General features: G+C 41.6%; 1 protein-coding gene across 1 annotated transcript in view; it reads left to right on the top strand.

Moving 5' to 3' along the window:
- The first annotated feature begins 282640 nt into the window (after positions 1 to 282640).
- Positions 282641 to 288358, top strand: part of CHEK2 (checkpoint kinase 2) — a 1207489-nt gene continuing 1201771 nt past the window's right edge. The window contains exon 1 of the mRNA XM_044068390.1: positions 282641 to 282929. The gene's annotated coding sequence lies outside the window, so the exon portion shown is untranslated. The remainder of the gene's footprint in view (positions 282930 to 288358) is intronic.

Here is a 288358-nt window from a genome sequence, read left to right as displayed (position 1 = left end):
TACCGAGTCGCGCTCACACATTACCCTTGTCGGTCTTTCCGCTTTCGGCAAATTACCCTTTCGTAAACTTACCTGTCGGTCGTTTGGTCTTCGACTTCGGTCGGGAATCGTCGGTTCGGTCAAATAAAGGGGACCCATATATATATATATATATATATTTATATTTTTTTTTGAGGGAGGGAACAGAGCAGAATTAAGAGGCTACTAGGGTTGTCCTTCCCAAATGCTCTCTTTGTACACAGTAGCAGTGCCTGAAATCAGAATATGATCTCACTGCACTTAGCTGAGTGAGGAAAATGAGATGGGCCCAGAAGGAGTATCCAAATACAAATCTACAAGAGGGGCAGGCAATTTCAAAGCCACCAACATTAACACCAAAACAAGAACAGGGAGGGTGAGTGGGGAACTAACTGTAGAGAGACAGCCACAACTTCAGTTGAGTTAATATTCAGTGAAAAACACAAATAAATAAATTAAATACAGTACTATATGCAAAAGAGCAGATAAAAGTGTACCTAAATTCACTTATACGTCCAGCTGATTTCAAGTAGATGTTAGCCAGACAAAGCTCTGATATTAAGCAGAGATAACTTGAAATGTACCACTTATATAAGGCAAGACAGAATGTCAGGGATGAGCTGAAACTACCCCCCACTGCTATCAATGGCTACACAGAAATTCTACAAAGTACTCTGTAGAGAGACAGCCACAACTTCAGTTAAGTTAATATTCAGTGAAAAACACAAATAAATAAATTAAATACAGTACTATATGCAAAAGAGCAGATAAAAGTGTACTTAAATTCACTTATACGTCCAGCTGATGTCAGGTAGATGTTTGCCGGCCAAAGCTCTTTCTGCTTTTGTACACTGTACTGTTGGCTCTAGTGCTGTGTATTGCCTTGTCTCTTAAATAATTTAATTAGGACAGACTTTAATTGCAACTCCGCATTCCCCCAAGTTGCTTTCCATGTCTACCCTAGCCCTGCCTTTCTGTTCAACTTCATTCTCCATTATAGTACCTACATGACAAGTTTTCTTTCATTGCATATCACCAATTCCATTTTTTTATGTCACTATTCCATGTTTTTTGTCATCTCTCTTTGGCTGTCAGAGCTGCACACTACACTTCAGCCATGGCTTTACCAGTTCGGTGTGCAAATGAAAATTAATTTCATGCTCTCTAGAATCTGTTATCTTTCCCATGTACCCCATCATTGTTTTGATATTCACCTGCAGTGAACATTGTGGCACCTCACTTCAGTGTTTGACATTTTTTCACGACAGTATATCCAGTTGTCACCCTTCCTTCCCATCATTTAATCGGCTTCAGGTCCACCACACCATTTAAGATCTGAAACACATCATCTAATTTCTTCTTTAAATTTCTCTGAGGTCAAGCTTTCTGAAATGCATTGTTTACAGCAACCACAGATTGTCCATATCTGCCTTATTGACAGCCCACATGTTGAACTAGACTGTGTTGATTGGCAAGATCTCTGCTCTGTGAAGCCATACTGTGTCTATCATGTGCATAACAGCCTCCAGAATTTCCACCAATAGTGCACAAAAAAAATTATTTTCATAATTTTTTCCTTTAATAGAAGTCGGTATAGTAAGCCTCTAAAATTCCTTTTTTCTTTACTCATACCCGTATGCAGATGAGTAATTTTTGCAGTCTTCCAGTACTTTTTATACCATTGTGTGGTCATCTGGAGGAAGAGAACCATTAGTTAAGTAGGTATCTCTCTCCTCTCTTAAGTACTCTGAGAGGCAGCTTGATCTTTTTTGGCTTCTTGTCTCCCTGTAGTTTCTAAAGTTTTAATTCTGTAGGCAGCAATTAAACAAGAGTTGCACAGATTTTTATTCTGCTGATCCCGTGAGTTTGCAAATATAGCTGTTTACTGAACAAGTGTTTCTGTAATGAAGACATATGAGGGAAATGTAAACATGACTCTGAATGTTGGGACTGTAAAGCAGGAGGGGCAGGTCTGGAATTTAAAAACTATCCCAAATTTGTTTAATTTATATTTTTTTAGATTATACCAGTTTGCCTAATTTGAGCAGCCTTAGATTCTAAGAGTGGCAAGGTGCTTTTTATACCATGCTGATGGTCTTTATGTCAGCATACTGTACCTAGCACTGCAACCAGTTTCTACCTCTGTGTTAAGAGAAAGCACACTGCAGTCATTATGTGCATAGGCTTGTGTTTTGTATTTGACTTTGAAGAGCTAGAGGTAATTTCATCTTGAGTGTAGGGGTGATAAAACCTGTAATTCAGTTTACAGCATAGTTGGGTTACATGTAATTTTATTCCTTAATCTGTTAGTTTTGTTTAGTTAATGATGTATCACTTCTGTTTTTGTTCTTCTATGTACTGACACATATTAGGTCATCTCTTACTTTCTGCCTTATTTCAGTAGTCACTCCACTTAAGCCTTTCTGATGATCTCAGACATAACCTTTTTACTGGGTTCCTGTAGTCTTTTGGAGGCATAACTGTTTACCTACCCTTCAATAAAGATGGAATTGTGAAGCTGCAGCAAACAGGTCAGGAGGAGGCTACGGTCATCTGTTCTGTAACCAGTGAGATTCTGGTCCCATTTTAGCCCCAGCAAAACCATGAACAAATGTAATACTTTATAAATTTCAAAAATAAGATATACATTAAGCCTATAAAAAGGAAAGTATATTTAAATCTGTTGTGGAAGCATTAAGCATTATAAATTAGTTGTAAGTTATACAAGAAAATGCATATAGAAGAATAAAGGAATAGTATTAAAACAGCATGGCATGTGAAACTAAATGAAAAACTTGCAATATATTTGTTTTAGATGACTGTAAATACTATGAATTGTAAATGAACTGGAAATAAAAATATTAAAATTATGTATGACTGTTGGACAAAGTCCTTTTTAACAAGAGCTGCCGGCCTGCGTTTTCACATCAAAAACTCCATATTAAGCAAATGTGCAGTGACGTTTGGGCATCAGCTGCTCTCCAGAAAGTTTCAAAAAACAGATGAAGAAAACTATGAACAGGAACTCTATAATATTCATGGCTGTGAATCGGGGCAGAGGACAGAATGTTTGTTTAATTCTTTACCTTTCTGGCCATCAGCAGATTTTGAAATTCAGAACTAAAAATAGATTTGCTGTGAGATGTTGATATAATGCTTTGAAGCTCAGTTGTGATCTGAATCAGAAGGGTGAGCTAGAATGACAGAAGTAACTGAAGTTATGTTACCACGGTCCAACATGTGCAGGAAGGCACCCATATTAGAAAAAGGGTAAGAATGTTAGATAAGCAAGAGGTGCTGGCAAATCTTAGCACTGACATTTGACTATTGAAAAATTGCGAGAGACTAACTGTGCTGAGGGCTTGATTTTTGGAGGAGGAGAAGATTGTTCATTGTATGAAGTGTATTAGAAACTTTGCTAACAGGAAATGAAAAAAAAAATTCACACTTACGTATATTCTAGTGGAAGAGAGAGTAAAATAAGAAACATGACCTCAGCAGAGGGTATGATAAGAAACTTGACCTCAAGGGAATCTTCACACAACCAAGTGAAAAAGGAAGAAACAGAGATGCATAATCAAGAGAAAGCTATTTAAAACAAGGGGGTTATGGCTTGATATAAAGAAGCATTTTGTGGGATATTAAGGAAGGCTAATGGAATGTACTGTAATCATCACCAATTGAAATCAAAATTTGCATCCTTTCATCTGTGTAGTAGAAAGTGTAAAATAAAATCCAACTAGTTTATTTTTACAATAAATCTTTGGTTTTATTATTTTACTCGGTTCATTGGCTATTGTACCAGAGGAAATTTTAATTGAATTTTGGCAGCAGCTCACTACAGTGCAAGAGTTTGGTGTTTGAAGACACTGATGAAAAGGCGTTCTACATTTCTTTTACACTTTCAGTTGTTCAGCTTGAACGCTTTTGCTGTTTTTTGTTCATCTGTGTAGTTAAATGAGAAGATTTACCTTTTGGACATGAAGTATGTGTACATGCAGGTAAAGACGAAGGCTGCTTAGTTTTCCAAATACAGTCAATAATCCACGAATAACCAATATCCACACTACGATAATAATCCAAGTTCAAGACCAGTTCAGTGTAAAGTTAAAACTTTTATTCGATGCTAGCACAGTAAGCGCTTTCACCTTCACGGCTTTATCAAACTACAAAGTGCATAGTCATAGGGGATATAGACACATTCTTATTAGAATGTGAACTTAAGTGGATCATCAGGCTTAGAGCTGATAAATTCCCTGGGATTAATGATAAAGTACTGGTGAAACCCATTCTGAAGAAAAAAAGAATTTATAGACCATGAATTATATGGTATTAAATATATTAAATATATTTAATTGTTTTAGGTGCATTTTTTAATGATGTTTTATATGAATGTTATATTCTATATGTATTAATAAATTTTAATTAATAATTTTAAAATAATTTTTTATGTTTAATGACTAGGAATGATGTCATGTGTAGGAACCTATGGGATTCAATTTAACTATATTTAAATGGACCTAATTGACTATGCACTTTGTAGTTTGATAAAGCCGTGAAGGTGAAAGCGCTTACTGTGCTAGCATCGAATAAAAGTTTTAACTTTACACTGAACTGGTCTTGAACTTGGATTATTATCATAGTGTGGATATTGGTTATTCGTGGATTATTGACTGTATTTGGAAAACTAAGCAGCCTTCGTCTTTACCTGCATGTGGATATTCTTTGTTTTATTTTTAGCTTTGGCAGTTGCAGGAAAGTTAATCCCTACAGTGGTTTACCTGAGTTGTTTTATTTATGAAGTATGTGTAGTTTGAAAGGAGGATGACAAAGAGGCTCTTGGTTTGGTATCATGCATAGTCTTGAACATGAAAAAAAGTAATGACAGAAATGTTTAGGTTTCATTACTTGAATATCTAAAGCCCCAGTGGGTGTCATACTTGGACAAGAAAAAGAAACCAAGTCTGAAATTACAAGTTAGATATTTCTGGGAGATGTAAGGAGTGTGTTTCGCAGAACAGATAATATAGCAATAACCCACGCCTGGGTGTGGGTAATGCTGGATTTACCCATGGTTGGTGTGGTTTGGTCACGAGGGCGAAGCCCGAGTGGCCAAACAAAGGCAACTGTGGGCAAATCCAGCATTACCGACACCCAGGCGTGGGTTATTGCTATTATACAATGACATTATTTAAGAAAAAAATACTTACTTTTCTTAAATAATGGCATTGTATAATGCCTCCTTGCTGTCCTTCTGCAGCTGTCTGGTATTCTGCAGCAGTTCTGATGTACTGTGCATGTGTATGCTTACGCAGTACATCAGAGCTGTGGGTGGAAGCAATGGAGAAAGCAAGATCTCCGTTGCTTTTTACAAAGTGTCTCGCTATGTTAAAGGATTTTAACATAGCAAGACAGCTGTAAAAAAAGCAACAGAGAATCTCTGTTGCTTTTTTTAAAGCTGTCTTGCTATGTTAAACCCATTTAACATAGCGAGACAGCTTTAAAAAAAGCAACGGAGAAAGGAAGATCTCCGTTACTTTTTTTAAAGCTGTCTCGCTATGTTAAACTCCTTTAACATAGAGAGACAGTGTCTAAAAAGCAAGAGATCTTGCGTTCTCCATTGCTGTAAAAAAAGACTTATATTAATGGAAAAAGTCAAGGCGACCAGATCTTTTTCCATTAGTATAAGTCTGATTTACAACGTGCACGCTGACCAAGCAGCATGCATGTTTTGGAATATTAACTGGGGGTCATTGTATAATGGATAATTTTTAACAGCTTTCCTAAAATGGTAGTAGGGTCAAAGAGTAACTGAATTAAAACAATGCATGAAATGGACATAACCTGGCTATTTTAGAATTTTAGCAAATGAGCTATTAAAGGGGATCTCTGCTTCTTCAGTCGGTATGGAAATGGGCAGCTGGGTAAGTTTTGCACTATTACTTCTGTGATAACTTGAATGTACCTAGAGGTGTGCCATCATTTGTAGTGTGACAGATTGGGTGGTAACTGCTGAGGCCATTAGTGAAGGACTGATGTAGTAGTTAGGTATGAGAGGTTCAAAAATCCAAGTATAGGAATATAACATGAATTTCATATTAAAGAACTATGGAAAATGCTATCCTCATCTGAAAGTGATGTTACTTATGCCAGATGTAACATAGGAGAGATGCCTGTTGTAATAATGAGGACTGCAATTATCAAAGATGGGTTTCAGATTTGGTGGTTCTTTCATGTGCAGAGACATTGGGGATAGTTTATGTAAAAATGGTGGTGGTAAAGCTTCTACAGGGATTGCAAGAAGCACAGTTCACTGTGAAACATAACTATTTCCCTTTTTCAAAATCTCATGACTTAAAAAAAATGTTTGGGTGTTAACAGTGTCAATAGAGATCCCTAATGGCAATGAGGAGTGTTTCTGTGAAATAAAACGGAAATCAAAGGCGGTGTGGTTTAAAGTAGTATACTTTTGCACAGTGGGGGTCTCTATCACAGTGCAAATGTCATGGATTGCTGTTCTGCTGGTGTATGTTCTCTCCCACCATACTTCTGTTGCATTACTATAACTGTCTGGGAGTGCTGACTTTAAACAAGGTAATTTATCTCTGCTGCAGATGATCATAGCTTTAAAGGGAATGGGGAAACTGATCACACCCGCAAGTTGCCATTAGAACTTGAAGGACCAAAGGTAAAGTTTGTGGTGAGAGGCTGTAACATTGTGTCAGACTTTGTGATGCAGACATAAGATATAGCACACAATATTCTGGTAGGACTATTAAGTGAGTAAATGCTTATTGCTTAATTTTTTTTTTTTTTTGCATTTAGTCTGTGTAGTATGTTCTTTTTTCATACTAAAGAAAGGAACATGTGGTAAAAAAAAAGAAATGGGGATTGCAGAAGAGTGTTTGTGATTTATGAGAGCAAGCTTGATAAAACCCAGGGTGCAGAGCAGTAGCAGTAAAATGTGAGGGTCAAAGACATGTAGCGGTTTTTGGTCAGGGAAAATGAAATGGAGACCATTAGGGAATACTTGGTTAGGATGAAGATTACATGATGTATATAGAGGTGGGTTAGAATGTGTTGAGGGAAAGAGGAGGGTGTTTGCAGGTATTCCTGACTGAGAATGAGAGCACAGCACACTGATAAAAACTGACATACCGTAGCAGCAAGGTAATCAAGCAGCTGACCAGCTCTGCGCTTTCATGTAAACATTGTGGTAGCATCTTTTGTGTACGAGTTCAGCACATGAGTTGGTAACTTCACACTGCCTTCTTAAAATGCTGTGATGACAGTGGGCTCAGCCGTGTTAATTAGTATAGTTAAAGCAGGCAATGTGAAGTCCTCAACATAACAGAACTGGGAGGCTACATCTGTGCATAGCTGCAGTATTTCAGTATGTTAATGATCTTGATGGAGCCTTTATCAGTAATTAGAATGTCCCCTTCCCATGTGATAACTGTGCTATACCACCATGCACCAAAACACATTTGCTGTCCACTGTGTTTGCAGTACAAATGTTATTGTAAATCTACTCCTGATTTTTTGTTTTTTTAATCTGCAGGACCTCCACTTTTTTTATAACTACAGGAAAATCTGAACCTTCTACTTTCTCTTGATAAGGGGACTATTACCATCCAAGCCTCTCTGAAAGCAGAAGAGAAAATTTCATAGCTGTTGCTGAAAGTAATGCATGATGGAATATCTTGTAATGTGTAGTGCAGATCAGTTACATTTCAAATGCATATCGAAGTAATTTGTGTTAACATTTGTGCTGTAATTAATCTATACCCTGCAGCACTAATTAATGAACTTCATGCTGCAGTCTATGGAATGTAATTTTGCAGAGCAGAAATGGATATTGCACACAATTGCAGACAAAATCCAGTTTAGCTGCATACCTCTCAACTGTCCAGATTTTTGCTTCATATTTTTGATCTGCTCCTCATAGAATTTGTGGATTTCTGGAAAATCACTGAGGATTGACATCACTAAATAATGACAACCATTTGAGTTTCAGACTTTTCACCCTTCAGAAAATGTATGTTAACGCAAATGTTGTTCTAGCAACTTTCTAAGTTTATAAGAGCAATATTTAAAATCTTTCCTTATGTTTGGGCCTTGCCCCCCCCCCACATTATTTTAAGCTTTGCCACAGTGTGAAAATTAGAGAAGTTACGCACAGTTGTGCAAGGATAACTAGTGCTCTTTTCACTTTCTTTCTTGCCCCCCCCCCACATTATTTTAAGCTTTGCCACAGTGTGAAAATTAGAGAAGTCATGCACAGTTGTGCAAGGATAACTAGTGCTCTTTTCACTTTCTCCCCCCCCCACATTATTTTAAGCTTTGCCACAGTGTGAAAATTAGAGAAGTCATGCACAGTTGTGCAAGGATAACTAGTGCTCTTTTCACTTACTTTCTTGCCCCCCCCCACATTATTTTAAGCTTTGCCACAGTGTAAAAATTAGAGAAGTCATGCACAGTTGTGCAAGGATAACTAGTGCTCTTTTCACTTTCTTTCCTCTTTGCTTTCTTCTACAGTAGCCATACATGAACAAGTTCTGATCAGCATTGGGTATGGGACTGTCCTTTAAGTCCTTCCTAGGAGAAAGCAAATAGTTACACACACACACACACACACACACACACACACACAATTATGCTCTTCACCATCCTCAGCAGTACGCAACAGAGATGCAGGATTTAGAACAGGACAGTGGATCAGAGAAGTAGATAGATCAGAAAGAAGTGTAAGTTCATATCTAGGTAACCCGGTCACCAACACAATAAACAACCTTGAAATTAGACAGTATGATGACCCAGAAGGTAAAACAATAAAGCATAGAACTGAAGCTGCAACAGGAAACAGAAGTTTAATCCACAAGCCACAAACAGTTCACATAAATGCCTCCAAATACACAGTATGTTTTCGTTTCTCCTACTTCATCAGATGTGGGCTGCTTCCAAAGCTAACATCTTTTATAGAGCACATTATTTCAATTAACAAATCACTTTTGCTAAGCAATCAACTTGTAATTGAGAAAAAGTGAAAAAAGGTGCTTTTGTGCTTTTAACCTGATGTTAACATTTTATGTTTTACATGATAAAAATTTAAAGATGTGTGCCAATACATTACTAAATCACATAATCTTATTATAAATAACCATTCACTTTTAAAACTGTGTTCAATTTTGGTAAAATGCATGAATGAATTAAAAAATACTAAATAAGTAAAAAATGAAATGAAACTTTCCTTTGATAAAAGAAATACTTCTGCAAAAACTAATCCATTTAGAACCATCTAGTGGCCATACAAATATTTTGCAAGGAACAACAAAATAACAAACCATGAAAACCATGGAACAACAGGAAAAGTAGGCAATGCTGCATTATTTACAGCCCTTATGTCTTCCTGGCCTTTTAACTGGAAAAAAAATAGTAGTATCATAAGGGCTTTTAGCAGATATCATTATTATTGACTTACAGTTTGATTCCCTGCAGTGCTTTCAGCTTTAGTGATTAATGTGGCACTCTAGGGAGATGTTTTTATGGGTTTAATTTTATTTTTACTGGTTTTGATGATTTCAGTATACCTAGTTCATTTGTATGCTTAGCCCACAAGTTGGCAGGCAGATGCTGTAGTAACTCTCCATCTGTGTGTATGGTTCCAACAGGCTGTTCCTCAGCTTCTGCTAAATCTGTCAATACTTCCCCCTCTGATTCTGTCAGAACATTTAGATACACCCGTTCTGGGGTACAGTAAATAGTGCAACCCAGCTTGAATAACCAATCTCTTTCTAGCAGATTTACTGGTACAGTTGTACTCCAAGGAAAATAATGCTTTTCTTCATTCGGACCTAAAGAAATGGGGATAGGTTCTGAAACAGGATACGTAACCGTAGTATTTGTCACTCCGACTGCCTTTACTTCATGCCGTAATACTGGTAGTTGACTATCTGAAGTAATTTTTAACACTGACTAGTGGCTCCACTGTCCACCAGAAACGGGGTTTTCTTTGAATCTATTTTCATCTTAACGTAAGGTCTGTTTTGATTGACTGGCAGTAGAGGGTTAAGATTTGCTTCTGTGTTATATTCTTGACCTAGTCAGTATGGAGCTTCCTGAATCCTTTGAATCTGAGGCGGTGGTGCTGGAAAAATGCATTATTATAATTTGGTTGCCATTCAGTCTAAGTATCTTGGACTGTTTGCATTTGCCTGTGTGGGCATTTCCCTCTCCAATGTGCTGCTTCTCCACAATTGGAGCAAGATGCGTTAGATGAAGCCGGAGGGGCACTGCCAGCTCATTGCTGCCAACCAAGCTGCACCTTGTTCCAGCACTGCAATCGGGATGATGGGGCAGATAGGTACTGTGTCCAGAACTGACCACTCTTTCGGACTCTCTGAGGGTACTTCCACACAGTCCCACTTAAGTCCCAGCATGCTATGGGCTCATTAATTTATTTTAACCATGCATACTTTAACTTCCCATAATGCTGTAGGCTCGTGAATTTGTTTTAACAGTTTATAGTCTACGTCCCAGACATGCTGTGGGCTCATGAACTTGTGTAGTCTATGCCCCAATCAGACTGTGGGCTCTTGAATTTGTTTTAACAGTTTACAGTCTATGTGCCAATCATGCGGTGGGCTCATGAACTTGTTAACTTTTTTTTCTCTTTTTCTTTCTCTCATACATTGATACATTAACAGAATAAAACATCTCTCATACCTCTTACCTTTCAATCCTGAAGGTACCGCCCTTGACACAAGGCACCTCCTTGTGTTAATTTGTCCTTTACTGTATGTGCACATACATGTACTATTCTCATTTGCTGTGGGGTCCTCTCACTATTACTTTGGCTGAGTTGTTTGTAAGGTATGCAAACAGAAACAGTCATTCACTTATTTTACATTTTGCTAAAATTGTGTAAAAGAGAAACAAGCCAACCCCTTTTTACTTTACAAAACATTTTCCCTACCAAAGCTAGTATGTTTGCACACCCTGAATAGCTGCACATCTGAGACTGAGTATTCCATACAAAGCAGTGTGGAATTCACAGAAAATCTGTGATGGGCCCTAATCCAGAACTGCCTTGCACCAATACAATAGTTCAGATCCAGAGCCCTTCACCAAAATGTTAAAGTCATAAATAAATAACATAAAGAATTTACCTTGTATGCCTTCAGTCTGGAGCAACACTCCAAGATGTGCAAACAGAAATTTCTATTTTGCAGCACTGGGAGACGGTCTTCATAGCAGTTGGTTAATCAGTCTCTCTGAAGAGAGAAAAAATACATCTTTTATACACTTTTCTTATCAAACCATTCATGCAAACCTTTATGTTTACAATAACTGTACCAATCAAAGACTTTGCAAATGTTGTCATCCCTTGTGATTTTCACCTCAGACTTCACGCAAACACAGTCCTATACATGACCCACCTGCTTTCAAGGGGTATTGTTTTCTGACCTTGGATGTTTGAAATCTTCCCTAGCAACAATGCACTCCAAGCATGGAGGATTCAGGCTAATAAATTCCTTTTACAATAATTAACAGGCCTCTACTCCTATAACACTTACTTTTTCCTTGTTACATAATAAAAAAATGCAGTTCAGACACAGCAGTAACTCCAGCTTATGAAGCTGTATTTTTCCACAGCCCTGCATACAATTATATTTGATTTTTAACAATCAGATTATGGCATCATCAATAAAACTGAAATTAATATACATGTTAGATAGCTGATCTTATTTCATATCATAACTGAGAATATGAAGAAAGATAGGGGTGGTTCAAAGAAAAGTTACTGATGCAGGGCAGGGTAAGGACTAGCGAATTGCTTAATAGTTTGCTGTTGAATTTGAAAATATCACAGTAAGTTCAAGAAATGCATTACTTATATGCGTAATGCAAGTCATACTTTATTTCCTAAAATATTCAGTAAGCAACCCCCCCCCCAAAAAAAAAAATGTTTCACTGCATGAACTGTAGGATACAGTGAGATTTCAGTACATTCTTTTACTGTGCCAGTATCATGGAGTCAGGTTTGCAAATTAACGTTTTGCTCTAATTTAAAAATTGTGGAGATGAGTAGAATGGTCAGAAATTACCAAAACAACATGTCACAAGAAAGCTGTTAATCAGAAAGTAATGGGCACACAAAAATAAGTTAACATAAAAATGGCCTGTATACATAAACAGGGTTAAATCAAAAGTGACTAGTAATAAAAAACACACTGAAATAATCAAGAATTTTTGGAAAATTACTTGCAAAAATTAAATTGAAAGTGTTTATATAAATAAATATTTCTACTCTGAGCATCCAAGTGCTCCGGATTGTGCGGAACGGTCCTCATTTAAGACGAGTGAAGCGACCGTTCCGCTGTTCCACATTGAACAGCTGTGGCTCCACTACAAGGATTTTGATTGGTTTGTGTACCACAATTACTGCCAATCGGCATTGCGGTATACAAACCAATGCAAACCTCTGCTGCCCTTCTGCATTATACAGCGTTGGCTGTGCACTGCAGTTTTTGATTGGCTCGTAGACTTCATTTACAGCCAATCGTGAATGCATTCTACGAGCCAATCAAGTAAAAAATCTCAGGAGGACAGGAGCCTATGAGAGCTCCCCAGTACTAGCCAATCACATTCTAGGAAGCCTTTTTTGCACCAAAATAATGGCTTGCAAAAGGCTTCCCGGAATCAGGGATTTTACTTTTTAGGTTTAATCTCCAGGAAAGAAGACCAGGAAGGAGTGGAATATGGGTTAAAAACATCGGGAGAAGGAAGGTGCATGTTGTGGACATCGGAAGAAGGAAGGTGCAGATTGAAGACATCGGGACTCAGAAGCGGCCAGAACAGAAGGGCTGAGGTTTTATTTTGCTGCTGCTTGCTGCTGGACTACCAGGATCATCATAGTTTGTGCCGTGATCATTGTGGTGAACATTTGTGCTGCTAGAGACTTTGACTAACTGCATATTGAGCGGTTGCTGTGTACCTAGGCAAAGGTAAGTGTTTTAGCTGCAATGGCAAGTGTTTTCTTTGAGAACTGGTATGCTAGCATAGATCTTGTTATTCTAACAACTTTCCAAGTTTATAAGCTAGATAGTTTCAAAGTTTATAAGAGCAATGTTTAGTGTCTGTAAGTTTGTGCTGCTTGTTTCTAGTATGTCTCTGAAGTTTGCCAGAAACAGAGCTAAATGTATGTCAACACAGATGCTGTTATAAACTTAACAAGTTGCTAGAATAACAGGAATATTTAAAGTTTGTTTTTGTACTGCTTGTCCCCCTAGGATTTTGAAGTCTGAAAGTAATTGAGCAATTGTGTGCCAACACAGATCCTGTTATTCTAGCAATATTTGTAAGTTTATAAGAGCAATGTTTAAAGTGTCTCTATGTTGGTGTTGGTGTTGCTTGTCCCCCTAATATATCTCAGAGTAATTGCCATTTATTCTAGCAATATTTCTAAGTTTATGAGCAATATTTAAAGTGTCTCTGTTGTTCTGCATGCTCCCCTAGTATGTCTTTTTTCCCAGAAACTGTATGCCAAGCCAGGACCTGTTATTCTAGCAACTTTCTAAATTTATAAGAGCAATATTTAAAGTGTCTGTGCTGCTTGTCCCCCTAGTACATCTCGGAGAGTAATTGCCATATTTTTTTAGAGAAACTGAATGCCAAGACAGATCCTGTTATTCTAGCAATATTTCTATGGTTATAAGAGCAATATTTAAAGTGCCTGTTTGTGCTGCTTGTCCCCCTACTACGTCTCGGAGAGTAATTGCCATTTTTTAGAAAAACTGAATGCCAAGACAGATCCTGTTCTAGCAATATTTCTAAGGTTATAGGAGCAATATTTAAAGTGTCCCTCTAATATGTATGTTTAGAAAATGTAGTAAATCTGATTTTTATTTTTGTAAAGTGCTGTTTCATTTACTTATGGTGTGGTTATGGTATTTGCAGATTATCAAATAAAGATTTTGGATCTGGGAAGTGTGTTTTATTGAATTTTACAGATGTTCTACCATGATCCATGGCAATGGCACATTTCACGCAGTGCGGAAATAGGGTGTTCCACATTTTGACCATTTGTCACACATTGTTAGGGTCTGTGTTCCACATTGGCCTCTTAGCAGTTTGAGACCTATGTTTCTACTGCTGGCAAACTAATTAAATACATAATTCTTACTGCAGGCAGACGGGAAGACATTTAGATTGGATGTCCCTTCCTTTCAGTTCTGAGCTGACAATTGCAGTGACAGTTTTAACACCTCTGCAGTAGTGTTTGTGTGCGTGTGTGGGGGGGGTCTATCAATTCATAGTGGACTACAAAATAACACCTAGAACCAGGGTTGCCACCTTTTAACAAGGGCAAAGTGGGACATGGGGGGTGTGGCCAACATGACACTGGCCACACCCCCACCACGACATCACCAGAGTTGTTAAAGGAGATGCAGTATTAGTTATGGATGCAACATTGTGACATTACAGCATACTGAAAACTCAAACCATTTAAATGAAGTGAACTATTACTGCACACACACTAATCGGTTGTAACAATAAACTTTAAAGGAACTAAAAACACACTACTCATTAAACAGACACTTGTTTATTTAAAAAGTAAAATTCATAAACCATCCATTGCTATTCAGAAAGAAAACTTAAAAAATCTACATACCACATACAAGCCAAGTATAAAATTAAGACTGTCAATTAAAGCTAAAGCAAAGAACACAACTACATACCCTAGTACAAATTAATGCTAAACAAAGAAAAACACAAAATTACATAAATCACTTTTTTAAAAGTGTATTTTGAATTTGATTTTATGGCTTGAAGAAGGGCCCGATTTGAAATAATATTCGAGTAAAAGTCACAACATTTCATCCGTAATTTACACTCATCATGAGTTCAGCTTTTAACAAGTCCACACTACATCGGTTTCACACATCTGTCCATTTACCTTTCACCAGTGAAAAACTCTTTCTGCAAATGCGTTTGAGGGTGGTATAGATAAAACCCTAGCAATTACCGGATAGAGTGTAGTCAGTTCAGGCCCTTCTTTGAAAAGCTTCAGCCACTTCTCTCCTGGGGTCAAGCTTGTGTTACATAACTGTTCGAGAGGGCCTAATTGCCAAGTAGTCCCTAAAGATAATCTTCATCTACATCCTGCAGACTCAGGGCAGTGGTCACATTCAGCAAATCACTGAAGGCAAAGGGCTCATTTAAAGATAATTTAGATAGTGTAAACAAGTAGTTGCTTTCAGTATAATCAAACCACTGCTCCAGGTATTTCACTGCTGTCTCCAAGAAAACAATAAAGTCTCTTTTCAGTTTGTTAGCAGAAGTGCTGTCTAATGTGCTCATAAGTGCCCTAAGTTTCCTCCAAAGAAAGCACCTTCAGCTCTTGCCTGCAGTTTTGCTTGAGAGAGACCATTACACAATAAGTTTCCATGGCAGTAAGTGCTGATTTTTCTAATGTACTTATGTGTTCATTAAAATCGACAAGAACAGCACAGAGAAAGTGCAGATAGTACTGGGGCAGTGTAGGCAATTCATTCTCACCATGCTCAAGTACCTGAAAAGTACGACCATATCTGCCGGGGGTCTCCTCTCTCCCTGAGAGAGGAAATAGGACTGGAGCACTGGGAGATTTTTCACTACTCTTTCAATGGCTGGGAGTAGTGACAGCCACCTTGTTGGCACATGTCTTAACAGACTCTCAAATTCCATGCCACAAAACTCAAAGAAGTCTTTCAAGTCTCTGGTCCTTGTGGCAGAACCAGAAAAGTGGCTGAAAAGTCTCATTACAAATGCTTCCACATCGTATGGTAGTTTTGCTGCAGCTTTTGGCTGCATTGTGAATAATATGGGCAAGACAGTTAGCTTTCTGGAGTGATGGGCACTTTTCTTTTAATCTGGTATACACACCAGATTTCTTCCCATAGTTCACACTGGCATTATCAGCCCCATAAGCTGAAATATGGTTCCAGGGCAAGGAATGCCTTTCCATAATGTTGGAAATTTGCTGTGAAATAGCCTGTGCAGATTCGTCAGGGTCTTCATAGAAGTCCAAAAGGCCATTCACCACCCTTCTTCTTTAGCACAACAAGAAATAATTTTATGTCCACCTTGTTGGAAGCATCTGATGAAATTGCAAATGAAGTACCTGGTCTTTGAAGGTCATGCAGGAGGCATTCCAATGAGTGTGGCCCCAAAACATTTTCAACTATGGCTTCAGCCTTGGTTCTGCCACAAGATAGTTTCTTTGCAGTGTCTGAGTCACTGTACAACTGGCTGGCCAACTTTACTGCACAGTCCAAGCTGTTATATGAAATATTGTGCTTAACAGCATGGAAAACCTCAGAGGCTTCTGCTGCAATGATTCTAAGTTCTGGTCCCTCAAGGTTTGCATTCCTTGCCCACTTTGTCATCAGGTGAGTGGATTTAGCTTGAAGAATGGCAGTCTTATGTTGTTCAGTTGCCTCATTTCTTCCACCGTGGGTCACTAGAAATTCTCTCTTGCAGTACCTGCAGAATGCTTTGACATCAGTGCATCTCTCGATCCAGTCAAATTCTGTTTTCCAAACGTCCTGCCACTTGCACATTCTCTTTCTGCTGGTTGACTGTGATGAAGCTGCTGCTCTCTTCATGCTTGAATCTGTACTTACCTGATATGCAACATATTGACCAACACTGTTAGTAGGGTTCAGTAACATATTGCTGCACAGCACAAATGAACTGGCTTAATTGGCACAAAAAACTGGCTCGAAAAACATTGGCATGCGAAAGAACTGGCTCGAAAAACATTGGCATGTGAAACTGGCTCGAAAAACATTGGCATGCGAAAGAACTGGCTCGAAAAACATTGGCACACGAACTGTCTTGAAAAACATTGGCACATGAAAGAGCTGGCTTGAAAAACATTGGCATGTGAAAGAACTGGCTCGAAAAACATTGGCATGCGAAAGAACTGGCTCGAAAAACATTGGCACACGAACTGTCTTGAAAAACATTGGCACATGAGAGCTGGCTTGAAAAACATTGGCATGTGAAAGAGCTGGCTCGAAAAACATTGGCATGCGAAAGAACTGGCTCAAAAAACATTGGCATGCGAAAGAACTGGCTCGAAAAACATTGGCATGCGAAAGAACTGGCTCGAAAAACATTGGCACACGAACTGTCTTGAAAAACATTGGCACAAGAAAGAGCTGGCTTGAAAAACATTGGCATGTGAAAGAACTGGCTCGAAAAACATTGGCATGTGAAAGAACTGGCTCAAAAAACATTGGCATGTGAAAGAACTGGCTCAAAAACATTGGCATGTGAAAGAACTGGCTCGAAAAACATTGGCATGCGAAAGAACTGGCTCGAAAAACCTTGGCACGAACTGTCTTGAAAAACATTGGCACATGAAAGAGCTGGCTTGAAAACATTGGCATGTGAAAGAGCTGGCTCGAAAAACATTGGCATGTGAAAGAACTGGCTCAAAAAACATTGGCATGTGAAAGAACTGGCTCGAAAAACATTGGCATGCAAAAGAACTGGCTCGAAAACATTAACTGTCTTGAAAAACATTGGCACATGAAAGAGCTGGCTTGAAAAACATTGGCATGTGAAAGAACTGGCTCGAAAAACATTGGCAACTGGCTCAAAACATTGGCAACTGTCTTGAAAAACATTGGCACATGAAAGAGCTGGCTTGAAAAACATTAGCATGCGAAAGAACTGGCTCGAAAAACATTGGCATGTGAAAGAACTGGCTCAAAAAACATTGGCATGCGAAATAGAGGAATGGAGCAAAAAGAGTTTACAAACAGTTTAAGGTCAAATAGTAAATGAGGTAATGTAGGGGCATTTTGGCCATTGAAGACTAACATTAACACAGCTTGTAGAAAATGAAATGCATTATTTTTACCACTGAACATGCCCACCACACCCCACAAGACAAAAAGTTAACCATATTCACTGAACCAAAAACAGTAAAATGAATCACAATGCACAGTGGATACCATAGACCTAATTTAGCTTTGGACCACAGCAGTTAAGAAAGGTATGGCACTAATTTACACAGCAATGATCTATTAATAAACATGCCCAACAGCAGCACTGGTCATAATCTGATTATAATGAAAACAGTAAATAAGTATGTTGAAGACATCACTAAAACACAAAATAAAAACTTTGCTACTTAGACGAAACTACCCTGTAACATGGTTTAGCACAATCTGAAATACATTGCATTAACTTCAGAGCATCCATCCACAAAAAATAAAAATAAATGGGAAAAAGTCCAAACATTTTAACTTTTAAAAATACTTCTTGCAAGAGAAGTAACAAACTACAATGTACAGCAGACTCCATGGGCTCCTTTTACCTCAAAACATAGCAATTAATCCAGCACAGCAATGCAATAAACAGGCCCAAGTAAAAGTAACACACCCATATTCACATTACAAGCAAAACAGTACATTTTAACCTTATTAAAAATGCATAATAAATTAAATGCACACATTTACAAGTATAAATGAAAACAATCTTGAAACAGCTTTGGCAAATTGGCAACGTGTACCTACTAGAATAATAAATGAATTACATTAACTGTTAACATTCCCCCTCAAAAGGTAGACTTGTACCACAGACATGGACTTGCAGGAACAGGAACAGTTACCTAAACAGTATATCGTAACTTCCTGAAAACAGCATTATAGTGCATATTTCCATACAAAAATACAAACTATGCTCAAACAATTCCTATATGCATACAGACAATACCCAGAAAAAGCTACGACAATAGAAATGCATCACACTAAGTTTATATTTCACTGTCCCCCAACAGAAACAAACAACTTCTATACACAGTTCAGCCTTTTAAAAGTAATGCTTCCAAATCATACCCCCAAGCATAATAACAATTACATATACCTTCAGGTTTTATCTCTTTAAACACTACTACACAAAAATATTAAACTAACTACTACAGATTTAAATATTGCGTACTGCACCCACCATCTGCCTTTAAACATTAAAAAAATTAAACCACAATATATTCCCATTTTAAACTAGTACAAAAGTCTCAAAATAACCACTGCACAGATTTAAATACTACATACTACATCCCCATCTACCTCTAAACATTAAAAACTTAAATAAAGCACACTATTCCCATTTTAAATAATTAAAGCCACAAAATGCAATTATCTACTTACCACTCAGTTATTGCTGGGCTGGCTGGCTCCCTTGCTGGCTGGGCTGGCTGGCTGGGCTGGCTGGCTCCCTTGCTGGCTGGCTGGGCTGGCTCCCTTGCTGGCTGGCTGGGCTGGCTCCCTTGCTGGCTGGGTGGGCTGGCTCCCTTGCTGGCTGGCTGGCTGGGCTGACTCCCTTGCTGGCTGGCTGGCTGGGCTGACTCCCTTGCTGGCTGGCTGGCTGGGCTGACTCCCTTGCTGGCTGGCTGGCTGGGCTGGCTCCCTTGCTGGCTGGCTGGGCTGGCTCCCTTGCTGGCTGGCTGGGCTGGCTCCCTTGCTGGCTTGGCTTCAATGCTGGCTTCAATGCTGGCTTCAAGTTCAATGCTGGCGAAAAATTCAGATCTTTTGTCCGGGCTGCTATAGAGCTTAGTGCTCTACAGCTGCGACCTTTATGGGGCTCTTCACAAGAAGTTCCCGCCCCCTACAAATAGCTGCAGCCAATTACTGTGCCCGGACCTAGCAGAGAATCCCTCTAACTGCAGGTCCGGTGGTGACGTGATTGCCGAAAAACCGAAGTAAAAACAGGACTTTTAAAGTCCCACGCGAAGCGGGATGAGAGCACTCAAACCGTGAGTGTCCCGCTGACAACGGGACGGGTGGCAACCGTACCTAGAACAAAAGCCTCTAATTTAGCTACTTCTCTGACTGCAGCTAGATAACTTCAAAGTATGGTGTAAAAAAAGCGCTGAGCAAAACATAAATTAGGGTGATTAGCAACAGAAAAGAAACAGCCCTTTTACAGAAGGAAATACAAAATGACAGTGAGTGACACATTTTCCATTATATGTCAATGGCATGAGAATTCACAGTAACTTCCTCATGTCTGGCATGAGTCATAGAAAGAAGACTTGAAATGCTTTATGGGAAAGAGAAACAGTTGAAGCAGAAGAAGATCACGTTGATAGATCAAGCCCCTTTAGTAGCCAGGTTGTGGTAAACAGGCTAAAATTACAAATAAAGCACTTAGAGTGATTCTGAGGTGGTAAAATAGGTCTGGAAACAAAGACTGAAAAATACATATTTTTAGTTGCAGGGTGGAGTTTTCCTTTAAGGCAATTACCTGTTATACTTACCATAGCAAACCACTTGCAGGCAGGGGAAAAACTTACTGGGCTAGGGGTTAGGCTTCAGTTGTGTGATTTTGGAAAGGGTTGGATTGAAGAAGTATTCTCTAAGCAGCAACACAGTCCTCTGTACATGCTCTTGGGAATCACTTTAAACTTCATTTCTTCAGCTCAGTATAGATAAGACCTTTGTAGTAGCATTCTGTGTGGTGCTTCGGGACTCTGCTCCTTACATGATGCTAATGTATTATGCTTGGATAGTTGATCCATATAGCTAAGGGTCATGCAGTACTCATCACTGTAATGAACATACTACAGTGGCATAAGCAAACTTCCCAAAAGAGTACGTCTGAGTTATGAATGCTGCAGTAGCAGTCAGCTACCCTCTATGCCCCTTGTTTTTAGTGGCATCAGTTATGCCAGTGTGTATACATTTATGTGTTGTTGTTCTGGCCATTGTCCATTCTCAGCCTGAATTTTTCTCTATCCCTGTCTGTCTGCTGGGAGTAAAGATGAGAACGTCTTCACTTCCAAATGTGTATTTGGCTCATCTCAGCTGATATTGGCTGACATTTTGAGCAAGTGAAGGGTGCCCAGAAGCAGTGTAAGATGGCCTGGTATGATTCCCTGGGCAGGATATAACCCATATCTCTAAGGCCACAGCAGTAGCGATCATTCCAACATGTAAAGTTATGTTAAATTTAACTTACCCAGCTGTACTTAACTGTTGTGGTGCTATTTGGACATAGATGAGGAAAGGTGCTTGTATATGAATGCGTTTGTATTGATGACCATTATACCACTCAAAGTCTTAGGAGAATAATTCAGGGCAAGCTAAGCTAATGTATTGTGATGTCCCATAAGTAAGTAGAATCTGTAAGCATTAATCTACTTTGCGTAAAAAACACATCAAACAGCACTGTTTTATCAACCATCTGTTGTCTCAGGATTATCATGTATGAAAAGTCTGTTAAGTGTATAACATAAAGCTAATGGATGGCAACATGATTTACTCAGCAATGCACTCACTTATACCTTTGTTAAAAAAACAAAACAAAAAAAAAACATAAATTGTAACAGCATTTCCAAATAAGATATCAAAGGGATAGAATGAAAGGGTACACTACCCTCTGTACTGTATGTTGATGGCTGTGTAATAGCTAACATACCTTTTTGGAGAGATCAGATGTAGAAAGATCAAAGCAAAGTGGGTGAGAAATGGGGAAAAGTATGCAGCCAGATCAAACTTATGGTTACTTGTTTTGTCAGTGAAATTTGTTTGCAAGGGTAGTCATTCTCATGTTGCATGATACAGGACTAATCAAAAATGTATTTTGTTAGAATGAAAGATGAACACAGAAGCTAGGGAGGACAGGGTAATGAAGACAGAATACAGTCAGCTTCACAGGTAGCCAGCTTCAAAGTGATTTTTTATGGAAATTTCTGTTTGTGAGCGAAAAAAACCCTCCCCAGCTTTGTGATGCAGGACTGCATTCTGCTCCAGACAGTGTATTGGACAATGTATATTACACTAGTATGAGTCATACCCTGTGTATAAACTAGCTTTTCCTTCCATCTCTCATTACCATAAATTCAATAGCTGCTATTATTCTAACGTACGTAAGTAGTTTAAACAGGGGAATCAAAAAGACAGACATATGATCAATGCTAAGCATACCACTATGGTGCCGGTACACTGCAGATAGTTCTCCTATTCATGGGGAAATCATCTCCCCTTTTTATCACTATACATAGGATTTACTTTCTGTTAGATTGCATTCAGTAATCACCACAGTGTAGTAGACATAGTTTTGGTATCAGGATATACCTGGCGACAGCTCAACTGCATGGTCAGTTCCTACTGCTTTCAGTAGTACAGTTAATGTCTTGTGTGTGTTTGGCCATATTGGTGAAGGTCCTTCGCATCTGAAGGACAATGTAACTGATTGCAAGTTCAGAGGCATGTGCAAACTTACTTGGCCATACATCTGCCAACATGGGCAAGACATAAAGCAAGTAACTGCAGATAAAATTAAGTCCTTGCACTAAGCCGTGTGGAATATAACTGGATGCTATGACACTCTGTGGTAATGCTGAAAGTTCTCGCAATGAGTGGTTTCTGTTTTTCAGCTATTTTGCTGTCTGTTTCACTACAGAGGCATTCAGTATTATTTCCTAAAGCTTACTAAGGATGAGTGCATGGTGGTTGGTGTCAAATGCTTTCCTTCGGTCATGCAGCTAGCCCTGTGTGGACAACATGAACCCTGTCAATAGCCTGTTTTACCTTTTCAATGAATATGATAAGTCTGACTGATAATTTTATTTTATTTATTTCCTTTGACTTGGCTTAAGGTTTGAACTGGTACCTGAATAGCCTATCGATATGATCCTGGTACAGGAAACATTACGATGGACTCAAGTGCAATGATTGCTAGTGCCTTTATTACACATTGCCACACCCTGGTGTAGGCAGCTGCAAGTAGCTGATTTGTAGTAGAGATTGAATTCACACTTCTACTTGTGGAAAACTTTCTAATACGTACTTACATTACTAATGTCTTCTCTAGTTTTTTACAATGACTACAGATATTTTCTTGTTTATTCTGATGTTTCCACATGGATTTCGAATGGAAATCAATATGTAAACAAAAAAATAAAGAAATAGCTAACTAATGAGAGTAAATTAAATTATTTCATACAGTGATTAAGTTTAATTCATAGTACCTTGGATAGCAAAGTATTAATGTAGCTGTTATACATTTTTGTTGAAGTACACAAGTAATGGTTTGTTAAGAAGTACCATGTTATCTGTGTACATTTTTGGTACTGTTACAGGACATAGAACAGAGTAAGCAGGAATTCAGAAAGAAAACAAACAAACTCTCTGTAAGGCTAAACTTTGCAGTATGCATTTTCATGCAAGACATATGAAAATCAGAGTGTTTTGTTGCACAGTCATGGTAGTATAAAAATCGGTGTGTTCTCGATTATATTCTTTGTTACTTCAAATTATCGATGTGCCACATTATCGAATCTGAGTTCATCTGCACCACTTTTTTGAATCTTCAGTTCATCGAACATACAGAACAACAGCAATTCACCCAGGGTAAACAATTACTCGGCCACCATGGTGAACTTTACCCTTTCCCCACTGTAGTGTGATCTTGGAGTTTGTTATATTTATTTAGGGGGGTTGGGGGATGCAGCCCCTATATATATATATATATATATATATATATATATATATACACACACACACACACATTTATACATATATATATATATATATATATATATATATATATATATATATATATATATATGCATAGATGTGTGTGTGTGTGTGTCTGATATATATATATATATATATATATATATATATATATACATACATACACACACACATGCACACCTATATAGATATAGGTGTATATATGTGTGTGCATATCTGTGTGTGTGTGTGGATGTGGGTGAGGGTGTATATGTGTTTACATACATATCTGTTCCTAACTCTGGCAGTTAACTTTATAAATGATATCAGTGTACCGTGGAAAAGTTCTATATTTGCTGCATGTGCACAGACAGTTGAGATTTTACCTCCATAGAAGGAAAAGCTTAGGTAATCAGAGCAGTTGTGTATTTACTTTTTCAAAGTGAATTGGGGCCAACATGTGTCAATGGATACATGAGCATGATGGCTCATTGATTGTGTTTCTTAGGTTATTAAACCACAGGGTTTGTATGTACCCAGAACTACTTTGACTAATGTCCATACTTTTCTAATGCATTACAAACTTGAAAACCTGAGCAGGAAAAGGCGAGCCTTTGGTTCTGTGGTACTGCAAGAATATTTTACATGAGACCACCGTTAAATTATGCTAGATGGGAACTCTGTCTCAAAGGATTTAGAATGTATGAAAGTTACAACAAAAGATACACAAGTTATGTACTTATCATAACAATGCATCTTTGTTGTCTGGTTTTACCCGTGGTCAACCTACACTGCCTGCTTTACCCCTGGTCTGTGGTAGAAGGTAATACCTAGTTTTTCCTGGTATGACATGGAGGTGGAGACACCTTGTCTTATTTCTTTCTCAGAGCTTCAGCTTTCTTATCAACTGACTACATTTTTTTCCTGATTGTTTTCACTGGTGCTTTTTATTTGAGAATATTGGGGTTACGGGAAAACTCAATCAGAGGTAGATAGGTCTTGTGAGAAGAATATAGGTTAGGGGAGGTGCATGAGCTACATACCCAAAAACTCAGTGGGCAAAGTCAGATACAACATTAGATCCAAAAAACACTGTTTGAGGATAGCTGAAAACAGGCACCACAGATGCCTTTTGATTTTATGTCCATAATTTTAGTTTCTCCAATGGTTTTTCTATTTGTCATAGGTCATTCACCACAGGCTTCATCCACAGTATGGAAGTAGTCACACAAGACTGGGTGAGTAAAATCCAAAATATAAATTCTTGTAGTGCCTGGATGATAGTTTATTTTCTTGTCGGTGGACATGCAACAGGTACCTAAGTAAGCAATAAAAGATTGTAGTACAGAATTATATTTGTGTATGTGAAATTACTTTGCAATTTTAGATAAGTCAAAGAACCAAGGTACTATTGGAGCCTGCCTGTCTCTGTTTCTTGATCATTTATTTATGTTACTGACCAATGTCCTGTCACATTATTCTTTGAAGCTATTTTTATCAGCTGTTTGTGATTGTCTACCTTTATGTTTTCCCCCTTTCTAATAATGGCAACATTTAACAAGTTACAATAAGGGTTTTACATACATACTTACAGTGCCATCAAGAAAACCAGTGGCATCTCCTTGACATATAAATTATTTTTTGTTTTAAAACTGTACTATGTCTATACGAACCAGCTCATCAGACTGATTTGAGGGTCCTATCATGGGATGCCATTCTGGTATTGTTCAGGCATCTGCTAAGAGGATATCTTTGTTAAAAGGTGTTATGGTGCGTGTTATGGTAAATGTATAAATACATCATGTTTAACAAGGACAATCTTTCATGGAGAATAATGAGAATCAACTTGGTTGCCCATGACCTGTTCAAGTATTTATAGGCAGTACAAGACTCATCATGAAGATCTACACTCAAGGGATAACCACATTGGAGTTTCTCACAGGCTAGCCATATTACCTCGGGATGTAGCCTGACAGCACTATATCACTCTACAGGCATCCTAAATTTGAGCTGGTGCAAAACTGTGTGTCAGACAAAAATGAGCTTCAGCAAAGGAGACAGAGATGAATGCAAACTAGAGATTAGGGGTCTTGCAAGACATGATCCATCTTTGTGAGTTCCACAATTAGGCCGATTTGCCTCCTCTCTGAACAATCAGTTAGCACAATTCTGTTCCTGGATCCCTTGCTAAAGGCCTGGAAGACGGATGCCTTTTCTTCACCCTAGACAGGAGTGTTGCAGCATAGTATTTCACATTGTATAATTATATCAAGGGTACTTCTGAAAATTTCAAGACAATCCCCATGATCATTGAAGTGACTCCCCTCTTGCCTATGCAATCAGGGATCTCTCTTGTTTTATAAAGGTTTATGGGAACTTACAAGCTTTCATGCAGATGGGATTTTCTCAACTATGAACTAGGGTGTTGGGTAGACCGCAATATCAAGTGTGAGTAGACTTAGCAGGAGCAGCAGCAGAACCAAACAGGTTCTTATTGTCAAAAAGAGCATCCTACAATTTAGCCTTAATATCATCAGGAAGAGGCTAGAGATGAAGCCAAGAGTAACGTCTCAAAACACAACCAAAAGTAGTAGCCCTAAACAAAGTCTAGAAGATTTAGGATCTTTGCCTGGAAGTGTTTACATAGGTATTTTTATACCCCGATTCCAAAGAATTTTTCCTCAGGTGGACAGCAAATGTTGGAGGTGTGATGGGTAAGAAAGAGGTAGCTGGGAACATATGTTTTGGAAGTGTGATGAGCTGGCAGACTTTTGGGATTCCCTGCAGACCACTCTGTCAGAGATGCTGAGTGAGCAGATTGGACTGACTGGAGAGATGATTTTTTTGAGTTATGCTACGGAATCAGAATTGCCTAGACATAGTAAAGCCTTGCTGAGTCTAACTATGATGGCTGCCAAAAAAGCAATTACTAGAACATGGAAATCAAAGTCTAGACCAGCTTTACTAGAAGTAGTGAATATAGTAACATAGATAAAACAACTGGAACTGGGATCTTTAGAAAAGGGAAGGTGCAAACTACATAGGAAAAAAATGGGAAGTGTGGGAACAATTTATGCAGAGCAGGAATGAGGTTTAAGAGGCAGGATTTGAATGAGCTATATAATGCTTAACTGACAATGACTGGATGGTTTATAAGCGATGTATAATGTCTACAACTACAGTTGTTTCAATGGTGTCTGTGATTTATACTGCAACTAAAGTGATACCATTTTGTATGTATTTCATTTATATAAATATAAGATTGCTTTTGTCATATGTGTAAATTTAATAAAGAAGTTCGGAAAAAAAAAGTAGTAGCCCTAGAGGAGGCAACAACTACAACATAACTACATTTAATAGAGTGGTGAGCAACCTTAGAAGTTGAGCTCAGTAAAGAGAGGGCCAAGGCCTTCCTTTCAGAATAAGGGAGGTCTGAGATAGCCTGGGAGGCCTGAGAAAGGAAGGCTAGAACATACCTAGTCATATGGGTCTGGTAATTAACAGCCTGAAGTGGCAGCAGCATGCACCTTTTTGCCTAACTGTTCCATAGCTCTACTGTCCTTGTCTGAAAAAAATAGTTTAAGGCAAAAGTTTATAGAGGGTCTCTCAGAAGAGACAGCCACTACAGAAGGATCAGCAGTAGGACATTTGTAAATTAACAGGATCAGCTTTCTTTGGAGATGGAAGTTGAGAATCCAGGGCCACAAAGGCTGCTGAAAAAGTATTTAGAAGGCAGCCAAGACTGGAGGTAGAGCAGAAGACTTAGGGGACTCCATCTGGAGGAGCTCATAATACCTCTTTTGAATGTCAGAATCCTGAGAACAGTCCCATTTAAAATATTCCATCATATGAAAAATAGTATCCCCAAAGAAAAGTTCTTTCAAGAAAGAATCCAGACTAATGGAATCCTCCTCCTCAGAGCCATAATCCAAGGGAGAAGGGATCTGAAAGGAATATTCCAAAAACTCTTCCCCAGAATCCAAATCCTCTTCAGAGGAGTTCTGCTTAATTGGGGCAAATGACCAAGGGGGAGCAGGCACAGAAATCTATTGGGGAGGCTTTAAGACTATCAATGCATTAAATAACCCCTGGGTAAAATCCTGCCATTCAAGCTGAGGATCTTTAGCAGCAGGAGAAACATGCCTGTTTTTTTTTTACTTTTGAGGGACATCTGCGCTAAACACCGTAGGAAGTTCAGACCCTTGTCTACACTTAACCAAGGTAGTAGGAATCTCTTCCCAAACAAGTGCCTATGGTATCCCCTCAATCTCTCTGAAATAACCAGCCAAGGTTCCCCCTCAACGTCTGGAGCAGATGTTTGCAGAGCCCCTGAGAACAAGGATGAAGTCAGATCAATGCCGGCCTCTGATAAGGTTTTAGCCGAGGAATCTGACACAACAACTAGGAGTTCCTTTGGGCTTTTATCAGCCTTAAGAAAGATATCTGGGGAGGTGGGACAGCAGCTGAATTAGATCTGAGTTTCTTGGCATTTTCTTGGCAGGCAGCTGACCTTCAGGACAGGAAGATTCTGCCAGAGCACCCAGTGCCAACAACTTAAAACGTTTGCTCTCTGGGTAAATGGACAAGGAGGAGAAATGACTACTTAGGGTCTTAGGGACACACACTTGGCAGATAGAACATTGTGAATTATCATGAGGAGCACCCAAACAGAACAGACACTGCTCTTGATGATCCTTATGGGGAATCTGCCTCCCACACTGACATTTTCCCTTTCTGGATGACATGTAAACTCACAAAATGAAAAAGGAGAAAAAGATAAGAAGAAACCCCAACAGGGCACTTCTCTGAAACACAGCTTGGTAACCAGCACAGAAGGAAGAGCATTCAGGCTGATGATCAATGATTATGTTCAGACTGGCAGCAAAGAAGTTCTAAGATTGTACGCCTGTACGTCACCTTGCCCTATGCCTTGGACGGAGAGCATACATGTGATGTACAATGTCTATAAAATCATTAGGCTTTGGTATACTGGCCAGACAGGCTACCCTTGGCAGGGATTCCCTTTGGTAAAGAATACAGCAAGAATGATATGGAAGGACATCCACAATGCTGATAGCCATGAAATGTTATGTAAAATTAGAAAATTATCACAGATGAACAATATGAACTTTCTTTTTTTACTAGTTTAAAGTACTTGATAGTTCTTCTTGATGCATTCTGTGCAAATTAACCTCTTTTTGGTTTTCTCATACCTGTCATCCTTTTTAATGCCAGCACATGTGAAATGTAGCCATGTTATACAGTCATAGCATTCAGTCATACTATCTTCTGGTTTATATGTGTTGCAAAAGCAATATAGTGTCAACTGAACTTTCTTGGACTTTTTTTTTCAGTATAGTATGAGGTAACATCTTCATCTCTTCCTCATCAATGCGTGTAATTAGATGCTATCTCATTTTCTTTTGAATGAAGTGTATTTTTGACAACTTAATCTACTTGCAAGGGTGACAGCATTGGCTACAGCAAAAACACCAAAGTGATTTGGTCCTATCTTTTTCTGAAAACAAATAAAATGAATGTCAAGCACTAGATCTGTGCCAACAAATAATGAGAGACAAAGACTGTAGCACATGCTCCACATCAGTTTGACAAAACCCAGTGTGCTCCAACAATATGAATTTGTATAACCTTTTCACAGACAATTCTATTAACGGACTTATGAGCAAGAATAACAGTGTCTACCAAATCACCATAATATGGATATATTTTTTAAATTAAATACAGACATACATAATAATAATAATAATATCATTCAGCCATTCACAATTGCATATGTCAGTTTCTAACTCTGTATTTCAGTCTGATACCATGAATTACTGACCATGTATCTGCATCATCTTTCTCTCTATTTTACTGTTCTTCTGGAGCTGTCAGTCTGATACCATTAATTACTGACCATGTATCTACATAATCTGTGATCATGTTTAATTGTTCTTCTGGAGCTGTCAGTCTGATACCAAGACTTACTGAACATGTATTGGCATCACCTCTGTGTTTAAGTGTTCTTCTGGTGCTGTCACTTTGACACTATAAATTACTGACCATGTATCAGCATAATCTCTGACTGTGTTTAACTGTCCTGATGGTACTGTGATACTTTGCCACATATCAAGCTTCTGCACGTCTGCTTTTATTTCAACTCTCTGTGCTCCCACACTTTCACTTTCCAAATTTTCGCTGCAGAAGGGGTTATATTTCAGTATGTGCTTGCTTTTTACCAGGCATCTCAGTGGTAACCCATGATCAACTGCCATTTCCTCTAATCTTCTATTTGTCTGAGCTTATCAGAAAAGTATTTTAGACAACTTTCACTTCTCACTAAATAAACAGAATTGGTTATTCTCTTCAAGTACTGTGTGCATTGTCTGACTAACATGGTTCTCTTGCTTCTTCATGGTAGCAGGACAAGTCCTGATTGATCTTTTTTCAGTACACCCATATGTTCTTGTTGTACAGTTGTGTCTTCAGATGTCTCCCACTGATCACTGCATGAGAAAAATAGTTTGTTTAAGATAAACACTGGGTTTTAGGAATATGGTACATGAAGGCTATTCCAACCCCATCCATAAATGCAACACATATGCTTAGACAGCAATAGAAATGCTTTCCAGTCTGCACAAGTGCAGGCTGACAATTTACTGCCTAAAGCCACTTTAAATGTTTTACTAGTCTTAAACTCACTTTGCACTTCGAACATTCCACTTTGATCATTTACAGATGTTATATGCGTACTGCCAAGTGTACTGAACTACTTCTACATTACATTCATCACAAAGTCCTGGGGGTGATTTCTCAGAAATGCAGGTATGTCTTCCTCACATTTATGATATTTCTCATTGCCTTGGGCATTTAACTGCACATATCTAAACACAATATAGAAAATACAATTAAAACCATGAAATATGTTAAACTCCAAAGTCAATATGCTTGGCAGCAGTTGGAGTTTTAATCTTCATTATAAATCATTTACCAACCTTTCCTGTATTCTCATACCATTACAATACACCTTCAAGATGTCACTGTTAGTGTGTTATTTTGTTGCAACTTCCATGCTATATCACACTCTCCCATATCCCCATATGTTACATTTAAACTACTGAACTTGAACAACTGCTGTGTACTATTCATGATTTGCCACAGATATTCAAGTTATCAACTGTTCACACTCATGCATAACTTACCAATTCCATTTCTCAAAACAGGAAAGGAAAAAAGTGCATGCAATAACAGGACATCATACCATTTCAGTCCATTCACCACAAACCACACAAAATGATTTGCAATGCTGGCAAAGTTAAGACAGCAACAAAACCTTTGCTGTAATGTCCTGTCACACACACTTCAATGTCATTATTGTTCATAGGTTCATATGTGTTTATTAGGCTAGTAACCACAAGGGACTTTTTCAGCCTAGCCATGCATCCTAAATCTCTGACAAGTTCTTGTACCCTTGATAAGTGTAAGCAGGGGCTTTGGGGTGAACCATTTGCAAGCAGGGGCCTGGGTGATGCACCATTTACAATTAAAGATATAGGTGCCAAACCAGGGATGAATTTCCTGTTCCCCATCCAATTGTCTAAGTTACATTTGAATTGCATAAGGAAGCAAGTCTGCTTCACACGGTTGGGAAGCCTATTCCAATGAAGGGGTAGTCTTTCGTATACATACCTGTCTCTTCAGCAGGTCCTATTTATATCACAGGCAAGGTTTACGTCTTTAGAATGGGTAATTATGGTGCTGCTTGTTTTACGGATATGCAGGAGGTCTATCAGAGTGGGGTCTGACAATGCTTTCTATGCTGGGCATAGATCTCCCCTCAACAGCCTGTAGGAGACAGAATGCAGGGATAGGGCCTTGAGGCAGTCCCGATAAGATATGTTACTCACACCCCATATTCTGTTAGTAAAAAAAACTCTGTGGACATTCCAACTGTTGGAAAAGCCTGGTTAGGTACATACCAAATCTGGCATTGTACTCAATGATAGCTCTGATGAATGATGAATACAGTGGAACAATGACTTCCCCTGGACCTAGATGCTATACCTTTGTTTACAAGTTGCACAACATAGAATGATTTTCTCACTATTGTAGACGTATGATGGCCAAAGACTAGATTACTGTTTATATGTGGCCCCAAGTCTCTGACTATTGTATTCCATTATTTATTTATTTTGACTGGGTTAGTCATGCCAGGTCAGTGTGAAAATTTGGACTGTGCACCAGGGAACTTCCCCTACTATGGTCATGCATAACTTCACTTTTGCTGCTAGGGATGATGGAAGGACAATGACAGCTAAGAATGATAGCATGGAAAGCACTGATGGCAATAGTTGCTCTGCTTCTACTGTGGAAGTAAATGCTCTGTTAGCTGCAGTGTAAGATATTGCTAAAGTTCCAGACCCATACTTCTGGAAATCACAAGAGAACTGCCTAATGAGCTCATTTTCAATTGTCAGAAGAAAAAGAATCTCAAGGTGGTTATAGCTTTCTCAGAGGAAATGATGGTTTGTTGTTATCTTGACATAAGTATGGCTTCATCTGTAAAAAGGGATTATCTATCAATGAAAAAGATATGGGTGACTTATAGCGTACAAAGAGGGAGACATTTTCCAGTATGCATATGCAAGAATAGGTTGCAGTGTCCCCGGTATGAACTTATGCTGTAGTGGGAGGGCAGCAGCACTAGCAGTTTAGTGTACCGTGTCAGGAGGTCATACAGGTTCTGTAAACCTGTGGTGAGAATGACCTAAAAAAGGAACTTGTCAACAGATTAGACATTTTGGATAGGGATGTTTTGTTCTTATGGTTTACTGCTCAAAATGTAAGGGCAGTTTACACAGACAGTGATATTTGAAACATTTGACCCTTTAGAAAGTTATGTAGTATTCTGTAAAATAAAAATAATTTTTCATGTAACAGTTACTCTGTGCTTGCCAAAAAGTTTTGAACAGAACACTGAATATTCAGTTTTGCTCTGCTGACTTAAGTGCCGATGACATTACTGCTATTGTACTGGAAATTGTAATGCTGTTGATGTCCACCTGTTCTATGACGACAAAAATTTATAGAGTAGGGTATTGGAGATTAGTACTTCTTTTGAAGTTCTGAATGGTGTTACCCATTTAGGTACTGGGGTTACTCTTTAGCACAATATTGGGGATAAACTACATCCAGCTATAATTGTGGATCTTTCACGCATTTCCAAACAATGCCACTTGAGCATAATTTAAAGCAATGCGAGATGATCTCTCCCAAATGTAATACTGACAGCATTTTTGATTAGATTGTGAAACATCACTCTTTCATACTACCAGCTCAGACAAAGTTGCTGTAGATGACACTGCTTTACAAACATGGATACAGGATAACTGTACAGAAGGATGTAGCAGTAATCCTTGAAGAACAACTATGATTTACACACTGATGGCAAAGGATAGCTAGATGAAGGGCATAGAGATTACTGTGTGTGATACTGACTGTTGACAGTGTAACTGTGTAGAATGATGTATAAAAGAAGACAGTTATGTAATGAAATATATTATTTTACATTTTTTGAAGATACGGAAGGCGTTAAGGAAAGTGAAAAATGTTGTCTTTTCTGATCACGTCAAGTTTTCCTTCATTTTGGGAGGAGGAACACAAAAATGTGAAATGTATAATAAATTTGTAGATATTACATTGATATTGTTGATTTAAAGACACTGAGGGATTGTGGCAAGGCCATGACAGTTTATCACTTTTTGTAAATACATGGGAATAGTAATGCATTGTTTTTAAAACAGAACATGAACAAAACTATTGGGTATACAAAATGTTTTATAATCAAATATTACAGTGTGTAAGTTATTGGAGAAGGGAAATGAAACCTTACTGGATCATATTAAATAAAACAGAGGAGGAAACTGATATATAAAGAAAACAATTTAAGAAGGGAGACAGTATTATGAAGCCAATGTCTTACTCGAAAGGGCATAAAAGAAACTTCACTATTTTTGAGAAAAAAATGTTAATATTTTGAAGGTTCTAGGAAAAGGATTTTGAAAAGTAAAGAGTGTAGTGTGTGTCAAAACAAGAATTGAAAACAGCAAGGGTTTGTTGTCTACCACAGAAGACTCTATTACGGCAAACGTTCATTAAATTTTTGGAAACAATGTATCACAGTACTAACAATTTCTTTCTAAAAGAATGGCATGTAAAGAAATGTATCCAGAAGCAAAAGGCAAACCAATAAGCAGACAGGAAAAATATGCAGTTACAGGCAAAATTAAATGCAACACTGCTCTGGGACTGAATGGGATAAGGAATCAATCTTACAGAAAAATGACTGACAAAGAGGTGTTCTTCTGAAATATGACATGGCACTGTAATAGTATTTTCAAAATAATTCACTTGACAAGGCATTCTGAAATGTATATGGAAAAGATATGACAATCAACCTAAAAAGGAGGCCTATTAGCTTTTATAACTACTGCTGTAGGATATTATGGAAAATATCTGTAATATCCTGCAGCAGGATATTATGGAAAATATTGTAATTGAGAGTAGGAAAACATAACTACTGCATATAATGGAAGATTTGGTACTGAAAAGTGACAAGTGCAAGAAGCATTGACTTCAGTAAAAGAAATGTTGGTTGTTGTAGAGATAGGGAAGAAGGTAAAAATGTAACATGTCATTTTTGAGAAACCAGATGATAATGTGTATCATGCATAGACATGGAAAATTATAGAGGCTTATAACACTGGAAACAGGTGACTGCAATTACTAACAATGGTATATGAGAAAAATAGATTCCAGTGACTGCAATTACTAAAAATGGTATACGAGAAAAAGAGAAATAAAGTATTACTTAATGCTTAGAAAGTTCAGAGTATTGTGTTTACTGAAGTATTAATCATGGATAACCCATTAATTATATTATTTTTGTGTTACTAAACACAGTTCAGCAGGAGAAGCAGTCACAAGATGACATACAAGAGTGACCAACATGCAACTCAGGTAGACTTCCTCCAATTAAGGAAAGGCCACTAGGATAGAATCAATGACTGTGAAATAATTCCGAGTGAAACAGATGGCCCACAGCATAAACCACTGGTTACCACAATCAGCTGTAAGCAGTGGTTAGAGAAGGTTCTAAGGTCAACAGAGACTTGGCTGAAGACCTAGATGTTGGCTGGAGAGAAAGTGCAACAATTCAAGGAATTACTCAGTGTTCTAGCACTCCAAAATGAGGAGGAAATAGGTGGAGTTGAAGAATGGCAGCACCTCAAAACAGCATGTGTGAGGACCAAAGAACAAATAAGTGGTCGAGCCAAGTATGGAAATAAGGTACAAAAGGAAAGATGGTGGTGGAATGCAGATGTCCAGGAAGTCACTGTGACAATGTGAAGTATTACCAGCTATGCCAGAAGTAGGGCACTGGATGTGTAACATATGCCAGCATAGCTAGCTGGAGTTTTGTAAAGAATTATATGTCATTTGTATATCAAACTGATTTGTACAGGGGCTTATGTTGAAAATGTATTTGTAAAGTTGCTTGTATTAAAAATGTCCCAACAGTAGGTCCTACTGGACAGAAAAAGAAGTATACTATATGTCAGACTGTTTGGTAACTATTGAAATGAATACATTGTAACAGAGAATACTGGAGGAGAAGAGGTTAATCTCCATCCAACTAACTTTGAAAAATAGTTTGAAATTAAATTACTTAATTTAGGCCATAAAGATTGTATCTTACAGTTCTGATTGCAGCCACAGACAAAACGTCTGGAAGACAAGAACTAGGAATTCTGCTGTACTGCCCTTAACCTTGACATAATTGCTACCCTGGAAGGGTAGAAGTGTTGAAATAGTTTTATGGCTTCCAGATACTACAACACGTCTTACAAAAGCTCTATTTGTGTGTATGGCAACACGTATGTGTGAGATTCTGGTTCAGTTTCCAGTAAAGGAGAGTAGTAGACCAGATATGTGTGATGTCATTCTGTAATCCAGGACTAAAATGATGTCTTAATACCAGATGAGACTGAAGTGTCAGAGCAGTGTGCTTTTGTAACCTGACATAGAAGGATCACTTGCCTACTTCATCTTGCCTTGCTTTAGTAAGTAACCAGCTAATAGTAATTCTTTAAATCAGTCAGGAAAATATAGTGAGATTAGTTAAGTACTATTTTTATGTATCTATATGAATCTATTAATCTGTGTTATTTTAATATTTCCTGTGTCTGAAACTCTTGTGTTTATTGTAAATAGATATTTAGTATCTTCATGTTTTTTTATTATTTTATTATTAAATATATTTAAACTTTTCATTGTAGCTGCTCTTTTAGAGAATGCTTTAACCTTTAAGAGTATTTATATTTATTTGGTGACACTGCGGCCACTCCTGAAAGCATTGCTGTTTGGTCAACATTACCATTTGTATTAATATTAATTTCAATCAGTATAATTGGGTACCCTTGTAACAGCCTTAGAGTAGCTGGCTTTGAAGTGTCTGGTGGCAGTAACTACCTTATAGTCTGGGTAGAGGGGCATAGCTAGTAAATCTGTGCCTGCCTTTCCCAGAGGTGTGTGTGTGTGTGTGTGTGTGTGTGTGTGTGTGTGTCAGCTACTTGGAGTAGGGACACAGCAGTGGGTTTGCAGAGAGAGTGATGGAGGACTTTGTTTGGACACTGTACTGAGGACTCAACTCTACAGCTGTGCTAATGGGGAGTCTTATTGAGGGCCTAGGGAGAGGGTAGGGAGGGAAACTCAGCCCCCAGAATGAGTGTGTTCCCTGTGTTCTCTTAAGAGAAATTGTACTTGATGCAGACAGCTGCATCTGGAAATACTGCGTATCTATTTTGTTCCAAGTGGACGTCTCTCACCAGTGTCAGTGGTGAAGATTCAGGCTCCTTGATTACTGGCCCAGAGGAGGAGATGTCACATATTGGTGAGCAATGGTGTGGATATTAGTTGAACTTTTGTAGCGTGTAGGCAGTTGTCACTGAAGATGTGTGTACTCACAGCAGCCACAAGGTAAACATACAGAGTTACATTTTCACAACAGTTTTATTTTTCGTTAGTTTAGTCAGTGAAAGCAGGCAAAGATGTCAGAACAGAGGGTTATGACAAGCTGACAAAGGCCCAGTTGGCCAAGGTCTGCAAAACCAAAGGACTGGTGCATGCCAACCTGACTAAAGAGGAAATGATTTCAGCCTTAATTGTAGCTGCAGCATAAACCAGTTTGATGATGCGAATTTGCAGCCCACAGAAACAGGACAGTTCACCTTTTCCTCAGAGGACGTAAACCCCCATCTGGAGTTAAAGAGACTTAAAATGGAGGCCAAACATTTGGAACTAGAATCAGCACAGAGACTGTAGCATTTGGAGGCTGAAGAAAATGAGAGACTGTTGCAGTCAAAATATATAGAGTTAGAATCAGCAGGGAGACTGCAGTGTTTGGAGGCTGAAGAAAATGAGAAACAGTGCCAACATGACAGTGAGATGCTCACTGTTCATGGAGGTAATGGGGAAGGGAATAACCAAACCCCAGAAGCAATAAAGATCAGTAAATTTCTTCCACAGCTTACAGAGGATAATAATTTTGATAGTTTTATTCATATATTTGAAAAAGTATGTAAACAGTATAATGTTGCCCGAGGGCTCTGGGTACGGTTCCTGACCCCCTTACTTATTGGTAAAGGTGCAACTGCTGTTTTTAAAATGTCTGACACTGATTGTTTAAATTATGATAAAGTGAAACAATGCTTACTAGAATGTTGTAAGTTAACACTTGAAGCTTACAGAAAAAAAGTTTTGTGAGCACATATGCAAGGCAGATGAAAGTGTATGTGATTATATTGCTGAGTTAAGCAATTATTTTCACAGGTGGGTGGGTGTCAGGTCATCACTTCTGAAGGGCTGAGAGACCTTTTGGTGGTGGAACAAGCCCTTATCACTGTGCTCGAGGACATGAGAATTTGGTTAGCAGGACCAGATGAAATGGGGAAAAAAGAAGTTATGTCTTACCATAACGTTCCATCTGTGTTGTTCATCTTCTTTCATTCATCACTGATGGGTTTGGTTCCAAGCCCTCGGAACAGAGTCGGCCTATTATCAAGCTCATGCCAGCCAAAAACTCTCGAGCTAAGCTTCTACCCACAATGCACTCCTCCCTGTTACCTCAGATTGAATTTGTCCATGATAGAACAAGAAAGCAGAGGCCCCTTCTACGCAAATTCCCCAAGACACTACTTGGACCTCAAGTATCCCCCAGGAGCCTTTGGAGGGGGAAGGAGGGTGGGAAGTGATGAATGAAAGATGATGAACAACACAGATGGAATGTTATGGTAAGACATAACTTCTTTATCTGATGTTGTTAATCTTCTTTCCATTCATCACTGATGGGACAGAATTCCAAGCTACCTTGAGACACATAGGCGGCCCTTATGGAAGAACGTTGCTGAGTGCCATTGAGCTGAGGGCAGCTCTCCCTTTGGAGACCACATCCAATTTGTAATCATTGATGAAAGTGTGGGGTTTAGCCCAAGTGGCTGCTGCGCAAATATCATCCATAGAAGCCCTGGAGTGGAAAACTACAGATGTTGCCATAGATCTAGTGGAATGGGCTTTAACCAGTGGCATAAATTCTTTTGTGGAAGAGTAAGAGAAGTACATACAGTCCCTTAGCCATTTTGATAAAGTAACCTTGGATACAGAATTTCCCATTCGAGGTTCAGAAAAGGAAATGAAAAGCTGGTCAGACTTATGCATAATTTTGGTTCTGTCTAAATAAAATCTCAGTTGTCTGTGCAAATCCCAGGAGTGTAGGCAGTACTCTCCTTTATTAGAGAAATTCAGAAAGAACACTGGTAAGTCAATGGACTGATTGATGGAAAAGTCAGAAACAACCTTGAGGAGGAAAGATGGATTCGTTCGGAGTGATACTCTGTCCTTGTGAAAGACCAAATAGGGTCTTTTGATGCATAATGCCTGTAGCTCAGGAAACCCACCTGGCTGATGTAATGGCTACCAAAAACAAGGATTTCCAAGACAAAATTTTCAGGTCACACTTCACTGCAGGTTCAAAGGGGTGTTGAGTCAAAGACTGAAGAACTAATGTGAGGTTCCATGGCTCTATAGGCTGTCTGACAGGGGGTCTGATGTGTGAAACTCCTTTGAGAAAGGTTTTACATAAACATAGTGAGATAAGAGGCATATCATCCAACCTATTATAGTAATTCGAAATTGCAGCCAGATGTACTCATATGGTTGAGGCTGCGGCACACTCCTCAAAAAACTTAGACAAGTATTGCAAAACTGCTGTGACTGGAGCCGAATACGGATCTAGCATGTTATCCTTTGACCAGAAAGAGAAACTTTTCCATTTGTATTGGATAGTCATCTGGTGGATGGTTTATGAGAGGCCAGGATAATATCCTGAACAGGTGAGGTGAGATAAGCCTGCCTGGCAATTAATGGAAGTGGAGAAACCAAGCTGTCAGCTTGAGACTGGACAGATTCGGGTGGCTCAACCCTTGGGGGTGAGCAATCAGTTCTGGAAGAGGGTCCAGAACCCACGGCGGGCATACCAGATGAGGCTGAAGGAAGGGGAACCAAAATTGTCAAGGCCAAAAGGGGACTATGAGGATCACTTTGCATTTCAACCGATGAGCTTTCTTTAGGAACTTTGGGATCAGAGTAATGGGGGGATAAGCATAAAGAAGTCCCATAGGCCAATCATGAGTCAGAGCACCCCTCAAGGACTCCACCTTTGGGGGGAATAGGGCAAAATAGCTGCTGCACTTGTTGTTCGATGAAGATGTGAAAAGGTTGCAGCTTGGCTGGCCCCAGTGGCTGAAAATTTCTGCCACCACATCGGGATTGAGTGACCACTCGTGGGGCAGGAGAATAGATCTGCTCAATTTGTCCGCAATCACATTAGAACTCCCCAGGATTTGCATTGCTATCAGAAAGCGATTGGAAGCTATCGTCCACTGCCAAATCCTCATGGCCTCTCGACACAAGGGGTAGGACTTGGTTCCCCCTTGCTTGTTGATATACCAGACTACTGACATGCTGTCTGACTGAATTGCAATTGTCCCAAATGGAAGAACCGGATGAAATGCCTACAATGCTAACAGCACTGCTCTCAGTTCCAGAATGCTGATATGCAGGTTGACCTCCAAAGTGGACCATGTGCCTTGGATCGTCTTTCCCTTGAAATGACCCCCCACTTGATCAGGAAAGCATCCATGGTCACAATGGCCTTGAGCTGAGGGGGCTGGAAAGGGTGACTCCAAAGTTCTGTGTCTGGCCTCATCCACCAAAGAAGTTCCTGTTTGCAGGAGTTGGTTATCTGGATCTGGAAATGTAGAGGGTGGTGATTTGGGAACCACTGAGTAAGAAGAAGCCATTGGAGAATTTGCATGTGCAGCTTGGCAAGAGGCACTATCGGGATTGAAGCTGCCATGGATCCTAGGGCCTGACGAACACCTCTCGTTGAGACTTTGTTTTGATAGAGTATCACCCAGAGTTTAAGCCTCAATCTCTGGAGTCTGTGAGCAACACCAGACAGGATCGGGTGTTGAAGACTGCTACAATAAATTCTATCTGCTGAATAAGGACCAGGTTTGACTTCTCCCAGTGCACAGTTATCCCCAAAATCTCTGACAGAAAAAGTGTGTATTGTAGGGCTGTTACCAAAAGATGCTTGGTGGGGCAGTGAGGAGCCAATCGTCCAAATATGGAAACATCCAGAGTCCTTGCAGTCTCAAGTGAGCTGTGACCACTACCATGCACTTTGTGAACAATCTGGGAGCTGTAGAGAGACTGAACAGCAGGGCACAAAACTGGTAATGATTGGCTCCTAGCCGGAAGCGAAGCAGACTCCTGGAACACTTGCCCATTTGATACGGCAATACGCACCTCGGAGATCTATCAAGCACATCCAATTGCCCACCCTCAAAAAAGGGAGGATGGACTGAACCGTGACCTTCTGGAATTTGGTTTGGGTGACAGACTTGTTCAAGCTCCTGAAATCCAAAATGGGTCTCCAGTCCCCCTGTCTTTTTTGGCATCAAAAAGAATCTTGAGTAAAATCCGGATCCAAATTGCTCTGGTGGAACTGGTTGAACAACTCTTTTTTGGCATAGCTTTTCTATTTCTGAAGCTGCCTCTTTCCTCTGACTGGGAGGAACATTGGGAAATTTTGTTGGAAGCTTCAGATAAGAAATAAGCGGAATGGTGTAACCTCTGATAATTATACTCTGCACCCAACGATCAGTGGTAATAGAGTGCCAGGCAGCTTGGTGCAGAGAGAAACAACCCCCAACTGCTTCCAGAAACAAACAATTGGGCAGATTTTCAGGAACACTGGTAAGACTGTTCAGAGAAAGAGTCTCTGGAGCCTTGCTTATGTGGACCCCCTCTGCATCTGTAGGGGCATCTTCCCGAGTTGTTACCCCCTCTGCCTCTGGGGGTATCATCACCACGTGCGGCACGGAAAAGACCCTGAGAATTTTTATGCTACATCTTCTCATGAAGGCCTATGGCAGAAAGGTCTTACCATCCTGCTTGCACCTGGTTATCGTGTCCTTCACTTTGGAACCAAAAAGGGAAGATGCTTCGATGGGAGCATTCAGAAAGGAAGACTTGAAGGGATCCATGAGGTCACAAATGCGCATCCAGGTATGATGCCTCATAATGCCTGAACCTGCAGCTCTAGCAGCCCCTTCGGTTGCATGTGAAAGCAGTCTCATAAATGAGTTGGAGATCGATTCCAGGGTAGCAAGCTGCGAGGCAACTTTGTCCCGTACCTCATCAGACACCTGTCCTGCAAGTGTTACAGAGAGTTCTGAGATCAAGTCTCCTTGGAGCCTCGTAAAATGTGCCAAATAGTTCAGGGACCGAATGGCAAAGGTTGCTGATGCAAATACTCACTTCCCCAATCTGTCCACAGCCCAGGACTCCCTGTTGAGTGGATGAACAGCAGGACTCTCTTTAGCCAGATCCTTATTTGTGGCCACCATCACCACCATAGCATCAACTGGTAACCCTTTGGACCAGTGTGGGTTCTCCCCGGGAGGGGAAAGAAATTTGTCAGGTCTCCGAGGGATCACCTCAGTAGAGTCAGGGTTCTTCCATGTGTGTTGCACAATGAGCTGGACTAGCTCGTCTGCAAGTGGGGTCACCCACAAGTTAGATGGCCAGGCACAGAAAGCCTGCAGGAACACGAACTCTTCAGAGGAAGGGTTGGAGGGCTTCTAGTCACCCCTCTGCTTTAACATCATCAGGGGTGACTTTGGGGACCCTTCACCATCATTGTAATCCATGTCTTCTGTTAAAGACTCCTCAGGTAAGTCAATGCACTTCCTCTTGCACAATCTCTTCCATGGGGGCTCCTCAGTGGGGATATCTGAGGAGGACTCAGAAAAGTGGGTACCCTGAACTGAAGTTTCCTGCGTCTTCCTTGCCTGGTGTCCCGGGAAGGTGGTCTGTAGCAGCTGTAGCTCAAGGGGAGAAAACTGGGGTTCTGACATTGGCGGAATGCTGCTGGAAGTGAGAGCCCTCTCCATCACATGGAAAGCAAGTCCGCCTGAAGAGGGATGGGAGCCCAGAACCAAGAAGGAAAACCTCAGAACTGGGGTCACACCCTGTTTTGTGAAACTTTTCCCAAGGATAGAGCCTCAAGCCAGATCGGTGCAGACGGGGCTACCGACACCAAGAATGGAACCAAAGGACCACACGGAACCATGCCCTGAACCGAGCAGCCCACTGCCCAACCACGAGATTGAGGAAAGACCGGTTCAGGAGGAACCGAGGACTAAAGGGGCGAGCTCAGAGCCTCAGTGAGGTCCACTACAGGTGTCAAGATGGGGGGGGTTCCAAGAAGGACATCGGAGCAGAAGGCTTTGGAACTGGGATGGTTGAAGGAGGAGAATAGGATGGAGCCGTGGAGAGGTCAACCCAAGTCCTGCCGGAGGATGGGTCTTGGAAGGCATGGGTATCCCCCTGGCTGCCAACAGCTGATCCACAAGATGCACCACATCAAGTTCAGAAAGGCTCCTTGTGGATCTAGTGACCTAAGAACGGGTCTATGGATGGGGAGTATTGGGTCCATGGTATGTGATCTGCTGGCACCGATGTCTCGAGTTTAGAGACAGGAAGTAGTGGGGTCAAATCCAGTGTTGCTGTAATAGAGCTCGGTGCCGAAGGGACACTCAGAGCTGAAATGGGAGGTTCAATCATCACTGCAGAGATTGGAATCAAAGGCATGCACTGTGCTGAAATGGCCACAGGTGCCGAAGTCATATTAGGCGTGGTGAGGTCTATAGTCAGTGCCGGATGAAGCAGTGGAGTCAGCGATGAAGCTGGCACAGATGTAGCAATAGTTGAATTGCTCATAGCAGATGAGAACAGTACAAAGGAGGCAGGCTTATGCTCAGAAGATAACTTCTGAATTTTTGGATTCACAGGCTCACCCTGGTCACCCGAGGGTGAAGAGGGAACCAAATGGGGCCTTTTCTTAACTCTCATAGGAGAGGTTGAGACCTCCATCACAGAAAGGCCCTCTGAAAAGGGAGATTTTAGTAGTCCCCTCAAGATTAGTTTATTCTTGCGCTCGTTTAGAGTGCGTTGTCTGAAACTCTGGCAAATCCCACAGGGAGGCTGCACTGAAAGGTAGGGCACCCCCAAGAAATAAACACAATCATCATGAGTGTCGCTATTAGGTAGTTTACCATTACATGAGGTACAGTGTTTGAAACCAGATGTACCTTTTTTATCCAACATCTTGAGAAGTAATCACAACAATTCAAACTTCAGAAGAAAGAAACTCTAAATTCCTAAGACAGGAAAGATTTAAACACATGCAGAAAATATAAACAAATCCAATTTCAAAAAACACACCAGTAGAAAGAACACAGAAGGAATACCAACTATGGTATTCAAGAATACCACAAGGGTAAAGAGAAAAGGGCCGTACCAGCAATGATACTGAAAAGGTTACCAAAGGATAGAGAGAAAAATATCTAACACTACTGTAATTCAACAGGGATAAACTATAGTTCACAAAATTTTAGAAACAAACTAGTTTATACACAAATATCAAATAATTTTCCACTTAGCTGAGAGCTTGGCTGCAACACGGCTTTACGGCTATGCAGCAAACAAAATCTGAGGTAACAGGGAGAAAGGCACTGTGGGTAGAAGCTTAGCTTGAGAGTTTTTGGCTGGCGCAAGCTTGGTAATAGGCTGACTCGGTTCCGAGGGCTCGGAACCGAACCCATCAGTGATGAATGGAAATAAGATTAACAACATCAGATAATGGGATCTCTACTTAGCAAGCAGGCCATCACTGCACAATGTGGGAATACCCAGCACTGCACATGGTTATAGGGAACCCATGGTGGGCAGCCTAAACCACCCCAACAGAGTCTGCCAGTAATAGGGGAAGCCACTAGTTCAGGTACATGGCCAGGATCAAGGGTTAGATATTTTAAATGTAACCAGTGGGGCCATATATCCTATAGATGTCTATGAAGCAAGGTGGGGAGCCAGCAAGTGGGAATAACAGTATGCCAGTACTAATTTATCTGGAGACAACAGGGGTACCAAACGATCACTGGAGTTTATATTCTATCTTAGTGTATGGAAAACAGGTCACTGCTAAGAGAGAGACAGCCTCCGACATAACCATTGTGAAGTCTGCAGTGGTTAAAGAGAAGCAGTACTTGCTTGGGCAGTCCACTCCAGTCAGAGCTTTAGGAGGGACCCTATTCCAAATGCCTTTGGCCAGGGTTCACTTTGACTGGGAGGGTGGAAAAGGAAGCAAGGAAGTAGGTGTGTTTGAGTTGGTTGACACCCCCACAAAAGGGTGAAAATATCTTGGACTTGGTATTAACCAACATGAATAACCCCAGCAGCATCCCTACAGTGTCATCATCCCTGGTAAGATTCGAACACAAAGCAATCACTTTCAAAGTCAGCATCTTCCCTGCCCCCCCCCCCCCCCCAGCTAGGGTCAAACAAAAAAACTTCTTCAAAGCTGATAACAATGATTACAACCTCCTGAGGGAAGGTATAAACATCTTCACAGACTCCTCCCTCCATAGAAACTGGTACATATGTCCAGACTTATACTAAAGTACTATATGAGCATTTATATAGCTGCGTGGAATCAGGAATACCAGACAGGATGAAATCATCCTCCTCAAGGAAGACTAAACCTGTCTGGTGATCATCTACAATAAATAAACTCTATAATAAAAGGAAAAAAAAAATGCTCTCCAGAATCAAGAAGAAGCAGGTGTATAATTGGAAGCAATCTCTCCTTAGCTTGAACAAGCAAATAAGAGCTCTAGTGAAATCTTCCAAAGCAAACTTTGAGTCTAAACTGGCCACATCTACTAAATACAATCACAAGGCTTTCTTCATATATGTCTGCAATCTCAAGGGAAGCATCCAGATCGGCTCAGAAGTGGTGCTTAAGGACACCATATACATAACATATACATAAACCCTGTAGATATAGCCAACCTGCTGGCGGACAGGTTCAGTGAAAACTTCACTCCTCTGTCCCCCCATCAGTAAACAGGACATGCCCAGTACCTGCCCCCTCCCCTTATCTCTAGGGAGCAAGTCATCACTGCCCTCTCAAAGGCAAAAAATACAGCCTCCATGGGACCAGATAACATCCCAGGCTGCATCCTACATGAACTCAGGCAGGAATTTGCAGCACCATTAGGCACCCTATTCAACCAAAGCCTGAGTACCAGCTTCATCTCAGCTGAGTGGAGGACAGCTACTGTCATCCCTTTGCACAAAGGTGGATCATCCACTGATCCAGGAAATTATAGTCCCATCAGTCTAACTAGCCTGATCTGCAAGGCCATGGATTGGATTATCATGGACCTCATTAACAAGGACATTGGCAACCTCCAGAGACTTGATCCCACACAGTTTGCTTTTGTCAAGGGGAGGTCATACCTGTTACATTTGGTCGACCTCTTTGAGACAGTCACCAAGACCATAGACGAGGGGAAGATGGTGTACACTGCCTGCCTTGACCTGGCCAAGGGCTTCAATACTATTCCCCACTCAGGTATAATAAATGAACTCTTTCAACTAGGTATCAATCCATATGTTACCAGATGAGTAGCAAGCTGGCTCACTAATAGAACCCACCTAGTCAAAATAGGGGAAGCCACATAAAATAGTAGACCCGTAACAATCGGTGTACCGCAGGGATCAGTCTTGGGGCCTCTATTTAGGATATACTTCTCAGAGGTGCAGGCCAAATCTAGTGGGCTATGGCTGACCAAGTTTGCAGATGACTGCAAGCTGGATGTTGTCATCAATTCCCGTAGTGATGTGGACATCCTCCAAAAGAGTCTCACCCAAACAAATGACTGGTGCCAGAAACATGGCCTCAAACTGATTGCCAAAAAATGCATCATCATCCCTTTTGGGGAGAATGACATCCCCACAAATAATCACATTGATAATAAGGCACTAAGCATGCAATCAGTTGTGAGGGACTTGGGAACCCAGGTTGATAGCAAACTGACTTTTGACCACTATATTGCTTTTGTTGTATGGAAAGCTTTCCACATGGCCCACCTCATTAGTAAGGGTATCTCATGCAGGGACAAGGTGGTCATAACATCCCTGTATTCTTCCCTTATAAGACTGATTATTGAATACAATGCTCCTTTCAGCATGCACCTCACAAAGCATATGCAGCAGCTGGGGAGACCACAGAGATTCCTCACCCAGAGAATCCAGGGCCTCAAACATCTGTCCTACACAGATAGGCTAAAAGCCCTGTCCATCTACTCAGTCTCCTACAGACTCCTCAGAGGTGACCTCTGGCATACAAAGCAATCTCAGACCCCGTCTTGATGGAACTACTGCATCTCTGCAAGTCAAGCTCCACTCAAGTAATCCACATGTGAGACCTCAACCTGGTCTATGACATCAATAGGTCTTCTTGGTGGGACAGATTTATGTTCCAGAGACTCCCCCTTTTGTGGAATAGACTCTCAATCCATGTAAAGCACAGTACCTCATTAAACCTTTTTAAGTGCAACCTGAATAACTGGATGGGGAACAGAAAATACACCCCTGGGATTCCACCTATGTCCCTGCTGGACAGTGGCATAGGGTACTGACTTTTTGGAACCTGGGATAAATTCCTGGCTAGGCTTGTAAGGGCCTCAGGGCCAATAGCCTAGTAACTTCCTATGATGCTATATTCACACAGATGTCTTGGTAGGAAATGATTCTGATAAATGCAGTACCTTGTGTGCATGCAGTTACATACAGGCAGGCTTGGACACAGGCATGTGGGTCTGGTAGACTGGGGGAGACCCAGACAGACCCCACACCTGAAGCTGGGGCTGGTGAGGTGGCTACTTCAGGAAGGGAGCTACACTGTAGCAGTGAGCCTGAAACTGAGCCACAGCTGCTGGTAGGTACTGATGTTCCCTTGGATAGAGTGACTGCAAGGGCAGAGATGAGTGGTAGTACCCAGGCTGACAGTGAGGCACCACTGTTAAAGGATACTAGACTTCCTCTGGGAAGTGAGCTGGGAAGGGTCACAAAAACAGAGTTGAGACAGGCTCAGCTCTCAGACCGTACATTAAGAGACTTGAGGGAGGTAGCTAGGGAGACGCCCAATTCTTAAGGAAAAGAGAAGTCTGTATACTGGAACAAAGGGTTACTGTATGGAGAGTGGACCCCTGAGGAAGGGCTAGAGGGTGAGGTAATACAGCAGTTGGTAGTGCTTAGACCCTACCATCTGGCACTTCTAGCCATAGCCCATGACATTCCTTTTGCAGGTCATATGGGCATAAAGCATACCAACAGATGTATTATGCAGAACTTTTATTGGCCTGGGATTGCAAGAGATGTAACAGGGTACTGAAGGACCTGTGAGCAGTGCCAAAAAGTAGGAAAGGCAGGAGACAAGGTCAAAGCTCCTTTGCTGCCTTCGCCTGTGATTGAGGAGCCATTTCAAAGGCTAGCTATGGGTACTGTGGGGCCTCTGAATACCCCAAATTCCAAAGGAAAGAAGTATATCCTGGTGGTAGTAGATTATGCTACTAGATACCCTGAGGCAGTGACTCTGTCCTCCATCAAGGCAGAGAAGATGGCAAATATTTTGTTAGCGATTTTCAGCAGGGTAGGTATTCCGAGAGAAATATTGACTGGCATAGGTGCAAATTTCATGTTGGACCTGCTGGCTTGTCTGTGGAAGTGCTGTGGGGTGATGCATGTAAAGATCACCCCTAAACTAATGGTCTTGTGGAAAGGTTAAACTCTACACTAAAGGCCATACTATGGGCATTTGCAGTCCAGTTTAAGAGAGTGGGACAAATATTTGCCCTATCTGCTGTTTGCATACAGAGTAGTACCCAGGAATCCACAGGGTTTTCTCCCTTTGAGATGTTGTATAGGCATAAGGTGAGGGGCCTTTAGATTTGGTTCAGGATGAGTGGGAGGGTGAGTGTGAATTCCATGTGTTTGTTGTGGCATATGTCCTAAACCTCAACAGATGGCTTACGGAGCTCATAGGCTTGGCCCAGAGGAGCCTAGCAGAGGCTCAACAGCAGAAAAAGGTCTGGTAGGAGAGGAATGCTCAAGCCCAAGAGTATGTTGTGGGACAGCAGGTTATGGTTCTCATTCCTGTCTGACACAATAAGCTGCAGGCAGCTTGTGAGGGACCCTTCAAAGTGGTAAGGAAGGTCAGTGATGTTAACTACATGGTAGAATTGCTAGCAAGAGACAGGGATACAAATTGTACCATGCTAACATGATGAAGAGTTACCATGATAGGGACAACTTGGTGCTATTTACAGTGGATGTCAGGAGGAGTCTGAGGGGGCTCTATGGCTACACTGTACCAGCCAGCAAAATGCCAAGTTATTAAGGTGGAGCCTAGGGTTGCAGGCATGTGACATGAACAGTGCAGCACTGTAGTGGGGTCAGCAATGCCAATGCAGATGGGTTCTTAAGACAATGTATTCCCAGACAGGCTCATTTTCCACAAGCCATGTTTCTCCATGGTCGCTTGAGTCTTCAAATGAGGCAGAGATGTAACGATGTGAGGGATTGCCAGCTATGCCAGGAGAAGTAGGGCAGTAGACGTGTGACATATGCCAGCATAGCTAGCTGGAGTTTTGTAAAGAATTATATGTCATTTGTATATCAAACTGATTTCTACAGGTGCTTGTGTTGAGAATGTATTTGTAAAATTGCTTGTGTTAAAAAAGGTAACAACAGTGGGTCCTGCTGGACAGAAAAGTAAGTATACCTGCATGGTAACTATTGAAAGTAATACATTGTAACAGAGGATACTGGAAGAGAAGAGGGAAGAGGTTAGTCTCAGTCCAGCTAAATTTGAAAAACAGTTTGAAATTAAATTACTTATTTTAGGCCATGAACATTGTATTTTACAGTTCTGATTGCAGCCATAGACAAAATGTCTGGGAGGACAAGGACTAGGAATTCTGCTGTATTGCCCTTAGCAGTGAATTAATTGCTATCCTGGAAGAGTGGAAGTACAAAATGGTTTTATGGGGTCCAGCTGCTATAGCACATCTTAGCAAAGTTCTATTGGCATGTATGGTAACACATATATGCAAGATTCTGGTTCATTTTCTAGTAAAGGGGGGTAGTATGCAAACCAGAAGTCAGATGACCAGATGTATGTCATGTCAGTCTGTAATCCAGGACTAAAATGATGTTTTAATACCAGATGAGACTGAAGTCTCAGAGAAGTCTGTTTTTGTAACCTGACATAGAAGGATCACTTACCTACTTCATCTTGCCTTGCTTTAGTAAGTAACCAGGGAATAGTAATTCTTTAGATCAGTCAGGAAAATATAGTGAGATTAATTAAGTACTGTTTTTCTGTATCTTTGTGAATCTGTTTATCTGTGTTATTTTAATATTCCCTGCGATTGAAGCTCTGGTGTTTACTGTAAATATATCTTGAGTATTTTCATGTTCTTTTACTATTTATTATTACATATATTTAAGCTTTTCATTGTGGCTGGTCTTTTAGAGAATTTTTTAACCTTTGGGAGTACTTATATTTATTTGGTGAGACTGTGGCCACTTCTGAACGCTTTGCTCTTTGGTCAACATTACCATTTTTATTAATATTACTTTTACTCACTATAATTGGGTACCCTTGTAACAGCCTAAGAGTAGCTGGCTTTGGAGTGTCTGGTAGCAGTAATTATCTTATAGTCTGGCAGAGGGGCATAGCTAGTAAATCTGTGCCAGCCTTTCAAATCTCAAAGAGTGTGTGTCAGCTACTGGGAGCAAGGACACATAGCACTAGTTTCTCAAAATGAGAGTGGTGGAGGACTTGGCTTGAACAGTCAGCTGAGGACTCAGTTCTACAGCTGTACCAATGAGGAGTCTTATTCTGGGCCTGGAGAGAGGGGGGCCCAGCCCCCAGATTGTGTTCCCTGTGTGCTCTTAAGGGAAATTGTGCTTGATGCAGAGAGCTGCATCTGGAAACACTGGTGTATCTATTTCTGTTCCAAATTAATATCCCTCACTGGTGTCACTGGTGAGGATTCAGGCTCCTTAATTATTGGACCAGAAGTGTGTGTGTGGGGGGGGGGGGAGGTCACAGTCATCAAAAGAAAAAAGGAGTGCAGGACAGGAAAAAGTGGCAGACAGAAAAGGAGCAGTCTAGGAAGGAATGCTGGCTGGCTAACAAAGAGGATAAGAAAGGAGTTGCAAAAGAAAAGAACAGGGCATCAGTGACTTCTGGAAAAAGACTCAGTAGGTGGCACAAAGAAACTATAGCAGGGTGCAAGCCAAAGACAGAAAGATAAAGAAGACAGACACCCTTCATAATGGATGCCAGCAACAACCTGCTCACCAATTCACGGGACATCAAAGGCAGATGGAAGGATTACTTCCAACAGCTTCTGAATGAAGAAAACCCAATTGAGGCTGTACTGCCCCAGACTCAGCCAACGATGAGAGGAGTCCACCTTAGTAGAAGTAAGAACAGCACTAACGAAAATGAAATCAAGGAAAGCACCAGGCTCAAATGAGATCATTGCAGATATGATAAAGATACTGGGTTATATACCAGAGAAATGGATCTTGAGGGTACTCATAACAGTGTGGAAAGAAAGGTTATCCCAGATGACTGGAAAATAAACACTCATATCAGTGTACAAGAAAAAAGGGGGCATCCATAAGTGTGGGCTGTACAGAGGTATCAAACTCCTGTCACACTGCATGAAATTTCTGGAGACGATGATTGATAAACAGATGCCTAGAATAGTAGAAAGTAAGATGGGAGATGAGCAGTTCAGATTCAGATCAGGATGCAGCAGAACTGACCCAATGTTTGCAGTAAGACAGATAGTTGAGAAGAAGCTACATATGCGAAAGGAGTCCAGTTGGGCATTCTTAAACTTGTAGAAAGCATATGAAAAGGTCCCAAGAAAGCTGATTTTTCAGTCTTGCAGTTGACTGAAGTCCCAGAAACAATGGTAGAATTAGTGGAGGCTATGCACAAGGACACAATGACCCAAGTATGAACAGTGATCAGTCCACAGAGTGGTACCCAGTGGGAGTGGGTGTGCATCAGGGTTCAGCTCTGAGCCCACTGCTGTTCATATTTGTAATGGATTACATTTGCAAAGAGGTCAGAGGGGACAGATCAACAAAGTTGGTGTATGCAGATAATGTCATTACAGATGGACTCCAAGAAGAACTTGAGTAAAGGATGGGGGAATGGAATACAAAATTGAAGGCACATGGGATGAAACTGAGTACAGATAAGAAAGTTGTAAAGGCAGCAAATGGGAAAATCAGAAGAAGCTGAGAAGGGAAAACAGTGGAACAGGTTAACAGCTTCATGTATCTAGGATGGATGGTTGAGGAGAAGGGAAGTCTGAATGAAGAAGTGAAAAGCTAGAATTAGGCGGGCTGCAGCCAACTGGCATAGAGTGTCAGGTGTAGTGCATGACAGAAGAATGCCCAAGAAACTAAAAACTAAGGTGTACTAAAAGGATTCCCTTCACAAGCTCGAAGTTTCAAAACTTTGAGCTACAAATGGTCAAGACCATAAGCTCAAAGCTTTGAAACTTCAAACGTTTTGAATGGAGATTCATGTGATCATGCATATTTATTTAGCAGGGGGTGTGGCCTCCCTGCAAAAACATGAATTAAAAAAAAAATTTTAATTACAATTTCGAAGTTTCAAAACTTCAATCCTATGGTGTCAACCATTTGCAGTTCGAAGTTCTTCGAGCTTGTGAAGTAGATCCATATAAAACAGTGGTGCAACTAGTACTACTGTGTGGTACAGAAACCTGGGCAGTAAAGGTAGAGCAGATGAGAAAGCTAGAGGTGATGGAAATGAAGTGCCTGAGATGGGTGGTAGGATGCACACTGTGGGACAGAAGAACATATGAGGGTAAAAGAGCAGAAGCCAAAGTAGCTCTAACTGCAGGAAAGATCAAAGAGAATAGATTACAGTGGTTAGGGCACATGTGCAGAAAAGCAGAAGACAATCTGGTGAAGGAGATTTGGGACAGACAGGAAGAAGGCAAGAGTAAACAAGGTCATTCAGCAAAAAGGTGGACGGATTGTGCGAGAGATCTATGACAGTCAATCATGACTGTCGAAGAAGGCAGGAGTATGGGACTGAATATAGAGAGATGGTGATAGTTAACACAACAGCCAGACCCCATACAGAAAATGGAGAAAAAAAGGGAGGGTTGATGATGATGATAAACAAATACTGTTTCAGCACATTGTCAAAAAGCTATGGATTAATTAAGCAACAGTATTAAACTGACCTGTGCCACAACTCTCTCTTCTGTTGCTCTCTCCCAAATAATTTCTTCAAGTCTTTTGAGTTTCTATTACCATGATGGGAATGGACCCCATTCCTAGTTCACAGAATGATCAAAGTTCATGAAATTAGTATTGTTTCAGTCTCTGATGTTAGCCAGAAGTGCTCTTTGCAGCACTTGCAATGTGCCCAGAATTGACTCCTTCTGCAATTCATAACGGAGTTATATGTATTGGTAGCATATCTAAATAGGGCTGTAAATTCTGTTTTATGAGACCCATTACTCCTGCTACTATTGGAACTGTCTGGGTATTCTTCTTCCACACTGCCCTCATTTCTGCCTGCAAACACTGGTATTTTATGACTTTGTGTCTCTCTGTACATAAGACATTGTAATCACTGAGTGTAACAATTTCAATGATCAATACTACTTTTGTCTTCTTTTCATGGACTACTACATCTGGTTTTCTTGCTTTTGTTTCTTGAACTGTTGGTAATGGGTGCTCCCATGTGATATAAACTTTACCATTCTCTATAATGCTTTATGGCACATTTGCAATGTTTTGCAGCTACTTCAGTATTGCATTATTTGCACAAACACCAGTGTAACAGTCTTGCCACATTATTATGCTTTTCAGTATACAGTCCCTCTGCCATTAGTGTATCACAACCAGCAACAAGATGTGCAACTATTTCCAGTTCTGTTTTACAGAACTTGCATTTGCCTGTTTCTTCCACACACTCAATGGATTTTGTAAATCGTACATGCAGGCCATTATCCTGGGCTGCCAATATTAACCTTTCATCTTTTAGTTTAAGTTCACCTCTACTTAACCATTCCTGCATCAGGCCCTGATTGACATGAGGTTGTGCCAGGACTTTTCTGTACTTGTAACTATATTTATGCCTTTTCCTCATCTCTTGCCTTCTTAATGATTCTCCTTCTCATATTCTTTTTTGTTGTTGTTGTTGTTTTGTTTTTTGGCACATTCAGTTGCTGCCTGACTTTTGTCTACTTCTGGTTTAGTTTCCATTCCCATTTAATACCAATATGCTTCTGCTAAACTTAGTAAGGAAGTTATCTTAGACTTATCCTCTTCAAGTTTCAAAACTTTCACTATGTTTGGATTTGATGAGGTCAGCAGATATGGAGGTAGTCCTATTATTGCAGATCTTTATATGTAATCAATTTCAAAAAAGCCCATACCTCCTTCAGACTGGAGAACATTTTTTAATCATTTGATAACTATGCTAATAAGCTCCTGTTGCTCTCTTGTAAAGAATCTGATTTATCTGCAGAAAGTGTTTGTTTTGCTAAGCTTAAGGATTGTGACTCAATTTCTATATTACAAGAAACTTTTATATTTTGCTGTTAAATGTGTTGAAAAACATGGTGCTCACAACTTGTTTTTCAGTATTTTCTATGCACTATTATTGTGTTTTATTGTATTATTTGATATTTCCTAAACATAGTTTCTCTCTCTACAGGCCTCAGCAGAAAAACATTTCTCTGTATACCCAGAATGATCTTCCCACTAAAGTAATGCTAAATAAAAAATAAACACTAAAGAAATATGCTTAAACTTTCAATATTGCAAAACAAAGTGTTTTTAATCATTTGATAACTATACTCATAAGCTACAAATAACTACAGATTAAACTATCTTACATTTTATATGTGTTAGGGGAAAAAGAAGAATGAAGTAAAGTGCACAGCTCACTGAAAGTGCAGTTCTTATAACCATCAAAATTGGAGAACGTAGTTTAAGGCCTCATCCTGGAGCTCAAGGCCATTGTTGGTGTTCACTCCAATGTGTTCTGTTCCAGTCCTGTACACATGCCCCCCGTCTGCAGTAAATAAAATATGACAAAACTACCACATATATATACACATGAACATATTATGGAATGTATATAAGAAAAAACAAGAATATGAAATTTAAAGTGTTACAAACATTTGTCAATGCCAAATATTGACCTGAACTACAACAGTACTGGTTAAACATATGTGGTCAAAATAAGGAAGGAGACAACTTGCAAGTACATTCTTAAGACAGTGTTCCTTGACTGCATTCAAAACGTTATGCTACATAAGGTTTGTGGGTGGAAGACAGCATATCTTTTCAGATTTTTCCCCAATTTTCAACACTTTTGCTTAGGAAAGTCAGGCACTTATAAGTCAGCATTTTGCTGACTACAAGCTTTTAACTATGGAATTTCTGCACCACTACAAACTACCATGGATCATGGACAGTTGTTTCAATTAATTCGTCATTGTTCACTAGGTCATTGGTCATAATATAGTAAGTTGAACCTCTGAAGGTTTTTTTTTTTTTTTTTTTTTTTGTAAATAATGAGAGAATCTATAACTCTAGTGTTTTCACAAACAATTCATGAGAAGAATAACAAATATGTAAAGGAAAACATAACACAGCTTGTTCATTATGCTTCAGCTCAACTATAGAATATACTTATTTCTGGATTTATTTCATTACCTGTGTGTTCCCCACTAAGCAACATGTGCTCTTTCACAGAAACAAGTATATTTGTGTAAGTAAAACTAAACACTGCAATAAACGTTATGACAGATCACTGCTGCAGCAGTCCAAGCTTACACAGGTTATATCATACTAACTATATGACCAACCAGCTACCTTCCAAAGCTTATGGGCACCATTCATGGCTCTAACTGCTAATAGCACAAGCAACGTTGCATAAAACAGGCAGCTAGAGCAACAAAACCTTCAAAACTTTCTTGCCTCAAGAAGGGAAGCTGTAGTAAAAAAAAAAGTGAAAAAGGCTAGAAAAGGTGAAACAAAATTATATATTTACCATAATGCTACATCTGTGCTATCTTGTTTCATCCAGTTCAACACTAGGTTACTGAATCCAACTGGATTACACCTCTATGCTTTACAACAGCTTGGATCCAGGAGTCAGACTACTCCTCTTCCCATAACTCCCCCTTGTCACCTGATTACCCCAGATTGAGGTTGCCTACTTCTGGTCAGGAAACCTTACCAGATATAAAACAGACTTACCTGACTACTCCAACAGGTCAACAGAACATAAGCACAACAGTGAAAAGGCTGTCCAAAAAAGTCCCCTGGTTAGGTCCAACCATGCTGTCCAGAGTCTGACAATCAAGGATAGTGGACATCAGGAGGGATGTTGAGAACCTGATGTATTTTTCATACAATTCAACACTTGGTACAGATTCACTAGCTACCCTTAACAATCCTAGTGGTATCTAGGAAAATATTCCTGAGAGTTGTGGATAAAAAATAAATAAATCAAGCTCTAGATTGCATATGCCGCTTGTAATGCGACAGAACTGTATGAACAATTGACAACTAGTTGCAGCACTAATCTCATCTATCAATGGAAAATCTACCCATAAAAGCACTGGAAGTAGTCAATGCTCTAGTAGAATGAGCCTTTGGTTTGCCATGTAAGATGCTCAGTGCTGTAGTACAATGAGACTTTGGTTTTCTCATGAATAAAGGCAATATAGTTGAAAAGCATTATATGGGTGAAAGATGGTTAGCAGAACCTAACAGAGTTGGGAAATCACCTGCCAGCCAAGAATTGTGGGGCAAGAAGCCATTAGCTAGTCCAGAAAAGCACAAAATACTTTCCCTAACACACATTTCCCATATAAAAATGTAGGAAATAAGTCAGAACTCAGACTTTAACAATTTGTTCACACAAGCATTCACAGATTAAAAAATTCCCCCACAACACGACTGTCCAAATAAAAGAAATTTCTGGCCATAAAAACAATACATTCATGGAGAAAACAGGTCTTCATAGGTAGGTACTAGGCTATCGGCCCAAGAGCCTAAGTAAGCCTAGCCAATAAAGTTCCCTGGCTTACGCCAACCCAAGAAAGTTAATTTCCTCTGCCCCTGTTGAGCAGAGCCAAAAAAGTGATCCTCAGGGTGTATTTCCTATTTTCCATCCACTCATCAAGATTTTTCTTGAAGAGTGTTAATGAGGAACTTTGCTTGACATTGATGGGTAGCTTTTTCCAGACTATGGGAAGTCTCTGGGACAGGAATATATCCCTCCAGCAAGTTCTGTTTATTGTGGTGGCAAGGTTTAGGCCCCTGGAGCCTGTAGCTCGGAGGGATTGGGATTTCTTTAGGTGTAGCATGTCGAACAGCTCTGGGTTTGACATAGCTTATATGTTAGGCAGAGATCACCTCGGAGTAGGCGATATGCTACAGAGTAAAGCTGGAGTTTTTTGAGACGATCAGTGTAGGGCATCTGTTTGAGGCCAGTAATTCTCTTTGTGAGGTACTTCTGTGGCCTTTCCAGCCTCTGCATATGTTTTGTGAGGTACATTCCAAAAGGGGCATTGTACTCTATAATGGGTCTAATGAGTGTCGAGTAGAGGGGAACAATCATCACAGTATGAAATTGTAAGAAGTTTCCCACAGCCGGGTAGTTATTTTCCCAGCCTTGAAAGTTTGCTAATTGATCATCATTTCCATGTAAGGTGCACATTGCTGGAAGTAAGAAAGCTCTGAAGCTTCTGGTGCCCCTACTACCTGCTTTATGTGGCTGTGTTCCACGCACTGGCAGTTACACAACATAGAAATTGCAGTTAAACTTTGAAAGCTGGCCATTTGAACATATCCTTAGAAACATATAACCCCTGGAAGCTACTGCAACTGTGACCTAAAGCTGAACATCTGTGGTGACATCATTTATATAGAAATAATAAGCATGACTACATTGCAAAAAAACAGTTAAGAATATCAAAGAAACAATTTGTAAAATAATACAACTGAGAGTAAACATCTGACACCACCACACATGAAGGTTGTGTGAAAATGAATGAATTGGACTTTGCATGCGAAAGGCCCATAATTAAACTTTTGCTCAGAAATACAGCTTTACACCAAGAAGAAAGAAGTCACAAGGTTATGCTACTCAAAGCATTTCTAAAAATGCTCTGTTGCTGTCATACCCCATAGAAATCAATATTTATCACTGTAACTCTTACTACAGGAAATTTTCTTTGTAGGTGGTTTAGACACTAAATTCATCATATGGTGTAAGCTTGCACGTGAGTGTGTGGTGTAGAACTACCGTGGCAAGACTAGCCACCTGGTGGTATAAACCTTGGCTCTAGAAGATTATCACCACTGAAGTGACACTCTAACCCCATGTGCAAAAATGGGAAGGAGGGATTGTGGATTGCTGGATACAATTAGCAACAGACAGAATTATAATGAAATTACTCTCGACAATTGCAATGTCTACCTTGTTGAACAGAATCCTTGTTACAGCCCTCTACCAATTCAGCAAATAAAGTAACGTAGTAAACACCAACAGGGCTCTCTACAAGTGTATATGACATTACTGAGTTTTTGGAAAGTTGTATGTTTTATGGTTGAGACCACATCATCCACTTTCTAAAAAGTCAAGGTATTTGAACTGATATAGTGGTATACTGGGGTTTAGGGAATTTGCCCTTTTCTCTGGTGTAGTCAGATCTCAGAGTTGGTATATATATAATTTGCAGGAGGTTATGACAGAGGGCAGAAGGTTTGAAAGTCAATGATGTGATCTCAACCATATGACATTTTCCAAACAATCAGGAATATGATATATATTCCTCTCTACACATAACATGTTGTGGACATGTAACTGCAAGTAAATACAAGACGCCTGCACATAATCAGAAGAGAAAAACTAAAAGCATAACAGAAAGACATGCTAAATGGCATCTTGTGAGGTACATTTAGGATAGCTAAAGTTTATTGTGAAATACTTGAGACATCTTTGTATATTACTTTTTCCCCTAACACTTGAGCACAGCTTCTTTACAGAATACAATAATACATGCATACAAATATTTCAAGCATGGGTATTAATGCCCTTCTAGCCTGCCAATATACCAAAACACTTGTTCCCATAATAAGTGTTCAGGCTGTTCTTAAAATATCTAAACTAGTACTTGCTTTAATGTAATTTGGTAGTCTATACCATACGACAGCTGCTTTCTCAGAGAACCAATAAGTACACTTCTCATTACTATAGAATCTTCTACATTGGTTGTCTGATGATTCTCTACTACTTTCTGATAAGCCCAAACATTTCCAGAGGTAGTTGTCTCTAAATGCCCTATATACATGAATAAAATCTCCTCTTAGATATCTGTAAAAGACACCGTACAAGTTCAGATATTTTAGTTTTTCATAACTTAAATTTTCATATTCATGGGTGCTCTTTTTATATTTCCACTGTACTCTTTCCAGTTTAGTCATGCTTGTTTTCTTACAAGGTTTCATCATATTGTTATTCCATACTCATGTTTGGGCCTAATGTAACTAACAAACAATGACTTCATATCTGATTTTCTAGACTTTATAAATCTTTTTATACAACTTATAGTGCTATAACTATCACTTGCCAATTGGTTTGATATAATTAGAAAAACTCAAAACTGTATCTACCCATATGACAAGGACCTTAAATGAATCTAAAGTTTCAATCACTGTGTGCTATATTATTCATCTTTCAAATTATGTCTCCCAAATATCGTGGTTAGTTTTTTGATGTATTTATCAGCATATTATTCTCCTGTGCCAAATGATTAATTTAGTCAAGTTTCTTTGCAGACATGCCCTATCTGTAACACATGTAATCAGTTTACCCAATTTCAGGTCATCTGCATATAGACTGTAGAACACCTCAAATGAAAAAGTTAGGTCTGAAAGATACAATCTAAACAAGTATGGACCTAGATAGAGCCCTGTGGGACACCTTGACTGTAGCCAAGAATTTCACCTATCCAACTGCTGTATGATACTCGCCATGTCCTACTTGTAAGCTATGCAGCTATCCATCTTATCAATAATACATTGATACCTACTTCTAATTTATTGATCAGTGTTTTGTGAATGATCCTGTCAAATGCTGAAGCTAAAGCTATATAAATTACATCACAGCACAATTTATCTTTCATAGCAATTATATTGTTATAGAATATCATGTTCCAGGTGGTAATAGATCTATTTTCAATATATGCATGCTAATATATGGTTTCAAGTCCCAACCTATCCAGTTCTGACAATAACTTATCCAATATTATCTTCTCCATTATTTTTCAATGACATGAAAGTAGACTTAACAGTCTATAGGACTCTGGGTTTGTGCTACTCCACTTTCCCTTAAAGAGAGGTTTAATAAGCACGTCTCCAATCTTGAGGAATCTCCCATTATTTATATGACCTAGTAAATAATAGATATAATGGTACTGTAAGTTCTTGCTGAAGTGTTATTATTAATTCCATCTCCTCCCTGTACTTTGTTTGGATCCAGTTTGCACAGTTCTTTTTCAATACAATCTAATATGATTTCAGTATCTGAGGTTACCTGGATGTTGCTAGGATGACATATCACCCCCTTTGTGAAGCCAAACTGTTTTGCATAAGATTTTGTAAATATATATAATCTGTTGTGTCCGAGAATACATTTTAGAATCTATACACAGTTTATCAATTTGTATGTCTTTACTCCTTCCACATGTTGTGCATCTACAAAAAGGTTTCCAATTATGCTCAATATCTTTATATACATTTTCTTCAAATAATATACCATTCACCTTAAAGGCAGGCATCCATTTCATTGATATCCAGTGCCTAAATGCTTTTCCTGTTCACCACTTGCTTGTCTTCTGTGTACTAAGAGCCATGTCAAGATCTATTGCAGTTGTAGCATATGCTACACTATGAAGCATTCCTAAAATACGTTTTCATAAACAGTGAATGCCATCCTCTTTATTACTTATCCGTAAACAGTGAATACCATCCTCTTTATTACTTATCTATTCGGCCCAAGCCTTTTCATAGTGGACATCATACAACATTATCTTAGTGTTTGAAGTATATCATAAAATTAAACCATGAAATCATAATTAAATATGGCTGACAGGTTTAGCTGAAATTTCTCCACTCCCCCGATAGTCCAAAGGAAATACCACATAACACAATACCCCCCAACTATTACTAGTGAAGAGGTCATTGATGTACTTTCCAAGGCCAAAATCACTGCATTGATGGGCCCTGATAACATTCCAGGATATTTAACAAATAGCGTGAAACATGACCTCTCTGGTCCACTTGAATCACTTTTCAACTGAAGCCTTCAGTGAGGCTTTGTGCCCAAGGAAAGGAAGATGACTAGAACCATTCTCCTGCACAAATGCAATTCAACCACTGATCCAGTTAAGTACAGGGCCATAAGTCATACCAATCTCATATGTAAAGCCATGGAAAGAATCATCATGGACATGATAAATGAGGACATGGGTAACCTGTAAATTTTGGACCCATCACAGTTTGGCTATGTTAAAGGAAGGTCATACCTATTAAATCTGGTGGACTTTTTTTTTTTTTGAGAGGGTCACCAAAGCACTAAGGTAAGACTGTGCTCATAGCCTATGTCGACCTGGCCAAGGCTTATGATAAAATACCCTACTCAGGCATTATAGGCAAGCTTACTAATATAGGTATACACTCTTATCACCCACTGGATAGCCAACTGGCTCACTGATAGAATGCAGGAGGTCAAAATAGGTGAGGTTACCTCCATCACAAGGCCATCAAGACCCCTGAGTTGTTAACCTAGTAACAGGCTATTAATAATTTGAAATTTTACTATTGCTGTAACAATAATGTAAAAAAGAATACCTAATATTTATATACAGCCTTACAGTAATGATTCTCAGTCATTATTTGTGCAATGTTACTTATAATATAGTGACTCCCCAAATATACATAGCCAGTATACCACATTTTCATATATAACATCAACATGCACAAACTTGTGGCATACCGAAAACAATTTTAATTTTATTAACAAATCAGTTGCTGCTGCAGTCTGTTACAGATAACCTAGACTAAGGTCAGGAAGACAGAAAATATATGCCACTCTGTGACAACCTGCACTGTCTGTTACATCTATCTTACCTGTAGTGCACTTCAGTAAAAGTCTATGTATGTTAACTGCTGTATGCAGTTGTGATTTATGATCAAAGGAAATGCAGAGAAGTGATAATGGGGATGTGAGATCATATGGCCGTCATCATCTGGCAGTGTCTCTGAACCAAACAAAGGACTTCAGTGATGTTAGAAGGACAAGTAACATTCACAGGAATGAAGACCCTGCCCCAATTTCTGTTTCTTACACAAAAGGCATACCCTGCCAACATTTGTTGTGCTGTTCTCATTTCCGTCATCATTCCTCCACCTACCCCAAGACTCCACTGAGAGTCAATCGAATAGACAGTACAGCACAACCACTTGTACTTGTAAGGATTGTTATTGTGGCAGTCATACTTATGCATTTCTACACCACCAGATTAATAGTCAAGCTGTAACACTATAATTGCAAGCAATGTCCCTACAACTAGTTTTGTGACAGCAGTACCGTCAGCAAATGTAACTTACCTGGAAAGCAGTTTGATAAAACATTAATCTCTTACAAGCAGAAATCACCCTTGAAGCAACTTGTTTTCAGTTGTCATGCCAATGCTTCAAGGCATTCAATGTTGACTAATGAATGCTGTAACTACTGTGCAGCAAACATTTGTACTCACACACATGAAAAAGAGAGGCAATGCAGATCTTGTCATTCTGTAAGTTGTATCTAACACTGTTATCAGATTTCCATACAATTATAACATTTTTTTTTGTTGCCAATCAGTGTGGTAGCAAAACAAGAAATTTTGTTGAACAGAGTTCGCTTCAAGAACCATACTGGCACAGCAGAAAATGCTGCACTTTGGTGTTTGCATGTGCCACTTTTTCACAAGATGCAAAAGGTTTTCTTGGCCAAGCATTAAGTTGCATCCTTCATATTGGCATTTCAGCAGAAGATTTGATATGTCTTTTCTGGTCAGGAAAAATCTTCTTGATTCTTCAACAGTATCTGTTTCCATAAAAAGCGCCTAATAAACAAAACTTTTGACAGGTCTCAATTTCCCCAGTTTTTCTCACTCCAGTTTGGTGCAGCTCTATGATTTTCTCTTGGACTCTCCTATCTGCTTTTTCTCTAATGTCGGCTAACTGAAAAGAAGAAAACTATAAAAAAAGAAGTTATGTCTTACCATAATGTTCCATCTGTCTTTCATTCATCACTGATAGGTTCAATTCCAAGCCCACACAATAGAAGCCAGCAGCTGTAGGTATCAGCAAAAAATAGTTTAATACATAAAACCTGAGAGAAGAATCCCTCAGATAACAGATATACAGACCGGTTTCGGCTCAACAGAGCCTTCCTCAGTGACACAAGTTTTTTATATAAAAATCACTTTCAATTCCAAGCCCTCAGAAAAGAGTCGGCTTAAATCCAAGCTCGCGCCAGCCAAAAACTCTCGAGCTAAGCATCTACCCCCACAATGCCCTTCTCCCTATTACCTCAGATCAAGTTTGCACATGTTATACAAGTAAAGCAGGAGTCATTTCTGTGCAAATGCCCTAAGATACCACTTGAACCCAAAGTATCCCCAGGAGCCTTTGGCAGGGGAAGGAGGGTGGGAAGTGATGAATGAAAAAAGATCAACACAGATGGAATGTTATGGTAAGACATAACTTCTTTATCTGATGTAGTTAATCTTCTTTCTATTCATCACTGATGGGACAGAATCCCCAGCTACCTTGAGATCCTTGGGCGGCTCTTATGGAACAACATCCCTGAGCACCATTGAGCCGAAGGCAGCTCTCCTTCTGGAGACCACATCCAATTTGTAATGATTGATAAAAGTGTGGGGTTTAGCCCAAGTGGCTGTTGCACAGATACCATCCATAGAAGCCCTGGAATGGAAGGCTACTGATGTTGCCATAGATCTAGTGGAATGGGCTTTAATATTCTGTGGCACAGGTAAGTGAAACGTATGCAGTCCCTTAGCCATTTTGATAAAGTGACCTTGGAGAAAGAATTTCCCATTCTAGGCCAAGAAAAGGAAAAGTTGGTCAGTCTTACAAATTGCTTTGGCCCTGTCTAAATAAAAATCTCAATTGTCTGTGCACATCCAAGGAATGTAGACAATATTACCCTTAATTAGAAAAATTTGGGAAAAATACTGGTAAGTCAGTAGTTTGACTTGATTGAAAAGTCGGACACAACTTTGGGGAGGAAAGATGGATTTGTCCGGAGAGATACTCTGTCCTTGTGGAAGATTAGATAGGGTCTTTTGGTGCATAACGCCTGAAGCTCAGAAATTCACCTGGTTGACAAGACAGATTTCCACGACAAGAATTTGAGGTCACACTTTGCTGCCAGCTCAAAAGGAGGTTGAGTCAAAGACTGGAGAACTAACATGAAGTTCCATGGCTCTATGGGCTGTCTGACTGGAGGCCTAATGTGAGAAACTCCTTTGAGAAAAGTTTTACATAAACGCAGTGATATGAGGGGAGCACCATTTAATCCATTATGATAGTTTGAAATAGCCACTAGATGTACTCATATGGTTGAGGCTGTGGCTCCATCTTCGAAAAACGTAGACAGGTATTATAAAACTGCTGTGATTGGAGCTGAATATGGATCTAGCATATTTTCCTTTGACCAAATAGAGAATCTTTTCCATTTGTCCAGATATAGTCTTCTAGTGGATGGTTTATGAGAGGCCAGAATAATGTCACAAACAGATGAGGTGAGATCATCCTGCCTGGTGACTAATGGAAGTGGAGAAACCAAGCTGTCAGCTTGAGACTAGACAGGTTCAGATGACATAACCCTTGGGGGTGAGAAATACGGTCTGGAAGAGGATCCGGAATCCACAGTCAACATAGCAGAAGAGGCCGAAGGAAAGGGAACCAAACTTGTCAAGGCCAAAAGGGGGCTATGAGGATCACTTTGCATTTCAACTGAATGGCTTTCTTTATGAATTGGGGAATCAGAGGGATGGGAGGATAGGCATAGAGCAGTCCCGTAGGCCAATCGTGAATCATAGTTGTCTACTGATGTACTATGTTCTATATACTATGTTCATCATCTGGAAATATGTTGTAAGTAATTGCTATGTAAATTGTTATTCACTATGTAATCCAATGTATATACTGTCTGTTTATTTTAACTGTGGAGCTTTTCTCCCCGGGCCTCCACTGAAATTGGACCTACGTCCAGTCAGACACTCCCGGTCAACAAATTTAAATAAATAAATAAATAATAGCATCCCTTGGGGACTCCCCCTTTGGGGGGAATAGATCAAAATAGCTGCTGCATTTGTTGTTTGACAGGGAAGCAAATAGGACGCAGCAAGGCCCCAACAGCTGAAGACTTTTGCCACTACTTTGGAATTGAGAGATCACTCGTGAGGCAAGAGAATGCATCTGCTCAACTTGGCTGCAATCACATTGGAAATCCCTAGGATATGCATTGCTATCAGAAAGCGGTTGGAAGCTATCGCCCACTGCCAAATTCTCATAGCCTCTCAGCACAGGGGATAGAACTTGGTTCCACCTTGCTTGTTGATATACCAGACTACTGACATAGTGTCTGACTGAATTGCAATCATTCCAGAAAGAAAAACAGGTTGGAATGCTTGCAACACTAACAGCACCACTCTCAGTTCTAGAACATTGATATGCAGGTTGGCCTCCAATGTGGGCAATGCACCTTGGACTGTCTTTCCTTGAAAATGGCCCCACCCCACCCTATCAGGGAAGCATCTGTGGTCACAATGGCTTTGAGCTGAGGGGGCTGGAAAGGACGGCTCCAAAGTTCTGTGTCTGGCCTCATCCACCAAAGAATGTCCTGCTTGCAAGAATTGGTTATCTGAATCTGAAAACATAGAGGAGGTAATTCGGAAACCATTAAGAGAGAAGAAGCCACTGAAGTATTCGTATGTGCAATCTTTCAAGAAGCACTATTGGTACTGAAGCTGCCATGGATCCTAGAACCTGAAGAACCTCTCTTGCTGAACTTTGTTTTGACAGAGTATCACCCAGAGCTGAAGCCTCAATCTCTGAAGTCTGTGAGCTGAGAGCAACAACTGACAAGAGCGGGTGTCGAAGACTGCTCCGATAAATGCTGTCTTCTGGACTGGAGCAAGACTGGATTTCTCCTAGTTTACAGTTATCCCCAAAAGTTTTGCCAGTGAAAGGGTGTATTGCAGGGGTGTTACCAGAAGATGCTTGGTGGGGGTGGTAAGGAGCCAATCGTTCAAATACAGAAACACCCAAAATCCTTGTAGTCTCAAGTGATCTGTAACCACTGCCATGCACTTTGGGAACACTCTGGGGGGTGTAGAGAGTCCGTAGTTATTGACTCCTAGCCAGACGCAAAGCAGACTCCTGGAATGTTTGTCCATTTTGATATGGTAATACGCGTCCCGGAGATCTATTGAGTACATCCAATCACCTTCTCTTAGAAAGTTGAGAATGGACTGACCCAAATTGTAGCTTGCTACAGATCCCCACCATGCCCCAGGATTCCCACTCCTCTTTTCTTGATGTACTGGAAAATATTAGGGTTCAATCAAACACCCTTATAATGGGCGACTTCAACTACCCCATCATTAACTGGGAAAACTACTTGTGTATCAACTCCTTAGCTCAATGCTTTCTGGAATTCATAAACTCCAATGCCCTAGATCAACTTATCCACACCCCCACGAGAGGCAACAATATCCTAGACCTAGTCATTACCAACATTAGTGACCGGTGTTCCACACCTGAAGTCAACTCCTCGTTGGTCCGATCTGACCATAAGCTTATCACCCTTGATATCCACATCCCGCCCCCACCCCCATTAAGGAAACCACAGTAAAAAATTTCTCCAAAGCCAGCTTCATGCTTCTTAAGACAGAAGTGGTGAACTTCATGACACCCATGCAGATGGACAATACAGTTACAACTGCTGAATCCTACACAAATGCACTCTATAAGCACTTACATGAGTGCATGGATCGTTATCCCAAACAGAACCAAGACGCGATCCTCCAACAAAAAGAAGCCAATCTGGTGGTCCCCTGCCATAAACAAAATGTACAACAGAAGGAAGAAACTGTTGCAAAAGAGAGTAAAATCCCATGAGTGGAGGAGTTCCCTGGTCAGCCTCAGTAAGAAGCTGAGATCCCTTATAAGATCCTCCAAAGCTAGCTATGAAAACAAAATCGCCACTAAATCCAAGGACAACCACAAAGCATTCTATAGCTATGTCAAGAATCTAGATGATAACACCCACATCTGCTCTGAGTTACAGCACAAAGGCACAAAAATTACAGAACCAACTGATATTGCCAACATCCTGGCAGATCGTGTCAGTGCTAACTTTACCCCCCCTCTCATCCCCTAAAGGGCCCATATCTATAAAGGAAGAATGCAGAGTCCCTGTAATCACAACTACGCAGATAAAAGCTGCACTCTCTAAAGCCAAAAACACAGCATCCATGGGACTGGACAACATCTCAGGCTGCGTTTTACATGAACTTCAGAACGAAATGGCTCCCCATTTAAGCACCATGTTCAATAATAGCCTTGCATCAGGCTTTGTGCCCACTGAATGGCACACAGCAACAGTTATCCCACTCCACAAAGGGGGAACCACCACTGATCCTGGGAACTATCAACCTATTAGCCTGACGAGCCTGCTCTGCAAAGCCATGGAACGTATCATCATGGAACTCATAAACAAAGACATTGGTAACCTCCAAACTCTGGATCCCACCCAGTTCGGGTTTGTGAAAGGCAGATCATGCCTCCTGAACTTGATAGACTTCTTTGAGGCAGTCACCAAAGCCGTGGATGAGGGTAAGGTGGTTAACACAGTCTATCTTGACCTCGCCAAGGCTTTTGACACCATTCCCCATTCTGGAATTATAGCTAAACTTACTAAACTAGGTATAAATCCCTACATCACAAGATGGGTTGCCAACTGGCTCACTGACAGAACCCACACTGTAAATATTGCAGACTCCAAATCTGACCTCAAAGCAGTGACAAGTGGAGTACCACAGGGTTCCATCCTGGGACCTCTCCTGTTTGGTATCTACTTCTCTGAAGTACAGGCTAACACAGAAGCCCTCTGGCTAATGAAGTTCACAGATGACTGCAAACTGGGAGCCATAGTCAAGTCCCCAAATGATGTGGACATCCTACAGAAGGGCCTCACTGAGACAGATGCCTGGTGTCAGAGCCATGGCCTCAAGCTCAGTGTCAAAAAGTGCAGTGTCATCCCTTTTGGTAAAAACTCTGTACCCATGAACTACAACATTGGCAGCAATCTACTTAACACCGAATGTGTAATAAGAGACCTTGGGACCCAGGTGGACAGTAGTCTCTCCTTTGATAGTCACATCACCACAGTAGTCAGGAAATCCTTCTACGTGGCACACCTCATCATAAAAGGGTTCTCATCCAGGAAAAAAAAAGGTCATTGTTCCCCTCTACTCATCACTCATTAGACCCATTACAGAGTACAATGCCCCTTTTGGAATGTACCTCACAAGACATCTGCAGCAGCTGGAAAGGCCACAGAAGTACCTCACAAAGAGGATTACTGGCCTCAAACAAATGCCCTACACTGACCGCCTCAAAAAACTCCAGCTTTACTCCGTAGCATATCGCCTACTCCGAGGTGATCTCTGCCTAATATATAAAGCTATGTCAAACTCAGAGCTGTTGGACATGCTACACCTAAAGAAATCCAAATCCCTCCGAGCTATACCCTCTAGGGACCTAAACCTTGTCACCACAATAAACAGGACACGCTGGAGAGATAGATTCCTGTCCCAGAGACTTCCTATACTCTGGAACAAGCAACCCATCTAGGTCAAGCAAAGTTCTTCATTAGCACTCTTCAAGAAAAATCTTGATGAGTGGATGGGAAATAGGAAATACACCCAGGGGATCACTTCTGTGTCTCTGCTCGACAGTGGCACAGGAAAATAACTTTCTTGGGTGGCGTAAGCCATGGAACCTTGCTGGCTAGGCTTACATAGGCCCTTGGGCCGATAGCCTAGTACCTACCTATGAACCGTGACCATCCAGAATTTTGTTTGGGCAACCAACTTGTTCAAACTGCTGAGATACAAAATTGGTCCCCAGTCCCCTGTCTTTTTTGGCACCAAAAAGAATCTTGAGTAGAATCCGGATCCACATTGGTCTGGTGGGACTTATTAGATGACTCTTTTTTTGATAAAGCTTATTTCTGCAGCTACTTCTGCCCTTTGACTGGGTGGAATATCAGGAAGGTTTGCTGGGAGCTTTGAGTAAGCAATGAGGGGAATGGTGTAACCTCTGGTTATGATCTTCTGCACCCAATGATTGGTGGTTATCGAAAGCCAGGCAGCTTGGTGCAGAGAAAAACGACCCCCGACTGCTTCCAAAGGAAAGCATTCAGGCCACTCTTCAGGAGCACTGATAAGGCTGCCCAGAGAAAGAATCCCTGGGTCCCTGATTATGTGGAACCCATCTGCCTCAGTAGGCATGTCTTCCAAAATTGTTACCCCCTCTGCCCCTGGGGGTATCATCACCACGCATAGCAGGGACAGGACCCTGAGATTTTTTTTGTCACATTTTGCCATTTCTCTGGTTCCTGGAAAAGGAACGTCGAGGGTTGTAAAAATTTAGAGCTACGGCAGGTAGGGTCTTACCATCCTGCTCACACCTGGCCAGAGTGTCTTCACTTTGAGGCCAAAAAGGGATGATGCTTCAATGGGAGCATTCAGGAAGGAAGATTTGAAAGGGTCCACAAGGTCACAAAGGCACATCCAGGCATGCCATCTCATAACTATGCCTGAACCTGCAGCTCTAGCCACCCCTTTGATTGCATGTGAGAGCAACAACCTCATGGACAAATTGGAGATCGATTCCAGGGTTGTGAGCTGTGTGGCAACTTTATCATTCACCTCGTCAGACACCTGCCCTGTGAGTGTTCCAGAGCTTTCAGAGATCATGTCTCTTTGCAGCCTCGTAAAATGTGCCAAGTAGTTCAGGGACCATATGGCAAAGGTCGCTGAAGCAAAGACTCATTTCCCCAATCTGTCCACAGCCCGGGAGTCTCTGTTGGGTGGGTGAACAGTAGGACTCTCTTCAACAAGATACTTTTTTGTGTCTGCCGCCACTACCATAACATCGACTGGTAAACCACTGGACCAATGTGGGTTATCCTTGGGTGGAGAAAGTATCTTGTCAGGTCTCAGAGGGATCGCCTCAACAGAATCAGGGTTCTTCCAAGTGCGTTGGACCACAAGGTGAACTAGATCATCTGCAGGTGGGGTCAGCCAAGAGGTAGATGGCCAGGCACGGAAAGCCTGCAGAAACACGGACTCCTCAAAAGGATTAGTGGAGAAATCCTCAGGGGGTGACCGTGGGGACCCTTCACCATCATAGAAATCCATGTCATCTATTAGAAGACTCCTCAGGCGAGTCTACCTGCTTCCTCTTGCATGATCTCTTCTCTGGGGGCTCCTCAGTGGGGACTTCTGAGGAGGACTTGGAAGAGAGGGCACCCTGCAGTGGGGGGTCCTGCGGCTTTTCTGCCTGGTGGCCCAGGGAGGTGGCCTGTGACAGCTGTAGTTTCAGGGGGAGAAGTCTGGGGTTCCGACGTCAGCGGAATGCTTCCAGAAGCAAGTGGCTTCTCCACAGCATGGAAAGCAGGTAAGCCCAAAGAGGGATGGGAGCCCAGAACCAAGAAGGACAACCTTGGAACCAGGGTCACACCCCACTCCGTTGAACCTGCTCCCGAGGATGGAGCCTCAAGCAGGATCAGTGCAGACAGGACTCCTGGCACAGAGGTCAGAGCTGAAGAAACATTTGGAACCATACCATGGACCGAGGAGCCTGCAGCCCAATCACAGGGTTGAGGAAGGACCAGTTCAGCAGGAACCAAGGACCAAAGGAATAGTCCCAGAGCCCCAGTGAAGTCCACCACAGGTGCCAAGATGGGGGGGGGGGGGTCTGAAAAAGACTTTCATGAAATTAAATAATTATAAACAAATATGCACTACTGTTCTTTACATCCCTCCTAGTGACAAAACAGTCATACTAGAAGATATCCTAACTTGGATAGCCATAACAATTCCACAAGAAATACTACTACTAGGTGATCTGAATATTAATTGGTTGGACATAAACTCTAACAACCCTACATCTAGCATAAGTTTATTTGGTTTCACACAACTAATAGCTCACACATTATAGCAAGACATCAAATTCCCTATTAGACTGGATCCTACTATTGGACCCTAGCAAATACACCACCTCAGGTACATTGTCAGAGTGTCTCAGTGACCATTTCCCAATCTATACAACCAGACATCTCAAACATCCATTTAAACAGCATGTTTATAACATACAATCTTTCCAAGTTTAACCCAAAAATGTTCATTACTAACTTATCTATTAACCAGAACTTCCTAAAAGTACTCCTCTTAAATTATGCTGTAAATGAATTCAATACAATTTTCCCAAATATCTTTAAACAGCCTTGTACCTCCTAGAAGGAAGAGACTAAAACAAATAATGCAATTTGGCTATCCAAAAAGAGTAGAATGCTAATGCATGATAGAGAAAAAGCACAGAAATAATGGAAAAAATATAAAACACCACAATATCTTGAAAACTTTAGAATGCTTTGCAATCATACTAAAAAGCAAATTAATTAAGAAGAAGAAAAAAAAAACTATACCATAACATCTTTCAGAAAAATAGTAAACAAAACCAAACAATTCTGTATAGCCATTAAGGAAATCTTGCACCATGGCCAAAATTCAACCCTAACCTTTCTCCCAATACTTATAACTTTCATGAAATTAAATAATTATAAACAAATATGCACTACTGTTCTTTACATCCCTCCTAGTGACAAAACAGTCATAGTAGAAGATATCCTAACTTGGATATCCATAACAATTCCACAAGAAATACTACTACTAGGTGATGTGAATATCAACTGGTTGGACATAAACTCTAACAACCCTACATCTAGCATAAGTTTATTTGGTTTCACACAACTAATAGCTCACACATTATAGCAAGACATCAAATTCCCTATTAGACTGGATCCTACTATTGGACCCTAGCAAATACACCACCTCAGGTACATTGTCAGAGTGTCTCAGTGACCATTTCCCAATCTATACAACCAGACATCTCAAACATCCATTTAAACAGCATGTTTATAACATACAATCTTTCCAAGTTTAACCCAAAAATGTTCATTACTAACTTATCTATTAACCAGAACTTCCTAAAAGTCATCCTCTTAAATTATGCTGTAAATGAATTCAATACAATTTTCCCAAATATCTTTAAACAGCCTTGTACCTCCTAGAAGGAAGAGACTAAAACAAATAATGCAATTTGGCTATCCAAAAAGAGTAGAATGCTAATGCATGATAGAGAAAAAGCACAGAAATAATGGAAAAAATATAAAACACCACAATATCTTGAAAACTTTAGAATGCTTTGCAATCATACCAAAAAGCAAATTAATTAAGAAGAAGAAAAAAAAAACTATACCATAACATCTTTCAGAAAAATAGTAAACAAAACCAAACAATTCTGTATAGCCATTAAGGAAATCTTGCATCATGGCCAAAAATTCAACCCTAACCTTTCTCCCAATACCTCCACACTCGAAATGCAACACAGTTAATTCTTATTTCATAGATAGCACAGTATCTCTAACTAAGGATTCCCCAACATCTAATCCTAACCCTGGCCCAGCAGCCACTAAGCACCACATCCACTTTCACTTTCAAATCTGTGCCCACATTCTGTATAAAACTACTCTTAAACAAGCTCAAACCATGCTTTACTTCAGATGATGAACTTCCAAGTGAACATCTTGAAAGAATGGCTGATAACATTGCCTGCCCTGTCTGAATCCTTATAAATAGTTCAGTAATCCCACATGTCCAATCTCTGGAAAAAGTCACACATTGTTTGTCTCTCTACATAAAGGAAGAAATTCAACTGATATTGCTAACTTAAAACCTATAGTAATTTTATTCCCCCTCTCCAAAATACTAGAAAAAAAATGTATTGAAAAACAACTGCTAAAATATCTCTTGCAGGAAGAACCATCTCCAACACAACATGGCTTACATCATTGCCATAGTACTAACACTGCAATTCTAACCTATACATATACTTTCAATAAACCTAGAGATAAAGGAAAACTAGTCTTCTCCTTATTTTTATACTTGCCTAAAGCCTTTGACATAGTCTGGCACAACAAAATACTACTTCAAATGTCATCATTTGGTCTCTCTCAGCCCACCCCTTCTATGGTTCAGGGTTACCTGGTTACAGGTACTTTCATTAAAACCTGGGGGGGAAGTAGCATTGAGCCTCAGTTGCCACCTCAGCTCCTTGGTTTCTGACAAATCTTCCCAGGGTCCCCCCCTGAGGTCCCTTTGTAAATGTTCCAAAACAAAGACGCTGAAGCTGTGGTCCTTGTGCCCAAAAACCTCAAATTATATTTAGGAGAGGGAAAACCTCTATAACTAGCATTTTAAAGTTGAAATCATATGTGGTATAATTCCACATATATTTTTTTCTTAGGCTATCAACCTGTTTTAATATGTATATATGTCATTTGTTTACTTTTATGAAAATCATTTTTATGAATTTTATGCATTTGCATTAGTTTTGATATAAATTTATTAACTTATATTAACATCAAATGTTTAAATGCATTGTGTGGCTGTAGTGTTTGCTGGGTCATATGTATAGGTTAATGTTTTTGTTATTTTCATTGGTTAGGGTTATAAGGGTGGGGTATTTAAGAGTGCTGGATGTGTTTAGTGTTGTGATTCTGATGAAGTACTTATACGAAAGTGCTTAATCTCTGTTCTTGTGGACAAATAAATTGTTTGGATATTTACTACAGTGTTGCTGTTTTCTGTTCCTGGATCCATTCTGTTCCTGTGTGGTTTGTGCCTTTTACATGCTTTTGTGTTTGGTTCTAAATTGGTTAGAACTACCCCATAAACAGCTTCTTACCACATATAAAATTATCCAGAACTATCTACTTGTCCCACAATAAATAACATTTTAAACAATTATGTTTCTAGTTGGTCATTATGATCCGATGACCACAAAATCCTGCCTGTCCACAATTGTATGAAATCTGCTGGGCATTGTCTGTACTTGTACCATGTTGTACAGGCCTGGAACTCCTTATCTCTATCCGTCAGATCAATACCTCCCTTCCATCCCTCAAAACCATTCTGAAAGACGTCCTAGCTAAAAGCTGGCTCTGTTCTTTCTCAACACTAGGATAAATTATATCTCTAAATGTGGACAAATATCTTTTCATACCTTACATCTCCTTACTCTCCCTTTTTCCTCACTTCATTACTTATATCAATTTCTCTCCCCTGGCTTTCTCTCTAAATAGAACATAACCCTCCTTTTCTCTCACTTCATATTGCAATTCCTGTTTGTATTATACTAACTTATATTCACTTTCCCTATAAACTGACCAAAATTTCTCTAACTATTAAATCATTGTTATATAACTTGTATCTTTTCTTAACCAATGCTTTCATATTATGTCTAATTTGGTATAATTATTTAAGCTGCATCTGTTGTTTGCACTATTTTAAAGACTGAAAAATCATTATTCTTAAAATGTTTTATAATACTTTGGAGTTTTTCTCCTCGGGCCTCTGCTGAAAATGGGCTCATACCCAATCGGACTTTCCTGGTAATCAAATGCCAAGAAATAGATAAATAGCAAAATGAAAGCTTACTTGCCTCTAAATAGTTTCAAAAATCAAGTGATAACTTATTTACCTCTGCACAGTAACAAATTAAACATGTCTGTACATAAAATCAGCTGTACACAGACATGGCTTTAAGTTTATATCCCACTGGGTATCCTAAATTACTCAGTATACTTTATATAAGGTAACAAAATATGTACATTCATTCACTTGCTTATGCACCTTTCTTATTTTTATTATATAAGAAACAAGTAATGGAAAAGTTGTTTCTCAATTCACTGCATGATTGCTGTGGTCCAAGAAGGCAGGAAATATCAAATATATGTTGTGCTACATGGATGTTGTTTGTATCATGCTGAAGAGCATATTTCAGTTTCTTAGATACCAGTTTTCTTCTTTTGTTCAGTGCTACTGTTTATCTAATGAAATATTAACAGTAGTGAACTTGACATACATAGACAAATATCTGTACATCCTTCATTAATACTTATTAGTCATAAATAATCATTGCTCCACCTTTGCCATTATCTTGGCATCAAGGCATTCAAGGACCATGACAAGCCAAAGGAGCCCCAAATGTTTTACAAATCTAGTTATTAGTCTGTGGGGCATACTGTTTCATCTATCAGTCTCACCTCGTGCATAAACACTGTACAATGAACCGATTTTTGTTACACTGACCTAAGTTATATAATGAGTACATAATCATTTCTTCTGTAAGGTTATATATGATAATGTTTCCTCTCATGCTCTACATGCCACATCCTAGTATCACTGCCTTCTGCTGTATATCTTTAGGGTAACAACATAAAAACATATACTACAAAGAAAATCAAAGTGTAGTAGGCTGTCACTGTGTAAGGTATACAGTTTGGTGGGAATATGTTCCAATGAGCATGTTCAGGACTGCAGAAGAGTTACTTAAGAGATGGAAATTGATGAGCCCCAAATACTATATCATGCTTCAACATGATCCTTACCAGCCCAGGTGGTTGTTCTGTCTGCACTGCATTTGATATTTAAATTGTACCTTTTATGACATAGATGCCCTCTCAGATGATATTCCAAGCAACTAGCTTAATTTTATACTCCATATAGCAGTGTATGTGGGTCTGCAACAAGTGCGGGATATACATGTGTCTTATAAAATGGTAAGATTTTGCAGTTTACACAATATTTTCAGATGTCATTTCCACTGTAGTATTACTAGGTACAGTAAGCCTAAATATGCAGTACATTAACTGCAGAAAATACACAAAAACTTTGCTTGCATACCCTGTTTTTGTTGCTTTAGAATTAGTGACAAAATGGTAAAGCATGACTGCATACCTTATAATCCTGAAAAGTCATAACATAAGGAATTTTGCTGGACATTTTTTCAGATGCTAAATAAACTGTCTTTGTTGTATGACATTGTGGTTATCTCCTTTGAAGCATAAACAAAATATTTCATTCAATACTCAAAAAACTTATGCAATCCTTAACACTGTAGCAACATTTTCATTGTATATCCAAAAATGATCACTGCAAAAGCACTGGAATAAATATGTTAACTATTAAAGTTTATAAAATGAAATCACTGCTTTACTTTCAGTTATACTGTGATAGGAATCTGAAAAGTCTTAACTGCATACATTTGAATATCCAAGTGTAATGGATCGACAATGGAGGATTGCCTGTGGCATGAATTTTGATTGATATTCATTTACATTTAACAGCACATAGGTGTGCAGAAGAAAAGAATCAGAAGTGGCTCTTTTCCCATGCTACTCTCTAGGCAACCTACTAGGATGCTACTTCAGTGAGGCACTGCTGATACAGCATAGGTGGTCTTTCCCCAACATATGCAGGTATCGGTTCTATGACTAGGATTATAACCTTTTATGAAACACTCCTTTCCTCAACACAGACACAATCAAGCAGTAATGCAAGATCACGCAGTCCTCAGAAAGCTGAAAAATTACAAATCCACGTTTTTACATGGGGGAAAGCCCCCTAGCACCCACCCCCACTACTCATATATACCAACTCCAAGACTGCACCACAGTAAGGAAAGTTCAATTTTCCTGATGATTACTCAAAAAGCCAATTTCTGATCAGCTGCAATGGCTTTTTCACTTTTTGATGGAAGGACTCATTGAGTAATGGTTTGTCTCATACTGAGTAGATACAGGAAAATGGAGATGAATACAAACTGTATAATAGGTTGTCAGGGGTGAGGCTATTCTAAGTGACATTTAACAAGCTTCTCAGTGGCAATAAGGTTCTTAAATTTATAAAGTGAAGCAAGTTATTATCATTGCAGTCATAGCACTGAAAACTGCACACTTCTAAGTTTTGTTAAAGCCATCAGTGTACAACATGTAGCTACTTGTTTAGACCATAAGTACTTCCAAGTGCTACTGACATCTATCATTGAAAATCATCTACTGGACACACAACAGTACATCAGTTAATTAAAGACTGACATTTTAAACAGTGCTTAAGAGTCGCACTAAAAGTTCAACAATAACAACAAATGTTAACATGATTCAGTATGAAATCTTCCCATGTTCAGTTAAATAGATTCCTTGGACACTGGCCTGAAGCAGCTGTGCACAAACCTATCTACTATGGCAATAAAGACATTTTGATTAGAATATGCAATGACAAAAGCATCATAGACAAACTAATAAAGCATAAAGAAAGGTAATAACACACAGCAAAGAGTAAGTTTTTCTCCATGATTTTTCAGCTGTGACACCAAAACTGTACTACAAAGGAAGGTAATGCAGTGACATAACATCACCAATGACTAAGCGGCACTGCAATCTTCATTATGATATACGCCTGTCTGTAGGGGGGAAGCATTAGAATTTGATGAAGTATGTTGTAGGCAAGGCTAGAAAACACTTAGCAGCAAAGGAAACGTGGCGGTAGTTGGTATATGCAGCTGAGGTACACTGATTAGGCCAAGCAATTCGCAAATATTGACCATATTACTGCTAGCCAAAATGGTAGAAATACCATGCGTCTCACTCACCTGTTTTTTGTAGTCTAATGCCCTCTTCCAGTGTACTTCAAATGTTGGTGTTGTGCAAGTAAATGAACATTTCTGTTTTCTTTTGTCTCCTTGTGCTATTAGTAGGTTTGAAAGGAGAAGTTTATAGTATAGGTACTTTAATATCGATCCATTCAGAAAGGGCGACAAGGTAAGATGAAAAGGTAACATATACTTTATGGAGGAGTATATGTACAACAGTTTAGCATCACAATGATAATTTCTTCTCATATGGCAGTCCAAGAGATAAATAGCTCATAGCCATCAATAAAAGTATGCAGTGTGAAAAATGTACTAAATATGGGTTAGTATGGATATGCATAGCAAACCTGTGAAATGTTTTAATCCAAGTTGCAACACGTTTGTGGTTTTCCACATTTTTTCCAATGAGGTATTATGCAAAACCTATACTGAAACAGTATCATGTAAAGCACTGCTGTATTTCACGTAGGGAGCACATAATACATTCATTACCATCAGTTCACACATGAATGGTTCATTTAATCCATACTGTTGGATTATTTTTAGGGATGGATTTCTCAAAGGTCAAAGTATATCTGTTACAGAATAGATACGTTTAGCACTTTCATTCGCTTTAATAACACAAACTTCTTCAGAACTCTAACAGCACATCCACAAACATTCTTCACTTAAATACATTTAAAATACATGAGTACATAATTAATTAATTGATAATGCCATAATTAGCAATTACAGACTTTTAAACCAAGGCACCCTCTATAAAATGCAATCTAATAGTGGCGTCTATCATTTAAAAGGCATTTAACATTCAGAGTGCCATTTAAACCAGGAAATACTTCTGCATTTGAAATACCTGCCATCTAAATTCTTTAATTTCGAAGGCAGTATTGAAATTATGTCATGTTTATACAATCCAGTATAAAAAAATTTTTTTTTAAATCAGAATATTCTAATGCATGCTTGGGTAAAGCGTTGTTGATATCCTTGTTTCTAATGGCTAGGCAATGTTCATATATTCTTGTATATAAAGCCCTAATGGTTTTGCCTACGTAGAAATTATGACATGTGGTGCATGTAGCTAAATACACTCTGCCCCAACTCTTGCAATTAAACCTACCTTTACTTTGTTTGTGTCTTTGTTTCGGCTTTTCCCGGTTAGGGGTCGCCACAGCAGAACTCCGTCCGCTAATGACTGGTAGAGGATTTTTACGCACCGGGTTACCAGCCCTGACGGACAGCCTTCAACGAAGGCACGCCCCATTCACGTATGCCTCCACACAGAAGACGCTCTAGCTGAGTATCGAACGGGACAATGTCTTGCTATGAGGCGATAATGCTACCGCAGCACCACCACCGCAGTCCTAGTGATCGATTTTTGAATGTGAGAAAAATAAACACTTTTGAAAGAATCAATATATCTACATTGTTTACAATTATGGCAAGGGTATGTGCCTACAGCTCCTTTAAGGCTGGAAGACACTATGTGATTTTCCCTTATCTCTAGTATAGATTTAATACTGGCTACTTTTTTATAAATAAATGTTGGATGATCACCAACTATCTTAGCCAAGTCTCTTATTGCCAATAATAACCTTCCAATTATTACAAATTGTCTTCCTAAAGTCCTCAGAGTCCATACAAATGGGAATAGCAAAGGCACAGTCAATTTTAGTGTTCTCCCCTTGATTTTTGGCTTTGGGGGTAAAGCCTCTAACTAAAGTTGGTTGAAACTTGTCCGTTCTATGACTGAGTATCTCAACTTTGATTTTATTCAATTTGTCCAAAGGGTACCCTCGATGTGAAAACATGGACAAAAGTTTGTCAAATTCCTTGATACAGATAATATCATCAGAAATGAAAACCGAAAGGAAGGATGAAAGCAAGCACACAAAACGAAAACCAATATCCAAGCTTGCCAGGAGAATCCAAATGAAAGTCGGAAACCTTAAAAAATATTCAAACACCAGAGCGAACACAATGAGCTGAGAAACACAGTCCTCAGCAAAAGTTGAAACACTCTGAAAGTACATTAACGCCACAACAATACATACGTTTTCGACCCAAAAACAATGTCTTCATCAGAAAGCATAAAATATCACTGACTGAGGTGCCCTTATATATCTAGTCAGTTGAACAATTGGATTAATTGACCAATAGTAACAGCGATGAAATTCAAAATAAAATCATTAATACAATTAAAACAACTCAAACTATTTATAACATACTATAGGGATGATAAGGCTTATCCACCACCCAAGTCATTTCATCCCACGGTTAACCAAGGTTTTAAGAGGAACCAGACAAGATTTGAATCCTTTTCACAGGTGTCTGAACAAGATAGAAAAGAGGTGTTTTATGACAACCAGGAAAGTTTTCCCTTAGACCCCCCACCCCCTTTAAGGAGATCGGACAGGATTCGCAACCAGAATCCTGTCCAATACCAAACTTACAACCGCAGATGGAACCACAAGTGAGAAATTTGGACAGGAATTCATAGATTGTCCAACAAGGCTATACTTTTGAATTTAATGGTTACAAAATTTTTAACTATAGTAATTTGACTGTGAACGTGGAACATTTTGAATTGTTTTCCAAAGGTTTCAAATTTATCCCATTAAGAAAAGCTAGTATACCCAGGTTAATTGTGGATTCAAAGTTATTTTTAAGGAAAAAAAATTTGGCCTTAATTTTTCATGATACAAACACAGATCACCTACGTGCCAATTCTTTAACGAAAAAGAGTGTTTTTAACCACCATTACATTCTCAATTGAAAAATCTTGAAAATCTCTTAGAAAGAGAAATTAGGAATACAGTGGCTCAGCACAGGATTTTTTCTAATTTAACACATGAAGAAAGAAGGGTGTCAAATGAACTCATGAGTAATAGTAATATTAGAATTATGCAACCCGACAAAGGTGGTGGGACGGTGCTTATGGATTTTATAACATATGAATCTAAGATGAAGGATCTGCTTTATGATATTGACAAATATTCCAGAGCATCTATCAATGAAGTGAATTTAGCTCATTCCAAAATTAATTTATTGCTTAACGATCTACTTTTGGAAGGTTCTATTTCTAATGAGCTTTTTCACTTTTTGATTAATTTACATCCTAGAGTTCATTCAGTCTTTGACATACCAAAGGTTCACGAGGATCCAATGGATCCCCCCTTGCGGGTTATCGTTTCTTCAGAGGGTTCAGCCACTACACCATTGGCGAAATTTGTAGATAAATTAAAAAATCTTTCTTACATGGGGGTTACTACTTTGAAAGACTCATGGGATTTTCTCAGGTGTGTTGAATCCCATCTTTATTCACCCAATCTAGTGTTTGTTACCTTGGATGTAGTTGATCTTTTTGGGTCTATTCCTCATGATATTGGGCTCCAATGGTTAGAAGAAAGTATGAGGGACAGTAAATTATTCTCCCAAGATGATTTTAGGAATTTTTTATTATTTATGGAAACTATTCTCAACAACAATTTTATGTTTTTTCAAGGGGAATTTTTCAAACAAACTAAGGGAGTGGCTATGGGCGCCTAGTGTGTCCCCACTTATGCGAATATTATTTTATCTAGGTGGGAAGAATTATATGTTTTACAGAGTCCTTTTTCTACCTGTTGGTGTCTATACAAAAGGTTTTTAGATGATATAGTTATTTTTTGGATAGATTCCCAGGAGAAGTTTTTTGAAGTTTTGGAATATATAAAAGGTTCCACTACTTTTTAAGATTTTACGTAAAGTTATAATTCGCAGGTTCTTACATATTTGGACATTTCCCTTATCAAAACTATGGAAGGATTTTCATCAAATATTTACCGCAAGGAAACATTTTCCAATTCTTATCTCCACTTCAAAAGTGGTCATCCCTTTTTTCAGAAAAAGAACCTTGTCAAAGGACAACTAGTACGGGTCAGTAGAATGACATCTAATGATCATGATTTTATTATTGAAAGTAATAAGGTTTTAGAAATGTTTAGGGAATGAGGATACCCCCAAGAATTATTGCAAGAAATGTTGGATGTGGTAGTCCAAGGGGAGAAAAGATAGATTTGCTCCCATTTTAGGACATAATTCTCAGGGTTCTTGTAATTTAGTCCCCTTGAATAACAGAGTGGATAATTTTGAGGAAGCATTTATTTTGGACTATTCAGGGGATTCGGTTGTTATAAAAGAGGTTATTACAAGACAATGGAATAGGTTTATTGAAATATCTGATTTAGAGATATTCAAAAATAAACCTTTGAAGTTTACTTATCGAAAGGATCTGAATTTTAAGCAATTGAGTTTAGTGCTTTCAGTAAATCAAAGGGGTTTTCACGGAGGCCAGATACTTTTAAATGTGGAGCTTGTTCAATGTTCTTACTTAGCTAATAAAACAAATACTTTTATTTCAGCAAGGGATAGGAACATTATTAGCGACAGTTTTTCCAATTGTAACACCCAAGGAGTGGTTTACATTGCTACATGTAACCAATGCATCTCCTTTTATGTGGGGAAAACTGAGAGAAAATTGAAGAATTGTATTTATGAACATTTTTATGAAATTAGAAGACAAAATAGTAAAAATGTGTTGTATAGACATACTTTGAATTGTCCCCAAGCTTCATTTTTCTTTTTTGTTTTGGAAATTGTACCCAAAGAAATAAGGGGTGGAATGTGGGAAGCTAAATTGGAGTATAGGGAATTGTTTTGGCAGATAGTTTTAGAATCTACAAAACCTCCTGGTCTAAAGAAATGTTATCTATTTCCTCTGTTCTTAAGCTAAGAGCAGCAAAACTGTGATGTCATTTTCAATTGCCACAGGGTGGCAGTGTTGTATTATTTTGCAATATTATTGCAGTGGTTCTGGCAATACACTTGTTTAATTTATTTTATTTTGTCAGCAATATTTATTCACATTTTTTATAACTCTATTTATTAAAGCATTTTAGATTTTAATAATTTTTGCAATAGGAGTTGAATTAATATGGTTTTAAATGTTATAAATAGTTTGAGTTGTTTTAATTGTATTAATGATTTTATTTTGAATTTCATCGCTGTTACTATTGGTCAATTAATCCAATTGTTCAACTGACTAGATATATAAGGGCACCTCAGTCAGTGATATTTTATACTCTCTGATGAAGACATTGTTTTTGGGTCGAAAACGTATGTATTGTTGTGGCGTTAATGTACTGTCAGAGTGTTTCAACTTTTGCTGAGGACTGTGTTTCTCAACTCATTGTGTTTGTTCTGGTGTTTGAATAAAGTAATTTTTTAAGGTTTCCAACCTTCATTTGGATTCTCCTGGCAAGCTTGGATATTGATCATCAGAAATGAGTCTGCTTAAATGGATTAATTGACCACGTACCAAATTAAATTTCATAAATGAAGGAGGTTTACTACCAAAATGAAGAAAATTATTTGTATATGTATCCTTCTTATAAATGGTACTGGTAAACTTCCCATTTTTGGTATCCATACAGATATTCAAATCCAAAAAGTGCATGTTGGTCCCAAAAGCACCCATTTCAAAATTCAACTCGCATGTGTGGCTGTTGATCTCACATAAAAAGCTGTTCAGCTCATCACTTGTTCCATTCCAAATACAAAACAAATCATCTATGTAATGTTTATACATAGTTATGTGTTTAAATCCATGAAGTTTAGTTAGGACGGACAGTTCCCACCAACTTAGAAACAGGTTTGCAAAGGCTGGTGCAACCTTTGCACCCATGGCAACCCCACATAATTGACGGTAAATAGTCCCATCAAAAAGAAAAAAAATATTTTTTAACACTAGATCCAATAACACACAAATGGACTGTACAGATGCTTCACCCATTTTAGAATGGTTTGTCAAGAGGTTTTTAACAAATTCTATGCCTATGGTCTGGTCTATAGATGTATATAAAGATGTTATATCCACTGTTACCAAAAAGGTTTCAGTACCCTGAAAAATATAGTTCTTTAAAAGATCTAAGAACTGACAAGAATCTTTGATAAAGTTTGGGGTATTAGGTGACCAAAGGATTTAACAAAGAATCCAAATAATGTGAAATGGTCACTGTTTTCCCTTTCTTGGCCGAAACTATAGGTCGGAAAGGTGGATTTGTAGAACCTTTATGGATTTTAGGTATGACGAATAGGAATCTAAAACTGGTTCCTTGGTTAAAAGAAATTCAAACATACCTAAAGTAATGTAACTGTTAATCAACAGTTCCAATAAGGTGTTGTCAATATGTTTGAAATTTCTCCTAAGTCTTTGCTAACTGGTTGAGAATTCTTCCTATCATCCAATAAACTTTTCATACAAGTTTTATACTCTGATGTTGTCACAATGACCAGTCCATTGCCTTTATCAGCTTTCATGTATCTATACTGCTGATTACGTCTAAGTTCTTTCAAACTAGTTAACTCCCTCATATCAAAATGGACTCTTCTACCATTATTTCTATTACATATATTTCTAAAATCTTTTTTACATAATTAAAAAAACAGCAAACCAGTAAAATCCAAGACCAAAACACTTGTAGCTGAAACCACTAGAAAAACGTCCAAATACTTTTATTAAAACAGAAATTAGCACTTTCGTCCGGTGTAAGGTCTGATGAAGTCTGGTGATGGTCACCGGACGATAGCGCTAATTTCTGTGTTTTAATAAAAGTATTTGGATGTTTTTCTGGTGGTTTCAGCTACGAGTGTTTTGGTCTTGGATTTTACTTTTTCACATAATTCACTGAAAACATTTAGAGTAGGCATCAACCTAGGATTAATATTACTAGGTTTCTTTCATTCATTATTAGATGCAATTTCAATACCATCTAGGGCAAATTTTAAATTAAGTTTCCTGGTATAAAGTTTAAAATCTAATATTGTGTCAACCAAGGGGGCTTTCTAAAACCTTTTGTTGAGCATCAGTAAGAGATAAATCACTAAGTTTATAGATAGTACAAGAGAGAACCATCTCTTGCGTTGCTTCCCCTTCCTTCTGTTCCCTACTCTCCCTTTCACTCCTGATTTGTTCGTATTTCTGGCACCCTTGGATGTCTCTGCCTGAAAAGAATCACTAGACAAACTCTGGTTAGTGTTACCATCAACATTTTGGTTACTATTATCTTCACCTGGCTCATATTCAAAGCTTCATTTCCATCATTATTATTAACATTACAATAATCACCAGCTGTTTGATTTGAAATGCAATGTACCCTGCTTTTGCGATTAACATTAGCATTTCTAACATTTGAATTATTAACTTTGTTATTAGATACATTTTTTATGTTTTTGCAGCTTTGGGATTTAAAATATAAGCTGAATTATTGGCATAAGATGAAAAACCACGAGAGAGCTCATTTCTCTTTCTAGTAATAAGACTAGCAACATGTCTTTGCAATTTAACTTGAATAGCCTCATATAATCCCTTAAAGCTGCCAAAATTAACACTGTTCAGAACTCGGTTATTCAATTCGGTGACTTCTTGTTTTAATGCATCAATTTTAACAAAATTAAACTTAATTAACAGTCTCAGAGCTTCAATACCAGCGTCACTGTATAAGTTAACAAATTCTGAATAAATAGAATCAGTCTCCATGATCCCATTAAGAAAGCAATAACAGTGGAGGCCAAACGGTACTTGTTTGCAGTCAATACAAGTTTCTAAATAAAAAACGTCATACTCTAGTGACCGCAGTTTAAATAATTTCTTTTCAAGCTGGAAAATACATGACTTACAATTTGAAGCCATACTAGCGAAACTGTCTGGTTCACTTGGCGGATCTTGTAAATCAGCAAAACGTGATGTTTTAGCAAAAGGATTGACCGCATTATCACTTAACAAGTCAAGAAAATCACCTTTTTAATTTCAGCAATCACGGTACTGTCACTACCGGAACTACTGACAGAAGCCTTCCTGTTCTGGTCAGAAGATACCAAAACTGACGGGGGGGGGACTAGAAGCCTTTGAAAATACAGTCATTTTAAATAATAACTGTTGAGCTTTTTCGATGGCAGCATTCAAACTGCTTGTAACTGATGCTAGTTCCTCAGGAACGCTATAAACACTACGGTTGAGTAATTCATCTGGTTCGCTGTTAGATTCAGCACCGGTAACATGTGAACTTGACCCATTAGAAGTGGTAGCAACCATAAAGGTCTAGCAGAGATAAAATACAACTCTAAAAAATAAAAAACACCGCAACTGCACGAAAAAAAGAAAAACTGTATAAAATAAACGTTAAGAGAAGACTCAATAATAGACTACTTACACAATAGATAAGTTTAGCTCTTTCATTCGCTTTAATAACACAAAATATATAAAAAAATAGCCAAAGTTAAATCTATACTAGAGACAGGGGAAAATCACAGTGTCTTCCAGCCTTAAAGGAGCAGTAGGCACATACCCTTGTCATAATTGTAAACAATGTAGATACACTGATTCTTCCAAAAGTATTTATTTTTCTCACATTCAAAAACTGATCACTAGTAAAGGCAGATTTAATTGCAAGAGTTGGGGCATAGTGTATTTAGCTACATGTACCACATGTCATAATTTCTACGTAGGCAAAACCATTAGGGCTTTATATAAAAGAATATATGAACATTGCCTAGCCATCAGAAACAAGGATATCAACGCTTTAGCCAAGCATGCATTAGAATGTTATGATTTTAAAAAGCTGTCTTTTTTGTACTGGATTATATAAACATGACACCGTTTGTTGATAATTTCAATACTGCCTTGAAAATTAAAGAACTTAGATGGCAGTTATTTCTAAATGCAGAAGTATTTCCTGGTTTAAATGGCACTCTGAATGTTAAATGCCTTTTAAATGATAGGCGCCACTATAAGATTGTATTTTATAGAGGGTGCCTTGGTTTAAAAGTCTGTAATTGCTAATTATGGCATTATCAATTAATTAATTATGTACTCATTTATTTTAAATGTATTTAAATGAAGAATGTTTGTGGATGTGCTGTTAAGAGTTCTGAAGAAGTTCGTATTATTAAAGCGAATGAAAGCGCTAAACTTATCTATTGTGTAAGTAGTCTATTACTGAGTCTTCTCTTCATGTTTATTTTATACAGTTTTTCTTTTTTCCATGCAGTTGCAATGTTTTTTTTATCTGTTACACCTTAACACTTACTGAAATAGCAAAAATGCCAACAAAGAAGATAACTGTGGATAAATTGCTGCATGCGTATTATAACAGTATGCACATAATGAAATCCTTCAGACATAAGAAAGGTATTGTACATGCTGCATCTTTTTATTTAACCGTGATGTACACCATTACAGAATGTGCACCTTGTTGTGAGGCAAGTTTCAGTAAAGAAGTTTGGTGTTTGAATTCTTGGCTGCAGCCATGTGTCCAGGGACACTGTTTATAGTTTTTATAAAATGGTCAGTATATATTACCAGCACATTATGACAGCTTGTAATGTTTAACTTGTAAAGATGGGTTACTGTACACCCTCACTGACATCAATGTGATAAACTGTCTAGAAGCACACAGAAAGGAAATAGATGAGGATACATAGTGTTGTGCTTAAGATGATTAATGCTGTGCCTAAAGAAACAAGAGAGGAAAACAAGATGGATGAAAGAGGAACACATTTTGAAAAGAAATACAAAAACGATATCTTCTGTTTGAAGTACTAAAGTATATTACAATACATATTATGAAAGTGATGTACTGAGTATCTTGCAGCACAATATATCAGTACTACATTGAAATGACAACTAACTCAGCAGTCACCATTTTCTTAAATAATGTAGATTATACATTTACATTTTATATATATATATATATATATATATATATATATATATATATATATATATATAGGATCTGTCAATATGTTCGAAGTTTCACTACTTCGAACCCCACATCACTGAGTCCACTTGTTAGAAGTAGTGAAACTACGAACATTGACTTTGGCAGTCACACTACAGCACGGAATGGGAATATTCCCTTTTCCACGCTGTAGTGCAATCTCAGAATTGGTATATTTAAATAGGGATGTGTGCAGTGGGGCTTGCCTCCCTGCAAAAAACACGTTTTAGTGGGGTTTTTTGGGTAACCCGGGGAACTAGACTTCAGCGAAAGTGCACTTTCATTTAAGTGGACTTTCGCTGAAGTGTAGGGTCTACTGCTCTATTTCGAAGAAGTGTATTTTCGATGTAAAGCAGTAGACATATATATATATATATATATATATATATATATATATATATATATATATATATATATATATATATATATATGTGTGTGTGTGTGTGTGTGTGTGTGTATATTACACAATGGTAAAAAATGAATGAGTCAGTTATTACCAAGTTTTTTTTAACACAAACTGGCAATTATGACATTTATATATTACACAATGGTAAAAAATGAACGAGTCAGTGATTACCAAGTTTCTGTTTACAAAATTTGCAAAGTCTCAGTTTACCAGAGTATTAAAGACATCTTCCTATAACTTCAAGTGAATTTATGCTACAATTTATCTCAGTCAGTAAGACAGAAAGAACTAGTTGACTAAAACATCATAAACATTACCTGTTTTATGTGCATCTGTTCTGCATATTTCCTTTTCTTGGCAGCTGCTAAATTTCTTCCTATGTGACAGAACTTTCCACCCAACAATCATATATGGAAAACCACAGAATGGTATCACACTTGCACCTTGCGCAAGTTGGTGTTGCCAACATATTCTTGTCTTCTGATTTGAACAGAACTCTAACTGAAGGAAAAAAATACTTAAAAAGAAAACAAAGATATGACAGCAACAATTCTTGTTAGGTTTTTATTGTAACTACTACTTGTCACACTTAACACAAGGTGCACGGATTCACATGGTCCTCTTTGATGTCAGTGTGTGTGAAAGACATACATGTCATATTTCTAGTTGCATGTGTATGCGTATCTATGTCAATAAGCATGTGCAGCTATGTATGTATAGAGCTACACCACACCCTGTATAAATATTTATAGACATATATACACATATATACATACACCACACACACACACACATATATATATATATATATATATATATATATAGATAGAGAGAGAGAGAGAGAGAATCTATTTATACATAGCTCTAGATAGTTATGGATATATATATATATATATATATATATATATATGTGTGTGTGTGTGGGATCCGTCAATATGTTTGAAGTTTCACTACTTCGAACCCCACTTCACCAAGTCCACTTGTTCGAAGTAGTGAAAATTCAAACATTGACTTCGGCAGTCACACTACAGTGCGGAATGGGAATATTCCCTTTTCCCCGCTGTAGTGCGATCTCGGAGTTGGTATATTTAAGTGGAGGGGTGTTGGGAGCATAGCCCTCCACATGGGGGGTGCAGGGGGGCTTGCCTCCCTGCAGAAACATATTTTAGTGTTTTTTTTTTTTTTTGGGGGTAGCCTGGGGAACTAGACTTCAGCAGAGGTGCACTTTCATTTAAGTGGACTTTCGCTGAAGTGTAGGGTCTACTGCTCTATTTCGAAGAAGTGCATTTTTGATGTAGAGCAGTAGACCCACATATAAATATATATATATATATATATATATATACACACACACACACACACACACACACACACACACACACACACACACACACACACACACACACACACACACACACACACACAGAGATTTACAAGAAATAAAAACTTCAGTTGAATTGGTTCTCCAGTAAGTGTAAACCTACAATATTGCGGAGCCACAGAGCCACAGACCCAAATTTCAGAGGTGAGTATTGGTAAGCAATTTAAGAAGGCCCTCTAGCAATGATTGTGCATATCCCAGATGGAGTACAAGGTAATGTTCCATATATTTTATAGTATGTGAAAAGCTCACCTGACAAATGAAATATGTGGGTAGCTACTGCTGTATGACACTTGCTAACAACTTTAACTGCTTGTTTATTAAGTCATTTTGTTTGTGTGCTGAAGTTTTCTGAGTTGACGCTGTAAGGTGTGAAAGTATGATGGTTTTGTTTGAGAAAGAGCTCACAAATGTAGCATTACCAAAGCTATGCCAAGTTGTAATATAGCTGAATATACATAAATGTTCAGCACAAAATGGACACAAATTAATTCGTGGGAAAGACCAAAAAATAACAATAGCAGCAGTAAACAATGGCCAGTTCAGTATAACTTTGTAAACAGAAGTGTGTGCCAACAGTACAAAAACAAGCTTTTATGACTGCACTGTTAAAATAAATGGTTCTTATTCTGCATCATTAATATGAGATCACTGACACAGTCAAGAAATGCAAGTGAAGTACTATCATTTACAGCATAACAGTTTTCTTGGTGCATGACCTCTAGTTTCATCAACTGCTTTGAATTCAATACCCATGTTTCTCTACCATACCAGCAGTACTGGCTGCATCAATGATTTGTACACCTAATATTTCAAGTTCTATGGCATTCTTCTGTCACACACTGCCCCTGACACACTGCATCACTTGACACCACTCTGACTGCAGCTTTGACCTCCTCATTCAGACTTCCCTTCTGCATAAACACCCCTCCCAGGTACTTGAAACTGTAAACCTGTTACACGGTTTTTCCTTCTATTTCAATTTTCAGCTTCTTTGACTTCCCTAAGGTACTGCCATTACAACTGTGTCATCTGCACAGAATCATCATGTGTGCATTCAGTTTTGCATTCCATTCCCCAACCAATGGCAAAGTTCTTGTTGACAGTCTGTCTGTAATGCCAACAAAATCTGTTCTCTTTGACCTTCTCTGCAATTGGAGCCAGTATGGTCTCTGCTCTAATGCCTTAATTTCTTCATCTGTCCAGCAGTGTGCGTCTTACTACCCCATTTGAGGCACTTCATCTCCATTACCTCTAGCTTCATCAATTGCTTTGCCTTTACTGCCCAGGTTTCCAAGCCATATAGTAAAAGTGGTCACACCACTGTTTTGTACACCTTACCTTTCAGTTTCTTTGGCATTCTAGTCATACACTACTCCTGACACACTGCCAGTTGGCTGTAGTCCCTCTGATTCTAATCTTGACTTCCTCATTCAGTCCTCTCTTCTCCTCAACCACCCCCTCCCAGATATTTAAAGCTGTTAACCTGTTCCACCGTTTTCCCTTCTATATCAGTTCTCAGATTCTGATTTTCCCCATCTGCTACCATTACAATTGTCTTATCTGTACTCCATTTCAACCCAAGTGCCTTCAGTTTTGCACTCCATTCCCCTCTCATTTGAAAGTTATTGCTTAGAGTCTCTCTGTAATGCCACATCACTGCATACAACAATTCTGTTGATCTGTCCCCTCCAAACCATTTGCTAATGAAGTCCATCACCAGTAAGAACATCAGAGGGCTCAAAGCTGAATCCTGGTGCACATCCACTTCCAATGGCAGTGAGACTGAACATTGTTTGTACTTGAGTCATTGGGTTCTTGTACACAGCTTGCACTAATCCTACCAATGTTTTTAGGACTTCATATCACCACAGGACTGCACAAACTGGCTTTCTTGGGCTCTTATCATATGCTTTCTCCAAACATATAAATGCCCAGTTGGACTCTTAGCTCATCTCCAGTGTCTTCTCAACTATCTGTCTCACTAAAAACATTGGGATGGTTATACTGCATCCTAACCTGAATCCAAACTGCTCATCTCCTTTCTTACTTTCTACTACTCTGCATATTCATTTATCAATCACCCTCTCCCTAACTTTTGTGCAGCGTGATAGGACTTTGATACCTCTATAGTGCCCACCATTGTGGATGGCTAGTTTGTTCTTGTACACAGGCACTAGTATGCTTATTCTTCAGGCATCTGGGATATGCATTTCTCTCCATACTGCTATGAAGTACCTTAAGGAGCCATATTACCCCATCCCACCCAACATCTTGATCACATCTGCTGTGACCTCATCTGAGCCTGCTGCTTTTCCTGACTTCATTTTCCTTACTGCTGTTTTTATTTCTTCTAGGATGAGCTCCTCCTCCTCTTTGACTGTAGGTTGTATGGTAGTAAAGCTTCTGTGGGGTTTTCTTTATTCAAAAACTGCTGAAAGTACTCTTTCCATCTGCCTTTGATTTCTTGTGTGCTGGTGAGCAGGCTGTTGCTGGCATTCCTTACAAAGGGTGCCTGACCAGTTTCTTTATATTTCTGTCTTTGCCTTGCAACCTGATAAAAGCTTCTTTGTGCAATCTACCGACTCATTTTCCAAAAGTTTTTAGAGTGTCTCTGATGCATTGTTCTTTGCTATGGAAACTTCTTTCTTAGCCTCTGTGTTCAGCTAGCCAGTATTCTATCCAAGCCTGCTCGGTCTTTTCTATCTCCCACTATTTCCTGCACTTCTTTCTTTTGTTAACTTCTGGGACTTCCATATTCCACCTCAGCTTTACTTATATACCTTATTTACATACCTGGCTTGGCTACATATCTGTACTGTAATTCTCACATGTGCTGTTTTTGAGGCATTGCCATTGTTTTTCAATGCCACTATTTCTTATTCTTCCTGAGATGCTGGAGCTCTGATTAGTTCCTTGATCTCTTGTGCTTTCTCTCCAGTCAACATCCAGGACTTCAACCTACTCTCTGTTGACCATACAGCCTTCTCTGACCACTGCTTCAAGCTGACTGTGGCAACCAGTGGTTTATGCTGTGAGCTGACTGCTTCACTGGGGATGACTTTGCAATCACCAATTCTATCCCAGTGCACTTTCCTCACTAAGAGGAAAGCTGAGTTTTATGTTGGCCACTCTTATGTGATCTTGTGACAGTCTCTTTTGCTGAACTATGTGTTGACCACAATCAAGCCATTTGCCAGACAGAAGTCTAGAATGGCATCTCCTTCTTAATTCCTGTTGCCCCACCCATGTGGTCCAAGGAAGTACTCATATCCTGTTCTGTGTCCCAATATATGCACTGAAGTCACCCATTATCAACACCAATTCATGTTGTTCTGCTTTATCTAGTAGGTCCTGCACTAAAGTGCACTCTTTTCTTCAGTATCACAACCCTGCTGTGAGACATAGGCCGAGACCATGAATTGTGCCCTAGCCTTACATTAGAATCTGATTGCCATGAGTATGTCACTAATTCTGATGGGCATGCTCACTTAGAACCTTACAATATCTCTTTCCACTCTGAACCTATCAAAGATTTCCTGATTATCAAAATTATGATCAGGTGTTTTCTGTCCATATCTCTGCCTTCTTGGCTGCTGTGCACCACTAGGTGCAAGCGTTTTTGCCTCAGACTAGATTCACAACGCATATTAGGAAACGGCAAAGCTAGCAGCAACAGAAAGCTTCTTCATCGACTGAAATGTAGATAGAAAAGATACAGTTCCACTTTTTATAACATATCTGAGGACAGTATGGGAATTTGTCAAATTATGACTGCGAATTGCAAACAGGCAGGAAAACAGCTTATAAGTCATTTTACATATTTCTCACTACTATCTCATTATCGCATCATTTACATACATTTATTTGTGGCCATCTTGCACTGGCGTATATGGTCTTTATGAATCGCTCTTTAGCCGAGCTTCTGCTCAAATTACTATGAATGCCTTAATATTTTCAAGTAGTGAATATGAAAACCACCATACGTGTGTGTGCTTGTGTGTGCATGTACATGTTTGTAATCTAGTTGACCTTCTGACACAAAGTGACATTACTGCACTTTAAATTTTACTTTCAGCTTTTAGCTGCAGCTTGATGGTGAACAATCATACATCCTGCAATCCTGCTCACAGTTTTTCCTGCATTTGATATTTTACATATATGCTACAACACTACAGACAAAAAACATTTGCAAGTTCTGTATACTTTGTATACATTTCACAGCTGTTTTGCATACTTCAAAATAGTTGCAAGTTTAGATACCTTCCTTTATAGGTTTTTACTAGGCTAATGACCACAAGGGCCTTTTTAAGCCTAGCCATGCATCCCAAATCTCTGACAAGTTATGACACCCTTGATAAGTGTAAGCATGGGCCTGGGAGATGAACCATTTACAGGTTACCTGTTTGTATTAGACATAGGTGCCAAACCAGGGATGAATTTCCAGTTTCCCATCCAGTTGTTAAATATACACTTGAATTGGGTTAGGGAGGAACTCTGCTAACCATGTCTCTATAATGGTAGGTCACAAATATCCAAACCACTTGTACATCATACCCTATCCTTTCTTCCTACAAGCAAGTTATAGCAGATAACAAAATAATCAAAGTTTTAAAGATCATGTTTTATTTATTTTTGTTCTCATTAACATTACAAATGATTAGTATTTTAGGAAGAATTGAACAGATTGGCTATTTAGTAGACCAGCATGAGAAACAGAAAGTATCTTTGTTTTAGACTTCATTGCATGTTCAAGTACTGTGCTCCTAGCTTTTCTGTAAACAGTTTCCATGCAGGGACAAAACATCCAGGCTAATACTTGAAGAAAAGCTCTTCAGCAGCAGAAATAGTCTGCCATTGATGGAGACAGGAAGTGGAAATACTGGATGATTTGTACTTTCTTCATAAATGGAAGTGTTTAAATGCTAAAAAGATGACGTGACTGAAGAAAAATACTAACAGAATGAGTTTGATTGATTGTACTGTTATTAAAAGTAATCCAGCTTTTGGCAGGTGTCACATGAAGAGATCTTGACATGAAGAGGACAGCATTAAACTGGCTCTGTGTTGAATAATGACTCTGCATTTTTGAATTTTGGATGGCTAGTCATTATGGAGGCAGTCTATGGATGAACATAACAGCCCATCATTGGACTTCAGTGAATGGTTAAAGCAAGTGTCCCCTTTGTTTCCATAAGCTTGTTATCCATTCAGATTTATCTGGAAGGTTATTTCTTTTTAGACAGTAACTTTAATTTATGTTTATGTGAGATACAAGTCAATCTGTTGCTGTTGGCGAATTAAAAATGGCATCATCATCACTGGATTTAGTTCCATCTGTAGATGCTCTGTTTTTCAGCAGGATTACCATGTACATTACCCCTTTAAAATACTTTGTGCTCAATGAGGTTTGCTGAATTTCTTTGTCCATGTTTAAGCAAATTTCAGAAGTATGTCAATAGTAAAGTTGTACAAATCTATGAACATAGTTTTATGATTGGTTTCTCTACTTTATAGATGTATGACATTTTACATTATGTACAATATTGGACATTCTTTGAATATACTTTTGTCCTGTATGTCAGGTCATTCTGCATTAATAATAAAACCGGGGCAGGGATGTTAGTGTATCACAGAACATGAAAGATGCTCATAGCACTTTTTTTACATATCTGTATTTGTAAAAACAGCTCATCATTAGTATTCCTTAAGACAACGATTTCAGTAATCAAATCCTGTTTTACTTGAGAAATGGTATGCAGGTGGATGTTAGCTTTTTCCTTTTTTTTTCTTCTTCATTGTTTCCTGTGCTAACTTCAGATCACTGTTTTTCTTTTTCAGCACGATCCTTTCTCTGATCAAGTTCTGTTTTTCATCAGCAATTTTACACAATGATTGTTCAAGTCTTCATTCTCTTTTTGAACTGATTTAAATGCTAAGAGCAGCTCTCTCTCTCTCTTTTTGTCCAACAAATCACCCTTTTCTATAAATGTTGTTTTTGCTGACAACTATCTGCAACTGTCTGTCCATCCCTGCTTTACGACACATGTACTTACCAGTCAATGACACATGAGCCGCAGACTCAAACTTGGCAATTTTTTTCAGGTGATCCATTTTAAGTGAATGGAAGTCTAGTCTGACAACAAACGGTAGGGCTATTTGTTCTCATAGTCTGTGCATTGAGACAGATTTAGCTTTCCAAAGGAATCACAATGTCTGCCCCCATGAGGGCAGACAAGAATAAAAAATAAAATAAAATAAAATTAGGAATGAGTACTTATTTTGTTGCAGGCAGCTTTAGGAGGTGCAGTAAATCATGGCAAGATAAAAAATATATGTTTTTCATTGTTTGTCCGCAGTGGTTCTTTAAATGTTTCCTCTCTTACTAGCATTTTAATGTTAACTTGCTGCAAGTTCTCTTAAAGCAAGCATGTTTTGTTTTTCATGGACAATTGTCTGAAAATGTTTGCAAATATCTTTCTTTTCATTTGTTATGATTTCTATCACCAAGTGCAAGCCACTGATTTTGTTTTGCAATTCGTGATTTTCATTAATCAAATTTTGTTTTTCATTATCTCTTTCTTTTTGTAAAATTTTCAGAGTTAACAGCAGCACTGTGTTTTTGGATTCTAAGTCATTCTTTTCTTCACTTAATGTGTATTTGTCACAGAACTGTCTGGAGTTGTCTTTCCTGGTCTGCATTTTGTCTTTCAAGTGTTTCCACTGTTATCAGCAGTTCACAGTTGTTGTGCCACAGGTTGTCCTTTTCAGTGATTATGTTTTATTTTTCATTAACAGTTGTCTGCAAATACACAGTATTTTTCTTCCTTTTTTTTCTTTTACTGCTTACAATTCTAGTAGCAGGACACTGACAATTTTGCAGCTCATTCCTTTTGTTGATCAAGTTCCGGTTTTCATTAATAGCTCTAATCAGTTCTGTATTCATATCTGCTTTATATTTCAGTAGTGATTTCATTGTTAATAGCAGCTGACCGTTTTTGCACTGCAAGTCATTCATTTCCACATTTCGTATTAGTTTATTGGTGACAACCATCTGCAACTGCTTTTCCATCTCTGTTTTTTTTTCTCTTTTATTTTTAGTGTTAACAGTAGGTCAATGATAGTTTCCTGCAAGTTTTTCCATTGATAATAGTTTGCTTTTCCTGAACAGTGGCCTGGTAATGTATGCACATTTCTTTCCTTTCCTACAATTTCCAATTCCATGAGCAGCTCAGTGTTAATTTTTGCATTCTGTTCATTTATTTAATCAAGTTTTGATTTTCTTCGGTGAATGTAAGAAGCTCTTGCTTCATGTCTTCTTTCTTCTTCAAAGTGATTTCACTGTTAAGAGAAGCTTGCTGTTTCTGCCTTGCAAGACACTGGTTTTCACACTCGGTACTTGTTTTTCAGTGACAACAATCTGCAACTGTCTTTCCATCTCTATTTGTTCTCCCCTGTATATTTGAACTATTAATAGTAGCTCACTGTTAGTGTTCTGCAAGTTATCTCATTCAGTGATTAGGTTTTGTTTTTCATTGAACAGTGGCGTGCAAAGGAATGTTTATTTCTTCCTTTTGTTTTGTTACCGTATCTAGTGCTAGGAGCAGGTTACTTTAATTGTTTTGCAGTTCAATTATTTGATTAACCGTGTTCTGTTTTTCTTCATTAACTCCACACAGATCTGTATTAGTGTCTTCACTTTCTCAATGTTAACAGCAGCTCATTGTTTTTGCACTATAAATCATTTTTTTCCATGTGGTGTGTTTGTTCATTCAGATCTGTCTATAGCTTTGTTCCCAGCTCCATGTTTACTGTTGTAAATATTTCCAGTTTAACAGTAATTCAGAGTTGGTGTCTTGCAAGTTATTAGTTCCAGTGCTCATATCTTTGTTTTCATTAATAGTTGTCTGCAAACCTTTGTTGTCTTCCATTTCTTTTACTAATGATTCCACTGATAGCAGCATGTCATTGTTATTGGTGTGTATGTCATTTGTGTCATTAACCAAACTGTGTACTTCAGTTAATGCAAGCAAATCTGTAGTTATGTTTTCATCTTTTGTGAGTGATTTCAGTATTAGCATGAGCTTGCTGTCTTTGCTTTCCACATCATTCTTTTCCATACTATTCGCTCATCACTGACAACTGTCTGGAGCTGTTTTTCCAGGTCTGCATTCCTTTCTTTAAGTGTTTCAGCTGTTAACAGAAGTACACTGTTAGCATGTTGCAGCTTATCCTTTTCAGTGTTAACATTTTGTTTTTCATGAACAGTTCTTTGCAAAAGCAAGTTAATTTCTTCCTTTTCTTTTGCTACATTTTCCAGTGTTAGGAGGAGGTAGCTAATGTGGAGCTCACTGAAATCGCTTTGCGTGTTATAATTTTCCACACTGATTGCTCGTCACTGACAACTGTCTGAAGATGTCTTTCCAGGTGTGCATTCCTTTAAGTGTTTTCACTGTAAACAGTAATAAACTGTTAGTGTGTTGCAACTTATCCTTCTTAGCAATAACATTTTATTTTTCATAAACAGTTGTTTGGAAATAAGTTAATTTCTTCCTTTTCTTTGGCTATTGTTTACAGTACTAGGAGCAAGTCACTAATCTGGAGGGATCTGTCTTTCCTTTGTGTCACTGTCTTCCACAATGATTGCTCGTCATTGGCAACAATATGGAGCTGTGTACCCAGTCTGGATTCTTTTCTTTAAGTGTTTCCACTGTTAACAGATTCATTCTTAGCATGTTGCAACTTATCCTTCTCACTGATGACATTTTGTTTTTCATGAACATTTGTTTGGAAAAGCAAATTAATTTCTTCCTTTTCATTTGCTATTTTTTCCAGTAACAGGAACAGGTCACTCACTAGTCTAGAACTCACTGCCTTTACTTTTCACATCATTCCTTTCCACACAAATTTTTTGCTCATCATTGACAACTGTCTGAAGCTGTCTTTCTAGATTTGCAATTATTTCTTTAAATGTTCCCAGTGTCAACAGTAATACATTGTTAGCATGTTGCAGCTTATCCCTCTCACCAATGAGATTTTGTTTTTCATGAACAGTTCCCTGCAAATAAAGTTAATTTCTTCCTTTTTTTCTTACTATTTCCAATACTAGGGGCAGATCTCACTGTATTTGCTTTGTATGTCATTCTTTTCCACACTGATTATTTTGCTCATCACTGACAGCCGCATGGAGTTGTCTTTCCAGGTCTGCATTCCTTTCTTTAAAATGTTTCCACTGTACACTGTTAGCACGTGGCAACTTATTCCTTTTATTATTTTTTTCATAAACAGTTATATGTAAATGTATGTTAATTTCTTTTTCTTTTGTTTTTACTTTTTCCAGTGATAGCAGCAAGTTACTAATACAGTATTGCAAATCACTCCTTTCATTCATCATGTCTTGATTTTCTTTTAAAAGTCTTAGATCTGTATTTGTGTCTTCTTTTTCTTTCTGAAATGCCTTCTGTTGTATAGTAACTCACTTTTTTGTACTGCAGTTCATTCCTTTCCTCAAATCAGTGCTTGTTTGTCACTTGCACTGTTCCACAATGTTTTTCCATGTCTGCTTGTACTCTTTCAAATGTGACCACTGTTGACAGTAGTTCCCTGTTAATAGATTGCAACTTATCACTTTTGCTGATTTAATTTTGCTTTTCATGAAAAGTGGTCTGCCAGTATATGTTATTTCTTCATTTCCTTTTCTTAGTATTTCCAAGGCCCGCAGTAGGTCATTATTGTTGTTTAGCAGCTCCTTCCATTCACTGAGTTCTCTTTTTGACTGATAATTGTATTCACCTCATTTTTTCATTTTTTCATAAACAGTGATCTGCAAATGTACATTCATGCCTGATATTTCTTTTATAAGAAATGCCAGTTGTATGCTACTTTCTTCAGTTTCAGATATAGGTTTTTCTAATGCTAGAAGCAGGTCACTGTTTTTTTTCTGTAACTCATCTCTTTCAACAGTCAGTTTTTGTTTTTCATTAGCATATATTTTCAGAGTTTCACTTAATATTTTGCTTCTTTCAGATGCATCCATCTGTATTAAACTGGTATTGATAATGTCTTTCTGAGCATCAATTTTAGTGGTCATTTTCGAAACATACTGCTTGGAATGACATCTGTTTTTACTTTGGCACATAATGCCTTTTTCCCCACTCCAGTTCAATAATATTTATCAGATCACCCCTTTCAGTATTTAACTTTTGATCTTCATTACCACTCTTCAGAAAATGTTCATCATTGTCTTGTACTTCTTGTTGAAATACCCTTCTTTCTAATAACAGTTCACCTACTCTTAGCTTTAAGTAGTCATTTTTTGGCCATGTTCATAGGTTTGATCTTCATTGATTTAGTATTTTTATCACTGGTTCTAAATCAGTGGTTAGAAACCAAATCCAAACATGAAATTAACAGACTGTTCAGTACAGTGTGGGGAAAAGCAAATATTATACAACTTTCTCTGTGTACAGAACAGAAGTAAAAACCATGGCAGTTAAAAGTGGCTGGTAAATGCACTTCAAAATAATGAATAAATAAATAAAATAAATAAGAAAAATGTTAGATGTCATGATTATATGGCAGTTCACATGTCTTGCTGAAATATATGGTATTGTTTCCAGTACTATGCAATTATATATATATATATATATATATATATATATATATATATATATATATATACATATATATATATATATGGATCACCTTTAAATGAACTGCAATATAAACTACATTTAAATCACTAGATACCGAAAGATGGAATTACCGAATATCGAATGCCCGACAACTGAAAGAAATCCAAATAAATACTTAAGAAGAACGTATAGCACTGTAAGAACGTATAGCACATTATTATTTGTACGTAGAGCACATCACTATTTAAATTCCACATAAACGTACCGGAAAATGTCCCACTAAACTTCAATGATGGCGGATGTTGCACCTGGAACTTCAATGATGGCGGATGTTGGACCTGGAAGTCTGGGAGCCATATACAAAACAATTTTGTCCCAGCAATGTAAACCTATGCTACAGCTAGATGGATATTTGTATCACCTGGAAAGGAGTACAAACAACAGGCAATATTGGGCTTGTAAAGAAAAGAAGCATAGGAAATGTAAAGGTAGGGCTATTACTGTTGTCGTTTCGGAGGGTGAAAAACTAGTGAAATCTGTCCTGCACGACCATTCCGCTGATCCCGCGGAATTAGAATGATACAACGTAACAGCACAAGTTAAAGTCAGGGCACAATATAGCAGGGATAATCCATGTGCAATAGTAGATATTGCAATGGCGTCAACTTCACTAGAGGATATACAAGCCATACCTAGCAGAAGGTCACTGTTACAGAGCATTGGCAGGGTACGACGGAAGGAGAATCTAGTTACCCTTATGAATGTAGACGCTGTAAACTATCCATTAAAGTCTGGTGTATTTATTTCAAAACGTATGGCTGACAAAACTAGCGGTAATGTAGTATATGTCTTCAGTACCACCAACAATCTATCTGACATAAGTAGTGCTACCATATGGTTACTAGATGGTACATTTTTTGGGAAAGAAGTTAGCTGTCAGCAACTGTACAGCATACATGGTTTTGTGAAGTGTGGCTCGTATAGTAAGGTTGTTCCACTAGTATATGTGTTAATGAGCAACAAGTCCCTAAAATGCTATAACATGTTATGGAACTGTGTGTTCCATTTACTTAGTACCAATGGCCTAGAATGTCACGTTCAATTTATTCTATGTGACTTCGAGGTTGCTGCTATAAAGAGTATAAGATTGAATATTGAAGGAGTGCAATGTAAAGGCTGCCTATTTCATTTCGGCCAGAACATATGGCGGAAAGTACAGTCTTTGGGATTAACGAGATTATATAACACGGATATGTTGTTCCAATTAAAAGTGAAATCGCTAGTGTCACTAGCATTCCTGGAAGAAGAAGAAGTTAAAACTACTTTTGAACGGTTACAAGTGCATTTCCCATCAGAAGGGGCTGAACTACTAAGATACTTTTCCGATTGGTACATACATGGAAGACTACGGAAGTTCTCTACTAGGCTGAGGAGCTCTATGAGATTCCCGCCGTTGTTTCCAATATCGTTTTGGAATATTTCAGAACTGAATGTGCTCAATTTACCGTGAACACAAAACTCTGTAGAAGCCTGGCATAGGCGACTAAAGTGCCTCCTAGGATCTGGCAGCGTTGATCTACATATACTAATGCAAGAACAGAATAACACTTTCTACTGGTACCACCATATGAAAAGTTCGCCACTGTTATTGGCAATAGGGCAGAGTATAGTTCTATTGAGTTTATTGAAAGTATTGCTAGACTGTTGAAGCTTTGATGAATGTTATGTACCCTACCTGCAGATGAAGATGTGTCATTATAAAAGTACGATACAGTCATATTAGTTAAGGAACGCGTGTATTGCTCTGGGAATGTTGTTTATTTTGTAATTGAAATTTCTTTCTTTAATTGCTGCAGTTATGCACTGATACAGTTAAATGGTCCTTTGTTCACGGCGCACAGTGTGAAGGAATGACAATTTGTTATAACACTGATATCCTTTAAGTTAACAGTTGTGAGCAGCATCACAACTGCACATGTTTAGTTACGGACAGTTCCGTTTGCAAATACTTGCACACCTTGTTTCATTTACAACTTCTATATTTATTTCTTCTATGATACATGGAACTGTAGTTCTTTACATTTTGTTGCAGTATGACATACGGCATGGCATTGTCGGTCAATTCAGTGTCGGGAATATTATCAATCGGGATTTTCATCTTTCGGTCATTTTGATCCGTATAATGAGGTGATCCATATATATATATATATATATATATGGATCCTCCTTTACATGATCAAATTTTCGCTTACCCGAAAAACAGGAAGAGATGAATTCTCTGAAAACTTACCTTCACGAACACTCAGATCACTGGAATTTGACTCCAGTTCCCATTTCCCCAATGTAGTGAGATCTCGTAGTTGGTATATTTAGTTAGGGGATGTGTGTGTGTGTGTGTGTGTGTGGGGGGGGATTTGCTTTGGTTTGTTTATTTTGCTGTGGTGGCCAGGTGGTTCCTTTCCCTGAGTAAAATTGCAGTGATAAAATTGTTCATGAAAGTAAGTTTTTGGCAAAGTTGTCTTGTCCTTTTAAGTTTCAAATAAGTGAAAATTTGATTATGTGAAGTAGTTCCATTAGTGACAGCAGTGTTACTGTAGTTGTGTTACAATTTTGTTAGGGATGCAACTTGCTAATGTGTCCATTGATGAGAAAAACTGGAACACAAAGATTTTTTCCTCATGGAAGAAGGTACACTGTACCTTACCTGACTAATATACAGTGCAGATCAGAGATCAAGAACACTGGGAATAACGGAGGTCCTAAAGTTGCTAACACATACCACAATGAACATCTTTTGTGGGGCAGCTTCCTAAGAAAGGAAGAAGCTGCATTCCTATAACTAAATGAATGCCTGTGAAGGCACTGACTATTAATTTCTCAAGTTAGAAGTTAAACTGGTAACAACAAAGGGATTATCAGAAAGCTGAAGAGTAGTGCAACACTAAATAAATGAAGCTAATATGATATTCTTTATTTTAAGATGTCCAAAAATACATTTGATGGGCATATGTACAGTCAGTATTTAAATTACAAAGGAAAACTGCATCTTGAAGATTTCCAAAGTTAAAAAGCTTCAAAGTGCAATAAACTTATACTCAGCACACAATTTATTTTACTGTTAGAAGGGGCAAATATCCCCACTCTTTTATCATAAAAATGCAAGGAAAGAAAATGATAGTCCATCAGCCAGGTGAATTGCATAGCATAATGAAAAGTTGTGTAAAATCTTACCATAACCAAAGATGTCCTCTTCCATGTTGCAGTATTCTACTTGTGGGTTTACCCTTCTTCCTCTCCAGTTTGTCCGGCCAGGTTTCCAAAGATTTTCAGTCCCTCTTGGTGCATCAAATATCTGACATGGCTGCAGGAACATGGGCCATAAAAGTGACATCTGCACTCACCAGCCATCAGAACATAGTAAAAGCCCCAGTCGGAGCCAGTCCTGTAAGGGCACAGCCTGTCCAATATCAGCCCGGACAGCAAGTGCAATCATACAAGTGGTGAAGGTGGGTGGGAAGGAATACTGCAACATGGAAGAAAAGGACATATATGGTTATGGTAAGATTTTACACAACTTTCCAATGTCCTTCTATTCCAATGTTGCAGTATTCTACTTGTGGGTGAGTACAAAAGCTCATTTAGGATTGGGAGGTGGCCTAGATTAGGTTTCCAGGAATCTGTGTAGGATAGCCCTGGCAAACCCCGCCCTGGATCTGGAAATATGGTCCAGTTTGTAGTGTTTGGCGAAGTTGTGAACTGAGCACCAAGTGGCTGCTTCAAGTATGGAGTTGGAGTCTAACCCTTTAAAGAAGGCTCCAGAAGAGGCCATTGCTCTGGTGGAGTGGGCCTTGACATTGCCCTGCAAGGTCTTATGGTGTAGGTAGCAGACGGAAATGGCCCAGGAGATCCAGGCTGAAATGGTCTGTTTGCTCACAGCTTTCCCCAAGGCCCTGGGGTGGAAGGAGAGAAATAGCTGGTATGATTACCTAAAGGGTTTGGTTTTATGAAGATAAAACCTAAGTTGTCTGTGGATGTCTAGAGAATGCAGAACTCTCATTATCCCCCTGTGGGTTAGGTTAGAAGGTGAGCAGGTGGATGGGTTGGTTCAAGGATAGGTCATTCACTACTTTGGGAATGAATGATGGGTTTGTCCTGAGGGTCACCCTGTCCAGATGGAAGATTATGAAAGGTGGTGTAGCCATAAGAACTTGCAATTCTGAAAGCCTTCTAGCAGAAGTCAGAGCTACTAGCAATACAGTTTTCCATGTTCAAAATTTTAAGGTGGCCTTGTCTGCTGGCTCAAAAGGCGCTAGAGTGAGTTTTTCTATAATATAGTTTAGGTCTCAGGGAGGGGGAGATGGTTTCCTGAGTGGTCTTAAGTGTAATACACCTTTGAGGAAAAGTTTGGAAGAGAGCCTGGATGCAAGGGGTGGATCTAGGGGAAGGCAGGCAGAGATAGCAGACAGGTGTGCCTTCAAAGATGTACACAACCCTGTCTGCATGAGTTCACACAGGTATGACAGGATGAGAGGCATATCGCTTTCCAGCAGGTCCAGCTGTCTTTTGTGACATCAAATAGAAAATTTGTTTCCATTTAGAGAGATAGGATTTCCTTGTGTTGGGTTTCCTGGCCTCCTGCAGGACAGTGAACACATCCTCATTATATAGGTGTCTGAAGGGAATCAGAATCCTATCAGCCACAGGGTGAGGTGCATGGATTGCCAATGTGGGTGTATCTGAGTCCCCTTGTTCTGTGTGAGCAGATCCACTGAAGGGGATAATTTGTGGTGATTGCCCTTGGACAGGTGAAGAAGTGGGAACCAGTGCTGTCTTGGCAAGTAGGGAGTCACCAACAAGAGTTTGGGAAACTCCTACTGAATTTTCAGCAAGACCCTTTGTATCAATGGGAAGGGGGGATGCATATAGGAATTTCCCCTCCCAGGTTATCGAGAAGGCATCTGTTGCTAATGCCTTGGGGTCTGGTGTCCTGGTGCAGTAGCCAGGAAGCTGCCTGTTTATGGAGGAGCGAACAGGTCTATTTGTGGAATACCCCCACCTGTGGACCATAGTCAGGAAAACATTTCTTTGCAGCATCTGTTCGTCGTTGTTTGAAATGGTTCTGCTTAGGTAATCTGCCTAGGAGTTGTGCAGTAATGGGATGTAGGCTGCCTGAAGGGTTATCCCCTGTGATGTAGCCAGTTCCCACACCCGTAGAGCTAGTCTGCATAGAAGATAGGATTTGGTCCCTCCCTGCTTGTTGAGATACCACAGGACTGTGGTGTTGTCTGTGAATATCTTTAGAGCGTCCTGCTCTAGGTAGGGCTGGAAGGCCTGTAGAGCAAGGAGGATAGCTCTTTCACTCACGTTTATGTGATCTTATTTGTGTCCATCTGTCCACAAACCTTGTACTCTCCTTATTCCCAGAGTTGCTCCTCAGCCCAGGTCTGAGGCATCTGTGTAAATGGTCTAGGAGGGAGAGGGTATTTGCAGAGGCGGTCCTGGATTTTGGGCTACCTGAGCCACCCACCATCTCAGTTCCTGATGCAAGCTGGGGAGCAGCAGGATCCGGAATTCTAGAGGGTGGGAGTGTTGGGTCCACACTGACCGAAGGTACCGTTGAAGTTTCCTCATGTGCATCCTTGTTAGGGGCAACATGGGAATGGTAGCTGTCATGTAACCTAGAAGCCTCAAGAATTGTCTTGCAGTCAGTTTTGTTGATTGTAGAGCAGTAAAAAGGTGGTTTTGGAAGGATACCATCTTTTCTGTTGGAAGAAAGGCCTTCATGAGGTCTGTCCTGATCCTGAAACCCAGGAAGACGATATCCTGCATGGGGTTGAGGTGGGATTTTGGGAAATTGATCAGGAACTCTAGAGACTGTAGGATTACCAGAAGGTCCTAGGAGTGGCGGAGAAGAGTTTCCTTGTCTTTTGCTTGAATTAGGAGGTTGTCTAGGTAAGGGAATAACTGGATTCCCTTTTCCCTGCAGTAGGTGATGACTGGAGCCAGGCATTTTGTAAATATCCTGGGGGCAGCAGAAAGCCCAAAGGGCAAGGCACAGAACTGAAAGTGAAAGTGAGACTAGCCTGCCAGGAATCTCGGGTATTTCCTGAAGGCGGGCTTTATGGGTATGTGAAGGTAAGCATCCTTTATGTCCAGGGTTCCCATGAAACTCTGAGGAAGGATAAGTGGAAAGACAGTAGGTAGGGTGAGCATCCTGAAAGTAGGAACTTTTAGGAAGGGGTTGAGGTGCAAGAGGTCTAGAATCGCCTCCATGGTCCTTCCTTTCTGGGTACCAAAAAGATTCTGGAGTAGAATCCTTTTCTTTTTGCTTGAGAAGGAACTGGTTCTATAGTGCCTTGTAGTAGCAAGGCTTGCAAAACCTGATGAAGGAGGGGTAGTTGACTGGGAGGAGGCTGTGGTATGCCCCGTCTTGATGGAGGGTGATCCAGGACATGACGTAGCCATCCTGTATGATGGACAGAAGCCATTTGTTTGTGGTACTGAGTGACCATGCAGTGAGACAGTGAGAGACAGGCAGACAGGGGTATGTATGGGGGGGGGGCGTTTGAAATTTTGGCAGGCAGTCAACCACTACCTGTCCTGTCAGGACTGAGAAGGCCTAGCCTGAGGAGGCTGTCTTCTAGAGGGTCTTCTAGATCAGGGAGCCACAGGCCTGGAGAATTTCCTGATAAACTATGTCTTTGCTGGGTAGTTCCTTTGTACCTTTGGAATAGGCGAGACTAGGATATGTTTTAGGTCCTATAATTATTTTCCTTTCTGTTGTAAGGATTTAAACAGGTCAGCCACTTTTGCACCAAAAAGGTCTGAGTGATCCAAAGATACATCAAGGAGTTTGGCCATGAAGTCATCTGGGAGAGGCTGAAGTCACAGCCATGAATACCTTCTTAGAACTGAAGCTGAAGCAGATGACTTGGCTGAGGCTTCAGCTGCATCATAACTGCATCTCAAGGAGTGTCTATTGACTTGAGAGATGAATGATATCAGTGAAGACAAGGAAGCCTTGGCAGCACAATCATGGATGGATGTCATCTAAATCTTTAGTGGCTTTGTCCAGCAGAGCTAAGGAGTATTTGGTCATATGAGGTTTGGTAGTTGGTGGCTCTAAATAAGAGGGTAGCAGAAGTATAGATTTTCTTTCCCAACCTCTCCACAGTCTTCTTGTCTTTATCAGCTGGGAGGATAGTAGTGGTAGGAAGGAGCTTGGAGGCCCTGGCCATAGAGATGGAGATAGTGGCAGGATCAGGAGAAGGGCACTTAGAGAGACATTTCTCCAGCTCAGGGACTTTATAGAGCCCGTCTGCTCTACTTGGGGCTGGAGGTTGGGAGTCCGGGTTAATGGAAGCTGAGGCAAAAGCATCCATGAATGCAGGTTGAATAGGAGGAACGGCAGAAGGACTAGGAGAGTCCATTTGAATAAGGTCATAAAACCTATTTTGTACATTAGACATATCTGAGGATTGCCACTTAAAGTGGTCTTTCATCTTATTAATAGTTTCCTCAAAGGTAAAATCCTCTACAGGGGAGTCAGGTTCAATAGAGCCCTCCTCAGGAGATCCATATCTCAGGGGGATAAGATTTGGGAGGAGTAAGAAAGAGTCCTCAGAGGAATCAGACAATTCCTCTTCTTCAGGTTAATCTACCCTCCTTCCTTTCACTGATGAGAGGTCTGGGACTAAGGAGGGGAGGAACAGTAGCAGAGGGTTCTGTAGAAGGCCTAAGGGCCATAAAGGCATTGAACAAGCTCTGGCTGAAGGCCTACCAATCCAGCATGCTTTCACAGTTTGAGTATGGTGTCTGGTTTTTTGCTTTTTCTTTAAAGGCCTCACTGGTGTCTGGCTAGGAATAGCCCTCGGTTCAGGCATCAGGATGGCAGAGGTGGCATCTGATGGGCCCAGAGTGAATGCGGGTTCCTCCCCGGCATCTAAGGCAGGTGCCGGTAAATCCTCTGTGGACGTATCATCTGCTTGAGATTGTGCGGCTTCCTCAGAGGTACCCGCTTTATCTACACCTGCGGATGTCGGATCCAGCTGACATCAGTTACAGACTGAGGTATGGCAGACAGAGGAATAGCAGACAAAGTAGGCTGTGAGGCCTTGACCCTCTTCTTAGGCGGTTCAGATGGGGCATCGGGCACGGCCTCCATCCCTAACACAAATTGTTCCAAGCGCTCATTCTCTAAATACAAATGTAAGGTCTGCAAACAGCGGCATAAGGTCTTAGGGACAAACGATCGGCAAATGGCACAGTTCTCGTGGTCGTGTTCCCTGTCTAGACAAAAGAGACACTGGTCATGGGTGTCTGGGGGGAATCTGCCGACCGCACTTGCCCTTACCGGATGACATGAACAGACTATAATTATCAACAAAGTAGGACTGAAATAATCCCCAATGGGGTACTTAACTGAATCTTTTTTTGATCCAACGTCCGCGAGAAGCTGGAGCACCTGGCATATGACTGGCAGCTGAAAAGTTCTAAGGGCTGGTGCGTGCAGATGTCACTTATGATCCATGTTCCTGCAGCCACGTCAGACAGCCGACGCACCAACAGGGACTGAAAATCTTTGGAAACCTGGCCGGACAAACTGGAGAGGAAGAAGGGTAAACCTACACGTAGAATACTGCAACATTGGAATAGAAGGACATCAACTTTCCCATGCAGTTTTGCATACACAAATGGGGGGGCTCACTCTTACAAGTTGTGAAGGTTACCAATAATAATAATATGGGAGCAAGCAACTTACTACCATATTTCTTGCAAGCAATTTATATTCCAAGTCACTGGACTAAATCAACAAACATTCTAACAAAGATTAAAATTTCTCAAAAGTTGATCTCTGGACATGGCTTTTATTACTAGATATAGTAAATAATTAAGAATAGCCAGCTGTATATCTGCGTGTTTCATATCTGTACCGACAACTTACACAGTTTTGTTTCACGGTCAGCCTCGTGGTAGCACTGACAATAAAAACAGTTTTAATTCTATGTAACCAGTACCCTCAGCATATCTTGCCATTGGCAACTGTGCTTCTATCTAAAGAGTAAAGACAGTAGCAAAAAAGGCACTTCTGATGGCACCATTCTGGCCATGGCAGCCATAGTTTGCTAACCAAAATGTCACTAGTAGAACATGGGATGCTACCTTTCATCAACAATCTTCTGTCCACTCAAAGCAACCCGTTTTCAAAGCTCTCACAGCATGGAGGATGTCTAGTAGGAATTAACCCTCTAATGAAGATTTACCTATTCCTGAAAGGAGCCAAGAAATCTCATCTTTCAAACTGGACTAACTCTGCCAAATAATGTAGGAACATATCCATTAATGTAAATTGTATGTCAGTTCATCAAGTAACTCAATATCTGGTATCCATTGCTCTGTATAGAGCTGACTTACTCATCTGTTAATGTATACTTTGAAGCTATAGCAGCATGCATAAAGAGAGTCTCTTTAAGTTACAAAGATATTTGAGACTGTTTTGAAAGCTGTTTATATATCCTAAGATCTAAAACCAAGAGGCGGATTCTGCACGAAGAAACCCACAATATAACCAAACACTGTGCGATATAGACCACTAGGAAAGAATGTGTAGAGCTTTAATTTAACAACTGATGAAAACCAAAATAAATGAATGAAACCTACATAACATCCAGTAGTTAAGCGCTTTTGTCCAGTAAGCTTTAACAAAGACTTCTTCATAATAGGAAGTAGCTGCCTCAAGTTGTTTAAAAAACCTCACTAACTCAGTTCCGATTAAAAGTTAAAGGACAGACACCCAATTGACAAGCTAGAGCACACTGCATAACTTCAGTTAAACACAATGGGATCAAAACAGAGACAGAGTTGTTTAAAAATAAAATATTTGTTACAACTTACTGTATGAATGCTCTTAACTACTTGGTGTTATGTAGGTTTTATTCATGTATTTTGTTTTTTATCTGTTGTTAAATTAAAGCTCTACACATTTTTTTATAACTACTATTGGCTGCCATTCATTTTGGCTTTCCTGGTGGTCCAGGTCATACAGTGTTTGGTTATATTGTGGTCTTCTTCATGCAAAATCTGCCTCTGGTTTTGTGAAATTAGTTTGGCTCAGAAGGTTTCAAGTACCCCATGGATTTGTCCAGCTCTCCTTCTGGAGATTCCTTACATGTGGACATTGCCATGGAAGTTGTTTTTTTGAAAAATGAAATGATTCTGTTGACTAAATTCGTGCAGCATTTATGCAATAAGAGCTTACAAGCTTATCAGACACTGAAGGTCCATTTTTCTCTTCCAGAATCAGTGGCAGCTAAGAGCAGCAACCATTATAATTCTTTACCATGTGCACAACCTTCCCATGTATGCACACAACCCTTGAGCTTTGGTAATGGATTTTCAACACAAGGGACATCTACTAATAACCTAGAGGTACCGTCTTTAAATGTGAGAAATAATGAGTTTGATTTAAATAGCTGGCTCAATTTTAACTATGGTTTTAAGTTTTCTTCTAGGAACAATAGTGCTGACTGCACATATCCAAGCTTAGATTTTCTGTTTAAGGAATTTGATTAAAAAAAATTGCAAACTGAAGGCATTGCAACTTGATGACTTATACCTAATGGGAATATTTAGAAAGTAATATAGTCCCTAGGGGACTCCTAAATGGTATTCTTCAGAACAGGAAGTAGCTGGCTCAAGCTGTTTAAAAAAACTCACTTTCTCAGTTCTAATTAAAACTTAAATTGACAGATACCTGATTCTGATTAAAAACCCAAACTAAAGCACACTGCATAACGTTAGTGAAACATTAGGGAATCAAAACAGAGACACAGCTATTTAAAAATTAATAAATGTAAAAAATAATTGGTTAAGTTAGAAACAGAAAATTTTTAAGACAACCATTTAACCTACCAAATTTGTTTCTGTAAAGGAAAATTGTAATACAAGCAGAGTGGTTTATCTGCCTAAGTGTGAATCCTGCCTTGCTTTCTATATAGGCAAAAACTGAATGCCTTCTTAGAAGAATAATTTATGAACACCTATATGATATTTGATCAAGAATTCTAAAATGCTCCATTTAAGCATTCACTAGCAAGTTTGTTTTTCCCATCTTGGATACTGCTGAACCCAATCCCAGGGGTGGAGCATGGAAAACCTGTTTAGAATACAGGGAATATTACTCGCAGATTAGGCTGGAAAAATGGAAGAAGCTTTAAACAAATATTTAGATGAGGTAATAAAGCTGCAAAAAAATCAAAGGTCAAAATGAAGAAAAGGCTGGCTGAATATGAGACTGCTCAGGAAGAGAAGTTTCAAAAAAATAATACAATTAGAGGAGAGAGCAAGTAAAGAACACCTGAGATTCTCAGTTATAGCAGAGAAGCTGGAAGGAACAGACTGCATTAATTTTATGAAAGCACAAAGTAACTGGACTGGTATTCCACAGCAGGAGTTGTTAGCTGAAAGGGCACATCATGTCTATGCTCCAAACCTGGCTTAAGAAAGCAACCTAGACCTTTAATAATAAAGATGCAATCCTACCAGTAGAATGAGTTGATTTTGACAAAACTGTGGCAGAAGGACAAAGTACTAAAAGTGGGAGACAGCAGAGTGTGGAGAATGATTACTCATTGTACACCAAGCAGAAGAGAAGCAAATTTATTGCACTATTCAGGAAATGTTGAGATGCAGGTATGAAAGTCAAACTGCCGTACCCAGCTGTCTTCCAAGTAGTCTTTTCTGGTGGAACAAAATTATACTTTGTAGTACATGCTAAGGAGGAAATACAAAAGTCTATCCAACAAAAAGTGAGCTGTGAAACAGAAAGATTCTGCTTCTTGTTCTTCTTTAAAGACCACAAAGAGACTGTACCAGTGAAACTTTTTCCAATGTTTCAATGGAAATGTTGGAGTGAAGGAAGGCAGCATGACAGCTGACTAGAAGAATTGAGAGTATGTGGAAAAAAATGAAGCAGAGACAGGATCTGGGAGATGGAGATGAACAGTAATAAAACCAGCAACTTAATGTGAAACTACAATGCAATAATTATATGTGTGAAATATGAGAGAACAAGAAAACCTGGAAATATTGGACTCTTTCAGAATCTGTTGGACTCGTGGGGCACTCTAAAGCATATGCCCTACTTCATGTCATTAACGTTCAAAAAATGCTTTGGGGGAGGAGAAGAAAGTTACCTATAAGTAAATCATTTTTTTTTCTCACTAGCACTATTTTTGTGGTGTATGTTTTTCTTTGTGTGCTATCAAGTAAAATGTTCTCAGTTATTTTTAAGTGTAATGGGGACTGTAAACAGGTGTTGCTGTTCTTTTTTTTTCTTTTATTTTCTCTCTGTTCGCTCTTTCTTCTTGTTCAGTTTTAAGAAATGTAAGCAATGCAAGGAAAAAAAAAGCCTGGTTAATTTTTCTTTTGTCATGCTCTTGCATGGGGAAATGACTGGATTAAGGACCTTAGATTGATTTAGTAACAAGTTTTAAGAGTAAGTAAGTAAATGAAAAAGAATACTGAATATTATGAGGCTTTTTATCTAGCAAATGCATATATGCTTAGCAGCAATTATGTAGCGGGTCTTCATGTTTCCATGGAAACAATTTGATATAAAGAGAAACTAGCTGCCTGGTTCTCACGTCACCACAGGGACAATTTCAAAGAGAAACTGGCTACAGACTGGTAGAGAATGATTAGCTGAAAAAAAACTGAGAAGAGAAATTAGCTAGGAGATAATGGTCTCTGAAAGCATTCAATGATTTTCCCAGCTGGGACAGCTATAAAGAAAAGATAAAACCAATTAGCACTTAGTAGAAAGCGCAGGCTGCACGATGCATCTTAGCATGTTTAACCCTTCTTTTAGGTTAACTTAAGTCAGTGAGTGTGACTCTCAGTTTAGGACTCTTGTTTCTATTAGGAGGGTAAAACTTCAGCATTTGAAGATGTACATAGTTTTGTGTGTTACTGTTAAGCTAATAGGTTTTAGGGGGTATTTTGTGAGGGCTTTCAATAAAACAAAGAGTTCTGTAAGATGTGACATAGGCTCAAATGGATATGACAAGATACAACTGTATAAAAGTTCAACCTGTCAAATGGTGTATGCATGCAACACAGGAGATGGAACTGGACATTTACCAAAAAAGGTGTTATACATAAAAGGTGGGAATAATAACCTTTTAATGCAATGGTGCTTTCTGTAATATCTTTAAATGTCAATGGTTTCACAGACAAATACAAAAAAAGAAAGAGCAGTGAACCATATTAAAAATGTAGAGTGCACATAGCTACGTTACAGTAGACATACTTAGAAAGAACATAACATCTGAATTTGATAAAGAAAAGTTGTCATGATGGTTATATAGAGGAATACATGTGATAAAGAAGAGGAGTACTTATATTAATCACAAAAGGAGCTCCAATAGTGATAGAAGTGGATAAAAAAGATAATAAAGGCACATTTATAGTGCTAAGGGGCTATTGGCAAGTGAGGAGGATTACACTGGCATGTATATATATTCCACCCAAAACTGCTATAATGGAGCTTAAGAAATTTCTGAGAGAAAAAATCAACTGCTATAATGGAGCTTAAGAAAATTCTGAGAGAAATAATCAGTTTTCAGCAAGTAATATTACTTATAGGTCTGGACTGGAATGTAATTTGCAACAGTGAAGATGTGTCTGGGGGACCCAGAATGAAAGGTATAAAAAAGGAAGGTAGATTTTTGAAGAAATTTATGAAAATATTTGGCAACGAAGATGTGAATTCAGTAATAGGAGTGTGGACTGAATTTACTTATTATTCCCCAAAATATAAAAACTGGGCTAGGCTAGACAGAATTTGCATTTCACAGGAACATGTCATTTAACTGACTTGATACACACCCAATAACTATTTCAAATCATGCACCAATAAAATTAAAACACAGAGTAATGAATTAAAAATGAGACACTGGCACTTTCCCACCTATCTTTTGAAAAGAGAGGATTTAAGAAATGGATAGTGGAGATTATTCAGGAGCTATTAGAGAGGAAAGAAATTTCTTCTGAAAATATAGCCAGGGAGTGAGGTAAAATTAAGGTGGAGTTTAAAAAAATAGGATGGAAATAGAAAGGTAGCTATGGTTAAGAAGTAGCACAAATTATTTAGAGAGACTGACAAATGCTAAAGCATTGGAGAATAGGGAGAATCTCAAATGACAAGAAGAGGATCAACTGCAGAATGCGTAGCAGGAAATAAGGGATTACACCTTGATAATATGCACAAGTTTAGAAAGACTGCTGTTAAGTAACCGTTTTTTGATAATAACAGTAGAGCACAAAAACTTTTAGCACAACAACTCAGACAATAGAAAGTAGAAAGGGCTGTCACAAGCTTTGGGAGCCTATAACAAGGAAGGTAACAAGAGATCCTGTAGAGGTATTAGAAATATATTGGAAATTTTATGGAAGTCTATATAAAGCAGAGAAATACAGAAATCAAGAAAATATACAAATGGAAATGTTTATGGAAGAATTATATATGCCAAGGTTATAGGCAGATGAGGCCCAATTACTAATGGTTAGGGTAGGAGGAGATGAGATAAAAAAATTGTGATGTATAACCAATCTACAGAATGTCCCCAGGAATAGATGGAATTCCTGTAGAGGTTTGGAAGCTAGGAGGGAAAAAAACTAATAAAGATCTGGAAGGTTTTGTTTAACGGTATTTTAAGAGTAGAAGTACCAACATACTGGAAGAAAGCAGTGGTAGCTGTAATACCCTAAAGAGACTAAAGATCCACCAGACCCAGCTTCATACAGGCCCATTTCAATACTAAACCATGCTTATACAGTACTCATGTCTACAATGGCTAAAAGAATTACAAAAGTAATGTCAAAATTGACAGATATGGATCAATGTGGTATTGTGGAGAGCAGACAAACATTTGACAAAATTAACAGAACACTGATGATCCAGAGAGAAGCAGAATATAAGAAAATACCACCATTGTTGGTGGGTCTTGATGCAGTGAAGGCATCTGACAGAGTAATCTGAGACTTTATGAGCAGGGCAATGGAAGCATTTGCATTTCCTAAAAAAACAAGTTTGATTAGGAGGATATATGAAGGATCGGAGGTGAAAATTAAAGTGGGTGGGGTCCTTCCTGATGATTTCTGCTTGAGCAGAGGAATTAGGTAGGGGTATCATCTTTCCCCTTTGTCATTTGCATTATATTTATAACCACTGGCAAAGAAAATAAGGGTCTCAAAAATTCAAAGATAAAATTGGTTTGGTAGTCAAGAAAAGCTGGCTCTATTTGCAGATGATATTATTTTGTGCCTGACAAAACTAGAGAGAGACATTAGTGTTGTGCAACACTTTGAGACAGTTTAAAATCTTTTTGCACTACAAAATGAATAAAGCTAAAACAAAGGCAATAGCAGTAAATTATGTACCCACACATGAATTGGTTCAGCAATATCTGTTTTTTATGGGGACATGATACATCAAGTATTTACGAGTATGGATTAAAGGATCTATATTAAATCAGCAAATGCTTAAAAAGTAAACGCTGATTTATAGACCCAATGTAAGCGAAAGCTTACAATCTGGAACACTCGGAACAGACATTACATAAAATGGGGGGCTGTGCCCCCCACTTAAATATACCAACTCCGAGATCACACTACAAAGACGAAAATGGCAATGTAATGGAGGCGGCCAAGCGATTTCTTTCCCAGGGAAAGAAATCGCTTATATGCCATTTTGCTATTTTGCTGTTTCATCCTTTCAGGTTCGATCAAGATGCATTCGAAGGATTGCGTCATCAATTATATAACAGGAACCCGGATTAAAATGATTCTGATGTGGCAGCTATGGATATGTGGGAAGAGACTAAACAAAAAGATATTACAACAATTGAGAAAATGGAAGCTTTGTTATATGGATATGGATAGCAAAATACAAGCAGTCAAAATATTTTTAGTCCCTTTAGTCTTATACACAGGTCAGGCATATTTTTGTCAACCAGAGGAGAGGTTGTGGTTAGCAATTAATAAAGAGCTGAAGGACTTTATCTGGGATGGGAAGACGGCAACAGTCAAATGGAATAAGCTAATTCTTCCAGTAGAATAGGGCAGACTAGGATTGCCCAACTTAAAGGGGTATTGCAGAGCTAATCAGTTGCAGCTCCTATACATAGCACAAACAGAAAACTATAATTCAAAGTGGAAAGGGATGATGTTGAAATGGGGCGGGGGGGGCTGAAGAAACAAGGAGAGCCTGTGATTTTGGATGCAGGGCTTTAAGGAGAATAATGATAATCATACAGAATATTGCATCCATAAAGCAGCAGAAAGTATTCTAACTAAGACAACATAGGAATGTAGGAAGGATATTCTGCCGATAGGGATGACTGCAATTAGGGATATAGACAATAGGCAAGAGGGGTCTGGAATTTATTGGAGAAAACTGGCAAAGAAACCAAGCTATCAGGAGCAAATAACTAGAGACGGAAAGGTAAAAGAATGGGAAGATGCCAAGAATTTATTTAGACTGCAGGTTAGAGATTGCCTTCCATATCAAGAATTGATATCAGAGTATAGGCAAAGAGAAAGAAATATGGGGGGCCCTAAATGAAAGCCCAGCACTGATAGAGTTTTTAGTAGACTCTAGAACAGAAGCTGCCATTAAAAAAGCAATAATTAGTAGAGCATATAGAATATTGCTTGACAACTATAATAATCAATCAGAGGAGGTTAGAAAAGATTGGGAAGAGAAATTGGATAAGCAATTCACAAAGAAACAATGGAAGGATATATGTATGTCTCCCAAATATGCAACAAAATCTAGCAGATTTAGGATTTTTGCTTCGAAATGTTTGCATAGATATTTTTTTTTGCCCCATGTAGACTCCAGAGAATTTTTTTAGGTAGACAGCAAATGTTGGAATTGTGACGGGGAAGAAAGGGGTACTTGGGAACATATTTTCTGGGAGTGCGGTAGGTTGGTGGACTTTAAGGATTCCTTGCAGGATGCATTGTCGGAGATGATGGGTGGACGGACTGGTGTGACGCGGGAGATGATTTTTATGAGCTGTGATACAGAATCAGAATTGACAGACCTGACAAGGCCTTACTGTGTCCAATTATAGTGGCTACCAAAAAAGCAATTGCTAGAAAATGGAAATCAAAATCTAAGCCAACTATATTAGAAGTCGTGAATATAGTAACAGAGATCAAACAACTGGTACTGAGATCTTTAGAAAAGGGATTGAGCAAACTACACAGGAAAAATGGAATTGTGGGAACAATACATACAAGGGAGGAATGAAGTTTAAAAGAAGGCAGGACTTAAATGAGGTATGTAATGTTTAACTGAAAATGACTGGGTAGATTACAAGTGGTGTATAATGTTTGCAACTGGGAGTGTGTCAGCATTGTTTGTGATGTAAAATGCTTGCAACTAGGATTGTGTCAGTGTTTTCATTTATATAAATGTATGACTGTGTATGTTGTAAGTGATAGTTTAATAAATATGTTTCTTGTTTAATAAAAGGGTCAGGAATTGAATAATTTATGTAATGTTGCTTAGGTTATATGATATATAGCAATATAGGTGAAGAATAATGTTTATTAATGTTAATTTGTTAATTCAGTTTGATTTATTGAATTATCACTTGTGACAAAAGTAAAGTGTTTAAAGAAAGAAAGAAAGAAAAAGAGAATCCATAGGGCCACACAATCTATGCAATTGGCAGGTGCCGGATTGTTAACTTGGTCAAGGCTTTTGATTCTATCTCCCTTCCAAAACTGCTGTTAGAGCTCACACTGCAGAGAATGGACCCAGATCTTATTGTTTTTTTTTCTTTACCTTTTTTTTGAACCAGATGGATGTTAATCATAAGCACTCTCCTGACCAAATGACCCACTCATTCTCTATCACCAGGCTGAGTTGGTAAGGGCAGGCCATCATTCAGGCAGCCATCAGGGAAAGGTTGTACATATTTTTTTTTCTTTTTGCCTGCTGGCCCTAACTCAATTGGCTAAGATCCAGGGAAGCCATGCATATTGGTTGACTATGGAAGCCCTCCTCTTATTTCTGTAAGGGGTGCACCTTCCATACAGCCACCCAGGAAGGACAAGTTGCCTCCCTGGTCTCTACAAGAGAAATCATACCTAATTCATGTGTCCCTGACTGTGCACAATCCCCGCCCCTGGGAGAGACAAGCAGGCCAAGGCACTTTACTGCTACCCCTCCAGTTCTGTAGCCACTTATCAAATCATGGTTACCTGGACTGCAGTAAAGGGTTCTATCTATGTCTGCCATGTGGAGCCAAGCAGTGTTTTTATAACTACCTGAAAAACAGTGTTTCAATAACTCTCTAACCAAACTGCTTCTATTTCTTGTACAATTCTCTTCAAAGACATTCACAAAATAATACATTCATCCTTGATGTATAATATTTCATTGAATAAGTTTAAATACCTAGTAGTAAATAAGTATGATATTTTTATTTTATCCATACAAAATTTTACTTTAGTGAATTAGAAAGATTTTAATTTGCATTCTCATTATTCTACCATGTTGATCAATGATTAACAAGGAGTTCTTCACTGTTTTAAATTTTTTTCTGCTGGGACATTTAAAATTTATATTTTTAGAATTCCTTAGGAGTCAGTTGAGCATCTGTTAATTACAGACTTTACTAATTCTGTTCTCTGCAATCTGCCCATGAAAACAAACTTTATACTGGCAACATTGGCTTCTGGTTTTCAAATAATATCAAAAAGACAAAGTAAACAAACTAGACTATTAAGATGAGTCTTTTGTTTAACAAAATACTAAGTATTCAGTATTTTTAAGACACCAAAACAAATTTCTATTACTAGTTAAATTCTGAGAATTTCTTATCACCTGGTGATGACACTTAACAAGGCTCACTTTTTGGGTATACCAGTATCTGGTTAGATTCATCACTTACATTTATTGTGCATGTTACTAAGATAAATAATAGAACCACATTTTAAAAACCCACTACAGACTTCAGAACACACACACTATAAAGTGGACTAGTATAGCAATAACCCACACCTGGGTGTGGGTAATGCTGCATTTACCCACGGTTGGCATGGTTTGGTCACGAGGGCGAAGCCCGAGTGGCCAAACAAAGCCAACCGTGGGTAAATCCAGCATTACCCACACCCAGGCGTGGGTTATTGCTATTATACAATGACATTATTTAAGAAAAAAATAATTACTTTTCTTAAATAACGGCATTGTATAATGCCTCCTTGCTGCCCTTCCGCAGCTGTCTGGTATTCCGCGGCAGTTCTGATGTACTGCGCATGCGTATGCCTACGCAGTACATCAGAACTGAGGGCAAAAGCAACGGAAAAAGGAAGATCTCCGTTGCTTTTTACAAACTGTTTTCGCTATGTTAAATGGGTTTAACATAGCGAGACAGCTTTAAAAAAAGCAACGGAGAATCTCCGTTGCTTTTTTAAAGCTGTCTCGGTATGTTAAACCTATTTAACATAGCGAGACAGTTTTGAAAAAAGCAACGGAGAAAGCAAGATCTCCGTTGCTTTTTTACAAACTGTTTCGCTATGTTAAATGGGTTTAACATAAAAGCAACGGAGAATCTCCATGTTAAACCCATTTAACATAGCGTTTTGAAAGCAACAGAGAAAGCAAGATCTCTGTTGCTTTTAATTGTCTCGCTATGTTAAAGGAGTTTAACATAGCGAGACAGCTTAAAAAAAATTTTTTAAAGCTGTCTCGCTATGTTAAACTCGTTTAACATAGTGAAACAGTGTAAAAAAAGAGTTATAGTAATGGAAAAAGTCCGGGCGACCGGACCTTTTTCCATTACTATAACTCTGATTTACAATGTGCATGCTGACCAATCAGCGTGCACGTTTTTGAATATTAATGGGGGGGGGGTTGTATAATTACACTTAAGGTGTATTCTTACTGCTATACTCTAGTATGGACTTTTTCTCAGTCTCCTCTTCTTGTAAACATTCTAATTTACAGCAGGTGATGCTAAATAAGATTTGTAGTTTTATGCGCATCTCTTCTCACAAGAAGCCCCACTATCTATCCTTTGAGAAAGTTGTGTTTTCCATCTCCGCAGGTTGCATAGCTAACCCTACTCTAATTTCTAAACTTCTAAATTTGAGCCAGTAACTTTCCATTAGAAATCTGTTTTATTTTAAATCTTCAGACATCTGCTTAGCTTTTATATATTCTTTGATATATTAGACTCACCACTGGTATTGATCACCTGAACCAAGCCTTCACTTTCTATACCTGTTACTGGAATTTGGAATAACTTTTAGTTATGTACTCACCATAACTTTAGATGTTTGGGATCCATCTCGCCTACATTCTGTACTGATGGGCTCGGAGCCGATCCTCGGCTATGCTATAGAGCGAAGACTCTTATTGGCTGAGCTATTCTCTATCCCAGGATGCACCACCACTAATCCCCCAGATCTTGTTTGCCCGCATTCATGCACACACATAACTTGTTTATATAACATTGCCAGATGTTTCAAGATGAAACAATAGAATTCGGACCGTCCGATCTCTTCTGATCTCCAAGGCAGGGGAAGGAGGGTGGATGGATCCCAAACATCTAAAGTTATGGTGAGTACATAACTAAAAGATGTTATGTGATCCTATCTACATTCTGTACTGATGGGACAGCGTCCCTAGCACCTAAATCCTGGGTGGCTCACTGGAAAACACTCCTGAGCACTGTGGAACCAAATGAAGCTCGCCCGAGATGCCACATCCAATTTGTAGTGGGAAATGAAAGTGTGGGAAGACCATGTAGCCGCAGCACAAATGTCACTAATGGCAAGCTTAGAATGGAATGCTATTGAAGTAGCCATAGCTCTTGTAGAGTGAGCTTTGACAGAGGTCGTAAGCTCTTTATTAGAAGAGGAATAAGCTTGACTAATACAGTCCCTGATCCATTTGGCAATAGTGACTTTTGTGACGGCTTTGCCCAATTTATTATCCGAAAAGGACACAAACAATTGATCTGTTTTCCTTGTTTGTTTGGTCCTGTCTAAATAAAAACGCAATTGCCTGTGGACATCCAATGTGTGAAATATGTATTCTGCTTTGTTTGAGTACTTTGGAAAGAAAACTGGAAGTTCTAATGACTGTTGTAGGCAAAAACTGGAACAAACTTTAGGGACAAAGGATGGATTAGGCCTGAGAGATACTCTATCTTTGTGAAAAACCAGGTACGGTGGTTTTACAGATAGAGCTTGAAGCTCTGAAACCCTTCTGGCAGAAGTAATCCAGAAAAGCAGTTTTCCAAGATCGAAATTTCAAATCACATGTTGCTGCCGGTTCGAAGGGGGAGGAGGTTAAGGCACGTAACACCACATCGAGATCCCACGGAGGAGCAGGATGAGAAATCAGAGGTCGTAAAAGCCCAGCACCTTTCATGAAGGTTTTACACAATCTGTTGCTCATTAAAGGTGGGTTTATAGATTCATGAAAATTGGAAATAGCTGCCAATTGGACCTTGATGGTAGAGACTGAAGAACCTTGATTGAATAGGGAAGTTAGAAATTTTAGGACTTCCGATACAGGAATAGTGATGGGATCCAGACCCCGGAGTTGAGCCCAAATAGCAAATCTCTTCCATTTGCTAGTATACAATTTCTTAGTGGCAGATTTGTAAGATAAGATATGTATGACTTCCGGGTCTAAGGTATGATTCCTGACTATAGTCGGAAGAGGAGGAGCCAAGCTGTTAACTTCAAAGTGTGAAGGGACTGGTGGAGTAGTCCCGACTGATGAATTAATAGGTCTGGGATCTGATCCAGGAACCATGGACTGTCCAGTGCATATTTCCGAAGATAGGGGAACCATACCTGATGAGGCCAGTAAGGAGCAACTAAGATCATTTTGCTCCCCAAGTGAGACGCCTTTTGGATCACTCTGGGAAGGAGGGGACCTGGGGGAAGGCGTATAGTAAGCCGGTGGGCCAAGGATGGGCTAGTGCGTCCATAGGGCTCTCCCCCAGAGCTGGAGTGAGGGAGAAGAACTTTTGCACAGAGGTCGCAAGAAGGAATTCCCCATTTGCTGAAAATCTGAGTTGCCACTGTATTGTTCAGAGACCACTCGTGAGGAGAGAGGATAGTTCTGCTCAGTCTGTCGGCTATCACATTGGATTTGCCAGGGATATGAGTTGCTATCAGAAAACGTCTGGTCGCCACTGCCCATTCCCATACTCTCATGGCCTCTCTGCAAAGAGGGTAGGATCTGGTTCCTCCCTGCTTGTTCAGGTACCAGACCACTGACATGTTGTCGGAGTGAACGGCAATCATGCCCTGAGGGAGGTAATCGTGGAGGGCTTGTAGAGATAGAAGCACCGCCCTCATTTCCAAAATGTTGATATGAAGAAGACTCTCTTCTGAATGCCATTTGCCTTGGACTGACCTGCCCAGGAAATGCCCCTCCCACCCCATCTGGGAGGCGTCCGTAGTCAAAGTGGCCATAAGAGGAGGTGGAATGAAGGGTCGACCCTGATCCAGATTGGAGGGCACCAGCTACCAGCGAAGGTCCCGTTTGCAGGTTTCCGTGATCCATATGAGGTGACAGAGGGAGATCCTGAAAGGACCACTGTGTCGAAAGAAGCCACTGAAGAATTCTCATATGCAACCTTGCTAGGGGGACTAGAAGAACAGTGGCCGACATAGATCCCAATAGCTGCAGGACCATTCTGGCTGGAGCTTTGGATCTGAGAAGCAAGGCTCGAACTTGAGCCTGTATGGTTTGTATCCTTTCTGTAGGAAGATAGACCCGCATTCGGTTTGAGTCTATCTCTATTCCGATGAATCTTATGCGTTGAGATGGCAGCAACACAGACTTTGGCCAATTGAAGGTGATTCCAAGGGAAGTGCCCAGTGATATTGTGGCTTGTAGGTTCTGCAATAGTAGACGCCTGGAGGTGGCAGTTAGGAGCCAGTCGTCCAGATACGGAAACACCTGGAATCCTAGACTCCTCAGGTGAGCAGTCACGACCGCCAAACATTTGGTGAACACCCTGGGGGCTGTGGTGAGACCAAAGGGCAGCGCGCAGAACTGAAAATGACCGTCTCCCAGGCTGAAGCGCAAATGTCTCCTGGATGCCTGATCTACCATGATGTGGTAATAGGCGTCCTTGAGATCTATGGAGCACATCCAAACACCTTTCTCCAGCAGTGGGAGAATGGATTGTAAGGTGACCATTCGGAACTTGGACTTTTTGACTGAACGATTTAGAATGCTGAGATCCAAAATGGGCCTCAAGTCCCCTGTCTTTTTTGGCACCAAAAAGAATCTTGAGTAAGTCCCTAACCCGATCTGGTCTGCAGGGACCGGTTGGATGACTCCTTTTTGAAACAGCTTTGAGACTTCTAAGGCTGCAATTTCCCATTGACTGGGTGGCGGGCCCGGGATTTTCTTGGACGGAGGTGGGGAGTGAGAAAAGGGGATGGCGTAACCTCCGGCGATAATTCGAAGCACCCATCGGTCCTGAGTGATACCTTCCCAGGCTTTTAGGTGCCTCGCCCCGACTGGCTCCGGAGCTGCACAGTCGGGCAATCCCTCAGGGATTGTGAAAGGCTGAAGAGCCACGAAAGGACTTGCGGTCTCCAGTGTTGCGGGGGCCTCTGCCGCCTCTGGGACGGCGTCTTCCAGAAACCTTTCCCCCTGCTCTGCCTCTAGAAGGGGGATCGTCCTGCTGTGAGGGATAAGACTTCTGGGATTTACGGAACCACATTTTCCCTCCTCTTTTAGCCTTGGGATAAGGCCGAAAGGGAGTGGAAAATCGTGCCCCTATGGCAGTCAAAGTCTTACCTTCTTGCTCACAGCGGGACAATGTGTCCTTTACCTTGGGTCCAAACAAAGAGGACCCATCAAAGGGAGCGTCGGCAAAGGAAGACTTAAAGGCTTCCGCAAAATGACACAGGCGGAGCCAGGCTTGCCTCCGTAGAGCAATACCCGCCTCGGCCGCATATGAAATGAGCCTCATGGACGAGTTTGATATCGATGACAGCATAGCCAACTGAGAGCCAACCGTCTGGGCCAGCTGCTCAGGTAGGTTACCCAAGAGGGTATCTGAAAGCTCCTTGATCAGATCCCTCTGAAACCTGGTGAAGTTTAAATAGTTCAGGGACCTTAAGGTAAAGGCCGCTGAACTGAGGTGCCGATCCATGCTCCTAGACTCCTTATTAGGAGGATGGACGGATGTCGAAGCCTCTGCTACATCTTTTTGGGTAGCAGATGCCACCACCAAGGCATCTACAGCCACACCTTTTGTCAAAAACTCCTTCTCTGGGGGTGCTGACAGGAACTTATTTGGGCGAGCAGGCACCGGTTCCACAGAGTCTGGATGACAGATCAAATCTAGGAGCTCGTCGAAGGGCGGAGACACCCAGGAGGCAGAGGGCTGAGCCCTGAAGGCTTTAAGGAACACCGACTCAGCAGAAGAGGGTTTGGAATGCCAGCCGCCTCATTGTTTGTTTGAGGGCTTCCAGGATGTCTGCAAAGGAGACATCATCTGAGGACGACTTAGGGGACCCCTCTGCATCATCAAGATCAGTGTCTGACGTGAGAGACTCATCGGGGGAGTCAACGTGCTTCCTCTTGCACGATCTTTTCCTTGGGGGTTCCTCTGAAGAAGATTCAGAGGGACCTCCAGGAGGGGGGGGGCCCCCCACTGGGGGTGACCTCAGGCCCCGGGGCTCCGCTGTCTAAGGACAGGGGGACTGCCAAAGACCCAGTCTCCATATGTAGGGAAGGTGCTGGTGAGACCGTGGAGGTAGCCAAAGAAGATTTGGCTAACGCACTCCTCATGGCCCTGAAGGCCGGACTACCAGAATCCTGGGAAGGTCCAACCCCCGTGGCCACAACAGTAGACGGTACCCCCACAGCCGACGCATCGAGAGGAAGGCTTGGAACCAAAAACATCAGTCCCGGCGTCCCCGGGCCGACAGAGGAGGTCCGTGTGCGAACTCCGACTCGAGCTGGGGTTGGAGTAAGGGTTGGGGCCGACCCGAAAACCTCCATCGGCTCCACCAGCACAGGCTCCAACGGTGCCGAGGCTGTTGGAGGAGGAACCAGAACTGGGCCATCGGCTATGGGCTGGAGCCGAAACTAATTTTGGAACACAGGAGACTGAAACAGTCTTAGGAGCACCCTGTCGATGTCCGAATCAGACATCTTGGAAGATCTAGATGAAACCGATCGGGTCCGAACCGACTTCTCCATTGGCTCCAAAGGACTGGGGACCGGCTCGAATGGACTCAACCAATATTGGTGCCGAGGGAGATCCCAAAACAATTTCCCTCGGTGCCGAGGAGGGCGGAAGAGTCTGAACCGGCACCCTCATCGGCTCCAAAATCAGTGGAGCCGATAAAGGTGACCCGCCGAAACCCCAGTCATCGGCTCAAACCAGAGGAGTCGAGACTGGCATCGAGGCAGAGTCCGTGGAGCCGATGGAGAAGCCTGCCTGGATTTCTTAGTAGTCGGTTCCGACGGGCTGGTCGGAGCCGACGCTTTTCTTAGTTGGAGAGGATGAGGAAGATAAGGCCTCCTCGAAGGAGGGTTTAATCAGCCCTTTCAAGATTAATTTATTCTTCCTCTCTTGGAGGACCCTAGAGGAAAAGGCGTGACACACTCTGCAGGACTCCTGTAGGTGCTTGGCGCCTAAACAGTATGTGATCATCAGTTATAGACATTTTATAACTGCACCTCGTGCACTTCTTGAACCCTGAGGGTCTATGTTCTTTAGACATAATGCTCTGAAACAGTCACTATAACAGTGGTAAAGAGAAAAAAACAGAGATTTTAAACAACAACAAAAAGTTTTAAACGATAAGTCAAAATTACCAGTACAATACAATTATCACAAACAGCAAAAAGGAGGGCCAAGAACCCTCTAACTTAAACAGGTACTTGACCTCCTAAAAATAGAAACTGCTAATGAATAGGGAAGGCCGTTCTAACTTAAACGGGAAACCTTTCCCTAAACAAACACACAAATTTACCACAAATTTATATCAAAAAACACTCGTACAACAACAATAGCTGTTAAAACAGCTTTTGGGTAAGAATAGAGAATTTCCTGACAGGAAAACTTTAGAAAAAAACAGCACTTAGCTCAGCCAAGTTTGAGACCACGTCCTAGCTTGTAAGCGGCAAACGAGATCTGGGGGATTAGTGGTGGTGCATCCTGGGATAGAGAATAGCTCAGCCAATAAGAGGCTTTGCTCTATAGCATAGCGTGCCGAGTCGGAGCCGAGTTGGAGCTACAGAATGTAGGCGAGATAGGATCACATAACATCATTCTTATTTTCATATGCAGTCAATATTTCAGCCTTAGCTTGTTTTATGTCAGGATTAGAGTCTTATCTTTGTACTGCTTGTTCCTCTCAGCCACTGGCTAACATAGCCCGGGATAATTGATGTTGTCTACGTTTACCAAGAATGTGCATCTTTGTGGGATAACAGGACCTGTTACAAGAACTGCTACTGTATCTTATGTATACTCAATGCTGCTATTTTATTTGATGATTTAATTTTGATATCTTTAGTAACTCATTGTGACTAAAAATAATGTCAGCTCAGCTGCTGTGAAATAAAAATAAAACTGAATATATGAAAGAATAAAAAGAGTAATTTTATAGAAATTTATTTAAAAATAGAAAGGAGGCAAGTAAGGGGGGACTGAGTATTAGTAGTGTCTGATTTTAAGGTTAAGGTAAAGACATGAGACAGATAAAAAGTGACAAAAATGATTACTGTCTAGTCCTAGGAAAACTTTAATAACTGAAGAAAAACATGGAAACTGCAAAGATGTCAGAATGATTTGACATACGCAGGAGAGGCTGTCTACCTTTTTAAATTAAAATGACAAGTACCTTGGGTTGCTGTGGCAATGTGGTGTGAGATCTAGAAGCACCATCTCTTGTAATATTGCTTATGTACATATGCACGACTGCAAATATAATGTAAACAGATAGGGTGGAAATGGCAAGCATATGGGTTTGGAATGAATAAAGGAAATCAAGGTGTTATGACTAGTGAAACAGGAGCTTACAGAGAGAAATCCAAGTTAGGACACACTACAGAAAATATATTGGTGAGACACAGTGAAGACTGCAAGGAGAAGTGGAGTAATGGGCAGAGAATGACATCTAAGGAAAAACACAGAGAAAGAAATTAAGGTTACGGAGGATAAACTATGGGCATGGCATAGGAGGAAATGTGTGGCTAATGCAGGACATAAAAAAGGAAAGTGACACTGGAACAGGAAAGAATGAAGAAAAGGATAGTGGAAAGAGGTACAACAGTGGTGAAAAGGGGACCAATAAGGAGACAGGACATCTCATGGGCTGAGGGCAAAGGCAAGAAACTCCTGTCATGGACGATAAAGAAGGGGAGACTCAAATTTCAGAGCTATAGACTAAAAAGAGTTAAGTAAACATATGTGACAAGGAAGGGCTAAAGTGAATTTTAGAAAATTTATAGAACAAGTTTTTGGAATAACAAGTTAAGGATGACATGCAGAAGAATAGTTTATCAATGGTTTATGGTGGATGAAATTCAGGGAGAACACCAATATGGGGAGACAGACTTGGAATAGGTGAAGTTGAGTATTAGGCTGTTAAAGGAAGAATCAAAGAGAGAGGATTATGCTCAGTGGAACGCTACAAAATTATGAAGCAGGACTTCCTGGAATAACTAAAGGGTTTAACAAAGTAAGGTAGAAGGAACCAGCCTGCATTTTTGCAAGGGCTCACAATTGTCATACTAAAGGGTGAACACCATAGAGCACATCATTGCATTTACCAAGTAGTTTCTCATACAGATGTGAATGCAAAATTACTGGCAAATATGTGGATGAATGCAATAAAGGGTATAATTCCATCTTTGAGGGCAGAAGAGCAAAAAGGCTAGCAGAAGAATATTAGTAGCAATTGGTGCATTTTACAGGGCAGTTTGAGGAAATATAGTAATGCGTGTCTTATTTTTGTTTTGTTGTTAAAACATGCTTTGCAAAATGAGATTCTACATTCAGGAGTCTGAGACCACTACTGGAACTGGATTTGCGCCTTCTATAGAGACCCAAGGTTGAGAATATTGGTGAATGACTCCCTTTATGAAGAAGAGACAGTGGAAAACAGGACTAGGAAAGGCTGCCATTTATTCTCCTAATCTATATATATATATATATATATATATATATATATATATATATATATATATATATATATATATATATAGAGAGAGAGAGAGAGAGAGAGAGAGATTAGAACAAATGGCAGCCTTTCCTAGTAAAATTATTAAATTAAAAAAAATTAATTATTAAAAAAAATACACACACACACACACACATATATATATATATATATATATATATATATATATATATATATATATATATGTGTGTGTGTGTTTTTTTATTTTTTTTGTCTCCTCAGACTTCATTTATACTGGCCTAGTGCCAGTGACCTACGTCATGCCTTTCATCCAGGAAACATCAAAAATCTGGACAAAGGCCCATGAAAAATAGGTACAAATCTGTATGCTGATTAACAAAATTTTCAAACATAATTATGCAACCCCACCCACTCCAATGGAATTGTGGGATACCAACTTTCAAATGCAAACTGAAGAACAAACAACCAAAATATGGCCCCAGACCCTGTAGTAAATGGTAACCATGGGAGAAGATGATGAACCTTACGATTTTGTTTCTGGTGACTTGCTGTATGTGGGTATGAGGTAAAAGTAGGGCATTTAATGGAAGGCAATATTCTAATCTTAGCAAAAGAATATTATAGTTTGTTAGGACCTCCAAAAGTAATTTTCCATGGCCTACTGATCAGTGGCATAGCTAAAGTTTGTGCCGTCCGGGACTGTCTTTGAGTTGCCACCCTTCCCCCTTCACAAAATCATGGTGGAATGGGGGCCCCCCCATACACAGCCCTCCCCCTACAGCCATTCCAATATCTCATTACTTGGTATTTTGCACCATTTACCATAAACTTTGTAATGTGCATATTGCTTTACTTCTACAATAATTATTTGGATTTCATTTAAAACATTTATTTTACATTTTATACCACAAACACTAATACACATCTGCTAAACAAAGCAATAAAGTCTCACAATGAAAACATATTTAGCATTAAAATTTCTCTGCCCTTGAGCAAACAACTTTATATTTCATTGTTTTATCTACAAATAAAGTGCCTGTTGCCCTTGAGGAATAAACTGCCTATGTTACATTAAAGAAATTATAAACTAGCAATATTGCAGTCGGGAATGGATGGCAAACTGACAACAGGTTCATAGTTACTAGGTATTTCTGCCAAAGAGGACATTCTTAGGACTGCAGCATCCATCCCCCTTTAAGTATAACAGAGTACAGTATCAGCAATACGTCTACATACTGTAGGAGTAGAACCCACATCCTTCTACATCAAAAGCAAGTATTCTACCTGTTGTGCTACTAACAACACAAACAGACTTGGCATAAGCAGTACTAAACTTCTCTCCCCCTGAAGAACTATGCAGCAGAAGAAATCTGGAAAAAGCCAAAATGTATTGGAGGTGGGGTAGGGGGTACAAATGCCAAAAACCAGGGACACATTTTAAACATTGCTTGTATAATCTTAGAAAAGTTGCCAGAATAAAATGTTTTGTGTTACCATGTGTTTCCTGAAAGATAGGAAGACTGAAACTTAAATGGATATCATTATTTAGTGAATTCATTTCTCACTGATTTGCCAGAAAACTATACATTTTAAGAGGAACAGTATGAGCCAAACATTCCAGACATTCTGTGAAAATCTAGACAGTTGAGAGCTATGGTCACTCAACTCCGTGAATCAGAAGTGGTGGTCTGGGTAGAGAATTCAGGCTCTTGCGCCTTGTACCCAAGGTACAGGGTTTGAGCCTGAGTAACACTAACTACCAGGTATAACTAACTGGAGCATTTTACACACACAGATACACAGGCACACTTTAAATAAATGAAATCCGTAATTGTAACTTTTTCTCTTGTTATTGAGTTACATTTTGATTATTTCAGTATGGATATACAGGAGGATCCTAACACAGGGAAGCATATGCCCAGAGGAACAGATGAGCTAGAACAACTGCGATCGGAAGTCTCGTCACTTAAAGGAGAGGTCTCGCGTATTTTGGAGATACTAACGCAACATAAGGAGAAATGTACTGAAGCTGTGCCTCGGTTTTGTTGCAGAACGCCATCGGAGTCTAGCGACTTGGATTTTGACATACCCAATGGTCAAAATCAAGTTACTAACATTGTCTTATGTAACCATGGCTTGGATTTAACTAACAAGGTTCCAGAAAACAGTCATTTAACGGAAAAAGACTTCACATTTGATTTTTCTATCTACAATGTGGATGAAGAATCCAAACATACTGGTACCAAACCTAAAAGGGCTATGACTGGGAAAACTTATACATCGGTTGTAAATGGAACTCAGAGCAAATCAGGTACTGTGCAAACAAGCTCTAGTCCTCATACTAAAAGCAATGTTAATATGTTTAATATGGGGAACAATGAAATGAACGTTTTGGACAATTTTATTACTTTTGACATATGTTTTGACCAAAATGTACAAAAGGAAGTTAAATCAGCAGCTAAGCACATTGATGGTAGTAATGGTACTGTGTGTGAGATGATTTACTTAATGGGCAAATACCTTAATATAATTAGGGGCATCAAAGTTGATAATGCCTATCTTAATCAATGTTTAACTATGCATATTGTGCCAAAAGGACTCAGATTTTTTAAAATTCCCATGGGAATTGAGTTGGATGATCAAAATTGTAATGATTTTGAAAAATTGTTTGACCAATTTGGTTTTGAATTTATGAAATTGCTTTTAAAGAAGAATGATGAAAAACTATGTGTATATATTGAAAAAGTGGAAAAGTTAAATAAATCCATTTGTGATGATTTATTGTTTGAACAGTGGAAAAATCTGTATCAAAAGCAATTTGGAGAGGTGAATAGAAAAGCTGAAAGTATTATACAAAGGAAACACAATAAATTAGCCAGGGACATTAATGAATACAGAAACAAGACAGCATATCAATGGAGAAAGGGATATGGAAATAACAATAGATTTAATAATAAGGAGAATTATTATGATTCACATGGCAATGATGTAAATTTTCAAGAGGGAAGGAATCAACCAAGGAAAATGAATGGTGTGAGAAAATTGGAATGGAGGGAAAATTCGGCAAATCAAAAGTGGGGCCGAGAAGAGTATTACAACCCTCTGCAGGGACAATGGAGGGGGAAGTATTAAGAATTGAATTGTTGCAGCATGAACATAGTAGTGACAACAATAAGAGAAAAGAATTAAGTAAAGACATTAGTATTTTGGATTCAGATAAAATTATTCATCAAAAAAATGATTTCTATGTATATAATTATACTGATAAAATAATTACTAATGAATATTTTACTTTATTCTCAAAAGGGATGAAATATGTGCCAAACAACCAGTTTAGAGTGGTGGACAGCATTATAGAAATTAAAAAATACTTAAGGAAACTTAATTTAGCATTGCATTTTAGGAACAAACCTAATAAGAATGAAGCAAATGAAAAAATTAAGAAAAAAAGTTCATATATTCCTCCAAGTAATCCTTATATAGGGTTATATGAAAAGTTAGTAACCAGAGACATATATATGTTAAAAAACAATGTTCATAAGGGAATATTTAGGAAAACAAACATTAATGAAAATGAGTTAAATTTACTCAATGATATTACAGAGGACAGGTCAATTAGAATAATGAAGCCAGACAAGGGGGGTGGGATAGTTATCTACAATCAAGATGTCTACATTAACAAAATATTTAATATTTTAGTAACCTCTGGAAACTATACATCCATTTCATTAAATGAAATTAATGTTGGATACAGGCGAATAGACTTATTTCTGGAGGACATGTTATTAGATGGTAGAATTACCATGGATGTATTTAAGTATATGAAAGTTGAGCATCCATACATGGCAACTATTGTAGGAGTGCCAAAAATTCACAAGGATTACCATGACTCTCCCTTCAGACCTAGCATATCAGGAAGTTATTCTAAGACATTCCCTACAGGGGTAGTGATTGATGTATGGCAGAAACATGTTTAGGAAAAAATTCCGCATATGATTAAAGATTCATGGATCTTCTTAGGGAATCTTACTCCTGATTTATGGAAAGAGGGACTATTATTTATCACCATTGATGTAGTTGACCTATTTTCATGTATACCAAAGGAACAAGGATTGGAATATTTTTATAATAGCATACGCAATTACTCACAGCTTGACTGGGAACGAACTTTGGTAGTTATGGAACTTATGAGTATCATCTTAGATTACAACTACATATACTTTGAAGGGGAATATTATAGGCAGACGAGAGAGGTTGCCATGTGTACTGCATGCGCACCTATATATGCGAATTTAGTTATGTTAGATTGGGAGAGACAGTATATATTCAGGAGTCAGTACTCTCAATATATTAGATATTATACTAGATTTCTGGGCGACATATTCATCTTATGGGATGGACATGAAGTGATTATAGAAGAATTTATTAACTACCTTAATAACACTAGTCAGTTTTTGAAATTTACACACAGTGTTAGTAAAGAAGGTTTGGCATATTTAGACACATTTATGTCCAATAACAATGATGGTTTTGAATCAAGGATATATAGAAAGAAAAATGTTTCTAATAATTACTTGGAATACACCAGCAACCATCCGTATAAGACGGAAAAAAGCATATTTAAAGGCCAGTGTATCCGAGCTGCTCGTATGAGTTCTAAACATGACATAATGTTGGATGAAATAGAATTTATAAGTAGCCTATTTATTAATAGAGGGTATCCAATTCACCTAATTAATGAAGTAAAGGCACTTGTTATTAACGAATGGGGTAAGAAGTATTCTCCAGTTCTAGGTAAACCCCTTAGTCAGGTCTTAGAAAAGGATGGCAAATGTGATTATAGAAAAGCATGTATATTAGAGTACACATCTCAAACAACTAGCATAAAGAATATTATGAAAAAATATTGGAACATCCTTTCACTGGATACAGAAGTTAGGAAAATAGTGGGTGAAGCACCTATTTTTGTGTTAAAAATGGGAATGAACCTTGAGGCTATTTTGGAAAGGTCAGAAAAGATACACAACCCCCCTTCAAAGTATAGTGGGCCTCACAGGTGTGGTAATTATAAATACTGCCACTGCATAATGGAAGTAGACCACATAAAATTAGAAAATATTAATAAAACAAGAGTAAAATTTGTGAGAGGTAATTGCAACACACAGAATGTAGTATATTTAGCCAAGTGTGTATTATGTCCAGGATATTACATAGGAAAAACTGAACGCAAGTTCAAGAAGAGAATATATGAACATTTATATGATATTAAGAAGAAAGATAAAACTAATGCATTATATAAGCACATTTCATCCTTTGACAATAGACACCAATTCAGATTTGCCATTATTGAGATAGTTAGTAATAATATGAGGGGAGGGAATTTAGGGACACAGCTAGCAGCAAAAGAAGCTAAATGGCAAATCTTGACAGATGCCACAACTCCCCCAGGACTAAATGATGGCATCTCGGTAAAACCATTTCTTTTAATGAATTATTAAAGTATATATTCATTATTATTATTACATACATACATTCTTTTATTAATAAATTAGTGTATGAATATATTTATCTATTTATTCTAAATATTTATTATATTATACATGTAAGAATATTTTAATATGCAGTTTTTAAATATATTATTTATTTATTATTAGTATTTTTAAACAGTATATTAAATTAATTATTTATTTTTATAACTTCAATCAGATTCAAAAAAACATATGTTCAAGCATGAAGTTTTACTTGGGAAGCGATTCATCCCTGTCCCTAGGCACATTGTAAATTGTGAATTATAAATTATGAATTAAAAGAGTATTATAAATAAATTTAGTGATCTATGAAGTGTTAAACATTAACATTGTCATTGTCATCCAAATGAATATAGGAAGCATTAGTAGAAAATGATAATGTATACACACAAATATATAATTTACCATATACATTTTAAAATACACTTGTAATATTTGATTAGTACCACATGGTGATTTTTAATGTATATTGTGTTATTTTATTAGAAGCAATATGTATTATTCTACTGTGAGAACAATTTATTTTAATTATTTATTAATTCTATGCTATGAATTTAAGCTGTGTTGATGCCTTTAAGAATGTAGCACGAAATGGCGCCAAATTATGTTTAAATACTGTGTAATGTATTAGTTAATTGATTCTGATGAAGTCCACGTTACGTGGATGAAAGCGCTTGATCCGTTTTTGTGTGTTTTAAGTTTATATTAAAGAAATCTTTTGGAAATTGCCTGTCGTGCAGTGCTGATTGCTACAGCATATTTAGAACAAGGAAGGACGTATTATTGCTGCCTGTGACTGGTGACTCTTGTAACTTTTTCTCTTGTTATTGAGTTACATTTTGATTATTTCAGTTGAGAGCTATGGTCACTCAACTCCGTGAATCAGAAGTGGTGGTCTGGGTAGAGAATTCAGGCTCTTGCTCCTTGTACCCAAGGTACAGGGTTTGAGCCTGAGTAACACTAACTACCAGGTATAACTAACTGGAGCATTTTACACACACAGATACACAGGCACACTTTAAATAAATGAAATCCGTAATTCGCTTATTGCAGCCAGAGAACTGTAACTTGTGCTGTATTTAGAAAAATGGCAGGAAGAAAAGGACTGGACCGGAAGAACAACAGTTCCAAAAGTTCTGCCCCTCTTGCCCCCCCAGCTATGTTGTAAGACAGGTCCCATTACAAAAAAAAAAAGAAAAACTATATTAACCATTAATTGTAATGAGGAAAGCTACGTGTAACATGTGTTTTTTTCTGTTTACTTACCTGGAGGAGGTTGAGAAAGGAATGGATATGGAATGGATTCTATCATGTCATGAGGGCATGGGTGGACTGACTCTTCTGCATAACTAACTTAACTTAAATAAAATTGTGCACATTGCACAAAGTACAGCTCCAGTCCAGAGTCTGCTCTACTCCCTCACTGCTGCTTCCAAATTACACAGACATCCCAAGAGTCTCTGAAAGAGTGGGACAACAGGCCATCCTCTGCTTCATTAAGCTGATGTCACCATGCATACCCCTGCACGTTGATGTTGTGATGCGTGGTGATGTCATCCATTATTTAAAGTAGTAAATAAAAATTAAAAAAAGGAAAAAAATCGGAATTGAAGGGGGCCACTCGGGAATTAGTGACACCCCATTATTTTGACCTTAAAACTGGTAAATACCAAGGAATTCAGTATGGTTGAGAACTATGCCCCACATCCATGCTGGGTCTACCAGCATTCTTCTATCCCCAGACTTGCTCCTATGTTGTGGGGGTCAGTCATGGATCTTAAGGGTATCCTGGGGGCTTGGCCATGTGTGCTTCCTTCCATTTTTTATTATTTTATATGCCCTACCTACTATTCCCTTTTCCTGTCCCCACACTCACTGACTGCATCTAAGGGCAAGGCCTCTCATTAAACAATCATCCCCTTACAGAGGGCATCATCAGTGAGTCCCCTTCCCTCAAGATGGGCATGCTCATTCCTTCCTGCTGCTCTATCAGTCATCCAAGCACTGCAGTTAGGGCTGTATTCCTCTATGCCACTGGGGCAGCAACTAATCTATTTTTCTATGATCAAAGTGCTAGCTTAGGTGGTCTTGGATAGTATTGAGTAAGGAAAGGTGGAGATGGGAGCACTTTGTTATATTGCTTGCTTGGACAGCAAGATGATTATAGACCAAATAAACAGGTTCCTTTTTAAAGGTACTGGATATATAGGAATACTGAATATATTCTGAGGAGTAGGGAAGTCAATCAGATTTGAATTAAAATGATGCAGTCAAATGTGTTTATGTAGGGGAGTCATTGAGTAAGTACAAAATTAAGGAGTCTGGTTATGAAATATTTGGGATAATGGTATACAAGATGTACTGAAAGACAATAGAACAAGAACTATGAAATATTACAGTAAGGCATGCAGGAAATCACAGGGAAGTGAAATAGCATGTGTAACATTAAAAGGCAGAAGAAATGCGTTTTCTAATGGTACCTTATGTAGTGATGCACAATCCCTTCAGACATCAAATGTATTCATTAATAAGTTAAAAACTAAGTGTGATGAAATACAGTATGGTGACAAAGAGAAAAAAAAAGAGAATGGGAAAGAAGTAGAGACACAGGGTTGGGGATATCTGATATTAAAAGCTATGTGGTGGCAAATTAGTTGAGATAAATACTGGCAATGGATGTGGAAAACAGGAAGATGTGAGTGACTAATAAAGATTATTAAATGAAGGGGATGAAGAGCCAAGGAAAATAAGGAATACTGGGTTCATGGGATGTTCTGAAAATCCAAGAAGGTTCACAGAAGTGGTGGCAGGGAAATGGTAGACGAATAAGGGGAGATGGGACTATGACTAACAGGAACTGATTTGGTTGGATCTTAAACAATAATATGATAGATAACAGAAGGGCTGATGATTAGGATTAGGCCAAAAGTGAATTAAAGCTAGAAATAGGGGAATAACAAAGATTTAATCAGTTAATAGAGCTGATATGTCAGGGTGGGGATGAGAAAAAGAAATGCAGAAAGAGAAAAAGGGAACATTTCAGAGGAGTCTTGCTGGTAGGCAAATGTTGGAAAAAACTGAAAGGAAAATGTGGGGATGTATACAAAGACATGCTAAATGCCAGAACAAAAAAGGAAGCTGACCTGCTTAGGGACAAGTGGACTAGGACAGAGGGGGAAGGTGGATAGGGAAGAGAAGTCTGGAAAAAATTAAAAAAGATCAGAGATGATGATAAAGCTTGGATCAAACAACACGGATAGTACACAAATGAATGTAAACAGATATAGGTTCATAGGTAGGTACTAGACTATTGGCCCAAGGGCCTATGTAAGCCTTGCCAGCAAGGTATATAAAAAAAAACAATGGAATAAAGGGAAGGGGCATGTTGACATTTTGGACAAGGATAAGCAAGAATGATCCATATGTTCTGGGGATGCTTGAGAGAATGGAAAGAGATCTGTGGTGAACTGGTCCTGAAGGAATGGAACTTTTACATGTTTAGAATTTTGGAATTGAAAGGAGCAGGAGGGATGGAAAAGGCCAGTATGACTTAAAAGAATGAGAAGATAAAGTGAATGTCAAAACTTATAGTGTGTGTTGCAGATACGAGCAGAAACAAACAGAGAAAGGAGGAGGTAGAAGAAGATCACAGACAAATGCCTGCTTATAGAGTAGGAGTAAAAATGTGACTGGGTTTAATCTAGTCCCATCTGTCAATTTAAGCTGATGGCCACTGTCTCTTGTTGCCCTTAAACTGGAAGTGACAGAACTGAATAAGTCACAGCACAAGGCCATATCATAGCACACATGCACTCTGCTCTGTGTGTGTGGCATTTAAATTTACTTCCAAGTTTCTTTTATTAGGCATTTCCTCTTCATTATGGCACCTGGTCTTCTTTTTCTTACTATATATTATACATATATCTATCTATCTGTATATAAAAACTTATGAAGTAAAATGCTACAAGTAATCTGTTAGAAAAAAATAAATAAGCATTTATAAAGAAAAAAACAGGCTTTAACAAGCTTCCCATCCATATGAACGGACTATGCAGTGTACTCACTGACTGGGCTGGAGCATCTGGTTCATTGCAGGGGTCAACAATTGTTAAGGTTACAACTCAACAAATTTAGACCAAAACCTAAGCCTAAGATAAAGATAAAGGGTGGGACAAAACTTGTGGAAGAGTATGAAAGGGAAAAGCTGTGGTAACAAGTAATATGAATTCAAGAGACAGAAGAGGTGAGACATTTAGAAAGCTACTGGACAGTTTTACTGGGTTCAATGTACAACTCCCTGTTAGTTGAAAACAGTCAAAAACTGTCATTTTCAAAGTAATTGCAGTATGTCGCCTTTGGTCTGGTTATAAGGGTAGAAGTAGTTAAAACTAAAATGCTACTTAATGAGAGACGGCATTCAGATCTCTTCTGTTCAACCTGACAATTCAAACTAAAACACCGTAAAGGAAAAAGAGCAAATATCTGTGCACTCTCCATATTAGCTGATCTTTCAGATAGCCTTCTGAGGTCACTACAGAACATGGGTACTTCCTTAGGATGCTCTATCAATGGCTAGCCCAATTTGTGATCTCACATTCATGTGCCCCATTATATTATCTGTTGTAAACCTACAGTAACCCTAGTTTGAGAGACAAATGAAAGTTGACATAAACTGCTGAATGGGTAATGGCATTTTGAGGTAGATGTGCTGTTTCATTTGAGATAATGGTTAGTGGCCTTATATACGCTAACAAAATGACTAACATTATGATCTGACTTGGTTTTAGGAAGGAAAGGTAACCTTTGGTTCACTGCAGAATGGATGGAACACCATCACAATTACTGTACTAAAGATAGAATCAGTGTATATGGACTGAGCACTACAACAATATAATCCATGCAGATGTCATTACAATTTCATCACGTGAATTCTGGGTCTGTTGAGGATGAATAAGGACACATTTCTCAAAACGTTGAGTAAGGTCCTTGCTATCAGTTGGGTTTGTTGAGACACAGGAGAAAATAATTCCAGCATTAACTGTGCCTCTCTTTATGAAAGGAAAGCAGATGCAGGACTCTCTTTATCTGAGAAGAAAGCATGTTAGATTTATGGTAACCTACAGAAATTTAAATCTGGGAAAGTATATGAAAGTTTGTGGTATTGTCTAATACAATGTCTGCAGATATTATATGTCAGAAGATCATCCACATTTGGGCGATTAAGCATATCATTTTTTTCCCACCTCAATCTCCCTTACCTAGATTTACCTTGGGTCCATTAAAAGGACCAGATATTGCAAATGTGAACTGGTAGTTACAGTTCCCTATTCAAAAGCTTACAACCTGTCTGTTGACCTTGTGGATATTATTATGGAGATGCATAGGTTTAATATTTAAGGTTACAAGCAAAATATTCTGCATAAGGGGAGGAAGCAAGTTGAGAATCAACATTTTATACTTTTTTGTCTTTATGCATCTGTTAAGGATGGTCAGATCTAGAATAAGCTTCTAATATTATTTTCTTTGATATCAGAAAGACCCTTGAATAAAAGTCCCTGCCAATATCCAAGGGGCACTGGTTTAGTAGCTCAGAATGGTATAACCTATTGAATCAGAATAGCTGTCTAGAACTGGTACTGGCAGTGGAGAAGAAAATTCTGTTACACTGGTGAGTACCTCTTGTAATCAAGTTTTCTATAATTGATACCAGTTCATCATAAATTTGGACAATATACCTGCTTTGTCTTGGGATCTATGACTAGGGTAGACTATGATAGCTGATCTAGTCTCATGTAACTAGAAGGAAAAGATAAGGAACACACAGAATTTTCACCGGGATTCCTTATATGTTGCATACACTGATAATGTTCACACCACTGAACTCCTTACAAAATCTAAAATCATTTTTAACAGTTAGAAATAACTAGTGTTGTAGTAGCACATGCCTGCCCAAGGACCTAATTATTTTGACTTAATCAGCTATAGTGGCATTTTAGCCGTTATAAGGACTCACATGGTGTGATTTTTTTATTACTGTTGGACATGCTCCACTTAAAGAAATCCCAATCCCTCCGAGCTACACGCTCTAGGGACCTAAACCTTGTCACCACAATAAATAGAACATGCTGGAGGGATAGATTCATTTCCCAGAGACTTCCCATACTCTGGAACAGACTACCTATGTCAAACAGAGCTCCTCATTAGCACTCTTTAAGAAAAATCTTGATGATTGGATGGGTAATAGGAAATTCACCCTGGGGATCACTTCTGTGGTTCTACTCGACAGGGGCACAGGAAAATAATTTTCTTGGGTGGTGAAAGCCAGGGTACCTTTTTGGCTAGGCTTGTATAGACCCTAGGGCCAATAGCCTAGTACCTACCTATGAACCTATTAAATAGAAGGAAGCTATCATTCCTGAGAGGCTTAGTGTGACTTCTGTTGATTTTCTCCTGTTGAATGCTGCTGTGGTTTTTTATACCAAAAATGCCTTTTCCTTATACTGTCCCATTCCTGTCTACAGAAAGCGGAAAGGAACATACCTTATAACACAATCCCATCTCATCAGCTGTCTGAGCCAAACTTTACCACATTCTCCTTAAAAGAAGCATCTTCATTACCCTGTGGTAGAACCCTCATTTAACAAATGATCTCACTATTGTACACTAACATAGGGACAGTTAATTGTACTGATGGCTAAAGAATAATATTTGTTTCTTTATTTGTATGCCTGTCTGTCTTTAACTATTGAGAAAGGCCAACTATGCAAACCCATAAACCAAGGGAGAAAAGCTCCACATTCACATTATTTACATTTACAGGGGCAATTAGCATGAGGTAACAAAAATTTAATATGTGACACAGAACTATAAATAACTGAACAGGTGCTCACTGTTAAATATACTGTATACCATTTATATCAATGAATGTGGCATATAGCCAGAGAATACCCCACATTATTTTACAGTTTATGTATAAAACTGCATTAAGACTTTGAACCAGGGATGCCACATTTGTTTAAAAAAATAAATAAATAAATAAATAAAAGGTCCTTTAGCTAAGTGAAGACCAAAAAAAAAAGGCCTTTAATGCAAAACATCAGACAGGTCCGCATTGAATAGAAGTAGCTCTGTTTTGCATTGACTGCCTCGTATACGGGCCAATCAAAAAAAAAAAAAAGCGGAGGCTGTTTTGCCGGGATTTTAACCAGCAGTGCAGGACTTGGTATCGGGCTGCTGATCCCGGGACAGTCCCACTCAAATAGGGATATCTGGCAACCCTGATTTAAACTAAGAGACTTTCAGTAATTCCATACCCCTAACAATTCCCATCCTACTTCACAATTCTTCTAAACATATACTTGCTTTTAAAAGTCTAACCTAATGCCTGATCCTCACTCCTTACCTTAAACTTACCTGATTAATAATAATAATAAAAAAAAAAAACATTACCCTCTTCAGTATTGCCTAGTACGTTTTTTATTGTATCTACCTCAGTGTACTTTATTTTGTATTCATTTAATTATGTAATGTGTGCTTTAATACTTGCTATTGTCTCATGTAAAATGTACTTATTTGTATTCATTTACTTATGTAATTCACACTGTAATACCTGTTATTGTCTTAACTTGCATGTATCATTTGGAGCTTTTCTCCCTGGGCCTCTGCTGAAAATGGGTTTCCAACCCAGTCGGACTTTCCCGGTCAACAAATGTTGAACAAATAAATATTCAGGTAGCAGATGAGGCATATGTATATTTTATCCAAAGCATTTATTCACATGTGACCTGTAAACAGGAGAAACAGTGTGAGATTCTTATGATACTTATTTGGTTGGCTGAATAAGATGGGGACTTAATAATGGTGCTGGTACAAGACCAGTTTTGTTGGTAGGTATAATTTCATTGGGATTTTAAAAACAGCGGGATAAAATCAGAATAACGAGGCTTGGTAATGATGGTGTTACAAGTGCAGGACTATTTTGTTCACAGTATGTAATCAGTAAGATTTTAAATTGAAGATGAGATGAGTTATGAGTTATTCTGCTCTCATACCTTTCTACAGATCTCCTCTCTTGTATCAGGAACAGAATTTAGAGTATAAAACTTGTTTGACCACTAAGGAGCAACTATTTACAAAACAAGCAGAGCTAGCCACCATGGAGAAACATTTATTAACTGATAAAACAATAAAATGGCATAAAAACAGCACAGGCATAGAAATAGGGAAAAGTGCTTTTAACTCATACAGCCTTCATCAGATCCTCCATTACTGCCAGAACATCTCCCCTTTAAAGCAATGCACAACCAGAATGACATAACATCGGGAACGAGTGAGACAAAAAACAATATGAAAGGTTCTGGACTGAGCGCCTTTAATTTAAGAATGAAATCTAAAGAAAATGCCTCTCATATTCCGTTTTTTTTTGATCTACCTACACAACTCAGACAACATCTCCCATACAAAATGCGGTCAGTGAGCCAAGGCAGGAAGAAAAGGAAAGTCAAACATTAGAAGGCTCAATATCTGATGACATCTTGATTGTGAATTTGTCTAAATGTTCATTAAGTAGAGCACGTGTCCATACTGAATAAAGGGCTAAAATTCATCCCAGCCCTCAAATCTCGATTAAGTGAATTTACCTTAGATATAGAATGTTTTGGCAAAAACATCACTCTTAAGAATATGTTTGGTCAACAGAATAGAGAGGAGGGTCCTACTATATTCAAAGAACCTAATACTTTTGTACCACCTTTTCATCCAGTGGTAGAGATGTTTACACGTATACGCAAGCCTCATGTAGCCAACATGAGACATGGGAATAATCATAAAGGCTTCTATAATATGAACACAGAAGAAAAAAAGAGCACTGGATGAGTTGATGCACTGTGATGCCACTGTTATTAAGCCAGCTGATAAGGGAGGGGGCATTGTTGTTCTAGATGCAGATGACTATTATATGAGAATGTCTGAAATGTTCAGTGACACGCATACCTATCTGAAAATACCAAAGTGGGAGGTCATGAAAATCATCCAGAAGGTAAAAGATACTCACCACAATTTGCTTATAAGGAGGATTATCAGTCAGGACCTCTATGAATATCTTATGGTCGAACATCCTATGACACCTATAATTAATGTCCTGCCCAAGATGCACAAAGATAAACAAAACCCAACCCTATGTCCGACTGTCTCTGGGGGTGGATGGCTTACAGAACCAGCTTTTATTTATGTGGAGCATCAACTAAAGGAAGTTTTACCCAGAACCATTACTTTATTAAGGGACACCTCACAGTTTTTAGATGCTCTATATTGCTGTGTACAAACATTGGACAACGCCATGGATCTTATAATGGTTACCATGAATGTTAAAAATCTAATTCCTAATGACCATGGCATTGGCGCTACTAAGGTATTTTTAAGACAGACTGCTGGTCTTGATGGCAGCACTGCTCTACAGGTGTGTCTACTTTTGGATATTATATTTGGTAACAGCATCTTGTATGGCTGTGAGCACTATTAGCAGAAATGGGGAGGCAATGGGCACTTCATGTGCCAATAGCTACTCCAATATAGTGATGGCCCAATGGGAATCTGACTATATTTTCAATGCCAAAAATATATGGAGGGGCAATATTGTTTATTATGGATGATTTCTTGATGACATTTTTCTTTTGTGGTATAGCAGTGACAATGAACTTTGTTGAGTACATAGCAAGTACCCCCACACTTTTTTGCAAATTGATGTCCATAGAGCCACTCGAGTAATTGAGTTTCTAGATGTAACTTTATTATTGGATGATCAAAGAAGATTTAACACACATGATACATAAAAAGGACTGTTGGAATAAACACCTTCTGCATAGGACAAGTATGCATTCTGAGCATGTATACCTGCATATTATCAAGGAACAGTTACTTCACACTTCCAGATTATGCACTGATACAGAGGCATATATGATGAAAGCTGAACAGTTAGTGAAATGTCTTCATGTTCGTGGTTATAGACACCAAGAGGTTCAACAGGGACTCACGACCACTAGGAATATGAGAAGAACAAGTGGACGTCCTTACTTTTCAGAGAAGACTAAATCAGAACCAACCTGTCCCATACCACAGCAAGATAACAGTAATAAAAGTGGTCTAAGATGCCTGCTTACATATAGCAGTGATGTCTCACAAGTATGTAAGATTATTAAGAAGAACTGGTGCATACTAACAATTGATGACAAAATAAAGGATATCGTGGGTGAAGTTCCGAGGTTTTGCTTTAAAAATAACATGAGTTTGAAGACACTTCTCTATTATAAGGATGGGGTTCTATCAAAGAAAACAACCTTGAAGAATGGGACTTTTCCCTGCAGGAAATACAGGGCATGTGCTTCAATTAACAGTAGTAATTCTTTTAGACACCCTGTTACTAAAAGGTTATATCAGCTGAAAACCTATGCAGATCATAACACCAAAAATATTATTTATGTAACTATTTGCACCCTCTGAAATGGATTTTATGCTTTTAAGACTAATCAGCAATTCAAAGATAGAACTCTACATCACCTCAGTGACATTAGACTATGAAAGGACACCAGTGCTTTGTCTAAACATATCCAAGAGAATGTACAACACAAGATTATATTTATGGCACTAGAATTAGTGCATGATAATCTTTGGGGTGATGATTTATATAATAAAACAGAGGTTTTGGAGAGCCAATGGATTGCTGATTTGCAGATGGACCAGCTCCCTGGATTGAATGGGATGACTCCCTTGAAGCCACTGTTGAAAGGGAGGAGACTTCCTAGATAAAATTTAAATTTTAATTGTTTGTTTTTACTTCAAAGGGGAGGAGCATTGACAAGTAATGCAGTATTTGAAGAAAGGGAGGAGACTTCCTAAATGAATTTTAATTGATTGCTCTTTGCTTTAAAGAGGGGGAAGTACTGACAGTAATGGAGGATCTGATGAAGGCTCTGAGTTGAAAGTGCTTATCTCTGTTTTTATGCCTATGCTGTTTTTATGCTGTTTTACAGTTTTATCAGTTGATAAGAAGTTATGTACCTACCATAACGTTCCATGTTAGTTGTCTTCTTCTCGCCTTCTTTCTTGCTGGTTGGGTTTGGAGCCGATCCTAGGCCATTTTCTAAAGCTCGAGAGCTACTTACTGGTTCGAGGCCTCCCTATATCCCACAATGCCTGGCACTAGACCGCCAAATCTCATTTGGAAGACCTAACACCGAAATAACACAAGAGGACAACTGTCCCAAAAGCAAGACTTCAGCTAGAGGGCTGAAGAAAAAGGTAGAGGACATAAAACGGTAAAGACTCAGCCAGTGACAAGACTCGTAGGAAGACTCTTCTTGGTCCATCTAGGCTAGGGGGATGGAGGGTGGGACGCAAGAAAGAAGGCGAGAAGACAACTAACATGGAACATTATGGTAGGTACATAACTTCTTAATGTTAAGTTGTCTCTCTCGCCTTCATTCTTGCTGGTTGGGACAGCGTCCCTAGCACCTTAATCCTGGGTGGCTCATCGGAACAGACTCTTGAGCACAGTGGAACCAAAATCAGCTCTACTCCTAGAGGCCACATCCAATTTATAATGTGAACTGAAGGTATGAGGGGTGGCCCATGTGGCCGCCGCACAAATGGCTTCCATTGGTAGTCTTGCTTGAAAGGCTACCGACATAGCTAAAGCCCTAGTAGAGTGGCCTTTAGGTTTAGCAGGGAGTTCTTTATGTCTCAACTGATAAATAAGGGAAATAATAGAGGACAACCACCTGGATAAGGTTACTTTAGACACTGGTCGACCCTGCTTGCCCTCCGCATAGGACAGGAAGAGTTGGTCTGATTTCCTTATTTGCTCAGTCCTATGCAAATAGAAACGCAATTGCCTATGAACGTCCAACTGGTGTAATTTGTGTTCAGCTTTGTTGGAATAATTTGGAAAAAAGACTGGTAGATCGATGGATTGATTCAGATTGTTTTCGGAGGGGACCTTAGGAAGGAAGGAAGGATTAGTCACGAGTGAAACTCTATCTTTAAGGAAAACTAGATAAGGAGGATGAACACAAAGGGCTTGAAGTTCAGAAACTCTCCTCGTTGAAGTAATGGCCACCAAAAAGAGGGTTTTCCAAGTAAGCAATTTTAAGGAACAGGAAGCTGCCGGTTCAAAGGGAGGAAGTATCAAGGAAGCTAGGATCAAATTTAAGTCCCACAGAGGCGGGGGATCTCTCACTGGAGGCCTGAGCAAGATTGTTCCTTTCAGAAAGGCTTTGCAAAGCTTATGGGACATGATGCTGGTTTCTGACAGGCCCATATGGAAATTAGAGATTGCCGCTAATTGAACTCTAATGGTGGCCAACAAGGAGCCTGCTTGAAAAAGTTCTGCTAAGAAGTCCAGAACTTTATGGACAGGGGCAGTGAAGGGATCTATATTTCTAGCTTCTGCCCAGAAAGAGAAATGTTTCCACTTACTAGCATAAGTCTTCCTGGTTGTAGATTTGTGCGAGGAAAGGATAATCTCACGCACTGAATTGGAAATACTGGGAAGTCTGGCTAAGGTTGGAAGTGGAGCAACCAAGCAGTGAGGTTGAGAGACTGAAGAGACTGATGCAGCCTGCCCGACTGATGGATCAGGAGATCCGGAACTAGGTCCAGTTTCCAAGGCTGCTCCAGAAGGTGATGATGCAAGAATGGGAACCAGATTTGTCGACGCCAGTAGGGAGCAATGAGGATCATCTTGCAATCCAGCATGGTAGCTTTCTGAATTAGTTTGGGAATTAGTGGAAAGAGTGGGAATGCATACAGAAGTCCCTGGGACCAATTGTGAACTACAGCATCTCTGGGGGAGTGTCCAGGAAGAGGGAAGAGAGTGAAGAGCAAAATCCCATGAAGGGAAGACATCTCTGATCAACATTAGCAGAAAACTACGTTCTCTCATAAAAACATCAAAGGCAAACTTTGAGAGAAAAATCGCTAAGAACACTAAAGATAACCACAAAGCCTTCTTCAGCTATGTTAGAAACCTGGGCGGAAACCCTCAGATATGCTCAGAGTTGGTTCACAACAACAAAAAATACACTGAACCCACAGATATTGCCAACATTCTGGCTGACAGGTTCAGTGCAAATTTCTCCCCTCCTTCACCCCCAAAAGAAGAAATACTTATCCCAGCTGAATGTAATCTCCCTGTCATCTAAGATGTCCAAGTGAGAACCGCCCTAAACAAAGCAAAAAACACAGCATCAATGGGACCTGCCGGTATCCCGGGGTGCGTGTTACGTGAACTCCAAGAGGAGCTAAACCCACACATAAAAATGCTATTTAACCTTAGCCTTACTTCGGGATATGTACCTGAACACTGGCGTACAGCAACAATGGTCCCACTCCACAAGGGGGGTGCCTCTACAGACCCTGGAAACTACCGCCCCATAAGCTTAACTAGCCTGGTCTGCAAAGCTATGGAAAGAATCATTATGGAACTCATAAACAGAGACATAGGGGACCTACAGACTCTTGACCACACCCAGTTTGGCTTTGTAAAGGGCAGATCCTGCCTTTTAAACCTGGTTGACTTTTTCGAAACAGTCACTAGAGCCATTGATGAGGGCAAAGCAGTCCATACAGCATACCTGGACTTGGCTAAGGCCTTCGACACAATACCCCACTCAGGCATCATAGATAAGCTAAACAGCTTAAAAGTAAACCCTTATGTTACTAGATGGGTTGCAAACTGGCTAAAGGACAGAACCCATAAAGTTAAAATCGCTGGAGCAATGTCAGACTCAAAGCCAGTCACAAGTGGTGTCCCACAGGGATCTGTCCTGGGACCCCTCTTCTTCGGCATTTATTTCTCAGATGTTAAAGCAAACATGGGAGGGCTGTGGCTGACAAAGTTCACAGATGACTGCAAACTAGGCGCCATAGTCGATACATCAGCAGACACACACATCCTACAAAAAGGCCTCACTGAAACAGACAACTGGTGCCATAGTCACGGCCTTAAACTAAATGCCAAAAAATGTATAGTCATCCCTTTTGGAAAAAACAAAGTACCCACAAATTATCACATAGACAGCAACCCACTGAGTACGGAAAAAGTAATCAGAGGCCTAGGGACCCAAGTAGACAGTGACCTCTCATTTGACACCCACGTTGCCAAAGTGGTTAGAAAAACATTCTACCTTGCACACCTCATCATGAAGGGATTCACATCCAGATCCAAGGATGTCATTGTACCCCTATACTCCTCCCTCATCAGACCCATGATTGAGTACAATGCCCCATTTGGTATGTACCTCACCCGGCATTTGCAACAGCTGGAGAGACCACAAAAGTACCTCACCAAAAGGATCAAGGGTCTCCAACATATGTCTTATTCTGCCAAACTAAAGAAACTTCAGCTCTATTCAGTAGCATACCGCCTGCTCAGAAGTGATCTCTGCCTGACGTACAAGGCCATGTCCAATCAGGATCTGATGGACATGCTCCACCTCAAAAAATCCAAATCCATCAGGACCACGAGAGCTAAAGACTTAAACCTCGGCACAAGTATGAATAGGACATGCTGGAGGGATAGATTCATAACCCAGAGGCTTCCCATGCTTTGGAACAGGATCCCAGTTCATATTAGGCAGAGCCCCTCACTGACTCTCTTCAAGAGAAATCTTGATGAGTGGATGGGAGATCGTAAGTTTACCCCAGGGGTCACATCTGTGTCACTGCTAGACAGGGGCACAGTAAACTAATTCTATTATATAAGGGGACCTTCATTGTGTCACTACTAGACAGAGGTACAGTATTCTAGATTTATTCTGTATATTTTTGTACCATTTCATGGGGTGGCAAAAGCCACATCACTATGGCTAGGCTTACAAATGCCCCAGGGCAGATAGCCTAGTACTATACTATACTATGAAACTATGAAACTATAAGAAACTGTTGCACTTGCTGTTGAGAGGAGTTGCGAAAAGGTTGCAGCAAGGCTGACCCCATTTGCGGAAGATTGTGTCTGCTACTGTCCGGTTGAGAGACTACTCATGAGGCATGAGAATAGCTCTGCTTAGCCTGTCCGCTATGACGTTGGACTTCCCAGGGATGTGTGTTGCCGTCAGAAACCGTTGAGAGGAGATCGCCCACTGCCATAGTCTGAGTGCTTCTCGACATAAAGGATATGACTTGGTTCTGCCCTGCTTGTTGATGTACCACACTACAGACATATTGTCAGTCTGAATTGCAATGGTCCCAGTGGGTAGAGAGTTCTGAAGAGCTTGCAACGCTAAAAGCACCACCCTCATCTCCAAGACATTTATGTGCAAATGGTACTCGTGGGGTTGCCAGGTGCCCTGGACAGTCCTGCCCTGAAAATGCCCCCCCCCCCCGATCAGGGAGGCATCCGTGGTCACCGTGGCAACTGGAGGAGGAAGGACAAATGGTCTGCCCTGGTGTACTGATGGAGAGACCATCCACCAAGCCAAGTGGTCTTTGCATGACTGTGTGATTATTATCTTGTGAGACAAAGAAAGTTGTTGAAAGGACCATTGGGTGAAAAGCATCCACTGGAGAATCTTCATGTGAAAACAAGCCAGGGGAACTAATATGATCGCTGCTGCCATGAGACCTAAGGTTTTTAGGATGAATCTGGCCTGAATCTTTCTGCATCCTAATAATACCTGTACATGTCGGCGAATGTCTGCCACTCTGTCTACTGGAAGCCTTGCAGACAGATCTTTTGTATTTAATCTTGCGCCTATAAAGGTTAAGGACTGACAAGGTGACAATGCAGACTTTTCGAAATTTATTGAGATACCTAGGTTGGAGCATGTTTGGATGGTATAATCCCTGGCTCTTAGCAATTGATGTCTGGTGGTAGCAGTAAGGAGCCAGTCATCTAGATATGGAAACACCTGGAATCCTTGCCATCTCAGGTGAGTGGTAACCACTGCCATGCATTTGGTGAACATCCTGGGGGCTGTGGCGAGACCAAAGGGCAGGGCTCTGAAATGGTAATGACTGGTTCCCAGCCGGAAGCGGAGAAACCTTCTGGAATGCCTGTCCATTTTGATGTGGTAGCATGCATCCTGAAGATCTATGGAGCACATCCAATTGTCCTGACCCAAAAAGGGTAGAATGGACTGAAGCGTGACCATCCAGAACTTCGTTCTTTGAACAGACTTGTTTAGTCTGCTGAGATCCAAAATGGGTCTCCAGTCCCGTCTTCTTTGGTACCAAAAAGAACTTTGAGTAAATTCCGGATCCTTGGTGGTCTGCTGGGACTTGTTGGATGGCCCGTTTTTTTAGCAGTCTTGAAATTTCTTGTACTGCCTGTTCCCTTAGACTGGGTGGAACATCTGGGATGGGGTTGTTTGATTTTAAGGGAGTGTGGACAAATGGGATTTTGTAACCTCCAGATATGATAGACTGTAACCCATCTGTCTCGAGTGATGAGATGCCAGGCTTCTGGGTACCGAGACAACCTTCCCCAGACTGCCTCCGAAGGCGGACAGCCGGGCAGCCCCACAGGGGTGCTGGAAGGGCTTGTCAGAGAAAGATTCCCTGCTGCCCTGATTCTGCGGACCCCCTCTGCCCTGCGGGCAGCGTCTATTGTTGTTCCCTCCTCTGCTTCTGGAGGGAAACTCGCCACATGTGTCAGGCACGGCTCCCTGGGGTTTCTGGAACCACATCTTCCCACTCTTCTGACCCTTAGGGTATGGTCTAGAGAGAGTGGAAAATCGGACCCCAATGGCAGAGAGAGTCTTGCCTTCCTGCTCACACCTGGTAAGTGTATCTTTCACCTGAGATCCAAACAGAGCCAAACCATCAAAAGGGGTGTTGGTGAAAGACACCTTGAAGGGATCAGCGAAGTTACATAACCGCATCCAGGCATGCCTTCTCAAAGCCACGCCTGTGCCTGCGGCTCTACTCGCCCCATCAGCCGCATACAAAATGAGCCACATGGAGGAGTTAACGATAGAATTAAGAGTCCCCAGCTGGGACTTTATCTTGTCTTGAGCCCCCGCAGCTGATGGATCTTGCAGGGTATCTCCTAGCTCCTTGAGGAGATCCCTCTGAAGATGGGTGAAGTGGCACAAATAATTCAGCGACCGCATGGAGAAGGTTGCTGAGGAAAACATCTGCTTCCCATATCTATCCATCATCCTAGACTCTTTATTAGGGGGATGGACAGGTACAGAAGTGTCAGCCAACTCCTTTTTCATGGCAGCTGCTTCCACCATGGCATCAACAGGGACACCCTTTGTCAGAAACTGTTTATCTTGGGGGGCCGTGATAAACTTAGTGGGTCTGTGAGGGGTTGGTTCCAGTGTGTCAGGAGCTGACCACGCTTTCCAAGCCACCACTTCCATTAATGGATGGAAAGGCAGAGACACCTAGGAGGTGGAGGGGCAAGAAACAAACGCATCCAAGTATACCGACTCGTCCTCAGAAGGGTTAAGGGCAGACCAGTTCCCCCTCTGCTTAAGGATCTCAAGGATGTCTGCAAAAGAGACATCTTCAGAGGGGGATCTTGGGGACCCTTCCGAATCCTCCAAGTCAGTATCTGACGTGACCGACTCTGGGGAGTCAACATGTTTCCTCTTACATTTCCTCTTTCGAGGGGGCTCCTCTGAAATCTCAGGGGAGGCCTCGGAAGAGGAAGATACACCCAGTGGGGTGACCTGGAGCGTTTGATCCCCTCGCTTGGGGTCTGGAGGAGGGGCAGAGACCGAAGCAGGCACCCTGGGGGGAGGAGCTGAAGGGGCTGATTGAGGTGCAGACTCAGAAGTCCGCACACTCCTCATGACCTCAAATGCGCCCCTGTCTGGCACAGAAGAGGGTCCCTGCTCCGAGGAGATGGGCATCCTCCCCGGCACCGAAAGGAACGGCTCCGAGGCCGACGTAGGAGCCGAGCTTACCTGCACTGAAGCTCCAAGAGGGAGAACGGGGCAGACAAGGGTCCAATGCCACTTGCCCCCTCAGAGCCGACGAGGGAGTCTCAGCACCCAGATCCCTCCAGGGACGGAACCATTGAGGGAATCGGAGCTGACGAAGGAGCCGAAAGGGGAAGCATTGGCGCCGACGTTTCCAGGATCTGAGCCCCAACAAGCTCCGGCTCTGAAATGACAGGAGGAGTCGGAGGAGGAACTACTTCAGAAAAGGGAGCAGCCACAGCCTGATGAAGAGGGCTAGTTAACATTTTAGCCAGGGCCTGCGATTTGAGGAGTCTACTAACCACTCTCTCCTAGTCATGATCGGACAGCCTCAAGGACCTTGAAGAGTGGGAGCTATGGCTCTGTTCAGACTGTAGCAAAGGTGATCCCAGAGCCGAGTGAATCGACTCCAGGGATGGCGATCTAGATCGCTTACGGCTCCCTGATTGTTCCGACACCAAGGTTGGAGCCGAGAGAGATTTTGATACTTCTGTCCCGACCGGAACCGAAACTGAAGCAGACGCTCCACCTGGCAACGGCTCCATACTGGGAGCCGACGGCTTGGTGGGCTTAGGGGTTTTAGCTGGCTGAGACTTTGCCGGAGACCCCTCAGGTTTTAGTAAACCCCTGAGAATTAACTTGTCCCTACGCTCCTGCAGGAATCTCGGACTAAAGCATGACATACCGAGCAAGAGTCCTGCAGGTGTACGAAACCCAAACAATAGACACAAGAAGTGTGACCGTCTGTCAGAGACATTTTCTGACAGCACGAGTCACACGTCTTGAACCCTGATACCTTGGTATCCTTTGACATGTTATAAATAAAAGGAATACCGATGGAAAAAATTTTTGACTAGTGCAAAAAAACACACACACTCACACACACACACACACACACACTAGTCCCATACCTTCACACAAAAATTTTAGGTAACTATATTAACAAAAACTAAGAGACTATGATCTTAGACTACAAAGGCTAAACACTACTTCCTACTGAAAACAATATAAAAGGGAAGGGGATAGCCTCTAACTTAAACGGCCTACTTAGGGAGATGGGTGGGAGGGGAAGAAACTCTCTAAGTAAAAACGAGTTTCCTAAGAGTCAGAAAACACAGGGAAACCAAGACTAGTCTACAACACTACTCTGATTTAACAAAGATTCAAAAAAATATAAACTTATCAGTTTAACTACTAAAAATACAAAAGATCAATACGACCTGAGCCAGTGAAGCGCAACCTTGTAGCTGAAGCGGCAAACGAGATCTGGGGGTCTAACATCAGGCATTGTGGGATATAGGGAGGCCTCGAGTCAGTAAGTAGCTCTCGAGCTTTAGAAAATGGCCGAGTCGGAACCGAGGATTGGCTCTGAACCCAACCAGCAAGAATGAAGGTGAAAGAGACAACTTAACATTAAATGTTTCTCCATGGTGGCCTAGCTCTGCTTGTTTTCTAAAAACTTTTGTTTGGTTGAGCAGCCTTCAGTAATCAGGAGTTTATATATTTTTACACTAAGGAGCAACTAGATTTGTAACAGCTGCTTTCTATACAGAAATGTGCTTCACTCCTGAATTCTGTAAAGTAGATTGGGCTTCTTTAAGGTTGGTGGCTGAGAATCTGGTTCTAAAATAAGCTCTGAGAAGATCAGTTGGAAGGAGTCAATAACAGTAAGGACTGCTAGTATTTTAGGCTCTGGCAGGCTCATCCGTCTCTCATCTGTCTTGGGAGAAGGATGCAGGCTTGTAGGCCATTTAAATGCTCTTTTTTAAGTTTTACTGTACAAGAAAATCTTTTAGGGGAGCCACAAGAAAGCAATTTTCATCTACAAATCTATGTCAAAGCCAGGAGGCATTTCAGTTTTATCTGAATAACCCAAGTCCTCATTATTAACACCTACATCTTGATGAAGAGGAGCTCAGTTGACACTCATTTCAACAGGTGTAAAATTATAGCTAGTTAGTGCAAAGTACAATTAATGTCACCAATAGCAACATTTACAAAGAACTGCTTGCCTGACTTAAATGTTGCAAGTTGCAGAAGAGAGGTTGCTGATAACTAAGACCATCTTTAACATTAGCAAGAGTTAAAAAACGTGCCCTTATGAATTAATGTAGTATTGATAAGAATATTTTACTGGTATCACAATGTTTGTAAATACTGATGAGTACTGAAGCCAGTCAATGCTGTAGTGTACATAGAATGATGTGGGAGAAGGATACACAGTTTCTTCTGAATGCTTTTTACAGTTTTTTTATGATTTTATCCATCAATCTGCCAGAGGGCTCACAAGCTTGTGAAACAGTTAGTTATGTACTCACCATAACGATTGATGTATGTGGTCCATCTCACCTACATTCCTTACTCACGGGTTCGGAGCGGAGGATCGGCTCCAACTCGGCCAAACTTTCTAGCACAAAGTGTCTAATTGGCTGGGCTAACGCGGTATCCCAGGGTGCACCTTGCCCTAGCCCCAGATCTTATTTGCAATCATAACCATCATAACACTCATAACCCATACTCAATAAACACTGGAAGAAAATCCATCCAGACAGGGAAACAAGCACTGACCTTGAAGGGTCCACAGAGCCAAAAATTCTTCTAATTCCTCTAGGAAGGGGGCAGGTGGGAGGGTACGTAGGAATGTAGGCGAGATGGACCACATACATTGATCGTTATGGTAAGTACATAACTAACTGATGTTATGTGGTCCTATCTCGCCTACATTCCTTACTCATGGGACAGAGTCCCCAGCACCTCTATCCTGGGAGGCTCAAAAGAAGATACTCCTGAGAACCATGGAACCAAAGGAAGCCCGGCCCCTAGAAGCCACGTCCAGCTTGTAATGAGTAATAAAAGTGCTGGGAGAAGCCCAAGTTGCCGCAGCACAAATATCATCCAAGGAAAGTCTAGCATGGAAAGCTACTGATGTAGACATAGCCCTGGTAGAATGAGCCTTGATGGGAAAGGGTAAAGTTCTGTCTGCTGACGAGTAAATGGATGAAATACAGTCTCTGATCCATTTAGAAATAGTGCACTTGGAAATAGGACTACCTGCTCTGTTCTCTGAAAAGGACACAAACAATTGATCAGATTTCCTAACTTGCTTTGTCCTATGTAAATAAAATCTCAGTTGTCTGTGCACATCCAACTGATGCAACCTGAACTCTGCTTTATTGGAAAAGGTCAGAAAAACACTGGTAGCTCAATAGATTGATGAAGATTGACCGGGGATGACACCTTTGGGAGAAAGGACGGGTTAAGCCTGAGAGAGACTCTGTCCTTGTGAAAGACCAAATATGGAGGTTTAATGGATAAGGCTTGAAGTTCTGATAGCCATTACTTCGGCCAGGAGGGTATCAGAAAGGCCGTCTTCCAAGATAAGAATTTCAAGTCACAAGTGGCAGCCGGTTTAAAGGGTGGTGACATAATAGCTTGTAGCACAAGGTTCAGGTCCCATGGCAGCACAGGCTCAGAAACTGGGGGACGAAGTAACCAAGCGCCTTTTAGAAAGGCTTTACAGAGCTTGTGGCCCATAAGAGAGGGCTCATAAGATGTGTGAAAATTGGAAATTGCGGCCAACTGTACTTTAATGGTAGTGGGCGCGGAGCTCTGATGGAAAAACATGGCTAAAAAATCCAAGACCGACGGAATAGGGGCTGTGAAGGGTTCCAACCCTTGGGCCTGAGCCCAAATGGAGAATCTCCTCCATTTGCTGGAATAAATCTTCCTGGTGGAAGACTTATGAGAAGAAAACAAGATGTGCACCACTTCAGGAGAAAAGGAATGTAGCCTGACTAGAGATGGAACTGGAGTGCTCGCAATGCCAGAAACACCACTCTCATCTCCAGAACATTGATGTGCAAGTGTACCTCGTGGTCTTGCCAGGTGCCTTGGACCGTCCTGCCTAGATAATGCCCCCCCACCCCATCTGGGAGGTGTCCGTGGTCACCGTGGCCACTGGAGACATAGGAACCAAGCTCCTCCCTCTGTCCAGAATGGAGGAGCGTAGCCACCACCAGAGGAGGTCCTGTTTGCATTGCTCCGTGAGAAGTATAAAGTGGGAAAGAGGAAGCTTTTGAAAGGACCACTGAACCGACAGGAGCCACTGCAGTATCCACATGTGTAACCTGGCCAGGGGTACCAGCATGATGGTGGAGGCCATGGATCCCAAGAGCTGAAGAACTAACCTGGCCTGAACTTTTCTGAGGGGCAACAGTGCATGGATCTGAGACTGCAACACCGTTATCCTGTCCTGTGGCAGAAAGGTGCGCATTTGAATAGAGTCTAGCTCTGTGCCTATAAAAACAACACGCTGAGGGCTGCAAGGCAGACTTTACCCAGTTCAAAGTAATTCCTAGACGTTGGCAAAGTGAGATGGTCATCTCCCTGGCTTGAATGAGCAGATGCCTGGTGGGGGTGGCGAGAAGCCAGTCGTCCAGATACGGAAACACCTGGAATCCTAGACGTCTCAGATGAGCCATCACCACTGCCCAGCACTTGGTAAACACCCTGGGGGCTGTGGTGAGACCAAAGGGCAGGGCATGAAACTGGAAGTGACTGGCTCCTAGCCAGAAGCGTAAATGACTCCTGGATGCTTTTCCCATTTTGATGTGGTAGTAGGCATCCTTGAGATCGATGGAGCACATCCATACTCCTTTCTCCAGCAGTGGAAAAATGGACTGAAGTGTGACCATTCGGAACTTGGACTTCAGAACGTAGCGATTGAGTCGACTGAGATCCAGAATGGGTCTCAGATCCCCTGTTCTTTTTGGCACCAGAAAGAGTCGTGAGTAAGTTCCTGATCCGACATGGTCTGAGGGGACTGGTTGGAGGACTCCTTTTTCTAGCAGCTTTGCTACTTCTAGTACTGCTTGATCCCGTTGACTGGGTGGGACGTCCAGGATCCTTCTGACCGGAGGGGGTGTCGACGCAAAGGGAATAATGTAACCTCCGGTAACTATTCGAAGCACCCAATGATCCTGGGTGATGCTCTCCCAGGCTTCCAGATGCAATGAAATTCGGCCCCTGACTGGCTCTGGAATAGCACAGTCGGGCAACACCTCAGGAACGCTGGAAGGAAGAGCCGCGAAATGAATCACGGTCTCCCGAGTTGCGGGGGCCACCTCTGCTTCTAGGACGGCATCTTCCAGAATAATTCCCCCCTCCTCTGCCTCTGGAGGGTGACTCACCTTGAGCCGTGGGAAAGGACCTCTGAGACTTTTTGAACCACATTTCCCCCCTCTCTGAGCCTTGGGGTAAGGCCTAGAAGGGAGAGAAAAATGGGCCCCTACGGCAGATAGGGTCTTTCCCTCCTGTTCGCATCTAATGAGAGTGTCTTCCACTTTGGGTCCGAAAAGAGAGGACCCATCAAAGGGGGCGTCAGTGAAGGAAGACTTAAAGGCCTCCGCAAAATGACACAGGCGCATCCAGGCTTGCCTTCTGAGAGCTATACCTGAGCTAGCTGCCCTACTCGCCCCTTCGGCTGCATAAGATATGAGCCTCATGGACGAGTTGACAATGGACCCCAGAGTAGACAACTGGGCGTTAACAGTCTGCACTACCGCCTCAGGCATGTTATCCGTCAGAGTATCTCCTAGCTCCTTCAAGAGATTTCTTTGGAGCCGAGTGAAATGACAGAGGTAATTCAACGACCGTAAGGTGAAGGTCGCCGAAGACAGGGTACGCTTCCCATACCGGTCCATACTCCTGGACTCCTTGTTAGGAGGGTGGACTGAAGAAGAAGCCTCTACAACTTCCTGCTGAATGGCTGTCGCCACCACCAAGCCATGTACCGAAACCCCTTTGGGTAAGAAACTCTTTGCCCGGGGGAGCAGACAAGAACTTGTTTGGATGTCTGGGCACCGGTTCCACGGAATCAGGGTTCTCCCACACCCTTTGACAAACCAAGTCTAGGAGTTCATCAAAGGGTGGAGATACCCAGGAGGTGGAGGGTTGAGCTCCGAAGGCCTTGAGGAATACCAACTCCTCCTCAGAGGGGGTCTTGGAGGGCCAGTCGCCTGTCTCAAAATCTCCAGGATGTCGGAGAAAGAGACATCATCAGAGGACGACTTGGGAGACCCCTCTGATTCCTCGAGGTCGGTATCGGAAGTGAGTGACTCGTCTTGGGAGTCGATGTGCTTCCTCTTGCACAACTTATTACTGGGAGACTCCTCAGGCACCGACTCTGAGGGGCCTTCAGAAAGTAGGGGACTGCTCAAGGGGGTATCCCCAGACCTACGGGCTCCACCTTCCATTTACGGGGGGCATCAGAGGCTGTATCCTGGGTGTAAGGGGACAGAGTGACCGAACCAGGTGATGTACCTGACGACCTGGCCAGGGCGCTCCTCATGGCCTCGAAGGCTGGTCCCCCCAGATCCGAGGACCGACCAGTCTCCGAGACCATGATCGGAGTCGAGATTCCCTGAGCCGAAGAACTGAGAGGGAGGCTCAGAACCGACAGGAGTCCCGAGGTATCCCCCTCAGGTCCGACTGAGGAAAACTGAGTGCCGAAACCAGAGGACGGCGCCGACCTGGTAAGAGCCGAAGCCGGCTCCAATAGACTCGCCAGGGGTATCAGAGCCGACACCAGAACATCACTCGGCGTGGGGCCCTCCGGCTCCGACGACACATGGGTGTTCAGAGGAGGAATCATTGAAACAAGTGTGGTAAGCGGCTCTGGAGTCTAAAACAATTTTGCTAACACCAGCGACTGTAGGAGTCTCTGAACCACCCTATCCACATCCAAATCAGACAGCCTAGAGGATTTGGAAGAAATAGAGGGAGATCTAGATCTCCCGACTGGAGACTCATGCCTAACACTGGGTGACCTGCTCCGAAGAGGTTCCAATAATATCGGAGCCGAGGTCGACCCCAGTACAAAAGATACCTCCTGCCGCCCCGAGGACAATGGAGCCGAGGAGGTAGCATCCATATCAGAGTCCCTCTCCTTCGGCCCCGAGAGCAATGGAGCCGAGGATGTAGTGTCCATCTCCGAGATGTTCTCCTTCGGCCCAGAGGATGGAGGAGCCGAGGAGGAAGTATCCAATTTACAAACCTTCTCCGATGGCTTTGAAGAAGCAGACTGAGCCGGAGAACTTTTCTTCGCCTTAGAAGGCTTAGACTTGGTACTAGAAGGCGGGGACGACTCCAAGGCCTCTTCAAAGGAGGGCTTGATCAGACCCTTCAAAATCAGTTTGTTTTTACATTCCTGCAGCACCCTAGGGCTAAACACATGACAGAAACTGCAGGACTCTTGCAAGTGAATAGCCCCAAGACAATACACACAAATAGAGTGCCCATCTGTGATGGACATTTTATGGCCACATTTAGTATACTTCTTAAATCCGGAGGGTTTATGTTCCTTCAGTTCTTTCCACATGGCAAGCAACCGCGCCACACACAACCGACAGAGTCAAACACTAAGGGAGGGCAGGAAGACCGACAAACACTTGACAGGACAAGGAAACTAACTTAAACGCTTCCTAAGACAATTGTTAACCACTAACACAACAGCAAATCACAACTAGGAGGACACAGGAGAGGACTAGGTCTTCTAACTTAAATGGGCCTAGCTATGAAAATAGCTTTTGACAAACAGAAACTGCTAAAATACTAAAAGTATTTTAAAGGTATCTAAAATTGTACTTAGCCACAGCCAAGCGAGACCACTCCCTAACTTTACGATCGGCAAACGAGATCTGGGGCTAGGACGAGGTGCACCCTGGGATACCGGGTTAGCCCAGCCAATTGGAGACTTTGTGCTAGAAAGTTTTGCTGAGTCGGAGCCGAGAACCCGTGAGTAAGGAATGTAGGCGAGATAGGACCACATAACATCTGCTAGTTTGCCAATGAGAATGATCAGTACAATCAACAAAGTATATACAATTATACAACCCTTTACCCAGTGGTTTATTGTTACCTAAGATGATAATGCAAAGAACTTACGAGGAAGTTGGACTATGTGAATTATTACAGGTATTATCACTGCCATATCATCTCACTTATAAGCATCTATCAACCTATTGCATAATCACTGTCCAAAACAAAACACTGAAACCTGCTAAAGTCCTGAACTGCATAAACAGTATAACCAGTACCAGAATAAAAACAAACAGTGCGGTCACCACAAGGAGGAGCATACACAGACTTTAATGAAACCAAATAAAATACAGAGATGAGCGCTTTCGGTAACAACATTCTTCAGCTCTAAGTAAAACACATTCACAATTTAAATATACATAAACCAATCAGAATCTGCTTTTCAACTGATGCCCCTTTAGAATAGGCTTCAACGGGAAGTACCCATTAAGAATAGGTGACTTATCTTCATGCAGATCCACAATCCAGCCTATTTACAATAATAAAGATTTCCCTAAAAACACTACAGCATCAGTGGCTGCAATATTAGAGAAAATAATAATAAAATCAAATCTTTTTCTTCTTCTCTTTTGGCTGTTCCCATTAGGGGTCGCCACAGCGGATCATCTGTTTCCATTTCTTCCTGTCCTCTGCCTATTGCTGTGTCACACCAACCACCTGCATGTCCTCTCTCACCACATCCATAAACCTTATCTTAGGCCTTCCTCTTTTCCTCTTACCTGGCAGCTCCATCCTTAGCATCCTTTTCCCAATATACCCAGCATCTCTCCTCAGCACATGTCCAAACCAATGCGATCTCGCCTCCCTGACTTTGTCTTCAAACCGTCCAACCTGAGCTGACCCTCTAATATACTGATTCCTAATCCTGTCCATCCTTGTCACACGCAGTGCAAATTAACACATCTTTAACTCTGCACTTCCAGTTGACTCCTGCCTTTTTTCAATGCCACCGCTCAACCCATACAACAACATAGCTGGTCTCACTACTTGTAGACCTCCTTCCTCTTTTCACTTTACTGCCTGTCCTCTCTGTCACAAATCCTCATCTCCTTCTCTTCCAATCCACCCATGCCTGTACTACTCTCTTCTTCACTTCCTCTCTTCCACACTCACCATTACTCTGAACTGTTGACCCCAAGTCCTTAATCCACCTTTGTCTCCTCTCCTCCTCCCTGCCCATCCCTCTCATCTCCCTCCTCTTCACTCCACACCTTACATGTCTTGATCCTCTTCTTCCCTTCCCTCTCACCTCTCCCATATCTCCACTCCTCCAGGGTCTCCCCCTTCTCCAGGTCCCTACTATCACTCTCAATCACAATGTCATCTAAACATCATCAGATCCATGGGGCCTCCTGTCTGATCTCTCCTGTCAACTCTCCCATCACCATTGCAACTAATATATATATCAATCTTATAAAAATAAAAAAATAAAAATCAAAATAAAAAAAAAAAAAATATGTTAATCAAATAATCAAATAATCAAAATACTCAATCAAAACTAACTCTTTCTTTTGAATAGTCCCAAGTCCAACTCCAACTCTTTCCTTTTTCTAATCACCTTTTCAACTTTAGGGTTTGCAACCCTTTTTAACTCAGGGTGGCTGCAGTGTAACAGCAAGAGGTTCAGCGTTGCTGCCTCTCTGAAACTCGATGGTTGTGGGTCGGTTCTGTCTCTCTCTGTGTGTCCTGTCTTTCGTCTTCAAGTTTCATCCCAGTTTCCAGGTGTTGCATCCACATCCCATCCGGTAGTGCGTGGGTGTGCCTTCTGTAGAAAGTCTGTAGAGGCTGGCAACTGTGCCTAACAGGCTAACAGTAAAACACCACTGCCAATCATGAGCCAACACTGATCTGTTGGACTGCCTGTAGCCAGCCCCCTAAAGAAGAAGAAGAAGAAGAAGTAAGGGAATTCATTAAAAGCTAACAGAAGAAGATAGCAATTCTGGGCCTGATAACAGAAGAGCAAGCTAAGCAGGACATGGCAAGAGAGCAGTGCACAGAGCAGGCAAAGAAAAAAAGCACAAAAATAGGGCAGCAGGAGTAGGGTAAAAATTAAGGAGAGAAAAAAAGCATAAATAAAGTAAATGGGTAAAAAACAAAAACACAAAAAAAATATGCTTACCCACAGAACACACTTAATAAAATAAAATATTGCAACACCACTAATGCCAAATAAATAGTTTTAACTAATTTTTTTGATACATAACAACACAATACAACAGTAACCAAACATAACTTCAATACAAAATTATACAAATGCAGTTGCAGTATTTTAAAAATGCACTGTTGCTTAATGTTGTTCAAATATTGTAATAAATATTGGTTTCATTCAGTCCCAAAACTAAGGTGGCTGTTTGATTGTAATTTGATTGTGTATCTTGGGTTAATGGGTTAATTATCGCAATTTCTGTTTGTTTTCCCATTTTTGTTTTAAGCTGGAAAAAGTAGTTACAACACGGAATTAATGAGGAATGCTAATAATCAGCAAAATAACAAGCAAAAATAAAGCAATCAATCTATGCCAGCATTTGTCAATGATCTTCTAGAATACAATGAAATGACAATGGATATTCATTGCCATGAAAGGAAGGATTCTGTGATTATGTGGATTTGGAATGAAGGATTTGAAAATGACATGTATTTGATGGATTATATGTCCTTTTCTGGATTTTGAAATAGACTAAAAATGATGACTACATGGAAATAATACACTACTCTGACCATCTATGTGGTAGAATGAGACCATTTTTTTGACCATCATTGTGATCATTTGAACACACCCACATTACTGCCACATTGATCAACTGATGTAACTAACAAACACCAGCACACAAGCAGCATCTTGCTATTAACTGCCTTTGCATTTGACTAAGCTACTTTATTGAATTTGTACAATGAACTGAAAACATTTTTAATAAACACTACCTACCAATTCATTTTATTGAATTAGTCAGTTTCAAAAAAATGAGAGATCATTTAACTCAGTATCATGCAATGCAATGGTTACAGTCTGAAAGGACATGGGTTTCTGGTGTTCAAATGAATGCATGGTGTAGTTTTAATTTATAAATGCTATGTTAAGAGTTTTTTTAATATGTTTTATAAGAGAAAGAAATTTGAAAATATAATATGATCCCTTTTTTGTTTTTACAGTGAATGTGATGATATCTGACTCCCTGTGGTCCTGTATATAACTATTCTCTACATATGCTTCTGTATCACTATTAATTATTACACTGCATTCTGTTATTAACTTTCACACCAACCATCAATCCAACATGCATAAATTTGCCATGCAGTATACTTTTCCTCCATTTAGTATAGTTATACATGATCACTTGTTATATCTTAGTGTAGCAATCTTTTTTTATTTTTTAGTGCTAAGTGAACTTGTATGTTACATCTTTATTTAAGTTACCCAATCTGTGGCTAAAAGTTAAAAATAAATTTCATAAAAAGTTTAGTAAAACAAAAAAATAAAATCAATAAACAAATTACAATAAACTATTAAAAATAATAGAATAAAAAGAATTTAAGTAAAACATTTTTATTTCTGGAAACATTTGGAAAAAATATTTTCATTAAAAAAGTTTTCCAGAACAGCAGATTATAAGTGAACTGTATCCATGAGCAAAGTCAAGATTTTCAGATGATAGATGTTTTTGTCACAAAATAATCCCTTTACAAAAGCTATTTAGTTGTTTATACTTGCAGTAAGATTTGTACTTAAATAATAGCAAACAACATCTGACTGGCATAATAACTTTGCAACAACATCTGGAGACATACAAGCAGCTCTGTTACAGATGTTGTGTAAGATAACAGTGACCCACACCCTTGCCAATGTATCTTAATGGTATAAGAAAAAAAAAGTTGGTAAATCAATAACACTTGAGTAGGCATAGAGGTCACAGAGACCCATCCAAATCAGATAGTAAGATGATAAATTGTTTAAGCCAAGTAACTCTTGCTGAAAAAAGTGCAATGAATCTAGATTACTTTGCTGGGCCTCCAAGGACCATCTTTTATAAGGCTTACTGTCAAGTATATAGATCACTGTTGTGCTAAAAATCCACTATATTCCTTCCCCCACTTCTGTTCGCTCTCTTCATTTTATGGCAGAAGAGTTTGAAAATCTGGAGAGAAAACCCCTTGATATCTAAACATTCCAAGACTGAACCATATATGCAATATGTTTATCAGTTTCCCTTTGGCCTAACCAAGAATCCCGTGTACTTCATTGTCTGCTTTTGTGCTCTGGGTAACATTAAACCTGTAATTTTGATCCATCTGCAAAAAAAGAAGTTATGTCTTACCATAACGTTCCATCTGTGTTGTTGATCATCTTCCATTCATCACTGATGGGTTCGGTTCAAAGCCCTCGGAACTGAGTCGGCCTAATACCAAGCTGACTTACACCAAAAACTCTTGAGCTAAGCTGCTACCCACAATGCCCTTCTCCCAGTTACCTCAGACTGAGTTTGCATGCAACATATAGAAGAAAAGCAGAGGCCATTTCTGTGCAGAAACCCTGAAACACCACAAGGACCCATAAGATCTACCAGGAGCCTTTGGTGGGGGACAGAGGGAGGGTGTGATGAACAGAAGAAGATCAACAACACAGATGGAATGTTATGGTAAGACATAACTTCTTTATCTGATGTTGTTAATCTTCTTCCCATTCATCACTGATGGGACAGAATCCCAAGCTACTTGAAAACCTGGGTGGCCCTTATGGAAGAACATTCCTTAGAACCACTGAGCCAAAGGCCGCTCTTCCCCTGGAGACCAAATCCAATTTGTAATGTTTGATGAAAGTATGGGGTTTAGCACAAATGGCTGCTGCACAAATGTCATCCATAGAAGCCCTGGAGTGAAAAGCAACAGAAGTTGCAATGGCTCTCATTGAATGAGCTTTGATGTGAACAGGTTTAGATTCATTCACCAGTGAGTATGAAAAAGTAATACAATCTCTGAGCCATTTTGATAAAGTGACTTTTGATACGGCACATCCCATTTTTGGACCAGAAAAGGAGATGAAAAGTTGATCTGGCTTGCAGAAAGATTTAGTCCTGTCCAAGTAGAAACATAATTGTCTATGTACGTCCAATGAATGTAGACAGTATTCTCCTTTATTGGAATAATTTGGAAAAAACACAGGGAGCTCAATGGACTGGTTAACAGAGAAGTCAGACACCACTTTGGAAAGAAAAGATGGATTAGTACGAAGAGATACTCTGTCTTTATGGAAGATTAGATACAGAATCTTGATGCATAAGGCTTGTAATTCTGATATCCGTCTAGCTGATGTGACCGCTACCAAAAACAGAGATTTCCATGATAGGAATTTAAGGTCACATGTTGCAGCAAGCTCAAAAGGGGGTAAACAGAGAGACTGTAATACCAGAGAGAGATTCCATGTCTCTACAGGCCGCCTGATTGAGGGTCTGCTATGGAAAACTCCTTTGAGAAAGGTCTTGCAAAGGTGGGTGGAGATAAGAAGAACGCCATCTGAGCCATTATGAAAATTGGAGATAGTTGCCAAGTGGACTCGAATAGTAGAAGCTGATGCCCCATTGTCAAACAACTCAGAAAGGTATTAAAGTATAACAGCTGCAGGAGTTGAAAAGGGGTCTAGCATCCGATTATTAGACCAGAGAGTGAACCTTTTCCACTTATCTCTGTAGAGTCTCCTGCTGGATGGTTTATGGGAGGCCAGAATAATATCGTAAACAGGAGAGGAAAGGGTTTCCTGCCTGGCGACTAATGGAAGTGGAGAAACCCAGCTGACAGCTTGAGAGTGGACAGATTTGGGGGAGTCAACCCTTGGGGGTGAGAGACTAGGTCCTGATGAGCATCCAGGGTCCATGGAGGTTGTAATAGGTGAGGCCGGAGGAAGGGGAACCATACTTGCTGAGGCTAAAATGGTGCAAGGAGGATCACTTTGCATCTCAATCGAATTACTTTCTTTAAAAATAGGGGTATCAAAGGAATTGGAGGATAAGCATAGAGGAGACCCGCAGGCCAATCATGAGTCAAAGCATCTCTCGGTGACTCCCCATCTGGAGGAAAGAGGGCAAAGAAGCTGCTGCATTTGTTGTTTGAAGGGGAAGCAAAAAGATTGCAGCAAGGCTGGCCCCAACGACAAACTTTCTGCAGTCACGTTCGAATTGAGAGACCACTTGTGTGGAAGAAGAATGCATCTGCTCAGCCTGTCTGCAATCACATTGGAGCTCCCTGGGATATGCGTTGCTATAAGAAAGCGGTCGGAAGCTATCCCCAATGCCAAATTCTCATGGCCTCTCGACACAGGGGGTAGGATTTGATCCCTCCTTGTTTATGTACCAGACTACTGACATATTGTCTGACTGGATTGCAAATGTTCCCAACGGAAGAAGCGGATGAAGTGTCTGCAATGCCAACAGCACCACTCTCAACTCCAGAACGTTGATTTGTAAGTTGGCCTCCAAGCTTGACCACATGCCTTGGACTGTCTTTCCCTGAAAATGCCCCCCCCCACCCTATCAGGCAAGTGCCCATGGTCACCATGGTGTTGGGTTGAGGAGTCTAGAAGGGGCGACACCAAAGAGTTTCAACTGTCCTCATCCACCAAAAAAGATCTTGCTTGCAGGGATTGGTGATGAGGATCTGTGAGTTTAGAGGATGAAGATTTGACACCCACTGGGACAAAAGGAGCCATTGTAACAGTCCCATATGCAATCTTGCCAGAGGAACAATCTGCCGCCACAGACCCCAGAGCCTGTAGAACTTCCCTTGCTGACACCTTCCTTTGACAGAGTATCACTTGCACTTGTAATCTTAACCTCTGAAGCCTGTGAGGTGGGAGAGAGACCGGGCTTGTTTGAGTATTGAATACTGTTCCTATAAATTCCAATTGCTGGGAAGGATGAAGATTGGATTTTTCCCAATGGACTGTGATGCCTAGAAACTCCACCAGTGTGAGAGTGTAGTGGAGGGCCATGATCAGTAGGCACTTGGTGGGGGAGGAGAGGAGCCAGTCATCTAAATATGGAAACACCCGGAATCCCTGAAGTCTCAGATGAGCCGTTACCATTGCTAAACATTTCGTGAACACTCTGGGGGTCATTGAGAGGAATGGCAGGGCTCTGAATTGGTAATGACTGTCGCCTAGCCAGAAGCGAAGGAGACTCCTGGAGCACTTGTCCATTTTGATGTGATACTACGCATCCTGGAGGTCTATCAAGTACATCCAAACACCCTCCCGAAGAAAGGGGAGAATGGATTGTATCATGGCCATGCGGAACTTGGTTTGAACCACTGACTTGTTTAGTTGGCTGAGATCCAAAATGGGTCTCCAGTCCCAGGTCTTTTTTGGCACCAAAAAGAATCTGGAGTAGAAACTGGATCTGCATTGCTCTGGGGGGACTGGTTGGATGACTGTTTTTGACACAGCTTTCTTATCTCTGAAGCCGCCTCTTCCCTTTGACTGGGTGAAACATCTGGAAGGTATTTTGAAGGTTTTGGGCAAGATATCAGAGGGATGTAATAGCCTCTGGAAATTATTCTCTGCACCCACTGATCGTTTGTAATAGAGTGCCAGGCAGTTTGGTACAGAGAAAAATGAGCCCCGACTGCTTCCAGAGGAAAGCAATTGGGCAGTGCTTCAGGAGCACTGATAAGGTCATCCGGAGAAAGAATCCCTGGAGTCTTGATTCTGAGGACCCCCTCTGCTCCTAAAGGGGTTTCTTTCACCAATGGAACCCCCTCTGCCTTTGGGGGAATCCTCACCATGTGCATTGCGGAAAGGGCCTTGAGATTTTTTTGTGCCATATCTTTCCACTCCTCTGGTTCCTGGAGAAAGAGCGCTGAGGTTTGGAAAAATGTAGGCTAATGGCAGACAAGGTCTTTCCATCTTGTTCGCACCTGGCCAGTGTGTCCTTCACTTTAGAACTGAACAAAGCGGACAGTTCAATAGGGGCATTCAAAAAGGAAGACTTGAAGGAGTCCACAAGGTCACAAATGCTCATCCAGGCGTGGCGTCTCATAACTACACCTGCATCTGCAGCTCTAGCTCCCCCTTCTGTTGCATGGGACAGCAACCTGATGGACAAGTTGGAGAAAGATAGCAACTTTGTCCCGTGCCCCGTCAGAAACTTGACCTGCGAGGGCTCCACAAAGTTCCGAGATGAGATCCCTTTGGAGCCTCATAAAATGTGCCAGGTAATTCAGAGACCTGACTGCAAACATCGCTGAAGCAAAGACTCGCTTCCCTAATCTGTCCATCACCCAGGACTCTCTGTTGAGTGGGTGAACAGTAGGACTTTCCTCTGCAAGGTCCTTTTTTGTGGTCACCACCACCATCATAGCATCTACTGGCAAGCCTCTAGACCAGTGGGGCTGTTCCTCTGATGGGGAAAGAATCTTGTCCGGTTTCCAGGGAATGGCCTAAATAGAATCAGAGTTCTTCCATGCATGCTGCACAATGAGCTGGACTAACTCATCAGCAGGTGGGGTCACCCAAGAAGTAGAAGGCCGAGAGCAGAAAGCTTGCAGGAAGACAGACTCCTCTGAGGAAGGATTGTAGGGCTTCCAGTCACCCCTCTGCTTCATTTCCAGGATGTCTCCAAAGGAGACACTGTCAGGGGTGATCATGGGGACCCTTCCCCATCATCATAATCCGTATAATCATTGAGGGACTCCTTTGCCAGTCCAGGTGTTTCCTCTTACATGCCTTCTTCAGAGGGGGTTCTTCAGTAGGAGCATCTGAAGAAGACTCAGAAGGGAAATTACCCTGGACAGGGATTTCCTGAGGCTTGTGCTCTCTGTGTCCTGGGGAGGTGGCCCGTGGAAGCTGTAGTTCAGAGGAAGCAGTGGGAAGATCCGACATAGGAGGAGCGCTTGCAAAAGCAAGCATCCTCTTCATCACCCGGAAAGCTGGTCTGCCCGAAGAGGATTGGGAGCCCGGAATAGAGGAAAGATTATCTCGGAACTGGGGTCACACCCCGCTCCGCGTGGCCCATTCCCGGGGACAGAGCCTCAAGCAAGATTGGGGAAGGTGCCACCCCTGGATCCACCCCTGGATCCGAGGACGGAACAGATAAAAAACTTGGAACCGTACTGGGAATCGAGAGTTCCACCCCCCAACCATGAGATTGAGGAAGGGACAGCTCCGTAAGAACCAAAAACCAAAGGGGGGGGCCTCGAAGCTTCAGAGAAAGTCACTGTCAGCGCCGGGGAAAGGGTTCTCACCAAGGACATCGGAACTATGGGCCTTGGAACCGAAGGGTCCGAGGGAGGAGAATAAGTGGGAGTCATGGGGGCAATAGACCCAAAACCCAAAGTGGGATGGGTTTTTGGAAAATTTGTAATCCCTCTGGCTGTCAACAGCTGATCCAACAGGCTCTCCACATCCAATTCAGATAGACTCCTGATGGACCTTACAGACACTCCAGAAGGGGAGTCAAGTCGGTCCAAAAAAGGGTTAAAAGGGTTATAAGCCTGGCCTAAAAACGGTTCCAGTGACGGGGAGTACTGGGTCCATGGTGTTTGAAATGTCGGCACCGAAGATTCCAACTTGGAGACAGGTAGTAGGGGAACTAACAGTGCTGAGAAAGGACTCGTCGCTGAAAAAATACTTGGAGTAGAAGTCATCATCAGCTCTGAGGAGATAGTTGGAACAGACTTCGGTGCGGTAAGAGGCGAGGTCGGTGCTGAGGCTACCGAAGACAATAATGTTGGAGCCGAAGTTGTTACTATAGTTGAGGTTGGTACCATAGGTGTCGGTGCCGAAGGTGGCCCCAACGTAGAAGTCATGGTAATGTCCACAGAGGCCACTGGAGCTGAGCTCAGAACGGGAATAGTTGGAGCCAAGAGAGCAATCTTATGCTCTGTAGGAGACTTGTAGGCCTTATGTTTGTGGGACTTACCCTTATCACCAGCTGGTGAAGAGGGATTGGAATGCGGATGTTTCTTGTCTTTCAATGGCGGGGTTGAGACCTCCCACACAGAAAGGGCCTCAGAGAAAGGTGAAGATAGTAGGCCCTTCAAGATAAGCTTGTTTTTCCTTTCATTCAGCATCTGCTGACTAAAGCTTAGACAAATCTGGCAAGGAGGTTTCACAGACAAGTGGGAAACCCCCAGACAATAGACACAATCATCATGTAAGTTGCTGCTGGGGAGTTTGCCATTGTACGAAGTGCAATGTTTGAACCACAAAGTCTCATTTTTGTCAGACATATCCAATACACAACCAAACAAATCCAAAAAAAAAAAAAAAGGTACAGAAGAGAAAGAGAGAAATACCAACAATGGTATCAAAGATACTACAAGGGTAGGAGAGGGCATTTACCAACGATGGTATGAGAAATACCCGAGGGTAGAGCTAGATATAGCAATAAGGTAGAAAAAAAGAGTTAGATCAGAAAAAATTTCAAAATACAGTAAATTTTATAAAAATATGACACTTAGCTGGAGAGCTCAATGAAACGCTGCTATATGGCTGTGCGGCAAACGAGATCTGAGGTAACTGGGAGAAGGGCATTGCGGGTAGCAGCTTAGCTCTAGAGATTTTGGTGTAAGCAAGCTTGGTATTAGGCCGACTCAGTTCCAAGGACTCGGAACTGAACCCATCAGTGATGAATGGGAAGAAGAAGACTAACAACAGTAGATGCAAATGTTAAACTTTATGTCATGACAGGCAGTTGGCTCCGTAAGCTAGACTCAGAAGTATCAGTTGAACATCAGTTGTAGGGGTTGTGGGTTTAAAAAGAAAGCAGATGTTTTAAAATGTACAAAATCCAAGAGTCTGTTAACTGAGGAAATGAAAGAGGTAGCAGAACTGTATTTGCAAAAGCTGTGTTGCTTCCATAGGTTCAAAATAACAGCTAGGACAAATATTTAACTTATTTATTGCAAACTAGGTAACATGCTAGAGCTATTCATACCATCAAAGAGGAAAATTATAGGCTATCATTCTGCTTGACACTGACAAGACTTTATAGAAATTTTAATGAACAGTTTGCTCTGATGAAGCAATCCATGAGTACTGGTATGTGTGTCCAGGATAATATCCATCTTCCTGCTTTCAAGGAACAAGACACAGTAGAATCATGGAAATCAGAAACTCAGACAAATGATGTCTGCTTCAAATTGTTTTGAGACTATGTCTGTTAGAACCCCCCCCCCAGTCCAAGTGACCTTACTATAGACTTATATAAGACAATATGACCCCTGATTACATCTATACTGCAATCGCCTTTTACCTATATTTTGGATTGCAGCACTATGCCTCTACTACTGGATGGTCTTTGATTGCAGTACTCCCTAAGGCTAGTAAGAATCCTGTAAAGGATATAGTTACAGATTTATTTCACACAGAATAAGAACAAGACCACTAATGAAGGAAAACATGTTGGGTCAACAATTAAAAACTGAGTGTTTTTATTCTTTTACTGAATAAAATGAAACTTCATCAGATAACTTCACCGTAAAGCACATTAGTTTAAATAACACTGTTCAACCAATCATATACTCTTATCAATTATGTCAAAGCTCTAAAACAATTAATTTAAAGGTACATTAAAAAACATACATAATCTGTTACTATAGTTAAATTTCTTCAAATATAAAATGGCAATATACTACAAATAGTAAAGAACTTTATGTCAAAAATTTGGGGCCTGTGGATAATTTCTCTCCTCTCCTGACTAATCTCTACCCACAAGACAGGGTTCATAAAAATCTGATCTAGGATGGATTACTTAAGATCACTATATCACACTGATTCAGGGTGTACAATCTCCTTCCCACACAGTGGCCACTTTAGTAAGAGTTTGAAAAAGCATTTGAAACATCATGATGGGAGTTATTTATGGAGCTTGCTTTCTTCCCTCAGGTTCTTATCAGTTTACTTAGCCATAAGAGCTCTGTGTATAAGTGTTGCAAGTAGCTTGAATGTTTACCTCTGTTGTCTTTTGAGAAAGAGGCATCAGACAGGGGTATCCCACTATCACTGCCCCTCTTTCACAAACCAAATTACATGTTCACCTTGATAGTCACTGCAGGTAATAAATTAAAAGGGTGGAGTCTGTTGTCCAAGTTGGTAAAAATATTTGTGTTTGCTGATGACTACATGCTCTGCCCTAAAGATGCCACATAAGAGTTCCTTATTATGGCTAACCTACTAAACCACTTTGTCAAGTGGTCTGGTATTTGCATACAATATAATGTATTTCAACAATTTGTCGAGCAGAGCAGTTACTGAATTACAGGCTGATAAAGCTTTTCTCTGATAAGGTATTTATAAAGCTTTCTGCATTCTTTCTTCCACAGTATGTTGAAATTACGTCCGACTCCACTCCACTGAGAAAAAATATTTTTGAAGTTCCTGACTGGAAAAGACCTAAGTATTTTGTTTTGGGCTGAATACATTCTGTCAACATGATGAGTTCTCACTTATTGTTTTACATTGCTGGACACATATACAACACCATTTCGCTGACAGACATTTAATTGTTGATGCAGTTTACATGGAGGTAGCTGCAACAAGATGCACAAACAGAGCTTAAACACTTCTGCACTGAAAGTGTGTGCTTGGTTTTGATAAATATTGATCCTATGTGCATGTCTTTCACTTAGATTTGCTTTTTAGCACTGACTCCTTGTGATTGTCAATTTGGGCACAATTGGATGCCTCCATGACAAAAGGCTTGGAACATACTATGTTATCATTCCCTCCTCCATCCAGTTTTCTAGATGGCATGTTATCTTCATCATCTGCATAGTGCTTCATGTCCTGTCTGCATACCAACAATTATGTGACTTGAAAATAAGCAGTTTTAAAAGTGGAAAATCTGTCTCACTCAGAAGATTGTTTCCATTAATGATCTCTCTTAACTGACTGAGTCTCCATTGTTTTAGCATTTTTTTTAGTATTTGACCAGCGGATCTGACTTACAAGCTAATTTCTGGCATTGCCTACTGATCAGGAATACCATCATGATGTCAAAACTCAAGAGATTAACTGGTCATCAATGTTACACATTCCTCAAAAAACTGCTAAATCAGGTACTAAATGTCCTCCACCTTTATGCAATAAGAGCTATTCAGTGGTACAAGCTTCTTACATAAAAAGGAACCAAATGCAGTCACTATTAGGTTCAGCAAAATAATCCTAAATTACCTTCCATTGTGACCACTCCTGTTGTATGCCATATAATGGATCTATTCAACATGCTGTTTATTTATTTTATTTATTTATTTTTTTAATCAGCAAAGGCATGCTGTCTGCATTTTGTATAGAACTGTTATTGGAGAACAACCCATAGCTTCAGCTGTAATTGTAGCCCAACTGCCTCTTCCAAGAGGATGCAATATCTGACAGCAGACAGGGAACCTAAATTCGAAAAGTGTTCCATGGTATTGTCTCTGTGGGACTACGCTGCTAAATTTACCTCTATGGATCTTGGAAAGCAAATAAAACCATACATCCTAAAGGTTGGGCAAGGACACCATTAAATCATCTTTTACTTTTCATAGGTTTACCTAAACATTAGCCAGAGTCCCTTAGTGTTGGCCTGTACTTCAGAGAAGTAGATGCCAAACAAGAGTGGTCCCAGGACTGAACCCTGAGGTACTCCACTTGTCACTTGTCTGGAGCTGGATTTGGAGCAAGCTACTTTTACAGTGTGGGTTCCATCAGTAAGCCAGTTAGCAACCCATTGGGTGACGTAGGAATTAATGACCAGCTTAGTAAGTTTATCTATGATTCCAGAGTGGGAGATGGTGTCAAAGGCCTTGGCAAGGTCTAGATAGGCTGTGTGGACCACTTTACCCTTGTCCATGGCTCTGGAGACTGATTTGAAGAAGTCAATCAGGTTCAGGAGACAAGATCGACCCTTCACGAACCCAAACTGGGTGGGGTCCAGTGTTGAAGGTTGCCAATGTCTTTGTTTATAAGTTCCATGATAATACGCTCCATGGCCTTGCAGATAAGGCTGGTCAGACTGATGGGACGGTAGTTTCCGGGATCCAAGGTGGATCCCCCCTTGTGGAGTGGGATAACTGTAGCTCTGCACCACTCAGTGGGCACGAAACCTGAGGTGAGGCTATGATTAAACATGACACTTAGGTGAGATGCCAGTTCATATTGTAGTTCATGTAGTACACAGCCCAGGTTGTCATCTGGTCCTATGGATGCTGTATTCTTAGCTTTGGAGAGTGCATTTTTTACCTGTGTGGCTGTTATTACCTGAATTTGGCAATCTTCCGGTATTGAGATGGGCCATTTAGGGGGTGAGAGGGTGGTGAAGTTGACACTGAATCAATCTGCCAGGATATTGGTAATATCCTTGGGATCAGTATATTTAATGCCATTCTGTATTAGCTCAGAGCAGATCTGAGCATTGCCATTTAGATTCTTGACATAGTTACAGAATGCCTTGTGGTTGTCTTTGGAATCTTTGGCAATTTTATTTTCATAACTAGCTTTGGAGGATTTTATGGAGATCTCAGTTTCTTACTGAGGCTGGTAAGGAAGTTTTTTGCATTCTGGGATTTTCCTCTTTTCTGCAACAGTTTCTTCCGTTTGTTGTAAAGCTTGTTTATGGCAGGGGACCACCAGATTGGCTTCCTTTTTTGGATGAGAGCATCTTGGTTCTATTTGGGATGGCACGATTCATGCATGAGTGGATGTGCTCGTACAGTGCCTTAGTGTAGGATTCAGCAGTTGAACTTTCAGTTCCCGTCTGCATGGATGTCATGAAGTTTGTCACTTCTGACTTGATTAGCATGAAATTGGCTTTGGAGAAGTTTTTTATGGAGGTTTCCTTTCTGGGGGGAGGTGGTGGGATGTAGATGTTAAGGGTGATTAGCTTATGGTTAGACATGACTAACGAGGGGTGACCATAGGTGTGGAGCATCGATTTCCCATGTTGGTAATGACCAGGTCTAGGATATTGGAGCCCCTGGTGGGAGTATGGATTAGTTGATCCAGGGCATTGGAATTTATGAATTCCAAGAACCGTTGGGCAAAGGTGCTGGTACATGAGTAGTTTTCTCAGTTAAAAGCAGGGTAGTTAATATCACCCAGTATTAGGGTGTTTGGTTCTATCTTAATATTTTCCAGTATGTTTAGAAAGGTGTAGTGAGAATCTTGGGGTATGGTGGGGGATCTGTAGCAAGATACAATTTGGATTGCAGTCTTACCTAGTGTTAGTTGCACCTGGAGAATTTCAGATACACTGTGTTGGGCAACTAGCCTGGCGGTGTGAATATCCTTGGTGAATATTGACACTCTTCCACCTTTAGTGTTTCGGTCCTTGTTTGGTGGCTGAAAAGTGTGGTAAGAGTTGTAGCCTGGTATTGCAGGGGTGCTCTCTGGAGCCTTGAACCAGGTCTCAGTTACTGCACAGATATCTATGTTCTCCATTTTTAGGAGTGCCTCGAGAGAGAGCATTTTGAGGTTTAGACTAGCATTACCTTCAGATTTTGCATGCTTGTACCTGTTACGGTGGTGGTTTTGTCCTTTGAACTTTGCCTAAAAAAGGCACTATAGGGGTGGCAAGAGCCTTAGCCAGTAACCTGAATCTCAGGGGCGACACATGCAGACCATTTCTGGCAAAGCATCGTGGTCTGTTAATCATGTCGTCCCAGGCAGACAGATACTGGATCCCCTTTGAATGACACCAGAAGCTTAGCCAATTGCTGAAGTCAATCATTTTGCCCTTATATTGTGGTATCATTCTGAGCGAAGTCAGGATACTACTCAGGGCTAGGGTCATGACTGCCTGGGCCACATGATCCAAGAGCTCTTCCATGTCTCTTTTCATTTAGTCCAGGGGGGTACGTCTCAAGTCATTCAGTCCAACATGGACAACGACAGAGTCATATCTGTACTTGTTGTGGAGTGACTTGAGTGCATGCTTTATGTGGAGGATCCTGGCACCTGACAGGTAGCTGACTGTAATTTTTTCCTTGTTCAACCTGGTGAGAGGGACATCAGTGTGCCAGACTATAGAGTCACCTATGACTAAAGTGTTAGGTACATTGTCTTGCTTTAGGGGCTGTTGCTGGGTGGCACACTGGTGTTGTGAACTATGTGACACTTTGGTTGTGATTGGTGTTTGTTTGCATTTCAGCTTCAGAGGTCCTTGGTGATTGGGCAGGTTACAGTTAAGGGCCTCTGCATATGTGGATTTAGTGTTGCTATATGTGGGCGTTGGTGGTGTGGGTTTAGAAGGGCTATGTGTTGCTTGAGGTGTAGTGTGGGTGTTAACCTTCTCCTCTTGACTGTCTAGCACAATCTTGGGTGGAGAGAGCTTTGCTTCCATTTTGGCTATCTCTCACAGGTTGTAGTGTTGGGTGGTAGGAGGAGAGGGCTGTCTGTGTACATGAGGCAATTGCTGCATTGCCCCAGTATGCCCAGATTCACCAGGTGGACAGGAGAAATCACCGGAAGCTGACCCTTGGACATGCCTGGTTTGGTGCTTTTTTTTGTAAAGTACAGGAGCTGTTTTCCCTTACCTTAGCAAGGTACTTTGCAATTATAGGTTCCTTATTAACAATGTGAGTTGAGTGCTTGTATCAGTTTAAGGCGTTCTAGTGCTTTCCAGCAGGTATTAGAGAAAGTGCTAGTCACAGGGATGCTTAAATGTAAGATGAAAAAAAAAATGCGCATTGCAGTGTGCACTAGAGAAGTTAGATGTGAAAGTAGGTAACTTAAGTTTTACCTGTTTAAAAAGTTAAGGTTTAGTGGAGAGTTACTATTTTTAAAACAGCAAGATGGATTGAAAGTGGTGGTCACTTTTGTATTCTGGTACTATGGAATACAGTAGGATGGCCAATAAATTTAAATAGTTGAAGGGGAGGGATTTCAAAAATGATGATTTTGTGATTATTCACACAAGCCAGTGAAAGTAGAGAGGAAATGAGATATATGGTCAGATTAACATAAGAGGCAGGCAACTAGAAAGACAGTGGTATTTAACAAGACAACTGTAATTGAGTGGGAGTGCGGGAAAAAATTCTGAATGACTCAGAAGAGAGAGAGCTGTGGTCTCTTTTGAAGTTTTAATATGCTGTTAAATCAGAATGCAAGTAAAACACAAGGTAAAGAAAACAAACCACAGTATTCAAAATATAGAAAGGCAATAAATTAATACAAAAAATAAAAGCAAACTAACCTTTCCTTCACAGCAAAGTGTAGCAGAGTCTGGATGAGCCTTTCTGGTAAAGCACTGACAAAATTCTCAGTAAACATGTAGGACTAGGGCCTTGTAGCACTGCTCCTGCAATATTAAGGTCAGACGTAGTGACCGCAGGCTCTGCTCTATGAAGGAAGATACTGATTGTGGTGGTCTGATTTTTGTCTACTCTTGGTTTAATGTCTATTTTCACTTAATTCCAAAATGCTTCTGCTAAACTAAGAATATATATATATATATATATATATATATATGTTTGTGTCTTTCGGCTTTTCCCGGTTAGGAGTCGCCGCAGCGGAACTCCGGTCCGCTAATGATTGACAGTTGATTTTTACGTACCGGCTTGCCAGGCCTGACGCACAACCTTCAACGAAGGTACGCCCATTCACGCATTTCTCTATGCAGAAGACGCTCTAGCTGAGAATCGAACTGGACAGCGTCTTACTGTGAGGCGATAACGCTACCGCAGCACCACCACCGCGGGTTATATATACAATGTAGAAAAAATTGTTAGACTAGTAGTTAGAGATATTAGTAGGTACAATAAATACTGCAAACAGACCTCTTTGAGCTAAATACTCATCTTTCAGTCTTTAAAAGTTAGGACTAATATATGCAAACGAGTTAAGAGGTTTAAAAAGGGAGTAAAGTGTATAGAGAAAGTGAGTAAAAAGGTAGTTTGGAGTGAGTTTGGTTAGTGAAAGGGTAATATAGAGATATGGTTTTAGTCTGGGGCAATAGATTGGGCAGTCTTGATAGGTGAAATAATTTTATTTCAAATTAGATATTTTAGCCAGGTTCAATACATGGACAGATCCATGTAGCAGATAGGTAGGCTTTTAGTAGTTTTTTGAATTGTACTATGTTGGAGTTGGATTTAATATCAAATGGAAGACTTCCATAGTTTGGTGATGCTACAGGAGCAGAGGGATTTTCTAGTGTGGCTTTTGCATTTTGTTATCTCTAGTAATGCCTTATTGCTAGAGCGAAGGTATCACTTATTTGAGTAGTGAGCCGGTAAGTTCTTTAGGACTGTAGTTTTTTCAGGATGGCTTATTATTTGGTGGACCATTTTTAGCTGACTGAATTTTAGCAATGAGGGAAGTTCCAGCCAAGAAAGTTTTCTGAGAGAGTGGCAGTGATGAGACTTAGAAGTTATGTACTCACCATAACGTTCCATCTGAGTAGGTGTATTCATTTGTCTGCAACCTGTGGATTATGGATCCGATATCGGATCCGAACCGGCATGGTTTTACCAACTATGGATCCGAGCTCCTAGCTCCTAACCTCACCCATAATGCCCTGCTCTCCCTACATAACCTCAGATCAAGTTTGCCCTGAAACAAATACCCTGAAAAGGGTAACAAATAATATGCAGGAAACTGACAAGGCCAGGGGGATAGGAGGGCGAGATGGTTGCAGACAAATGAATACACCTACTCAGATGGAACGTTATGGTGAGTACATAACTTCTAAATCTGAAGTAGTCCCCAGCTACCTGAATCTTGGGCGGCTGTCATGGAAGGATATTCCGGAGCACCGCGGAGCCAAAGGATGCTCTACCTCTAGATGTGATATCCAGCTTGTAATGAGAAATAAAGGTATGGGATGAAGCCCAAGTGGCTGCTGAACAAATGTCATCCAGAGGAATCCTAGCCTTAAAGGCCGCTGAGGTAGAAACTGACCGAGTTGAATGGGCACGGACTCCCTCTGGTGCGGGCCTCCCAGAGGCTTGATAAGCTAGAAGAATACACTGTGAAATCCAGCGAGACAAGGATACTTTGGAAATTGGCTTATCTAGATTGAATTTGGCAAAGGAAATGAACAACTGGTCGGATTGCCTATGACCAGTTGTCCTGTTAAGATAAAAACAAAGCTGCCTGTGAACATCCAAGGAATGCAGCTTGTATTCACCCTTGTTTTGATATTTAGGAAAGAAAACAGGGAGGTTAATGGACTGATTAATATTTGTTTCCGAGGCCACCTTAGGAAGAAAGGAGGGATTGGTCCTCAGGTATACGCGGTCCGGATGGAAGATCAAGTAAGGAGGCTTTGAAGATAAGGCTTGAAGTTCCGAAACTCTTTTGGCCGAAGTAATGGCCACTAAGAAAGCAGTCTTAAGGGATAAGAATTTAAGATCTACTGTGGCCACAGGTTCGAAAGGGGGAGCGGTCAAGGCCTGAAGAACCAAGGACAGATCCCAAGGAGGAACCGCTTGCTTAACAGGGGGCCTAAGGAGAAAGGTGCCTTTAAGGAAGACTTTACACAATTTGGCAGACATAAGAGGACCAGAGTCATGACCAACATGATAGAGAGAAATGGCCGCAAGCTGCACTTTGACCGTGGAACTACTGGCACCATCATTAAAAAGAGTGGTGAGAAGGTCTAGCACCAGAGGAAGGGGAACTGTAAAGGGATCTAGACCTTGCTGCTCCGCCCAAATGGAAAACCGTTTCCATTTACTGCGGTAAACTTTCCTGGTAGATGGCTTATGAGCCACTACTAGGATGGCCTTAACGGGAGACGAGATACCGGGAGTCCTAATTAGGAGTGGAACTGGAGCAGCCAAGCCGTTAGCTTCAGGTTGCCCAGATTCGGAGTTGGTAGGTTCGATGGATGCGAAATCAGATCCGGAATGGGATCTAGAATCCAAGGTGGATTCACCGAGTGAGACCTTAGGAAAGGGAACCAGATCTGTCAAGGCCAGAATGGGGCAATGAGGATCATTCTGCACCCCAACCAAGAGGCTTTCTGAAGAACTTGGAGCATCAGGGGCAAAGGGGGGTAAGCATAAAGAAGACCGGGAGGCCAAGCATGCACCAGAGCGTCTCTCGGGGAATCCCCTGGAGGAGGGATTAGAGCGAAAAAACTGTCGCACTTGGTGTTTAAGGGAGACGCAACAAGGAGTTCCCCACCGTGCGAAGATAAGTTTCGCTACTTGAGCATTGAGAGACCACTCGTACGGGGAGAGAATGGTGCGACTGAGTTTGTCCGCCAGGATGTTGGACCGACCCGGAATATGCGTTGCGATGAGAAAGCGGTTGGTGGAGATCGCCCATTCCCACACTCTCATGGCTTCTCAACATAAGGGATAAGACCTGGTTCCCCCGTTTGTTGATGTACCAGACCACCGACATGTTGTCTGACTGAATCGCAATTGTTCCCAGGGGAAGAAAGGCTTGAAGTGCTCGCAACGCCAAGAGCACTGCTCTCATCTCTAGAACATTGATATGCAGGGAGGTCTCTGAGTCGTTCCACGTGCCTTGGACTGTCCTGCCTGCAATATGCCCCCCCACCCGAGGCGGGAGGCGTCCGTGGTCACCGTGGTGAGAGGGGGAGAAGCACAAAAGGAGCGGCCTCCGTGGAGATCCTGTGAGTGGAGCCACCACAAGAGGGACCGCTTGCAAGCCTTGCTGATCGCAATGGGATGATGCAGAGGTAGAGCAAGGTAAGACCACTGAACCTGAAGTGTCCACTGAAGGACCCGCATATTGAATCTGGCTGGAGGAAGAAGAGATATTGCAGCCGCCATGGACCCTAGAGCCCTCAGGACCAATTCCGCCGGAACAGGGTTGGAGTGTAGGATAGCCCGCACCTGGAGTCGCAAACTCTGAACTCTGTCGGTTGTGAGGAAGGCTCTTAACTCCCTGGTGTCTAACCTGGTGCCTATAAAATCTATTAACTGAGTAGGTGCCAGTTGGATTTTGCTACATTTATCGTGATGCCCAATCGGGGAGCTAGATGAAGAAAGGAGTCTCGCGCAAATGATAGTAGATGCCTTGTTGGGGCGTTAAGGAGCCAGTCATCCAGGTATGGGAAGATCTGCACCCCCTGAAGCCTCAGGTGGGCCGCAACCACTGCTAATACTTTGGTGAACACCCTGGGGGCTGTGGTGAGACCAAAGGGAAGGACCCTGAACTGGTAGTGACTGGCTCCCAGCCGGAAGCGAAGAAACCTCTTGGAACGCCTGTCCATTAGTATGTGGTAGTACGCATCCTTGAGGTCTATGGAGCACATCCAGTGGTTCTTTCCCAAAAGGGGAAGGATAGATTGTAGGGTGACCATCCGGAACTTCTCTTTTGGGGACTGCCAGGTTTAACAGGGACAGGTTTAAAATTGGTCTTAGGTCCCCCGTCTTTTTTGGCCCTAAAAAGAACCTGGAGTAGAACCCTGATCCAATCTGCTCTGGGGGGACGGGCTGGATGGCTCTTTTCCCCAGCAGATGGACAATTTCTGCCGAAGCAGACTCCCGCTGACCGGGTGGAACATCGGGAAGGGATTTTAATTTTGGCAGGTGACGAAAGGGAATCTTGTATCCTCTGGATATAATGCGGAGGACCCAGCGGTCTGATGTTATGGACTCCCATGCCGCTAGGTGCTCCGAAAAACGTCCCCGACTGCCTCCAGAGTGGAGCAGTCGGGCAACCCTTCAGGGCTGCTGCACGGGCCGTTCAGAGAAAGTTTCTCTGGACCCGAAGTTCCTGGGAGCCCCTCTGCCTCTGGGGCGGCGTCCTCCCTGTCCTCCTCTGCCACGGAAGGACTGGTTGTCCGGAGCGGGTTGGGATTGCTGCGACTTCCGGAACCACATCTTCTTCTGGCCCTTTTGGTTCCTAGAGTAGGGCCTCTGGGGCACAGAGAAGCGGATTCCAATGGCAGACAGCGTCTTTCCGTCCTTTTCGCTCTGCGTCAAGGTGTCGGGAACCGTCTTGCCAAAAAGGGCAGAACCATCGAAGGGGGCGTTCGCGAAGGACGCCTTGAAGGGCTCTGTGAAATCGCAATGGCGGAGCCAGGCCTGGCATCTTGTGACTAGGCCTACTCCTGCAGCTCTAGCGGCTCCCTCAGTAGCATGGGACAGCAACCGCATAGAGGTATTTGTCACGGATCGAAGAGTGGCCATACGGGTAGAGTGCAAGAGTTTGTCCTCTTCCAACATGGACTCAGGGGGGGATGCAGCATATTCTTTAATAAGATCGCGCTGCATCCTGATCACATGTGCCAAGTAGTTGAGCGCCCTCACTGAGAAGGTCGCAGAACTAAACATTCGCTTCCCCAAGCGGTCCATCATCCGAGACTCCTTGCTCGGAGGGTGGACTGAGGGACTCTCCTGAGCGAGTTCCCTCTTGGTGGCTGCTGCCGTCAACATGGCATCTACCGGGGGCCCCTTACTCCAGTGGGCACGGTCTGCAGGGGGGCTAAGGATTCGGTCTGGCCTTTTGGGGATTGGCTCCACTGTGTCCGGTTCCTTCCACGCCCTGGTGGTAATGAGGTCCACCAGGGGGTCAGCAGGAGGGGACACCCAAGAGGTAGACGAGCCTGCTTCGAATGCCTCCAAGAACACGGACTCGTCCGAGGAAGACTTTGGGCAGACCACCCCCCCTTATGCGAAGCATTTCCATGATGTCTCCAAAGGAGACATCCTCGGGGGGTGATCTTGGGGAGCCTTCCCCTTCCTCCAAATCTGTGTCTTCAGTTAAAGACTCGGGGGAGTCTATGTGCCTCCTTTTACACGTATGCTTGCGAGGGGCTTCCTCGGGGGGGCTGTCCGAGGAACCCTCACAAGCAGTGTCTTGTTCCAAAGGAACAGCTTGGGGCACTGAAGCGGGCTGTCCCAGTGGCCGGATGGTGGAAGCCTGACCCAGTGCAGATGGAGCGCGGGACGGAGCCGAAGCAAGTGCCGGGGGCCCGGAAGCCCTCAACAGAGCCCTCTCCACTACATCAAAAGCCGAGGGGGAGCCAGCCTCGACCAAAGGATCCGAAAGTCGGCTCCCCCTCGGATCCGAAGAGTGGATCGGAGCCGGCCCCGAGACACTCGGATCCGAAGGGCCAGTGCGCTCCGACACAGACGGCGCTGAAGGCACACTGAGTCCCCCGGATCCGAAGCTCGGAGCCAGGCTCCGAGAGGTCGGATCCAAAACACTCGAGGGCAAGGTCGGATCCGAAGTACCTAGTACTATCGGCGCCGACCCACCCCCGGCTCCGAAGCTGCCCGGCTCCGAACGCTCCGAACCCGGGTAGCGGGTCGGAGAAGGAGCTATAGGCTTGAAAAATGGGGTCGAGCTCCCCCCCAGAGGGGGGGAGGCAGGAGCACTCCCATCTGCATCTGGGCCTGGATGAACCTTCTCATCATCCGATCCAGATCGGCATCAGAAAGAGAATAAGTGGATCTCGAAGAGGCTACCGAGGTAGGCCTTGAGTGCCTCCTCGATAGCCTCGACGGAGATCGGGTCTCCTCCTCCTCAGGCCCCGGTGAAAAGCAGACCAGAGCCGAGGGGGGGGGAGCCAGTAGCTAAGGAGGCCGGAGGAGAAGCCCGCTTAGCTGGCGGGGCCGAAACGGAGGTCTCGGCCCGCCGCTTGTGGTGCTTCTCTCTCCAGTCCTTTTTTCTTGCCTCTCTCTCCTCCAAACCAGTAGCGGGAGGTTGAGTCCCAGGTGGAGGAGGGAGGGCAGGAGAGGCGGGAACCGAAGCCACGGTTCCCACCACAGGAGCGGGAGCTGAAGCCGAGTCCGAGGGAAGAAGTCCCGCCAGGACCAGCTTCGACCTCCGCTCCTTCAATGCCCTGGGGTTGAACCCTGCACAAATGGAACATCCAGAAGTGAGGTGTTCAACCCCAAGGCATCGAACGCACCAAGTGTGGCCATCAGCAGGGGATAGCTTATGGCCACACTCGGAGCATTTGGAGAAAATTGCCTTAGGGGCCTCTGACATGGTAAAGTCTTTTTTTTTTTTTTTTTTAACAAAAAAAAGCAGACAACAGAGAAACTGGTACTAAAAGTACACACACACAAGGCCCCACACAATACACTCACACAGAACTACGACCAGCGAGGGGAGGGGAAAACTAAAGTTCTTAAAATTAAAAATTTTAAGCTAAAAGTAACAGATTATTACAGGGAACCTAACACAATCACTCAAAAAACTTAATAATTATAGAAAAAAAACGCTTTCTTTAACTAGTAATTTCACTTAGCTGAAGAGCTCAGCATCCAAGGACCTGGTTACCAGTGCGGCAAACTAGATCTGAGGTCGTGTAGGGAGAGCAGGGCATTATGGGTGAGGGGAGGAGCTAGGAGCTTGGATCCATAGCTGGTAAAACCATGCCGGTTCGGATCCGATATCGGATCCATAACCCACAGGTTGCAGACAAATGAATCTCCTACTTCAGATCTGTAGTTAGCTCCTGTTGCAAATGTTGCTATTTTATTATAACAGGTTTCTAACTTTATTAAATCTGACTTTCTAAGGTTGGTAAGGGTAGGGGAGGCATAAAGTAGAGTTGAGGTAAGGTGGATTCTAGCAATAGTAGCTCTGGTGTCTGCTGCAAGATAGTGTTTACATCTGTAGAGGCACTCTAGCGTTTTGTGAACTTTTTTTATAGATTGGGCAATATGAGTGTCAAATAGTATATTCTAGTCAATGGTGACCCCTAGCAACTTTGTAGTAGGAACCCAGGCTATGATGGTATTATCAACAGAGGTGATTTTGAAAGCAGGAGGGGTGTTAGGGGCTCTAGTAGGGTGAAATAGGATTAGTTTAGTTTTTCTGGAGTTCAGTATTAGTTGAGCATTGAATAGCCAAGCTTCTACAGCTGCAAATGATTTTTGTGTTATGTTTTCTAGTTGCTGGAGGGTAGGAGTGGCACATATAAGGGGTTGAGTCATCTGCATACTGCATGGGTGTGGCTTCCTTTGTAGCTGCATGGAGTTTGTTTGTGAAGAGAAGTGGGCCAAGGACAGATCCTTGTGGGACTCCCAAGGAAATGTGTAGAAGAGGGGAGAGATTTTGCTGCCATGACACTGTTTGTTGATGGCCATTCAGATAGTTATAAAACCAGGTTATTGCTGACTGGCTGAGGTTTAGCTCAAGAGTTTGGTATGGGATACAGTGTCAAATGTCTTTGACAGATCGAGGAAAGTTAAGGAGACTAAATTACCTTTGCTTCGGAGTTAGTTGATGGTATTGGTAAAGCTTTTAGTGCTATGATTAGGGCAGAATCCATGTTGTGTGGGTGTTAATAGATTGTTAGTTAATAGATATTCTAGCAGTTGCATATGAATAAATTTTTCCAGAATTTTAGAAAGGGGAGACAGAATAGCTATGGGACAGTAGTTTGAAAGATCTGTTGAGTTACTGCCTTTGTGCAGTGGGATTATGTGGGCAATTTTCCATAGTTTATGTGTACTATTTTCTGTGATAGAGCGGTTTATTAGGATGGTGACAGGGACTCCAATGACATTGGCTGCTATTTTCAGGTATTCTGCTGGTAGGTTGTATGCAGCCAAGTAGTTGGCTTGAGTCTTTTGAGATATTTTCTTTTTTACAGTATAGGTAGGGACTGGTTGAAACTGAAAGGTATTGAAATTGTGAATTGGAGGGGGTGCCGTAGGGGAGGGAGAGATGTTATTTATAAGGTTTAAAATGGATTCTATAAAGTATTTATTGAAGTGGGTTGGGATATCCTCTGTGGAACTGGATAAGCTTGGGGTTGGAGTGGTGGCTTGCCCTGGCTGAAGAATTTTATTTATAGCAGACCAAAACGTCTGGGGATTTTTTTGGTGATTTGTTTGCATATTGTTATAGTAGTTTTGTTTTTCCTCTTACCTGATTTGTTTTTTTAGGTGAGTTTCTAAGCTCTAGTTTTTTTTGACGGTTTGCAATGTTTTTTTCTTTGGACCATTTCTCCCAGGAGTTAACTCTTTTTAGTAGAGATCTGGTAGACTTAGTGAGCCAGGGAGTATACATGGGTTTTATCCAAAGCATTCGGGGGGGGGGGTAATTTATATAAGATGTTGATAAAAGTGGTGTTAAAATATTTTACAGCTTCATTCAGAGGGAGATAATTAACTGGGTTCCATTTAGAATTTTTTAGTAAGGTAGAGAATTCTTGAGTATTAAAATTTTTGATATTACGGATTTGATAGAATTTGGGGGTTTTAGGGAGTTTTATAAGTTGCCTGAGAAGAAAAGTAGGGAGATGATCACTGAGACTGTCAGGTGGACAGCCTGAGACTAGTGCATTATTGGGATGGGCAGTTAAGATCCAGTCTAGTACTGAATCTTTATTAGTTTTTGTTTTTTGTCATGTCTAGTGGGGATTTTGATTAGTTGTGAGTAGCCATGAAAGTTAATATGGCTAGTAGGGGTAGATGCATTACAGGCATTCCAATCTATGTTAAAGTCATCTGCTATGACAGTTTCCTGAGGGAGGGTGATGGAAGACCAATGTAATGCATGTTCCATAGTAGGGATATTCTGGCCTGGTCGGATGTAAATACCTATAATGTTTAGATGCTTGTTTGGGTTAGGATAGAGTTTGGTTAGTATTAATTCAGCATTTTGGAAATTAAGGGTGTCTATGTTCAGGAGGTGTAGAGAAAGGCTATTTTTAAATAGGATGGCTACTCCCCCACCTCTTTCTTTGTCTATCTTTTCTATGTATATTTTAGCCAGGGGGACTTATTTCATTATCACTAATATCTAGTTTTAGCCAGGTTTCAGTTAACAGGACAATGTCTGGATTGTAGTGAGTTAGGGTGGCATGAAGTTCATGTACTTTAAGGACACTTCTAAGGTTGATGTTTAATATTAGGAGATCTAAACTTTTCTTGTTGTTGTAGGGTGGGCGATGGGGTTGACAGTTTGGTTTGGATGAGAGAGTTGTGCATCCAGGGTTGGGATGAATATCACCACTACGCAGTAGTCTTGTTATTAGATACAGCATTTTTTATTTGTTCATGGTTTTATCATATTGTAGAGATATATGGCGTGCTGAGTGGAGAGGTAGGATTGTGAATTTTGCTAGTGAGATTTGGGTAGTGTTGTACATAAAATGGGCAATTGGAATGCTGGGGTGTGGATTGTGTGGTGGTTGTGTCAGTGTAGGGGTGTGTATATGGGGGTGGGTACAAGAGGTATCATGGGGGATGTGACATATGTAAGTAAAGTTAGACACAGTGTTGCAGCAAGGTGTATACTTAACATGTAATGCTATAAGGCTGGTTAGCTCACTATAAAGCTGGTTAGCTCAGTTGGTTAAAGTGTGGTAATAATAATACCAAGGTTGTAGGCTCAATCCCTGCATGGGCCACAAGCTTTCTTTAACTTTCTTGGGTTGGCGTAAGCCAGGGAACTTTGCTGGCTAGGTTTACTTAAGCCCTTGAGCCGATAGCCTAGTACCTACCTATGAACCTTTGTGTAGTGTAGTGATGTGAGGTGTAGAGATGAGCAGTGGGTAGTGTGATGGAGTTAGTACTGGGTGTGGAAATTATTAGGGATGCTGGGATTGGTTAAAGTGAGAGAGGGTGTGGCTTTTTCAAAATAAATGTAGACATAGTGGGGGCAGGTGGAATTTGGGGGCAGGGTAAGGAAGCGGAGGGCGAACGAAGTGGAATCTGCCCACTATCTAACTTTTTGTATGACTTCCTTATTTTTTTATTTTGTTCTGTTTTCAAGCACTGTTATAATAATCTCCAACGGCCAGAAATGGATGAGTAAGAAGAGAAAATGCACAGGCTATGGACTATACCATAAGTGAGTATTTTCAGGGAGAAATTTGGTAAGGGAGGCCCAATTAGAAGATTGCAGAGTTAGCAAGGTACACTGTAGACTTTGCAATGGTACACTGCAGACAGTGAAGCAGGTGTACTTACACCAAGTATATAGGAATTCATCAGAACTGTGGATTTTTAAATTTATTTTCTGCCACTTCTGTAGTGCATTAAAAGTATTTTGTTATCATCAGTGACACAATATGCAAATGCAAGGTTAATCCAGGAAAGAGAAGATAAGTACAAAGAAAAGAAAAACAGTTTATGATACAATGAACTATTACATGAGAAATCACATTTCCCCCAACAAGGTTTGCTGCTACAGTTGTCCAGTTCTGATGCATCTTAAATGCCAGAGAGCTCACTGCCAAATAATTCTGGATTGTAGAAAAAGTAACTCACTTTCTATAAAAAGTACATGCTAAGAAATTTACATTAGTGGTGCAAAATTATTAGATATGTACTTACCATAAATTGGTACCTGTGTTGTCCTTTTCTCATACTGCTTCACGGATGGGTCACGGATCTGATCCTCAGATCCAACTCGGCCGCCTTCTACAGACTTCAGCTTCCAGGCTCAAACTCCTCCCTTACCCATAATCCTCTGCCCTTAGCTCAATGTCTTCAGATCAAGTTTGCTACCCCTTATAGAAAGAAGACAGAAAGAAAAAGGAACCAAGGGCTCAACTTGGAACATAGGTTTCAAAGGCTTTTTTTCCCATATCATCTAGAACCAAACTTTTTGGAGGGGGATGGTTGGGCAGGAAGGTAAAGCAGAATGAGAAAAGGACACCACAGATACCAAGTTATGGTGGGTACATAACTAATAAATCTGATGTTGTCCTTCTCATTCTGCTTCACTGATGGGTTAGAGTCCCTAGCTACATGATTTCTTGGGTGGCCTCAAGGAAGGATATGCCGGAGCACAGAGGAGCCAAAGGATGTCCTGCTCCCTCCTGGAGACTATGTCCAACTTATAATGGGTCACGAAGGTATGAGACTTAAGACTAGGTAGCTGCAGCACAAATGTCATCAATAGGAATTCTAGATGAAAAGCCAATGACACAGCTATGGACCTTGTTGAATGGGCTTTAGGAAGACTAGGCAACTTCAAGCCAATTTTCGCATAAACAAATGATATACAACTGGTTATCCACTTTGTTATTGTCACTTTAGAAACTGCTTAACCTTTATGGTTAGAATAGAAAGAGACAATTAACTGCTCTGATATCCTGAATTGTTTTGTTCTATGAATGTAGAAATGCAACTATCTGTGAACATCCAAGGAATGCAACATATATTCTCCTTTGTTAGAATAGTTAGGAAAGAACACTGGTAACTGAATGCACTGATTTATGTTAGACTCTTTAGCTACTTTTGGCATGAATGAAGGATTAGTACAGAGGGAAACCCTATCCTTGTGAAAAATTATGTAAGGAGCCTTGGATGAAAGTGCCTGAAATTAAGAAACTATTTTTGCTGAGGTAATGGCACAGAGAACAGTAGATTTCCAGGATAAGTATTTCAAGTCACAATCATTAGCTGGGTCAATGGGTCTTTGGGTCAAAGCTTGCAGGACAACAGTCAGATCCCATGGAGGAGTTAGGTCCTTTATCAGAGGTCTGAGAAGAAAAACACCTTTCATAAAGGCTTTACATAGTCTGGTTGAAGCGATAGATCCCAAAGGTAATTGCAAATGAAAACTGGATATGGTCAATAAATGGAGCTCAATAGTTGCAACACTAGAACCTTCTTTAAATAAAAACTCAAGAAAAGAAAGGATTGAGGAACAGGTGCTAAAAGAGCATCAATGTGATTATTAGCAGCCCAAACAGAAAATCTTTTCCACTTCATGTTTCACGTGCAACCTGGACAATTGGATGGGGAACAAGAAATTCATCCCTGGTTTGGCACCTAGTCCTCTAATGGACACTGGCAACCTGTAAATGGTTCATCTCCTACATCTTAGCTTGTAAATGTTTCACCTCCCAAGCCCCTGCTTACACTTATCAAGGGTATCAGAACTTGTCACTGATTTGGGATGCATGGCTAGGCTTAAAAAGGCCCTTGTGGTCATTAGCCTAGTAAACACCTATGAACTTGCTTTTATATACTTTCTTGGTGGAAGCTTTCTGGGAAGCAAGACTGATAGATTTGACTGGCGAGGAACATGTGGACCCTCTGGCAAGAATGGGAACTGGAGAAACCATCTCGTTAACTTGAGTGAGGGTAGATCTGGGATGAGTCCTAACGTGGGGTGCATGAGGAGGTCTGGTTTGGGTTCCAGAATCCATTGAGGATATTTGAGGCGAGACCAGAGAAAGGGGAACCAAATCAAACCAAAATGGGATGAGGAGGATCACACTGCTCTTCAACCATTTGGCTTTCTGAAGAAATTTTGGGATCAGAGGAGGAGGAGAGTAAGCATAAAGGAGACTGGGGGGTCAATTGTGGACTACAGCATCTCTCAGGGAATTCTATGAAGGAGGGTTCAGAGCAAAATAACTGCTGCACTTGTTGTGAGGGGATGCAAAGAGATCGCAGCAGGGGAGACCCCAATGGCTGAATATCTTGTTCGCTACTGACTAAGGGACCACTCGTGAGACATCAGACTGGACCTGCTGGGCCTGTCTGCTAAAACAGTGGATTTCCTCAGTACATGTGTTGCAAGTAGAAAGTGGTGTGAAGAGATCGCTCATTCCTAAACCCTCATGGCCTCTCTGCACAGTGGGTATGAGCAGGTTCCTCCTTGCATGTTGACATACCAGACGATTAACATGTTGTCAGTGTGAATCACAATGGCCCCCAGAGGAACAGCATCCTGAAAGGCTTGCAGTGATAAGAGGACAGCTTTCATCTCCAGGATTCTGATATGCAATCTGGTCTCTAGGTGAATCCACGAGCCTTGGACCATTAGACCATCTTCTCATCAAAATGCCCCCCACCCTAGGTGGGAAGCATCTATGATCAATATGGTTATTGGGGGGGGGGGGTGAAAGGCTTGACGACCATCAGGTTTGAGTGAATCCACCATTCTAGATGATGTCTACAAATATTGGTCAACCTGATAGGAACAGACAGGGACTGATGTAAAACTGACCAGTGAACAGGCATTGTAGAATGCGCATATAGTATCAGGCTAGAGGTACCAAGATTATAGCAGCTGTCATCGACCCACCATGTGATGCCCCTGGACTGGCCCAGTAATCAAAAAGCCTCAATCCTCACTACTGGCAACAGTGGGGGATGTACACACTAGCAGGATGACAAGTACACACACAGTAACGTGCAATTTTCCTAAGAGCACACAAGAGACCACAGTCAGTCTGGGGCTGGTTTCTCCCTCTCTCTCCAGATTCCCAATAAGACTCCCCACTGGCACAGCTATAGAGTTGAGTATTTAGCCAGGGTTTCAAGACAAGTCCTCCCAACACTCTCTCTGTCCAACCAGTGATTCGTGTCCTGCCCAAGTAGCTAACACACACACACACGGTGGGGCACAGGTATACTAGCTATGCCCCCTTCTGCCCAGATTATAAGATAGTTATCACTGCCATCAGAACCTCTTATCAGCTACTTTAGGGCCCTTAACAAAGGGTGTCCAGTCTTACTGTGTAATGTTACTATTAATCCAAATTGTAGCTTGACCAAGAGCAATGCTATTAGTAGTGGCCTACAGTATCATCAAATATTCAAGTACTCTCAGAGCTTAAATATGTCTCACAGATATCAGACACAATTATAGGTTTAAATATATTTAATAATAAATAATAAAAGAACAAGACAATGCTCAGTAAGTAGTTAGAGTTCAAAATCACAGGATATACTTAAAACATTGCAGGACAGTCTCACAAAGAAAACATCTAAGCTATACTTTACTATATTATTATCTGAATCTAAAAGAGTTATTATGCCCTAAAAACTTACTTACAGAACAACAATCAAGCAGAAGTGTTGAGTGGATGTTTCCAGGTCAAAAAAAAATACAAAATGCCCAGTCACTCTCTGAGAGTTCTTAAATTAATATCAGATATTACTGCTCGGATATGTGCAGCATGACATCACTTTTTGTCACCTGACTATTTCTCAAGCTAAACCTCCATTGTCAGAAACTACTAGCATTTAGCATCTCCCTGTGAAATATATAGCCCTCAGATCTTTGCAACTGCTAGAAGACATAAAACACTTACAATATAATGCAGAAGGCTCCCTAGTTCTAGACATCCTGTCTCCTTGGTGTATCGGAACTAACTTTTATAGCACAATCATAAAACAATTTAATTTCAACTATTTTCTTGAGGTTTTGCAAGTGAACCCTCTATGTTCTAGTTCCAACAGTTAAAACCTAGTCATTTACAGAGGTACAATAGTTTATATACATTTCTGTTCTTTTCCAGTAGGGTACACTGTGGACACATCCTTAAGCTCAGTATTTTACTCACACTTCTGTGCCAGCAGCTTGATATACAGACAATATACAGTTCTAAGATAGTGGTAAACTAAGCAATTGCAGCTTGCTGATATTCACAAATGACACAACTATTTACAAAATTCCAGATATCTGGGCTGGCAATACTTCCTTTTGTAACATTTCTTCCCCCAAAAAACTCAAGCTAGTTTTTCAAATGACCCTTGAGCAACATTGCTTGAGAGGGGTGGGCCTATATAGGAATACCTTACCCCATTCCCTGTCTTGAGATTCCAGCTGCCTTGGCATTACTGACCCCAGTACACTGCTGCACTGCCTCATCATATGACTGCTACCCTAGGCTTCTCCATAGTAACTTGAGATTTGGCTAGCTGGCTCCCTGTAGCCATAGATCCCCCCTCAGACTCCTCCTGCCTTGTACTGCAAATACTCAGCACTAGGGCCTCCCTACCATGGTAAGGTTTCATCATGTTCACATGGCACAGTTTGTGCCTCTTCCTCCTGCCTAACAGTTCTACCATGTATTTAACATCACTGACCTTTCTTACCACTCTGAAGGGTCCCTCCCAAGCTGCCTGCAGCTTGTTGTGTCTGACAGGAATGAGAACCATTGCCTACTGCCCCACAGCATACTCTCTAGCTCAAGCATTCCTGTCATACCAAACCTTTTTCTTCTGTTGGGCTTCTGCGAGGTTCTCCTGGGCCAAGCCCATTATCTCCCTGAGCCTTGTCCTTAACTTTAGAACATGCGCCACAGCAGACTCCTTGTGGGATTCACACTTACCCTTCCACTCATCTTGAATCAAACCTAGAGGTCCCCTCACCCTATGCCCATACATCAGCTTAAAAGATGAAAAACATGTGGATTCCTGGGGAACCTCTCTGTAAGCAAACAATAAATGGGGCAAATATTTGTCCCACTCCCTCTTGAACTGGTCTGCAAATGCCCATAGCATGGTCTTGAGTGTAGAGTTTAACCTCTTAACAAGACTATTAGTATGTGGATGGTAAAGGGTGGTGTTTAGGTGCTTCACCCCACAGTGCTTCCACAGACAAGCTAGCAGGTCTGACATGAAATTGGCACCTCTATGTCAGTCAGTATTTATTTTGGGAAAGCTACCTTGCTGAAAATCTCTAACAAAGCATTTGCTACCTTTTCTGCTTCAATGGCAGAGTCACTGCCTCAGGGTATCTGGCAGCATAATCTACTACCACTATGATATACCTTTTCTCTTTGGTGCTTGGGGTACACAGAGGTCCCACAATATCCATAGGTACCACCTTTAATGTTTTTTCAATCGCAGGCAAAGGCATCAAAGGAGCTTTCACCATGTCTCCTGCCTTGCCTACCTTTTGGCACTGCTCACAGGTCCTGCAGCACCCTGTTACATCTCTGGAAATCCCAGACCAATAACAGTTCTGCATAAAATGTCTTTTTGTATGTTTTATGCCCATATGACCTGCAAAGGAAATATCACGGGCTATGGCTAAAAGTGCCAGATTGTAGGCTCTGAGCACTACCAACTGCTGTATTCTCTCACTCTCTAGCCCTCCCTCAGGGGTCCACTCTCTATACAGTAACTCTTTATCCCAGTATATAGATTCCCCCCTTCCCTTGAGAATCAGCTACCTCACTAGCTACCTCCCTCAGGCCTTGTAATGTAGGGTCTGAGAGCTGAGCCTGTCTCAACTCTCTCTTTGTAACCCTTCCCAGCTCCCCTTACACAGGAAGTTGGGTATTCTCTGACAGTGGTGCCTCCCCGTCAGCCTGGGTACTACTACTCACCTCTGCCCTTGCAGTCACTCTGGCCAAGGGAACATTAGCACCCACAAGCAGCTGTGGCTCAACTTCAGTCCCACTGCTACAGGTTAGCTGCCTCCCTGAAGTAACCACCTCACTAGTCCTGGCGGCAAGTCTGCAGTCTGTCTGGGTCTCCCCCAGGCTACCAGACCCACATGCTTGTCTCCAAGCCTGACTGTGTCACTGCGTGCACACAAGGTACTGCATTATCAAAATTATTCCATATTAGGACATCTGCAGGGATATCTTCAAACACACCAACTTGCTTGCTTCCTTTTTCATCCCAGTCAAGGTGAATCCTAGCCAAAGGTATTTGGAATGGGGTCCCTCCTAAAGCTTTGACTGGAGTACACTGCCCATGCAAGTAGTACTCCTCTTTAACAATTGCAGGTTTCACAATGGTTAGAGTCAGATGCTGTCTCTCTTAGCAGTGGCCTCTTTCCCATCCACTAAGCTAGGCTATAACCTCTTGTGGTAGTTTGGTACCCCTGTTGTCTTGAGACACCTTACTGCTGGCATTCTGTCATTCCCACTTAGTGGTTCTCCCGTCTTTTGTTTCCCACCTTGCCTCCATGGACATCTATATGCTACATGGCCCCACTGGTTGCATTTAAGACATTCAACCCTTGGTCCTGGAAGTGTACCTGGAATAATGGCTTCCCCTGCTCATGGCAGACTCTGTTAGGGCAGTCTGGGCTGCCCACCATGGGTTCCATTAGACCCAAGAGCAGCACTGGGTAATCCATTTCCTGTGCAGTGATGTCCTGCTTGCTAGATATAGGTCTCCCTTTTTCCCCAACTTCTCTGCTGTGTTACATTCTCTATCTGCAATCCAAATTCTCATGTCCTCAGGCAAAGCCCTAAGAGTTTATTCCCTCACCAAAAGGTCTGCCAGCCCTTCAAAAGGGGTGACCTGACACCCACTCACCCATCTATGAAAATAAGTGCTTAGTTCAGAAATATATTCATATACACTTTCATCTGCCTTGCGTCTATGCTCATGAAACTTTTTCCTATAAGCTTCAAGTGTTAACTTAAAACACTCCAACCGACAATTTTTAACAGTATTATAATTTAAGCAATCAGTATCCAGACAATTTAGATATAGGAGTTACAGCTTTACCATGGAGTAAGGGGGTCAGGAACCATCTCAGAGCCCTTGGTCAACATTATACGATTTACATACCCCTTTAAACATATGAATGAAACTATCAAAATTCTTCCCCTCTGAAAACTGTGGAAGGCATTTGCAGACATTTGTTGCTTCTGAGGTTTGGTTACTCCCTTCCCAATTACCTCCACGTTGCCTCTGCCTCTCATTCTTCTCAGCTTCCAGAAATTCCAGTTTCTCATTTTCCTCAGCCTCCAGACATCCCAGTCTCTCTGCTGCTTCTATTTACAAATCTTTGGCCTGCAGTTGAAGTCACTAACTCCAGACGAATTTCCAAGTCCTCTGTGGAAATATTGAACTGTCATTTTCTGAGAGTTTTACATCTGTAAGGCCAGCCTGGTTGTTCTCCTGATTGATGGTCTGTGATGCAGCTGTGCCCAAACCTGCAATAATTTCTGCTTTAGTCAGGTTAGCTTGCACCAGTCCGTTAGCCTGGCACATCTCAGCCAACTGCCTGTCAGCTTGCTATACTTCCTTGCTGACATTTGCCTGCTCCCCATGACTAACTAAGCTAACAAAAAATAAAACAACTGTGATATAAAACTATAAATGTTCACTATGTGGCTGACAGAGTACAGACACTTTCCTTAGTGACCACTATTTACAGGCTACAGAAATTCAATAGCCACACCACTGAATCCTAATATGTGGATATCCCACCACTACAAGGAAATTAATATGTGATGTGGATATCCCACCACTACCCACCAATTAATATGTGATGCACCTGCACTGGCCCACTAATCAATGAGCCTCAATCCTCACCACTGGCAACAGTGGGGGACGTACACACTGGGGGAATGACAAGTACTCACACAGTATAGCGCAATTTCCCTTAAGAGCACACATAGACCACAGTCAGTCTGGGACCGGTTTCTCCCTATTTCTCCAGATCCCCAATAAGACTCCTCACTGGCACATATATAGAGTTGAGTCCTTAGCCAGGGTTCCAAGACAAGTCCTCCAACACTCTCTGTCCAATCAGTGCTTCATGTCCCTGCCTAAGTAGCTGACACACACACACACACACACACACACACACACACACACACACACACACACACACCTGGGAAAGGCTGGCACAGGTTTACTGGATATGCCCCCTTCTGCCCAGATTATAAGATAGTTATCACTGCCACCAGAACCCCTTATCAGCTACTTTAAGACCCTTAACAAAGGGTGTCCAAGCCTACTGTGTAATGTTACTATTAATCCAACTGGTAGTTTGACCAACAGCAAGGCTATTAGGAATGGCCCACAGTCTCACCAAACACATATGCAAGTACTCTCAGAGCTTAAATATGTCTCACAGATATCAGCCACAATTATAGATATAAATATATTTAATAATAAGTAATAAAAGAACAAAACAATAGTAAGTAATCAGTCGCATCAGAGTTCAAAATCACGGGAAATATTTAAAACATTGCAGGACAGTCTTAAATAAATAAAGAAAACATCTAAGCTATACTTCACTATATTCATATCTGAATCTAAAAGAGTTACTATGCCCTAAAAACTTACTTACAGAACAACAATCAGGCAGAAGTGTGAGTGGATGTTTCCAAGTCAAAGAGAAAATACAAAATGCCCAGTCACACTCAGAGTTTTTAAATTAATATCAAATATTACTGCCGGGACATTTGCAGCATGACATCACCTTGTCATCTGACTTTCGTTCCCAAGCTAAACCCCCACTGTCAGAAGCTACTAGCATTTGGCATCTCCCTTTGAAAAATACATAGCCCTCAGATGTTTGCAACTGTTAGAAGACATAAAACAATAAAACACTTACAATATAATGCAGGAGGCTCCCTAGTTCTAAGCATCCTGTCTGCTTGCTGCACTGAAACCAACTTTTGTAGCACAATTGGAAAACAATTTAATTTCACCTATTTTCTTGAAGTTTTGCTAGTTAAACCTCTATGTTCTAGTTTCCACTGTTAAAACATACATTTAAACAGGTACAATAGTTTATATACATTTGTGCTCTTTTGCAGTAGGGTACACTGTGGACACATCCTTAAGCTCAGTACTTCATACACACTTCTGTACCAGCAGACTGATATATAGACAACATACAGTTATAAGATAGTGATAACACAAGCAATTACAATTACATCCTGCTGATATTCACACATGACACAACTATTTACAAAATTCCAGAGAGGTGTGCTGGCAGTATCTCTGTCACATTTCTATATCAATCATATTAATATTCATAAATAACAATTATTTACAAAATTCCAGATGGCTGGGCTGGCAATATTTCCTTTTGTGACACTCCGGGCCCATAGAATCAATCTGGCAGGTGGAGAAGGATGACATAGTATGGCTTGGACCTGAAGAGTCAAAGTGCTGATGGATGTTGGGTCAAGGAAGCTATCTGCTTAACGGTGTTCAGCTGGGCCCTGATGAATTCCAGTTTGTACCGGCAATGGTTGTGACGTCTCTGGATTTATGATGATGCCTAGGAAGTGGGATATCTGATAGCTGATACTGGGTGGGGGAAGTTAGGAGCCAATTGTGTAGATACTGGAATACCTGAAACCCTTGCAGTTGGAGATGAGCTGTGACCACTGCCATGCATTTGGTAAACACCTGTGGGGCTGTGGTGAGACCAAAGGGTAGGGCTCTGACTTGGAAATGATTGGCTCCCATGAGGAAGCATAGATGACTTCTGGAATGCCCGTCTCATTTTATGTGATAGTATGCATCTTTCAAGTCCACAGACCACATCCAATTGTCTTTCCTTAGTAATGGAAGGATAGACTGAACCATCACCATCTGGAACTTCTCTTTCTTTACATATAAATTGAGTTTGCATAGGTCTTAGATCTAGGATAGATCTCAGGTCACCTGTTTTCTTTGGCACCAAGAAGAAACAGGAGTAAGTTCTGGATCCTCTCTGCTTGGCTGGGACCTCTTGGATGACTCTTTTGCAGTAATGTTTTTGATTTCTATAACTGCCATCTACCTCTGGCTGGTGGGAATGTCAGGGAGTTTCTTTTGAATTTTTGGAGGGGTTAGAGAAAGGGGAATGTAGTAGCCTCAGATATTACGCTTTGCACCCAACCATTTGTCGTTATTTGGGCCCAGACACCTGGGTACAGGGAAAATGACCCACAACTGCTTCTAGAGTCAGACAGTCGAGCAGCACTTCAGAAGGGCTGAAAAGGCTCGTCGAAAAAGGGTTCCCTAAAGCCCTGGTTTTGTGGGCCCCCTCTGCCTCTAGGGTGGTATCTCCCATTAAAGCCTCCTCCTCTGCCTCTGGAGGAGTACTCTCTGCTTTGATCAGGAAAGGAACCTTGGGATTTATGGAACCAAACCCTCTTACTCCCTCTTTGATTTCTTGAGTAGGTTCATTGAGGGGTGGAAAACATGATCCCCATGGAGACAAGGTCTTACTTGTTTGCTGTGGGTCAGGGTGTGCTTAACTGATGATCCAAACAAGGAAGAAGCATCAAAAGGGGCATTGAAAATAAAGCACCTTAAAGGGCTCTGAGAAATCACAAAGCCTCATCCATGCATGTCGACGTATCATAATGCCAGTGCCATCTGCCCTCGTAGATCACTCTGCTGAAAGGGAAACAAGCCTCATGAAAGAGTTTGCCAGGGAAGTAAGTGTGGTCAGCTTTGGAGAAATCTTATCTAGCTCCTCTTTGGGAATCAAGAGAGTTCCTTAACCAGATCTCTCCGTACGTGAATAAAATGTAGCAAGTAATTAAGCCCTCTCTAAGCAAAAAAGTTGCAGAACCAAAGGTGCACCTCCCAAACCTGTCCAATGCTCTGGACTCCCTATTTGATGGCTGGGTGGACAGTCGAGCTCTGCTGCCATCACCATAGCGTCAACTGGGATGCACTTACTCCAAAAGGCTCTATCCTCTGTGGGAGAAAGGATTTTGTCTGGGTGTTTCGGTACAGGCTGTATGGTGTCTGACTCCTTTGAGGCCTCACAGGCAACAAAATGTATAACAGTGTCCACTGGGGAGACTACCCAAGATGTACAAGGGCCTGCCTCGAAGGCTACCAGGAGTACAGACTCCTCTGAAGGGGTTTTGGATGACCAGCCACCTCTTTGCTTTAAAATTTCTAAGATGTCTGCAAAGGAGACATTGTCTGGTGGTGATTTGGGAGACCCCTCTCCCTCATTGTAGTACATATCCTCAGTAAGAGACTCCATAGGGGACTCCAAGTGCCTCCTCTTGCACGTCCTCTTCCGTGGGATCTCCTCCATGGGGATATTCAGGTGAGGTGTTGGAATAGGAAGGGGCCATCTCAGGTGGAAGGGTCTGGAGGTCCTTAGAGGTAGGCTGACCCTGGACAGAAATGGTAGATTCAAGACCCAGATCTGATACAGGAACACGGAGAGGAGCAGAAGTCAAATGGTCTGATGCTCTGCCTGCAGAGAAGGCCTTTTCTAAAACCTGGAAAGCTAAAGATCCCGGAGATACCCTCCCCCACTTCCTTGGGGCCGAAGTTCCTGAAGAGGAAGGCAGGAGCACCCCAGAACCTCCATTCCCAGAAAGAGCCAACCTGCGCTGTCAATAGATGAAGCTCCAAGAGGGAGGGAATGATCCGATAAAACTGGAGCTGAACCATGCTCCTCGGATCCAGCCATAACATCACGGATCTGGGACTTGGTCCAATCCGAGGATCTCAGAGCAGAGGTAGTCAATGCCACAGTCGGTATCACGGAAACAGTCCTTTAATCCAACTCTGAGTCCCTCAGGAGACTGCTGTCCTGGGGGTCCAAAACTGCTACTCAGATCACAGAAGGAGAAAAAGAAGTTGGAGGGACACACTCAAATCTATGAGGGGACGGAGCTGGATGTATGCTCATCTGGATCTGAGCCTTGATAACAGACCTAACCATCTTGTCCACATCATCATACAGGCTTCTACAGGATCCGGAAGACAAGAGAAATGTCATTGAGAAAATATTTTCTTAAAGCATTCAAGTGTTTTCCGAGGTGAGAGAGCTATAAAGATTAGGCAAAAGCAGACCAAACCTAATAGAATCACAGGCTCTACCAAGTGTCTTAGGATGGATAATCTTTTGGTTTAGCTCAAGTCTGTGTGTATGGCTGTCAGTTTGGAACATTTGTTCCTGTTAGGAGAGTAAAACTTGAATATTTGAAGATGTACATAGTTTTGTGTGTTATTATTAAGTTAATAGGTTTTAGGGGAGTATTGGGGTGTGTGTATTTTTGTTTGAGGGTTTTCAATAAAACAAGAAAGAGATGGCTGGGAACATATTTTTTGGAAGTGTATTGAGCTTATGGACTTTAGAGATTCCCTGCGGACTGCTCTGTCAGAGATGCTGAGTAACAAGATTGGATTGACTGGGGAGATTATTTTTTTGAGCTATGATACAGAATTGGAATTGCCTAGACATAATAAATCCTTGCTGAGTCTAATTATGATGGCCACCAAAAAAGCAATTACTAGAAAATGGAACTCACAGTCTACATCAACTTTACTAGAAGTAGTGAATATAGTAACAGAGATAAAACAACTGGAATTGGGATCTTTAGAAATGAAAAAAATGTATTACTACATAATAAAAAACAGGAATTGTTGGAACAATATATGCAGAGAAGGAACGAGGTTTAAGAGGCAGGATTTGAATGAGCCATATAATGCTTAATTGACAACAACTGGATAGAATATAAGTTATGTATAATGTCTGCAACTAAAGTGGTGCCAATTTTGTTTGTTTTTCATTTATATCAATGTAAGATTACCTGTGTCATATGTGATAACTTAATAAAAATGTTTACTGAGAAAAAAGAATAAGATTATTTTTATAATGTCTTTAAACGTTAATGGTCTCACAGATAAATACAAAAAAAGAGTAATGAACTATTAAAAAATGTAGAGTGCAAATAGCTATGCTACAGGAGATGCACTTGGAAAGAATTGACCATCTGAATTGGATAAAGAAAGGTTTTCAGGATGGTTATTCAGAAGAATACCTGGTGCAAAGGAAGAGAAGAGTACTTAAATTAATTGCAAGAGGAGCTTCAATACTAATAGAACAGGATAAAAAGACAATAATGATAGACTTATAGTACTAAGGGGCTACTGGCAAGGGAGGAGGATTACACTGGCATGTATTTATATTCCACCAAAAACTTCTATAATAGAGCTTAAGAAAATTCTGGGAGAAATAATCAGCTTTCAGCAAGGATTATTATTTATAGGTGGGGACTGGAATTTGATTTTCAACAGTGAAGATGTGTCTGGGGGGGGGGGCAGAAGGGAAAATATTACGAAGGAGAGAAGATTTTTAAATACATTTATGAAAATATTTGTCCTGGAAGATGTGAATTCAGTACTAGGAGTTTGGAGTGAATTTACATATTTCCCAAGATACAAAACTGGGCAAGGCTAGACAGAATTTACATTTCACAGGAACATGTGCATTTAATTGACGGTCTTGATATGCACCCAATAATTATTTCAGATAATGCACCGATAACTAAAATAAAAACACAGGGAAAGAATAAAAGTGAAACACTGGGGCTTTCCCATTTACCTGTTGAAAAGACAGGATTTTAAGGAATGTTTAATGGAAATTATTCAGGAGCTATTAGAGAAGATAGAAATTTCTTCTGAAAATATAGCCAGGCAGTGGGATAACAATAAAGTGGAATTTAAAAATAGGGTGGAAATAAAAGAAACGGGGAGATATGGTTAAGAAGTAACAAGAATTATTTATAGGGACTGACAAATGTTCATGTACTGCAAAATAGGAGGAATCGTACAGAACAAGAGGAGGAGCAAATGCAGAATGCTAAACAGAAAATAAGGGATAACCTCGATAATTTGCATGAGATTGCTATTAAGCAACTGTTTTTTGATAATAACTCTAGAGCACAAAAACTTATCATGCAACAACTAAGGCAACAGAAAGTAGAAAGGGTTGTCACCAAGGTTACAAAGCCTATACGAAAGAAGATAACAAAAGATCCTGTAGAAGTATTAGAAATATTTTGGAAATTCTATGAATGTCTGTATAAAGCAGAGAAATATGGAAATCAAGAAAAGGCACAAATGGAAATGTTTATGGAAGAATTAAATATGACAAGGTTAAAGGTAGAGGAGGCTCAATTACTAACAGTCAGGGTAGGAGGAGTTGAGACAAAAATGGTGATGTATAACCAATCTACAGGAAAGTCCCCAGGGATAGATGGTATTCCTGTGGATGTTTGGAAGCTTGGAGAGAAAAAACTGATAAAGACCTGGAAGGTTTTGTTTTTATTTTAAAAGGTGGAGAAGTAACAACATATTGGAAGAAAGTGGTAGTAGCTGTAATACCTAAAGAGGGTAAAGATCCATCATATGCATCTTCATACAGGCCCATTTCAATACTAAATCATGATTATAAAGTGTTTATGTCTATAATGGCTAAAAGAATGGCAAAGGTGATGCCAAAACTGATGTATACAAGGATCAATGTGGTTTTGTGAAGGGGAGGCAAACATTTGACAACATTAACAGAACAGTGATGATCCAGAGGAAAGCAAAATGTAAGAAAATACCACTGTTATTGGTGGGTTTTGATGCAGAGAAAGCATTTGACAGAGTAAGCTGGGAGTTCATAAGCAGAGCAATGGAAGCATTTGCATTCCCTGATAAAATTATAAGGTTGATTATGAGGATATATGAGGGCTTGGAGGCAAAACTCTTATAATCTCTGCTTGAGCAGAGGAACCAGGCAGGGGCATTCAATCTCCCCTTTGTTATTTGCATTATATTTAGAACCACTGGCAAAGAAAATAAGGGACTCAGAAACTCAAGGATGTAATTAGTATGGTAGTCAAGAAAAACTGGCTCTATTTGCAGAGGACATTATTTTACACCTGACTAAACCAGAAAGGGACATTACAGCACTGTGGAACATACTGAGACAGTTTCAAACCTTTTCAGGATACAAAATTAATGAAGCTAAAACAAAAGCAATAGTGGTAAATTATGTACCCACATATGAATTGGTTTAGCAATATCCACACTTACGGGGACATGACAAAATGAAGTATTTAGGAGTACGGATTAAAAATGATACTGGTGTGGTAGCTGTGTGTATGTGGGAAGAGACTAAACAAAAGATACAAAAACGGAGAAAATGGAAGCTCGGTTATATGGATATCGATAGTAAGATACAAACAGTATAAATGTTTTTAGTCCCCTTTATACACTGATTAGGCATATTCTATTAACCAGAGAAGAAGTTGTGGATACCAATTAATAAAGAGCTGAATGATTTTGTCTGGGAGGGAAAGACCGCAAGAGTCAAGTGGGATAAGCTTATTCTTCCGATAGTACAGGGCGGATTGGGATTACCCAGGTTGAAGGAGAATTTCAGAGCAACACATTTAAGGCTCCTATACATAGTACAAGCAGAAAACTAGAATTCAAAGTGGATAGAGATGATGATGAAACAGGGGTGTGAGGTGAGTTCAAGAAACAAGGAGACTGGATTTTGGATGCAGACTGTTAAGGAGAACAATATTCATACAGAATATTATATTCATAAAAGCAGCAGAAAGTATTCGAAGAACTAAAGCAACCCGAGAACGGATAAAGGAGATTCTGCCCATAGGGATGACTGCAATTAGGGATATAGACAACAGGCAAGAGGGGGCTGGAATATATTAGAGAAAACTGGCAAAGGAACCAAAGTATTGTGAGCAAATAACTAGAGAGGGAAAGGTAATAGAATGGGAAGACACCAAGAACTTATTTGGACTGCAGGTTAGATACAGTCTTCCCTATCAGGGATTGATATCTGAGTATAGGCAAAGAGAAATAAATGGGGGGGGGGTTGTAAACAAAAGACCAGCACTGGTAGAGTTTTTGGTAGAAGTGAGAACAGAAGTTGCCTTTAAGAATGGAATAATTACTAGAGCATATAAATATTACATGATAACTATAAGAATCAATCATAGGAGATTAGGAAGGATTGGGAAGAGAGAATGGATAAGCAATTCACAAAAATGCAATGTGGGGGGATATATGTATGTCTCCAAATACGCAACAAAATCTAGAAGATTTAGGATCTTTGTTTGGAAGTGTTTACCTAGGCATTTTTATACCCCAAGAAGACTCCAAAGAATTTTTTCCTCAGATAGACAGCAAATGTTGGAGGTATGATGAAGAAGAAAAAGGTAACTGAGAACATATTTTCTGGGAGTGTAATGAGTTGGCAGACTTTAAAGATTTCCTGCAGATGGCTTTGTTGGAGATGGTGGTTGTGCAAACTGGAGTAATTAGAGAAATTATTTCTTGAGCTACAAGACATAGTAAGGCCTTGCTGAGTCCACTTATGATGGCTGCCAAAAAAGCCATTACTAGAAAACGGAAATCAAAGTCTAAGCCAGCTTTACCATAAGTGGCAAAGATAGTATCAGAGATAAAATAACTGGGATCTTTAAAATATGGTAGGAGCAAAGGACATGGGGAAAAATGGGAAATGTGGGATCAATACATGCAGAGGAGGAGGAGGAACAAGGTTTAAAAGAAGACAGGATCTGAATGAGCTATGAAAATGGTTGACTGACAATGACTGTACATATGAAAAGTGATGTATAATGTTTGCAGCTATAGTTGTGTAGGCACAGTTTGTAATGCATAACATTTGGAACTGAGACTGTGTCGCTATGGTTTATTTTCATTTATATAAATGTAAGACTGCCTACATCATAGATGATACTTTAGTAAAGATGTTTCTTGTTAAAAATATAGCTAAATATAAATTAACAAAAAAGAAAATAAACCATATTAACATTTTTTATAGTTACGTACAAAGAAAGAAAATATGTGCGATGCATAAGGTAATGATCAGGCCAACTATAAACTGCTGAATCCCTGCCTTCCCCTAAACCTGACTCTTCCTCGTCCTCATGAACATTATTCTACATGTAATGCTCTGACAATTTCCATTTATTTGTATGTAATTTACTCCTTCCCTTTTATAAAGATCCCTCTTTCAGTTCTTTTATCTGCTTTATCATTTTCGTGGCTTATACATCTGGTTTATACTTTGGATTTCCATTTTCTAGTAATTACTTTTTTTGGCAACCAACAGAATCAAACTTAAAAAGGCCATGCTGTGTTTAGAAAATTCAGATCAGGTATTCCAGCTCAAAAAAAAAATTTCCTCAGTTACAGTCATTAGCTCATCCAATATTCCTGACAGAGTAATCTGCAAGGAATTTTTAAAATCTACAAAATAGTTACACTCCCAAAACATATGACCCCAATTTCTTCTTTCCTCTCCATCACACTTCCAACATTTGCTATCTATTCAAGGAAAATTTCTTTTAAGTCTGTGTGGGGTATAAAAATACCTATGGAAATAAAAAGATCCCAAACCTTCTGGACTTTGTTGCATACTTGTGTACCATACATTCGTCCTCCCATTTCTCTCTTGTAAAATGCTTCTCCAATCTCTCTTCCCAATCTTTCCTATCTTCTGATTAATTATTATACTTATCATGCAATATTTTATATGCCCTACTAATTATGCCTGTTTTAACAGCAGCTTCTATTCAAGATTCAACTAAAAACTCCACTAGAGCAGGTCTATCATTTAAGATTCCACTATCCCCTTCTCTTTGCCTATACTCTGATATCAATTGTTGGTGGGGAAGGCAGTCTATAGCCTGTAGTTCAAAAGCCTACTTGGCCTTATCCCACTCTGTTACCTTTCCCTCTCTAGTTATTTGCTCCCAATACCTTGGTTCATTTGCCAGCTTTCTCCAGTAAATTCCAGCCCCCTCTTGCCTATTTTCTGTATCCCTATTTGTAATCATCCCTATTGGCAAATTCTCCTTCCTGCAATCTTGTGCTGGCTTAGCTCTTAGAATACTTTCTGATACTTTATGAATATAATATTCTGTATGGTTATTATTCTCCTTATTTATCTGCATCCAAAATCCTACTCTTTCCCTAATTCTTCAAATTCCCACTATCTTCATCATCATAACGTACAATTATAAACTATAACTACTTGTGTTATGTATACTAGCCTTAAATGTGGTCTAAAATATCCCTTCAAATCAGGTAATCATAAACCACCTTGTTCTACTGGAAGGATCAACTTATCTCACTTAACTCTTGCCTTCTTTCCCTCAAAGATAAATTCCTTCAAATTACTATTATCCACAACTTCTCCTCTGATTGATAAAAATATGCTTGATCCGTATGTAAAACTAAAGGGACTAAAAGCATTTTCAGTGCTCGTATTTCATTAACCATGAACAGCAGCTTCCAGTTTCTTATACATATCCTTAGCTGCCATAACAGGTGCCTTTTCAATCCAATCTAAATACTTAATCTTATCATATCCCCATAAATATAGATATTGCTGAAATAATTCTTGTGTGGGTACATATTTTATGGCTACACCTTTCAAAGATGTGAAACTGTCTTAAAAAGTATTTATTATTTAAATAACATTTATTTACCAGGAAAGTCCAGATGCATGTCTTTGTAATGTGGGCGGAAACCAGTGCACCCAGAGGAAACCCACATAAACAAAGTGAGGGCATACAGACTCCACACAGAAGGATCCCCAGCAAAGACTCGAACTGGAGAACCACTTGCTGGGAGGCGACAACACAAACCGCTGTACCACTGTGCCATCCAATGTTCTTGATGTTCAAAATGTTCTTACAATGAAATACTCTTTTCTGAATTTATCAGCTACAAAATATCTGCAAATAAAGCCAACTTTTCTGGATTACCAAGTCAATTATATCCTTGCATTTCTGAGCCCTTATTTTCTTCGCCAATAGCTCCAATTACAACTCAAAGGGGAAAGAGGACACCCCTGCTTGGTTCCTCTGTTCAAGCACAACTTATCAGAGGGAACTCTCACACTTTCATTCTTGCTTCCAATCCTTCACAATTCTCGTAATGAACTTTATTATGGTATCAGGGAGTACATTGTCCTAATCATACAATTCCAGCTTACTCTGTCAAATGTTTTCTCTGCATCAAGACCCACCCACAACATTAGTGTTTTCTTACATTCTGCATCCCTCTGGATCATCATTTATTTATTATCGTTGTCAAATGTTTTCCTCCCCCTCCACAAAACCACATTAATCCATATAATTTTGGGAACACCTTTGGTAGTATAGACATACACACCTGATGGTTTAAAATTGAAATGGGTCTATATGAAGCTTGGTCTGATGGGTCTTTAACATCCTTACATAATAGAGCTACTACATATTTCTTCCAATATGTTGGTGCTTCTCCTCCTTTTAAAATACTGTTTAACAAAACCTCCCACATCTTTATCACTTTCTTCTCCCCTAACTTCCACAAGAATAGCATCTGTTCCTACAGACTTTCCTGAAGATTGATTATACATGACCATTTTTATTTCATCTCCTGTCTTAACAGTGACCTCTAACCTTGGTATAATGAAGTCTTCTATAAATATATCCAATTGTGCTCTTTCTTGATTTCCACATTCCTCTGCTTTCTACAAATTTTCATAAAATTTCCAAACTATCTTGAATACCTCTACAGAAACTCTGGTTATTTTTCTTGTTATAAGCTCACTGAGTTTGAGACAATCCTCTCTACTTTCTGTGTTCTTGTGCTAAAAATTTTGTGCTGTGGAGTTACTGAAAAATACCTATCCAACAGCAATCATTCTCAACCCATGCACATTATCCAGATACACTCTTACTTTTTCTTTAGCACTTTACATTTATGCCTGTTCTTGTTCTGTGAGATTCCTCTTGTTCTGTGAGATTCCTCTTATTCTGCAATATTTTAACCTTTGTCAGTCCCTCTAAGTAACTGCTATTACTTATTAACCACCTCTCTTTCTCTTTTATTTCTACCCTGTTTTTAAAACTCCGCTTTCATTTTACTCCATTCAACAGCTATAACTTCTGAAGATATTTCCACCTTCCCTAATAATTCTTGAATATGTGAGAGATGCAACCATATAGCCAAACTGGAGGCTAAGCTCTCTCAACTCAGTAATGGCGTAACCAGTCAGGAGGAGAAGGAAACCACACTCACTACAATTCCAGTCTCACATAGACCTACCACGACAGCAAACCAAACACAAACACACAAAAACATACTCGGAGGCTCTAAATAAAAATCTGCCTAAGCAGCAGAGACCTCCAAAGCAGACACCCAAGCAACCGCTACCACAAAACAAAACAGGTGCAACACATAGCTCACAAAGCCAGTGTGCCGAACAGTCACAGCCCCTAAGGCTAAACAACACTCCTGATACACTTGTAATAGGTGACTCTATCGTCAGGCACACTGACGTCCCGCTCACCAGGCTGAACAAGGAGAAGGTCACGGTGAGCTGTCTGTCAGGTGCTAGGATCCACCACATAACACAAGCACTCAGGTCACTCCAAGGCAAGTACAAATATGACTCGGTCATTGTCCATGCTGGTGTGAATGACCTGAGATGTACCTCCCTGGACTACATGAAAAGAGACATAGAGAGGCTCTATGAGCATGTAGCCCAGGCCGGTATGACCCTGACCTTGAGTAGCATCTTACTCTCACCAAGAATAATGCCACAATATGAAGACAAGATTATCAATTTCAACAATTGGCTTAAGTATTGGTGTCATTCAAAGGGGATCCAATGCCTGTCAGCCTGGGATGACATGCTCGACAAGCCATGATGCTTCGCTAGGGACAGCTTGCACCTGTCACCCCTGGGCTTTCGGATATTGGCAAAGGCTCTTGCTTCCCCCATAGTGCCTTTTTTAGGCAAGGCTCAAAAGACAAATCCACCTCCATAGGTATCACAAGGGATAAGAAACTAAGAGTAATGTTACTCAACACCATAAGTCTAAACCTCAAGATGCACGCACTCGAAACTCTCCTTAGCATGGAGAACATCGATATCTGTGCAGTAACAGAAACCTGGTTCAAGCCTCCAGACAGCACCCCAGCACTACCAGGTTATACCTCATACCATGCTTTTCGGCCCCAAAACTTGGACCTAACCACAAAAGGAGGGGGAGTATCAATATTCGTCAAAGATACCCACACCTCCAGGTTGGTGGCACAGCACGAAGCATCAGAGACTATCCATGTGCAACTAACAGTGGGTAAAACTGCCTTCCAATTTATAGCCTGCTACAGACCACCCTCCCAAAATCAGAAACCCCACTCGGCCTTCCTGAGAACACTGGAAAATATGAAGGTCTCTCCAAACACCATTATACTGGGCGACTTCAACTACCCAAACATAGACTGGGAGTATTACTCTAGCTCCAACACCCTAGCCCAAAGGTTCCTAGAATTTATAAACTCAAATGCTATGGAACAACTTGTTACCACTCCCACAAGAGGGGAAAACATACTGGATCTGATCATCACCAACATGGGGACTCTATGCTCCAGACCAGAAGTGTATCCCTCACTGGTAATATCAGACCATAAACTAATCTCACTGGATATTCACATCCCGACCCCACCCCCTGCCCAGAAAACCACAGTGAAAAACTTCTCTAAAGCAAATTTCACACTCCTCAAAACCGAGGTGGAATCCTTCAAAGCCCCCGAGCCGGTGGAAAATACGGCCCAGACTGCAGAATCCTTTATAAACGCATTCTATGAACACCTTCAGGAATGCATGAATCATGCAATCCCAAATAAAACCAAGACCCAATCCTCCAAAGGGAGACATCCTGTCTGGTGGACCCCAGCCATAAACAAACTATACAATAGAAGGAGGAAGCTACTACATGAGAGAGCAAAATCCCAAAAAGGGAAGGCATCTCTGATCAGTATTAGCAAAAAACTATGGGCACTCACAAAATCGTCTAAGGCCAGCTTTGAGAGAAAAATTGCACAGGACACTAAGGATAATCACAAGGCTTTCTTTAGTTATGTTAGGAACCTGGGTGGGAATTCCCAGATATGCTCAGAATTAGTCCAAAATGACAAAAAATACATCGAACCCACAGACATTGCCAACATCCTAGCTGACAGGTTCAGCAAACTTCTCCCCACCAAAAGGGCAAATATCTATCCCAGCAGAGTGCTGCCCCCCTGACATCTCAGATGCTCAGGTAAGAGCCGCCCTCTCCAAAGCAAAAATCACAACATCAATGGGACCAGACGGTGTCCCGGCCTGCATCCTACATGAACTCCAAGAAGAGCTAAACCCAAACATAAAACTACTGTTCAATCTCAGCCTTACTACAGGATATGTACCCAAAGAGTGGCGTACAGCAACAGTGGTCCCTCTCCACAAAGGTGGTGCCTCAACGGATCCTGTAAACTATCGCCCCATAAGCCTGACTAGCTTGGTCTGCAAAGCTATGGAAAGGATCATCATGGACCTCCTAAATAAAGATATTGGGGACCTACAGACACTGGATCCTACCCAGTTTGGCTTTGTAAAGGGCAGATCCTGCCTCTTAAACCTGCTCAATTTCTTTGAAACAGTCACCAAGGCCATTGACGTGGGGAAGGTGGTTCACACAGCCTACCTGGACCTCGCAAAAGCCTTCGATACAATACCCCACTCGGGCATTATAGATAAGCTCACCAGCTTAAATATAAACCCCTATGTCACTAGATGGGTTGCAAACTGGCTCAAGGACAGAACCCACATGGTTAGAATTGCTTGAGCCATGTCAGACTCCAAACCAGTTACAAGTGGCATCCCACAAGGCTCAGTCCTGGGACCTCTCTTGTTCGGTATATATTTCTCGGAGGTACAGGCCAACATGGAAGGACTGTGGCTGACCAAATTCGCAGATGACTGCAAACTGGGCGCCATAATCGACTCTCCAGCCGACACAAGCATCCTCCAAAAGGGCTTCATAGAAACAGACAACTGGTGCCAGAGCCATGGCCTCAAGCTAAACGCCAAAAGTGTATAGTCATCCCTTTGGCAAAACAAAGTGCCCACAAATTACCACATAGGTGGTAATCCATTAAGTACAGAAGAAGTAATTAGGGACCTGGGGACCCAAGTTGATAGCAATCTCATTTGACAACCACGTGGCCAAAGTGGTTAGAAAAACATTTTATATAGCCCACCTAATCATGAAGGGATTCACATCTAGATCAGGGGAGGTCATCGTGCCTCTTTACTCATCAGTCCCATAATTGAGTACAATGCCCCTTTTGGGATGTACCTTACCAGACACCTGCAGCAACTGGAATGAACCCAAAAGTACCTCACCAAGAGGATCAAAGGGCTCAAACAGATGCCATATGCTGCCCGGTTAAAGAAACTCCAGCTCTACTCAGTGGCATACCGCCTGCTCAGAGGCGATCTGTGCCTGACGTATAAAGCCATGTCCAACCTGGAATTAATGGACATGCTGCACCTCAGAACATCCAAATCCCATCGAGCTACGAGAGCTAAAGACTTGAACCTCAGCACTGAAATAAATAGCACATGCTGGAGGGACAGATTCATAACCCAGAGGCTCCCTTCACTCTGGAATAAAATCCCAGTCCAGGTTCTGCAGAGTCCCTCACTGACTCTCTTCAAGAGGAATCCTGATGAGTGGATGGGAGATCGTAGGTTTACCCCAGGTATCACTTCTGTGTCACTGTTAGACAGAGGCACAGTATACTAACCTCGAAAAAGGGCATAGCAAAATTAATTTAAAATGGGTGGCGAAAGCCAAACACACTCTGGCTAGGCTTATAAATGCCCTAGGGCAGATAGCCTAGTATGAACCTATGAACCTAATAATTTCCACACTCCATTCCTTAAATTACTTTTTCTTTATAACAGGTATGTAGGAAAGCTCCTGTTTCTCAATTTTACTTCATTAGCCTGCATTTTATCTTAGTTTTGATTGCTGCATGATCTGAAATGGTTATTGGATGTGTGTTGAAGCTTTCAATTAAATGTAGGTGTTCCTTGGAAATATAATTTCAGTCTAGTCTAGCTCATCTTCCTGCTATACAATGAATAACAGTTTTCCTTAAAAAATCTGCTGTCTCCAATTGTTAATACTTTTCCCTTCTGCCATAATTCTGTCAGGAACAACTCTTTCTGCTGGCATGATTACTGTTAGGATTGCATCTTTACTCATATAGACCTTGGCTGCTTTCTCATGACCAGGTTTGGAGCATACACTCAGTGTGCCCTTTCAATTAACAAATCCTGTTCTGGAACACCAGTCCATTTTCTTATTTGTGCTTTCATAAGACGAATACAGTCTGTTCTTTCTAGTTCCTCTGGTACAGCAGAAAATGTCATGTTTTCTCGGTGTGCTCCATCTTCTAATTCTACCATTTTTAAATAGTTCTTCTTGAGAAGTCTCATACTCAGCCAGCCTTTTCATCATTTTGACCTCTGATTTTTGCAGTTTTATCAGTTCATCTGAATAGTTAAACCTTTTTCTATTTTCCAGCCTTTTGTTATTTGTGTTGATACAGTCCTTCAGTGTTTCATTTATTTTAATCACCTCCAAGTACACTTGATTTATTTTTCCCCTAAATTACTGGAATCCATCCGTACCTTGGTACCTAGCCCGGCGCCTATTTTCTCGCTGGCGCCATCTATATCCATGGTTCTGATGGCTTCCAGTTCTCTCAGAGCTCCTCACCTGGAAGTGGGCTCCTCATGGTGAGGTGTGACCCCAGTTCTGAAGTTGTCGCTCCCGGTCAGCAGCAATTACATCAGTATCAGAACCCTCCCCTAGCATGCACCTCTTCCAACCCTCTATTATGGGACCCCGGGCATGGGAGTCACAAGAACCCTTTTTGAAGGGAACTCCTTCTCTGAAGTCCTCCTCAGAAGATCTCACTGGGGAACGACCCTGGAAGAAATGGTGCAAGAGGAAGCACCTTGATTCACCAGAAGAATCTATCACGAAGACACTGATTGTGATGAGGGGGAAGGGTCCCCATGGTCATCCCCAGATGACATTTCATTCAGAGACATTCTCGAAATCCTCAAGCAGCAGGGAGACTGGAAGTCCTATAACCCTTCTTCTAAGGATTCGGTGTTCCTGCAGGCCTTCCGTGCCCAGCCATCTACTTCCTGGGTGACTCCACTGGCGGATGACCTTGTTAAAATCATAGTGCAGTGTGCCTGGAAGGCCCTGGACAACGTAGAACCTGTCCATCAGAAGCCAGACAAAAAATTTTATCTACACCTGAAGACCGGCCCCACTGGTCCTAGCAGATGACAGTTGATTCTATGGTCATGGCGGCAGCCAAGAGGGAACTGGCAGAAGATAGTTTCACTGTCCATCCTCCGAACAGAGTCCCGGACCACGCCAGACTAGGGAAATGGACCTATGCTTAAGTGACATTCGCCATTCAGTTGCTGTACTATCTGGCACACTTTACTCGCCTCCAAAGAGACCTAAATTCCTAAATGTCTCCCTCTTTGGTGAGGTACTGCCTGATGAGGTGCGTGATACTGTCGCCTTACAGATAGATACCCTTGAATCCATCTCAAACTCCTCTATGCACTTGACATCTCACTCCACCGAGGGGGCAGCTCGAGCTGCCGCAACAGGTGTTGTCATGAAACGTAATGCTTGGATGCAGTTGTGTGACTTTACAGACCCCTTTAAATCTACCTTCATCAATGCACTTGTCAACAAATCTGCACTTTTTGGACCCAAAGTACGAGATAAACTTGCACGTAGTGAGAAAGACGGAAAGACCATATCTGCTGTGGGCATATGCCTTTCCAACCCCCAGAGGTCCTACTCCAGGAACCAAAAGGGAGGAAATATGTGGTTCAAGAAATCCCAAGGACCTTTTTAAGACACTTGTGGTGAACAATCCCTCTGGAGCAGAAGGAGCAACTCATATGGAAGATGTCCCTTTCAGGGTAGAGGGGGTCCCGTAACCAATGCGTTAGAGATTCTTCTCTGGCAGACCCTACCAGTGCTTCTGAGCAGCGGCCCGATTGTTTTCCTCTGGAAGCAGTCGGGGTCGTTTTTCTCTGCATCCATCAGCCTGGCATCTTATTACTACTGATGTTTGGATGCACAGAATAATATCCAGAGGCTACCAAATATAATTTGATTTAACTCCCATCCCCGATGTACCGCCCAATTAGAGGGAATTAGCAGCTTTAGTAATAGAAAAGCTGCTAAGGAAAAGAGTCATCCAACCAGTACCACCAGACCAGACAGGATCCAGGTTTTACTCGAGGTTCCTTTTAGTGCCAAAAAAGAAAGGGGACTGGAGACCATTCCTGGATCTCAGCCTATTGAACAAATGTAATCAAACTTCAAAATTTCCAGAGGGTCACGATACATTCCATTCTTCCCTTCCTAGGAAGGGATAACTGGATGTGCTCTATAGACCTCCAAGACGCAAACTAGCACATAAAGATGGATCACCGCTCCTGGAGGTTTCTCCGCTCCCGGCTGGGAGCCAATCACTACCAGTTCAGGGCACTGCCATTCAGTCTCTCGTCAGCCCCTTGAGTGTTCATAGGTAGGTACAAGGCTATTAGCCCTAGGGCCTATACAAGCCCAGCCAAAAAGGTACCCTGGCTTTTGCCACCCAAGAAAATTGTTTTCCTGTGCCACTGTCGAGCAGAGCCACAGAAGTGATCCCTAGGGTGAATCTCCTATTTCCCATCCAATCATCAAGATTTTTCTTGAAGAGTGCTAATGAGGAGCTTTGTTTGATATAGATAGGTAGTTTATTCTAGAGTATGGGAAGTCTCTGGGACAGGAATCTATCCCTCCAGCATGCTCTGTTTATTGTGGTGACAAGGTTTAGGTCCCTAGACCATGTAGCTCGGATGGATTGGGATTTCTTTAATGCAGCATGTCCAAAGGCTCTGGGTTTGACATAGCTTTGTATGTTAGGCAGAGACTGCCTCTGAGTAGGCGATATGCGATGGAGTAAAGCTGGGGTTTTTTGAGATGGTCTGCATAAGGCATCTGTTTGAGGCCAGTAATCTGCTTTGTGAGGTATTTCTGTGGTCTTTCCAGTTGTTGTAAATGTCTTGTGAGGTACATACCAAAAGGAGCATTGTACTCTATAATGGATCTAATGAATGATGAGTAGAAGGGAACAATGATCTCTTTTTTTCTGGATGAGAAACCTTTTGTGATGAGGTGTGCCACGTAGAAGGATTTCCTGACTACTGTGGCAATGTGATTATTAAAGGAGAGACTACTGTCCACCTGTTTCCCAAGGTCTCTTATCACACTTTTGGTGTTAAGTATACTACTGCCTATGTTGTAGTTCATGGGTACAAAGTTTTTACCAAAGGGGATGACAATGCACTTTTTGGCATTGAGCTTGAGTCCATGGCTTTGACATGAGGCATCTGTCTCAGTGAGTCCTTTTTGTAGGATGTCCACATCATTTGGAGTTTCGATTATGGCTCCTAGTTTGCAGTCATTTGTGAACTTTGTTAGCCAAAGACATTCTGTGTTAGGCTGTACTTCAGAGAAGTAGATATACCAAACAAGGGAGGACCCAGGACTGAACCCTGTGGTACTCCACTTGTCACTGGTCTGAAGTCAGATTTGGAGTCTGCTACTTTCACAGTGTGGGTTTTGTCAGTGTGCCAGCTGACAACCCATCTTGTGATATAGGGATTTATACCTAGTTTAGTGAGTTTATCTATAATTCCAGAGTGGGGGATGGTGTCGAAAGCCTTGGCAAGATCTAGATAGGCTGTGTGAACCACCTTACCCTTCTCTATGGCTTTGGTGACTGGTTCAAAGAAGTCTATCGGGTTTAGGAGACATGATCTGCCTTTTACAAACCCAAACTGGGTGGGGTCCAGAGTTTGGAGATTACCAATGTCTTTGTTTATAAGTTCCATGATGATACGTTCCATGGCCTTGCAGACCAGGCTCATCAGGCTAATGGGGCGGTAGTTCCCGGGGTCTGTGGTGGCTCCCCCCTTGTGGAGTGGGATAGCCATCACTGTGTGCCATACAGCGGGCACAAAGCCTGAGGTGAGGCTATGATTGAACATGGTACTTAGGTGGGGTGCCAGTTTGTTCTGTAGTTCATGTAGAACGCAGCCTGAGATGTTGTCTGGTCCCATGGATGCTATGTTCTTGGCTTTGGAGAGTGTTTTCTTTTTACCTGTGCAGCCATAATTACAGGAACTTTGTATTCTTCCGGTATAGAGATGGGCTCTTTAGGGGGTGAGACAGGGGTAAAGTTAGCACTGAATCTATCTGCCAGGATGTTGGCAATATCATTTGGGTCTGTATATTTAGTGCCATTGTGCTGTAACTCAGAGCAGATCTGAGTGTTGCCATTGAGATTCTTGACATAGCTATAGAATGCTTTGTGGTTGTCTTTAGACTCAGTGGCGATTTTGTTTTCTTAACAAGCTTTGGAGGATTTTATGAGGGATCACAGCTTCTTATGGAGGCTGACCAGGGAGCTCCTCCACTCATGGGATTTTACTCACTTTTGCAACAGCTTCTTCCTTCTGTTGTACAGTTTGTTTATGGCAGGGCACCACCAGATTGGCTTCCTTTTTTTTGAGGATAGTGTCTTGGTTCTGTTTGGGATAGCACGATCCATGCACTTGTGTAAGTGCTTATAAAGTGCAATTGTGTAGGATTCAGTAGTCGTAACTGTATTGTCCATCTGCATGGGTGTCATGAAGTTCACCACTTCTGTCTTAAGAAGCATGAAGTTGGCTTTGGAGAAATTTTTTACAGTGGTTTCCTTAATGGGAGGTGGGTCAGGATGTGGACATCTAGGGTAATTAGCTTATGGTCGGACTAGACCAATGAGGCATTGACTTCAGGTGTGAAACACCGGTCACTCATGTTGGTAATAACTAGATCTAGGATATTGCTGCCCCTGGTGGGGGTGTGGATAAGTTGATCCAGGGCATTGGAGTTTATGAATTCCAGAAAGCGTTGAGTGAAGGAGTTGGTACATGAGTAGTTTTCCCAGTTAATGGTGGGGTAGTTGAAATTACCCATTATTAGGGTGTTTGGTTGAACCCTAATATTTTCCAGTACATCAAGAAAAGATGAGTGGGAATCCACAGCATGGTGGGGGATCTGTAGCAAGCTACAATTTGGATTGCAGTTTTGCCCAGAGTTAGTTGCACTTGGATAACCTTGGCTGCATTATGCTGATCAACGAGTCTGGAGGTGTGGATATCCTTAATGAATATGGACACACCTCCGCCTTTGGTGTTCCGGTCCAGGTTACATGGCTGAAAAGTATGGTATGAGTTATAGCCTGGTAGTGCATGGGTGCTCTCTGGAGCCTTGAACCAGGTCTCAGTCACTGCACAGATATCGATGTTCTCCATTTTAAGGAGTGCCTCGAGTGAGTGCATTTTGAGATTTAGACTTCTAGCACTGAGCAGAATCAACCTCAGTTTTTGCTTGCCTGTTCCTGTTACGGTACTGAATTTGTCATTTGAACCTTGCCTAAAAAAGGCACTATAGGGTCAGCAAGAACCTTAGCCAGTATCCGGAATCCCAGGGGTGACAGGTGCAGGCCATCTCTGGCAAAGCATCGTGGTCTGTCGACCATGTCATCCCAGGCAGACAGATACTGGATCCCTTTAGAATGACACCAGAAGCTTAGCCAATTGTTAAAGTCAATCATTTTGTCCTTGTACTGTGGCATCATTCTGGGTGATGAAAAATAAAACATGGAAAAAACAACACGCTAGGAAACAAAAACTGTATGTTAGTGCGACACAGATGGAACACAGATGGAACGTTATGACAAGACATAATGTCTTTATCTAATGTTGTAAATCTTTGTTTATTCATTACCATTAGGACTGGGTCCCCAGCTACTTGAGTCCTGGGTGGCCCTAAGGAAGGATGTTCCTGAGCACCATAGAACCAAAAGATGCCCATCCTCTGGTGGCGAAATCCAATTTGTAATGAGATATAAAGGTATGAGGTCTTGCCCAAGTGGCTTCTGTACAGATATAATCCATAGAGGCCCTGGAATGAAATGATATAGAAGTAGCCATAGATCTGGTAGAATGAGCCTTTATTCTGGAAGGTAAGGATAGCTTATTCTGTTGGTAGATAAAGGTAATGATGTTTCTAAGCCAGGAGGATAAAGTCACTTTGGAAACAGGTTTACCCAATCTGGGTCCTGCAAAGGCCACAAACAATTCATCTGTTTTCCTGAAAGATTTAGTCCTGTCCAAATAACAACAAAGCTGCCAATGCACATCAAGGGTGTGCAAAAGGTACTCCCCTCTGTTAGAATACTGAGGAAAGAAAACCGGCAGGTCAATAGATTAATTAATGGAAAAGCCAGAAATGACCTTGGGCAAGAAGGAAGGATCAGTACGAAGGGATACCGTATCCGTGTGGAAGATCAGGTAAGGCCTCTTGACACTCAACGCCTGCAGCTCAGATACTCTTCCCGCTGAGGTAAGTGCTACTAGAAGTAAGGTTTCCATGACAAAAATTGAAAATCACATGAATCAAAAGGCTCAAAAGGAGTACCTGTGAGAGAAGTGTATCCCTCACTGGTAAGATCAGACCATAAACTAATCTCACTGGATATTCACATCCCGACCCCACTCCCTGCCCAGAAAACCACAGTGAAAAACTTCTCTAAAGCAAATTTCACACTCCTCAAAACCGAGGTGGAATCCTTCAAAGCCTCCAGGTCTGTGGAAAATACGGCCCAGACCACAGAATCCTTTATAAACGCATTCTATGAACACCTTCAGGAATGCATGGATCATGCAATCCCAAATAAAACCAAGACTCAATCCTCCAAAGGCAGATGTCCTGTCTGGTGGACCCCAGCCATAAACAAACTATACAATAGAAGGAGGAAGCTACTACATGATAGAGCAAAATCCCAAAAAGGGAAGGCATCTCTGATCAGTATTAGCAAAAACTACGGCACTCATAAAATCGTCTAAGGCCAGCTTCAAGAGAAAAATTGCACAGGACACTAAGGATAATCACAAGGCTTTCTTTAGTTATGTTAGGAACCTGGGTGGGAATTCCCAGATATGCTCAGAAGTAGTCCAAAATGAGAAAAAATACACCAAACCCACAGACATTGCCAACATCCTAGCCGACAGGTTCAGCGCAAACTTCTCCCCCCCTCCACCAAAAGGGCAAATATCTATCCAAGCAGAGTGCTGCCCCCTTGACATCTCAGATGCTCAGGTAAGAGCCGCCCTCTCCAAAGCAAAAAACACAGCATCAATGGGACCAATCTCAGCCTTACTACAGGATATGTACCCAAAGAGTGGCGTACAGCAACAGTGGTCCTTCTCCACAAAGGTGGTGCCTCAACGGATCCTGGAAACTATCACCCCATAAAAAAATGTTCTTGTTTTCCCGCCTCTCCTCGACTAGTTTAGACCAGTATACAGGCTTTGCTGTATTCTGGGCTGTGGTGTCGCTCCTGTGTTGTCCATTGCCTTACTTGGATAGAAGGAAGTTTCTTTGCTCACCAGTGGGAGTGGGGAGCCTTGAGCAGCCTATCTGTCCCTGAAGGAGCGACCTCAGCACAAGAGCTTGTAGTAATTGGTTGTTTTGGACCATTTCTAGCTCTTTTGAAGTTCCCTGTTTAAAATCCGCCTCTGAGCGTTGTTTTTGGCTATACTACTCAGAAACAGCTCCTTGTGGTCCTGCAGAGTGGTCCTAGCATCAGAGAACTGAGAAGAGCGACTACTTTCCTGATTTAAGTATTTTTTGCTGTTTTTTTACCTAAAATACCTTCTCTTGCTTACTTTGAACAAGCTTAAACTGTTTTTTAGCTGTTTGTTGCATTATATATTATTAGCACTTAAAGTTACATTTAGTCGAAAATTGGTCGAAAGTTTGTATGTTTGTTAAATTTAACTGTTGAGGCTGCTCACTAAAGTGTGCTAGCCTGTGTAACTGATTTATTACTGTTTCCTGCATTTCTGTATGCTTTCTATCTCAAAAACAAAAGAAACAAAAAATATCCTTGTTTTCCCGCCTCTCCTCGACTAGTTTAGACCAGTATACAGGCTTTGCTGTATTCTGGGCTGTGGTGTAGTTCCTGTGTTGTCCATTGCCTTACTTGGATAGCAGGAAGTTTCTTTGCTCACCAGTGGGAGTGGGGAGCCTTGAGCAGCCTATCTGTCCCTGAAGGAGTGACCTCAGCACAAGAGCTTGTAGTAATTGGTTGTTTTGGACCATTTCTATCTCTTTTGAAGTTCCCTGTTTAAAATCCGCGTTTGCGCGGCTTTGCACGATTGTGTGCATAGCGCAGCGCCGGTTAAACTTTTTCTGGCTCTGCCAAGTCTGCTCTTCAAATTTTCCCTTAAGAAAGCTCTACTCTTATAAAAATCAGTCTACTCACTTTATTATAAGCCTAGCACTTGTTCTCAAAACCTCTCTTCTATGTAAGCACTACATCCACCTACCACCCCTGTGAGTACCCACTTCCCTTAAAGGCACAGCACTCCCTTATAATATTCTAGCATGTTAAGTGGTAGATTACTAGCATCCTCTCCAGTTCAGCTGGTTAATCTGGGAATCTTGAGACAATGCTACAATTGTTTCATGTACACAGACAACCCTCTCCTCCTCCCAACAAACACAAATACATGTGAGAGATGCAACTATATAGCCAAACTGGAGGCTGAACTCTCTCAACTCAAGACTGGCAAGACCAGACAGGTGGAGAAGGTAACCACACACACAGCAAACCCAGTCCCACATAGACCAACCATAACTGCGAACCAAACACATAACACAAAGACATACTCGGAGGCTCTAACAAAAAACTTACCAAAACAACAGAGGCTCCCAAAGCAGACACCCAAAAATCCACCACCTCAAAACATAACACATGCAACACATACTTCAATAAATCAATGTGTCAAACAATCACAGCCCTTAAGGCCACCATGCCTGATACACTAGTAATAGGTGACTCTATAGTCAGACACACTGACGTTCCGCTTACCAGGCTGAACAAGGAGAGGGTAACGGTGAGCTGCCTATCGGGAGCTAGGATCCGCCACATAACACACGCACTCAGGTCATTCCAAAGCAAGTACAAATATGACTCCGTCATTGTCCATGCCGGCGTGAATGACCGGAGACGTACCTCCCTGGACTACATGAAAAGAGACATAGAGGAGCTCTCTGATTATGTAGCCCAGGCTGATATGACCCTGACCCTGAGCAGCATCTTGCCCTCACCAAGAATGATGCCACAATACAAAGACAAGATGATCAGCTTTAATAATTGGCTCAATTACTGGTGTCATTCTAGGGGGATCCAATGTCTGTCTGCTTGGGATGACATGCTGGACAAGCCACGCTGCTTTGCAAGGGACGGCTTGCATCTGTCACCACTGGGCTTCCGGATATTGGCTAAGGCTCTTGCCACCCCCATAGTGCTTTTTTAGGCAAGGCTCAAAAGAAAAACCCACCTCCTTAGAAAACAAAAATGGAAAAAAATTAAGGGTAATGCTGCTCAACGTCAGAAGTCTAAATCTCAAGATGCAGGCTCTCGAAGCACTCCTCAGTATGGAGAACATCAATGTCTGTGCAGTAACTGAAACCTGGTTCAAGGCTCCTGAGAGCACCCCAGCACTACCAGGCTATACCTCGTATCATGCTTTTCGGCCCCAAAACTTGGGCCAAACCAAAAAGGGAGGGGGAGTGCCCATATTCATCAAGGACACCCACACCTCCAGGTTAGTGGCAACACATAAAGCATCAGAGACCATCCAGGTGCAACTAACCGTAGGCAAAACTGCTATACAACTGGTAGCATGTTACAGACCACCCTCCCAATCTCAGGAACCCCATTCAGCCTTCCTGAAGACATTGGAGGATATGAATGTCTCACCAAACACCATCATATTGGGAGACTTCAACTACCCTAACATAGACTGGGTGCATTATTCTAGCCCTAACACCCTAGCCCAAAGGTTCCTGGAATTCATAAATTCAAATGCAATGGAACAGCTAGTCACCTCTCCCACAAGGGGAGATAACATACTAGACCTGATCATCACAAACATGGGGACAATGTGCTCCACACCGGAAGTATACCCCTCACTAGTGAGATCTGACCACAAACTAATCACCCTGGATATACATATCCCACCTCCACCCCAAACACAAAAGACTACAGTGAAAAACTTCTCAAAAGCCAACTTTACACTTCTTAAGACTGAGATGGTATCCTTTAAGCCCACTGGGCCAGTGGAAACCACATCCCACAATGCTGAATCCTTCACAAATGCTTTCTACGGACATCTCCAAGAATGCACGGATCATGCAATCCCAAATAAAACCAAGACCCTCTCCACCAAGGGCAGGCGTCCTGTCTGGTAGACCCCAGCCATAAACAAATTGTATAACAAAAGAAGGAAGCTACTGCACGACAGAGCAAAATCCTATAAAGAGAAGGCATCTCTGATCAGCACTAGTAGAAAGCTACGTTCTCTCATAAAAACATCCAAGACCAACTTTGAGAGAAAAATCGCTATGGACACTAAAGATAACCACAAGGCCTTCTTCTGCTATGTTAGAAACCTGGGCGGAAACCCTTAGATATGCTCAGAGTTAGTTCACAATGACAACAAATACACTGAACCCACAGATATTGCCAACATTCTGGCAGACAGGTTCAGTGCAAATTTCTCCCCTCCCTCACCCCCAAAAGAAGAAATACTTATCCCAGCTGAATGTAACCTCCCTGTCATCTCAGATGTCCAGGTGAGAACCACCCTCAGCAAAGCTAAAAACACAGCATCAATGGGACCTGACGGTATCCCGGGTTGCGTGCTACGTGAACTCCGAGGAGCTAAACCCGCACATAAAAATGCTATTTAACCTTAGCCTTACTACAGGATATGTACCTGAACACTGGCGTACAGCAACAGTGGTCCCACTCCACAAAGGAGGCACCTCTACAGACCCTGGTAACTACCGCCCAATAAGCTTAACCATCCTGGTCTACAAAGCTATGGAAAGAATCATTATGGAACTCATAAACAGAGACATTGGGGACCTACAGACACTTGATCCCACCCAGTTCGGCTTTGTAAAGGGCAGATCCTGCCTTTTGAACCTGGTTGACTTTTTCGAAACAGTCACTAGAGCCATTGACGAGGGCAAAGCAGTCCATACAGCCTACCTGGACTTGGCTAAAGCTTTCGACACAATACCCCACACTGAGGCATCATAGACAAGCTCAACAGCTTAAATGTAAATCCATATGTCACAAGATGGGTTGCAAACTGGCTAAAGGATAGAACCCATAAAGTCAAAATCACTGGAGCCATGTCAGACTCAAAGCCAGTCACAAGTGGTGTCCCACAGGGCTCTGTCCTGGGACCCCTCTTGTTCGGCATTTATTTCTCAGATGTAAAAGCAAACATGGGAGGGTTGTGGCTGACAAAGTTCGCAGATGACTGCAAACTAGGTGCCATAGTCGATACACCAGCTGACACATACATCCTACAGAAAGGCCTCACTGAAACGGACAACTGGTGCCGGAGTCATGGCCTTAAACTAAATGCCAAAAAATGTATAGTCATCCCCTTTGGAAAAAACAAATTACCCACAAATTATCACGTAGACAGTAACCCACTGAGTACGGAAAAAATAATCAGAGACCTGGGGACCCAAGTTGATAGTGACCTCTCATTTGACACCCACGTTGCCAAAGTGGTTAGAAAGACTTTCTACCTTGCCCACCTTATCATGAAGGGATTCACATCCAGATCAAAGGAGGTCATTGTACCCCTATACTCCTCCCTTATCAGGCCCATGATTGAGTACAATGCCCCATTTGGTATATACCTCACCCGGCACTTGCAACAGCTGGAGAGACCTCAAAAGTACCTCACCAAGAGGATCAAGGGTCTCCAACATATGTCATATGCTGCCAGACTAAAGAAACTCCAGCTCTATTCAGTAGCATACCGCCTACTCAGAGGTGATCTGTGCCTGACGTACAAGGCCATGTCCAATCAGGAATTGATGGACATGCTCCACCTCAAAAAATCCAAATCCATCAGAACCACGAGAGCTAAAGATTTAAACCTCAGCACAAATATGAATAGGACATGCTGGAGGGACAGATTCATAACTCAGAGGCTTCCCATACTCTGGAACAGAATCCCAGTTCATGTTAGGCAAAGCCCTTCACTGACTCTCTTCAAGAGAAATCTTGACGAGTGGATGGGAGATCGTAGGTTTACCCCGGGGGTCATCTCTGTGTTACTACTAGACAGAGGCACAGTAAACTAATTCTATTATGTAAGGGGGTCTTCACTGTGTCACTACTAGACAGAGGCACAGTATTCTAAATCTATTCTGTACACTTTTGTACCATTACATGGGGTGGCGAAAGCCACATCACTATGGCTAGGCTTATAAATGCCCCAGGGCAGATAGCCTAGTACTAAACTATGAAACTATAAGCCTGACTAGCTTGGTCTGCAAAGCTATGGAAAGGATCATCATGGACCTCATAAATAAAGATATTGGGGACCTACAGACACTGGATCCTACCCAGTTTGGCTTTGTTAAGGGCAGATCCTGCCTCCTAAACCTGGTCGATTTCTTTGAAACAGTCACCAAGGCCATTGACGAGGGGAAGGTGGTCCACACAGCCTACCTGGACCTCGCAAAAGCCTTCGATACAATACCCCACTCGGGCATTATAGATAAGCTCACCAGCTTAAATATAAACACCTATGTCACTAGATGGGTTGCAAACTGGCTCAAGGACAGAACCCACACGTTTAGAATTGCTGGAGCCATGCCAGACTCCAAATCAGTTACAAGTGGCGTCCCACAAGGCTCAGTCCTGGGACCTCTCTTGTTCGGTATATATTTCTCGGAGGTACAGGCCAACACGGAAGGACTGTGGCTGACCAAATTCGCAGGTGACTGCAAACTGGGCACCATAATCGACTCTCCAGCTGACACAAGCATCCTCCAAAAGGGCCTCATAGAAACAGACAACTGGTGCCAGAGCCATGGCCTCAAGCTAAATGCCAAAAAGTGTATAGTCATCCCCTTTGGCAAAAACAAAGTGCCCACAAATTACCACATAGGTGGTAATCCATTAAGTACAGAAGAAGTAATTAGGGACCTGGGGACCCAAGTTGATTGCAATCTCTCATTTGACAACCACGTGGCCAAAGTGGTTAGAAAAATTAGAAGTTATGTACTCACCATAACGTTCCATCTGAGTAGGTGACTTCATTCGGATGCAACCTGTGGGTATCGGATCCGACCTCGGATCCGAGCCGGCAATTCAAAAGCTTAGGCTCCGAGCTCCTAGCTCCTCCCTCTTACCCATAATCCCCTGCCAAGCCCTGACTGACCTCAGATTGAGTTTGCCTCAAAATACTGACAACAGTACACTAAAACAGCATAAATACTCGCTCTAAAAAGGTCAGGGGGATGGAGGGGGGGATGATTGCATCCGAATGAAGTCACCTACTCAGATGGGACGTTATGGTGAGTACATAACTTCTAAATCTGAAGTAGGCAGACTTCATTCGTCTGCAACCTGTGGGACAGAGTCCCTAGCTACCTGAATCTTGGGACCGTCATGGAAGGATGTTCGAGCACCGCTGAGCCAAAGGATGCTCTTCCTCTAGAAACAACATCCACCTTGTAATGAGAAATAAAAGTATGAGGCGAGGCCCAAGTAGCTGCCGCGCAGATATCATCCAATGATACACCGGACTTAAAGGCGGCTGACGTGGAAACTGCCCTAGTAGAATGAGCCGTAACCCTCTGAGGAGCAGGTCTGCCTGAAGTGTCATATGCCTGCAGAATACAATTAGCAATCCATTTAGATAGAGTGACTTTAGATACTGCTTTACCCAGAGCAAATTTAGCAAAGGAGACGAACAGCTGATCTGATTTCCTGTGGCCAGCTGTTCTGTTAATATAAAACGTAATTGTCTATGAACATCCAAGGAATGCAATTTGTATTCTCCTTTGTTTGAGTACTTGGGAAAAACACCGTAAATTGATTGACTGGTTAATATTGGATTCAGAAGAGACCTTCGGAAGAAAAGATGGATTGGTCCTGAGGCACACCCTATCAGGGAAGAAAGAAAGATAAGGCGGTTTGACACACAGAGCCTGAAGCTCAGACACTCTTCTGGCTGAAGTGATAGCTACCAGGAAGGCAGTCTTCCAGGAAAGGTACTTTAAATCAGAAGAAGCTGCAGGCTCGAAGGGAGGAGCAGTAAGGGCCTGCAGGACTAAAGACAAGTCCCAAGGCGGTACAACCTCTTTGACTGGAGGCCTTAACAAAAAAATTCCTTTGAGAAATGTTTTGCATAATTTCGTCATAAGGAGCTGTGTCATGACCAATGTGATAATGCGAGATAGCTGCCAATTGTACCTTAATCGTGGAAGAACTAGCCCCTTGATGAAAGAGGTCTGTTAGAAAATCCAGCACCGCTGACATAGGTGCCGAAAGGATCCAAAGTTCTCTGTCCTGCCCATATAGAGAATCTCTTCCATTTACTCCGATAAACCTGCCTGGTGGAAGGTTTATGAGCAGCCACTAAAATGGCCTTGACCGGTGATGAGATACCGAGTCCTAATTAAGGTTGGAACTGGAGCAGCCAAGCTGTCAACTTCAGGGTCCGCAGATTGGGAACTGATATTCCCAGAGGGTGAGAGATGAGATCCGAAATTGGATCCAGAATCCATGGTGGATTGATTTTGTGAGACCATACGAAGGGGAACCAAGGTTGTCGAGGCCAGAATGGGGCAATGAGAATCATTCTGCTCCCCAAACTGTTGGCTTTCTGCAGAAGCCTCTGCATCAGAGGAAGTGGAGGGTAGGCATAAAGGAGACCGGGAGGCCAAGCATGCACCAGAGCATCCCTCGAGAACTCCCCTGGTGGGGGAAGCAGAGCGAAGAAATTGTCGCATTTGGCGTTTGAGGGAGAGGCAAAAAGATCGCAACAGGGTTGCCCCAAACGGCAAAAATCTTCTTCGCTACTTGAGGATTGAGAGACCACTCGTGTGGAGAAAGGATAGTGCGACTGAGCTTGTCCGCAAGGATGTTGGACTTTCCCAGAATGTGCGTCGCTACCAGAAAGCGTTTGGTGGAAATTGCCCATTCCCAGACTCTCATGGCCTCTCGACAAAGGGGGTAAGACCTGGTTCCTCCCTGCTTGTTGATATACCAGACTACCGACATGTTGTCTGTCTGAATCGCAATAGTCCCTGAAGGAAGAACGTGGTGAAGTGCTTGCAACGCTAGGAGCACCGCCCTCATTTCCAGGACATTTATATGCAATGACGTCTCTGTGGGATTCCACGTGCCTTGGACAATCTTTCCCGCAGAATGCCCCCCCCACCCGAGGCAAGAAGCGTCCGTGGTCACTGTGGCTCGGGAAATGCAGCAAAGGTCTCCCTGCCAGGCCCCGGAGAAAGAAGCCACCAAAGAAGGGAGTCCCTGCACGCTCTGCTGACCGCAATCGGAGCGTTTAGAGAAGAACAAAGAGGGGACCACTGAACTTGAAGGGTCCATTGAAGAACCCGCATGCGTAAACGGGCATGAATGAGAAGCGGGATAGCTGCCGCCATAGAACCTAGGGCCCTCAGGACCGAAGCTGCAGTTGGAGATGGTTGCAGGATCGCTGTCACATGACACTTCAGGCTGGCGATACGGTCTGGGGTGAGGAAGGCTCGCATTGATCTGGTGTCTAGTCTTCCTCCTATGAAATCTATAATTTGAGTGGGATTCAGAAAAGATTTCTCCCAGTTGATAGTGATGCCCAGCCTTGGTGCTAGTTGAAGAAAGTAATCCCTGGCTGAGCACAGAAGATGCCTTGATGATGCCGTCAGGAGCCAGTCGTCCAGGTACGGAAAGGCCTGTAATCCCTGGAGCCTCAGGTGGGCCGCTACCACCGCTAGCACCTTGGTAAACACCCTGGGGGCCGAGGTGAGACCAAAGGGAGGACCCTGAACTGATAATGTCTGGCACCCAGCCGGAAGCGAAGAAACCTCCTGGATCGCCTGTCCATCCGAATGTGGTAGTACGCATCCTTGAGGTCTATGGAGCACATCCAGTCGTTCTCCCTCAAGAGGGGGAGTATAGATTGCAGGGTGACCATCCGGAACTTTTGCTTGGTTACTGACAGGTTCAACTGGGAAAGGTCTAAGATTGGTCTTAAGTCCCCATCTTCTTTGGCACCAAAAGAACCTGGAGTAAAACCCTAATCCGGTTTGATCTGGGGACGCGCTGGATGGCTCTTTTTCTAGCAGCTGCTCGATTTCGATAGCTGCCGCCTCCCTTTGGTCGGGTGGAACATCTGGGAGGCTGCGAGATTTGGGAACCTTGAATAGGGGAATTGAATATCCTCTGGATATAACTCGAAGCACCCAACTGTCTGTTGTTATGGACTCCCAAGAAGTCAGGTGCATCGAAACCGCCCGACTGCCTCCAGAGACGGACAGCCGGGCAACCCTTCAGGGCTGCTGCGTGGGTCTCTCAGAGAAAGGTTCTCCGGACCCAAAGTTGCCTGGAGCCCCCCTGCCTCTAGCACGACGACCTCCCCGTCCTCCTCTGCCACGGAAGGACTGGTTATCCGGAGCAGGTTGGGACTGCTGCGACTTCCGGAACCACATCTTCTTCTGTCCCTTTTGGTTCTTAGAGAAGGACCTCTGGGGAGCTGAGAAGTGGACTCCGACGGCAGACAGCGTCTTCCCGTCCTTTTCGCTCTGGACTAATGTCTCGCGAACAGTCTTGCCAAACAAGGCAGAACCATCGAAGGGCATTCGAAGGTCGCCTTGAAGGGCTCTGCAAAATCACAATGGCGGAGCCAGGCCTGTCGCCTCATGACTAGGCCTGCTCCGCTGGCTCTAGCGGCTCCCTCAGTAGCATGAGACAGTAGCCGCATAGATGTATTGGAAACTGATCTGAGAGTGGCCATTCGGGTGGAGTAAACCTGTTTATCCTCACCGAGATGGACTCGGGAGATGCAGCGTATTCTTTAATCAGATCCCGCTGCATCCTAATGACATGTGCCATGTAGTTCAGCGCCTCAAGGAGAAGGTTGCTGAACTAAAACTCGCTTCCCAATGCGATCCATCGAGCGGGACTCCTTGCCCGGAGGATGCACGGAGGGACTCTCCTGGGCCAATTCCCTCTTCGTGGCTGCAGCCATCATCATGGCATCTACAGGGGGACCCTTACTCCAGTGGGTGCGGTCTGATGGAGGAGAAAGAATGCGGTCCGGGTGCTTAGGGATAGGCTCAATGGTGTCCGGATCCTTCCACGCCCTGATGGAGATAAGATCCACCAGGGGGTCAGCAGGAGGGGACACCCAAGAGGTAGAAGGGCCCGCCTCGAATGCCTCCAAGAACACAGACTCGTCGAAGAAGCCTTGGGGCAGACCACCCCCGATCCTTAACATCTCCATGATGTCTCCAAATGAGACGTCCTCAGGGGTGACCTAGGGAGCCTTCCCCTTCATCCAAGTCTGTGTCTTCAGTGACGGACTCAGGGAGTCCATGTGCCTCCTCTTGCACTTACGCCCGAGGTACTTCATCGGGGCTGTCCGAGGAGTACTCTTCAGCAGTTGGAAGTTCCAAGGGGACCACTTGGGACAGCGGGGCGTGCTGTCCCTGGGCCCGGCTGGTGGGGGCCTGGCCCAACTGCCATGGAGTGCGGATGGAGCCGTGGCAGGGGCGGGGTCCGGTTGTCCTCGACAGTGTCCCTTCCACTACGCCGAAAGCCGAGGGGAGCCAGCTTCTCTAAGACCCGAGCCGACCCCCACTCGGATCCGACGATGGATCGGAGTCGGAGCGAAACCGCCGGATCCGAGAGACCAGTGTGCTCCGACCTGGACGGAGCCAAGACACACCAGCTCCCTCGGATCCGAGGCTCGGCCCTCGGCTCCGAGAGGTCGGGTCCGGCACCAAGCACTCAAAGGATGGGACGGATCCGAGGTGCGCCGACCCATCGGATCCGACCCACCCCGGATCCAAATCTGCACGGCGCCGACAGCTCCGAACCCGTGGTATGGGTCGGAGAAGGAGCCAAGGGGCCCGAAAAAGGGGTGAAGCCCCTCCCGGATGGGGGCTAGGAGCACTCTCATTTGCATTTGGGCCTGGATGAATTTCCTCAACATCCGGTACATATCAGCTTCACTCATAGAAAAGGTTGATCTACAGGAGGCCACCAAGCGGACCTAGAGAGCCTCGGTGACCTCCTGGAAGGGCTAGCCTCCTCCTCCTCGGGTCCAGGAGAGAACCGAGGGAGTGGAGCCGAGGAGGAGGAAAGCTAGAAGGCACAGGGAGGCCCGCTTAGATGGAGGAGCCGAACTAGAAGTTTCGGCTCTCCTCTTGTGGTGCTTCTCCCTGTGCCTCTCCTTCTGTCTTTCCTTAGTGGAATCCTTCCTCCGGCAACTTAGAGGGAGGTTGAGTCCCAGCCGGAGGGAGAACTCACAGCAACAGGTTGCTGAGTGGAAGGAGCAGAGGCGGCGGTATCTGGGGGTAAAGACCCGCCAGCACCAACCGACCTCCGTTCCTCAAAGCCGGGGTTGAACCCTGCACAAATGGTACAACCAGATAACAGGTGTTCAACCCCAAGCATTTAAGACGAGTGTGGCCATCTGCTGGGGATAGCTTATGGCCACACTCACATTTGAAAACACAGCCTTATGGGCTTCAGACATAGTAACCCTAAGGCCTAACACACAACACACACAAACAAACTACGCAAAACCCGATAAATTTAAACAAAAAGAGAGAGGAAAGCCTAAACACACTCAACACTAACTGAATCAAGAAAGAAAATAAAGATTTTTAAAACTTTTTTAGTCAAAAACTATTTCTTATCTTCACCAACGCCAGGAGCTCTGGAATTCCGTAGCTACTTGAAAAGCGGCAAACGAAATCTGGGGTCAGTCAGGGCTTGGCAGGGGATTATGGGTAAGAGGGAGGAGCTAGGAGCTCGGAGCCTAAGCTTTTGAATTGCCGGCTCGGATCCAAGGTCGGATCCGATACCCACAGGTTGCAGACGAATGAAGTCTGCCTACTTCAGATCATTTTATATAGCCCACCTAATCATGAAGAGATTCACATCTAGATCAGGGGAGGTCATCATGCCTCTTTACTCATCTCTCATCAGGCCCATAATTGAGTACAATGCCCCTTTTGGGATGTACCTTACCAGACACCTGCAGCAACTGGAAAGACCCCAAAAGTACCTCACCAAGAGGATCAAAGGGCTCAAACAGATGCCATATGCTGCCCGGTTAAAGAAACTCCAGCACTACTCAGTGGCATACCGCCTGCTCAGAGGCGATCTGTGCCTGACGTATAAAGCCATGTCCAACCCGGAATTAACGGACATGCTGCACCTCAGAAAATCCAAATCCCATCGAGCTACGCTCAAGAGACTTGAACCTCAGCACTGAAATAAATAGGACATGCTGGAGGGACAGATTCATAACCCAGAGGCTCCCTTCACTCTGGAATAAAATCCCAGTCCAGGTTAGGCAGAGTCCCTCATTGACTCTCTTCAAGAGGAATCTTGATGAGTGGATGGGAGATCGTAGGTTTACCCCGGGTATCACTTCTGTGTCACTGTTAGACAGAGGCACAGTATACTAACCTCGAAAAAGGGCATAGCAAAATTAATTTAAAATGGGTGGCGAAAGCCAAACACACTCTGGCTAGGCTTATAAATGCCCTAGGGCAGACAGCCTAGTATGAACCTATGAACATACCTCATTCAATTCCTGCCTTCCCTTACAGCTCAATCCTCCACCAAAACATTATTCTGCATGTACTGTTCCCACAGTTCCCATTTTCTATGCAGTTTGCTCCTACCCTTTTCTAAAGATCCCACTTCCAGTTCTTTTTTTTTTCTCTGTTACTATATTCACTACTTCTAGTATAGTTGATTTAGACTTTGATTTCCAATTTCTTATCCTGCTTTTTGGAAACCATTAGAATTAAACTCATCGAGGCCTTACTATGTCTAAGCAATTCTGATTATGTCACGGATAAAAAAAATAATTTCCTTAGATACACCAATTTTCTCATCCAGTATTTCTGGCACAGTAGTCTGCATAACATTTTCAAGGTTTGCCAACTCATTACACTCCCAAAAATATGTTCCCATTTATCTCTTTCTTCCCTATCACACTTCCAACATTTGCAATCTACCTTAGGAAAAAAAAATCAACATGCAGCCAACTTGGAAGTTGAGAAGCCAGTTTCAATCCGAGACCTGTACAGATCTGCAATGTTCATCAGCCATGTACCTATATTAAATTTAAATAATAGTACTGACTCAAATATTTCCAGCTCTTTGTTGATGCTGTATATCTTCAAAAAGGGCTAGTGGACCTCGTTATTGCAATTAAGAGCTCCAAAGTATTGACCCTCAATGTAAAAGGCTTTAGAATAATGAATAAGGTGACACTGCTAGTTTTTCTACAATGGGTTCTGCACATTTCAGTGTGTTTTTGCACATTGCTTGATGTCAAGTATATGACAGAGACAAAAAAAAAAAAAAACTAAATCATCTAAAACAGTCTAGCAAGGGGCGCTGCTTCAGGATTCAGTTACAAACTGTATAACTGATGTCTAAATATTACCTTACAAGATAATGCACACTCACATTATGTTCACTTTTCCATGCCAATATCCCAACACAATATAAATATCTAAATGAGAAAATATCAAATTGCTTGCTGCATTTCTATAACATGATCATTACAGTCACAGTAAATGGTAAATAAGTAAATATTAAAAGGTTAATATGTATTAGTGTGTCTTTATTCTGTTTATCATCACAGTATTACTAATCAGTTTGTTTATATAGTGTATTTACAGATCTTTAAACTATAATCTGTTGGTTGCTGCAACTTTAAAAAAAAATTCAACATATTGATTGAAAGTATCTAACAAATTTCAGCAATTAACACTGCAAGTGTTCTACCACAGCCCTACAATTCTCACTATTATTTTGTAATTATGTGCATCATTATTACTTTTTAATAATGTGTAATGTAAAATGTTACCAATGATATTTTGTTTTGGGCTAATGTTCTGCATCTGGCCTGAGTCATGGCTGAAATGGGCCAAATGAATAGTCCACCTAACCTGTTAACTAATTATATCAAATAAACAGCTAAACAAAACTACGAACTAAAAGTCACGAATACAACTAGAAAAAACGAGAGAGAGCAACCTTTAATGAACTAAACAAAAGATGTAATTATCTATAGATGCATGCACCAATAAGTAATTACTCTAGGGATAACAGTCAACTAGACTCACCCACTGTAATATACTGTTAATGTCTTGTCTGTGACCCTTGTTTTATATTTGCAGATTTTTTTGCACAGCATGTAGTATTTGTAGCTGCAAAACACAAAGGACTGTGCAAATTGTCTTTATATTATCAACATAAAAATAATGAAGAAAAAAAAAGGGTATGTAAGCATTGGCCTCATTTTGCTGATGCATTCTTTTTTGGTTGCTACTTGAGACAAAAGTGATGTCTGGCATTACATGTCCAATGGTAGAGAGACAAGCTCCTTTACCAATGGAATCTTTACTTGTGCAGTCAGCAAATTATTAATTCTGGAAGTTGACAGTAAATGTGATACTTTACCTGCTGCTTTGTAAATCTGAATGGAATACATTAGTGCTGGATCTTGCTGTATTCCTTTACCTTTAAGATCTGCACATTTTCAAGTATTTTTCCACCTTACTCTGGTATGCTTCTATCTTGTCTGCATATCTAAATCATTTCTGGGTGCCAATTGGTACAGCCTTGGTCATTAACATGGCTGACTGTTAGCTGCAGGTCTTCTCAACCATGGAAGAAATGCTGTTGCCATTAGTATTGCTGACCAATGGAGGAGAATTACGTGAAACCTAAATGACCGTGCATTCTGCATTCCAAAGCATGTATGTGTTCTGAAGGGCAACAGCTCCTGGAAGAGAGCAAGAATGTGATCTGGTTTCAGAGAAGGAGTTTATCCAGACCTTCTTAGTTAGAAAATGGTAGTGAACGCTTGAAATGGTAAACTAATGTCCGACTACTTATGAATATTTTACAGTAAAAAAATGTAAAAAATTTAAAGTTTTCAAAATGTATAATACTGAGCCAAATATTTGCTTGTGCTAAAGCATTAGTTTTATATGCATTGTTAGCTTAAGAGAGGGAGGTTGCAGGCTATTAAATTGTTAACCTGGCTGGTACACATTGTTGAGAATTAACACTCTGCTGTGAGCTATAGATGATTAATTTCCAGCCCGAGCTGGTTCTGCAGGTTTTCCTTCATATTCACTGGATCTGTTGCTTCAGGGAAAGCCATGCAAGGCAGAGGAAGGCCCAATATGCAGTGTCAAAGGTAGACCTTAGTCCACAACTGAGCCAGAACAGACACAATGAACAGTAAAACTGACTCATGCAAAAGTACACCCAGGCTCTGCTGAGCAGGAAATTCACTGGCCACACTGTATCAGACATAACCTAATCCATGTAACACAACAGAGACAGCAGGGCACACAGGAAGGATGTGGAAGGGAGTTTATTATGTGGCTGACTAATGGGGGGGGGCTGGGCTTACTATGCAGTGAGGGGTAGTGCTTCATGAAGGTGACAGGTGGCCAGATGTTGTGGGTCCTTGCTCAGTACTAGTTCCAGGGGACAAAGCTGTTGCAGATTTTGTTGCACTAAATGGACATAATTGTAAAATGTGTCATGAGACCTCAGTTGGGAACAACAGACTGCAAACATTCTCAACTACTGGGACATCCCCTCAGAAGAATGGCACTGTTACCAAAACCTACTGGTAATGACAATGGTGAACTGTTTGACCATGACTGCATGGCAATGCAATGTGCATGACTACTACTTATGCTGTACCTGGACCCTGGGGCCTTTTCCTTAGTTATTTTTCTACTTTGTTGCAAATTCTGTTGATAAAAGTTGAGAGCTCTAGTGGCCACCATGCTGCAACAAGATCACCATGGGTCAGTGGTGTTGAGGAGGTAACTGTACATCACCTTGCTCTGCCTGCCTTAAAGGGTGTACCCACAGTAGAGACAGGGGAGTGACGCCCATATAAAAGGTGCTGGCCCTGGTGCATGGAGGAAGACAGCCATATGGAGACAGTGAAGGCACTCAAGTGCCTGTCCAACAACCTGATCAGATAATCCAGGCATGGCATGCCCACAGATATGTCATCAGGCGGTGTTGACATTAATCTTTGCCTACATCGATTCCCTATACATATACTGCATAATGCCCATTGTGAAACCCATGTCAGTCAATAAGCAGGAGCCGTAGTATTAATGGGCACCAGACTATTGTTCCCTACTGCTGACCCCACTCTCTATTGTGGTGTCACTGCCCACTTTTCATTCATGAGCAGGGGATGAGGATTCTCCCTGTGTAGGGATGCAAGGCATGGCCTGTCATTCTATGCCCACTGGAGAGGTGCAGGCAAGTTCTACAGGCAATAAAGCTGTGTCACCGAACATGGGTGGTAGTGTGCCTTCCACTTACCACTGCAAAGTGACACTATGCCGTTAGACTGTGCCAGAGGTATGTCACCATCATTGTAAGGCTCTGATGCAGCACTCTCATCAAACATGACCTGCTCCATAGTGATGGACCTTATGTCTACAGCACCTGTGAAAGCAGAAAGCTCAATACCCATGTGTAAAACTAATAAATGACAATCCCAACTCCAAAGTGCTCCCAACAACTTTACAAGTAATAGTGTATGCACAGACTGAAGCAAAAGTACCATGTGGTATGTGCTCTTATGCCCACATCCCAGACATGCCTGTAAGGTGGATATAGTGGAGTTTAACATCCATAAGCTTATGGCACTGGAGTGCCAAATACTGTGTTACTCGAATGCAAAAATATCAAGCTGCTGTATCCCCAAGAGCGAGAACTGGGATGATGCAACAGATTCAGGACCCACATCCAAGCCTCTACCAGCTGTCAGTGTCCTTTAAATTTATCTATACAGAAACACCAGGGATTCCATGTCAGTGAGGGTGGTCTGCAATTGTGGACCCACACCTGTAGCGATCATTTCTTGCAGTGGCTTGAACCTTTGTGTGGGCATGCAGAATCATATAGGAGACCCTACGACAGATTCACTGTGCTGACAGCCACAGCCATCTCCCACTACACACATTCCCACAAGGCCTAGTTGGTCTTTTTAGTGCTCAGAAGCCACCATCTATGATCACAGAATGCCTGCAGTAATACTTCAGTCTCTGTCTGGGAGAACTTCTCAATCCACTTATGATGCTTTATTGCCATGTTTGTTCCTGTACAGCTGGACGTACACACAAATATGTGCAGAGTGCCACATCCACCATACCCAATACCCATAGCAGACCATTAGTGAAACCCTGGGGAAAGACTGTATTGCAATATGCATCCCATCATCCTCATTACTGACTTGCACCCACCAAAGCACAAGCAATGTATCCCACATACTCACTCACATCCCTTATCACATCAGCTATCAGTTCTGCTTCCCCCATTCCAACCACTATGTGCCATACTTGAACCATGGTTGCAGAATGTGTGTACTCAAACTCATGCCTTTCTGTCTAAAATACCTTCTTCGCTCTGCCTGTCAGACATGCATCATGTGGGCTGCTGCAGCCTGGACCAGCACCCTTTCTGTTCTCATTCCCCATTTCAAACCACATTATGCTCCCCATAAACCTGTCTCCGAGTAGCTGTGGAGCAACCCCTCCCCAACAAAAATGTTACTTGCATCTATTTGCCCTCCTCACCTGCCATTGGACTGTGTACCCTTATCACAGCAGATACAGAACACATCTGTACTCTGCAGACCATTATAAACCAGTTCATCTGAGAGACTTTTGCTATACTTCTGAACAAATGAATAGTGCAATGAGCACCACTAGGACAATGATTGTTTATATTATGCTATTAAGGGACTTCTAGCTTGACAATTATGTTAATGAGGACATTTTCCTTGAATGTCTGAATCACACAGCTAGCAGTGTGTATGCTGCTCTGTAGTTTACCACGGGGCCCATGGCAGCCCTTGCATATGCATGGTAGAACACAAAGCAGCCTGCATATGCCTGGGCAACTCTGTGACATCCATGGGACAGCAAACTTTTTGTATTTAGCCCTGTAGCCTACAGGGGCTTTATGGTATTGTTGGCAAGCTGCTGTACATTATAATGGTATGCAGAAGTGCAACACCTTATGTGTCAAGTATTCCTTTCTGATTTTAACCCCCCTTAACCACCTACACCTATTGTTCTTGCAGAACTCTGCTGTAGAATTGGGTTAAGACATTCTGCCATGCTTCGCATCAATGTACATCATATGGTTACCAAATGAGTATCAGTGTAAATCAGATTCCATTTTCCTCCTGGCTTCAACCAGTCAAGTTGTCATAGCTTCTGGAAGGGCAGACATTAGACGGGATCCCTCATGGTGTAGAATGGAGACAACATTTTTTCTCCACCTCTTCCACCAACATCACCATGAATGTCTGCAAGGTAACTTATTATGAAGGCCCCAGTGCAAGGCAGATTGGCACTCCTTTGCCAGGGCAGTCAGTGATGCCATCACCCACTTTGGTAAGCAAGTGGGGGCATTGATAGAGTGACATGAAAGGACAACATCCTGACCTTCTCTGCCAATGGGAAGAAGAGATTAGGGAAAGAGAACCAGAGTTGTAGTGTAAGTTTGAGTTTCTGGTATTTTTTTTTTATAAACAGACATTCTTCTGTAAGTATATGCAGTTGTTGGTGTTTTTTCTCCTTTGTCCATTTTTCAGCACCTGTTGAGATAGAGGAACATTAGTCAAACTACCAGAGGAGGCATGAATGCCTGTTCACATTAGGGTACATAAATGGCATTAGCGATATGTCTGCATACCTATAGGTCACCTGCTTCACTGCCCATGATTACAGTGATGTTAATTTGTTTTACAACTGCTTAAAGCTTTGCTTTTGCATTACATATCATATACCCTGTAATTACTGAAATTGTTACACTGCCCTTGCTACTGCCAGGTATTTCCAACTGTTTCATGGTAATGTAGAGTGGACTAACAGTGGGTGTGCCACCAACATCATCATCGATGTTTTCTGCTTTAGTACATGTGCATTTGGCGTTGTTCACCACCTGCCTGTCTACCATGCTATCAATACACACTGCTCTTGACAGTCTGCTGTGGGTTACTCTTACATTGGTCAGTTCACCACCCATGACTGTATCAGTAACACCTGGCATACCATGGGCATGCATATGACAGCCTGTTAGTTAATGCCCCACATTAGCAGACATATGTCAGGGTATGGTATTACTTCAGGGATTAGGTGTCCCATGTGTATTACTTTTGGTATTCTGAAGTGGTGCATATGTTGACATGGTCCCTCCCAGTGCCACACATCCCATTTGCTAGCCAGTGAATGCCACTTGCTGTTAATCTCCTCAGAATTGTGCCCTACATTTGTTCATGGAGTTGTTTCAGTTCAACTTTGCTGCCCCTTTTGCTTCCTCAAGTTGCCACTTATGTATTGTGCTAGTGTCCTAATCATGGGTGATTGGTTACTTGGCATCTACTCTTGCCCCTTCTAATGCACTTATTTTTGTAGTACATTTGTTTCAGGCCTATATATCACTTTTGTTTTGCCACTGCATAGGCATTTACATTTTACTCTGACAGGGCCTATACCACTATCCAGTATGGCACAAATTACTGATAACTGCTTTTGCTTTTTTTCATTGTCATTTTCTTTATTTTACTACTTGTTCTTTGTTTTCTCTCCAGTTATGTTCAACTGTAATGTGGTTTTGGCCACAGTAGTGAATGTGGTGTTGAATTGGGCACTGCACCGTGCACCTCCCTCACCACCACTTGCTGTGTCCCTGATGGTCTTCCAGGGCTGCCTGTCTGCAGGATGACAATAGTTATCCTGCTAGGGGGCAACCTCAAGGGCTAAATGGTGCCGACTCATGCTGTTTCACCAGTGGGGAGTGTAGCTTTCCATCAGTGGCCATCACCTGGGGGGGTCCTGCTGGGTCACCAGGAGTTGTACAATCTAGTGATGGCCTTGGTGGACGAGCAGCTGGACAACCACATTGGCAGCCTGGTGCACATCCTTGTGTGAGCTGCAGTGTTGCACAGCTGACCAGCCTTGATCACTGGACTAGCAGTGTCTGGCTCCGGCCAAGAGGGCAGTCACAGAGGTGACAGACTTCTGATTAGGGGCAGCACTGTGTAGCTTGACAGTCAGCCATCTGCCCACTCTATTTTTCATCAGGTTGATTCCTTTTTTGTGTCAATTCCCTTCACAATTTAGAGTCAGTCCTCCCATAACAACTAACCTCCCTCTGTCTGCTTAAGCATCTCCTTTGTGGTCCTCCACTTTTGTCAGCACCTCTATTGTCAATTTTTGTATGTCTTGCTTTTTGTGAAAAATGGAAAAGAACACTTAAAATGTTACAATATTAAGCAACAGTAATAAACAATCCAAAACTTTAGATGTTAATTCCTCTTCTATGAAGGTGATGAAGAAATAAACTCAATCTTAGTCACAGGAATAACACAGCTTCAGTTTATGATGAGCACTTCCGTCCACCAAATGGACCTTGTCAGATCAACTTTTCAATAACAGATTTAACCCATGGAAAACTAATTATATATATATATATATACATACACACATACATAATATATATATATATATATATATATATATATATATAATAAATCTTAATTGACAACTTCATACATAGTAATGAGCCTAGTCTACACCTAAAAGCTGTCCTGATGTAACACAAGTCATTTTACTATCCAAACTAAAATAGGAAACAGAAAGAGTACTAATAAAGCATAGTCCAGATAAACTGAAGTGCAAAACTAGTTTGTCTCCAGACAGGAACAAGGTGTCTCAAAACTCCCTTCACTAAAGGCCTACAAAAAAAGATAGAAATCCTGTAGACGAGGCTCAACAACTAAGAGTTAAGATAGGAGGAAATTAGATAAAAATGGTAATATTTAATTAATCTTCATGAAAGTCTCCAGGAACAGATGGTATTCCTGAGGAGGTTTGGTAGTTAACAAGGAAGAGACTGAAAAGATCTGGAAGATTTTAACAGTATTTCAAAGATAGGGGAAGTATCAATATTTTGGAAGAAAGCTGTGGTGACTATATTACTTAAAATGGTAAAAACGCTACAGACCCAGTTTTAAATAGACCTATTTAAATTTTAAACCATGACTTTAAAATGTGTTTATGTCTATACAAGCTAAAAGAATGGCAAAGATTTTGCCAAAATTGACATACATAGATCAATGTGGTTTTGTAGAGGGGATGAAAGCATTTCACAATATTAACAGAACAATGATGATGATCCAGAAATAAGTAGCATGTAAGAAAATACAGCTGTTGTTGGGTCTCGATGCAGAAAACGCATTCAACAGACTAAGATGGGATTTTATCAGTACAGCAATGGAAGCATTTGCATTCTGTGATATAAGGTTTATTAGGAGGATATATGAAGGATCAGAAGCAAAAATTCAAGTGGGAGGGTGCCTGTCTGATAAGCTGTGTTTGAACAAAGGAACCAGTCAGTGGTTCCTCTTTCTACTTTGCTATTTGCTTTACATTTAGAGTGATTGGCAAAGAAAATAAGGGACTCAGAAATGCAAAGATATAATTGGTATGGTAATCAAGAAAAGTTAGCTTTATTTGCAGATATTAATTTTTACCTGATAAATATCTAAAAAAGGACATCTCATTGTGGAACATTTTGAAACAGTTTTGGATATAAAATTAATGAAGGCAAAACAAAAGCTATAACTTATGTACTCACACACAAAATGGTTCAGCAATACCCATATTTACAGGGACATGATAAGATGAAGTATTCAGAAGTATGGATTAAAAAGGCTTCTATTATGGAAGCTTGAGATATGTGGAAAGAAACTAAACAAAAAATAATGCTGTTTATGATGTGGATAGTAAGATACAAGCAGTGAAAATGTTTTTAGTCTCTTTAGTTTTACATACAGGTCAGGCATATTTTATCAACCAGAAGAGAAGTCGTAGACAGTAATTAATAAGGAGTTGAAGGAATGTATGTGGGAGGGGAAGAGGGCAAGAGTTAAGTGGTATAAGTTAATCCTCCCAAAGGAACACACCGTTGTTTGATATTACCCCATTTGAAGGGATACTTTAGAGCTATGTAGTTCAGGCTTTATATATATATATATATATATATATATATATATATATATATATATATATATATATGGTTCTACCTGAGATAGTCGACAGCGGAGAACACCGACAAGTGAATCGCGAGCGCCAGAAGATCAACAATGCAGAAGACCGACGCGACGGATGAAAACACCGATGCCGAGGATGCCGACATGGGAAAAGGCTGTGTAAGTATGCGGTAGTGACGGACGTTAGGGTGCGAGTAAGGTAAGTGTGGATATTGACGGTCTGTGGGGATAGGGGTGGGTTAAGTAAGTTAGGGTCAGTGCGCGGGTTAGGTAAGTGTGCGGTAGTGAAAGTCTTTGGGTTAGGGGTGGGTTAAGTGAGTTAGGGTTAGGGCGCGGGTTAGGTAAGTGTGCGGTAGTGAAAGTCTTTGGGTTAGGGGCGGGTTAAGTGAGTTAGGGTTAGGGCGCGGGTTAGCTGAGTGTGCAACAGTGACAGACCTTAGGGTTAGGGTTTGGGTTAGGGTTGTAGATAGTTGTGTATGTGAGGTTTAGTGTGGGTTTGTAAGGATTTTGGTGTGCTTGTGTTGTGTGTGTGGTTTTTGGACAGGGGATGTGTTTTGTTTGTTGATTGTTGTTATTGTGGTGTGTGCAGTGTATGAGGTTTCGTGTTTGTGTACCATCGGTTATTTCATTGTCGGGCATGTGAGGTTTCGTGTTTATGCACTGTCGATTATGTGGTGTCAGTGATTACGTTGTCGGTGTTCTGCAGTTTTGATTATGTCAGGTAGAACCATGTATATATATATATATATATATATATATATATATATATATATATATAATACAAGCAAAAAGATACAAATCAAAATGTTTAAAGGGATGATTTTTCATAATTATCCCTTTAAACATTTTGATTTGTATCTTTTTGCTTGTATTATTATATGTATAAGAATGTAGGATTTTAGATGCAGATTCTAAAGGAGAATAACAATCTTACAGCATATTATATTCATAATGTAGCAGAAAGTATTCCAAGAACTAAACCAACACAGGGATGGAGAAAGATTTTACCAATAGGAATGACTGCAAGTAGGGGCGTAGAAAATAGGCAAGATGGGTCTGGAATTTACTGAAGAAAATTGGTGAAGGACCCATGGTACTGGGAGCAAATAACTAGAAAGGAAAAGGTAACAGAGTGAGATGAGGCCAAGAGGACATCTAGACATCAGTTTAGGGACTGCCTTCCCTACCAGAGACAGATAGACTATAAACAAAGAAGAAAGGAAACGGGAATGCTAACAGAAAGACCATTTCTGGTAGAGTTTTTTTTTCAGTAGAGTCTAGAAAAGAATTTGCTGTTAAAAAAAATATTAGGAGGGAACATATAATATTGCATGACACCTAAAATAATCAATCAGATGAGGTTAGAAAAGATCTGGAAGACAGACTAGAAGGCCAATTTACAAAGGATCAATGGGAAGACATGTGGCTCCCATGTATGCAACAAAGTCCATATGGTTTAGAATTCTCCTTGTGTTTGCACAGGTATTTTTATATCTCAAGCAGACTTCACAGAAAATTTCCTCAGGTAGATAGCAAATGTCATAAATTACCTTGACAATTTCTTAGTGGTAGATAGACCAGGAACACAGGAGTGCGCAGATAGACTTTGGGCATTTTGCAGGGTTTTCCAGGAGCAGGAGGAGCATCTGCTAAAACATGAGTCTCTGGGTATGTCTACCTGCTTGTCATTCTTGGAGATTAAGAGAGACACAGTATCAGGTCAATGATGCCCTCCAAAATAAATAAGTTAAAACAAGGTTTACATGAGACAGGAGTAGCAAAGGAAATTAAACTGCAGCAGTTGTAACCCTTAGAATATTGTAAAATAACACCACTATCTGTGCGGTAAAGACCTTAACCATTATGTTGACCCTCTCCAAATTTTTTCAAAGTGTGTGTTGCAGTAAGTATGAAACTTTGCTATTCAGGGTATGCTTTTTGGTATCCTTTTGTTTAGCCTTAAGAAATACTGAGTAGGTGCAGCCCTCCCAGGAAGCAAGTGTCCATATAAATTAGGTATTTCAAGATGTTTCACTTGCCAGAGAAGGAAAATAAATATGGCTGGGTTGATCTGAAAGTGACCAGAGGGCAAGAGGTTAAAGAGTAAGTGTGAAGGCTCCAGTTGAAAGTTGTTGGGAGGTGGTCAACTTGGGTGTCACATTAAATTTGTTCCTCTTCTGCTGTGTAAAGTTTATTCTATCATGAGCAGGGTGACCCGCTGACACAAAATCTGTTTAGAGCAGTTTTGAAGGCAATGGAGAAGCTAGGGTTAAATTCACAACATTATGCATGCCATTTCTTTTGGATAGGGACAGCAAAACATCTGCCAAAGGAGGGAGCCTCAGTTGAGTAGCATTAAAAGCTTCGGGAGATGGAATTTAACTGCTTATAAAAAAATATTTGAGAGATCAAACAACTTATTCATTTTTTTTTTTTTTTTAATTGTAGCATAACCTATGTCACTGGAGTGTACAATGGGTTGTAGGGCATTCGTATATCAGCAGACTGAAAACAAAAAGAGGTACAAAGCCAAAATGCTGCAGTCAATGTGATCCAACAAGTTTAGTAAACCTCTTTCAAAAAAACAATGCCAAATGTAAAATCTGTTAAGCGCTTTCGTCCGGTCCTTACAGACAATTACCAAAGGACTTCATCAGCAGACTGCATCAGAGGCTACAGCAGAAACAGCATAATTGTCGCAGGCAGAATGGGTTGCTAACATACTGCTGGACCATCTAATAACCAATTCCTCTTTTTTATCTCTGCCTTTCATAACTTTCTGTTCTTCAGTTCTCAGACCATACTTATTTTTCATCTCCTGACCCCAAAGTCTTACCTGTTGAAACATTTTGTACAGGTACTAATATACTTACACGAATCCTTGATAATTTAAATATTTTCTTTAGACTGTTGGACAAGATTTTTGTCTATGCAAAAATTGTACAACCAAATGTTGTACACTTTGTAATCTTTGGTAGTGCTTTGGTCCTCTATAAGGTACGGAATGCCTTAGAAGAGGTATGGAACTTTTTATCCAGCCTGTTTAGGTAGATTGTAAGGAAGCCCAAATTATACCATTTTGGGTAGTGACTTGGTCTTGATTTGGATACAGTGACAGCAGGCCAAGGAATCGTACACAAGGCACTATTGCCATGGGGGGAAATAGAATGCAGGGAGGGAGGGAAGGCAGTAAGGCATGAAGTTGGTCAGGAAAAAGAAGGGCGGGGGTTGTGTAAAGTTAGATGGGTAGATAGCCTCATTTATTAAGAGATTCTTTGTGCCTGGCTTGGACACCAGTGGCTGCAAGACTTGGATTGCTTCCAAAACCCTCTGGCTCTACAAAGCTGATATAACAAGTATATATTTTTGCACTTGCTCTAACTGTTTCAGTGATATTTAACACTTCTGTGCTGAATTTATTTATTTGGTCAAATGTATCACCGTTTTTCAGCCTGCACTTGTTAAAGACACTCCATCTGTTTGTTATTTTACTGCTCTTAGGTTGTTTTTAACAGTATGATATTTCCTAACCTCCTCCGTTACTGCAAACCTGTTTCTGAGTTTGCCACAGTTCTCCTGAGTCTGCCAAAATATTTCTAAGTTTTGCAAAGTTTTTCTGTGTTGTGAACATTTCTCAGGATTAGTGAACTTAATTCCAAGAACCTCTGATATTGCAGGAATGCTTACTTTTGTTCTAAAGCATTTTACTGCACTTGAGCTCAAAGCCATTTTGTTTTACATTAAAAGGGTTCTTTTGCATTCTGGTGAGAACAGAGAGCAAAATTCAACCCATCCAAAATGTGAAATACTGGTCAATAGCTAATTGTGCTTTTATCTGATTGGTCTGATGGATTAACTTTATAGAAGTCTTCTATACTGCTGGTATAAAATCCTTATGTCTGTGCATTGTGCAAATGTGGTTCCCCATGCTTGCATATAAGACAAACTCTCCAGTTTAAAATCCTCTATAAGACGCTCTCCATAGTCTCCCACTGTTCACAGCTGCTGGAAGAGCTGTCAATTTGTGCAGCAGGTGGTACCACTGCAGATCATCTAATAGTATACTACTAAACACTCTCACTTTGACTTTAAGTGACTTTCCCTTACTGCTTCTCATTTAGAAATTGTGCTTCCTTGCCTTACATAGAATAGGCTAGATTCAGACCAGCTGAATCAAGACTGTTTGGTATCACTGTGCTCTTAAACCATCCATCTAACATTAAGAGGGCCTCCCTGCACCCTTGTGGCAGACGTATGCAGCTCAGGACCCATCTGAGTTAGGGATTGCTGGAGAACTCAGTTTGGGGCTTTCCCGTTGGTAGTTGTGCTAAAACTGTTTAAATTTTCCTGTAGATAAGCCTCGCATTTGCATGGGTTTGCGCTCAGTTTACCTGAGATGCTCAACGTTTGGCAACTTTAGCCAGAGGTCTGAAGTGCATCTGCACTGAAATCCAAGGCATTCACTGAAAAAAGAAAATTGAAAAATTAGTATATTTAAGCCAGCACTGCACTTTAACTGTATTTAACTGAATTACTGCTTCATTTCTGGTGTTTGCGACCAAGTCCAGCTAGCCCACTTCCTTCCCCTATACCACATTCAGACAAATCCTGTCACAATGGACAGGCAGTTTCCAGTCATTTCTCCTGCCAGCTTGACTGATATGGGTAGCTTGAAGCAATGTAGCAATTGTTTCCTGTATACTGATAACCATTTACTCCTAAAGTAAACTAACACCCTATGTGAGAGATGTAAATATACTGTGGAACTGGAGTCAATTCTCTCACGTAAAAACAAACTAGACATCAAACAGGTTTGTCAGCACACACGCTTAACCTCTCATGCAAACCTCACCTCTCACACAAACTAAGGTCATGACACAAACCCACATATGTGGAGGTAATCATTAAAAGCCTATCAAAAGAACAGAGACCTCCCAACACCCAACACCCACACTCACCACTAAGCAAAAAGAAATCACTACACCATCACTACACATATCAATAGACACACACCCATGTCTCAACAAATAAGCCCCTAAGGCAAAACATATCAAATGTATGTCACAGGCAACTCCATAGTGTGACACACAGATGTCCCTCTCACAGACTGGACAAGAAGGTCACAGTAAGCTGCTTATCAGGTGCCAGGATCCGAGAAATCATGCATGTATTCAAGTCACTTAACAAGTACCCTTATGACACTGTCGCAGTCCATTTTGGAGTGAATGACTTGAGATGTACTCCTCTGGACTACATGAAGAGAGACATGACAGAACTCTCTGATTATGTGTCCCAGACAGGTATGCCCCTAGCCCTAAGCAGTATCCTACCCTCACCCAGGATGATGCCAGAATATAAACAAAAAATGACTGACGACAACTGACTCAGCTTCTCGTGTCAGTCCAGGGGGATCCAGTATCTGTCAGCCTGGGAGAATATGGTGGACAGACCTCGCTGCTTTACTAGACATGGTCTGCACATGTCCCCCCTAGGCTTTTGGATACTGGCAAAGGCCCTTGCCTCTCCACAGTGCCTTTTTAGGCAATGTCATAACAAGTTTTCCACAGTAACAATCTAAATCGAGACAAGCTCAGGGTCATGCTGCTTAATGCTAGTTTAAACATGAAACTCCACGCCCTGGAAGCACTCCTTACCTTGGAGGATGCTGATATCTGTGCAGTTACCGAGACATGATTCAAGGCCACTAAGAGCACCCAGACTGTGCAACGCTACAATGCATTACACACATTCCGACCTCAAAATGAGTGTGAAGGAACCAAAGGTGGAAGTGTATCCATCTTTATTAAAACCAAATACACTTCAAGACTGGTCTAACAGCATGACTCTCTTGAACTGCTCCATGTCCAATTAACTAGTAACTATTGAGAAAGTACCATACCACATCATTGCTAGCTATACATCCCCCCACCATGAACCAGGATAAGCACACTGCCTACCTCGATTTACTGGAATCCCTCGCCATACCGCCCAACACCTTAGTCACGGGAGATTTCTACTGCCCTTAAATAGACTGGGGGATGTACATGAGCAAAAACATGCTTGCCCAGAGTTTCCTGGACTTTGCTAACACGAATGTTGTGGAACAGATAGTCTGCACCCCCCACTAGGGCCTCTAATGTACTGGACATAGTACTCACCAACATGGGGGGGGGGGGTCACTGTACTTTCCCATGTGTGATGCCCTCTCTGGTTAGGTCAGACCACAAATCAGTCTCGTTTGAAGTAACTACTGGAACTGACACCCTTACAGGAACATAAATGATACAAAACCGTTACTAAAGCTAACTATAGCCTACTAAGTGATGGTATAAAAAGCTTCATACCACCCGCAATTGCAGACATCAATGATCATTATGCAGAATGTATGCAAATGCCCTGTACAAACACTTAAGGACTGCATAAACTCTGCTGTACCAGATCAAAACAGGTCTTCCCATAAAAACAAGCCACTGTGACGGACTTCCAAGTATAAAAAAAGATTACATAATAAGAGGAGTACACTGTTGTCTAAAAGCAACAGGGATATCACTCTGCAGAGGAAGAGTTCCCTCCTAAACCTAAATAAGAAAATCAAAAATCTTGTAAAGTCTTCTAAAGCAAATTATGGAACTAAAATCACATGCCTAGCCAAGGATAATCATAAGGCATTCTTTCCTATGTCTGAAGTCTAAAGCTTAGCAATGTGCCGAACTGGTTGTAGATGGGATCACTCATACTACACTGGAAGATATCGCCAACCTGCTAGCTGACAGATTCAGTGCAAACTTCACCCCTCTATCCCCACCTACTATATCACAAAGCATACCGGACACCAGCCCTCTGCCTAGTATCTCTAGAGAACAGGTCATCTCAGCACTCACAAAGGCCAAAAACATGGTCTCAGTGAGACCAGATATTCAAACGCAACCTATATAACTGGATGGGAGACCACAAATTCACCCCAGGGTGGCACCCATGTCCCTCATGGACAAAGGTAGTCGGTGTTGATCACAGACCTGCTTGGTTCATAAATTTGTTCTGTAAACTACCCAAAAACAGCAAATGGGGATACTTGGGATTAACATGGCTATGCTTGTAAAGGCTCTAGAGCAGCTAGCCTAGTAAACCTCTTCCTGCCAGGGGAAAAGGTTAAAAAACCACAGGTAGTCAGACAAGAGCTCTCTTTAAATGCAGAGCAAAACAGAGCAGAATAAATGCCAGGGCATCTTGAGCAATAACAGGAAACCTAACATGTAGAGCAGGACAAAGCAGAGCACAGAGCATTGTAGGCCAGAAGTTACACGTGGAGCAAGCAGGATTCTTTGTATTGGGGGTTTATCAGTTATTGATTGGGAAACTTTTAGAGTTATTTGGGTTGCTTTCAGCCACTGTCTCATTTATTTATTTAATTAGTTATTTAGATCTTTTTTTTTTTCACTTTGCGGCCTTGTAGACTGAGTATGTCTGGGCATGACAATTTGAATTTGGCTGGTTTAACAGTTTAAGACAGTGAATTACGTGGTTGGCCTCATTCATTAGTCAATGTAGTGTTTACTGCTTAAGTTCCTCAAAGAGCTAGAGGTTTTTATAGTATATTATTTTGGAAGGCAGCAGCATTTATAATTTAGATCAAGCATATAGCTGACTTGAGGTGGCAATGTAGGTAAGACTGACACAGTACATATGGCTCTCAACCACTGAAAGGAAGTGGTTATATGATTGGGTTGTTTTGAACAATGTAATAAGATAAGGGCAATATTGAAATGGGTTGCATGGTAGACCCAAGTTTTTGGCATTTGCATGCGTTTTCATCTGTTCTAAGGTTGAGTTATGTCATGTGGGCCTAGTAGCTCTGGGGATTTTGAGGGTTGCTGTGTGCAATATTGCTGACGTAAGCATGCTTTAGCAAAGTTGTAAGTGCATTAACCAAATCTGTGGCATTTTTGAGTTTAAATTTCCTGTTCAAGGGATTGGGCCTAATGGGGCTGGGGAACTTTGGGGATTGCGGTGCACAATAATGCTGATTTAATCATGTTTAACATAGTTATCAGTGTTATCTAAATCTGCAGCATTTTGGACCTTCCCAGACCTTTGCTTGCTTGCTTGCTCAGTGGCTTGGCCTAGTACATCTGGAGAATTGGGTGGGTTGCTATGCACAGTAATGCTAATGTAATCATGTTTTAATAACGTTATAAGTGTACAGTGGGTTAACTAAACTGTGGCATCTTGGGCCTTCTCTGGCCTGTGCATGTTTGCTCAATGATTTGGGCTCAGCAGGGCTGGTGGATCTCTGGGGCTGCTACATACAATATTGCTTATTTTGAACATGTTTTCAACAAAGTTACGAGTGAATTGACTGTTACACAAATATGGGTTATTTGGGGCCTTGGTAAGCCTTTTTGCTTCTTAGTTCACTGGCTTAATTAAGATGAATGGATTCCAGGCTCAGCTGGGCCTGTGGATATTGGGGGTAGCTGTGTAATTTAAAAACACACACACACAAATAGTGCTAGTTATAATCATCATAGTTCAGGCCTTCGCCAGACTGTCACCTCTGAAGCTAAGGGAGGTTATAAGGCCTCAAGCCCAGTATGGCTGGTGGATGATGGACTGTTGGTTACAGTACTGCTGACACAAACAGGTTTTAGCAAGGTTGTGAATGCATGAATGTTATCTAAACTTGTCTGTATCACAGCAGGCCATTACTCGTTGCTGGGTACTTTAATTGGGATAGTTCAGTTAGCTGATGTCAGGCGTTGCTGGTTCAGTAATGCTGACATAAACCTTTTGCCAAGGATAATAATTCTGACACAAACTTCATTTTTATCAAGGTTACAAGAGTATATGAGCTATACATAAATTTGTATGAGTTTTGGTACTCTGTTCAGGCCTTTATTTTCTTGCATGATGGTTAATAGGGAATGGCATCTTGGGCTCAGCAAAGTGTGTGTGTGTGTGTGTGTGTGTGTGTGTGTGTGTGTGTGTGTGTGTGTGTGTGTGTGTAACTATATGGAAGAGTACCTAATTCAGTAATGTTACAAGTGCATTGATCATTACTTGAAATCCAGTTAGCTGGGCTTGTAAATCCTTTACCCGTGGCTCAATGGTGAAAAGTTGATTTGAGCCCAGTAGAGCTCAAGAGATCTGTGTTTTTTGCATTGATTCAGTGGACCTTACGTCACAACCTATTGGTAGGGCCAATAGTATGGAGGGTTTTGCATATATACACACAATAATAAAGCATTTTTATTTAAAAAAAATTACCATTGATCATAAAACGATAAAGGTTCATCAAGAACAAGCACACACAGAGAGGCAATGGTCTGATTTATACAGTTAAAGAGATGGATGCAAGTTGGTTGCAGTAGCCATGTGATATTAAAGGAGGGAACAAGATGGGGGAATTTGTAAGAGGATGGTATCTAATATTATTCTTTCTTCATAAGGGATCACACAACAACATGATTGAGGAATTTGAGAGACTTCTACAGGAATTAATTAGCACAAAAGGAAGACAGTGCCTAGGCAGGATCTGACAGAGTCAACAGTGGACCAGACAGAAGTACTAGAACCAGCAGTAACAGTGACAACAGAGCTTTTGGCAACAGGTACAATTGAAATGCAATCTTGCTGGGGGAAAACAGCAGAGAAAAGTACAAGTTTTCTGGACATGAAGGTCATAATAGGTGAGTGCTCAATAAAAGGTTTTGCTAGTGCTGAAAATTAGGGGATGGGATAATGTACATAAAGGTGACAGTGTATACAAAAGTAGGAGAGACAAGAAAGTCAAGCATAAGAGAGAGAGAGAGAAATGAAGTGGCAGACCTGAGCAGCATGGGGAGTGAGGAAGGAAGATGAAGCAAGGAAGGTCAGGAAAATAGAGAATGCAGGGAATCAGGGCAGAGCAGACCTCCGAGAGGAACCCCCTAGAAGGGGGAGGAGAAAATCAAGGAGGACTGAGAAAAAGTTGGACCTGTTCATGGACATTAATAGTGGAATGAAGAGGCCATATTGAGATGCCTGTTACAGCAGATTTGGAGGGAGAGGCACAACTGATGGCAAATAACTCAGTGGGAGGAGGTGAAGGAGAGTTACCACGGACATGTAACCTGACATACAAGTATATATATATATATATATATATATATATATATATATATATATATATATATATATAATACACCTTTTGGAGAAGGTGAGGCAACAGACAGCAACATGTGAACGTGTGCACCTTTCCTCACTATTGAACAGACCCAAAGAAGAGGAAGGTGAAGACAAAAAAGAGGGAGGAAAAGCATCTGGAGGTTAGACGGTGGCTCACTATAAGAAGAACATGGGATAATTGGTTGGTAGGTTATGCAATATTTGCTGGTGAGATGATGAAACAATACCTTGTCCTTGTAACCAGTATTTGATCATACTTTTACTGTACCATGAAAATTACAGCCAGTCATCTGGGGAATGTGGGTGGCTGGAGTATGATGAGCAATTTGGAAGTACCAAACACTTGCAGCCTGAGCTGCAATGGGTTAATGTGGAAATGTCTCTTTTATGGGAGCTAGGTTATGGGGCCCCCGATCAGCATGCTAAATGTGTCTTTCCTGTAAGGTAGGTGTTTTCTGCACATGGCCAAAGAACTGGGGGACAACTTAGGAGTGCAAGACGGGAGGAACCATTTTGTTGCTACAAATACAGCAAAGGGGGACACACTTTTCCAGCATGAAGACTCAATTATGAATGTTTGGTATGTGGGAGGAGGCATCCTGTCAAGGTCTGTAAAAAAAAACAAACAAAAAAATAGCAAACTAGGTAGGGCATATTGGGTCAAAACAGGGAACCCTTCCTACACCCATTATGTTAGAAAAAATGGTGCAATGGCTCTGGGTATAGCCAGATAAGGAAACAGTAGCAGTAGTGTTGAAAAAGGGCTTTACAGAGGGGTTTTCAATTCCATTTAAAGGCCAGAGGATGGCCTTTTGAGTAGAAAATTTGAGATTGGCTAGAGAGAGTGACCTGAGGTACTGAAGGTGAACAAAGTACATTTGGAAAGGGTAAAAAGCCTCTATAAATCACCACTATTTAAGTTGAGAGTGCCCCCCCCCCCATCCTTGATACCAAAAAAAAAAAAGATGGCTGGGGAATTTAGACTCACTCACCACCTTAAATTTCCATTTGGAACGTCTGTTGATGTGCTGATGGAAGCAGATACCTCAGTAACTTCAGCATCATTCGACAATGCCTTGAACCTGGTAACTGCAAAGGAGAGGGGCACTCATGGCAAAAGCAGATATCGAGGTGGCATTTCAGTTGTTGCCTACTAGGGAAAGGGATCAAGAGCTGGTGGGTTTTAAAGTAGAAAGTGAATATTACATTGACTGCTGTATGCCAGTGGGATGTGCAGTAGTTAGTGCTATGTTTGAGAAGTGTAGCTCATTCTTATAATGGATGGTGTGTCAGGGGTCCACTGGGTGGAAAATCACACATTATTTGGATTACTTTTTGTTCATTGGACCTAGGACATCAGACATGTGAGCCAGGACTTCAAAAACTTAATAAAATAGCCAGGGATTTTGGGATACCTTTGACAGAAGAAAGGACAGTTGGACCAATGACATGCTTGGTATTTCTGGGTATAAAATTAGACACTGTGGCTGAGAAAGTACAATTACAGAGGGACAAAGTTGACAAATTAGCACAGAAAGTGCAGACAGCCATGGCAGCAAAGAAACTGACACTAAAACCTCCAGAGCCTGGTTGGGCTTATGAACTTTACTTGTATGGTTATTCTCATGTGGAGGTTGGCAGCAAAGAGATTCTACTCAGCCAAGCTCCTCGTGGTGTCCTGCAGAGTACTGCAAGCAGCAGAGCGACAAAAGAGTGACTTTTCACCTGATATAAGTATTTTTTTCTCTGCATTTTCTCCTGCGACTGCTAGTCTCGCCGAAAAGTGATATCTAGCGTTTCTGAGCCGTTTGCTGCATACTAAAACTGTTTTTTTTGCTGTTTTTGCTGTTAGCACTTGATTAAGTTGTTTTTTTGTGCTGTCTAACTGTTGTAGGCTACACACTAAAGTGCGCTAGCCTGATATAAGCATTTAAAGTGTTTTTTGTTAAAATTCATTGTATTCCTGTCTAAAAAGAAAAAAATATATATTCTTGTTTCCCGCCTTTTCTACACTAGTCTAGTCCACTATTCAGGCTCTGCTGAATTCAGGACTGTGGTATAAGTTCCTATGTTGCCCATATCCTTACTTGGATATGAGGAAGTTTCTCTGTTCACCAGTGAGAGTGGGGAGCTTTGAGCAGCCTATCTGTCCCTGGAGTTTATTGGCAGTTTTGGGCTAATTCCTAGCTCTTTCATCTTTTTGCCTTAAAACCCACATTTGCGCGGTTCTGCGCACCGCGCAGTGCCAGTTAGCTAGGGTTAAACTATTCCAGGCTCCACGAAGTCTGCTCTTCAATTTTTCCCTTAGAACTACTAGTCAAACTCTCAAAGTAAGCACTCTAACTTTCCTTTTACAACCCAGCACTTGCTCAAAGCTCTCAGTAAGCACTAATAAATGCTAACACAACACCTCCCCCTTTACTATACAATATTACAAGGCTCCCTAGTTCGTCCCTACCAGACAATCAGTAAAGCAGTTCAGCTACCCATACAGGCATGTTCAAAGGGCAGTTTCACGTATACTCTCCAGGCCAGCTGGTGAATCTGGGAATCTTGAGGCAATGTTACAATTGCCTCATGTACACGGACAACCCTCTCCTCCTTCCAACAAACACAAATGTATGTGAGAGATGCAACTATACAGCCAAACTGGAGGCCAAGCGCTCTCAACCCATGGTTGGAACAGCCAGCCAGGAGGAGAAGGGAAACACTTGTACCACACTTCCAGTCTCACATAAAACAGTCATACATGCACCAGCAAACAACACACATAAATACACAAAAACATACTCGGAGGCTCTAAATAAAAATCTGCCTAAGCAGCAGAGACCTCTAAAGCAGACATCCAAGCAACCTCCACCCTCAAACAACAACAACCACGTATCACATACTTCAGAAAGTCAGTGTGCCACGCAACCACAGCCCTTAAGCCACAACAACACACCCAATACACTAACCAATAAAAAATAGTGAGCCAAACAGCCAAATAAACTGAGAAAAGTAGAATGAAGTATCCACCAAGCACAAATAAATCGATGCTCAAAGGAAAAAATGCTTTAATAAGCACTGTAAAAAACACTCCAATACAAAGACCGGGTCTAGAAATACAAAAGCACCAATACACTAGTAATAGGTGACTCTATTGTCAGGCACACTGATGTCCCACTCACTAGACTGAACAAAGAGAAGGTTACTGTACGCTGCCTGTTGGGTGCCAGGATACACCACATAACACAAGCACTCAAGTCACTCCAAAACAAGTACAAATATGACTCTGTCATTGTACACGGTGTGAACGACCTGAAACGTACCTCCTTGGACTACATGAAAAGAGATATAGAGGAGCTCTCTGATCATGTAGCCCAGGCCGGTATGACACTGACCCTGAGTAGCATCTTGTCCTCACCAAGAATGATGCCACAGTACGAAGAAAAAATTATCAGTTTTAACAACTGACTAAGCTATTGGTGTCGTTCAAAGGGGATCCAGTGTCTGTCAGCCTGGGATGACATGCTCGACAAGCCACACTGCTTCGCCAGAGATGGCTTGCACCTGTCACCTCTAGGCTTTCGAATACTGGCCAAGGCTCTTGCCACCCCCAAAGTGCCATTTTTAGGCAAGGCTCAAAAGACAAACCCACCTCCATAAACAACACAAGAAACAAGAAACCAGAAACTGAGGGTAATGCTACTCAATGCTAGAAGTCTAAACCTCAAAATGCATGCACTCTAGGCACTCCTTAGCATGGAGCAAATTGATATCTGTGCAGTAAGAGAAACCTGGTTCAAAGCTCCAGAGAGCACCCCAGCACTACCAGGCTACAACTCATACCATACCTTTTGGCCTCAGAACCCGGACCAAAATACAAAAGGAGGGGGTGTGTCCATTTTCATAAAGGATGCCCACACCTCCAGGATAGTAGCACAGCACAAGGCCTCGGAGACCATCCATGTGCAACTATCAGTGGGCAAAGCTGCTTTTGAGATCATAGCCTGCTACAGATCACCTACCTTGTCTCAGGACCCCCACTCAGCATTCCTGAGAACACTGGAGAATACAAAGGTCCTACCTAGCACCATGATATTGGAAGATTTCAACTACCCAAACATTGACTGGGATAACTACTCGAGTACAAACTCCTTTGCCCAACGCTTCCTAGAGTTTATAAACTCAAGACGCACTGGAATAGCTGGTCACCACACCCACAAGAGGTGACAACATACTGGACCTGATCATCACCAACATGGGGGATCAGTGCTCCACACCAGAGGTAAACCCCTCGCTGGTAAGATCAGATCATAAACTAATCACACTGGACATCAACATCCCGACCCCACCCCAAAGTCAAGGAAACCACTGTGAAAAACTTTTCAAAAGCCAACTTCACACTTCTTAAGACCGAGGTGGAAAGATTCACAGCCCCCTTGCTAAAGGATAATGCTGCCCAAACTGCAGAATCCTTTACAAGTGCATTCTATGAGCATCTACAGGGATGCATGGATTGAGCCATCCCAAGTAAAACCAACATGATAGAGCTAAATCCCAAAAAGGAAAGGCATCACTGATCAATATTAGCAAGAAACTACGATTCCTCATAAAATCATCCAAGGCCAGTTTCTAAAGAAAAATTGCCAAGGACTCTAAAGATAACCACAAAGCCTTCTTTGGCTATGTCAAAAATCTAGGTGGCAACTCTCAGATATGCCCTGAGCTAGTGCAAAATGGCAAAAAATATACTGAACCAACTGACATTGCCAACATCCTGGCTGACAAGTTTAGTGCAAACCTTAACCCCCCCCTCACCCCCAAAGGGGCCCGTGTCCATCCCAGAAGAATGCAGGGCCCCAGACATCACCGACACACAGGTAAAAACAGCCCTCTCCAAAGTTAAGAACACAGCATCAATGGGACCGGATGGTGTCCCAGGCTGTGTCTTACATGAATTCCAAAAGGAACTAAACCCTCACCTAAATTCACTGTTCAGACTCAGCCTTACCACAGGCTTTGTACCCAAAAAATGGAGTACAGCAACAGTCATCCCACTCCACAAAGGTGGTGCCACAACAGAACCTGGGAACTATTGTTCTATAAGCCTGACTAGCCTGGTCTGCAAAGCTATGGAGCGAATCATCATGGAACTCAGAAACAGAGACATTGGGAACCTCCAGACACCGGACCCTACCCAGTTCGGCTTTGTTAAAGGCAGATCCTGCCTCCTAAACCTAGATGACTTCTTTGAAACAGTTACCAAGGCCATAGATGAAGGAAAGGTAGTCCACACAGCCTACCTGGACCTCGCTAAGGCTTTCGACACCATTCCACACTCTGGCATCATAGATAAGCTCACCAGCTTGAACATTAATCCCTATGTCACGAGATGGGTGGCCAACTGGCTCATGGATAGAACACACATGGTCAGAGTCGCGGGTGCCATGTCAAACTCTAAACCAGTTACAAGTGGTGTCCCACAGGGCTCAGTCCTGGGACCCCTCCTGTTCGGTATATACTTCTCTGAGGTACAGGCAAGCACGGGAGGACTATGGCTGACCAAGTTCGCAGATTACTGCAAACTGGGGGCCATAATTGACTCACCGGCTGACAGACATCCTCCAGAAGGGTCTCACAGAGATAGATACCTGGTGTCAAAACCACGGCCTCAAGCTGGATGCCAAAAAATGCATAGTCATCCCCTTTGGGAAAAACAAAGTGCCCACGAATTATCACATAGGTGGTAATCCACTAAGTACGGAAGACGTAATTAGGGAACCTGGGGACCCAGGTAGATAGCAACCTCTCCTTCGATAATCACATTGCCAAAGTGGTTAGAAATTCATTCTATGTAGCCCACCTAATCATGAAAGGGTTCACCTCTAGATCAAGAGAGGTCATTGTGCTCCTCTACTCATCACTCATTAGGCCCATAATATAGTACAATGCCCCATTTGGAATGTACCTTACTCGACACCTGCAACAGCTGAAAAAAAACACAGAAGTACCTCACCAAGAGGATCATGGGCCTCAAAGAGATGCCCTATGCAGCTCGTCTAAAAAAAACTCCAACTTTACTCTGTTGCTTACCGCCCGCTCAGAGGTGATCTCTGCCTGACATATAAGGCCATGTCCAACCCGGAATTAATGGGCATGCTGCACCTCAAAAAAACCAAATCTCTTAGAGCCACATGCTCCAGTGAACCAAACCTCAGCACAACAATAAACAGGACATGCTGGAGGGATAAATTCCTGTCTCAGAGACTTCCCTCGCTCTGGAATGGAATCCCAGTTTATGTTAGGCAAAGCCTCTCACTGACTCTCTTAAAGAGAAATCTTGACGAGTGGATGGGAAATCATAAATTTACCCCTGGGATCACTTCAGTGACCCTGCTAGACAGAGGCCCAGGAAACGAATTTAAAAGGGAGGTGAAAGCCAACACATTCTGGCTAGGCTTATAAATGCCCTTGGGCAGATAGCCTAGTACCTACCTATGAACCTAAGGTGTACAAAACTACATTAGAGGATGAGAATCCAATAAGAAATGTGTACAGAGCTGGGTTTATATCAAGTTCTTTAAAAAAAATAAAAAAAAACAAGAAACATCTTTATTAAAATTATCACATAGGACAAAGGCTGTTTACTATTGAAACCTTGAAACTGCATACGTTGACCGGTCGCATGGTCGACCCGTAATCCAGAATAGAACATGCGGCCAGGTCAAAATTGAATACATCCACACCCATAATTCGATGTTATTTGACATAGCAGGAGGTATCGTTAGTCACCCAGGTTATGCAGGTCACCATACCATGACATTCCATAGTCAACGGTATGTGTATTTTACTATTTTGCAGGGGGAAACCCCCTGCACCCCCACGCAGGAAGCTGTACACCCCCTGCAAATTATATAGATCAGCTCTGACACAGCACTACAGTGAGGAAATGGTTTAATTCCCTGTTCCTCACTGAACAGCAATCTCCATGCACAATGCCAAACTCAGATACTTGAACTACACTACCCATTCACTGTAGTGTACTCGATGTATTTTGAGTTGGCATTCCACCCATTTGAAAAATGCCTTTCGACCACATGCCGGTTGACAGCAGTCACTTTGAATATTCAATAGTAAACCGACACAGGCAATCATACATTTATGTAAATGAAAACAAATCATATTGACATAATTTTAGTTGCATTGTTTCTTTGTGAATCGCTTATCCAATCTCTCTTTCCAATCCTTTCTAACCTCCTCTGATTGATTCTTATAGATATCATGCAATATTTTGTATGTTCCACTAATTATTCCTTTTTTAACAGCAGCTTCTGTTCTAGATTTTAGATTCTACTAAAAACTCTATCAGTGCTTGTCTTTCGCTTAGGATCCCCTGTTTCTTTCTCTTTGCCTATACTCTGATATCAATTCTGATAGGGTAGGCAATCTCTGTCCTGCAGTCCAAATAAATTCTTGGCCTCTTCCCATTCTATTACCTTACCCTCTCTAATTATTTGCTCCCTATACCTTACTTCTTTTACCAGTTTTATCCAATAAATTCTAGACCCCTCTTGCCTACTGTCTGTATCCCTAATTGCAATCATCCCTATCGGCAGAATCTCCTTTCCCCACTCCTGTGTGGCTTAGTTCTTAGAATACTTTCTGCTACTTTATGAATATAATATTCTGCATGGTTATTGTTATTCTCCATAAGGATCTGCATCCAAAATCCCAGTCTCTCCTTGTTTCTTGAGCCTCTCCCCTGTTACATCGTCATCCCTTTCCACTTTGAGTTATAGATTTCTGCTTGTACTATGTATAGGAGCCTCAACTTTGTAGCTCTGAAATACCCCTTCAAACCAGGTAACTCCAAATATCCTTGTTCAACTGGAAGAATCAGCTTTATCCCACTTGATTCTTGCTGTCTTCCCCTGGGTACTCACCCACATTAATTTTCATCTCCGATCCCTCATATGTCCTCCTAATCAACCTTTTAATTTTATCAGGGAATGCAAATGCTTCCATTGCCCTGTGTATAAACTCCCAGCTTACTCTATCAAATGCTTTCTCTGCATCAAGACAAACAGACAAGAGTAGTACTTGCAGAATTCCACAACACCTTTGGGACCTGAAGAAAAGAGGATATAGGGCATGATAGAGAAAGCATTGCATCCAAGTACATGAAAACAGTACAAGAAATGTTTTGTTCACGTTGTGGAAACAAGGGTTGATGAAGGGTGGCAAGTACAATGGGCAGTACCAGTACCATAGTTATTAAGCTACATTTTTAGTTTAAAAAAGGAAGGCATGTCAAGGTACAGAGCAGGTTCACATGTAGCAGCAATTAGTGGGAACTAAAGAGCATGAGGGTGACAGGACACTGCGTAAGCATTCACAGTAAGAAAGATGCTCCATTGCTGGGAAAGAATGGAAGTCAGGAGAGCAGATGAGCATCAGCCCATTGGGCTGAGTATTTCTGCACAGCTATGAAGAGTTCTGAGAGAAGTATGCAGTTCAGAATATGATGTGTGACTGTTACAGACAGCATACTTAACCGCATTTTGTGGAGCGTTCTAGATATCTGAGAGTGTGCAGCACAGTAAGCATGAAAACCCTCCATGGGTGCTAGAACCCAAGGATATATATATTAAGCTTGAGGCTGACAGGATATGGTACATGTGAGGAAGAGTAAAACAGACCAGTTAGGAAAACGAAAATGGCAGAGGCACAAGCCCCCCCAAAAATACAGAGTAGGATATAGTTAGACTGATTAGAAACACCAGGCAATGTGTTTGAGCAGAGATACACCATTTTTTGTGTCACAGATATTGTGCTTCCTTATCTATTTACCAATTCAGGGCAGTTCTGCAAAAGACCATAGGGAGGCTGGTCTTGACAACAGCAAACTGACAGCACATTGCTTTATAATAGGGGCTGCTTCACATGTCGACACAAAAGGGACATCTGAAATTGAATGGGCTTAGGTCAGTGGAGATCGCAGGCATATAAAAGATATGTCATATCATGATGACTAATCAGTATTCTCTTTTGCAGATGTCACAAAGTAGCCAAATGAAGTATGGATTCTGGGGCATTGTTTTGTGTACCATATAGACAGAGAATTGGGTGATACAGGGAGAAACCTGGGTTTCAAAGAAGTGCAGGTTAGCTGGCTGGGAAGGAGAGGAATGCAATGGAGGTACCTGGCTGTCAGCTTTGACAGGTATTCTGAGCCAATACCAGAGCCAAATTTAATTGTACTGCATACAGAGGGCAATGGTGTTATAAGTAGCCCATTGTTGTACCTCAAAAATAGAATTTGTCAATGGCTAGGGCACAGCAGAGAGAAACGGCTGAATGTATAGCTTGTATAGTCACACATAATTTAGAGACCAGTCTGGTGAGGAAAAAATAATGCCAAAGTGGTAGAAACAGTTAGGAAGTTGACAAGAAAATTTGTTAAGCAGCAGTTAATTGAACTAGGAGGTTGGGTAGTACACCACACTAACATTAACATAAGCTCACCAGAACTTTACAGAAATAATGTCATTCACTTGTCCCATTTAGGAAAAAAATATTAATTGGAAACCTTAAAACATTAATCAGAAAGTTGGCAGATGAGTTTGGGTGGGGTGGCTTCTTCCTGTGTAGTAAGGCCAGACTTGAAAGGATAAATTGCAAAAGTGTGTGCTTGGCTTGGTGGTGAAAAGGGGAGGGGGGGTTGCAAGCTCAGGCAGCTTGGCCCTTCTCTGTGTGGACTGCCTCATCATGTAGTGGGCAGGCTGGGGGCCAGTGCCTGGCGTCCCGCAGGTGGGAGATCCACTTCAGCCACTGGTAGCTGGCTGAATGGTGACAGGGGACTGTCAGTGTTTAGTTGCAGATCCCTTCAGCCATTGGTGTTGGTTGAGCATTTACAGGGATTACAGTGGTATTTTATGGGCTGGTTGATTTGACTTCCTTGCAAGTTCTGCCCTTTGCACAGATCTGAATATTCACGATTGTGATTGATTTGGCCTAATTGGCATTGACTTCTGGTCTGGCATTGATATGAATATTCATAATTGGCAATGATTTAGCCTAACTGGCACCGATTTGATACATAACTCAATCTGATTGGCATAATAAATTAATGGCTGCGGCCATTTGATTTCTTCCAAGCAAGTTTGTGGTGTGATTTTGTAAATTATGTGCATGCTTATTTTCATCCAAAGGCAATGGAGCCAGATACTGAACTGTAATCGGGCCTTGGACAAAGGGATACTGGAAGCCCTCCTTCAATCTGCCTAGCGCACACAAGGCATACTACGTGTCTGTTTATTTACTATGATAGGCAATTTGATTAACTGGATAAACTATGTGTAATGAACACATTAATACAGCCATTGAAACTCCATCCATCCATGCGGGTTACGTTAGTTTTATGACACTTCTTAATCTTAAAATGAGACAAGTAACACTCTCAATCTCTTATTTCTAGAAATCAGGGACAAATCCAGGAACACTCAGGGAACGTTTTACAATATTAGTACCATTAACGTGAGAATTTGACAGAATAAGAGAATGTGAATTAACGTGCATTTTCGGAAGTAAAACGTTGTCATTATTTACAAAGTGCAATCCACCACCATTCCTCCTAAAATTGTCGGTTTTAGGATATTCAGTAAAAATACTCTGACCCCAAATTAGGGACCGCTGAGAGGTATGAAATTGTTAGCATAAAGAGAGAAAAAGCAATCATGCTCAAGATTCATAAAAAATGCTGCCATGTAACAACTCTGAAACCAAATATGGTATATCATATTTGTTTTAAAATGCTTTATTCATAAATGCAAAAGTAAAAATGGTACTTACTTATTATCGCAACCACAGTGTGTCTACATTCACAACATTCTCTGCATTCTTAGATGATATAAACCAGAGTCTCTCTGTTTCATACCGTTATCTCTGTTTCCCGTACTGTTTTAATCAACTCTTCTTCTTCTTAGGGTGTAACAAGATATCATCATAATCACGTTAAGCAGATGAACTGTATGTATTTTTTTTTTATAGTAGTACTGCAACCACACTAACACATTAGTGGTTGGCTGCTATGCAACCGCAATTTACTATGCTTTCACAGTTGGTTATGAATGGTTAAATTATTTAAGTGAAAAAAAATTGCTCCATTTAGGAAAGGGATTTTTGATAGAGAACTATGGCATTAAAAAAAAAACGGCACACAAGTTTAAACACTTTAAAAATCCTTTTAACATTTTGTGTCCATGCCCTTTTAATATATGTCCCTTTTTTCAGATAACATTTCCCTTCACTCTCATTACGCTTTACCTTACCCCCACTAAAACTACAGTTTCTACGTTGCTTGCCTTCCGAGTGAGACACAAAGCCAAACCATCTGTAGTGACAGACATGTCACCACTCATTCACAAAGAACATCTCCAGGCTTCTGTAACATCTGACAAACAAAATGTTAGGATGTTTTGTACAGCTAGCTGTACCTTAGAGCAAAGTGCAAAGTTATAACTTGGACTCCACAAGCAACAGTGATTTTTTTCGTTGTATATTCTTTCTTTCTAAACGTTGACAAGCTATAATTGATCACTGCTCCATATTGCAACCACGCATTCTCACACACATACATTCATAGCATTCTCGGCAGCATGAGGTTTTCAGTTAAGAACGGAACGTTGCCGAGAATGCTGTCAATAATACAGACACACTGTGGTTGTAATAATATGCAAGTACCATAAAAACTATAACAAAAAAAGAAGTTATGTCTAATCATAACATTCCATCTGTGTTGCAGATCTTTGTTCATTCATTACTATTAGGACCTCGGTCCCATCCTCTGAACCGATATGGCCGTTTCCAAGCTCGTGTCAGCCAACAATTCTCAGCTAAGACTTACCGATAGTGCCCCTTCTATTAGTTACTCCAGATTGAGTTTGCCCGCCCCCTATATAATAGATGTAGTAATAGAAAAATAGTAGAAGGCTCTGTCTGAGCAAATACCCTAACCAGGAGTTCCTAAAGTCCACCAGGAGTCCAGGCAGGGGGAAGGAGGGCAGGAAGTAATGAATGAACAAAGATCTACAACACAGATGGAACATTATGGTAAGACATAACTTCTTTATCTGATGTTGTAAATCTTTGTTCATTAATTACTATTAGGACCGAGTCTCCAGCTACTTGAGTCCTGGGTGGCCATAAGGAAGGATATTCCTGAGCACCATAGAACCAAAAGATGTTCGTCCCCTGGAGGCCAAATCCAATTTGTAATGAGAGATAAAGGTATGAAGTGTTGCCCAAGTGGCTGCTGGCTCTGGAATGAAATGCTGCAGAAGTAGCCATAGATCATGTAGAATGAGCCTTTATTCTGGAAGGTAAGGATAGCTTATTCTGTTGGTAGATAAAGGTAATGATGTTTCTAAGCCAGGAGGATAAAGTCACTTTGGAAATAGGTTTACCCAATCTGGGTTCTGCAAAGGCCACAAACAATTCATCTGTTTTCCTGAAAGATTTAGTCATGTCCAAATAACAACGAAGCTGCCGATGCACATCAAGGGTGTGCAAAAGGTACTCCCCTCTATTAGAATGCTGAGGGAAGAAAACTGGCAGGTCAATAGATTGGTTAATGGAAAATCCAGAAATGACCTTGGGCAAGAAAGAAGAGTCAGTACAAAGGGACACCCTATCCGTGTGGAAGATCAAGTAAGGTCTCTTGACACTCAAGGCCTGCAGCTCAAATACTCTTCTCGCTGAGGTAAGTGCTACTAGAAGTAAGGTTTTCCATGACAAAATTTGAAATCACATGAATCAAAGGGCTTGAAAGGATGACCTGAAAGAGACTGAAGTAGCAAAGTCAAGTCCCAGGGTTCTAAGGGAGGCTTGACTGGAGGTTTAACATGCAATACTCCTTTCAAAAATGTCTTGCATAGGCTGTGTGACATAATTGAAGAATTATCAAGTCCATTATGAAAATTGGTGATAGCTGCTAAATGTACAGTGATCATCGATGCTGAGGCTCCTGCATGTAAAAGAGTAGTCAGGTATTGTAGGATCTTTTGAATAAGCATAGATGAATGGTCCAAGTTCTGATCTTTGGCCCAAATAGAGAACCTAGTCCATTTACTAGAATAAACTTTCCTGGTGGAAGATTTGTGTGAAGCCAGAAGAATTTCACAAACAGGAGATGGGATGTCAGGCAGCCTGACAATCATTGGAAGTGGAGGAACCAAACTGTGAGCTTGAGACTGTGGAGGTTCGGATGAATCAGTCCCTGAGAATGAGATAACAGGTCTTGGGAATGATCCAGGATCCATGGGCTGTGAATCAGATGAGGCCATAGATACGGGAACCTGACTTGACGGGGCAAGTAGGGGGGCAATGAGGACCACTTTGCTTTTCAACGTCTGAGCTTTCTGGAGAAATTTTGGAATGAGGGGAAACAGGGGAAAGGCATACAGAAGACCCGGGGGCCAATCGTGCGTTAGGGTTAGAGCGTCCTTGGGGGTTCCCCCTGAGGGGGGGATCAGGGCAAAGTAGCTTCTGCATTTGCAGTTTATGGGGAAAGCAAACAGATCGCAGCAAGGCTTGCTCCAGCGTTGGAAGATCCGATCTACTGTTACAGGGTTGAGGGATCACTTGTGAGGCATCAGGATGTTCTTGCTCAGATTGTCCGCAATAAGGTTGGAACTCCCGGGAATGCGAGTTGCTATAGGAAAGTGGATGGAAGCTATCGCACAGTGCCAAATCCTCATGGCTTCCCAACACAGGGGGCAAGACCTGGTTCCACCTTGCTTGTTGATATACCAAATGACTGACATGTTGTCTGACTGAACTGCAATAGTCCCAGAGGGCAGGGATACATGGAACACTTGCAATGCTAAGAGAACTGCCCTCAGTTCCAGGACATTTATGTGCAAATTGGCCTCAATGGGGGGCCAGGTGCCTTGGACAGTCTTTCTCTGGAAATGCCCCCCACCCCAGCAGGGAAGCATCTGTGGTCACCGTGGCCATGGGCTGGGGAAGACAGAATGGTCGATACCAAAGATTCGTTTGTGGCTTCATCCACCATAGCATTTCTTCCTTGCAACAGTTTGTAAGACGTATCATGTGGTCGAGTGGGTGAGTTAGAAACGACCATTGTGCAGAAAGGAGCCACTGTAGGATTCTCATGTGCAGCCTCGCCAGTGGTACTAACGTAATGACTGCCGCCATGGAGCCTAAGAGTTGCAGTACAAGATGTACTGGTACATAGATCAGATGAAGAAGGTCTTGGATTTGGCGTCTTATTTTCAAAAGCCTGTGAGGGGGTAGAGAAGCTTGACAGGATGTTGTGTCGCAGACCGCTCCAATAAATTCCAGTGTCTTCATTGGGGACATTTGAGATTTGTCTTTGTTGATTGTAAAGCGGAGAGCGAGACCTTGAGTGTAAGAGAGGCTGTGGACTAGGAGATTCCTGGTCACAGTGGTAAGGAGCCAATCGTCTAGATACGGAAGCATCTGGAATCCTTGTGGTCGAAGATGAGCTACCACAACTGCCATACATTTGGTGAACACTCGGGGAGACCGAATGGCAGTGCCCTGAACTGGTAGTGATTGGCTCCCAGCCAGAAGTGGAGAAACCTCCCAGAGCAGTGATCCATCTTTATGTGGTAGTACGTGTCCTGGAGGTCTATAGAGCACATCCAGTTGTCTCTCCTAGGAAGGGAAGAATGGATTGTACCGTGACCATCCATAATTTTTGAGGTTTGATAAATTTGTTCAATAGGCTGAGATCCAGGATTGGTCTCCAGTCCCCTGTCTTTTTTGGCACTAAAAAGAACCTCGAGTAAAACCTGGACCCTGTCTGGTCTGGTGGGACTGGTTGAAGGACTCTTTTCCTTAGCAGCTTTTCTATTTCTAATGCTGCTAATTCCCTCTGATTGGGTGGGTACATCGGGGATTTGTTTGACAGGTCTGGGAATTAAATAGAATGGTCGACTCTCGACTGCTTCCAGAGGAAAGCAACCAGGCTGCTGCGCTGGTAGGATCTGCTGGAGAAAAGAATCTCTAGTGCCCTGGCAATGCAGAACCCCTCTACCCCGAAAGGGCATCTTCCATATGAGTTGCCCCCTCTACCCTGGGGGGATTGCTCACCACTAGTGTCACGAAAAGATCCTTGGGATTTCTTGAACCACATTTTTCCTCCCTTCTGGCTCCTGGAGTAGGACCTCTGGGGGTTGGAAAAGTGTATGCCCGCAGCAGACAAGGTCTTTCCATCTTTCTCACTATGTGCAAGTGTGTCTCGTACTTTGGGTCCAAAAAAGTGCAGATTCGTCGACAGGTGCATTGACGAAGGAAGATTTAAAGGGGTCTGTGAAGTCACACAACCACATCCAAGCATTACGTCTCATGACAATGCCTGATGCGGCAGCTCAAGCTGCCCCCTTGGTGGTGTGAGGTATCAAGCACATTGAGGAGATGGATTCAAGGGTCGCTAGCTGCAAGGCGACAGTGTCACACACCTCATCAGGCAGTACCCCCACCAAAGAGGAAGACATTTCAGAAATTGTGTCTCTTTGGAGGCGAGTAAAGTGTGCCAGATAGTTCAGCTACTGAATGGCGAAGGTCGCTGAAGCATAGGTCTGCTTCCCTAGTCAGTCCATGGTCCAGGACTCCCTGTTCGATGGATGGACAGTGGAACTATCTTCTGCCAGTTCCCTCTTGGTGGCCACCACCATGACCATAGAATCAACTGTCAACTGTTTGGACCAGTGGGGCTGGTCTTCAGGAGTAGATAAAATTTTGTCTGGCCTCTGGGGGACAGGATCTACATTGTCCGGGGCCTTCCAGGCAGGCTGCACAATGAGCTTAACAAGGTCATCTGCCGGTGGGGTCACCCAGGAAGTAGATGGCCGGGCATGGATGGCCTGCAAGAACACCGATTCCTCAGAAGAAGGGTTAGAGGATTTCCAGAATGTCTCCGAATGACATGTCATCTGAGGGAGACCGTGGGGACCCTACCCCCTCATCACAATTGGTGTCTTCAGTGATAGATTCCTCCAGGGAATCAAGGTGCTTCCTCTTGCACCATTTCTTCAGAGGTATCTCCTCAGTGGGATCTTCTGAGGATGACTCCGGAGAAGGGGTTTCCTTCAAAGGGGGGTCTTGCGACTCCCGTGCCCGGGGTCCTAAAATAGAGGGTTGGGAGAGGTGCATGCTGGGGGAGTGGTTCTGATACTGATGTCATTGGTGCTGACTGTGAGCCTGTGGAGTTAAAGGACCCTCTCCATCACCTGGACAGCAGACCTGCCCGAGGAGGGATGGGGCCCAGAACTGAGAAGGACAACCTCGGAACTGGGGTCACACCCTACCCTGAGCAGCCCACCTCCAAGTGAGGAACTCAAAGAGGATTGGAAGCAGTCACAGCCGCGAACATAGCACCAGCAAGAAAACAGGCACCAGGCTACGTACCAAGGTACGGACGGTCCAAGCACTGCTCTGAGAGAGCATCGGCTCCACCTGAGCTGATGCAGCATGGGTGGTCAGTGCCGACAGGGGAAAAACTGCTGTCGGAGCAGAGACAGTATGCACCGAAGTGGACATCAGTACCAAGATCTATGGGATCTGGGTAGAGGCCGGAACAGGATAAACAGGGGAAGATGTAGTAAAAGTTTCCGAGCCAAGAGGGATGGAAGGTCTAGCTGGAATGGGCAATCCCCTAGCTGCCAGAAGCTGGTCCACAACCTGCACTAGATCTAATTCAGAAAAAACTCCTAGTGGATCTAAAGGAGGCTTCTGAAGGAGAATCAAGTCTTTCTAGAAAGAGGCTAAACCTCTGCCCCAAAAAAGGGTCGTAAGTTGGAGAGTATCTTATCCTTGGCAGATATTAGAGTTTTGGAGCCAATGGAGCTGAAGCAAATGTCGGCACCATGGCCGAGGATAGTGCTGAGGCAGGTACAGTCATAGGAGCCAATGTCAGAACCAAGGATGGCAACGATGTCAGTGGTGCTGAGGTTGGAATAGAAATAGGTTGAATATCATGGACAGCACCGAGGGCGAAGATACAGAGCCTGATGCCAAAGAGGTCTGCGCTGTGGGCACCGGCAAAGCATGGAGCCGACTTGGTTCTGTAATTGACGGAGATGCAGGAACCAAGTGACTCCGTTTTTCCCTATGTTTTTTGGTCTTTGGAGGGGGTGAGACCTCTGACTCAGATAGGACCTCTGAAAAAGGTGTCTTGATTAAGCTTATTTTTATGTTCTGCTAGTGTACGATTACTAAAACTAGCACAAATGTCACAGTCAGCTTTAATATGATCCACGCCCAAACATTAGACACAACGAGCATGTGTATTCGAGTTAGGAATCTTACGCCCACACTTGTCACACTGTTTAAATCCCAACTTAGCTTTGTCTGACATAGTAAGACAACAAGGCTATCCTATAGAAAAAACAAAATAAGGAGGAGAAAAAGGTGAGAGATTACCAACGGTGGTATTTAAAAAATACCACAAGTGTAGGGTTACCATAATTATTTGTATGTGAAAGAGGACGAAAAAAATTATTTTGTCCTCTTAGGTTGAAGAGCAAAAAAAAAAAGGTCTTTACTCTTATAGGACTAAAACTAAAGACCCTTTTTTCTTTTTTGCTCTTCAGCCTAAGAGGATGAAATAATAAGTGCTGGTAGCAGCACATATTTTTTTCATCCTCTTTCTACTCTTAGTTGAAGAGCAAAAAAAAAAAGTCCATGTTTGGGGGTTTTTGATTGGCTCGTATACCGGTATACGAGCCAATCAAAAACACGCACAGCGGACCCTCTTCTGTTCAATGCGGAACATCAAGCAGTTCTGCATTGAACAGAGCTCCACTCTTTGATTGGCTTGTATACCGCTATACAAGCCAAAAACACGCACAGCGGACCCTCTTCTGTTCAATGCGGTACATCAAGCAGTTCCGCGTTGAACAGAACTCTGCTTTTTGATTGGCTGGTATATGAGCCAATCAAAAATGTGCACAGTGGACCCTCTTCTGTTCAATGTGGAACATTAAGCAGTTCCGCATTAAACAGAGCTCCGTTTTTTGATTGTTTCGTATACCGGTATACAAGCAAATAAAAAAAAAAAAAAAAAAAAAACACAAAGCGGAGAAAAAAACTCCAAAATAGGGATGTCTGCTTTTTGAAAATTCTGCGATTTGTCTGGGTTTTAAAACCCGGGCAAATCGCAGAATTTTCAAAAACAGCCCGGACAGGAGCCCGAAAAAGAGGACATGTCCGGGGAAACCCGGATGTATGGTAACCTTACACAATTGGTAAGGAAGGGCCTATCAAAGGCAGGAGAGAGGGACAGGACCAATAATGGTAGAAATTAAATTACCAAGGTAAAGGGTAGGGAATACAATTAGGTTATAGGCGACAGTGAGAAAAGGTTAAATTGAATAAAAAATTTTGAAGAGAAACTATCTTATAAATGACAATTTTCTACTTAGCTTTGAGAGGGATGGCTAGCACGTCTGATTAGGAATGCAGCAAACGAGATCTGGAGCAACTAGAAGAGGGGCATTATGGGTAGGTCTTAGCTGAGATTTTTTGGCTGGTGCAAGCTTGGAAACGGCCGTATTGGTTCAGGGGACGGAACCGATGTCCTAATAGTAATTAATGAACAAAGATTTACAACATAAAATTACATATTCAAGTTCAGATAAACTATCATAGTCTAAAACTGAAAGGAGGAGGGGAACTACTTGGCTGGAGCTCCTTCTGTGTGGAGTCTGGCTGCATGTCCTCCCCGCGGTTGAGTGACCTTTAAAGACATGCGGGTAGGTGCGTGTGTGAATGGGTGTACCTTCTTTGAAGGTTGGGCGTCTGGCTGGCACCGTAAAAATCCACTGCCAATCATTAGCGGACCGGAGTTTCGCTGTACCGACCCCTAACCAGGGAAATGCCGAAAGACATTATTTTTATACCATGTCCCAACAATAAAAAGTACAGTTATGTACTCTTACCATAAATGTAGATGTTCGAGTGTGTTCACTGTTGCAGTCATGACTGTAGGGTTCTTCCTGCCAGCAGCAGCCCTCGATCGGCCAGAATCCCAAAGTCTGGATTGGGCGCCAGCTGAGGTCGCTTTTATCCTGACGTCAATGCGCCAGGAAGTATAAAGACCTCAGCCGACGCCATTACCCCAATTTTTCTTGCCCCAGATGTCAGGTGCCCAAAACCTCAGCAGCCAAAATACCTCATAACAGACAATACTCAAAGAAAAAACAAAAGAAGGGGTAGGAGGGAGGGTAACTCAGACTGCAACAGTGAACACACTCGAACATCTACATTTATGGTAAGAGTACACAACTGTACTATGTCCTTCGTGGTTCACTGTTGCAGTCATGACTGTAGAGTTGAGTCCCAAAGCTAAGAAAGGGTGGCTGGAGGAGAAACAGAAGGAGCAGCCACAAAACTTTGCAAAACTGCAGCAGCAAAACCGGCCCTAGATTTAGAATAGAGAGGAGGTTGTAATGCTTAGAAAAAGTATGCACATAACTCCAAGTAGCAGCCTCTAAAATATCCTTGGTAGGAACCCCACAAAGAAAGGCTGCTGAAGTAGCAGTAGCCTGGGTAGAATGAGTCCTAATATTAACAGGAACTGGATTGCCATGAAAAGAGTAACAGAACTTGATGCAGTGGGCAATCCACTTAGAAATAGTTTGCTTAGTGATTGCTTTCCCTAGAACAGTAGGAGCATAAGCGACAAACAATTGCTCAGATTTCCTGAATATCTTGGTCCTGTCCAGGTAAAAACGAAGCTGCCTGTGCACGTCCAAAGACTGCAAAAGACTTTCTTCCTCACTTTGAGGAACAGGATAAAAAGTAGGCAAATGAACAGTCTGATTCAAGGCCACTGCCGAAACAACCTTAGGTATAAAGGTGGGATTAGTCCTTAGGGAAACCCTGTCCTGATGAAAAATAATGAAGGGTTCCACAGCCATGAGGGCTTGCAATTCCTAAATCCTTCTAGCAGAGGTTATAGCTAAAAGAAAAGCAGTTTTCCAAGACAAAAATTTTAAATCCGTGGAAGCTGCAGGTTCAAAAGGAGACAAGGTTAATTTTTCCAAAACATAGTTAAGATCCCAAGTGGGAACAGGTGCTCTTATAGGGGGCCGAACATTCTTAGCCCCTCTAAGAAATTGTTTAAGTGATGGATGAGAAAAAAATTGGAGGATCCGTATTGTAATGTGCAGAAATAGCAGAAGCATGAAGCTTGATAGATGGAAAAGATAGGCCCGTATTTAACAACTCTGCCAGATACTTTAAAATCAGAGGAATGTTCAGAACAGCAGAATCACCACCTTGGACCCGATTCCAGGAGCAAAATCTTTTCCATTTACCTGCATAAGATTTCCTAGTGCTGGGCCGTCTAGCTTCAAGGATTACATCCATTACCTGTTTGGAAAGAGTAGAGGTGTGTACAGACCCTGGATCCGCCAGGCAGCTAGATTTAGAGTTCTGACATGACAGGATCCGGCCGTTCTGTTGAGACAGTAGATGAGGGATTTGAGGCAGAATCCAGGGAGGCTCCTGAACTAGGTTCATCAGAGTGGAATACCAGAATTGTCGAGGCCTATTGGGAGCCAGTAAAATCATTTGCGGTCTGTCCTGTTTTATCTTCAGAAGTACCCGTGGTAGGAGAGGAAAAGGAGGAAAAGCATATACTGAGAGGTGTTTCCAAATGAATGAGAGGGCATCCACTTGCCATGCTAGTTTGTGGTAGATCCTGGTGCAGAATGTTGGAAGCTGATGATTCTGAGGGGATGCAAAAAGATCTATGTCCGGACATCCCCATGCCTGTAATATCATCCTGAATATCCGAACATCTATTTGTGTGGATCCGAAAGTGTCCTGCTCAATGTGTCTGCCAGTGTTGTCTTTTCCTGGCAGGAATTGTGCCTGTAAGTGGACTCTGCATGTCAGTGCAGTGTACCACAGAGCCATGGCTAATCTGCACAGGGGGTAAGAGTGAGAGCCCCCCTGCTTGTTTATGTACCACATCACTGTAGTGTTGTCTGTCTTTATCAACAATTGCCCTGGTAGAAGAAAGTCCCTGAAGGCTATCAGAGCATTCTGTACAGCGAGCATCTCCTTCAAATTTTTGTGCAGGTGAATTTGCTCCTTTGTCCAAACACCCTGAAGACATCTCCCGTGCATGTGGGCTCCCCAGGCATAATCTGAAGCATCTGCATAGACTTGGCTTTGTCCTCCATTTTCTTTAATACCTCTTCAGCTTTGGCCCCAAACAAAACATCATGCTGCAAAGGAGCATCCAAAAGTTTGGCTTTAACCTGATCCGGCAAGCTTTGTTCCTTTAACCAAGCATGTGTTCTAATAACTTGGTTGGTTGGTGGAGGACAAAAAGGCCTCCCCTTGTTCTGGAGACAGGCTTCAGCCCACCAAAAAAACTCTTGCTGTAGACAAGGCAAAATCATGATCACCGTTTCCAAGCTGTGGTAATGCTGAGACCACACACTCTTGAGGTACCACTGTAGTTTCCTCATATGCAGTCTTGCATATGGTATTAGGAGAATGCAGGAAGCCATGTAACCTAAAGCCTGCAGAACCTTTCTTGCAGTCAGCTGTTTCATTGAAGCCAAGTGTTGGAAAGAAGAAGCCAGATGTGCTTTTTTGTCTGGTGTCGAGTAAGCCATCTGGGTTGTAGTACTCCGAAGAGCACCCAGGAAAGTAATCTGTTGTGTGGGCACCAGATTTGACTTCTTTAGATTAACTGTGAATCTGAGGTACTGTAGAAGATGCTGCACAAAAGCTAGATGCTGAAGTAGAGTGTCTTTGTCGTCCGCTTGAATAAGACAGTCGTCCAGATACGGGTATATTTGAATCCCCTTCTGTCTGCAAAACGCCATTACTGGTGCCAGGCACTTTGTAAAGACCATGGGTGCAGTAGATAAGCCAAAGGGGAGCACAGAGAACTGGTAATGCTTCGAGCCCGCTTTGAATCTCAGATACCTTCTGCACTCTCACCTTAAAGGAAGCTTCCTTTAAGTCCAGAGTCACCATCCAAGCATTCTTGCCCAACATAGGCAGCAGCTGCTGCAGAGTGAGCATCTTGAATTTTGGTACATCTAGGAAGGTGTTTAGTACAGAAAGGCCCAGGATTGGTCTCCACAAATTTTCCTTCCAGGGAACCAGGAAAATCTTGAATAAAAACCTTGCCCTATTTCTAAATTTGGTACCAATTCTATGGCCCTCATAGCTAAGAGGGACTGAACCTGCAGTTGTGCCACTGCCCATTGATTTGATTGATCTGGCCAACCATTCGGTCTTGGCAAGGTGTGGAAAGGAAATCTGTAACCTCTTGAGACTATGTCCAGAACCCATTTGTCCCAGGTTATGCGGCCCCAATTTTGATAAAAAAGAGAAATCTTTCCTCCCAAAGGTGCTTCCATGAGAGAAGCCCCTGGAACCAGAAAGGGAGAGTCATAAAGACTGTTTCCGGTAGGGTTGAGACTTATCTTCACCACCTTTGGGAGAGGGGGCAGGCCACTGCCTATTCCTAAAAAGGGTTTGTGTCTGTCCCCTACCACTAGAACACCTGAATCTGCTTCTCTGAGGCCTGTCCGAGCTAGGAAAGGACCAAGGTTTAGCTGGCCAGTGCCTGCTAAATCTAGGAGGTTGCACCTGTACAAAATCCTTAACCATCTGCATAGACTTGGCTTTGTCCTCCATTTTCTTTAATACCTCTTCAGCTTTGGCCCCAAACAAAACATCATGCTGCAAAGGGGCATCCAAAAGTTTGGCTTTAACCTGATCCGGCAAGCTTTGTTCCTTTAACCAAGCATGTGTTCTAATAACTGCGCCAGTTGTCACAGCCCTACAAGAAGCTTCCAAAGAATCAAAACCACAATGCAGGGTATGTTTACCCACTTGTTCAATAGCATGCAATAAATCCTGTAACTCCTTGTCATCTGCACCAATAGAAACAGCTGACATCTTTTGTTTAAATATAGACAAAAGGTATTGCTGATACTTTAGCATATGAAATTGACAGTTCAAAGCTCTAATAGACAATGTAGCAGAAGTATAAACTTTTTTACCCCATCTTTCCAAAGCCCTGGACTCTCGGTCAGAGGGAATAGGATGTTTAGCAGAGGCCGCCTTAACACCCTTGGGGCCCTGAGAAATTTGTTTCCGGATCAGGTGAAAGATTCTTAAAAAGAAACTTGTGGGAATCTGGAACCCTATAATATCTATCTGGTTTGACCGGAGTAGGGGGAAAAGAATCAGGAGAGAGGGAAGCTTCTGAGAAAACATCATCTACAATGTCCAATACAGGAGGAATAGCAAGAGGCTTATGCTGAGGGAGAAGAAAATCCCTAAGCCTTTTCTTGGTTTCAGAGAATTCCTGCCCTTCCCAGTGAAAATGCTCCCTCATATCATGCAAAGTTTCACCAAAAGAATAATCCTCAGGAGGAGAGGATGAAGGAAAGGAATCTTTAGAATCAGAATCCTCATAAGGAGGAAAGGAACAATCGTGCTCAAGGGAAGAAGCAGAAGAAACAGAAATTTGGCCTGAAGAATCATAATCGGACTGTAATCTAGGCTTTTTGTCACGAAGGGGATGAGAACCCCTGATCATAGATAACAAATCTTCAGCCATCCTAAGCATCTGCCTTTGAGGCCTAAGGACCCTGATCAAAAGGCGTCTGTGCTTGCCATGTCTTTTTAACTGGAGCCGTAGTCATTATCTTAGAATGCAAAACTGAATCCATATTGACATGAAGCTGTGAAGGCCTGAAAACTCCCTCAGAAGCCGGTACTTGCCTACCGGCTCCGGACCCAACTGGGGGAGTAGTATCCGAAGGTCAATTCCCTGGCAATACTGAAGGCCCCATCAGCTCCACACCGGAGATGGTACAGGCAGTTGGTTCAAAAGAGGCGGACGACAGGGGCTTCAAAGGCACCTCACTGACGACCGACGAACCAGCAACTGGCAATAACCGAGTAATATCCTCTGCTTTGGACCTCGGAGGCCTGTCTTTATCTTTGCGCCTCTTACACACACCAGAAGCCAGAAAAGAATCCGAAGACATATTATAATTAAACCTTTTACCAAAATAGTAGAAGGCAAAGTTGTACCTACGCCTAATAGTACGCTGATTAAATCTAGCTCAAAACCCACAATTAGCAACGTCGTGGTCAGGTCCCAGGCAGGGAATACAATAAGAGTGAAAATCCCTATGAGGTATTTGTTTCCCACAAGAAATACAATTATTAACTTTTTCTGACATCTGACTGGCGCAAGAAAAAGACCTCCCCAATGGGGTACTTATCCTAAAAAAAAAAAAACGAAAAATCCTGGAAGTAAATCCAAAAACAGACAGGAGTAGGCCGACCGGCATCAGCGAACTGCTCAGGGCACCACGCGGCAAGAGACTGTGGTAATGGCATCGGCTGAGGTCTTTATACTTCCTGGCGCATTGATGTCAAGATAAAAGCAACCTCAGCTGACGCCCAATCCAGACTTTGGGATTCTGGCCGATCGAGGGCTGCTGCTGGCAGAAGAACCTTACAGTCATGACTGCAACAGTGAGCCACGAAGGACATCAAACATGCACCAATTACACTCTTGCGAGGTGGGAACGAAATGCACCTATCCCCCTCTTTGGGTAGATGTGTCCTGTGGGAGAAAAACATCTAAAAACGCCAAACGGTTTAGGGCAAAAAAAACTTTTAGTTATGTACTCACCATAACTTCAGATGTTTGGGATCCATCTCGCCTACATTCTGACTGATGGGTTCGGAGCTGATCCCTCGGCACGCTTATGCTATAGAGCGAGGCCTCTTATTGGCTGAGCTTTCTTTATCCCAGGATGCACCACCACTAATCCCCCAGATCTTGTTTGTCCGCATTCATGCACACATGCACAGCTTGTTTATATAACATTGTTAGATGTTTCAAGATGAAACAGGATTCGGACCTTCTGATATCCTCTGATCTCCAAGGAAGGGGGAAGGAGGGTGGGTTATTAGGAATGTAGGCGAGATGGATCCCAAACATCTGAAGTTATGGTGAGTACATAACTAAAAGATGTTATGTGATCCGATCTCGCCTACATTCTGACTGATGGGACAGCGTCCCTAGCACCTAAATCCTGGGTGGCTCATTGGAAAACACTCCTGAGCACTGTGGAACCAAATGAAGCTCGTCCTCTAGATGCCACATCTAATTTCTAGTAAGAAATGAAAGTATGCGGGGAAGACCATGTAGCCGCAGCACAAATGTCACCAATAGCAAGCTTAGAATGAAATGCTACCGAAGTAGCCATAGCCCTTGTAGAATGAGCCTTGACAGCGGTGGAAAGCTCCTCGTTAGAAAAAATATAAGCTTGAGTAATACAGTCCCTGATCCATTTGGCAATAGTGACCTTTGTGACTGCGTTGCCCAATTTGTTTTCTGCAAAGGACACAAACAACTGATCTGTATTCCTTTACTGGTCCTATCCAAATAAAAACGTAACTGCCTATGGACATCTAGTGTGTGGAAAATAAATTCCGCTTCATTGGAGTATTTTGGGAAAAACACTGGGAGCTCTAATGACTGTTGTAAGCATAAAGTAGAGCAGACTTTAGGAACAAAAGAAGGATTCTGTCTGAGGGAAACTCTGTCTGGATGAAAAACCAAGTACGGAGGTTTTACTGACAAAGCTTGAAGTTCTGAAACCCTTCTGGCAGAAGTAATTGCCACTAGAAAGCAGTCTTCCATGATAGAAACTTTAAATCACAGGTAGCTGCCGGTTCAAAGGGGGAAGAAGTCAAGGCACGTAATACTATATCGAGATCCCATGGAGGTGCAGGATGAGAAACTGGAGGTCTTAATAGAGCAGCACCTTTCAAGAAGGTCTTACACAACCTGTTGCTCATTAAAGGTGGGTCTATGGATTCATGAAAGTTAGAAATTGCTGCCAATTGTACTTTGATGGTAGAAACAGAAGAGCCTTGGTTGAAAAGAGAGGTTAGGAACTTGAGTACTTCTGCTACGGGAGTTGAAATGGGGTCCAGGCCCCGGAGTTGAGCCCATATAGCAAATCTTTTCCATTTGCTAGAATAAAGTTTCTTCGTAGTCGACTTGTGGGTGGAAGACAATATGCGCACTACCTCTGGGTCTAGTGCATGTCTCCTGACTATGGTTGGAAGAGGAGGAGCCAGGCCGTCAATCTTAATGTGTGTAGGGACTGGTGTAGTAGTCCCGACTGATGAGTCAGTAGGTCTGGGATCTGGTCCAGGAACCATGGACCTTCCAGAGCATGTTTCCGAAGATAGGGAAACCAGACTTGACGAGGCCAGTAAGGAGCAATTAAGATCATCTTGCTCCCAAGAGAAGCCTTCTGAATTACCTTGGGTAGGAGAGGAACTGGAGGAAGGCATAAAGCAGGCCGGTGGGCCAAGGATGGACTAACGTCCATAGGGCTCTTCCCCGAGCCGGGATAGGGAGAAAAATCCTTGCACTTGATTCAGAGGAGTCGCTAAGAGGTCGCAACAAGGAACTCCCCATTCGCTGAAAATCTGTCTTGTAATAGTTATGTTCAGAGACCACTCGTGAGGAGAGAGAATGGTCCTGCTCAACCTGTCGGCTACGACATTGGATTTGCCCGGTATGTGAGTTGCCACTAGGAAGCGATTGGTTGAGATTGCCCATTCCCAGACCCTCATCGCTTCTCTGCAAAGAGGATAGGATCTGGTCCCTCCCTGCTTGTTCAGGTACCAGACAACTGACATGTTGTCCGTGTGAACAGCAATTACGCCCTGAGGGAGGTAACAGTGAAGGGCCTGAAGGGACAGGAGTACTGCCCTCATCTCTAGGATGTTGATGTGGAGAGAGGTCTCTTCCGGATGCCATTTGCCCTGGACTGACCTGCCCAGGGAATGCCCCCCCCACCCCGTCTGGGAGGCGTCCGTGGTCAACGTGGCTGCCGGAGGAGGAAGAGCAAAGGGTCGTCCCTGATCCAAATTGGAAGACACTAGCCACCAGCGAAGGTCTCGTCTGCAAGATTCTGTGATCCATATTAGATGATTGAGAGGGAGTTCCTGAAAGGACCATTGAGTTGAGAGAAGCCACTGGAGGATTCTCATGTGTAACCTTGCCAAGGGAACTAGCAGAACTGTGGCAGACATCGATCCCAATAGTTGCAAGACCATTCTGGCTGGGGCTTTGGACTTGGGGAGTAGGGCTCGAACCTGATTTTGTATGATCTGAATTCTGTCTGCAGGTAGATAGACCCACATCTGGTTTGAATCTCTCTCTGCCCCTATGAATTTTATCCTTTGAGATGGCCGTAACACAGACTTTGGCCAATTGAAGGTGATTCCTAGGGAATTGCCCAGTGATGTTGAGGCCTGCAGGCCCTGTAGAAGTAGATGCTTTGAGGTGGCAGTTAGAAGCCAGTCATCTATGTACGGAAACACCTGGAATCCTAGACTCCTCAAGTGAGCAGTCACTACTGCCAAGCATTTGGTGAACACCCTGGGGGCTGTGGTGAGACCAAAGGGCAGCGCACGAAACTGAAAATGACTGCTTCCTAGGCTGAAGCGCAAGTGTCTCCTGGACGTTTGATGTATTTTGATATGGTAATACGCGTCCTTGAGGTCTATGGAGCACATCCAAACACCTTTCTCCAACAACGGAGAATGGTTTGTAAAGTGACCATTCGAACTTGGACTTCTTGACTGAACGGTTTAGGTTGCTTAGGTCCAAAATGGGCCTCAAGTCCCCGGTCTTTTTGGCACTAAAAGAATCTTGAGTAAGTCCCTAATCCGATCTGGTCTGCGGGGACCGGTTGGATGGCTCCTTTTGCAGCAGTTTTGAAATTTCTATGGCTGCGGTATCCCGCTGACTGGGTGGTGGGTCCGGGATTCTTTTGGACTGAGGGGGGACAACAGAATGGGATGGAGTAACCTCCGGCGATAATAAGCACCCATCGGTCCTGAGTGATCCTTTCCCAGGCCTTTAGGTGCTTCAAAACGACCCCGACTGGCTCCGAGCAGCACAGCCGGGCAATCCCTCAGGGACTATGAAAGTTGAGGAGCCACGAAAGGACTCGCGGTCTCCAGTGTTGCGGGGCCTCTGCCGCCTCTGGGACGGCGCCTTCCTGATGAATTTCCCTCCTCTGCCTCTGGAGGGGAACCTTCCTGCTGAGAGGGGTAAGACTTCTGCGATCTCGAACCACATCTTCCCTCCTCTTTAGCCTTGGAATAAGGCCGAAAGGGAGTGGAAAATCGTGCCCCTACGGCAGTCAGAGTCTTACCCTCCTGTTCACAGTGTGTCTTTCACCTTGGGCCCAAAAAGGGAGGACCCATCAAATGGGGCGTCGGCGAATGAAGACTTGAAGGCCTCCTTAAAATGACACAGGCGAAGCCAGGCTTGTCTCCGTAGTGCAATGCCTGTACCGCCGCTCTACTGCCCCCGGCCGCATACGAGATGAGCCTCATGGACGAGTTCGAGATGGATGACATCGTAGCCAGCTGAGATCCAACCGTCTGGGCCAGCTCCTCAGGCAGGTTACCTAAGAGGGTATCAGATAGCTACTTAATCAGATCCCTCTGGAATCTCGTAAAGTGCGTTAGGTAGTTCAGAGACCTCAAAGTAAAGGCCGCTGAATTAAGGGTGCGCTTGCCGTACCGATCCATGCTCCTAGACTCCTTATTAGGAGGATGGACGGACGTAGAAGCCTCTGCTACATCCTGCTGTGTAGCAGATGCCATCACCATAGCATCCACAGCCACACCTTTCGTGAGGAACTCTCTATCTGGGGGTGCTGAAAGAAATTTATTTGGATGAGCGGGCACCGGTTCCACAGAGTCCGGGTGTTCCCACGCCCTTCGACAGATCAAATCCAAGAGCTCGTCGAAGGGCGGAGACACCCAGGAGGCGGAGGGCTGAGCCCCAAAGGCCTTCAGGCACACTGACTCATCAGCAGAGGGAGGTTTGGACTGCCAGCCGCCTCGTTGTTTTAGGGCTTCAAGGGGGACCCCTCTGCATCATCGAGATCGGTGTCAGATGTCAAAGACTCGTCAGGGGAGTCAACGTGCTTCCTCTTGCACGTTTTCTTCCTGGGAGGTTCATCCGAAGAGGCTTCAGAAGGACCTCCAGGAGGGGGAGAAACCCCAGCGGGGGTAACCTGAGGCCCAGGGGCTCCGCTGTCTGCTGACAGGGGAACTGCCAACGACCCAGTCTCCAAGAGTAGGGAAGGAGCCGGGGAAACTGTGGAGGTGGCCAAAGAAGATTTGGCTAGAGCACTCCTCCCATAGCCCTGAAGGCGGGACCACCAGAATCCTGGGAAGGTCCCCCTCCGGCCACGACAGTGGACGGTACTCCCGCCGACGCACCAAGAGGAAGACTTGGGACCAAGGCATCAATCCCAAGCCTCCCCAGGGCCGAAGGAAGAAGTCCGTGCACTGAACTCCAACCCAGGAGCCGGAGTCGGAGCAAGGGTCGGGTCTGACCCTAACACCTCCACTGGTTCCACCAACACCTGCTCCAACGGTGCCGAAGCTATTGGAGGAGGGAGACCTGTAAGGGAGGGACCATCGGCTCAAGCCAAATGGGCTGGAGCCGAAACCATCTTTGGAACACCGGAAACTGGAAGAGTCGAGGAGTACCCTGTCGATGTCCGAATCAGACATCCTGGAAGATCTCGAGGATACCGATTGGGCCCGAACCGATTTCTCCATCGGCTCCGGGCCTGGGGACCGGCTCAAATGATTCCACTATTATCGGCCCGAGGAAGCCTTCACCGAAATTTCTCTCGGCGCCGATAAAGACTTCGCCCGAGGGGAAGTGTCTGAGCCGATGACCCTTATCGGCTCCAATATCAGTGGAGCCGATGAGGATGACCCGCCTCTCGATGCTCCAGACCTCGGCTCCGAAACCAGAGGGGTCGAGGTAGGAGGCATCGAGGCAGACCGTTCCGACCTCGGCTCCGAAGTCCGTGGAGCCGATGGAGAAGTTTGCTTGCCTTTTTTAGCTGTCGGTTCCGACTGACTGGTCGGAGCCGACGCTTTCCTCTTCTTAGAAGGAGAAGGAGAGGAAGATAAAGCCTCCTCGAAAGAAGGCTTAATTAATCCTTTAAGAATTAATTTGTTTTTCCTCTCCTGGAGGACTCGGGAGGAAAAAACATGGCACACACTGCAGGATTCTTGGAGATGTTTGGTGCCAAGACAATAGACACACGAGGAGTGGTCGTCCGTTATGGACATTTTAAACCCACACCTCGTGCACTTCTTAAAACCGGATGGTCTATGTTCTTTAGACATATTGTAAAAACAGTAAACTTGAAAGTTGTTAGAAAAAAACAGGTACAACAAGTATGCTGTATCTCAGAAATTATAAACTGAAAACTTTTTTAACAGCAAAGAAAAGGTAAAGAAAACAAGGAGGGTCAAGACCCTCTGAGTCAAAACGGGTACTTGACCCACACACAACCACTAAAGTAGTTAGAATAGGGTAAGGCCCCTCTGACTGAAAGGAACCTTCTCTGACAGGAAAATTAAAGCAAAATTGAATAAAACGCCAAGAGACACACTCATACACAAAAATTAGCCGTTAAAACAGCTTTTGGGTTGAAAAAGAGAAATTTTCTGACAGGAAAAGATACTATAAATATAGTACTTAGCCCAGCCAATGTTGAGACCACGTCCAAGCTCTGTAAGCGGCAAACGAGATCTGGGGGATTAGTGGTGGTGCATCCTGGGATAAAGAAAGCTCAGCCAATAAGAGGCCTCGCTCTATAGCATAAGTGTGCCGAGTCGGAGCCGAGGGATCGGCTCCGAACCCATCAGTCAGAATGTAGGCGAGATCGGATCACATAACATCTTAAATTTTCTTTAACAATTACAAGATATTCTTTTTTTGCATTTGAAAAGCCTAAATGTTATACGAGATAGCATAAACAAATCAACAAATACTACAAGAATAAGCTTTTATTTCGGCAAAAAGGTGAAGCTATGTCCTGCGAAATCTCACGTTTTTACTGAATGTCTCACTGCGCGTCTAAATTCTGACTAGTCCCACGTAAAGTTTTTATGTTTTCCGGATTCAGTACGACCACAGAAGTGTCCACACGAAGGGGTTTATTCAATAGCAATGCATGTACAGCGTAGCTCTCAACCTTCCATCTCCAAAATGAGGAACACTAGCCCTCATAATGTGGAACATAAGGGCAAAATGTGGAACACGTACCAATGACTTACTAACAACTTCAACTAGGAAGGCCATAGGATGATTAAAATATGCTGCTTTACTTATAAAGAAGATCTTTTAATGAAATAATGTGATTCATTTCTATTTACCATGGATTTCACTTAAAAAAAATCCTAACACTGAATGTGTGACAGAGTCTTTCACTGTGGAACTTTGAGGAACATGAACCTTTCAAGATCCTAAATGAGGTACGTTCCTTGTAATGAGGTACACTTGAGAGGAATGATGTACAGTAGTGCTAGTGAGTCAACGCCCACATGGTGCATTAAACGTTTGTCAGGCACGCGTAAGATGAAATCACGTCGCTCGATTCCTATTATATGTTAAACTGCGAACAACGTTTAGATTACGCTGGAAGAGTGTGGAAGCCGTGTGCTCCATTTAATCTGTCTTATTCCCCACCACTACACCGAGGAATACATTTCAAAATCACCCAGAGAACAATATAAGGTCTGATACCGAAAGAGAAACAAAACACATGGCATATCCGTTAATAACACTACATTATGAGAGTTTGAGAAATGTTTCTCGTCGTCTTGACTCAAAATTGAAAGGGTCTGTCAAAAAAAAAGATATGTTTTTTATAGCCGTGGTGGGTAATAGTGGACTATCAACAGAAATTCTTAAATACGCTGTCAGCTTCCTAGTTATAGAAAGTGCTCCATTATTTTACAGACATAGTGGAGACGTAAATATAGTAATCATCAAACAGTATACAGTATCTGGTGCAGACCCTGAAGCCTTAATGCGGCGTTTGTAGATATACACCTACTTCCTAATTCTTGTTGCTACTAAATACGAATACCGCATGTTTCTTCCGAGTGTCAACACTGTCTTATTATGTACAGAACAACATCACGGGACAACTTGAAAAGGAGACCTACTCCAACTCACCTAAGAAATTTCTCACTTTTAGACCCTTTGTATGATGTGGGACTATCTGAATGTTACAGCTCCATAACCGTTCTGTCTACAATTCTCTGAAAACAGAACCGAAAAAATCAGTACATATATCTAAAAATGTAAAAAGTAATTCCTACGGGAAACTTATACTAACTATTCGAATACATGAAACCTTACTAGAGAGTGAAACGCTTTACGGGTGGGAATTATTTCTGGAAGGTGGGACTTCTGCCTTGATAAACTTGTTCATTGGTGCTATATGTACGTCACTGATTTGGCGGCTGAGGTTGCGGAAAAGAGAATACCCAGTGGGTCTGAAAGTAAAAAAACGTGGATAAGTGATAGGAGAGTGGTTTGAATCTTGCATTGGTTTATGCTTTTTACGTATGTTACGGACCCTGTTGGTGAGGTGTAAGTATGTGCAGTCCATATATGTTATGTGAAGTTGTTATAGTGTGGTAAGTATGCAAACTGGTTTGCATTCCTTTTAAGGTGTACTTCACTTTTTGAGTCTAAAAAAACGTCCGTGTTCTTTGCTGTTTCACGTTGAAAAGGTCTGTCCTATATTATTGCAACTAATCCTGAATCGTATTATGTTATGCCAAATGCATTTTGTAAGTATAAAGTGGATGTAACCATCACGTGAGCTTCCTAGTTGATACTGTTAGTATGGGTTCCATATTTTGCCTGCTTCATATTATGAGATGCAGACAGTGCTCCACAGTTTGTGGATTCATACCTCTCAAGTGTGCCTCATTACGAGGAACGTACCTCATTTGGGGTCTTAAAAAGTTAATGTTTCTCAGAGTTTCACATGAATTTCAAGGCTCTGTCACACATTCATTGTTGGGCATTTTTTTATTCTAATCCATGTTGATTAGAAAATAATCATATTCATTAAAATATCTCATTTATAAGTAAAACCAGCATATTTTAATCATCCTATGACCTTCCTAGTTGAAGTTGTTAGTATGCGTTCCACATTTTGCCTATTTGTTAGATGGAAGGTTTGCTGATTTGTGTTGTATTGCGTAATACGCGTTGTGTCCCTTGAGTGGCTGCAGTTTGCTTGCTGTAAGAAAAATAAGACGTTGTTTTAGTTGTGGGGAGTTGGGGGTTGGTTGGAGTGATTGGGTTATTGAACATCTAGAGTGGGGTTTTAATAGTTAAAAATGGTGCGTCTCTGCAAGACACTTGGAAGTCCATTGAATAAGCAATCTACTGCTTTTATTTTTAACGTAATGCATTTTATAGTTGACCATCCTTACACTAATGGACCATGAGATGAGGGTACTAAGGGTTTTTTTCTGCCAGATAGTTGCATTATTTTAATTTCCCGCAGTTTAGATATTGTTTGTGTCTGGAAACATCATCCTATAACATTTGATAAGGCATCTTTATTGTGATGCTGTTGATGGAGTATATTTTTACTAATGATTTACAAATACCATGATAAAGTGAAGAGTAAAAGAGAGTAAAATCCCATGAGTGTAGGAGCTCCCTGGTCAGCCTCCGTAAGAAGCTGAGATCCCTTATAAGATCCTCCAAAGCTAGCTACAAAAACAAAATTGTCACTGATTTCTAAGGGCAACCACAAAGTATTCTATAGCTATGTCAAGAATTGTCACTGATTCTAAGGGCCACCACAAAGTATTCTATAGCTATGTCAAGAATCTCGGTGACAACACCCAGATCTGCTCTGAGTTGCAGCACAATGGCACAAAAAATTACAGAACCAACTGATATTACCAACATCCTGACAGGTTCAGTGCTAACTTTACCCCCCCCCCCCCCCCCCACACACACACACACCTCCCATCCTGGGAACTATCACCCTATTAGCCTGACAAGCCTAGTCTACAAGGCCATGGAACGTATCATCTTGGAACTTGTAAACAAAGACATCGGTAACCTCCAAACTTTGGACCCCACCCAGTTCGGGTTTGTGAAAGGCAGGTCATGCCTACTGAACCTGATTGACTTCTTTGAGGCAGTTACCAAAGCTGTAGACGAGGGTAAGGTGGTTCACACAGCCTGTCTTGACCTCGCCAAGGCTTTCAACACTATCCCCCATTCTGGAATTATAGTTAAACTCACTAAACTAGGTATAAATCCCTGTGTCTCAAGATGGCTTGCCAACTGGCTCACTGACGGAACCCACACTATAAAAGTTGCAGACTCCAAATCTGACTTCAAACCAGAGACAAGTGGAGTACCACAGGGTTCAGTCCTGGGACCTCTCCTGTTTTGATGTCTACTTCTCTGAAGTACAGGCTAACACAAAAGGCCTCTGGCTACTGAAGTTCACAGATGACTGCAAACTAGGAGCCATAGTCGAGTCCCCAAATGATGTGGCATCCTACAGAAGGGCCTCACTGAGACAGATGCCTGGTGTCAGAGGCATGGCCTCAAGCTCAATGCCAAAAAGTGCATTGTCATCCCCTTTGGTAAAAGCTCTGTACCCATGAACTACCACATAAACGGCAGTCTACTTAACGATGAATGTGTGATAAGATACCTTGGGACCCAGGTGGACAGTAGTCTCTCCTTTGATAATCACATCGCTACAGTAGTCAGGAAATCCTATGTGGCACACCTCATCAGAAAAGGGTTCTCATCCAGGAAAAAAATAGGTCATTGTTCCCCTCTACTCTGCACTCATTAGACCCATTATACACACTCTAGGGACCTAAACCTTGTCACCACAATAAACAGGACATGCTAGCGGGATAGATTCTTGTCCCAGAGACTTCCTGTACTCTGGAACACGCTATCCATCTATGTCAAGCAGAAGTTCCTTATTAGCACTCTTCAAGAAAAATCTTGAGTGGATGGGAAATAGGAAATACACCCCGGGGAACACTTCTGTGTGTCTGCTCAACAGGGGCACAGGAAATTAACTTTCTTAGGGTGGCGTAAGTCAGGGAACCTTGTTGGCTAGGCTTACTTAGGCCCTTGGGTCGATGGCCTAGTACCTACCTATGAACCTGTGGGGTCTCTATTAGAACATCGCAGTTTCAAAACTTCGAATGTTCTAATATCGAACCCTGTTCAGCGAAAACAGAAAACGTCGAACATACAGAACAGTGAATTTTTTCCTAGGGGAAAAAATTGCTGTTCCAAAACACATACAAACAACACAAGCACACCAAACAAACAGCAATCCACCATCATACACCTAAAATCTTACACCTAACCCTACACTAAACTATACACACAAAACTAACTATCCACTTACCTTAACCTTAACCCAAACCCTACTCCTAAGATCCGTCACTATCGCACACTCACCCGCGCCCTAACCCTAACTCGCCTACTCCGCCCTAATCCTCACGTCCACACAATCGCACACATACCTAACCCGCACCCTAACTAACCTAACCCGCGTTCAATTGCACACTTACCTGAACCCGACCAGTCGGCGCTGAAAATACCGAAGCAACAGAAACGGACAACCAAATTCTTTCCCTCGGAAAAAATTCGGTTTTCTGTTGCTTCGATATTTTCAGCTTTCGCTGAACAGGGTTCAATATTAGAACATTCGAAGTTTTGAAACTTTGATGTTCTAATATAGACCCGGACCTGTGATCCTCTTTCATACTAGGTGTAAATTTCTGAGTGGTGGTAATACACTTTAGAAAGATCTTATAGTCAGAAGGGCAAAAACTCAAAAGTGCTTCTTAGGAGATGAAAGTATTGCATATGGAGCTGCTGTTTTCATGAACCTTGTCCTGCCCCCCCCCCCCCCAATTTTGATAGTTTGTTTACTTTGTAAACCTGTTTCTCTGCAAGATGCCACAGATTTGGGAACTAGGAAAACCCTGCCAGAGGTGTGCCTGCATAGGGTTGCAGTAGAGTTAAGAAGGGCCCTCAGAAATGACACACTGTGATGAAGGAGAAGGCTAGAAGACCTAGCATGGGAGATATAAGTGGGAGATGCTTCTGGAAAAAATATTTAAAAATGTGCTTTGCATATATATATCAAATTTGAACTGAAGTGATTAAACAGCTTATTTAAAGCAAAGTCTCATTTGGGAACTGGATGGCACTTAGATGAGTGAGGTGGAGCAGTTAGACATCAAATTATATATGTCGGTCGCGCACATTTATTTATTTATTTCAGTTTGATGACCAGGGAAGTCCACTGGACCTAAAGTGAGCCTGTTTTCAGTGAAGGCCGAGGGAGGGAAAGCTCCAGTAACAATGACAAACATACTAGCATATACATATACAAAGCAAATAAGTCGTACAGCTTTCTGCAGCATTCTATAGTAAAAAAATTCTACATTCTGCAATAATAATGAAATCTAGCAACTGTACAATTTAACAAGAAAAACTGTGTTGCACAGTTAATGTGATGTGGGAATGTGACAGAAATGGCCTTGTAAAAACAAAAAGGCTCTGCATAGTCTATTGGGTATTATTAGTTCATTACATTGTGCCTAATGCTTTTTGTTCTCTATTTAGCAATTTTTTTTCATTTACACAAAAGGAATACATTTTCATGGTTTTCTGCCCTTCGTTGATAACCTGCACAAATTAGAATGCTTTGCAAAATCGAGAGTAGTGGCGACTTTTTATGAACTGTATTTGCAGTTTAGAAAAATACTATCCATTTCTTGTATTTGTCAGAAATGTCTGCAAGCTGTATTCAGTGGTGTTATGAAAGTATTTTACAGATAATTTAATTTGTTCCATATTTTGGTGTTAAGTTTTGTGTAACTAGTGGTTTTTAAGAAGTTTATGCTGGACTAAGTGCAGCTGATATAGTTTAAAGCTTCACGTTGGCAGCTGAGCTTGCAATATGCTTTGAGGTTATGTGTATTGAGCTGCGAAAGGGCCTCAGCAGTGCAGAACAAAACTTAGTTCTACAGTCCATGTGGGATGTCGTGAGTCTGAACAGATCATTTTAACTACTAACCCAAAACATGAAATGGGCTTTGCTTAGTTACTAGAGACCGTTGCAAATGCATGTTCTACTACAATTTAAGTTTGACAGTATTTAAAGCACGTATGTGACGTTTGAATTTGGGTTAAAAACCTGACATGTTTTATTTTCAGGTCACCTGAGGAAGCAATAACCAAGAGTTAATGTTCTCGGTAACCTAGTTAGTTTTTTTCCCCTGATCTTTCCTCTCTGTGAACGTCCATATATTCACAACCCTTTTTTTCCTCTGGGTACTTAAATGATCAAAATATCTGACTACTTCAGGTGTGTTCTTTTTGAGATAGCTAAATGTCTTGCTCCATTTGCTTCCTTGTTAATTTCATATAGTATACATTATTGCATTTTCTGAAGTTAGTCTACAGGTGCATGTGAACGTACCTGTTAAATAAATGTATCTGTTGGTAGCATAGTACTTTGAGTACTGGAGCAATAGAGTGCATTAATCTAACCTCCCTCAACAGCCAAAAAACATTGAAGCAAAGCAGAGTCCTGATAGCAGGTTTGGTTGTGTTTCAGAACTTGTAGTCAAGGCCTTGACAACATCTCTTTTGTGTAGGTCTAGTTTTCTGTTAGTGAGCTTTTTCTGCATTCTGTCAGACATATGCAGCTGTCCATTTTAGTTGAGGAAACTCAAATGCCTTGTTTCTTAGCTTTTACAGCATTATATTCACTGGCTTTCTAACCAGCTTTTATGCTGGATGTGCACTGCATAGTGACTATGATTTTGTTTCAGACCTGATCTCTGTTTATGGAACCTAAAACTGCACTACTATTTGTCAACCTTTCATAGGATCATAGGAAGTTACTAGGCTATTGGCCCTGAGGCCCTTATAAGCCTAGCCAAGAGTTTAGCCCATGCATGGACAAATCAGCACCCGATGCCCCTGTCCAG

This window comes from Protopterus annectens, chromosome 4.part0, assembly GCF_019279795.1.
Source record: "Protopterus annectens isolate FY-2018-M chromosome 4.part0, PAN1.0, whole genome shotgun sequence".
In the NCBI taxonomy this organism is placed as follows: domain Eukaryota; kingdom Metazoa; phylum Chordata; order Ceratodontiformes; family Protopteridae; genus Protopterus; species Protopterus annectens.
This window is presented reverse-complemented; position numbering and strand designations above follow the sequence as displayed.